Genomic DNA, 288,358 nt, shown 5'->3' on the forward strand with positions numbered 1-288,358 from the left:
TTAGGACGTTGTCAAATAAGCTGTGCATACAAGTTAGAAACTAGTCCGTTGTATTTTTGTTTCCCTACAAATCCTAAAATAAGATGAGCATGCAATTTCCGTAAAATATAGTTCCATATCAAAAAAAAAAAAAACATACTTCCAAACTTCAGGGAAACTTTCTGAAAATAGCTGGGAAAAAATGGGTGTCTGACAAATTTTTCCACTACTAGTACTATAGAAGTGATAAAGGAGTAACACACAGCTCTTAGAAATACATACAAAAATTTAAATTTCAGTTCCTTAAAATACATCTTCTCAGTTACTTGAGTGAGACTCATATCCTAAGAAATTATATTAGCCATGTATATATACTATACTCTTAAAAAACTTGATTCAGATCCCAGTCAGTTAGTTCAACTTTCTTACATCCACACCCTGTTATCTGCCAGGATAAAACAGGTCATCTGTGGCCCTGATCTCAATTTCTTCTACCTGGGCTGGCTTTTGGATTTACTATCAGCTGCCAGGTAGTACTACTTCACTGAAGATGTAGTTCCCAGGACTATTTTTCTATCCTTATGCCCCATTCCCATGCTATTTTTTCAAGCTGTACTGTCAAAGCTTTTAAGAAGTAACTGTAATTCTCTCCTCCCATGTCCCTTGAAACACCAACCACTTTTAAAAGGGCACAGAGCAGGAGCCCTGCAGAAGTACCTGCACACATGCCTGTGTATGTAGTGCTGTTTGACCATTAATCTGCTCTCCCTCACCAAGAGCCAAGGACATATTCCATTCCACATCTGTCTTCAGTCTACACTTGCCTTTCCCCAACCAGGAATGCATGAATTTCTGCTCAGAGTACAGCATTTCCTCATCTCAGTCCTGGCTAACAGAATTTACTTTAGAAACTAGTCTCAAATCATTTAGCATTCAATAGTCTTTTGAGTTTCTCTAGTTGCTGAAGTTCTGAGCTTCATGAATCACAGCATATCTAATCTTACAGGAAGCAAAGACCACTTGCAAGGAGTGGTCTGCTGCCCTAACTTTGAAGCCAACATACTCCTGCTTTCACAACTGAATTAACTTTAGGACATAAGGAGACAAGGAAGGGGAAAAGCCTGGATCAGAGCAAATACTCTTACCTGTTATACTACTTCTCTGATCCCTTTTCTTGACTTCCTTAATTTCCTTCATGCTGTAAATCAACAGCTGCTGCCCTAGGCCATTAACACTTGGAAGAGAGGAGCCTCAGAAATGGTACAGCTGAAGTAAAAGTATTTCAGGTGAATTCAATAATTGCAAGCATAGTCCATTGCCTTTCATTTAAAGGAGAGGCTAGAGTAAGTGGGATTTGTGTCTTATGGATGTATGCATACATTGAAAACTATCTTTAATTAATCATATTGCTTAACGAACTGGCTGTCCATCCCACAGTGATGAAATAATTTTAATAAGTTTTAAATGATTTTAATAAGTTTTAGTTGGTTTGTTGATTGGACTCAGCAGCACTCTTAAGTATGTACCAAACAACTGTGAACTTCATTGGCACATGGTCTATGTTGTGCTAAATGGAACCCGTCTTAGGAAGTTGTGGAAGTTTCCTTTCACTGACAGTGGTACCTAGACTAAGAATCTGTATTACAACATGTTTTCTTAACTTTGGCCAAGGTTAATTGGTTGGTTTGTACCAGGTGTGGTGATGGTAGTTCCTTAGGACCCCAGTAAGAAAGGCACTCCCATTGTAAAGTACCACTTAAAATGCCATTTACTGAAGGTGACTCTATAAAGAAGAGCTGAATTGTATGGGTGATTGCAAGATGCATTATCAAATGGGTTCCTCTGATCAGGGTAAACTACAAAATGCAGATTCCACGCTTCTCAGAGTTGTGTTGTTTTGCTTAGGAAACTACTATACACATTTCTTACAAATTAAATAACTCTGCTTTCTTTCTGGTGTCAAATTAAAAAGGATGTTCAGACAAGCACTTGTTGCTGCAGTTTAGATGGAGGTGGCATGGTTGCTGATACCAAGTGGGAGCTGCCTGCAGGCTCCTCTCTTATCATCAGCCATCTCATCCAGCAGTCAAGGGATATGCCCAGCGCAGTGCAGGCTTGAAGGCTAAGCTGTACGTGCAGCACAAGGCAGCACAGAACAGGAGTGATCACTTGCAGATCACTAAATCCTGGATATACAAGGTCTCCTGATCAGGGTCACTGTACAGCATTTAATTGAAGCCTTTCTAGAATAAAGGAGAGGATGTTACAGAAAAGAATTTGAGAAGCTGTCAGGCAAGCTGTAGAAGGATGAGCAAATCATACTATTATGCAACACACTGCATTACGAGCACCTACTGCAACACTCTTGGGAGCAGAACAAAATCCCCTTACAAAAGTATATGCACTGATACTGAAAACCTCTTGGCACAGATGATAAGGCAGGAATATGGCTGAATCCTATCCTAATCGCTGGAAGGCACAAGGAGACCTAAGAAAGTTAAGACTCAGGCAATTAAAAACAGGGTAAAATGGATTGAGAAGGTAAAACCAGATTTCTCAGCAGAGGCATGGATCAGTCCTTAGGTAGTAAACTCTCTTACACCATACTCCACCCCCTTTTTTTTTTTTTTTTCCTGAGTAGAAGGACACAGAGGAGAGCTGCCTTGCTTTTCAAAGAGCTTAAAGGAATCCTCCAAGCAACACATGTTTCTCTGAACATATATATAGTGGTACATACAAGATGGCAGAACTAAATAACCACATTTCACAAAGCATATAAAATGGAGTATTTTTGCTCTTTTGGAGAAATCTCAGACGTTCTAAATTCTGGTGCAGAGGAAGGTTAATTGCAGAGCTAGCTATCTGTGAAGTTCCACTGAAAATGCAAAAGTTATTTTCCTTCTTTACTTATTAGGACTTTTTGCTTGTTAGGTATGTAATACCTCAGTGTTAATAAGTGTCTCTTGAAAGTCCTCCTCATTTGTGATAGAATATATAATTTCTATTAGTGCAGTGTGAGTCTTACATTCACAAAACTGGCAGTAGGCACTTCAATATTTATAGACTGCAGTAGCTTCAAATAAACTTAATATTCTACATTTACAGAGGACTAATCTGAAGGACCAACAAAGCACTCCAAGAACACGAGTGTAAGCACTGATTCAAGACTTGGAGTAAGAGGCACATAGCCCATGTTAAGACCTATGCTTTCCCTGAACCTCACTCTTTCTCATGTAAGCTAGTTGGCTAAATTGTTGGGCTTTGCCCTGGAAAACTGTCAAGCCCTGCAGGTTATGCTGGGACCTAAAGGAAAGACAGAATTAATCTGCAGACATAAAGCATTCTTCAGATACTGTTTGGAATTTACCACAGCAAGAAGGAATTAATTACTTGTTGAAATTTTTCTTCATGTTTCCTTAGCTTCCTGCCCAAAAAAATCAAATTTTCACACTTTTGGACAGCTTTGACTTTATGTACTGTATCTTTCCTTCTACTGGATTATTTGTGTTGCACAGGCCACAGAACATACTGTACTTCTAGGCTGGGAACCTGAGCAATTCCAGTGAGACAAGAAATCTCTGTGATCAGAGCAAATGAACTAACTGCTCACTGAACAAAGTGACTTTGTGAGCCACTCTTGACTCTTTGTTGTGAATGAATGGTCTAAGTTGCCTAAAGAATCACTGTAAAAGGTATTACAAAAGCAGATTCAATATAAATTGGGAAAAGCATGACAATGTTTGATGGCAAGGTTCACTCTACTGTTTACTTTATGGATGAAACATACAAAGGAAAAGCAGATTAGAAACAATTTAGTATGATTTATAAGGAGACTGAGGATGCAAAAGGCTAAGGAGAAGGAAACCCTTCCTTTTAGTCACAAGGTTCAGAGAGGATCCTCTTGCTTTCTGAACTCCTGGTGGAGCCTGGGTGCAGCTGTGTCCCACCTGAGTACCAGACAGTAGTCAACAGTCTATATCTAAGGGATTTAGTAGGTCTTAATTATTTTCTAATTTATCATTTTATGAAGTGATTCAGTAGGACTTACTACAATTGCAACAATGACTTAAGCACAGATGGGAGACAGCAACATTCATACTATACTTGCTATAGGGTGTTTGAATCAATTCTCACACACACATACACAGAGACACAGAGATGTATATACAAGTGTACCAAGGTATATATGTGTCCCAGTTTAAATGAGACAAAGGTCTTTTGCTGAGGATGGATTAGGAGGAAAAGACCCAAACTTCTCTTTCCAAGCAATTATAAATCCAAAATTAAGAGGTTTCGATTGAAGGAAAACAAATTATGGAAAAGGGAAAATAACAGCCCTTTATTAAAAGGTATGTGTGTATTAACAGGAACTAAAAAAAAAAAAAAAAACAAAAAAACCAAGTAAAATAACTAAGTAATACTCCTATCCCCTTCAAGAACAAAACCGACAAACCGGCAAAAGGAAAATAGTTCAATTTCTTGCACCCTTTGGTGCGGTTTCAACCACAGTCAGCAGGGGGCGCCATCGGGTCACTGGAGATGCAAAATTTGTAATGTCCTGTACCATTCACCAGGTGGCGCTGTTGGGTCACTGGAGGAGTAGAACTTGTAATGTCCAGTGCCCGTCACCAGGCAGCGCTGTGAGATCCTTGGCTGCCACCAGGTGGTGGGGGGGGGGAAAGAAGGGGAAGGAAAACAACAGCCATAAAACAGAAAGTTCTCCCAATGGAAGAAAACTCACAAACTTCAGCTGATTAGGGTCCGTTGTAAGCAGGGCCTGCAGCCAGCCACAGCTGAGCCAAGAGCAGCAGCCAGAACTCCCCTCCGACAGGAAAGAGACAAAGGAACCCGGCAGTGTCTGCAGCCCGCAGCAGGCTCTCCTCTAGGCAGAGAGAGACTCCCCCCCCCCCCCCGCCTCCACCCCCTTCCAGTCACACACCAGCCAACTCCCCCCCTTCGTTGTCAAGGAAACAAATCTCAGCCATTAGTGGACTCAGGCCTATTCTTTTGTTCAACTAATGGCCCATATACAGAGCACACACACACAGCAGGGGGAAAGAAAAATTCCTTGCTAAAAATCCGAACTATGACAATATGTTAAAAAATTCCCCTTGAGTTCAGTGAAATACTCAAGTCAAATGCCTCTGCATTTCCCAGTGGGAAAAGTTTGAGCCTCGAGGATTAGGGGTATCAACCTAGGCTCCACCATCAGTTTTTGGTGATGATCCTCCAATTATTGCAAACTTGAGAGCTGGCAAGCTCCGAGAGGTGTCCCACTCAGAGGGAGATGCTGGTTGCAGCCCACTGTGGTCCAGGAGACCTCAAAGAGCCTCACTTAGGATGCCTGTTTGTAGGATTCCACAATGATGGAAGTTAGTCATCAGTCAATCTCTATCCCAGTCATAATCCAAGACAATAATTACTAGAATTTTTCAGAAGTCCAGTAACAATAATATTGTTTCAAGCTATGATTCATGCAAGTGATGTTCCAAGGCTATCCAGAGAAACTGATTATCTCTTGTCCCCTTCCTTGGTTTAGGCAACGGAAGTTCCTTGTACAGACAGTGTTTCTAAGAAATTCAAGGAAGCTTAACTTCCCAAGAGCCATTAATCAAGGCCAAGGTCTAAAGAGAATTCTGGAGATCATAAAGCAGCCCGAAGAGGAGGCACCACCACACCCTTGAAATTTTGTATTGAGCCTGCACAACTAAATTCCATGCCAGAAAAACGTCTGCATAAATAGTACAATATGATTACTCTTGTCTCTATGAGATACAACAATACACCCTCCCACTGACTACCAAAAATGACTTCCTAATGTGCATTACAGTCTGTGAGGGTTTTCTTCTTTGTGTTGTATCAGTATTCAGAAGAACTGCCTCACTGATAATATAATTTATGCTATTGTGGCTGCTGCTACAGCTAACCTTAGCTACTTAGTAAGAATAGATAGTTACAATGAAGAAATGCTGTGGTAACTGGAGTCAAATAGGAAAGAATAAAATGCCCTTTTATACATCTCTCAGGAAGTCTCATTTATATTGACAGATACAGATGGAGTACTCTCTGTTTATATATCACTATGTATTTATCTGGAGCCCCTGGTGGTCTAGTGGTAAGGGCGCGGTGCTGTCACCGCTGAGGCCCGGGTTCAATTCCCGGTCAGGGCCACTCCCGGGCAGATGGAGCTCGTTAGCCCTTAAAAAGGCAACCCATCTACGTCCTGAGGACCTCGCTGCCACCGTCCAAGCTTGCTTGGCCCCGGCAGATGAACCTCAGGATTAAAGGGTGGGCTCAGTTCCGCGCACACTGTGTCTCACCTAAAAAATCCAATGTGCAGGCTGGAAGGTGTAAAGACCTTCCCCGGATCTTTGCTCGCGAAGACTGGCCATTATTATTATTTATCTACTGCTCTTCTAAAAAAAAAAAAAGTCTTTGAAGCTTGAAATCACTGCAGTCTTTAACAGTTTTTTTAAACGCACGATTCTCACTGAGATTGAAGATAATGAGACCAGGCTTTCCTTCCACTATATCAGCTTAAAACACTAGTAATTCACATATTTAACAAGTTTTATGTGCCAAATAATAGCATTCAGTGTTAGGATCAAACACTTGAATTGCATGTGAGAAAGCATTTTAAAGATAGATGTGGTTTGTTTAGTTTTGCTTGTCTTGTATGCGGTCTGGTTACACCAGGTGCTGCAAAGCATCCTGGGAGTTGTAGTTCTAAGTACTCTGTCACACATGCTCTGTTGAATGCTTATATGAGATTGGCTTAAGAAGTTACCTGTGTGATGTGGCAACATTTGAAACTGCTATATAAGCTGGGACTCCTTGAATAAAAAAGACCTCTTGTTACACACCACGTTGGTGTCACTATGGTCCCTATGGGACTTATTATTTATTATATTAATAACTGCTACATATGGCGCCCGGAACAGGGACCTAAGCCTTATCCTGAATCAGGAAGAAATACGGACGTCAGGAACCAGCCTATAATAACGCTGAGGGACGTCCGCCGTGAAAAAGAAATAAACGCCAGGTACCAGAGGAAAGGAAACTCTGATGGGCGTAGACGGGAGAAACCGCGATTGAGCTTGAAAAAAGGCCTGAACTCGGTAGGAAATTGCCTATGTTTTGAGAGAATGCTCTCGAGAAGAAAAATCTACGTCCCAGGTGAGAGGGCAGGAGAAAAAAGAAAACAAAAAAAGAGAAAAAATGAAAACTTTTAATTCACGTGAACCGCAGAATATTGCAAAAGCCTTAAGCTTAATATTGAAAAGACTTTGGAGACAAGTTAACAAACATAAAATAGCTGGACTTTTAAAATTGATGAAAATAACTGTTTTAGGACTGCTGTTATTTACAGTTCTTAGTGAAATTGCTTGGAAAGAGGGGTGGAGAAGCAGAGAGAAAACAGAAGTAAAAAAGGTGGACACTTTAAAACCCTCGCAAGAGAACTCGTCCACAGAGAGAAACTTTGGATCTTCCCCTCCCCCAAATATTGTAAAGCATGGAACTCCACGTGCTACTGCAGTGTGGAAAGGGGGAGGGGGTCCGAGAGCACGGAAGAAAAGCCTTAGAATATACCTTTTTGTGCGTGAATTCCAGGAAGAAGGTGCGTGTCGCGGATTGTGTGACTGTAAAAGGGAACAAACTTTGAATCCCCAAGCCATTAAAAACCTGCAGACACGTGGAGACGACACCGAAGCATGGGCGGCGCCACCTTGCCCATGCCGGGAGCAAGAAGTAGTGCATTCTCTTCCTGTCTCGTGGCCATGTTGTGGACTGCCTCTGCTGGAGGCATGCATGGAACATGGTCTGTGCTGGGAGCCGGTAGCTAAGCAACAGCTGCTGTGCCTACCAGCATCAGCGGCGCGATGTTTAAAAAAGATGGAAAACGTGATAGCCGCAAGGTGCGTGGCGCGAAACAGCGACCACGGACCAAGTACCCCCGCCTCGCCGCGAGGACGCCCCATCGTGGACCATGGCAGCGGCGGGATTGAGGAAACTCTGAGCCGAAACGGCTGAGCGGAGCCGGGGCCATAAGCGACAGCACCAATGCGGACCCCGTGCCCACCGCGGCGCCCCCGCCCGCGCCCGCCAAAGGCAGCAAACCCAACCCGGCTGCTGCGGGCAGCGCCGCGCCCGGGGCGGCGCCGGGCAGGGGCGTTGGGACGGCGCAGGGCGCCGAGGGTGGCGCAGTCGGCGAGAGGGGGTCCGTGCCGTTGTCCGTGACCGCTCCCCCAGACGGGACCACGTCCAACGGCATGTATGTCCCGCCTGCGGCCAACGGCGACATGAAGCCCGCGGTGTCCACCACAGCGTTCGTGGACTTCCTAATGCAACTAGAGGACCACACGCCCATGATACCAGACGCCGTGACAGAGCGTCTCGGAGCGGCGTGGAGCCGCTCGAGACTACGAGCGGAGAACCAAGCGACCGAACAGGCTTGCGCCGGGGGTGTAACGTAGGTTTGTAAATGGGGCCAGGAGCGGCAATTCAGATTAGCAAGGTCAAGACTGCTTGCGAAGTTCCGTGCTGCTGTAGCGGCCCTCGCACAGTTAGCGGGTCGGAGCAAGCAGCGGGGCGGCGCGAGGCATGAGGCTGTCGGGACGCTCGGCAGCTGCGGCGAGACAGGCTGGGGGCGGAGTTGCGCGAGGCTCCGCAGGACTGCTGGCGGCGGCTGCGGCCCCCCCGGGCCGAGGCTCGGCGGCGACGGGGGCTTTCTCTCGCGGTACCGGCTGGTGTCGACCAGGCTGCGGCGGCGGTTCCTGCGCAAACCCAGATGGCGGCAGCGGCGGCGGCACCATCGGGAGCGGCGGGCCCGGCGCACAGCGTGGAGGGGGCCAGGTGGCTGGAGCGGCGCTGCCGCGGGACGCCTCTGCCCGGAGGCCACAAGCGGGCCGAGGCGCGGCCGAAAGGGAGGCGGTGACCCGAGCGTGGAAGCCCCACCGCAGCTGGCGGCGACTCCCTCCGTGCCCCCGACCCGCGTGGAGCTCCCGGCGGAGCTCCGCGTGGAACCCCGGCCTGGGGGGACAGCCGCCGTGCCTGAGGGGAAGCTGCGGGGCGGCCGAACAGGTTTACACCAGGACTGTGGCACAAGTTTGTAAATGAAGCTGGGGCGGCGCAGCGGCTTCGGCGAGCGCGTGTCGGCGGCGCAAGCTGCGAGGCCTTCGCCACCTGCCTGCACCTGGAACGCGGGCAGCCCGTGCTGGCAGCCAGGCCATGCCTAGAGCTGACGGCCGCGTTCCACTACACGAGCCAGCCCGCCCGTGCCGCCGCTCCCCTGAAGCGGACCACGCGGCCACAGCAGCGCGGCCCAGGACAGCCGCACACGCGGCACAGCGCGGCGCCGCCACTCAGCCGCCACGGGGGAGCGGCGCCAGGCCAAGCCGAGGCCCGGTGGCGATGACCAGCGACATGACCCCCACCGTGAGCGGACCGGGCCATGGCCGCAGCGACTCCGGCTCCTCCGGGAGCGTCAACAGTGACAACGCCGCCTCCCCACCCCCGTGAGAGAGGCGGCAGCGGCCCGGGCAAAGACCCGGGCCGGGGCCAAAACTATAGAAACAGTATATTACTGACTGTTTTTACATGTTTTACATATAAGCCCCTAGAAATTATTACGAATGTTTTTGTCTAAAATAATTTAGTTAACTGTCTTTAGTTTTCTATTTACACTAATAAGAGAGAAAAATTCAACATTGCCTTATTAATACATTTTTAAGTTTCTAATTTCCCTGTAGCTTTGTTTAAATTACTAATAGTCACATTTACTGAGTATTGTTTAAAATTGTTAAGTTCTTAAATATATCTAAATAAGTTTAAGTTTGTAACTATCTCGTTTAAGTACTAATTTGCATCTTTAAGAATTTCTATTGTAATAGTAACTTACCTATTCATTTTTCTAAGTACACACTCAGAAATATACACACTACTTACCAGTATTATACCTTTAAATTCATTAACTTTCAATATTCACAACAAAAAAAAGGGAGTAGAGGGTGAGAATATGCATGTAATTAAGTAAGTAAATCCTGAGTCAAACAATTTTCATTCTGACCAAACACTACATAAAAGTTTAAGTCGTATAGCTAGAATATGAAAACAAAATAAAGATTACATGTATGCATGAATGAAGAATGATTGGGGTGGCCACCCGAATGAGTGAAAGAGAAATTGTGTGAATGTATGAATGTATGTGAACCATTTACACCTTATACAAACACTACCTCTAATACATCGTCTTAATAAAAGACAACTCAAAACATGATATTACTCCTTTAAACTTTTCCTTGTGTTTTAATAAAGTAAGTTTTCCCCAGTTATGTGTAAACCCTCAGATTGATAAAGGTTTTTGTTCTACCCAATTACAGAAGACCCTTAGGTAAATAAGGTTTAATCAAGAAATAAGTTTACTATGTCAAGTGAAAAACGTTTTGTTAAGAATTGCACTGTTTTTTAAATTTACACTTGTTTTTTTTATCTTCTTATTAATAAAAATGGGGGAATTATGGGGCCTGGTTATACCAGGTGCTGCAAAGCATCCTGGGAGTTGTAGTTCTAAGTACTCTGTCACACATGCTCTGTTGAATGCTTATATGAGATTGGCTTAAGTTACCTGTGTGACGTGGCAACATTTGAAACTGCTATATAAGCTGGGACTCCTTGAATAAAAAAGACTTCTTGTTACACACCACGTTGGTGTCACTATGGTCCCTATGGGACTTATTATTTATTATCTTAATAACTGCTACAGTTTTGGGGTGGTTTTTTTCCAAGTTATTCTTAACCTGATAATATGTTAGCATAATTTCAGTAGAGTAGGTCAGTTCTTGCTAAGATTAATATACATATGAAAAGCTCAGGACTTCAGGTTTTATCCAAACACACATTTCCTGGATTTGGATCACAGCTCTCTACATTTGCAAGGTTTATTCTGCAACTGCTTTTCATTTAGTGTTAGTAATTTTCTGCAATGTGGCTTCATGAGTGCAGATACTTGGTCTGAGTTGTTAGTGGTCCACAGAAAACCTGAGAAATCAACTGAGTCAGCAGATGAGAAGAAGCCCAGGATCATTTTAGCAATGGCTATTAGGACCTTGTGGGGAAAGATTATTTACAATTGCCCAGGAGGAAATTTTACAAGGGTAAGAGGGGTCACTGCTAAGAGTGCCATCAAGTTACACTGAAGACCTTCAAGATGCCCTTCCTTTTGTGGAGATGAAACAGTTAGTAGGTCTGGAGTTTACCTTAAAGATGGAATTAGTCCTTTCCAGGCATTTTTCATCAAGAGCAAGAAAGCTCTGATATGTGATCAAGTGCAACATACATTCCCAAGGTAGGAAGAAAGCATCCCTGACGTTTAGCTGCTCAGTGTCACTCCACAACCTCTGGACAAAAAAGAAATAGTATGTAGTTCAACTGATTCCTTTCCTCTCTGCAGTTTGGGGTGATTTCCCAGCAATTATCTGAGGTTTGTTTTCATGACGCAATCCTATATGTTCCTACCACTGGAACAGCTGTCTTGAAAGTAGCATTTAAATGTCTTCTTTTATCAGACCATACTACTTGGTACATGGAAATTTCCCAGTACTGTTACCTCTCAGACACTCAGGTCTTAATACAATCAACTTTATATTTTTCTTTCACTTTATTGCCTTTCAATTGCCCCTCCATCTCCACAAAGAGAAAAAAAAAAAAAGAGATGGGGGGAGGGAGAGGTTTAACAATTATCTAGAGGGTTGCAAAGCCCAAGTTAGCTTTCTCTTTTATCTTTGTAACAACTAACTCATTTCCTATATATATATATATACACACATAAAAATTTAGGACATTTCTGACTTTTATTCCAGGAGAGCCAGAAATGGATTTAGTTTTACAGGGTAAAAGGCTTGGGGTTTTTGTTTCCGTTCCTTATGACTTGGATTACAATCAATAGTAGAGGTAAGAAGAAATCTTCTACATAGCTGCCACCCCTATGAAAATCAGTTTATCAAAAAACAACACTTCAAACAATTAAACAGTTAGGCTGATGACATAATAAACCTTTTAAGTTGCATTAATCTTTCAAGTAATGCAAACAATTAAGGCTGCTGTATGGGAGATTGCAGACTTTGATAGGTAAACACACAATGATGTTCACTTGAAAGAAATGTCTGCTCCTATATTATATTTTATAAACAAATTAAATATGCTGTAGCATAAGTACTTGTGGAGTTTGTTTTTTTTTTTATCATACTGAAGCAAGAAGGTCATGTTTTGCTCTTGCAACTGGAAGTATGTCAGATATTTGCAAGGATAGCATTTCTCTCAATCTTTTAAGTTTTTGGGTTTTTTTCTGAGAGCTCTATCAAGATTTGTGCTTGAAAGGGAAGTATATGTTTTGTTTGGTTTTATTTCCATGATGAAAGCATATCCACACAAGCTTCAGGTAGCTCCATAAAATATACTCAAAACTACAATAAAGCAGTGGGAACCATGTGTCACTTGAGGATCCAATGCAGAGCTTTTAGCTCTGTCCTCACTCTGTGCAGGACTTTGTGCCTGCTTCCTAGGGAGGAGTTAGGCCAGGCACTGTATGAACTGCAAGTAAAAAGAATTTTGCATTGAATCCTAAATTCCTGGACATTCCCCCTCTGAAGCAGTGAGCTCTTAGCTTCATGACTTGAGCTACAAGCCCTGTATCCTGTGATGCACTGGTACCTCCTCCTTCACCACACCAACCAATTTCCGCATTGAATGGTCTGTGAAAAATAAGACATTCTGCCTGCACAGTACATGGTTGTGACAGTATATCTGTACTCACAGAGCAGACAGATGCCTGAAAGCTTTTGCAGTGCTGAGAATAGGGTTTCATGACCACATTGCTTCTAGAAGGATGACATCTCTCTTGCCTTCTTACTATTTTCCCATCTCACACATCCTGTGCGTTGTCAGGTCTCTCCCATCACTACTCTTATTCTTCTCAGGTTTCCAGTGGGGATTTTGAGTTTTGATTGGCCAAAAGATAAAACTACCATACTAAGAGTAGACTGAAATAGACTGTGCTGAGCTTCTTGCTGCCACAACTGGCTAATGAGTCTAAAGCATTGCTGAGTATGTGTGTGCTGTATTGCAGTACCTTAATACTACACAATTCTACTGGATATAAAGTGTAGTAAAACCAGGAAGAATTTGGCCTGGGATAATTATTAAGTGCACTGCAGTTTCTTTCAGTTGAACTCCACGCAGTGTTGAGAGCAGTATCTGCCATGTTGGTTTCATACCTCCTGGTGTTTCATGGAGGCAGCAGTCTCAACAGTGTCCCTGGGTTTGTCTCACTGCTCTTCCCTGTGGTCAAACCCACAGCTGAGACGTAACCCCACAGCTTGTCGTTAGAGTAGTCTAACTAAGGATCCTGAAAACTCTGCAAATACATGCTACACTATAACAGGATGGCTGCTTTACAGTGGCCATGCTGTGCTGAAAACACATTAACAGCACTGAGGGATTTGGACAGCAAAGAGCTAAATACTAATTCCTGGGCTAGTGCAGTTACCCCGTCAGCACTTGCTAGTGACTGGCTATTCAGATCTGTGTTGGCAACCGTGTATCCTTTCTTGGTAGGTGTTTTTATTCTGGATGGTATAACATTTCTTTACTAACCCCTTTAAAATTGCATCTTTACACAGGATTTATAAGAAATTTTGTACCTTTTTTTTTTTTTTTGAGAAGTACCATGCAATTTTCTCACTGCCAGTGTGCCAGTCGATACACTGCTGTAGGTGTTTCTTTTTTAAAAATCCTGTTGGTTCTATCACTCTCTCCTCACCCCACTATAGTATAATGTAAATCACATGTTTTCTACTATCAGGCCCAAAAGGATGATGCTATTGTAAAAATAAATTTCTCTCATAGTGATAATGCATTTATGCAATGTTGATGATGAAATTATAATAATAATAGTATGAAAATAATTTAGAACTACTGTGAGATAATATATGAGAGACATTTTGAAGACAAACAGGAGTATGGACTAAGAATTGCACTAAACATAGGGGTGTAAGTACTGCCTCTCATGTAGTACACTGGCTACCTCAAATCATGGCAAACCTGTTGCTTACTGCTAAGAAGACAATAAAAAAGTGCAACCTCTCTCCCTCCTGACTCTCACTGTGAGAAATAAAAAAGATTTCCGAAAGGAGAAATTGTATTTTCAAGGGCTCTTAATGTGAAGTTAGGGAATATTCATTTTAAAGTGGTGCTTCTACGGTAAGAGTTCAACAAAAATGTATTCAGTGAAGTTAAAAAACCCACAAAAACCAACCAAACCAAAACCCGACACCCCCCCCCCCAAAATACAAAAGTAAAAATTTCAACTGTAATATCTACCTTTAGTTTATATTTCCAGTGCACCAGGAGATGTAAGTTTGTAAATATCTCTCATCCTAAGTTTTCCTAGTTGCTAATATTTTAATCAGACAAAGAATAAAATATTTGATGTCTTGGTAGAAAATTCTTACAAAAAAAAATTTAAATACCTCCATCCTGGGATTGCTGTACAATATTGAAGGTTTCCTTGCAGCACCTTTCCTTGCCTCAGAGCACCCATGCTGCATAAAATGACTACATGTTCTGTGCATCTTATGTCAACCCCCTGGTACAATGCCTGCTGCCCCAACATATGGAACACTAAGGCAAATTACCATTCCCTTAAACAGTCAGTGCCAAAAATCAGGAAGTAAACCCAGTATAGTGGGTGGCCAGAGTTTAATCACTGAACAACCAGTAAACTGTGAAGACTGTGGCAAGTTGTCTGGGCCTTGCCTAAGAAGGTAGAAAGTTTAAGGAAATATAATCATAAAAAAAGGAAGTAAGGGAGGAGGACTATTGATAAGGGAGTTTGGATCACTAAGTTATCCATGCAAACTGTCAATAATCTGTTGAAGCAAAACAGAACATCATTCCTCCTAGGAACAGGTCTGAGTGTGTTCTCCAAAAGGTTGACTTGAACAGGAGGTTGTGCTGTCAGTACAAAGCAAGGAAGCTACAAGAGCAGCGCTGCCTGGGCCTTGCACAGGGCACTTGGGGACATGAACACTGCAAAGAGGTTGCAATAGTAATTATTGTTGTAAATTACAGGACCCAGGCTACCACTCAAAAAGCAAATGTGCTTGCTGAGTAATAGGATACAGCACACACTGGTATCAGTGACCAGCATGGGTGTGCACATGCATTGCAGGGCTTCAGCTAATTTATGAAACAGTTAGCATGATTTATGAAGCAGTTTAAGCATAACACAGCTGTTTTCACTCACAAATAGCCACATTTAGTGGTGGAGAGCCTGCAATACAAAGTGTGAGAAGCCACAGAAGTTCCGACCAATATGTGTTATTTCTTGGCTTGATAAGAGACCTGTGTTAATTTAAAAGACTTACATATAGTTGCTGCATATGAAATGGCACAAAAGTGGGCTGCATGGATTGTTTTATTGCTTTCTCTTCTCTGGTACAGCACTGTGTGCTGGGCTTTCACTGCTGGCCCCTAGACTAAACCTATGTAACCCCTTTTTTAAAACCCCTCTTAGGAGTTGAGATGCTTTTCCTTTTAATAATTTGTTGATTACACATACCTCATTGGTTAGACTGAATTAATTAAATTTGGTTTGCAGTCAACAAAATTGAAATACAATCCTCTTGGATTCACGCTGGTGCCTGACTGAAATCCTATCTTCCCTATGACCGAAAGTTCTTCTGTGTACTGTCTTCTGTTGACTGTAGGCCACATTTGACCCCAAATTAAAGTCTTTAACAAATCTTTAAGGGCCTTTAATCAGGACCTGCATGATTAAAGATTCTGTGTTTTCCTTTAACCTCACATCTTCCCATTTATTGCCAAAGTCCACCATAATTTCTTAGCAAACATTTACTGTTTGAGCAAAACCTTGCTCTTGGTTATACCAGTTATGCCATTCTAAAGCAGTGTCACTTAATGTATTAGAACTGCCCCAGATTACACTTGCATACCTTTTAGGGACTTTGACTCGCCTCTGATGAGCGGATAATTTATCCTTTTCTGACATGCAGGGTCAAAAAGTGTCCATTGTTTAAGCCACTGCAGATAAAGACAGAAGACAACAGGAATCACAGGCCTTCAGTTAAACATTACCACTCTCAGTATGAGCCATCATATGAACATGACTGCTGCCCTCAGAAGGGTCACTGATTTGACTCCAGCTTCTCAGGTCAAGTCAAAGTAATCCTGCTGACTTGTTTTAACGTGTTCAACACACACCTATAAACTATCTATCCCTCTTCCATACGCAAGTATTTCATATCAAAATCAATAAAAAATTTATACCTATTGTTCACAAATGATTATTTCCTAATTTTTTTTAAAGCCCTAAGTAGGAAATCAGTGGTTGCAACAAGCCTTTTGATTTGTGTTCACCAGCACAGACATTATCTCCTGCCATTCTGCCTTTTTTAATGGCTTTTGCTGAGTTGCAGTGGATTTGGTTCTTCCCACAGTAACAACTAGGTTAAGTATTGCAAAGCATTACTGAAGTATCAGAAAGCATTACTTGCCTGAAGCATGTTTCCATGTGCAATTATGGTCCTACTATAGTGTACTGGAATAACAAGTTTACAAAAAGTAGGGTTTATATAGGCCTACTGAGATTACAGGGTTTGAACAAAGAACAGATACTGTAACTGTAGCTGGGCTTTCCTTTTTTATTTTTCTTTCTTCCTGTCTGCCTTGACAGTAGAACTTGAATAGCAGAGAAGCAGAATACAAGTAATTTGTTTACATTTTTAAAAAGATTGTCCAGAAACTGTGAGGAAACAAAACCCTGCCACACTGTAAATCCACAGCACCACACACCACCTACCTCTATGTGTACATGATTAACACAGAACACAGAATCTACACCGAAGAATGAAGTTCTTCTACACAACTATTCCTAAAATATGTATATAAAAAATGGAGAAGGATTTTTCCACAATTCCCTGATTGTAATGACAACAATAATTTCTGACCCGTGGTAGCAATATAGTTATGGTTCTCATGTAGTCCTTCTCCCTGCCGTGATCGCAAAAATTGCTTCAACTTCAATATTAAGATGATTAAGTCCCACATTTTAAAAGTGTTAGATCTCAGGAAGAACAAGTGAACTCACTAATCTTGGTCAATCCTTTTTCCCAGTTTACAGGCACAGAGCACAGGCTCAATTTCAACAACTCAAATTCAACCTAAAAGCAAATCGAAAAGTGATACCCCAGGTAGCACAGAGTCCTGACTGGGGAATCGGGCACAGCTGTGGAACTGAGGACATCCACTCAATGGACTTAAATTACAGCTGTGTAATTTTGAACAGAAAGAGTGCAGTCACTATAGGCCAGCATAAGTCAGTTCTATGTGTGCCAAAAAAAAGACAGAAATGCACTGCTGCGCTGCCCGGGGAGTAGTTTTATGGCTACTGTGTGCCATGTACTTATTACCTGAACAAACAGAAGACATCTCTTTAGATCTGGTAACCCAGCTCATTTCATCAGTGTAAGATTCAGACCCAAAATGACTTAAATAGCAAAGGTCCCTTCTCAATATTAAATTTGTTTGAAGTTTATTCCACATTTCTACCGGTGTACACCCACACCCACCCACCCCCCCACCCCCCACCTCATAGCCGACTTCCACAATTGCTTCCCCTCCAACTTCAATTACAGGCCACAGTGTCATGACAGCTCAGAAGTAAACCTCAGCTGTGATCTCTCTTTTCCCTTGTGGGTACAACTCTCAAAGAACCAGCTCTCACTTAATGTTTCTCAACATAGAACTAAATGGGCCTGTCAACTACCATGAACCTATTCTCACCTGCCAGCCCAAATCATAGGGAAGGTATTCTCCTCTGCCATTATCTTCATTTTTGTCTGAGTGAAACCTGGAGCTGTAGTGTTAGCATGGATCCCAAGGCTGGGAGCTGGCAGTCCTTTCCAATTGCATTAACATAGCAAGCCCTACTACAGCTGGAAACTGCCAGTGCCTGTCAGTGCCTCTGGTGAGCAATGATATAGCTACCTAAACCTCTATCTTCCAGACTTCCTTTACCTGCTAGGTATAAAATGAGTAGGTGGGTCACTTCCTTCTCCACCCGTTGCCTCTTTCAAAGGACGCTCAAACCCACCTGCCTCCAATTCTCTTCTGTGGCCACAATCCTACGAGAAAGACAGAGGAGAATCACTGGGGCTGTAGCTGAACAGTTTGGGGAATGTCTACCTTGTGAATGCAAGGCAGCCAATTGATATGCTGAGGAGCTTGATGATGCCTGGAGCTAGTTCTGCATGGACCAAGCCACCTCCAGATCTAGCACAGCAGTATATGTACACTGTTGTGTGCCCAAGCCAGTAAAGCCTGCTTTGCCACATGGTCACATTTGCTGGACTGTGGACTGAGAACCTAAGCTGGTAAGTGCGCCTGGTCCTGTCAACTACTGCAGATTTACTCAGCCCCTGCTGGCTCCTGTGCATCCAAAGCAGTCCACCTTTACTCTGCATATCCTCCGGAGTTGATACAACATTTTTAATAGCTTAGTGTGCTTTTGGGCCTTGGGAAAAACAGGCCTAGCTGGCAGCACGGAAATACATTAATAGTTAATGAACTGTTCTCTTAATGGTCTTTGGAATTGCCTCCAGAGATGCTTCATTTTTGCCATGGTTCATATCCTGCTTACTTTGCTTCAGCCTCCTTTGATGTAGGTCCCTTCAGCCAGACAGAAGAATATCAATTAAGTCAACTGTGATACATTCACTATTAATAGTACTAAGCTATACAAACAGACCCATTATCCACACACACTATTAGTATTAGGACATGTCTATATATGGGAACTATTGTGGAATTAGGTAGGTGTGAATTTGTAACCTTTTGACACACATTCTACCCTAAGATCTCACTGTTACACAAGGTACACATCTGCAAGAGGAAAATTCACCAAAGTGCTCAGTCTAGGTTAAAAGTGGGAAGAGCTAGCACTGTATTTCTCATCCTGCTCTGCCAAAATCCAGGCTAATTCAGACTGATATAAAGAATGTGCAGTTAAAAATACCAGTTACAGGCATACCTTAGCAGTGCTGAAGACTTGGAGAACATTTTTTGTTATAGTTTAGGATTTACAAGTAGTGCTACATGCAACAATCGCTATTTCAACTGCCTTCATTTCAGCAACTAAGACTGAAAAATCCAGACTGCACCTTTGTCACATGAACAACAGAGAAAATACTGGTGCTCAAAACGCCCTCTTTTATTCTCAAGCCAAGTCATCTCCTAAATACTATACAGTTAAAAATCACATGAGCCATGCTTGTAACAGTATTTTAAACATAAGGTCCTGCTGAACATTAATCATTTTAAACCTCTTTTGCATGAAGAGAGTAATACACACAGAGGTACAACGGATTTCCCATTCCTGCTTTTAAAAGAATTAGAAATGGAATTGTATTGCATAAAAAGCTCATTATCCCAGATCCCCTTGGGAAAAAGGGAGGAATATATTTTCATCATGCTCATGTTTCTGACCTCAAAAATTTTTCTCACTCTCCCTTATTATTGGCATACTAAAGAAACCTGTTTTATTGCTGACAAACATTTTTCCAATAAAACTAGATCACCAATGCTAATTGTAATTACACACATTATGACAGCTTCTAAAAGCCTTGTAGGGAAAGCTTCTCAGCTGCTCTCGCCGCTTCCTAAACATCTGTAGAGCTAGGGCAATTTATATCAGCGAGCATCTGCTATATATAATTTTATTTCCTGAGAAGCAATACTCCAGAGATGCTGCGTAACAGTCCGGGGCCATTAGCTGTTCCCAGAGCCAGTGCTGGTAACTCAGAGGGAACCACCTTGACCTCCCAGGGTTCCCTGCCTATCAGTCAGCTCTCATAGCAATGGCTCTGCTAGGAATTTCTTCACATCAACTCTCGCTGTTAGTACACAGGATTGATAGAAGCAGGGAAGGTAGTTGTGGAACAGCTGACCCAGCTACTGGTGTAAGCCCAGAAAGTAATTTAGAGCCAAAGAGCTCTGAAAAAATAACACAACATTAACTACAGTGACCCATTTGTAAAGACAAGCTTTCAGAAAGAATGCTCTTAACTGAAGGCAAATTACTACCACCTACACATGGCAATTTCAGGTATATTAACTTCCTTGTTTTCCTCATCTCTCTCATCTGTTTCCTCTATTTTTGCATGCCCACATCACAAGTATTGTTAATTTCTATTTGCCCATCTCCCCTTTCCCTCCCCTCTACTTCCCTGCAGATTTGCCCCAGGGGCACAGTCTGCAGACACTCTCCTCTTCAATGCACAGAATCCAGGGGGAACTCAGAATAAGAAAGGAAATTAATTAGGAGTTTCACTCAGCAAAAAAGCGTTAAAGCATACAGCAGCTGGAGGCAACTCACTGTTTTGACTGGGCTGTCAAAATGTGCAAATCACTGTACCTGTTTATTCAGCGTCTCCTTGCCCTGCCTCTGTTCATCCCACCAGGGATGCTACAGAAGAAATATTTTTTAAATATTCATACTCTTTAGCAAATTGTACCTTTCTCATAAAATTCTGAACTGTCATTTTAAATACTAGATCAAGTACTGCTTACAGATCTCAAGAGTAATATTAGCAACTTCCTTTCCTCTTTCTTCTTAGTATTAATATACCAGTTTTGCATATCATTTAACACAGCATTCTATTTATTTCTTTTCATACTTGGAAAACTGATGCTGAGTGGTTGAGTTTGAGATGCTGAAATAACAACATGTAGCAAAGATGTGTAGCAAGTTTATTTATTCTGCTGCAGCAGAGCATGCTCAAACGTGGAGCAGGATTCTCACAAACAGAAGGGAAGACAAAAGCTTTTCAAAGCCAAACGTCAGATTCTAACACTTAAAAGGCATGGGGTGTGTCTGCCACTTTTCCAGTCTACTGTGGAAAGGCACAAAAGGTATCAGCACCCATCCCAATACTCCAAAGATGTGGCTGGAGAATGGATTAACAGTGGTAAGAGTGCATACCTCTTCTCTATGTCCCTCAATTCTAGCCTGCTTGTGTGTGCTGCCCTGAATTATGCTTCTGAATGTAATGTAATCATACCCTGTGACTGGGCTAGGTGGTCATTAGCTCAAGAGATTTTCTTCCACCATCTGTATTAATTGTAAAAGCATTGTCTCTTGTGCACTGTACACGAGGCAGAGAGACAGTGTGCAAGAAGGGCTGACTCCAGCATTCTGAGCTTGGAGCTGGCTAGTGAATTCATACAACAGATTATTAATCTGGGGAGCTCACAGACTTGTGAGAAAGAGGTGAAAGCAAACTTATTATTACACCTTTTTAATGGATTACTTGAAACTTAGTGTTCTCTCGTAGCAGGTAACATTGTCAACTTGGCCTTTAATGAAAGATGACCTGTATCATTAAACAAAATGGTAATGAAACAAGTTGTCTCCGTTTCATTCAACACCTTGACAGTTCTGAAAAACTGCCTTATGAGTGGTCAACAAATGCATTGCATGGAATCCTTGTAACTTTTTTCAGAGCCTTCAGGCTCAGTCTGCGTTGACCTGAATCTTGTGAATAAATCTTGCTCCTTTCCACTCCACAGAATGAGAGGTAGCACGAGTTTATCTTCTGGTCACTTAGATCCACCAGAATGCCCTCCCCAACAGGTCAATTCACATACAGGTTGGACATGCTAAAGGGAACAAAGCAGCATGAGTTGTGGACCATGGTATCATGCAACTGCGAAGTTATACATGTTATATTCTGAATGTGAGAAACATCAAGGCCTTTGTGGTTTTAAAGAACTAGGACATTAGGAGGAAAACAGAGATGGCCATTAAGGACATAAATAAACATCATCACAGCCTAAATGCTGATGAAGTCTCACAGGAGGAGCAGAGATGGGAACAGACTTTTATTGTTGGTAATATTTTCTGAATTCGCTGTGCCTGCTCAAGTTTCCCATCTGTTTAGATGATTTCTGCAGACAGTGAGACTAAGTCTTGCTCTGGATTGCAAAGCAAAAAATTTGGGTATCAGTAGTTAGCCATAAACTGGAATCTAAACATTCTTTGAGGAACTGACTGAAATAACTTTCGAAACATGAAAACAAGCTACAAATCTAGATGAAGCCAAGATTCAAACAAACAAATCCTGCCTAACATGAGCTTCTAAAAAAGCATTGACTACTGTATATATATAAAAAATATATATTCCAGTTAAGAAAAGACTTATCTCAGAGACTCTGATGTCATGTCAACAGATGTCAGATACTGCTTGAATTGTGAGTCGGCTCTGAAGCCTTTTGCATCAGATGTCAAGGTCGCTCATCCAATTAAAAAATCAGAATTAACACAGTAATCTATTTCCTTCTCTCACCGTTGTGAGTACATCTTGTGATTGCTGTTAACTGATATAAACATGCGCCTCCCTAATACCTTCATCTCTCCCTGTCTTTTTCTGATTCACAGAGAGACTGGATGTGCACCAGATATTTTCACAGTAATTAGGACAATAGGTGCCCTGACTGGGGACTCTGAATCTCACCAGACACAAACAATGCATCTACAAGCACCATGTGTAATGCTCAATATTTCTCTGAAATGTAAACTCCTGGTTGCTTCCCAGTATAATTCCCACATCCAATTAACAACTGTCGAATATACATGCTACAGCCAAGAATGTTCTTTGAGGTTACCTTCATCATTCGTTCTCAACTGGAATTAAAAAATAATTGCAATATATTTAAGAGACACTAGAGGGAAGCCAAGATGCCTCAACAATGCTCTCTAATACACTGCTTGCAGTCCTAAACAGAAAGTTAAAACAAAACATCCTTAACATGGTGTAGAAAATACCAGTTATACTTACTGTATGTGAAGATGCCAAACAAATGATTAATTTACAGCATGGCTTTGCTGTTTCTTTTTCACTGGCATTCCACATGCCGTTAGGCTCCAGGCTGTTCCCTCTAGGTGTTCCCTTGGTGATACCGAGAGTCTGGGGACTTCCACAGTTGTAACACTTGACAGTAATGTCTTGAAACATTCAGACAGTGTGATAACTTATTAATATACACTGTCAATACAAGTGGTGAATATGTTGGTGTGCTTTCTTCCTTAGTTACTCTTTGTCGCCAATTGCTCCAGTAATTTCTGCTCTGGACATAGTGTTTTTGATATTTTTTTCCAGTACCCACCACACTGAGAAGGCTAGCAGGATCTCTGGTTCATCCCCTCTGTGTGTCCTTTCACCAGTATTACAGAAAGGACTCGCTTTCACCCACAGTACAAAGGTAAGTCAGATGCAAATATAGTCAGAACAATTGGTTTATATTTCTTCTCTGAGCTGCAGCAATCAGCCACAGGGCTTCTTTAGGGTGCACCAAAATGCTCTGGTCATGTGATTAACTTCTCCTTAAGTTTCCCTTTCCCCTCTCCCAGTTTCTTACTATGTCACCCACATTTGCTCCCAAACAAGCAGCTGTTACCCCTTTGCTGCTGCCCCCAATTTTGCTGAATTGATATCCTCATTTGGTTCTACCCTGGCCATCAATTCTGTTAAATTAGTACTGCTTTATTTTGCCCCATTGAATACTTCTGTTTTCTCATCCTGCTGTCTTTTTAGAAATGACGCAAATCAGGGTTAACCACTGACACATAAACCTTAACATATCTGTTTATCTTCACTCCCCAGCAAAAGGGGTAACAAAACAAAAACAGAAAAAACATTTGATATACAAAATAAGCTGATGGTAACACAATGCCAAAAATAGCTTATTATGTTAAGTGCAAGGGAGAAAAGCCTTTATATAAAGCTTGATTGCAACAACATTTCAATTTACCAGTTTAAATACAAGACTAGCATTAAAATATTTCTTCAGATACATCTCTTGCTCTCTAAGGTGTGTTTTTTTAAAATTTATATACACATATCCAGTTGTAACACTTGACAGTAGTCTCACGAAGCATTCAAAGAGTATAACTTGATAAGTACACGCTGTAGATATGAGTGGTTGATGTCTGTACGATTTCTTCCTTCAAGGGTTTATAACATTTTGTTGAGTACTAGCCTCAGACAGGTGACCAGCCACCTGATACAGTATAATACCCCCAAGCCCTTCCTAAGTTCCACAATCTACTCTTTCAAAGCTCACTGGATCCAGATGGTGTTGCCTCTTTCTGGTCTGCGAGACTCCACTGTCAGTTCTCCGAAAGTAGAGAAAAACTGCTCCATTTCCTTCTGCAGCATATCATTCCTCTTCTCTGCATCCTCCTTTGCCCGCTCTGCATTACGCATTTTGATTTCTACCATTGTGAACTTCTTCCGCTCCTGATCCAGTTCTTCATGCAGGGCCATCATTTCCGTCTCCAGGGTGAGATTTCTCTGCTCCAAGCTGCATAAATGAAATAAAAGCAGACAGCTCCTGAGCAGCACTCCTCACTCAAACAAGCAGATATGCACACTGCCAACAAATTCACACACGTCTTTTCATTTACAAAGCTTAGACTACAAACCATGGCTTCCATCAATGAACTGTTCTCACAGGGCAATTGCTTCGGTAGCTCATTTAGAAAATGTCTTGGAACAGCCACAGAGGTAAGAGACATAGAGGCAAACAACTCCATCTAATTCTCCAGGAATAGGCTAACTACTCCTTTTACTTCTGGGAGTGTTGACACCCAGCTCCTGCTGTAGATCACTAGTGTCACCTGCTAGGCCAGAGTAATGCCCTGAATGCCTTTGTATCACTGCCAGTCTCCTTTTCTCAGCTGATTTACCTCCTGTATCTATTTGCAAATATGGATCTGCATATATTTGTAAATATGGACCTCATGAAGTTCAACAAACTGAAGTGCAGGGTCCTACAGCTGGGTTGTGGCAATTCCAGACACACCTATAGCTGGGGTAGAGAAGTGACTGAGAGCAGCCATGCAGAGAAAGACTCGTGAGTGATGGTTCATAAGAAAGTAAAGATGACCTGGCAGTAGGTGCTCACAGTCCAGAAAACCGAACGTGTCCTGGGCTGCACCAAAAGGATTGTGGCCAGGATGTTGAGGGAGGCGATGCCCTCCCACCCCGCTCTGCTGAGACCTCACCTGGAGTACTGTGTACAGTTGTGGTTCCCCCAGCAAAAGAAGGACACCGAACTATTGAAGCAAGTCCAGAGGAGGCCACAAAATTGCTAAGAGGACTAGAGCCCAGGCTGAGAAAGCAGGGGCTGTTCAGCCTGGAGAAGAGAAGGTTGCGTGGAGATCTCATAGCACCCTGCCAGTATCTGAAGGGGCCTACAGGGAAGCCAGAGAGGGACTCTACATCAGGAACTGTAGTGGCAGGACAAGGGAGAATGGCTTCAAATGGCTTCAAACTGAAAGAGGGGAAATTTATGTTAAAGAAGGAAGAAATTCTTTATTGTGAGAGTGGTGAGGTGCTGGAACAGGTTGCCCAGGGAAACTGTGGATGCCTCATCCCTGGTAGTGTTCAAGGCCAGGTTGAATGGAGCTCTGAGCAACATGGTCTAGTAAGGTGCCCTCTCCAGGAAGGTATTCCTGCCTATGGCAGGGGGGTTGGAACTAGACAAGCTTTAAGGTCCCTTCCAACCCAAACCATTCCATGATTCTATAATCTTAATGGTATTAAATACACAGTCATCATGCACATTAAACATTTTATTAAATGCTCTCCTACACTGCATACTATGCTGAAAATAGTGATGTGGGCGAAAGATTGCAACATTCTGTGTCCAGCACTTTGACTGGCAGCTGCTGTTGCCAGTATCTGTCACATGTTGTGATCCAACTATGACTTGCAGTGCCAGAGGTACCAAGGCAAAGAGCTGCTGTGTAGAGGTGAGAACAAAAAGTCCCAAAGAGCCTTCCTGAAGAACCCTTATTACAAACACAGCATATTCAGCTCTGTGCTGCTGTAACTAGTTAATGTGTGCACTAATTAATGCTAAGCACAGACTCTGAGGTTGTTCACTGACCATTATGGCCATCCACCCCAGCAACCTTGTGAATGAGCAGTCTGCACTACCTGTAGACAAAGACACAGGCTGACCTGTTAAAGAAGGTGCCTCCTTTAATAGGTCCAGGCTGTGAAGGAAAGGCTCAGGCAAAGCAGCAGAGCACACAGGACTTTAAGCAGAGATAACTCCCAGATGCTGCACACTCTCTCACTCTCTCAGGAATGAGAACTGGAAAGGAGTCCAGTAGTCTCTCCAATCCCCTAAAATTCAGGATGGTGTAAGCCACAACACTGTTTTCACTGAAAGGTGATACTCAGTTGCCTTTCTCAGTCTCTAGAGAACAGGCATCAACTAATGAAAAAGTTTAGAGAGCCTACTGATTTAGTTAATTATATTTTACAGAAACTCACAAGGTTCTGGCTGTATTTCTGACTCCAACAGGAGGGCATGTCGCAACTGTGGCACACAATTGCTCTGAAACAAAGCCCTTGGGATTGCTGTGTCACAGAAGCAATGCCAGAGCATGTCAACACTGAAAGATGAGAAGCTTATTGGCAAGCACCTAGCAACACAGTAGTGACTGCAGCTAGTGCAAATCATGAGAGAGAAAACTTGGATTTATCTCTGCAGAAGGTAGAGCCAAAACATCTTACCTTTTTATCCTTGTCTCATATTCTAGTTTTTGCTTGGCCATCTCTTGCTTCAAGCTGGACACCAGGCTGTGCAAAGCACTGTGATTGTTAGAACTGTTGGCCACAAACGTTTCACTGTTATCGCTGCTGCTGGTGGCTCGGCTGCTATGGCCCCCCACACTCCTTCTGTCACTTTTGTTCTCATAGTCACCTGGGTTAGAGAGGTCTTCGTGTGGTGGCCCATCCAGCACAGAGTCTTCAAAGTTACCCGCATAGAAGTCCTGCTCAGGGCAGGTGGTGGTGGATGAACGACAGGAGTTGGAGTTCTCAGGGAGGGATATCTCACAAGAGGACGTTGACCAGGTGGCACTGTCCACACTCTGTTTGTCATCAGAGTTCACCATAGAGAACTGCTGGTGGACATTGTCATAGGTGGAAAGCCTGTTGTGCTGTCCTGACTCACTCATAGATTCCTTCTGCTTGTTGTCCCTCAGAGTGACGTAGCCATTGGGTACCCAGCCTGGGGCCCAACTGCTGAGGGTGTTGCTGTGCCCGTCTGTGCTGGAAACACCCATTCGCACACCTCCGTTCTGCACGCTGTGTGTTCCCATCTTAGTCACTGGTCCTTTCAGGCATGACGTTCTCCTGGTTTGCAGGGAGCAGTTTGGTAAGGTCTGGCTCTTCTCAGGGCCCTCCACGGAGCTGCTGAAGGACCCGTTGGTGACTATACCGCTACCTTTATTAAAAGCAGGATTCTTTTTCACCATGAGTGGTGGGCTTCTGGTGACATCTAGTTTCTGGATGCTGTTCCTGGGGCTACTTGTCTTGCTGCCTGGCAGGGCAGTTGGAGACTCACTGTCCAAGCTTCCCCTCTGGGGAGACTCGGGCTTGTCCCAAGAGCAGCGCCTCACTGCCGTCTCCTTGGTATTGTTGTTCTCTTTGTTCTGTAGCTGCCCTGCAGTAGTTTTCTTTGGAATTTCATTGTTGTTGTTGCATACCTCAGGTCCCACCTGAGGGTCTGCATCCTTGGGAAAGAGCTCTTCATGTTTGCTAATCATCACTGACATGAGCTGCTGGACTATTACTGTACCTGAAAGGAGACACCAAGCACATGGTCATGAATCTCCTGTTTTATTTAAGGCCTAAATATACTTTATCCATCAGATTCCACAAATACTTAGTAAACATTCAGCTTATACAAACATTTACATAATGCATCTATTTGTGTAACACCCTGAATGTTTAACAAGACTAAAGTGCCTCTTGGCTACAGGGCCACATCAGCATCACCTCCTCCTTCCACCAAACCAAGCCAGCAGGCTTCACAGACCCCCTAAACAACAGGAACATTTGCGAAGAAGCTATTACTGTGACACTAACTGCATCCCAGGAAGATCACAGAAGGAGATGATAAGGATAACAAAGGATAACATCATTCTAAGTGACGTGTTTCTACTCAATGTGATGACCATTTTAAAGCCTAAATCTTACTCAGGCACAGCACCTGTATTTATAAGTTTAGCAGAAAATGGGAAGACAAGGGATTTGCTTTCTGAACACAGACATTTTAGTCTTCTGAAGCAAAATGAGACAGAATTAATTTAATGTGAATACCTTGAACCACTCCACAGTGAGACTATACGCAGCCAGGAAACTATAATAAATATAATGGCCAGTCTTCGCGAGCGAAGATCCGGGGAAGGTCTTTACACCTTCCAGCCTGCGCATTGGATTTTTTAGGTGAGACACAGTGTGCGCGGAACTGAGCCCACCCTTTAATCCTAAGGTTCATCTGCCGGGGCCAAGCGAGCTTGGACGGTGGCCGCGAGGTCCTCAGGACATAGATGGGTTGCCTTTAAGGGCTGACGAGCTCCATCTGGCCCAGGGAGTGGCCCTGACCGGGAATCGAACCCGGGCCTCGGCGGTGACAGCACCGCGCCCTTACCACTAGACCACCAGGGGCTCCCTAGCCAGGAAACTATGCCACATTATAGCACAGTATGGAAGTAATGCAGGACTGCAGCTTGCTACGTGCGGTAATAAATGGCTACCTTTCTTCTTAAAGAACAATCCTTTGGTGTGCACACCACTTGACTGCACTGTAATTTACACACTAGCATTTAGCACTGGACTTGGCATGACAAAGATGTGCAATTCTATTTTGTTAAGCAGACCCTCATTAAGGATTATTAAGAATATTTCAGGAACAAGGTCAAGGTAATTATAATAACCACCTCATTTTTAAACTCCAAAAAGCTTTCAGAGGCTTGCTGTGCTCTTCTAATCAGTAACTTCCCACTGTGCAATATCGTTTCACATCAACTCCTTTGTAATATTCTGGATGTTTATACCCCACCCTTTAAAAATACAAGTATCAAGAGCCAATTCAACGTGGGTACTCAACATCTTTTTTAAGTGTTCTCATTTGCTTGTTTGCTATGGCAAAATCATTCAAAAGAACTAGACAGCAGGAAAATTCACTTAGTTACTCCCATGGCATACTTGGTTGTATTCCTTCTGAGAACATTAGCTGTTATGTGCAGAACTTTACTACAAACATTGCACTGTACTCAGGCAACTTTTACCACTGCATTTCACAGGAAAAAATTGCACCATGGCTGGAATTCTGAAAAAAAAAATCTCTCCTGAATCAAACAAACCCAACTCCACATCCCCATTATATACAGGTATGGTTACCCATAGCTGCATGTTTGCCTTTGAATGACTTGGAAGAAAAGAACTCTGTATATTCCAAGAAGAGCAATGAAGAAAGGTGGTAATGAGCACCAAACAACGTACAGTCTTTGCTAAAAGTCCCTAAACTTTTAACTACGTGTACAACAACTGCAAATCAGCATTGTCTTATGTCTTATGCCTAAAGAGAGGTAACAAATCTCTTTATTCAAACCTGTTTCTCATTAGCGAAAAAATATATGTATTTTCCTACAGAGAGTGTTGTATCCATCCCATTTCCTACAGCAGTCACCATCATTTTAATGCTAGGGCTGTTGATAACCAGGCCGGAGAGTTGCTTTCAAGAACAGGAAAACCACATTATTTTCCCTTTCTACCTAGTTTAAAATCAAACAAACTAACTAAACAACGTCATCAAAAACCCACAAAAAGGAAAACTTTCTTGCACAAACTTTCAAAAAACCCAAACCAACTCAGCAACTTTAGGTAACAGCCAGTTCCGGCCCAGGTGAGCTGAAGATACATGGTGTCCCATCAGCAAATGTCAACCTCTGAGACACCATTCTTACTCACTTCAGTGGTATAAATCACCTCTGTGACATCTCTCTCCAATTCCAATCTATTAAACAATCTGAGCCGCTTTTTGCACTATTTTAATGCAAAAGCATGGAAAAAAGGGACAGTTTGCTACCTGACCAAGAAAAACATTCAAAGCAGCTATCTACCAGGCTGCTAAGCTCTAGAGAAATGTCAGGGTAAGAGAAGCTACTACTTCAGTTAGTCTGGCAGTTCTACAGGTAGGAACAGAGACAGGTTGAAGTGATGGGCAGCATGTGCGCACACACACACACACACACACACACAAAAGGTAACTCCTGAGAGAGGCATGACAAGACAGCTGAAGAGGAAGGAAACAAAGCAGGAAAAGAATTGTGTTTGCCTCTCAAAACATCATGGGGAGAGGATAAGATGTGTAAATTAGGACTTCAATGACACAGTGAAGCTCATCTCTGCACCCCTGTATCAGATAGTCACAGGGCATTTGAGGCAAGTATGTACAGAAACCAGGGGGAAAGCCACAAATGCAGATTTAAGGGTACTTGAAACTGCACAGGCGTGATGATACTCATGCACAGTCATGCACATAAATCAAGACACCTGTTCTTTCAAATGCTTTTGAATCAAATGGATGATCAAACCTTTCCCTGTGATAATGAGAACCCAGACATTAAAGTGAAGATAAAAACACTTTAGGTGTTCTGATTTGTCTGAGCTACTGTTCAGACAGCTAATTCTGGGTATGCACAAATTTCATACCTGATTTAAAAATGCTGTGTTTCTGTTCACAACATAGTCATTATGATAAGAATTAAATGGAAGAAGAAGGAAACGTAAGACTTCAGAGAAACAAGTAAATTAACAACGTGGACAGGGAACTGGAGTATGTGGGGAAGAAAAAAGCATCATACAGAAAAGGAGTAATTCTATACACTCTGAAATAAACTAAGAAAACTGCATTTTTTGAGGTTAGGTTAAATTTTCAGTGCAAAGTCTGTGTACCTCCCTAATTTCTGAGAAAGTTAAGTAAATCCTACATTAAAAAAAAAAAAAGTGTTTGGAGCGAGAAAAGGCATCGTACTCCATGGAGAATGAAAGCCACTAAGATTAAGCCTTGAAGGAGGTTATAGGAGGAGACTGTCATGTCCATATTTTTACCTTAATCACAGAAAAATGCTATAGCTGAACACTGCTGTAAGTACCAGAATGCAGACAACAATTTGATCCCTGTTGTGCAAGAAGGCATGTAATAATATACAACTGCCTTGTGGGGGGTTCTATGCGGGTCACTGCAGTGTAAACTTGTAGTAACTTTTTCTCACAGTTTTTTTAATATTTTACCAAAGGTAAAATATTAACTGCACCCCAACCACACGTGCTTACTAAGAACATGCCACGTTTGCAGGAAGTGTTCAGAGAAAAAGCACATGTATAATAAAGTTGCCAGGGCAGAACAATCTCATGCAAAGTCTGCTTGCAATGCTGCACGTTTCAGTACCTTTTATAACCTGCAAGATTCAACCCAGAAGTTCATTCAGGTTGAAAGTTTCTGTGCTATATGACAGATGTATGGAACTTAGTGTATATACTACATGGACTGGTATGTGCTATTAATAAACCTAAAGGTACTTCTTTTTATTGCAAGTTATGTACAATAAAGCTCACCCTCCATGATAGTCAGAGGATCTTCCACTCTGGGACGAAGGATGTTGGGGCCAAAAACGGTAGCCAGATTTTGCACACTCATTTTGTTTACACCTGAATAAGACTGGACTTCATCAAGGAATCTGTGGGGAAGAAAGAGGTTTTTAGGAAGCATGTAAAAACAAAATGAAAAAAAGAAGTCAAAGCATGTGATTGTTCTTGAACATAGTTCAAGTATTCCATTCCGAGTCCGCATGGAACATTTTGAAATCTTAAGGCTATTGTCTTCAACTTCTTCTGAATTTCTTAAAAATTATACACTGATAGTAAAATTTCAATCTCATTCTGGACTGACTATAAGGTAACTCTGTAGAAGACAGCAACTTTGTCCAGCATAACTAATCAACAATTTAGCTCATAAAATAAAAATGCAAACTCTGAATTAATAAATTCTTAGATTCTTTTAAATTTTAATTTTTTTATGCTGGGAACTTTCTGTTAGTTCACCAATTGCAACTGTGTGTGACACGTTTTTTAAGATCTTAGATGTAATCACAAAGCTACTCTCTATACTACAAGACATACACAGTTTTCAAGGCTGTGCACTTCAGGAGAGCACAGCCAAGGCTCGTAACTACAGTTAGGGTCCTATATAAAGGACAGGATACATTCACTTTTACCTCTTTGCACTCCCTGTGGAGTGTAGCCTGCTTATGAAAGAAAAGTTCTAAGTGTGCACCTTGCTAGAACAAATTACTGATTAGTCATGCAGTAAACCTACCATTTTAGTGCATTCACTTCAGTTCACCAGTCCTCCAACTGTGAGTGATGCTTTTCCTTCGGGGCACATACACAGACAGGTTTGTCTGTCAGCTCATAGTTATAAATACCATTGTGATAATCATGCAAGAGCACTTACCTACAGATGTATTTCAGCAGATTATAATTGACAACTGGCAGGCTCTTCACTTGCTTCACCAGTTCTTTCAGGCCCTTTAAGTGGTTTAAGGAAAAATAAAGGGTGAATAGGCACAGTTTCTTATTATTTTACCAGACATTAAAAAAACAAAAGTCAGCAAGTCCAATTACAAGACAATAAACGTATCACTGATGCTGCAGTGTTCATACAGGTTATTATCAGGAACAGCTTGTAGAACCCACTTTGGTTTTGGCTAACAAGGATTAGTTCTGGAAAAAAATAAACAAGTAAATAAATATTTCGTTTCATCCTGTCTTTTCTTTCTGTTTCATTCTTTCTTTGACCACCAGCTCCATTTCTCCTGCTATTAGGCTGAGGCTTCCAGGATCAGTTATGGTTTAACTGTTTGGCATTTCCTATGAGAAACTATTTGGTTATTTCACCCAGTTCTGGTCCACACCAGACTAATAAACAGTTATTTCAGTTTGTGTCCACCCTGGGAATGGGACAGGCAGAATATCATACACTAATTTCTGTGCCCTGTGGAAACAGACCTTGGTCATGCTCCTCATCAACCAGTGCCTTTAGGCTCTTTTTCATTATGGGGTTTTGGTACTTTGCCAGCCATCAGTGGGGTTTTGGTTACAATATGTTATGAAAACTAATGCAAGTCAAGACGGACAGAGCATGATAGTGCACAAGTTTTATGGCTGTGGGTTAAGAAAAGAATTAAGATGTGCAGCTGTCTCCCTTAACAGTGACTGCACTTTCAACTTCTGCACAGAGAAAGATCAACTGAAAATCCAGTCAGACAGCCTTACAGCTGGACTGATGAGCCACCAAAAAGGACTGAAGTGGCTCATCACCCATAGCACTGATTTTTCACAAATTGTCAGACAAATCCAGCACAGAAAGTCCACTGTAATTTGAATCTTGCTTTCAAAACTAATTTTATAGTGCTTCATGGCATAGTTACAGAGGAAATACATAAATACACTCAACTAAGCCATTGTAAAATTACAGAATTAATATAAATGATGTGTAAACTACATGATAACTAACTGCAGAGCTGTCAGGTGGCTTTACATTGGAGCTATCAGTGTTCAGAGACATGCAAAACAAGTAAGTAAACAGCTGCAGCTTCAATTCCAAGGATCCCCTGCCATAACTTGTACAAAGAACAGCTTAAATTGGAATAGCTGAACAGCCCACTCCCACCTTTTGCAAGCAGCTGACAAGAATGTGTACCTTGTAGCAAGCTGTAAAGGACAGTGAAGAAACCAGTCTAATTTCAACAGGTCTAAGACATCATGGCTGTAGAACATAGTTTGTCAGATCTTTCCTCTCCTCCCATTTCATCAGATGGGAACAACTACTACTTCTGCAGTTCATAATCATCATGAAAAGTCAGAACGAGACAGTCTTTTACTGAAAAGGGGTTCCTACTCATCCTAATTAATTAGAAGATTAGGTAGGATGGGTTCCAGTTCTAGTAGAATTTCAAATGTCAAAAAAGAATTAAACAGAAATAACCATCTTGGAAAATTAAGGGAGTAGGCTGACATCAACAGGATAAGCCTATTTGGATGTACTGTGAAAAAAAAATATCAGGGTTGACTTAATTACCCATAAGCACACAGAAAATAAGCACTTAAGTTCCTATGTCTTCAGACATAAGTAGTGCCCACTACATAATACGTAATAGGAGCATGCCATTGCAGGGCACATATTACCAGTCAGAACCCTTATTTTGCTCATCTCTGCTATGCTGTTCCCTCAAGAAAGTCTGGAAGATGGCCAGTTCCATCTTTCTGAAGCTCTGTGATTCAATGACAGGCAAGGAGTAGAGCCCATTGGTCTTCAATCAAGAGTCAGTAAAAGCTGGCATCCCAGGGCTCAGAAAAAAAATGACTCTTGATTTAATGGCAAGAGTGGAACAGCAATCATCAAGACCCTTCCTTTTATAGTTCAGAATCTAATCCATGAATATAGAAGTGTCTTCTATGCAAAATGGAAGGTGTTGACTACAATGATGTTTACTTGAACTGAATTCAGTGATATGCAATAGAAAAAGCTATGGTTATGCTATGCACCTTTAGACTTCCAAAGGGCCCAGGTGGCAACAATTTTCATACAAAAACTGCCTCAGTTCATTAATTTTGTTAAATTAGGACACATTTAAATGACCAGTTTCTCCCCTCAAAACTGGAACAACCTTTTATTTCAGGTCAACCTTTATTTCATCTTACTCAAGTTACCAACTCACCGTTTCTTCCTCCTTGCTGAGCATTTTGGCACAGGAAAGGAAATCTTCGTATTTTGCATATGGTACAACCGGTTCTGGGAGTTCCCTTAGGTACAGCTTAAGGAGTGAAGCAACTGTGTGCACATCTGTATTGCTGTTGGGTTGGAATACAAGAAGACATTACCGTTAATCAGGATAATACTGTGAGATTGACAGGCTAAAAACTGCCCCTTTTCCATTGCCACCCCAGATTTTACTCATCAGCAGTATATACATTTACAGATCCTATCTGTAATCTGCTTTCTGTTGGGTTTTTTGCTCCTATAAAGAACTTAGGATACCCACAGGAAAATTTCTGTCAACTCTGGTGATTTATTTTTATAACTATACGTAAGGCCCTGTTTGCAGGCACAGGTATTGAGAAGATCCTGGCTCTTGTTGACAAACATCTCACATCAGACAAGCAAAATATGTCTTAAACAATGCTTTTCATATCCACCTGAGCCAGACACCAGGAATTACATTCACACAGTGGGGATTATTCTCCTACCAGAAATGGCCCCAGCTCCCAAAACATGCCCAGCATGTCTCAATTTCACTGTATCGCCATCTCGTCTGGTATCAGTATTAAGGAAGCAGGTTTTAAAGGAAACCATAAATACCACAGGTGTTTAACTGAAGCTTATCCATCTGAATTTACAACTCTTTCCCTGGCATTTCTCTTTTTCCTGTGGGCTCCCACAGAATAACTACTCTGCCTTTTAGCTGTACTCTTACACTGAAAACCTGGATATGCTCTACACACAGAACCATATATCCCTTGTAAATGAGTTTTAGCTCTATCCTGTACTGAGTAAGCTAAGACACCAAACAGAAAATGTCTGAATGCTAGCAGGTAACGTTATAGGGCTGACAGTCCTGTATCATATAACCTGATATGGCATGTCCTTTCCTGTAACTACATTTGCAGAAACTTAAGTGTTTTTCTGGGATATAGATAGCAGGAGCCTCAGCTGTTTATTATACTGAAAGTAAGAAGATGGAGAGAAGAATCAAAACCTCAAGTTCAAAGTATGCAATCACACTTGCTTAAATGTTTCTCTGGTGTAAAGTTACGTTCTGGTAACTCAGGAGTACGTCACTGAAAAGTAAGTAGAAATTAGATAAAAGCTATGACTTAGCATGAAGAAATCTCTTGCATTACATCTGACATCATCTCTGGGTTTAGCCACTCAGGTATTTATTCAAATCCTTACTGGAATGTTCCACATGCTTTCCCTGGTTCAGATAAAGAGCTGTACTGCAAGCTGATATATTTCCTTCTGATTTCTGAAAAACCAAAAATGCAGACACTAAATTATGCTCGTTTCATTAACAGAAAATGCATAGACATTTCTACAATGTGTATTACTACGTATTTTCCTTTAGAGACTTTACACTTGGAATATTTTTTAAACTCACAGTGTCTCAAAAGAACCACTGGTATTTCATGCACTTAAACTTTGCTAGAGGTATGTTAATAATTATTTTGGAATGATCTGTTAAAACAGTAATGGCTTTTACTAAGTTAAATTTTAACAAGAATGATGGGAACAACCTTAGAATAATGTGGTATGGTATGTCAAAACAGAAGAAGACAGATGATAAAGTACTGTATAAACTTCAGTGTCACCCACCACCAACCTCCTCAAAATAAATTCTCAGAAAACATTTCTATTTCAATCATGAATAATTTCTAGCCCAAATTCCAAACAAGCGTTTTCTGGAGAAACTCTGCCAAGCACTAATGCAAATCCCTATTTTTAAAGGAAGTTTAAGAAAGACTCTTAATTTCTTGATTGCAACCCTCTGTTGTAGAGTGGCTTCAATTCAGAACAGTGTTTACCCCACCCTGTTCCACAGATGAGTACATAACAAATGTAGGGAATGGTACTGTATATGATATGGGTATAACTGTATTCTTTTATGAGATCTCAGATGCTAGCTCAGATTTGGTCTCTAACCTTTCCATACTACCTATTCCCAATACAGATGCCAACTGTGCAAAATGAAGCTCTTCTTGACATCCTGGCTAACAAAACTCTTTACAGACTGCATAACCTGAGGGCTTAAAGCCCAGACCCCAATAATCTCTCAGGTAATTGCCTGCACGTCTTGCTGCCACTTCTTAGAACACAACCATGGCATGCATGCTCAGGCAGTTGCCACTACTCAGCCTTATCCAAGAACCAATTTTACAGAGAGATCTTCAGTTTACTAAGTTGTCAGTGCATCTGGAAAGGAAAAAAGCAAATGCAGAGAGGAAGACTTTTCTCTGGTCAGAGAAAGCAGCCACAAAGAGGAGATGTGAACTTTCAGCTTTAGTACAAGCCCTGAAGTGAGAGTAAGCACAGGCCATTCATCTGCAGAGAATTTAACTCTGACTGCTTGGCACTGACTTTTTCATTGACTAACTATTTTTGTTATTTAAACCAGGAAAATTGCTGAAGAACTGAACCACATCTTTCCAGAGACTATTTGCATAAAACTGGAAAGGTCTTTTCTGAAAAACAAGATTCAAACAGGGTTAAGTGAGGGAAATTACTGCAGAACGATTAAAACTTAGTGCACAGATCTCCCAGTAAGGCCATTAAGCAGTATCATCTTCCCTTCTTTGAGCTGCCAGGATCATGCTTCGTGTAGTAAGAATAATCCTACATCAGTCCTTGTTGTAAAGGGGATACCTGCTCCTCAAGGGCACAGCAGATGGAGAATAAAAAGGCTGAAGAAGAGAACAGAAGCCCCAAAAATTAATGCAATTTGTAAATTTTCTTCTTTCAATGTGAAATACTGATAGACTATTGCTGGAAAGGGTTAGTTAAGCACTAAAGATTGTGGCTCTACCTGAGAGAGGAGCAAGGAAACAGTAGAAGTCTTGTGCTCTCAAACTAACCTCCTGAAGCACATGCTGTATTACCAGTATACAGAAAGGTGTTTCCTAAACTGGGGTTAAAAACACAGGTCACAATTAGTAGATTGGATACATGGACAGTATTTTTAACTAATTTTTAATTTTTTTAATTTCCTAAGGCAATACCACAGACTGCCACAAGATGGTGGGATTGTAAAGTAGGATTTTGGAGCGTTTCTTAAGTTTTTCTTCCTTAAACTGTGCTGGACTATTGCTTAGGACTTAATCTATCTGTACAGAAATCACCATTCAGATCTTGGAAGCACACATACACAGACGTAATGCCCACCAAGCTTTTAAAGAATTAGATTTTTTAATTGTATTTACCAACATATAGATAAAAGCTAGAAACTTTCTTCTTTGAGGAATATGGGCATAAAAATGTCAATATTTTTATAATAATGTAACTAATAGCGTGTTTCATAGAATCTGAGACCTGTTTAGACCTTGTAGTCTAGTATGATTTTTTTCACCTTTTTTAAAATACAGAGGAAAGTTTTAAAATGGCAGATTCCAGTCCTAATCCATCTGTATTTTAGGTGTTTCAGTTCACAAATACCACTGAGCACATTTCAGCCCCAGAGAGAACTGCAAGCTCGCTGGAGGATTGGGAGCATTTATTTCCCTTTTCAGTCTGCAGTGTTCTATCCACAGTCTAAGTCAACTAACAGCATTTATATATCTGCCTTGCAGGCAACTTGCATAATTTTTAAGACATGGATCTTTGCAGGGCTTGTGGAGGATCTTTAACTCATGGCCTCTTTCCAGCTACAACTGAGCAGTTTAAGAAAAGGTAGAATGTTTCCTTTTGAAACTGGCCTTACTTATAATCTAGGACCATTACAGCTACAGAAATTTAATGATTCTACCCATCTTGGTATTTCTTCTGCTATCTGGTAGTATAATATTAAAGTGCTTTATGACTACTCATTCATAATTAACATGATTAAAGTATTCATTAACATGTATTAAAATACAGTATGTCAATTCCAGCAGAGAATCCTGTTATCTAAATTGGAACAACTTTCATTAAGTGAGGCAGACTTTCTCCAAGCGCACAAGGAGTAATTACAAGCTTGAATTGGGAATGACAAAGCACAAAGTGGGAAATTAGATGTTAACACAAAAAGCATCAGCAAACTGAAAAACAGTCTATATCGGCATGCTGTGCTGGAAAGTCTGAGAAAGATGACTTATCTCACTGAAATATTAATATTGCTTTATTGCTGATATTTCCAAAAGAGCATCCCCCACTTCACCACTGTTCAGCAAAGTCATGACAAATGCAAATGCATCCCAGCCTCTCCTTAGTCGTCAGACTACTCATATTCAAAGCCCCATTCATCTCAACTTCGTCATCAATATATCTCATGGCATTGCTGTTTTGACAGCACTTTCCTTTGTGATACCACAGACATCGTGGAAGTGGCTGTGAGACCAATTACACTGCCTGAAGTTTTTCCCTCTCTCTACCATAAACAGTATCACTGAAGCCCAGCAGGTCACCCGAAATCCAGGCATAACCCTTACACTCAGACAAGCAGACAGCATGTTCAAAGAGCTGGAGTCAGCACTTTGGAGCACAAAGCCAACAGGCCCCTCATAAACTCTCAGACAGGAAGTATTAACAAGGCAAGGTGACATTACAAAAAGATTAATGCTATGCCAAAAATAGCTCTAGATCATGATGACACATAAACAGTTTGCATAAAGAACAAACAGCAGGGAACAACAAGCTGTGAGGCTATAATTCAATTTAGGAGTTCGGGTAATAAAACCAAGGAGAACATTACAGTTCAAACAGTTTGTGTACCAGTACCCTCTGGAATTACTAGAATTACAGCTCCATCATTTCAGACGTGCCACAGATCACAGTCTCCCTCACCAGCATATCCTGCCCCCACCACAAAATTTGCTGACCATGCCCTTGCTTAGCTGCATTCAGGACCATAGAGCAGCTCTCAGACCAGTGTAGATGTTCTCCTGACATGGGAGCATGTTCCTCACTGGCTGCCCAGGGCGTATTGACTACCAGTTTGCAGACAGCCTAAGTGAGATGCTAGAGCCCATGATAAACCAGTGACAAAACACTGAGTAAGAAACATCAAAGGAATATGTGCATAACTACAGAGAGAGAGAATCAGAGTACTGTTGACTGCAGTAGCCAGAGCTTAAGAGGGCAAAGTCTGTGTTCACTAATGTTACAGTGAATCAGGAGTGGTTTGACTGATTTGGGGAGTCAGGTTTTTTTTGGTTCAGAAATTCAAAGGTCAGGTTAAACGCGTAACATAACTGGTTGAATGTCCTATGTGACTCTTCTTCCCCTGTGTGGGTGCCCCCAAAGCATTGCTCTGTGCGATTTTTCTATATAACACATATCGAGTACAAGCAGTACAGTGCCTAATCTAAGTACCAGGTGGAATTCTGCCTACAACTTGTGAAACATTTTTGAAAACATCTTCCACTTTAAGCCCTGAGCTGTCTCCTCCTCTCCTTGCTGCCACAAAATTCTGGCTCTACTTTAAGTTAACAACTGATCTCAACTCTTATTTTTTGGTTTAGACAAGAGAAATAAAGCAAACATTCTGCTCCTTTGTCCTTGTGCTCACAATTTTTACAATGCATGCTACCTTCCAGAGTCCACAAGGAATACTGAAGATTGGCAGACTATTTCCAAGTTAGACATCCACTGCAGGAATTGTAACAGCAGCCGATTCGTTCAGGTTAGAGAGTGATGCTTTAAAAACATCAATGAAGACAGTAAAAATAGAACAACAAACTCTACGGAAGGATGCTAAAATTACTTGAAAAAATACAGATCCTTAAAGACAGACACAAATGCTTTCAGGTAAGGTGGGTAGAGGCCTAAGAAACAGATAAGAAACAGATGGGTTCCCATTAGGAAAAGATCACCCAGCTCCAGTGAATATGCTGCTAATTTATTTTATCACTTAATAGATTGTTCAGAAAGGCTGTTAAGTTTCTCCAGGATTTTTTCAGGCATTGCAATCATGGAAATCACCACAAAGAACTACTTGTTTACTGGGAGAGAAAGCCACAAATCGTGCAACCCTAAGTAAGAACTACTTAAAAAAAACAAACTCTCAGACCTTCCACAAAAGTAACAAAATGTCATTGTTTCTTAAAGGTGACCATAGCCATCTAAAATGTCATTTGTCATTGGCAAATGAAATACAAGGCTGCCTTTTTTCTTTTCTTTCTCTCCTTTTTTTTTTTTTTAATCACAGCTGACACCTACCATTTCTGAAACTGGAATTCATGCAAAGCAATTACAAATCTTCATTCATTGCTAATAACTAAAAACACACTGAGGACACCAAAACCAACTAAAAACACAACAGGACACAAATTAAACTGATTTAATGACCCTTGCATCACACTTGAAATATGCCTCCTAATGTGTATGTAATTGCCAGACCAGGTCTTTTAAGTTGTGCCATACGCAGTGGTTATTTCTACTAGCTGGTTAGAAAAAGGGCTGGAACTGGAAAGTGTCGCGGTCAAGGCAGGGAGGCGACATGGGTTTCAGGATACCAGCAGCTTTTTTATTGCAACAGTACAGCTACCTTTATACAGTTCTGGGGTGACACATGTCCCCACTGTCCGTGGTTAACCCTCTGCCAGGTGTAAGAAGTTCCATCTTTGGTATTTCAGCTTACTGAGAGCCCAGAACCAGCTGGGCTCCCCAACAGGAAAGGACATGGAAGTGGCTCCAGAGGCAAACTGATGAGCAGACTGTGAGGATCAGGGAAGAAAGCCTGGAACAGGCAGAAACAAACAGGAATTTTCACAGACCTAAGGCCATTTGTGTTTGGCAGGAATCAGCTTTCTAGTAAAGACTTCATTTGACATAAAAATGTGGGATTTTAGGGATTACTGCACTTTGCCAGTAGGAAGCAAATAAAGCCCCTTCCTTGTGGGAAACTATTCTTATAAACAAATTCTTATGTACGAGCTAGTATTTGGAAAACAAAGAAAAATTTTTATTACCAGTGATTTCTAGTTGCAGTATACACAGTGCCATTGCAGACTGCAGCCCCATTGAGACACATCTGATTTCTTGCATTCACCAAAATCTTAAAACATTCTTTGTTTCTGAAGGAGAATAAGAATTGTGCAAGTGCTCCTTCTCATCTTGAGGATATTACATTACTACCATCCTTGTCATTGTCTTACTTTGCTTCAACAATCCCACTGATTAAATGCACAGGAACATACCAGTTGTACATTCTGGATTTTTTGTCCCCAGTAAGTAACAGCATTTGCCAGCTATCACATACTGCCACTTATGTACCCCTTTTCTCAGCTGACTGCAATGGTGACTAGAACAGTAAGTAACATTTTGCCCTGTAATGTACTGCATTCATACCCATAAAAGAATGTAGTAGTTATTTCGTTTAGCTAAATATGCATTTATGTGCTTTTCTTCTCGTTTGTGCATGCACACAAACACTGGCAGGTGAGCTATGTAATTTTTAAACTCTTCTGAACTACTCAACTATATACATCAGTGACAGTTATCCAAGTCACATACATCAATCAATCACAATAATTTTTTATTAATATTTGTTTCAGTGGCATTTCAAATATTTTTTTCTCCCTGAGCAATCTTAGCTTGCATGTCATCTCATAGTAATTGTGATGAACAGCAGATGGAAATAGGTAATATAAAAAGAGAAATCCAGTTTTGTACCCCTTCTAGGTAGAAATTGTAGAACAATCTTATGTTATTTTCCTTATGCACTCCCATATTATCCATGCTGATTTTACAGAACAAATGGTTATAATCCACTTTGTATCATTACAAATGCATGATTTGTAAAGGAGATGAGGGGCTTTAAAATATAAACCACACAAGGACAGAGAAGCAAATACCCCAACGACAAGCAGCAAAATGGAGCTCCCTGGAGGGAGCAAATTTGCACCAAGGTGGAGCTGTACTGGAAATACCAAGAATATTTCAAATGAGTGCTTGCCTAATTGCACTGTTGGTTCCTTATAGCATATTTCACCATATGTGCAGATACATTCAGAGGGAGTAAGGTATTTATTGATTTTTGGGTTTAAGGTGACATAGAGGTTTTTTTTTTCCTTCACACAAAAGGCCTCAGCAGTTTTCAGTTGTAGCAGCTGAACCTCCCTTCCAAGACTGCGAGAAATGATGATGTTCCAGTTTTCATATGAGGGGGCCTGGGGTATTGGATGTTTCAGATCAGATACTGGGTTTTCTCTGTCTGTGAGTTTGAGAAATTTCAAATACTGTTTCCATTCTCATACATGGTTCTTCAGCAACATCTTATTCCAACTGTAAGATCCAGATCAAATTAATACACAAAGGTTTCTGCTACTCTCTGACTTGTCCTGGCTTCACTCTGCATTTTTATAACTGACTTCAGTATTGGAACATCCAGCTGCTAACTCATGTGAGAGCTACCATTTGTCAGATATGTTTTATGTTTCAAGGCATGGTTGCCTTTTCTTTTGAGCAAAGTTATTTTACTTCTTATTTCAAATTTGCTACATTTGTCCTGTTTGCACTTGTTCTGTGATCTTCTTTGCCAAAGGAGTGCAGATGGGAAGGCAAAATGGGAGAAGAGCAGGGTCTCCACAGAACAATGGACAGTAGCTAAAACCAAGGGCGAAAGAGCAGCTCTGTGCCTGTGAACTCCATCTCCCAACACCCATAAGGTGTTTCAAGGTTTGCAACCATCTTAAAACAGAGATAACATTTTAAAGGAGTACTGGCCATGGCTATATAATCTTACCTTTGCTTTTGCTTTTAATTCTACATGTTATATATTTTACTGAATTAGCTAAGAGAGCATAAAGAGAAAGATTATTTAATAGCAGTTTATCACACAATTATATACACAAGCCTACACTTGCATTTCAAAGCATCTTCACTCGTTCTAAAGTCTTTGACTTACACACACGGAAAAAATGTCAGTATGAAAAACGGCAAACTCCTCAAACATCAGCTCTTTGTATTAGTTCCAACACTTATGACAGCAGCTAGTCTTTCTCTCAGTCAGAATCAGTGACCCAGCACCACTACCTAAGTGTGACCTGTATTCCATTGTGTTCCGTGTCCCATGAACAAAAATGTCAGCTCTGCTCTAATTGCAAAAATCTTTATTACTATCAATGTATGAGAATGGGCTCAACGTAAATTTGATAAACAGAGACTAGGTAGATTTCGCACTATGGGACTTCTGACTAATAGTAACATATAACTACAAATTAAACACAGTGAATCTGGAGGTTCATGAGAGAAAGTAGGCATGGATGCCTCACGTAGATGTATTTTTGTCTCTACAGCACTTTTCATATTGTGGTCACTTTCCAACTTGCCAAACAGGTTGCATCAAACCTGGAGATCATGTTCAGTACGATTAGAAGGTACCCCAAAATATTACCGTATCACATAGGAACTCTATATAAACACTGTGAAATGAACTCCCCCTGAAGAGTTTACAAACGGAACAAAAGGTTGGAAGAAAAAAGCAGATGCCCAATGGAAACAGCGCAGGTATCAGAGTTATATCAGGCATTTATGCCTGCTTGACTTCTGGACCACTGCTACACCTAAATCATACCTCTCCAAACTCAAATGTGAAAAAACAAACAGGAGAAGTCCCCATCACAATACATGCGGACATACAAGGTCAGTGTTCTATAAATTCTCAGCTTCAGATGCAGAACTGCAGGACCAGCAATTTATAGGCAGCTCCTGCTGATGGTTCTAATTGTTATAGTAGAAATTATGTGCATTCTTCACAGCAGTAGCATGTAAAATCTCTTCATCTGCTAAAGCTCAGCTAGCATACCTGTTCATGGGGCTCATTAGGGTGTGCTACAGATGTTGCTAGATAACCTTGAAAAAAACATTAATCCAGCTGAGCTCTGGTCTCATTTGTTTTGAATAGTCAGAACTTGTGCATTTCCTTCGAGCTGTACCTCTCAGTGGGATGTTCAGTACATCATCTTCCTGGAGTTTGGGGGTAGCTTGTTTTCTTAAACATTTCCTCCACAATTATTTGGCTTACAGGCACAGAAAAGAATAAGTTTTTTTCCTGCCATTCGCCTACTTGTATCTTTGGTAGAGACAGACGATCAGTAACACGTCTTCATGTCCAAGTAAGGGGAACAAGGCCAATAGATGCTTCTTTACCATTTTTAAATAAGCTGCATGGTATTTGAACAGTAAGTGAGCATACCGCAAACATTTATCAGCTAACACTGTCACTTTCCCACAGCCCTCTGGCTCCCTAAAGCCATTTACTCGTCAATTATCCCAACTCACCCTAGAGTGAGAAACTAATAAACCTCATAGGAAGACAATTTCCTTTTCCAAAGCATTATGAATTCTTGATCTTTCTTTTAAAGTGAGGGTCAGGACTGAGGAAACTGCTGGAGACGAAAGAGCATTACAGGTGTCTGTCTTCTGTGCATCTGTGATACACAAAACTTCATGCTTAACAAATTTTCTCACTTCACGGGAATAGAGAATGGACTTCCAGCAATCAGTTTCAAATCATGGCATGTTTTTGCACTAAAAAATCAAGCTATACTTTCCTTCCTGTTACTTGGATTGCTATCAGACAAAGCTCCCACATAATAAATGCAATGTGCCTCTTCCTCCTAATTCACGCTGGACCCTCCAATGGAGTGAAGTATCCTGATTCCTTTGCGGACATGTGCTACAGATGTCACTTAGGGCACATGCTGAGAATGAACACCATTTAACAGTCCCTTGAACTGGAATTGCATTACCATCATATTAATTCTCATCAGAGTTAAAGGGTTTATGTGGCATTCATAAGCCACTGGTTCTGTTTCTCTGATTGTACATTCTGAATATGTGGACTACTGCTGTCAATGCTTACAGAAGAGAGCCCAAAAAGCTAGTCTTACAGAAGTGTGAAGTCATACACAGCTGCGTGAGCAGGACTAGGTTTTCCTTGGCCCAGAAATTCTCATTAACTTTGTAAAACTGCATAACTAGTGGAATATGAATTGGACCTAAATCCTCAAAACCACATAGGTTTGTTAATATGATCAGAGCAACTTTAATTATAAGACCAAAGGTCCAAAATCATAAAGAAATACATAAAAGTATACTTCCCTTCCAGTCAGTTTTATAGATAACAGACCATGTTGAGATTGGTGATAAAAGAAATTCTTCCTTTGTGGGACTGAATAAATGCCAGCATCACCACTGCATTTCAAATGATATTAAGATCAAGGTAATCCAGATATTTTTGATTAAGCCAAACCATTAGCAGTACTTCTCCTAAGCAGCTTTTCACAAAAGGAAATTCCCCAGAAATGCTTTGAAATCAGACATCAAAGTCAGGGGGGGAAAATAAGACATTTTAGAGCGGTAATACGAAACACACAGAAAAACCTACAAAAACATATCATTCTATCTGTTGCTGCCATGTGTTTTACAGCACTGTGGGTCAGCCAGCACAGCACATCGCGTCCTGTCCAGGCTTCAGGGAGTGGGGAATAGCTGGAGGGTTTTACCTGTCAAAAGAAGGCTTCTCTCCACAGTCAAACGCATCCTGTAGCTCCTTGACAAGATTAGCCTGCCCAGGCAGTCGGAACAGGCCCTCTTCCCTCAGCCCCCGCTGTCGGATAAAGTCCACACACTGTTCCACCAGCATAGGAGCCAGGCGGTTCCCATAGCGCTTTTCATACCGGACAGTATCTTCCAGCTTCTGGCCAAAAATACCTACACCAAAAAGAAAGATGTGACTTGGCTGAGAATCATAAAAACATTTGAGGGGTCTGTGCCTTCTATTCCAACTCACGCAACTTACGTGTCATTTAAATGCATGGACAATTAACATCCCGCTTTCTTAAGAATAAAATGCTCCATTGCACCTTTGATACTCTTACGGAAATACAGCGATGACATATTTTTTAACAACACCCAAAACCACTATTTAAAATAAAACACTACAAATTATTTGCAAGACCATAAGCCCAGAAAACGTGGAAAGAACACAAATAGGATTTTCCATCACAAAACTTCTGATTCAAAATAGATTAATAGACAGATGTAGATGTGTATCTCCATCTTCTTTGGTTAATGTCTATTTATCAATTAAAAAATTAAGTACTTTCTGTGTGAGTTTCAATGGGGTATAAACATTATCTTTACATATTGGGAGACAAAAGATTTATAAAGATAACTCTGGATTTTGATCCTACTAAACCAAATTATTAATTTTTTTATATAAACAAAGATCATTCCTATAATGTCTTACCAATTCCATTATTATTGTCTGCTTTAGCAACAATAAATTTTGTGTACGAAAAAAGTTCCTGACATGAAAGGTGAAATATGTCAGATGAACTTCAGGAAACCTGCATTCATCCTCAATCTCATGAAGAGCATGGGGGGTTTTGATAGAATTAACTTCAACACTGATTTGAGGGTATTATTGCTACCACTGGAATGACAGGCACTCATCATAGCTTATTTTGCCTCTCCCTTTCAAAGTGCAGAGCAGGCCATGAAAGCATCACAATAATGTTCAGGCATGTCATCTGTGATGCAAGCTCTCTCTTGAGACCCCCATTTGCTGAAGAGTACCAGGGCTGAAGCAAGTCAACTCAACTTCTTTATACAGGATGACAATGAAGAGTTCTAAGGCAGTCATGATCAGAAACTAAAGAGCAAATAACTACCTCAGTTTTCCAATGACAAACACTATAAAGTTAATGGGAAAAAAAAAGGCAGTAAGTCAAATTGTGCCCTTTACTGAGCACACAGTTCCTGCTGATTTAAAATTTTTTAACAAGAACCGAGTTGTGGTTTTTTTGCTTTTTCTGAAGAATGCCCAAAGTTGAGTTAGTCAGTTTTTGATTTTGACCCAAAAACTTCATTCTCCCATAAATTACAGTTGCATGGCTAAGTGTCCCCAAGCTAAGGTAGCATCCGTTGGGGTAACCTTCAATGCATACATTTTTCCACCAACATAAGGATAACCAACACCTCAGTTGTAGGGGGGACAGCTGCCTTGCATATGCTCCAGGATGTTATGGCAAGTGTCAAGGTGCCCATAGTGAAGGTCTGAGATTTGTATTAAAAAGAAATTACTTTCACTGTAGCACACGAAATAACTGCAGAGAGTAACTGATGTCCTGCTAAGACATCCAGAAAGTCTCTTGAGATGCTGAGCAGCATACTTGTGATTTCTATGGTACCCACACTTGTGGATGCCAAAACCAGCAGTAGGTAAGGGGAATGAACATTACACAGTCATTCTTTATTAGCTGATTTTTTTCATGTTGTACAAAGCCCAACAAGTAGCAATTACAGAAGGAATTTTTAATGTTTCAGAGTGAGTCAAGCTTAAAAGAATACTGACTGATGTGGTGTCCACAAAGTTCGGGCTCTTCAGGTTGACAGAGGAGTTAAAGCATGTTTTCTCAATTCTTACATACCTTCCCAGCCTCCTACAAACTGCCTAGGGGGATGGGAAGAGTATTAATTGAATTCAGGTTTCTTGTATCTGCCTCAGTTAAGGGTTGCAGCTGGTCAACACAGAGAACCTCCAGTCCTTCCAGTTGCTAGACCCTCCTGAAAGCAGGAGAATTAACGAGGAAAGTCCACTGAAAATCAGCTAAGGAATCTGTGTGATTATGGGAGTCTGGGGATTTCAAAGTCCTTCTTAATGTATGAGAAGGCTGCTGTTCAGTGCCCCTCAATTTGTACCTTCTCCTGGCTGAGCAAGCCCCACTTGCTCTGCCTTTCCTCAAAGGGCATGTGTTCTAGCTCCCGAGCACCTTAGTGATCCTTTGCTCATCTCTCTCCAGTGTTATTTCCACCTCTTGGTTTTGGTGGGTTTTTTTTTGGTTTTGTTTTGGTTTTTTAAGGACACAATATTTGGAATACGGTCTAAAAAATGCTAAGCAGAGGAGGTTAATCACTTCCCTCCTTCTGCTAGCTGATACTGCCCAGACTCCTTCAAATCTTCCTTGCTGCCAGGTCCACTGCTGGCTCATGCCCAGCTTACCATCCACCAGGGCATCCAGGTTCCTTCTTCAGAGCTGCTTTCCTGGGGTTATTCCTTCTGAGGTGTAGGACTTGGCCAACCTACTCCATCTTATCCTATCATACAGACTGAGCTTCTTTTCAAGGGCCCATGATATCTCCTGGTTTTAAACACAAGGGGGTTTGCCTCTTTTCAAACAATATACAATAGGATATTCCAATTATACAATTACAATGTATGTACAGTTACAACTCCTGCTCATTGACAGTACAATTAGTATGCATAAGCCTGACAATACTTCCTTCTCACTATGCTTTCTTTAATCAGTAATGTGCATATTGCTGCTTAAATTTGCAAACTGCTTTGGAACTCATACTAGTAATGACACTGCAGTCAAAACATATCACTTTCTATGAATACATTTTTGGATGCGGCCTTTTTTTTTTAGTTTGTTTTAAAACTGGTTTTCAAACCATATCTAATAGATACTTAATAAAATCAGAATAAGGCTGTTTTGCGCCGTGGGAGCAAAAAAAACCTCATATATTGTTAAAAATTGCTGAGGTACCACAACACAAAACACACTGAAAACAGGTTGCAACCATAAAGTATTAAGATGTCTGTAATTAGAAATAAACACTATTTTTTAGGACAAATAGAAAGTAACAAGTGATTCATATACAGAAGCTGACAAAGATTAAATACATGGATATGACAAGCTTGCTTCTGCATTGTAGCAGAAAATTGCAGGTATTGTAGAAAGAAAAGCTTAATAAAACCTACATCTGAGGGAAAATGAAACCTGATGTGATAGGGAAAAAAAGTAAGTCCAAAGTAGAGTCTAAAATTTCCTGGTTCTGGTCCCTTAAGTGTAGACACTGAATTGTTTCTATTATTGTCTACAATAAGGGAAGTTGGAAATGAAGCAACTTTCCCTGAGACACTTAAAATACTCACAGCTAGGAATGCCTGAAGGAGAGACAGAGTAACTACAGCAGTTGTCTCAGATTTAACAGATTTTTTTTCAGATCCTACACAATCCTCTGAACAGTTACATCGAGTCTGGCCACAGATATACTTTCCCAGCTGAAGGGGTACGTGTATGCCCCATATCTTCACATGGCAGAGAAAGCCTCAGGCTTCCCATCTATACGAATGGTGATAATACCATATTTACCTCAGAGGCACGAGGATCTCCACACTCAGCTTTGGAAAGCTCATAGCTAACATGGTAACTCTGACAACCATGCAATAACCTAAAGCTAAGACCTTAGTCTCGTGTCACCACGTCACACCTTGAAGTCACCATTTAATAGTCTCTTCATTCTTCAAATTGTTTGGCACTGGACTTCATCTCAGGAAGGCTTGAGTTTGTGCCAAAGTATAGGCTGAGTTCCTCCAAAGGAAGCAATTCCTCCACCTAACAAATGCAGAACACTGCACCAGGCAGCACTTGGCCATGAAAGAAATCAGTCATGATAAGCCTGCACAAATATTGACCTGAAGTTACAGACTGGCTGATGCCTTACAGTAAAGGTACTCTGTTGCCAGGGGCAGAAGTGGCAGGAACACAAGAACTCTGCTTCCACATCATGTTGTCACATAGCTTTTACCTTGCTCATCATCTTTTTGGCACCTGTCGGGTTTTGCTTTGGAATAAAAGCCACAATCATTGTCCTGTAAAATGCACCTTCTTCCACTGTCCCTTTCTAATGCTTTTATCCCCTCTTATGTCATAACTAACTACTATAGAGACATTGCAGTGAACACTTGATGAAGATTCAGATGTTGACCATTAGGAAGCAAAGGCAATGCTGTCAAGAATTGTGGCGGCAAATGTTCAGTTACCTTAGAGGTTGGCAGAGACAACAACAAACGTTATCAGCTATAACTGGTAACTACTAGCACCTCACTTAGGAAAAGACAGTCCAAGTTATGCAGACTACAACATAACCAAAATCATAGAGATAATTTCTGTTTTTTAAAAATGAATCATAATAATGCTGTTTTTTAAAAGTAAATTTCCACTACAGCAACTAAACAAGAACAGCTCTGTGGAGAAGGAAATAAAAGAGAGCCCTCATAACTCATACTGTAATCCAAACCCAAGTTCTCCTCCTAACTCTCAATGTCTCCAAAATTCAGAATGTGTAGATACACAAGAGCTGACCTGTCATTTGGTTTATCCTTGAGACAGGATCTCAGAAGGGAAACCAGTAAATTAACAAGAAACCATGAGATTCAGCATAGCAGCAGCTTTGCTCTCCCACAGCTGGTGGAAGGCAGGAAAATGTACAGGATTCAAGTTCTGACCAGTCATTAGATTTAATCGGCAGAACTGCTTTCTCAGAGAGCACTTGCAGGTCTTTAAAGCTATATCCAATTAAGTGAAGATCATGCATAACATCAAAGAGGAAAATCACATGCTAGCAAAGGGCATGCTGAGCAGTTATTCATTAGTTAGAATATTCCCGTGGCAGAAGTTTTGTAAACATTATGAGCAACTGGATTTCCATGCTTAACAGATACCCAGGAACACTATGAAAAACTATTTTAAATGCTATATGCAAATTCTGCACATGTCTACTCAGGAGTTGTGAAAGCACTGTGGTATTTTTTATGGTACATATTCACAGTTAGAGTACAGTTTTAAAACCTAAGAAAGCTACTAGTCAATGATTTCCTTAGCTAACTGAACACAGGTAGGGTTCACATCTCAAGTCTCTGGACTTCTGATTCAGGAAGAAAACAGGAGAAGATCAAGGTGGCTGTTCTGCCACCTTGCTCCCTAAAGAACAGCTTGAAATAAAGAATACCTCAAAATGGCCCACCTTCTGCTCTAGCTCTACCACAGCACAGGCAAATGGTGAGCCAGAAGGTGTCAGGGAGCAAAAAGCACTGAGGGCTGACGCTTTCACAGAAGGCCCATGCCTGTATGTATGTTCTCACAATGTGCAGCAAAAGATCCCGATCCTTCCAAAACAAGTTCTGATTTTATGGGCTATACTGATCAGAAAGTGCCAGTTAAAGTCAAAGGAACTGATCTCAGCTTAGGATCTAGATGAGAATTTTAAGCAGCTCTCAGTCTACATTAGTAATTCACTGACAGTGAAAATAATACATCAGATGAATGGCTTTCAAAGCAGGGCTGCGAAAAAAGGTAACACAAAGAAGTGGCTGTCATGGCCACGTAACACCTAATATGGAGTTTTAAATTATTATTTTCTATCAGCTTTCTGCTCAGATGTTCCCCAGCAGTAAGTACTGTTTTGAGTGGATCAAAGGCAGGGAATAGTTTCTTCTTCTCTACAGAATTTTGTAATGTAGAGGGGAGGAAAAAAATCCCACCAAAAACAGCGACAGCAGAATTTTGTTCCTGCCTGAATAATTTTCCTTCCTTCAAGCCTTCTCCTACCCCACAGTCTGTGTGATGCCAGCAGTAGAGAAGGCAAGACAAACTCCCACCCATGAGTTTAAAATATGTGCACACCCAAATAACCTGCTTAGGAAAAACAACACTGAAATAAAAGTAGAACTAGATACAGGAAACGAAAGGAGGTAATTTTAAAAACATCACTGGGAACTTATCACAGTTGATCACATCAGTCACTATTCTCCAGCCACAGCCAATGCCACCTCCTCCAAATTCACCATCTATTCAGTGTTCTCACCACTGAATGCCACCCTCAGATATTGCTTTCTCCACTTACCCTGCATGTTCTCTCTGGAGGTTCCTGTGGTGGAACTTAACCAGAGAGCATCTTCTCTACTTGGAAGTTTAAAGATGCTTGGCTCTGTCTTTGTTCAGATGCTGCCCTCTGAGCACTGACTTCTCCTACAATGTGACCTCCAAACAAACCTGACATTTAATTTTCTGGTGCCAATCACAAAGGAAATTTGATCTGAATTTCCAGGAAGGGTTCTATACCTGGTATCACTGGTGAAGATCACGACATATCTATCTCTGCCTGACAAAAAGTCATGATTCCCTTCCCCTTCCAGTGCTTAGCCAATGATTTTCCCTGTTAATTTTATTTTCTGCATCACGTTTCACAGGTTAGAACTAACTAATCTGCTTTATGGAAGTATGGACTAGGTTTGCAGAAGGCCAGTTTTGCCTTTTATTATACTTAAGTATACAATCTACAAATGAAGTTATAGTAATTCCATATGCCAATTAATAAGACAGGGGTAGTTATCCTAATTTGCCTGTGCAACCATAATGAAAGTCCAGTTAATGTGCATCTTTCTGTTGCCTTCATCAGGACAAGGGCATAGTGAAACATATGCCCCCAGCATTCTGCTGGTCTGACTTAGGGGCCTTGATACAACACTCTTGACTGAAACATGATACAGAGAGGAAAGCAAATTAGCAGCATCACCTCCATCGTTCTGTCTCTGCCCCCAGTGCTGCAGCTTCACTTGGGAGTTTTAGACACGGACAGTTTCTGTGTCAGAACATATGGAGAAAGAATCAACAGCTGAAGCTCTTCTTGGAGCATCTAAGGCTGTAGCTAGGCACAAAGGCAGCTGCATGCAAAATTATCAGTTAATCCTTTATTCAACTTCCAGTTAAGCACACAAAATGGGCACAGGTAGCTCTAATTCACACCAACACACAACCTCACTGGTTGTGATGCCTGGCCGCAAGACATCGCCCTTGACTGCCTCCTCACACATCCCCCCAAAGGCAATGACGTTACCACATCACTACTGAGGCTGGTGAGCAAAGAGCTGCATGGTCTTGCAAAAGGGCAAACGGCAGCATGGAGGAACAATTGAAAAAGGAGCAGGAGAAGAAGATGACAGAATACGTGCGAGCCCTGTATCAAACGATTTCTCATACTTCAAAACAACGTGACAGTTTAGCCCTTTCACTGGGATTTCTCAGTCCAGCATAGCTTCTAAGACAACAGTAATGTCCCCCTCTTCCCCCACACAAAGTTTTTGTCCTTGTCATAGCGACAGTTTCTGCCCACCCATCCCAAGCGCTGTGGCACCTTACCACCACTTGTCATATCTCTTTCTGAGATGTGTTTCCCTTCCAGTGCTTCCAGCTGACATATTACAGAATCCAGTCTCCTCTTTGCCCTCTTTCCTCGGGTACTGCCACGCTCTGCTTCAACACAATTATGTGCAATGCAGAAGAAAACTGGCTTTAAACATCTCCATGCAGCAGGTGAAAGGCAAATGCAGGCTGCAGGGCAGCACGATCAAGTGGCAATACATCACTTGCAACAAGACAGCGCTGAGCTACATTGTAGAGTTACACTTCAATCCATCAGAAATCTCTGAAACCAAGGACGACTCTTCTGCACAAGGAACGATTTATCATGTTGCTTTCGTCCCTTCTCTTCTCCCCCCCTCCCACCACACAAATAAAATGCAAAGAGAAACTCTTTTTCCCAGTGTTCTGCCAAACAAATAGGCAACTCAGAGCATCACAGGTCTGATTCCCCCAGTGCTCTCACTTAATTTTGCTCAGAGGCACTGCAATAATCTTGTCTCAAACTACCTCATTCCAGCATTCATCAGCTATTATGTAGAGGAGACAGTATCAGCTGGCCAGCTACAAACAAATGAACAAAGAAGTAAATAAATCATTCGTGGGATGTTGGCATCTGCATTGTTTAATGTCTTTTGTTTCAGTATTCTCATCTGTCCCTGCACACACAGCCCCCTTGACTTGTAAGAAACCACGGCTTCACTAGCAAAGCAGAACACAGTTACAAAACAGACCTACCTTTACGGAAACTAAAACACCGCTTAATTCTCCTGTAAGTAGTTTTAGGGAAGAAAGGAGCTGCTGCTAAGGCACCTGGGCTGCGGGCTCCAGCATTTCTGTCTTCAGGCATCATACAGGCCGAGCCCCCACGTCCCTCCAAAGCTCTCCTTTACCAGCTGCATCCAGACGAAACACCACGACTGCTCATCGTTACTGACTGCTGAGGAGTTTTTATGGTGTATTTTCCTCTGGAGCTAGCAGATTTGTGGTCTTCTAGATCTTGGGTAGGGTTTGAAATGATTTTAATGTTCTCTTCCCTGCTTCAATTTTGCTTTGGGGAACAATTTCCTTCCATCTATTTCCTTTCGCTTCTTTTATTTCCTGCGGTGAGACAACTGCCTATTATGCAATGTCACAACAAAAGAGTTTCAGCAAAAAGATGTATCTTCCATTCAAACAGAAGTGCCTGCACAGACAGAGGGGGAGAAAAACCTCTTCCTCCCAGCTGAAACAGGGGGCTGAGTGGCAGAGTCTCTAATTCCACAGGACAAGGTCAGCACTTTGCAGTGTTCAAGGGGAAAGAGAAGAATAATATCAAAAACGCCACTGAAGAATCCTCCAGGACACGACACTCCTTGCTGGCACTCTTTGTTTTTGCAACCAAGAAGCAAAAATGACAGCCCCTTCGCCCGAGAAGCTCTTTGCCCATAACAGAGTCCTTTCAAAAGACCTCTTATACATCCAACTCCTCGGGTGTGATGCTCTCGTGGGCTTCTCGCTTGCTTTACTGCCTTCGAACTACCAGGAGCTCCCACGGGAGAGGCGCGTCAGATGCGGCAGCAGCGCATCTTTACCGGCAGGATCCCGGGTAGCCGCTGAGGAATACGTGCCTCCAGACGGGGATGCGGCGCTGGCTCGCTCCCCCGGCCCCTCGCCAGGCGATGGCAGCCCGGCCGCCGCCGCTGCCGTGTGCGCGCAGCAGGTGCGGAGGAAGGGCGCGCAGGAGCCGCCGCACCGCAGGTTTTGCTGCTGCTCCTCCGGGTGACTCTGAGCTGACTTCAGGCAGCTGTCATGTGCGGCTGCTGGTAAACCGAGCAGGCTGTGCCAGGCTCCTGCAGGAGGTGCCAGACCTTACACTACTACCCCTGCTAAAATGCTCATGCTCCTTCTTCTCCCTCCCTCTTAGTCCCAGGCTCTGTAAAAAAAACTGCCTTTTTAATCTAATCAGGAAGGGAATTTCATGTGCAAACAGGCATTACATGCCCTGCCTCATTTACATTTCTTTTCCCTTTCAGATTTTTTTCCACAGTCACCTTATTCTTTTGGTGCAAAAAACAAGCTGTTTCTGATCATCTTATCAGATTCCCACCTGCCCCCCTCCTGCCTGCTCTTTCTAGCATAGGTTAACAAATAACAATTTAATGATACGGTTAATCATTTACAAAGCTCCTTGCTCTGGTACCAGGAGTCCTCTCCCACTGCTAGACAAACTTTTAATAGTGGCTCACCAAGACTCAAACACATCTGCTACATGTGTGCTCGCACACACACACGCAGAGCTTGCTTACAATGCTTAAAAAAACCAGAAAATTCACGTTACTCAAAGTGGCACTTGACTTGTGTGACACAGGACTATTGTGGTTTACCACCTATTAGTGAAATTTAGGAAGCTGTTTTAAACTAGTGTTCTGAAATAATTTTGTCTCGTAAATTTAATACTGGCTAGTCTCCATCAGGTAACTGCAATTTTTCTCTATCTTGTTTATAGCTATTGTAACATATAAAACCGTTTTTAACTTCAGCAGCTACAGCTCATAAAAGCAGGCTCTTAAGACAACTTAAGCCAGAAGTGCCTGTCTTTAAAAGGGTCAGACTGTTGCAGCAGCTGTAGAAACATCCTTGTAGCAAAGGATAATAAAAATGTGTGTCTCAACATCCATAATTACAGAACCGTTAACAGGGCTTATTTACACTTCTGAAGATGGCTCAGACTAACGATTTAAGTAGTTAATAAAATTGGGGACATGCTAAAAACAGGGTTCTTAATGGTGACAAACCCTATGATACTGCTTTTGCCTTGTTATCACAACCAAACCTTCTCATGTTTTCCAGGGAATTTACTGTTTGCTTCCCATTACAAACAACCCTGAGTCAGGGTATTTGCGCAAGAAATCCAATAGGAAAAACAAGAACATTCTTCGAAGATTTTTAACTACAAAGGAATTCAAACAGTGATGCAAGGATTGCTCCTGCTTTGTTTTACACAAATCAGCATGCAAAGTATCTAGAGAGGTGCCTCCTTCAGCAATTGGCATTTAACGTTCCTAGAACAATGACAGTGTCCTGAGAATTTTCATAGTGGCTGAAAGGATTCCCAGCTGTAAATCCGAAATAGCTCTTGCCCTACAAAAGCAAATGAGGAGCTGGTGAAGAAAGCACAGGGTCAGGACTTGGGAGATTTGGGTTCTATTTGTAGCTCTGTGCATGGCTTTGGGCTAGAAATGGAGTTTCACCTAATCTCAGCTCCCTGCCTGGAACACATAGAGACTTCACCACTTGCAGAACATCAAGGCTGCCTTTCCTTATTATCTGCCACAGAAAGATACCATGGTGTTGGAAGCCAAGTTCAAAAAACCACGAAGACACTCTCTGAAAAATCCATTTCTCTAAAGTCCCCAAATGTATTGTTGCCACAGTAGCTTATGCTGTTACTGCACTGGAACAGGAGAATATTGAGGAGCTCAACAAGAGGCCAGCTTTGCAAAGAGAAAGCTGTCCATGGGTAACCTTTGTGCTAATTAAAAAAGCAGATTTCTTACCTAGTCTAATTACAGAAGATTGGGGTCCTCTCACCTTCCCTCTCCCAAACCAACTCAATTGCCCTGTAGCAGATCACACCTTTTAAGACAAACCTTTCACTTTGTCAGTTTTGGGGTTTGTTTGGTTTGGCTGGATTGTTTTTTAAGCATCCTATTATAAGACCTACATGCCCTACAGAGCCAGATCCCAGTCAGATGACTACTTCACACCACCTCTCCAGGGCACATTTTCCCAGGAGGAGACAAAGAAAAGGCAGTCATGTTTCAGAGATGCCAGGCAGGCCCTACCTGACCAAGTCCCTCAGAACAGCCCACCAGCTAGGCTGAAGTCCTCTCCTAAAAACTGTAACCCGAATAAAGCGCAAAGAAGATGGGCAGCTTATAAGAAAAGTTTTCTTTAAAATGGTAGTTCCCTTCAGTCTCCCCCTCCTCCCTCCTGTGGTCTACCTAGCAGTTGAGAAAAAGACATTTGCAGTCAGCAATCACAATTTTCAGTGCTAACTGCAGTTGTCAGTCATGAAACAGCACAGACAATCCCGCCTTCCTGATTTCTCCAGCAACCTGCAGACAAGACCAATTGTTTGATGCAATCCTGGGTGCTCTTTCACAGTAGGAAAATATTTCTGTCTCTAGACTTAAAAGATTTGAGAGCTCCAGACTGATTAACGTACATTTTGTGCAAGTGTACCAATGACATTTATATCGTAGTAACAGAGACACACTATTACCAGAATAATAATGAGAGAAATTATTATAATGATTTGCAGCCCATTCAACATAAGAGAGCTTTCTAAATAGGCAACTAGACTTCCGACAATAAATTTTCATCCAGTACTATTAAAATTATTGGGCATGTCAATCAAAATCCTATACTGCTAGTGCTAGTATTCTGAGGCATAGCTTTATATACTACTACTACTGGTCTTAGCTGTCACTGGCAGGAGAATCACTGACAACTTCTCATAACAGGCATTTATGAAACACATGGATGTTCTTGCAGCTGGTGACCAAAGGAATTACCCTGCCTCTCCCTGCAGGAAAGCCGATTTCACAGAAGACCAATCTTCCGTAAAAACTTCTCCTCACACTATCATGTGCTATCCTCATCAAGGGAAGTGCTTCCAGACAGTTTAAAGCCTTTTAATTGAGTCCTCTGCATGGAAACATGCCCAACATACTTGCTTTGCAAATGAAAACAAAAGGGTTTATTTACTCCACTTTTCTGGAAAAATCTAGACCATTCTCCTCCTCACTTCAAAACTCTGTCTGTGACTGAGAGACAACAGAAGAACCCTTATATGTCTTTGCGCATCCGGGAGCCCTGCATGTTCCCTCACTGACTCACCTCCTCCAAATGGTGCCCATATAACCCTGCGGATGGATTTCACCCAATCCTCCATGTCATTCTGCGTGCTCGCCATAAGGAGGTACGTCTCATGATTAGCTGTCATCCGCTCTCGGTCTCCTCCTGCAAGAGAAGATAAATGCACTTAGAAACCCTTTTGTTTTCCTGCACAGCCAAGCTCCTGCCAGTCTGGCTGCTGGAAGAACCAACGCTGGCTCCACAGCAAGCAGACATGGATACTCTGCAGTGGAGTGTTTATTGTCAGACGTGGCATGAAAAGAAGGTCCTGTAAGTACATTCCCCATCAGACAGTGAGAAGCTGTCATGCTTCCAAAAGGAAATGAGAGGATAAATGTCATCAGTAAACAAAAACAGCCCCATGCTGTTCCAAGAACCACAGGGGCCCACACTAATCTGTAACTTGATACATGCACTGGAAATTTTGCAGCAGTTACTGTACCACGGTGGAGAGAATAAATGCAGAGACAGATAAGGGTGCTTTGAACAAGTGGGGATGACTCCACTCTTATTTTCAGGAACACAATGTGTCACATTCATAGCAATAACATTTGATACACCCAAGTGCTGCTGTGACTCTCTAAGAAGGCAGCCGACACTTGCAGCTGACACGGTACAATCCGCTGCCTTGGACAGGTCTGAGGATTAGTTTAAAAGGGAACACACTGCCTTATTATCCTTTATTTAAAAGATGGGCCCACACTAAGAAGGTCAAAACCAGCACTTGGTTTGCCACAGCTCCAGGTTTTCAGACTTGTATCCTGCTTCACTTCCATTCTCATGGGTACTGTGTTGGTGCAAGAACACATGCAGATTCAAACCACCTTTCCAGGCAGAAGGGCAAACCCTTTCAGAAGGAGAGTGGCATTTTGAAGCCCTTTCACTGAGACAAGGGCAGGCACATGTACTTCACACACAAATGCAGTGCACCTAGAAATCCTGTGAGCCTTGTGTTCATCTCTTTCCAGCTTCTTATATTTCCATTCTTTATCCTAGTCATATCTAAAGTAAACATCTCTGTTCACTACATCAGGAATACTGCTCCTGCAAGGTCTTCTGAAGAGTGCCCTGCTTAGTTCTGGATACAGAAAACAGCCAGGTTTCTAAAGAGAAATTTCTCAAGGGCTGGAAAATCCAATCACATGACCTCCTGGCAAAACCGTTGGGAATGAACCGAGTCCTACAGTCCATGCTTTACAGAATTAGGGCACACAACTCTAAAAGGGATTTAACTGAAAAGTTAACCTTTAAACTTTTAAGTTTAAACCTGATAGATGCAAACCCCAGATTTTCCTTGATACAGGTAGATTGTACAGAAGAATTATTATTAAGGTTTACATCATTATTCAAAACTTAAATTTGATCTTGGAATTAAAGAGAGACTCTTTTTCCACAGTCAAAGTACAGCCATTCCATACAGTACATTCCTCAAAATTACATCCAAACAAGTAATGACCAATAAATTTTAGACTATACCACAATTTAAAAGTCTAAAGAACACTGTGTTTTTTTTTCTAAGACATAGTAGGGATGAACCTATTTTCAGTGTCAATACTAAAGAAATATCAAGATGAGTTAAAACTGCTGGTTTGTTGTGGGTTTGTTTTTCGTTTTTTGGTTTTTTGGTTTGTTTTGTTTTAATTATTTCAGTAGCTAGCACAAGCACGGTACAAAACATGGATCTTACTTCTACTTTATGCTCCATCCTTTTTACCTTTCAAGAAGTGGAGGACACAGGTATGGGGACAGGGAAGCATTAGCATCCCAAAGAGCAGCACTCCTCATCAACCCTGCCCACAACAAAACAAGAGTCTGGAAATTCACTCCTCATTTCTACCTTTTACACAGCCATCTTGACCAGAAGGAGGATGGATCTCTCATTCAAGCACACAGAGGAGACATGTCATTATCAATAGATTACTTAAATTGGTCTACTTTACGTATCACCCAGGGGTTTTATCCTGAAAAAGCAAAAAAAGTAAAATCATAAAATCTTAGTACCTTGTCACAGCTATTAAATATAATAGTAATAAATATAGTATAGAGGAAAAACTGTGTGTCACAGTTGAGTCCTTTTTGTGGCTGATAAATACTGGAAAAAATATTTATGATATTATACTGTAGCTTCTTTTCATTTTAATGAAAAATGACACCTGTGAGGTGTCATACAAAAAAGAAAACCAAAATATGCATACACCTAATATGTATCAGATCCAGGAATAAAAAAAAAGTGGTGACGTGATTCTCCTATTAAAGAGACAAGAAAAAAGATGACATGTGATGGTCCTCCTCTCACGTGTCTCTCAGATCACTCCATATTCTTTTAATAGCCCGCACATTTACATTCAGCAGATTATGTAGCATTTACTCAGCAGATTAAGTAATATTTACTGAGTTATCACGTTATGACAAATTGCAGGGTGTTCTCCACATAGACTGGATTAATCCCAGAAGTCTGGCTAGTTCGTTTATAGTGTGAATTCCAGAGCAGTAATTTAAACTAACTCAGGTAAACACCCACTCAGCCAATATACAATCAATCTGTGTTTAATTTTGCAGAGAAGGAAAGCATAATGTGTGGTTACACCGCGTTGTTATAAGAAAGCAAAGCTTTCCAGCAGAAGGAGCTTCATCATTTTATAGCAATTCTAGATCTGTCTACTTTGTAATTCAATTCCTTTCTTTCAAAACATAATATTAAATCTTGAAGGGTTCTCCTACTTGTGTATTAAATGTAGTTATTACTCATTAACTAGAGCCTCAATAGAAGATTTTTGGGGATACAAGAGCACTTGGATGTGTGTTTTACTGCAAGTGTTAATTTTTAGTGGAACTACATTTTACATACAAAATTACCAAGATGGGGGACAGACAAGAAGAAATGACCATGATTTGGGAAAGAGTCATCTCAGATAAGAAATACAAGAAAACCAAAACTAGAAGGACCTCTCTGAATCTTCAGTAGGTCTGTGGACACTTCTGAAAGACACTGTTTAGCATCTCAATTCCTTTTTTTTTTTCCCTTTTAATACTATTGTTATGATTATAATGAAGCATGAGTAGATCACAATCTCCAAAAATCAGACATCTATTCATACCATGGATATCACCATTAAGTACATCAACTTAAAAATGTTGCTTAAATTTCCTTTCCTGCATTCACAGTTCAAGAAATGTCTTAAGCTTGTGTGTTGTGGCCTGCTTGTGAACGGCCAGCTCAAGGGGCTGGAATATGAATTCCACTTTTTTTTCCTCATCTTTTCTCCTTCGTTATTTTAGGGGTGTCACAGGACCAGAAGAGAGCAGAACCCAAGCCACCTGACCAAAGAAGTTGACTCTGGTATGTTCAAGATGAAAAGCTGCCGTTTACAGAACTGATGTGTACATCCTGTTTCCTCCAGCCTCTGGTAACGGCCAAAAGTAATTGGATCTACACTGTTTGGCAGTCTCAAAACTACAACATACCATCACACACTGTTATTCCTGCAGCCTTGACCAACCCCCAATCTGTTTTGTTGGCAGCATCAGAAATGCACTCCTATTTATTGAAGAACAGCACTGTACCATGATGAACCTTCCACTGTGAACACGTCAGATTTCTCCTCCTGCCCCTTTGGCACCAGCAATGACCTAGAGGTGCCCAGTGTTCTATCCTGTCCTCGCCTGCTTGGGGGAGCTCAGTGACCCACAGGCTGATGCTGCCACCAAGCCAGTGCCCCTCCAGTACCAGCGAGGCCAACAATTTTAAGAACTCTTGACAGCATCTGGAAATAATAATAAAAAAAAGAAAAAAACCACAATAAAATACGGAGAGGCCAATTCCTGCTGGGACCCACTCTGCAGGGGAAAAGAGAGGGCACAGCTCGCTCATGCAGCACCACACCACACACTGGGAAAGGCACAAAAGGCAGAGACTGCATTTAAGGGAGATTGTTTCCTGAAGTACCAGTCTCGACAGCTCTCGACAGCTTTTTATCGCCCATCAATTAAATAAGAATGCACAGACATTTTGGCATTCAGCTGGGCAGGGAATGATGATGGGGAGTCGAGTCGTGAAAGGTGTTCTTATTTTGAAGACTCTTCCTGTCTCACCCAACACCTTTCCTTTATCTGGAGGAACCCAAGCTAAACTCAGAATGAAATATTGCCTTGTCCGTTTAAAAGCATCTTGGATCTCTTGCAAACAGTAGTTCCAGCATTCTTGAGAATGGAATGCAAAATGATTAAATTCATACCAACTGTTTAAAAGAGAATTTTCTCCCAGGAGCAACAACAAAAACTAGGATTAATCTGATCTTTCTGAGCTGAGAATGTCACAGCCAACCTCACAAGAATATTCACATTCCCACAAAAACAAACAAACAAAAACCAACCAACCAAACAAACAAAAACCCATAAAGAAAAACAAACAAAAAAGAATTGGGGAGCAATTTCAAAGTGAAACAGTTCCCTACTCCATTGTGCAGTTCTCTTAGCCACAGCTTCTGTCTTAGCCGCAGTTTCTGAAACCCTCTCAGCTTGGGAACTGAAAGAATACGAAAGGCAGACTGACCTTACAATACAACCAACTGGGTTTTTTTTAGAAACATCTTCCTGTTTGGATGCTTCACATTTGTTTACTCAAGAAAATGCTTAATAGTAAAATTTTAGCCTCCTGATATTTCAGATGAATACACTAAATGCACCTCCATATGGTATCCAAACAGAAACTCCTGGCTACCCATCACCTCATAAAAAATCACGCCATATACTTACAAAAAAACTTAGGCGCTGATATTCATTAATTTCTTAAAATCTTGCCTTTGCGGTCCTTTGTTTACTTTCTACTCCACCTTGTTTTCACAGGTTTTTTTTTTTTTAAGCCTGTATTTTTAATAGCTCTGGCTGTGACATGATCTGAAATTCTCTTCCAGCTACTGTTCATCAACATATTTCCGCAGCACATGTGCAGTGAACAACACTGCCCTCTTCTCCCACAGCTGTGTCAACCTGAAGCCTCACAGATGCATCAGCCTTTAAGGTAGAAGAGTTGCTCTTTATACAAACAATACTCTATACAATATGAGCCCCTGGTGGTCTAGTGGTAAAGGCGCGGCGCTATCACCGCCGAGACCCGGGTTCGATTCCCGGTCAGGGCCACTCCCGGGCAGGTGGGGCTCGTTAGCCCTTAAAGGCAACCCATCTACGTCCTAAGGACCTCACTGCCACTGTCCAAGCTCGCTTGGCCCCGGCAGATGAACCTTAGGATTAAAGGGTGGGCTCAGTTCTGCGCACACTGTGTCTCACCTAAAAATCCAATGCGCAGGCTGGAAGGTGTAAAGACCTTCCCCGGATCTTCGCTCGCGAAGACTGGCCATTATTATATTACTCTATACAAATTGTTTGCAACTCAGAAACATGCTCATCTGTGCTTTGCACAAATCTTCCAAGCGCAGCCCAATGTAGAAGTGCCATCTTCATGTGCAGTGAAGTAGGCATGCTATTCTCTGTTGAGGTGTATGATAAGACTATGCAAGTTCTCGTTCCAGATCAGGACTCCAGTTAGTATTTCTTATCAAGTAAAACACCAATAATTGTGGCAGAATCCATGGCACTTCCATTACACTTTGGGTTCTTAAATTTTCCACCGTTTCTGCAAATGAACTGTGCACTAAGTGAGATATTTAACCTATTTCTCTGGCAAAATCCACCTGAATTTCCTTTCATTTTACAGCATTTGTATTCAGATTTTTTAATAGGAAGCAGAAAGCATTTCTGCAAGCTGTAAAGCATATCAGAATAATAGAGAACAAGATGAACAACCTTATTCTTTTTTTCCTAATGAAACTCTTTGTTGAAGAACAAAACAGAAATTATGATTACCCAACCCTGACAGTAACATAACACTAACCACTTGTGCTTTAAGCACAGAAGTCTGACTTGACATACAGATGAGCTATTAAAAGACAATTCAAAAACCACATAACCAAAACCAGCAACTACGGAATCCATCTTCCCCAAGTGAGATAAGGAACTCTATCATAGCTGTTAAACTTATTATCAGCCCAACCTTAATGAAACATAAGAACTCTTCTGCTGGGTACTGCCTGTGCCCATGAACCCTGTGCACCCTGAGTCTGATGAAAACCATGCATAGGTGTCTTTCAAGGATGATTTGGGTTCCTGCACTGGGCTGATTGATATGGGACAATTTGCCCTTCTAACTACCCTCAAACTGTTAGATGAGTTTAAACACTGAAGTGTTTTTAGTTCATTCCAGCTGGGCCAGTGGAAAAACCTAACTGCAAAAAGCTTGCTCAGAGAACAGGTTGAAATTTACAAAGTCAAATGAAGGAGCTGCTCTGGACTGCAGCTGTATTTTAATGAGATTTAAATGTCTTATTGGCTTTGGGATTCATTGAGAAATCTTTCTTCATAGCAAGTGAGAATCTGCGTTGAAGGCTTAGCAACTGCTGCATCTCACATGGCCAATTTAAAGATTAGAAAGAGACAAAGCTACTTGAAACCTGCCCGTGTTTTTGAACTGCGCATACTGCAGATGTGCTGGTGGAGAGAAGGTGAGGGACAATGAATTTTTGCATATCAGCTGGGGACTTCTGATGATGCAACATGGAGCTTGCAGACAAGAGATGTGAGACAAGAGGTGTCAGAGATATATCAATAATGAGAAAAAGAGATGTGAATTCAAATCATTTTTTCAGAGCACTTCCATCTTTTCAGGCATGTCTCTTTCTTCCCTCCCAGTTCTGCTGCCCTTCCTTTATTCCTAGTTTTAACTTCTGCTTCAAACAGATGAGTTTTCAACCTCATCCTTAGCCACAGAAACATGGTATCTATTTTGTAGAGTCTGTTCATCCTACCCTTTCCTGTCACTAAGATGTTGTACCAGCACAGTTCACTTGTCTCTTGCAGTGGAATTTCAGGTGGGCTTTTTGTTGTTTATTTTTGTTTGGAAGATGTGAAAATATAAATAAACAAAAAAACCCAGAGATTGGCCATAAGAAATCCACTCCTCTATGTCTTTCATAACTACAATTTGAGACATAGAAAATATTGATCCAAGTATAGAAAAAAACATTGCATGCCACACCCATCTATATACATGTACAGTGCTATTACACTGCCCTATTTTCAAAACTTCAACTATAAAGAACTTTCCCCTGAAATTATGAGTCCAAGAAAGTAAAAATCAAGCAGAGTCTTGCCTAATGCCATAAACTATTAAAAACATACTGTGTTTTTTTTAGTTAAAACTTGTACCACACAAATGATACCAAATTATCAAAGGCTTGTTTCCTGGGAACAGAGACAAGACAGATTGGCTTTCTTAACTACAGCTTGGTTCCTTACAGACAACAGAACTCATTTGTGACCTCCTAAAACAACATAAAGAGAAGAACAGGAGTTTTTTCAATGACCTATGAAGAAAGGAGTCTGAGGATCACATAAGGTCACACGTTAGTGGTAGCGCAAGAATTAGTGCATGACTTTACTGTTACCTGTTGTAACTAATTTAGTCTAAGAGAAAAGCATAAATACAAATTATTATAGCAAATATATTTTCTCTGTCATACATGACACACCTTAAAGATAAATTACTGTCATTTGAGAGTAAGAACCTTCTCTGAAGTGTCTCAAATTAGACACCAAAATGACCATGTTACTTGAAATTTGGCTCATCTCCCAAGTTGATTTTAGAGAAAGTCTCTGCAAATGTAGATCCATCTCTACTTCTGGGGAGAGAAGGGAAAAATCTCCATGCCGTTGCTGGTGTAGACACAGTCAGCCACGTAGAAAGATGTTGTAGAAGAATTTGACTGTGAGGACTCCATTTTGGCAAAAAGCAAGATCCTGGAGCTACTGATGCTGGAGAAATGGCTGCCCTGTGCTACTAAATGTTTTCTTTGCTTTTCAGCCTCATCATGAATTGCACTGAAGTGCAAACACTCAACTTCAAATGGATTTTTTTGAAAGGTCACTTCCACAACACACATTTGTATGGCATTTGATCTAGCAGGAATTTAAAACTTCTGATGATTTTAAGAAAGGAAGGATCAATACCTGAATGGAAGTCCTCTAGTGGAATACCCAGGTGACTGGGAGGACTTACCTATATATACTGGCATGTGAACTTTAGGCTGCAAAGTCAGCATGCGAAGATGTGAGACCAAGGTTGTTGTCAGAGATTAACAAGAACAACATTCAAAGCACAAGCTCACTTAAGCTCTCAGCATCTACTCATTAATCTCTCCGTTCCTCATGAATGTGGAATATCCTGAGCCTTCAGCAGGTACAAATTGAGATGCATTTTTATTAGTCTAAACATGCTCTTGTGAGCACAACACAAGGTAGGGAATTAACTCAGTACAAAACAGCTACATTCATGTGGTATTTCTTTAGGGAGGCCAGCCAAAAAGAACTTTGATCAGGAGGTAACTATCCAGTACCCTGGGACAGTGAATTATGGCTAAGCCATAACTTCAGACAGTCTTTGAAATTCTGTCTCATACAGTGTCCTATGGCCACTGCTGACAAGCACAGTGATCTGCCAAACACAGAAAATTTTGTATGCCTTCTAATTTTACATACAATTATTTTGTAAACAGAAAAGATAATGTGTTTCCAACAGCTTCCAAGAAAAGCAGTTTCCCTTCTCCATCACAAACTGATCATATTCCTCCTGACTTCTGGACATAGTGCTTTCCAGTCTGCATTGGGTTAGACCCAAACATAGAAATATTTCATTTCTCCAGAGAGCAGTCAGTTAATTTAGCTCACATCTGACTTTAAATCTGATCACAGATAAAAATAATACCTCTTTGTGGCACACCAAAACCAAAAGGATGCAAATATCCTAAATGAGCAAGTACATGTTATGCTTTCACATAATTTCATTGTAACATTTAATAATGCAAAGTCATGTTTTAGCAGTTTAGTAACTAAATCAAGAATAAGTTATTCAATAAAACATGGGCCAAGAGACATATGCAGAAGACAATTCCCTCATACAGTTTTAAGTCTCAGCATAAGACAATATTGCTTATCTAAAGTAGCAGGAAATTGTAGTCATCAGTTCAGGACATTTGCTCCACAGCTCATCTAAAATCAACCATCTCCAGGAACACTGCACCTCTTAGCACTATTTTGGGATATCAGTGCAATATTAACTCAAACAAAAATGTGCCACTTAAGGAGTTATCAGCTCAACTCTCCAGTCCTTTGGACATTTCAGCCTCTGAACTGTCTAATTCAAATACAGTTTTCATGTGGAAGGAGCCACCAAACACCAGTTATCTGAAAAGCACAAACAGAGCTTAGTGTTCTGTACATCCAAATACCCTGCAACAGAGTAGAAAAAACAGAAACCTCATTTCAGCTTTGTTTTGTTGTATTTATGACACAGAAAGATAGTATGATAATATGGTCTGCATTTCCCTTCTCATTCATGAGCACAGAATGACCCCAGAGTGAATTTACTTCTAATCTTTGGTGGGCCTTTACCTTCACCTTGACAGCTGGAGGCTATATATCACAGGATGTCTTTTTCCCACAGAGATCACTTAGGTCTCATTTCTGGCAGCGTATGCTAACATAAATTGCTTGCAAGGAGAAACACAGTATATTTTGAAGTACTGCTGTTTAAAGGACATATATGGGATGAAATGTTAACTTGGTTCACCATACAGAAAAAATGTAAAATGTGTAATATTCATACATTTTCACAGCTCAACTTTGTACAAAGGGAAGATGTGTCTACTTGCCATTTGTTTGAAACACTGGAGGAGGACTGCTGATGAAGTGAGACTCCTGCCAGCCATAACCTGTCTCTGACAGGTGAGGATCACCCTTCCTTCCCTTTATCCTTAGACTTATTTCTTATTATTAGAAGAATTCCAAAGAAACCCTGACACATAACAAAGTCAAAAACTGTCTGGGAATAGCAGGCACAGAAGCAGCATGCACAACATGGGAAATGCTCTTTGTGGGTCCACTTCTTCTTAGGAGAAATACCAACAATTTGTCAGTCCCAATATTTAAATAACATCTGTGGGCTGATGCCATTGGTATGAATGAGGAAATGAAGACATCAATGCCCAGATACAAGCAAGTGGGCAAGAGGGGAATAATATTACATGTAACTCCAATAGTAACTGTTCAGTTTAAAGGAAATTTGTTTATTGTTTCTTACATCTTCTCACTCACAAGTATACCACTGGGCTGGTCAGAGAGAACCCATGAAAGATCTGAGGCCAGTCCCAGGCTTAAGTGGTTTCAGGGCTGTTGTGAACCAATGGAGCTTCAACTCATACCATAGTTTTGCCCCCAAATCCTCATTCCATCTGAGAACAATTCCCAGATGTGCTCCTAAAATACACTTTAAGGAAGGAGATGATAGTTAAATCTAACTAGTCCACTCCTTTTATGGCAAGAAGGAACTGCCAGAGTGTGATTCATCTGAGCTACTGTTCCAGCCAGCTCTAGGGTGATTCACACTGCAGAGATACCACTTCTCTTCTGAGTGTCATGCAGACACACTTGAATTGGCTGTCTTTGACAGTTTATGGGCATTGCATGTGAGTCTGTGTGTGTACAGAGAAGCTTTAAGGGTCCATTTCTAATGCAAATGTTTGCACCTTGTTCCCTGGGCTGCTCTGGACTGCATGACAGCTGTCAGACACGCATAGGTGAGGACTTAGAGAAGTATTAGCATTTCTTACATGGCTGCTGATTGCAAATATATTCCTGAAGTATCTACAAACCATTAACTTATTAAGAAGTATCAGTAAATCTACAAAGTAAATGAACTGCAACGAAGCAGAAAAAGTTATTCAAGACACTTGCTTTTTCTACTAGGAAAGGAAGAAAAACTTCATATAGAAAAGTCATGGCAGTGCATGATAAACCTGAGAGGCAGTCAGCTGGCATTACTGATTTTGGCACAGGATTACTGGTAAATTTCTGTACATCAGTGAAGGATTCAAAATCTGATAATGGGAAAGGCAACAAAAATGCATCCATGACACGCTGGACAACATCAAAGCCATGCACTCAGCAGACATAGCTAATTGTGAAGAGAAAGCATCTGTCCTTCAGGTAATCACCGACCCTCTCAAGAAACACAAAGCCTGAACTAGGAAAAAGCTTAGGATAAGGACCTAATGATGACATACAAAACAGGAGACAGGAATTTAACTGCCATCAGTTCCTTCGAAAAATTTACTGCTCATAACCAACGTGTGCACATGTCCTTAAAACATGCAGTATATATGGCAAAGATATTTTTATAAGAACAGGAACAAAAAAATTGCAATACAGAAGTCAATAAAAGATAAACATTTACCAGTAAGATTAGTAAATGCAAGATTCATCAACTACTCAAAACACAGAGACATCTGTAGGATCCCATATCAAGTTGTACATGGTAGTCGTCAAACCCTGATAAATTTTTTGGAAAGGTGACTCTGGTATCTTAGAAAGAGTCTCAGTGGCACAGCTTGAACTGGCAAGTATCAGAAAGTTTTTGAGAGAACCAGCTCTTGTAAGGTTTCCCCAATTAGGTCTTTTGATAGGGACATAAATTCTGATGCTTATCCAAGCTGAACTGCTGAGTCCCTCTGAAGCATGCTGAGGCACTTAACATGGGAAGAGAAGGAGGTTGCCCTCAAGAGCAGGCTGTTTTCAAGTTACACATACTGGGTAGGGACAGAGATGCACTCCCAAGAGCTGAGCATAAATCCCAGGTAAGCCTGACACAGCACTTTAAATTACTTCTTCAAGTACTTTATGGTATAGCCAACATCTGCCAGACAAAGAGAAGTTCCCCATATTACTGAAAGTAGAGTCATTTTTCCCAGGTGCCCAAGAACCACCTCAAATTTTACTAGATGTTGTGGTCAGACACAAACGTGATTAGTTCCTAGTTTGAAATCATGTCCTCCCTTGAAGTTTTCTCTCCAAAATCATAGAATCATAGAATCAACCAGATTGGAAAAGACCTCCAAAATCATCAAGTCCAACCCTTGATCCAACACCGCCCTGGTTACCAGACCATGGCACTAAGTGCCACATCCATTCTCATCTCAAAAACCTCCAGGGACAGTGAATCCACCACCTCCCTGGGCAGCCCATCCCAATGTTTGGTTACTCTCTGTGTAAATAATTTCTTCTAATAATCCAACCTAACCTCTGTAAGACCGTCCACCCTATGTCCTACTGCTAATTTCCTGGGAGAAGAGACCAACTCCCACCTGGGTACATGGTGAATGAAATGTGCTTTGGCTCCGGCTTATGCACTCACACAGAACTAAATTCTAAGTTTGCTGCCTTGCCCAAGGCCAAGAACAATAGCAGCCTTAGAACAGTCTGTGGGAATGGCTGCAGTTTGGGGGTCCCCCTGCTCCTACATGGAGATCAAGTGCAACCAGTTCACATCAAACCCTTCTCTGGCCAGTGCCAGGAGATGCAGAAGTGCTTTTCTGTGTACCAGTTTTCAAAATGAAAACTGAAAAGTGCAAAGGAAAATACTTGAAAGATGATGCTTAGATGAGACCCAACCATGTGTTGCCCTTGCAGTGCAATTTTCATCTCCTTTCAAAGAATTAATCTTCAAAACATCGCTCTGATCCTTTGCAAGCATACTTCCCCTGTCACTTTGCAAACCATCAAGAAAATAAATTGGATACAAACTCACTTTGAATGTTCAAGTATTTAAGCAAATTCCCTGGAACCGTGTTCTCTGTATTCCGTTCTGTAATTATTCTACTGTAAAAACACTTACTGATCACAAGGTTAACAGGAACACATTTCCCATAACACATGCTACATTCTGAAGTTATAAGCACAAATGTTCACAAATCACACAGTAATTTCTATTCCATAATAAAATCTTACAGAAAGAAAAAGTCAAGTTGACTGTAGCTACTTGTAGGGAAAGAGACTGAAACTTACTACAACTAAATTTTTGCAGATCAACAGATGGTCAAATCCATGTTATCTCACCAGGTTCCTTATTTATTAAATGTAACATCAGCTGATGCCAAACATTTCAAATTACTCTGTAACTACATAGCACTGAAATGGAGAGACTAATGCTTGGCAGCTCAGTAGCTGGGGATTTTTTTGAGCAGAAAAGATTTGTTCAAAATGAATGCCATGAGAAATGTGCTAAAAGACCAAAGGATATCCTGGTAAAAAGACAAGAAGCCACATTACTCCACCCAGAGCTGCTACAGCACCCACCTATGGAGAAAGAAGTGATCTGATGATGAGAGAAAGCAACTCAAACCAGGCTAAAAATCCCCACCTGGGATGCAGGGTCCAAAATACAAGAACCAGGCTGTAATGAGAATTGTACTGGCTGTGGCCAAGTAAAATCTCACCTGGGCACACCTATGTGACACTTTGGGTACAAGACTTAAGAAAAAAGTCATTCACATATTCATGCTACTCAGTCTCTGAGAAGTGCTGCACTGACCTGCTGTAATGTGAAGTTTCTGCCTGAGTCTGTAGTGCCAGGACAGTGTGTTTTCTGTCACAATTTCTCCCTCTTTACAGTTGCTGACTAGACTCACTTTTCATGCAGAATCACTCCAGAGAAATCAGGTTTTAGTCCTTGGATAGACTTCTGAGTGGGGAAATGCACCTTTCGATATTCAGATTTATCTGTTCTATAAGTGATGTGCACAGAGTAAATAAACTTAATTTACATAAAAGAACATGATGATTTCTCCTCTAATGAAGGATTAATTATCAGTGCCATGAAAGACATCTGGCAGCAGTAATCCATGAGCCTTCCTTCTTAGGGGCCTGGACTACTTACAGAAATAACTTCTGTTCCAGCTGACAGTACACTGAAAGATCAACAAATGGATTAACACAGTCCCAAAGGCTCACAGACTTAGCCCTGTGCCCCAGTGACCAGGCTGGTCCTTCTCTCCAATAGTCAATTACTGCAGTGGTTACACTGTGTATGCCTGCATTGCCGTGTAAATTTTCCAATAATCGGGCACAGGAGAGAGGAGAAAAAACTGCTTTCTATAGTCACAGAGCTCTTCGCTACTGATTTACTCAGGAATCTCGGAGAAGTCGTGCCATTTTCCTGACCTTCAGATACTCTATTAGTAAAATAGGCAAAAATGCTTGTGCCTTACTCTGCTTATTATTCTGACATGAAACACTGTTTAAAATGCCAATAAAATAATTATAAATGAGATGACATCCCATGAAAGAGAAAATGAAAATAGAAGCAGGATCTGAGGGGACAGTGTAAGTTAATTCAAAACGATAGTGGAAATATAATGATACAATTAAAGTGGTAAACAAATCTAGAGTAATGAATCAATTTATTAAACTAAATGTCACAATGCATTCTTACCATGTAGGCATAATTCTCAGAAGAATGCCTCAAATAACTCTGAAGAATTCAAACATACCAAGATTGCAATTCAAAAAACTAATAGCAAAGTCTACCACTTAGGACTGCTAATAAGATTTCTGCAGTGTAATAGCTTTTCTCCCTAAAATAGATTCTGCTTATCCATGTAACTAAGCTTACAGATCTCTGCTCTTGACCTTCTAGGGCAACTTCCATGACTGTACTAAAATACACACCACGCTCCTAGGTCTGGAACACAGAATTGTTGCCACAGAGGTTGGATCACTGACAGGTTATTTCTTTCAGTATCTGCTTCTCAGCAAGACTCACGTATCATGTCCAACATCTCAGCTCCAGTATGCAGTGATAAAATGAAGGTGTTTGTTTACACATGTGTGAGTGGATAGGAACGGAATCCTGTGTCTGGGGGGAAATCCTAACACACCCACGTAGGCATCAAAACTTGAGGCTTCCAAAGCAAAGATTCCCATTAATAAGAAAAAGTCTCCTTCTGTATGGTGCTCTTGAAGCATAAGTCCTCATTAAAAAATTAAAATCTTAGCTAAAATGGGGAATCATGTTTCCATGTTTAGAAAAGATTTTTAGCTACAACATAAAATATTTATTTGAATCCGAACAATCTGATGGAGAAGATGCATTTTCAAGGGCTTTTTTTTCCCCTTTGATGGTGCAACTACAAGGCACCCTGACACACAGCATAGAAGAATGGTGAGCTTGGGGCTCTCCCTTGGAACTACCGGTCCCTACTTCAGCACAGTTTGGCGGTCTCAGCTTTCATATAGCTATAGCACATGGCTCTGTTCTTGTCTGCAGTCCTCTACTGCAAGCAAAGGGCTGATTCAGTTTACAGCATGAAGAGTCCTAAGACTCTGCCAAGGAATGCCAGATAATGAGAAAATAAATGGACAGGTGCTCAACTTGTTTTAATTCAGCATTTACATACAGGTGATAGGAGCTGCAGATAAATTTTTCATGAAATACTAGCTTGCTACAGTTCATTTTGCAAATAGTTTAAAAAAAGACACACAAATTAAGACTTACTTCAATAAGAAGCTAAGACAACAGATAGATCTCATAAAACAATGTTAATTTGTGGCAGATAAACATAATCAAACCCTTATTTCACCTCCCATTTAACGCCTTATTTTCTCCCTACTTTTTCTGTTCCTTCAGTGTCCCACGCCATATAGCCCTGATCTTTCATTCCTGTTTTTCTTTTATTCATCATCCTGCCTTGTTTTACTTCTCAGTAGTAGGTCCACACACCCACAGTGATGAGCTGTGAAATACAGTGGTGGACTTCCTGAAATCTGTCTGGGAAAATGAACAGCTAGTCGGAACACTGTTTTCTCATAAATGCCTCTATTTGTGTATCCACTCAAGATTGCCAGGACTGAGACCCATCGGTGCCAGATCAAAAATGACCATAAGCCATGACATTCTTACATGAGTCATTACATTCAGCCACTGCTGCTTCCTTGGGAATATCCTTGGACAATGTTTGCTCAAGCAACAAGAAAGTATTTCCCACCCTTGTGAAGGTGGAACATGCAAAAATTAAGAGAAAGGAAAAGCTAAATCCACATGACACAGACAAATGACAAATGAAGGTTTCAGGAATCGTCTGAGAGAGATGCAGGAACAAATCTTCAGGCAAGAGGGAAAGTGGTGCCAGCAGGGACAGTATCAGATAGCAAAGAACAGCTCTCACCTCTGCCAGAGGCAGAGAAGGTTCACCCCGAGCGACCTGCCCACCTGGCATCCCAGACTCTGGTGTGCAGATAGTTTGTACATGAAGGGCAGACCAAACAAAACCCAATACATTTAAGAATGGTACTGATTTCAGATGATTTGCAATCTTGTGTGTTTTATCCCTAAATAAGCATAACTTTGTGCTTAGAAACTCCATACAAGGTCTAGCCACTTTTTTTTTTCTTTCCAAATGTGATTAATTCTCCTGATCTCAGAGGTCCGAAGAATAAATTGCAAGGCTATTACCTGTGTAGAGAGACCACAAAAAGCTGTGTTTGTGCTAAGACAGGACCTCAGGAGTGACCTCTGGGATCAAGTTTCAGCTCCACGGAGGAGTTACTGGACAAGGACACTCATACTGGAAAAGCCAAAGGAGAGGAGGGTGACATTAGTACTTTGATGCTTTCTATCTAGGCTCCAGACACTTAAAGCACCTGGGATTCTCAATCTAGCAAACTTGTCCTTCAGGATGACTATGGATCAGCCCTCCAGATACATATACAGTTAATATATTCTTTTGGTAATTAGTACTGGTATGTGCCAAGAGAGCCCTTTTACTGCTGACCACACCACTGTACAGGCCAGAGATATGTGTCACCTGTGCTAGTTCAGCAATGGAACAGACTCCCTGTTGTCACTTGCCAAGGTCCCTAGTTGAACTTTCTCTGTACAAAAGATGGGCTGCTCCAACTGCTTCCCATCACCATCACAACATGTGGCTTACCACAACCTCAGACCATCACCAGAAGCTTAGCACACCCTGCAAACCTCCTCACCTTGGCCCTTGCTCTTGTTCAATGTAGCTGCGTACTTCTCACAGAGACTGTGGCTATTTTACAAGTAGTATCAGGGAAATGCTGCTCAAAATGCACTATTTACTGTATGCTCCCTGCAGCTCAGGTCATAAGCAACCTTCCAGACAGCGCCACAGCTTTTTGCTCCCATATCCATAGAATTAACCTACAGTGTCTTATAAAGCCCGTGTTTTTTGCAAGCTGGCCTCTCTGTCTCCCATCCCTGCAAGGGACAAAGGAAGCTTATCATCAAAAGAAGACAGACACGGATATCAGCAGCCTACCAAATCTGCTTGAAGCCATGCAAACAACAGCTCTGACCTTGGAAGCAGTCAAAACAAAATTACATTTTATCTCCAGCATAGGTATCTGATTAGCTGGAAAGACATTTAACACAAAGAAAAAGAAGTACCTTCACTGCACACAGGAAAATCTTGCCTGAATACAAAAAAATCAATCCAATTGTAAATTCACAGGAGTAAATTCGTAACAGTTAATTCATGAAAGAAGGTGGCTCGGTCCGGTCCTCAAAATCAGATGTTTGGATGCTATCCCCATCACTAGGGTCACTTGCCATTCCAGTCTTAGAATACAGTATCCTTATGTATAAATTAATTTTAAAGGTATTGTTAGCCTTGACAGTTATTCTTTGGATGAGAATTAGAAAGGATGAAATAGATGAAGGTATTTCTCCAGGGCTAAAGGTTTCTGATGAGTGCATGAAGGTGTGGGAGCCGCAGTGGAAGCTAAAGGGGGTGGACACTGATTCCAGTACTGGACTAGTAATATGCAATTCCATTAGAGAAGAGGTAGGCTGAGAGACTACACTTGGGATAAACTGCTAATCCTATCCAACACACAGGGTTAGAAAAGAAACTGGCAGGTTTGTGTCATTTGCATCACAAACTGTATTGGTCAAACATTTTTCTGTGTTATGAGGGTGAGGTGAAGCAGCAGTTCAGCTGAGTGAAATGAAGAACTTCATTTTGGGGTTAAGATGTAGGTCTGGGAAGTGAAATGTAGCTGTCATCTAAAAATATCTTTGCAGTTTTGTTTGTGTGTGCATTTGGGGTTTTTTAAAGGAATTAAACACTATCCACAGAAGTCATCCAAATGCCTGCAGTAGCAGGTATAAGCTATAGTAGAAAAGGAGCAAATTGAAAGACACTGTGGGATTTGCAGCAGCCAACCATTTAAATAAGTAAATCCACTTTGAAGACAAACCACAGTGAAATCATTCCCAGGCTGCATTGGGGAAGGGAGGAAGAACACTCAAGTTCTGAAAGAAAACCTTGCATTTTCTCACCTGGGCAAGTGTAGAGAGGCTTTATTTAAAAACAAGCAAACAAATTAGCCAACCGTGTTTCCTATACCCCAGCCCACTTCATCTGTCTTTAGTTCCTGAGATGTTAATGTAAGGGTAAAGGAGCTGCTGATCCTGACCATGGACTCCATAAACCAAGTAACATTCAGAAAGTCATTTCTGGCAGAGACACCAAAGAAATTGCCAAATCTTACAGCCAGGTTTTGGAAACAAGTCATTTACTTGTTCATTTGCAAAGGCCAGGATCTGGGAGCTGCACTGCACAAGAAAGTTATCTAAGACTCATGAAAACACAGGAAATTAGATTAATAAAATTTCAGATGAAAATATATCTGGAAGTAATAATAAATAGCAAGTATATCACCATCCTGTACACCAGGTGGTGACATTTGAGTATGTCTACACAAGACATCTGCTGTCCTTTCTGTACCCTGCACGTACACACTGCTGTAGGCAAGACAGTTTTCCCCAGTGGCACAACCAGAAGTTCAGAGCACTGGAAAAACAACCAGGCTGCTATATAGCTTTGCAACACACAGTGATGGTGAGACCTTTATCTACTGTTGCACACAATTTCAGGTCTTTTTCTATCCCGTGATCTGAAAGTGGTCAAAGATAATCAGAGATACTTAATGAAAAGGTCTCTGAATACTTCAGGGTTTGTGATGACTTAGACTGTAAGGAGCTACTTCAAGTCCTGATCAAAGTAGGCTCCACAACTGGTCTGTGAGGTTAAGAGACTTAAAAACAAGCAGAATTTAGCCTTGTCAAGTAAGCGTAGACTTTTCACTGGCCTACCACAATAACAGAAATTTACTGACACACCAGTTTTCAAGGCACATATGATGGTTACTTATATGAAAAAAGCTGCCTTCTGAATGAATTGCATGTAGTCATGTAGCTATTCTCAACCTAAACCCTCTGCTGAAAATACTGTAAACACACCATACACAGTCTGTACTTGGAAGTGAAAAATCAAGTATTTTATTCATAAAAATAGAAACGCAACGTCTCAAACTCAAGAGAAATCCAAAGTAAACCCAGAACATAACTTCTCCATCAGAGAAATGAATGCAATTACAGAGTCATAAAAATAATTGCAAATCATCCAAAGAACCGACTCAGCAGTTCTATCTCCCTGCGCCTGCTGAACAGTTAACAGCGGAGGCATTTCAAACTCAGTTGCTCAGTGGGAACCTCCATTCCATTTCTAGCTCCAGGATCCAGTTTCAACAGGAAAGTTGGCGCTACTGAACTAACAGTGGCCATGCCCTCTGTGCCTCCTGTCTCCTCCCTGGCTGGTGGAGTGCAGCAGGTACACAACAGGAGGGAATGCCACTTATCAGGAGCAACATTAACTTCTATGAGAACAAAAGCCTCAGGTATGTGCCACAAGAAGATAAGCATCTGGCTCCTTATGCACCGGGAATAAATGGCATTTAGACCCCAGTGCTTCCTGAAGGACAGACTTGAGGACTCCAGCAGGCTGTACCTGCGGAGCAGCAGTGGACTGAGACTTGTTCCTTTGCCCTTAATCAGACCTAGGTCCTTGCACTCCCCTTAAAAACACAACCCTGAGTGAAACACAGCAGTGGGAGGACTCAGGAGGCACCTGAGGTTTTCAAAATCACCAAACGTGTGAGATGTGGCAGCACCATCCACAGACTCAAATGCAAAGAAAGGGCAGGTCCCAAGTAATGCTGGCATGTGAAGTCTGTGAACAGGATGATGGACACAAGGAACCTGTCTGGGATGAGAACCACTGAGCTGTGTGAAATGCCACACGCTGGGGTTATTTCAAGGAGGAAAAAAACCCAACCAACCAACCAACCAAAACCAAACCAAACCAAACCAAAACTAAAAAACAACGAAAGAGACATACACACACCCAAACCTACCCACAACCCCAAGAACCAGAGACTGCAGTGATGCTGCACTACAGTGGGAGGAACTGGGGATGGAAATCCCAAAGCATTATAAAGAAACAATACTGACCACCAGTGGGGCGCAGACCTCACCACTGCAAGATGGTCAGTGGCTGCAGTGACCCTGTAACCCACTCTTCTCACAGCTCTGCCCACAAAGGCTGCCCAGGGTACTCCTCTCCAATTAAAGACTTGCCAAGAGTTTGTCCCAGCTGCTCAAAAAGGTGCTGGGGATTAATCTGCTCCTGAACAAACAAATTCCCCCTCTGTAACAAGCTCCCATGGTAGACTGCATCAGCTGACCGAAGTCAGAGGCAAGACAAACAGTTTTCAGGACATTCATTAAGAGCAATAAGCATAAATTCATTATGTGTTTTACCAACTCTGGGAAGGTAACAGTATTTTCCCTCATGTAAATCAGTCTATAGTAAATTAAGTCCCTAATTTCACTACAGGGATTTGTATTAGCTTCCAGCAGCCTTGACTTTAAGCTGCTTTATTTCACCTCAGACATCACTGTTTCATTGATTACAACATATAAATAGAAACGTGTTTCTGGATCAGGACTACTTCCATATCACAGAGGATGACTGATTTATCACGGCACTACACAAGCAACCAGCCAATTCTAACCCCAACATAAGGTTCCAGTGCGGAGTATTTCCACTGAGAAAATAAAGGCTAAAGTGGTCCAAACTTACTAGCAGCAGGCTTTTGCAAACTAACTGTATTATACTAACGATAAAAATGTGTGTCTCTCTCTCATTTCTTTCTCAAATATCTACTGATGACAATGGTAATCATGTAATGAAGAACACACAACTGAAACATTACTCCAAAAATCTTTCATTTTCAATTTTATAGAAAACACTTGAGTCTTTCTCATTTGGTCTTCAAAAAACATGAATGGATTTATTTTTTTCATCACCTGAAAAAGTGAATTTTACTACCTAACAATGCCTTCAAACAAATTTTATCAGGTAAACTATTCAGGTAAGAAAAGCAACAGCCCAGTGAACATTGTGACACAGTTAAGGATAGTACATGCTCACATCAACTGTGCGTTGTGGAGTTTCTCCCACTTCTTAAATATTAAAGTATTTTCTTAAATAGCCAGTTGAATATCTATCCTGAAACATATTCCAATATTTCTCAATTCAAACTGAAATTTGTAATCTTTTAAAACAGTTCCTATCAGGATACTCAGTTGTCCAGGGTTAGGCATTTCCATTGCATTTCTCTCTGGACTAATCCTAGCTAACCAAACTGCATTCATTAAACACAGACAATTACTTGATCCACTATTTTTATAACAGGGGTCAGATCCCATACAGTGTTGTCACACCACTTATTATTTCCTATGAAAGGAGAAAGGATGATGAGGCATCAATATTGATCCTAATTGTCAGAAGTACCAAATGTCAGTTGGCAAATAAACTTCCTTCACAGTTTGGTATTTGCTTTCGATCTACCTCTCATTGTAACATACGGAGCTGTTACGCCCACTGCCTGCTAAATATCCTGCTAAGGGCTGTTTAGAGTAGAAAACCTTTCTAATGATAGATGATTACATTTCTACTAGATTTGCTGCACACCATCTCTCTACTGGAAATCCAAAAGTGAGGGTTGTTCAATGCTATAAAACCTCTATTCTGATGACAGACAAGGGTAGACCTAAATGAAAAACATGATTTAATTATTCATTTATTTAAATTACAAGTAACTTCTTGCTTTCTTTGCCAGTGCCTTAAGGAACACAGGGGGTTTGTAGAACTCCTGAAGGTCTTACAAAAATATAATTCATCAGTCCCTGCAGAAATCTGAAGTATTTTCAATAACATTATTACTGAGCATTAATAAAGGAATTCCCAGCCCGCGATACAGGTATGATGGTACTGCTGGCGATATTTCATTATAAAAATTCCTAGAGGGCAGCAGGGATCCAGCTATGAAGATAGCACTAACATCCAAAGCTCTGAAGGGAAGAAATCAGAGTTTTGGCTATCATTTATTAAAAAGGAGCTTGCCTCTTACACTCCTTCAGAACTCTTTCTTTCAGATTACAGTTCCAGTTCTTCAGTCCATGTAAAGCCCATTTTAAAATACACCAAGATACCATTTCAAGTACAGTTGTCTTCCAGGCTTTAAAGACATTTTACCTCAGTTTTGATTCACAGAATTGTCACAGTAAGTTCTGGTAGAAAGAGCACAATTTAAAAGGTTTTAAACCATGCTGTTAGGGCTCCCTATATATTGATGTGACAGGTATGTTATTATTGCACAGTGACTGCAGTATCTATTGAGAATGATACTTCCAACTCCCCATACTGTGTCTGTAATTCAGCTTGGAACATATAACATTGAGCATACACTAGTACAATTAAGGAAAATGAGATAGAATTAATTACACATTTATTTTACCCTGACATATTTGAAAAAAAAGATACTGATGGTGAATTGTGAGATCAGAGTCGAGATTGTGAGCCTAAGGCTGGAAATGTAATAATGTACATCGTCTCCTAGTCCAAACTTGCAAGTGGTCTGTGCAAACTAAGCTGAAGAGGACAGGCTACAGAAGCATGTGGCGACTCCTCTGGCTCCAAGTCCCCCAGCGCCCACGGTGACAAAGTAGTTTATTCACGGGTGACCAGTGCAGGATAGTGCATGGGCCCTCATGCACCAGCTCTTCTTCTGGCACTATTCACAGGGGCTGCACACAATGGATTTTACCTGCAAAGCTAAAATTAATGGCAGGGAGAGGAAGGAGAAGGGTGTTTTCCTAGTTTTTTGAATTCAAGATATTGCAGACAAACAGTAACTGGCAACTGCAATTTCTACCAGGTGCTTTAAAGTATTTGGATAAATATGTGCAGCCATAAAGATTGCAGAGGTGTTCCCTAAAGATAGTATAGAGCTGCAGGGGAGCAGCAGGCTCTGGCTCAGTGCAGGTACAATGCAGGAACCTGTCTCAGGGCTAAGCAAACACTTTTCTTGATACCTGCTCTGGTGGGAGCTCATCTGCTCTGAACAGGTTCACAGAAAGCTGCCTGTCCACCCTGCCCCATGGTCACCAGGAGACCTCCACGCACAGCCCATTGTAGCACATTTCTGACCTGGTCCTGTTTCAGCTGTGGGTTTCAATGGCTACAGTTTAGATTGATTACTGAAAAAAAGCCTCCAAAACCCATTGCCTACAGCACAGAAACCAGGGGAAGAAAGCAACTAGGCTAGAAATATGTGCGTCTGCAGGGTGATGTTTGCTCTTGTTCACGACAACAAAGCTTAACAGGAGATGGTTCTCATGGATCATCAGCCCAAAGCTAGACCAGGCACACAAAGGAGCACTATAGTCCATTAGTTAGCTACAGAGGACATTTCTAATTTGACAAGGATTTTAGTCAGAATGTAACTCTGCACTGCATGCAGCCCTTGGACTCCAAATGCAATGAAGTACCGGTGGGATTTATGGTCATGAACTCCTATTTTGCGCAAGAATCTGACAAAACTCTCATTTCCCCTCTTCTCTGTTCATTTAACCTGCCATTAGAAATTCACAAAAGGGCCTCAATAAAATTAGACTATTACAATTCCAAGAAATTTTGGTTTAAGACAACACGCATGAAAAATGGAAATGTAAATTATTTATACAAACAAATTATATTTTACCATTTTCCATGCTAATGTGGCAAGAGGAGAATGAAAACACAGTTTACACTGAAATTCCTTTTCCCAGAAGGCAGAAATTAGAGATCAATCATACATGACAGCATTAAAAAAAAAAAGCCAGTCAGGAATTTAACCATGCCGGAGCTTGCATTTGCAGCTCAAGCCTCATTTCTCTCAGAGTATGCCTTCCCACATATGTGCAGTGGAAAAACATGCAAACCAGTCTCTGTCTTGGCTTCCTCCTCCCCATTTCTTGTTCCATCATTTCCCCAGACTTGGGTGGCTCACTCTTAAACTTGGTCTAGTTGCATCGTAGAAACTTTTTAAGTTCTTATTACAGTTAAAATCTGCCTAGTCATGGAAAACATGCAAACTCGAACACTCCCCCAGGCTGCAGTAAAAGTAACCTGTTGTATTATTTTAACGCAGCTAAATAAGTCAGCTTACAGAAGGCAGTTCTGAACGTGACATGCCTACGTACTGCTGATGTGATGGTGTAGAGATGCTTGGCTAAGGACAGTTGGCCCCAAAGGCTTGATTCCACTTATGCTCATGGTTTAGCATAAGGCCCGACCATGTTGGCTCTCACACTGATTGTTCTGTACTGCATTTAACCCTTATAGTAAACATTAAATACCTAGATTATATGAGGAAGCAATTTTTAAAGCACACAGCTGCTATGGCAACCACTTTTGTGGGGAACAGATACTCTCATGTCTCCATAAAGCCAGCAGCTCTAATGGTACCTTGTGTTCCTGGTGATACCCAAGGAAATACATCTAGTCAGAAGCCAAGCTGGCAGGCTGCTGCCTGCCATCACCAATGCTGTTTTCTGCAACTTGATGGGCTTTCACTGGAGGTGTTTTTCCTAAATCAAGATCCCTAAAACACGTTAAATAGCCCAGGTTGCCTCACACAAGGTTTACTTCTAATGGGCTGAACAGCTCTACTCTATTCTCAGAACCTGCAAAAGTCATTAGTAACCACCACAATTAGTACAGCAAAAAGGCACGGATGGAGAGGTGCTGAACAACTGGCTACTACAGACATGGATTTATTAACAAACACAGGCCTTCCAGGTTGCTGAGCACCAGTGGCATATTTTGATAACAGAGTAGAAAGGCAGCCACTTCTTTTCATGATTCCTTGCAGGGGAGCCAACCTCATGCTGGCACAGCCATAGCAACCCAGACAACAACAGAGCATCAAGGCAGATGAAATCACAGAGACACAAATGCAGTAACTACCCGAGTGAAGCTTTCTCATTAGTGACTGTCCTGGACCAGAACACAGTACCTGAGCCCCTTCCCCTAGAAACACTCTGGTAGAGCTGAGATCTGAATCAGGACTTTGTGCCTTGAGTACATAATATTTTTCAGGTAACAACCAGTATAGGCTGTGTGTTGTGATCCGCATAGAGGAGAAGACAATGTGGGGCTTAACTCTCACCTCTCAGAATGACAACTACCACCTCTGCATAGCTCTGGTCCACAGCTATGCCTTTTTGTAATGCACACGGGGAGCTCCCCTTTACAAGAGGCCTTTATAACTGGAAGGATAATAAATGCCAGTTATGGGAAGGTGAAAACTCTAGCTGCTAGCAGATGCCAAATTGCTAATGGCCCCACAAAGAGGAAATCAGAGTCAGGGCTTAACCAACAAATAGCCTCAGCAGATGCCTTCAGGCCTGGCTCTCTTGAAACCAACGGGAAGGGATGCACCAGAAGCAGCCACAGCTCTGTCTGAAAGGCAGAAGCCTCTCTCTGGCAGCAGCACTGTCCAGCCAGCCTTGCACCCACCAAGGTAGCTGTTGATTCCCTCTAGGGCTGCAAAGATTAAAAGAATACATCGCATCTGTGTTGTCATTGAAACACTGCTATTTCATTTTCATCAAACTGTTATCACCTGCTATTTCAGAAGAACAGTCAAGAAACAAATCTCTGCTTACCTTAAAAAAAAAAAAGAGAGAGACAACAAAAACCAGAAAGAAAACAAAAGGCTTCATCCCAGGCAAAGCTCTCTGCTCTACTGATTACACTTAGCAGTATGACCAGGCCTTTTCCCCCCATCCTCTCTCCAGCCTGGTATCAACAGCCTGCCGCAGGCTCTGTGAATTAACCCTCCACAGGAACAATGTGACCTGCGACGCTAAAGAGTATTATGGTTTTATTTTTTGAAATGTGTTTGCAGTCCAGCCAGCAAAAATCAAGAGGCACAGGGATGTGAGTGAATGAGTGTGCGGGTAGGAGGGTAAACAAAGTCACTGAGATTCCTGCAACACCCTGCCTAGAAAAGCAATTTAAGGGGAGACTTCAAGAGAGGACATGCTCTCCTGTCCCTCGGGCTCTGTGTCCCTCAGATACACACATTTGCATGGCAAGGAGAGGAAAGGTGAAGGAAAACATGGTTCAGACAGCTATAGAAATCAGGTCGGCTTCTAACTGAACCTGCTCTTAGCTGGTGAAGAGGCTGAGGGTGGGAAAGTCAGTGTTTCCTTAGCTCGCCCCACAGCTCAGAATTCAGTGTACTCTGTATCACTAGGCACTCTGAGGGACCTCTGCCTTTGTCACTGTTGTTTACAAAAATCTCTCTCAACAACACCTTTGATCCCCACATAAATCTTTTTTTTTTTTGTATATCCATCACAGGCTGTGGCCCAAAGGCAACATATATTTTCATATCATCACGTTTTTTCTGTCATGTGTATAACTCAATTAAGAAAGAAAAATACGAATATGTGAGAATATTTTTCAGCAGTTTACTGGAGACTGGGAAAGCAGTTATTTTCTTTAGCTGCTGCTGTTATAAATCAAAATGTATAGATATGAAAATATTAAGATATTTATAGCTATGTGAATAAGTGAGTTTGTGGAGTGCTGGCCAAAGACATCCAGCCACTTCCCTGATGGAAAACTACAAGCTTTTGGGTTTTCTTGGTATAACAAAACTGCAATGCTCATTTTCGATCAATAAAAATATGTAGTAACACAATATGAAAGTATTTTCTTTCATTTAATGCTGTATTTTAATAGCAATCTTGGTAACTTTAGAAGGTATGGTTTTTTCAAAAGCTTCTCATTATTTGTTGAAAAATCTACTCTATATTTTTTTACCTGACCCATTTGGTGAATTCAAATGAACTTCATATACAGCTTCAGTCAACCAAGAATACCAAGCAAGTCTTCCAGCTCTCTTTTACTAGAGCACCCCAGAGTCGGTTAACACAAAATACTTCTTCTAGTCTTGGAAAGTTGGTTTGGAATAAATAAAAACACTGCTTGCAGAGACTGTGTGGGCAGGGCAATGCACAAGCCTCTTCATGGCTGCAGGCAGCACCCATGGCCTAAGCACAGCTCCCTAAGGCACCAAGCACTGTCTTCAGCCACCAGCTGTTCCACTCCTCAGTTCCTCTCCGCTCTCCTCCATGCTCACCTGTCTAGAGTAAAATGAGCATAAACACTTAAACATTCACTATCACACTGATACCTCGTCCATGGGCTCACTGACTGCTGCCAAGCTGTTTTGATACCATGGCAACGCACTACCTGGGATCTGGCTGCCAACCGTGGTATTTTGCTTATTTTACGAGCAAGGTGACATTCTGCAATTCTAGTAACAAACCATTAAGATGGGCAATTAAATACACGATATGGGGAATTAAATATAAGGCACAAAGAGCAGCTGCAATTTCTCTGGTCTGTCACTGTACAGAACCAGACAGATGTGTTTGCGTTGTCTGGTTTAACAGAGGAATCCCAGCAGCAAGGCATGTGACTCCCTGGGCCAGCAGGTCCAGTCTGGGCTGAAGCCCATGAAATGGAGCCCAGTTTCTTGACCTCTGTCAGTATGAAAGCTGATCTGAATTCTCCATGTTTCCAAAAGATGATTTAAAATCTTTTTGTTCGTAAATGCAAACAAATGTTTCTGCCCTCCCAGCTTTGATCTCAACGTATGCTCAACAGCAAAACTGAAAAGAAATGTGTAATCACTGAAGTGGAAGTAACAGCAAAGTACTGATTAATATCCCAAAATGGCATCTTCTGGTTGGAAGTCTTATATTAGGATAGTTCTGAGTTAGCATCTCTCCCCTATCTGATATCCAGTTGTACTCACTTTTCAACCATGCATTGAGGAAAAACATTTAAAAAACAAGCAATATATGTTCTGAGATGTGACCCACACTGTAATGCATTTGCTCCTTTGCATGCTGCCAGTCAGCAGTGTCAGTCCTTCGCTTGGCTTCTGCCACAGAGCAACACTCTTGTGCAAAGACCTCCCTTTTATGGGGGGTACTGAGTGGGGCAGCCCTGCCCCAGATGTTTTGATCTCAATCTCTGGCACTTCCTGCCTTGTCCTGAGTCACCACTGTCATCCCTGGTTTCCTTATGCTAGAGGAAGTACAAAGCCCATCTGATCCATGTGCTGAGTTAGTTTTGCTTAAAATATTACATGGAAAAGGCAGAAAAATTACAATCTGTTCATTTAGCAAACAGCAACAACATTCCCTTACTCTAACCTTTCCTTTGGCATCTCTTGCTAGCTGAGCTCCTGGGGCCAGCATTACCATGCTGTGCATTTGAGAGAATTTCCTGGAGGCCACCTTCAGCCATAAGAACCAAAACTGCAGCACCTGGGCCCTCAACTGTGGCCTTCATATCTGACCCCCAAAGCTAATGCAGACAAGTCTTTCCCTCTGCTCTCCCCATCATCCGCACTTGCCTGCCTGAGGCATCTCTGGGCAGTAACAGCTTCTCCTGGGCTCATTTCTCCTCTCCCTCTCTTCCATTCACTCCCTCATAGAAACCCGAGTCCTCTTTTTCTCAGTCACTCTCCACCACAGGGAGACTATGTCCTAGTTCACAGATGGTGTTTAACATATCGCAAAATATTTATTTCCAACTCATTTACACTTTGTTACTCTTGCAGTCTTCCATCTCTTGCATTTTCCCTAAGTTCTTCATCTGGAAGTGGAAAGCTAAGACTATAACACAAGCTTCCACAAGGAGAGGCGTTCTATGAATTGCTCTTTTAACAAGTAGGGAAAGCATTTAAAAGCCAAAGAGAAACACAACAGTGATGACAGCACTGACTGAAACCTGCCTGATTATTCCTGCCTGTATTTCAACATCCCCTCAGCCACAGCACATAATATAATCATTCTCTTCTGAGCAGACTCAGTCAACATTAATCAAAGGCACAGGCATTTTAACATAGCCACCAGGCTGCTTTCTCCATCTTCACAACAAAGTGGTCACTTTCTTGTTCCTGCTCTTCCGAAATAATCTCCATCCCCAGGGTAAATTTACATTTCAGGGTAAAGTGCAGAAGGTCTCCCAAGAAGGTCTCCTTCTTCTCCCAAGAACCTCATTAAAATGCTCCTTTCACTGACACAAGGCAGACATTTTTATTTGCCAAAAACCAAACGGAACCCCAAGCCAGGGGTAGATGTACACCCCAGTAAGGAGAGGTTTTGCCTTCTGCGATTTGCTTTTGCAAAAGGTTAATCCCTAACGTGTTTCAAGGAGGCAAATGCCAACCTGCTGTACATGGGGCTGCATACAATGGAAAGATTTTATGTCCAAGGTCAAAAAGGTCAGGGACACTCATCACGTTCACATTTCTCCTGGAAAGCCATGCTGAACAGCAAGTTCCTGAATATGAGCCTCTGTTCGCAGTGAAACAAGCACAAAGTAAGGATAAAAATCTGCAGGTGCTTGGAAAGAGGCAGGAAAAGTAAAGTGTGCAGGTGCCGTAAGGGATCTCATTTGTCCCAAGCATCTCAAATGTTCCCCATATTGTGCTAGCAAGTTACGACAAAAATCAGCAATTACTATTAGATTTGGTAGACATGTGGTTTATATGATATTAAAGCTTGAAAGGACTAATAAACAGAGAAAGAGAAATGCATTTTTGTGAACACTATAGCAAAACATGGCACTTCTCGCCTCTAACACCACGTGTTGAGCCTCACAATAGTTAGAAAATATTTTACACCCTATCCTTGTGAGCTAAGCCTTGAAACTGAACTACAGTGTGCCATATAACAAAGAACAGAAACCTGTGTGCACAAGACAGGCATTCAGGTTATCTGTGCTTGAGTGACTTCTATACACTTTAGGATCCTGCTTTCTCCAGAGGGACAGCCTCAGCTGATCCAGATCCCATTTTAGAGTTCACACTGTGCCACTAAACTCAATGCAGGTGCACCAAGGGTGCTAAGGAGAGGGCAAATGGGAAATGCTACCGCCTTTTCCCTGCATGCACTGATATGAGCCCAGCCCCTGAACAGGAGACAACTCAAGCATGAGACAGCAAAGGAGTTACCCAGGCAAGTCCCAGTAGACTACTGTACTGAGGCAGCTGACCCATGAACAAAAGTGCTTTCCTCGGCATCTGGGTTAGAAGCGAAGTACTTTATGAACACAGTTGGCTGAATAAACTGAAGGAGTCAGTTCCAACTCGGCAGCAGCAAAAGAGCATGAAAAAAACCTTACATGCAGTGTAATACCAAAGCCAGCAGAAGGAAGACTGAAAATTGAGAGGAAAAAAAAAATTAGGAATTTAATTATCAGAGCAAGGAGTATTTTCTATCCAGATCTAAAAAGTTACTACCAAACATCGAATGAGAACTACCTCTAATTCCATCCTGCCAGCAGCCTGTACATTTTGCTGAGATAATACAAAACACTACATCTGTAATCTCTGCAAATTATTACCCTGTCACATTTAGCTCTTGACCAGCCTCTGGAGCTCTGCTTTTGGATAATTCCTGCATCTGGGGCAAGTGACCTCTCCTGACCCTTGGTACAGCCAGGTATGGAGGTGATGCAGCTGTGGCCACTCCTTTCAGGTTATTCTCCCCTCCTTCCTCTCTAACAGCTCCCATCTCACCGGCTGCTCTATTCACATAAAAAGGTTGACAGCTGAAGTATAGCACTGGGAGGAAAAGGTGCCACAAATAAACCTTTATATTTCACAGGTCATATGAAAATTTCCTGAGAGACAATCACAATAAATTCAAATTTCTTTCTTGAGTTGCATTACCAGCTTTTTCCTCTGAGCTGTATAACAGAACACCCTGGAATACTAACATACTTCAGGATGTTACTTCCCCTGTCTATTTACAAGAAAAACACTTTACCCTATAATTCTTTTTCACTTCATTCAATTCTAAATCTGAGCATCTCTATTTCTGCTGCATTAAAATCTCTCTCTCAGCAGGCTTATGTTAAAAAACCAGTGATTTTTATGAAGTCTCTGACACAAGAAGATGGTATTATATAAGAAGTGTAAGAGTAACATTAAGTTTGCTGATTCCTAGCAACTTCCCAAACTACCACAATTCTATGCCACTGTGATCTCTAACAGCTACAGCATTTCTGCACCACAGATTTAACATATTCTTGATTTTTTCTAATTCTGATCTTATTTTGGGAAGTCCAGAGGTTTTTTCTTTAACATTGTGATGAATTTTTGATGAGAAAAAACCAAAACCAAACACACGCATAAATAACCCTGCCTTGCTGTAGGACTTACTGAAATGATTCTCTCCAAGAAATAAAAGTAATTTCTATTTCTACTACCTAAAAAATGTGGAATCTCTAAACGAAACTTCTGTCAGGAGCGCTGGGAATTATTCATATTATGAATATATGATGACATATACGCAGGCTTTTCCAATACAGACACAGTGGAAATCTCTAATCAGAAATCACTGCTCTGCCCTTCAGCTGGAGGTGCATTATAGCCACAGGTCCTATATGCTCATTCGGAGGAACTGACTGAAGTTAAAATTTCCACATTACAGATAAGCTGTAGCAGATTCAAGCTTTTGCAAACAGAATCCAGTATATGCTGCAGAGATGTAAATGTATTTACATGATTACAGATCACAGTGCTGACAAAACCCATTCAACCAGAAATACAACAAACTTCACCTGGTGATATTTGCCCTGGGACAACTTGTAACTTCCAGGGTAATTTTTGAGAAGGGACTTTTGCACTTCACCACAAACACCATGTCCCTTCAGTCACTGTTGCTCCTTTTACTCTCCGAGTACCAAATCAAAGAGCACACACAGTACCTCTGCTCCTTCCTGCTGCTCCTTTGCAGTCCCAACCTCTTTTCCAGTTTTTCAGGATAGCATTGATATGCTGCTTTGTCCTGGTCAGCCCCACCTTCAGCTGCTAACAGGCCATATCCATGCAGCTTTCCACCACTGGTCCAATGTATGTTTTATTCCCATTAGGGAAGCTCAGACTACTGCCTAAACAGCCCCGGACAAATTTACACTGCCACAGCAGTTTCTACACGGAAGAGCTGTTCCTTGTTAATGCCTGTGCTGTCTGCAGCAGAATGAAGCTGCTCCACTCTACCCTGTGCCCTGAAGTGGGCAGGGGGAGTGGGACGGGGCTGCCTCCCAGTCAGCTGCCTGTGAGCCACTGGAGAACAGTGCTTTCCTTTGGGAATGCTGTTTAAGGGTTTTTTAAAATCACACTTTAGAAAACGCAGCTTTTATTTGCCAGATGTAAAAGTGGCCTGCAAAAGGGAATGGTGAACTACTTAAACTTAACACCACAGCCTTATACAGGTCCAGATATACTTATTTCTTTTGTGGTACAAGAATACACAACAACCATCTTCTCTAGATATTAAGTGCAAACATTGAATCTAAGTGGATTCTTTCAGTTTAGTCATGCAATTCAGACCACAGCGTGGTTTCAGCTGCATAAGGAGAATAATTTGAGTGTTCTGAATGTATGCAATGCACTCAGAATTAGCCAAAATACCGATCCAATACTTCAACAAGCTGGTAGGTACTAAAGTAGAAAATAACTACAAAACCCCAAAGAGTGTATATGAAAAAAGTAATGGACAGCATGGCAGTTATTTTATCATAACTGAAGTTGATCCTACAGATTACAGAATAACAACACGCCTGTCATCTGGTTTTGCACTACTGGATCTCACTACTGACAATGCTCACGTACCTATCAACAGGGTGTTATGTAGTAAATTATGTTTTCTAGATTAAAGCTACATTTTTATCCTCAAGCCTGTCAGTTCTCCCCAAACTAAAAGTTAAAAGAGAAAATTTTAAGCAGTGACATCTCAGCATTTCCTCTTCCAGATCCAGTAATTATTCCTCTCTACAATACTGCACTTTGTCTGCTTATGGCCAAGAAGCCCTTCCTGATCCAGACTGTCTTTGGCTGCTAAATGACGATCACACTGATGCGTGAAAAAAAAATTATATAAGGAAAGATTCTCTTCCTCATGTAGGTGCTCCACCACTGGGAGTCCTGCCATGAACTGTCTGAAGACAGGCTGTCAAAACTAAAGACCAGGTCCACTCTGTCCTGACCTTGGTTCCCGACTGTTTAAGTGAACAGACTTTCACTAGTTCATAATAAGATGCAAGAGAAGCATTGGTTCCATCTGCAACACAGCAGACACAACACAGGTAGACAACAGGAAAAAGGGATAAGAAGCAGAAGGGTTTATGGGGCTTTCCCCATCCCCCAAAGAAAACAAATTTTTTCAAGCTGGAAGACTTCTAACACTGAAGTCCCTTACCTGTATTACCAATTTCTTGCCGTCACGATTAAGGAAATTTCAAACTTTCCAGTATTTTTAAAATTTCAGTACCTGGAACTGGATGACAAACACCCAGGCATCTAGCCTGCTAACAATGAATTATCTCCTACAGGCTGAACACCCAATGAAGGCGTGGCCAGGTATGAGGCCCCAGCTTGCAAATGCCTTATCCTGCTCCCTGGTTGCAGCAGAGCCCCCTTTGGGGTTTGCTGTGACCCAGAGGCTGAGCACGGTCAGGCAGCCAGCACGGCCACACACAGCTCCCCATCACACAAGGAGAGGTGCCATCCTGCAATGCCAGTCTGCTGCCAGGCACCTGCGTCTTCAGAGAACACCATGTCAGCACTCTGGAAGGGGCACGTAAATGGGGATTAATTAGCGCAGCGCTGCTGCCTGTATCTGTTACAAGGTGCATAAAAACTGTTATTACAAGTTTTAAACGTTAAACTGCAGCTGGGAATTTACCTAGAAGTACTTAGTATCCAAAATGCACACATCAATGTGCCTCTAAAATATGCTGTGAAACAACCTTTTATATAATCTTTTAGATTTACAAATCAACAGAGAATATGCATGCACAGTCTTAGCAAGCAACAAATCACTTCAGTGTATCAGTTTAAGTGTCATTTAACCAACTAAATCAATCTCACATTCCAAATTTAACAGCAATAGCCACAGGAGATAAGGCAGAGCGTCCTTCATGCAAAATCACAACACTGATTTCTTCCACAGAAAAATACCTACCAAACCAATGTCCTGGGATGATACCTGTGAATTGAGGCTGAAAGCTTCACCTTACAGTATCTTCCCGTGCCATGGGTAATATACTCCCCACTCAAGCCTTCCTTCAATTCAGATGGCTGACTGGCATGGTCTGTTTGCTAATAAAGTAGTTCAGCATTTACACAACAGATGGTGGGCCTGCCCCTCTTTATTGTATCTGGTTTAAAATTAGTGTTATCAGCACCTGATCTTGTTTTAGTTTATGTTGTCTTAAGTCACCCCATTATCTATCACAGTTTTTCTGTATCAGCCCATTCTGTATCAACTCCCCAGTTAAAGTGTCAAGGCAGGAATTCAAAGCAATTTTAAGATGGTAAATGCCGTTTCAACAACTACCCTGTGGCAGCACAGTCCAAGGCCACAGGAATCCAGGACTGTAATGTCTCCAGCCTTCCCTGCTTTAAGGAGGATTTCTTGCGGAGAAGGAGCTCTGCTCTCACGAAAGGAACATGTCTTTATTCCTGATCTGTTAAGCTGAAATAAACATCAGCTGCATCTAAGCCTCCCTTCTATGTCCCTGTACCAAAAAAAAAAAAAGAAAGGTGATTTTCTAGAAAAAAAATATGTGAGCTGCAAACATCAAAGCAATAATAATCCAGAATTAATTCCTCATCAATTCTCATTACACCTAAATCAGTGCACCCAATTTGCTGTTGCTCAACTGCGTTTACTATTATATCTATTTAACATGTGCTGGGTAAAAGAAAATGGCATAACCACTGCCAAGGGCTTCAGAAAATGAGGATTTTCCCTTCCTCACTTCAGCTACTCTCTGCTTCTTTGCAACTCTCACAGTCAAGAGCCAACTTTGTACAAAGCCAATAGTGCTTCAGCTCCCAGTGAAGTGTTTCAGAGCACCAGCATCAAGGACTGTCTTCCCATGGCACTTCTGCACTGTGACTCTCACATCAGTGCCAGCACTTTCTTACCTTTTCTCTGAACAACAAAGCAGCTTGTGCTGTCCCCTCCTACCCCAAACAGGGTGACCACATGCACATTCAGGACCTTCAAATGCAGAATACAGCCTCAAAGTCCTTCCAACATTGTCAATAGAGTCATTCTACCTTCAGCAAAAGTAAACAACCAGGTACTCAAGGGCAAAAAAGAACTTCCACATGGTGGGGAGCACGACTGAAGGGACAGACACAACTAACCGATTTTCACAGCTGTGGAAGTACAACGATAGCTAGTTAAACCTCCTTCCTCGGTGGTCCTTAAAACTGGGCTGATATCATATGTTGTTACCAATACATATAGTACTTTCTGCTCATGTTCTAAATGCTGCCATTTTTTTTATTAAGTAGTCAGCAACAACACAGGTGAAATCTCTTTTCCGTTTTACTCAAGACAGAGTGAACAACATCCTTTGATCAAAATGGCCCTGTAAGTCATCTTAACACTGCACATTTCCTCCTTCCAAAACCTCCAGTTACTGAGCTTGGCACCAGTAGCCTTGAAGCAGGATCTGTCCCCCTCCTGCGTGGCAGGACACTGCACAGCAGCTATGCTGTACCACCAGCACAGTCCGCTCAGTCTGGTCCCTGTTTTTCCCCACGCACAAACAGTGACAGCCTGACAAGTGCATTAAAACTTTAGGCTATCCAAAGGCAGCCAGACAGAAACTTTGTGTACAGACCCCCCCAGGGGATTCTTCTTTGATTTAGCTTCATAAAAATAACTGTTCAGAGGGTACTGAGGCTTTCCAGGGGTCACTTGTTGCTTTTTTGATCAGTTTTGAAAAGACTCCCTCATCCATAGGCTTTTAGTGCTTTCAGCAACTTACAGGTCGAAAAGCAGAAGACGTACTGACAAAGAAAACCTGACCTACATCTTTGCCTCACTCTGCTAGCTTACATCGTTCCTGTGCATGCTTATGTAATAAAGAGAAATGGTGCACACCAAAGAGGATTCAGGAATCCCAGCCTCTGCTCCTGCCTCCTCAGTAGCTTTTCACCCAGCACTGGTGAATTCCTTTAAAATTTCTCTACCACATTTTCCTCTTTCTGCAAGAAGCAATTAAGAATATTTACAGACCTCAAAACAGAGACACAGTGCTTTCAGTTAATTAAAGCTTGTAAAGACTTTAAGAACACACAGTGAAAGGCTTTATAAGAATGCAAAGTGCATCATAAACTCAGAAAATGATCCAGCAGACACACAAAGGTTGTATCTGAAGTGTGTCAAATAAAGATCTAGCTTAAAGAAAAAATGTTGTAATTTAAATAGCTACAACATGCTTTCCCACTGTACCTTAACTGACATTTTATAGGGTTGTCATCAGAAAGGTAATACTTTCACATGCTACTTGGTGAACTGGACGGAATCTCTTTAAAGGCAACTTGCAATCAGCAATAACTGGCAGAAACTACTAACTATAAAAGTTGGTGCGTTATCTGCTTTAAAAAGACAGAGTGAGGGTCCACATGAGCTCAAGCAAAAATGTCTCTCATTACTACTTATGGTTAGCTTTAAGTTAAAGCCTCCTGCAAGTTTTGGTGTTAGAAAAAGAAATCAGCTCCTTTCAGTACAGAACCTGAAAGCTACAAGTGACTGGGTTTTACAGAGTTGAAGGACGGATCTCTGGAGCTGCAGGGGAGCGAACAACAGGCAGACAGGGACAGGAGAAGGGGGCAGGGGACACACTTCTGCTTCTACCACTGCAAACTGCAGGGTTAGCTGTGTTATAAGTTAGTATAAGAATTTAGACAAGTCAATTCCAATTAAGCATTGATAAATTTATTAAGCAAGCAATAATAAAGCAAAGACAGCGCTGGGAGGCAAGTGCCCTGCCCGAGACACACACTAAAATGTAGTAAATGTTCCTTTTATACATTTTCAAGTCCCGAGTTTTGAATGCGGCCGCGTTGAGGCTTGAGTTCGTGGCTCATTGCTAAGTGGTCATCTGGAATTTGTCAAAGATGAAAGCTGCAGTTCCTATCAGCTGTAAATTTTACCGATACTGATACTTGTTTGTTTAGCAAGATGTCTGCTATTATTTTTACGGACGCTTGATTAACAGGATGTCCATGAAACTTATCTTATTGAATTTTAACAAAAGTTCCTTATTCCCTCATACACATAAGATTTTATGAACAAAGTTAACCCTTCTATTACAAGCTGTAGATTTTGCCCCCAGGGCATTTCACACATACCACTGTAAAGCAAGATACCATGCTTGGTGGTCACCAGCTTAAAACTTGCCAGATGCCGGCTGGTCCAGCCGGCATCACAAGTCAAGTCACAGTTCAGGGCAAATACTTTAGAGTCCTCAATGTAATGATTACACAGCAGTGCCTGCACCATTTCACAAGTGCTCACTGCTGCCTCCGGATCCTTTTGCTAAGAAGAAAGATGTAAATGAAGTTGGGACCACAACTTGACCAGAGAGGGAGGACTGGTAGGTGAAGGTGACCCTCCCAGGAGAGCCTGGGTACCTTATGCTTTGATCAGTAAACAACAGCCAGGTGAGCATTTGTAGTCCTGTTTGAAAGCTGGCCTGGCAAGTACTTTTGACAGTTCATTTGGGTGCCCTTGAAGCTACCAGAATTCTATGCAATTTGTCATCTTCTCTGCCCCAAATCCCCCCAGCACTTTCTTTCCCCTAACAGTTCTCTCTATACCATGTGTGAACCTCAGGGTGTTACATCAGGTTTCCTAAGGCTGAAAGAAGAAAAAGGTGTAGGGACAAAGCACTTAAAGAGCTGTCTGTTCTGTTTGCCTGGTGAACAGCACACTGCTCAGGGTATTTGAAGCCCTTTATAAAGCAGACAGATGCCAGCAGTGGCCTCACGTCCTGGACCAGGCAAATGTCTGCTTAACGTAAGAACCTTTACGATGAAGAATCTCAGCACCTTCTTTCCACAGCTCTACTGCTTCCATTAGCTTCCTGTGCTCTTAGGCAATTGCCTACCCTTCACTTCTCCCAGCCACAAGACACAGGCTCTGCTATGTATCAGGGACCCCCAAGGGAAAGGCAAAGTGAGATGCATATTACCCGTTACACCATGACGTCTTTTGGAGGCAGAAAAAAAGACAAAAATAAGCCCACGTTCATGTGTTCCCTTCACTATGTCAGTACTTAAATGCACTGGTTGTCATCCAAGATTCACTCCTGCCAGCAGTGGTCACTGGACAATACAGTGTGATCTGGGTAAGGTGTGCAACCTCATTTCTGCAGGAAGAGCATGTGAGGTACAGCTTCCACAAGCTGCAGAAAGGCAGACCATATCATGATTCAGCAGTAAGGTTGCTGGCACTAAGTCGTCACCACTACCATTCTGTTTCCAAAAAAACCTTTCAGTTTGCTTATATCTGGCCAATTGACTTTGTATCCCTTCAGCGCCTCCTTCTAATGACTGTGAAACTTCCAGCCACAGCATTTTGATTCACTTGTATGTGTCCAAAAATCTGATTAAAGGCTTTTGCCAATAACAACCACGATGAAAAAGCTATTTGTGGATCTTAGAAAGAAAGATGATGCAGAAAAGGAAAATGTAACAACCACGGCATAATCCAATTCCACAAGAATGAATTCTACTTTCAAACCTCCTCAAATTAAGTTTAAATGAAAAAAATGTTTTTCCTGAGAATGCATTTCTTACTCAAAGCAGCTACAGCTCCCCTGATTCTGAGTGCCTAAATAAATATATTGCACATCCCACATTTAATAAGGAGAGATGTTTCCATTTTATCTTTGATTTACTGCAGGCTCCAACTGCATGGTCATCTCTCCCACATTTAAAGTCACTCTGGGCCTACATTTTACACCTTCAACCTACCACTTCATTATTTTTCATGGCAGTAGTGTGAGGTAACAGATCTCCAAAGCCACTAAGCCTCCTTTTCTTCTATACTGAAACAAAGATTTCAATAGCAGGACAGGGGACAACATGAATAAATGATGCCAAAATATACTATCTCTTTCCTCTGGTAACACACCACCGTCCATCAGCTCCCTAAGTGGCACAAGTTCAAAATCCACAGACAAGCATGGTGAATTTTTACTGTTAAAGGAAATATTTTGGGTTTTGGTCACTTAATATTGGAAACCTAGTACTTCCTCATTACAAATCCAGCTCGTTTGCAATGGAGATATCCCATGGGGAGAAAAAAGGGAACCAAATGAAGCTCGAAGCAGAATGCAAACAAGGAAGCTGAATCAACTGCTGAATGTCGTTAGCTCTTCCACAAATTTCAGGAAACACTCTTAGTTCACAGACAGATAAGTATTACCTGAATCTTCCTCATGGGAATGGTTCAAAGCTTCATCAGGGGAGAATCAGACTGGACATCAGGAAGCATTTCTTTACTGCGAGGGTGATCAAATACTAGAATAAGCTTCCTAGAGATGTGGTTGATGCCCCAAGACTGATGCATTTGGACAAAGTCCTTAATAATACACTTAACTTTTGGTCAGCCCTGAAATGGTCAGGCAGTGGGATTAAATGAGCACTGTAGGTCTCTTCCAAGTGAAATTCTATTTCTGCTCTAGCCCATCCCATCTCCAAGGATATGACACTTATTTTTAACAAACATTCTTTGCAGCTTCTTGCTGCTTCACTTTTATTTATGGCTAAGTATAAAATGTCAATTCAGGTATTCATTGACATATCTCCCATCCACAGAAACTGGACTTTTTTGGTTCTGTGTACAAGTGAGGCCATCTCTTTACCCTTCTGCCAGATGGGCTGAAAAGTGCACTGATCCTATCAGCTACATGCAAAGATAGCATTAGCCAAGAAGAGCACCAGGAAAAACATAACAATATTAGTATCTCCAAATTTGGCTTGGTACCTCAACAAGCTACCAATAATGTTGATCTGCAGCCTTATCCAACCTGTGTAATATCAGAACTGTCACTGCATCAGCCACCCATCCTGGTGATGGCTCTGCGTGGATGACCTGTGGGGTTGTGCGGGTGTTACTTGCAGAGACAAACCTGGTCCTGGCCAAGCAGTGTGCTGTCACAAGAGGGGACAGCTTTGGACTAGGAAACCTGCACCCTGCTGGTGAGCGCTGGAGCAGCTGGTGCTCTTCCTGGTCCTTGGGGGATGTGCGCTGCTCCTACCCTCAAACCAGAAGCCTCCACTTTCTCCTGGGCTTAGATGCCTGTAGCACATTATTTGGAGACCCACAGTTCCGTCCCCAGCACTCTGGCATCCAACCAGCACGCAGGTAAATCTCTGGGAGCCTGAAAAATACAATGATCTTTCACTGACAGTAAAAGTCATGCCATGTTTTGAGGAATGCCATTGCCACAGCTGGGGTCAGGTTTTCATAAGGAGTTCAGAATCTACCTGCATGCCTGGAAAAGGGAAAGGTTCTGAGAAAAATCATAGACAGAGCAGCTCTTGCGACAACCTGAATGACCCCAATATGTTCCTAGTTGTTTTCAACATCGGACACTCACTTTCATCATTAAATCAAAACCCCCATTATTAAAAAAAATCTGTTTCCAAGATCAGGCTATAATTGCTGCCCTGACAGCAGGAATGAATGCTGAGAACTTGCAACTTTTAACATGCACTGTATTAATGTGCTGCATAACTATGTCCTGGAAGAAGAGAGAGCTGCAGTCTATGGATAATGTTCAAGTACTTCAGTAATCTGCTACCATCTGACATTCGCAGACAGAAAAGTCAGTGACTTAATTTAATGATTAGAATGAGTTTGGTTTTGTACCAGACTTGGCTTAAGAAGGATGACCTGGATTCATTAGAAAATGAAGTTTAATTAATAAGCCAATTCTACCTGAATTAGCTAATGAAGATCAGGGAAAAGAAAACCATCAAAAATCCCCCCAGAAAGCAGTTTTGAAACAGACTACATAACTGATGGAGGACATGAGAATGAATGTGACAACTGCTCATTTTCACCAGCAGTTCACAACCAGTACTTCTTTGAATGGACACTTAAATGTCAGTCTGGACTTCACAGTTTGATTTTGACCTGCACTGGTTGGATTTATAGCCCAAAAGAGATATCAGGGGCACTGCTTATGTGCAATCCATCACTTCCCAACTGGAACAATAAAAGCCAGAAAGATACTTCACCTCCTTCAAATGAGGTTTCTGCGCCGTGTCAGAGCCTGCACAGACATTAAGTACAAGCATAACCCCATTTAGGAGAGTGAAGGTCAGAGGCAGCAGCAGGTCATACTGCAGAGCAGAGGAAAGGAGCTCTACAATATCCATGAGCAGCTCCAGAACTGGGGGGCTACAACATATGCTGCAGTACCACCTTCTCCAACTGTATGACAGGTGATCAGCACAGCATCTCACCCACTGACCAAATTAAAAGGCTTAAGGGCCTGGGGGAAGAGAAAAAAGGCATTTTATGCCCAAATATTGTGTAAACACACGCTCACTTCATAACAGTTCTCAGGAGCTTTACAACTACCTTCCTCTCCCTTCTCATGTTCATACTACCAAAACTCAGCTCAAATGCTATCTATTTTGAGCTGTCTTCAAGCAGAGTAGTGAACAATGTCTGTAGGTAGTTGAGAAGAACTCAACTACCCATAGATCCTACTTTTGCTTTGAGGGCCACCTGTCTTTCCAATACAGAGGTACAAGAATATAAAAATGAAATTATGCAGTTAGTCACACAGAGTGTCTTCTGTGCCAGGCTAATTCCAGCACATACCAGCTGTGACCTGTACTGCTTTACCTGAAAGGTATCGAGACTGTAATGTGCACAACTATCCTCTGTGCAAACACAAATACAGTTCTACAACATACCAGTGAGTATTTCTAGAAATTACTTGTGTGGTACCTGCCCATGAAATGCTCAGGTTGAATTGGATGGGAAGATGTAAAACGGATTAAGAAACATCCGGTCAACCTTTCCAGCAGTTTAGTAAAGTTTGTGCATTTAATCACCATAAGCAGAGACACAGCTTTCATCTACACTGACATGTACAGCATCTCCCAGAGACGTGCTATCTGCCATAGCTCTAAAACATTTGTCATTTAAGTTTTAATAAAATCTCATCCAGTTCTACATTTTCCCAGAAGAAAACTTAATTAATTCATCTTAATCTCAGTAACTAGTGCTGAAAATGGAAACTCAGCAATCAGTGTTGAAGGTTATTTCTGGAGAATAAAAATCCAGACTGGCCAGAATCAATGAGAACAAAAGATGGTATTTGATTATTTTTTAAACAAGCCTCAAAACAAAACTATCTCGTCTCACATGAACATGACTGATTATCAGCTAATTATGTGAACTCAGTTCATGCAAACATAAGCCAAAACATGCAATAGCAACTCTACTTCAACCATCTGCACTGTTAATGTACAAATGCACGTGGAAACCCCCATTATGAAACTGCCACTTCACCCATCTTCTCAAATGCACCTTAAGCACAGCTGAGGCAGAGAACAGCACCAGAGACAACAGTAAACAGCAGAGTCTGGTAATACTCATTTCTAGAATACTGAGGAGGCTGCAGCAGCTCAGCTTGCTGGAACCTGGGCAGGATCTTTAAGCCCAGAGTTCATAGGAATTCAGCAGTTCCCCTTCCTTGTATTCTCTACCAAATAACTCAAGGGAGACAGCATGTCATGCTATTTAAAGATAATAGTATCATTAAGGGTGAAACACAAGTAGTTAATTTAAAACACAGCAGTGCAGCTAAACTGCATCAAGGCTCACTCCGAAGTCTGGGTCTGACGCTGAAGCAAGGAATTCGCAAGCGTTAAAACAACAGGGAGCAAACGCAAGACAGCAAAGCACTGCCCTGCTCCCCAGGGCATTGCACACACGCACAACTTTCCTTGCCCAAGCCCAGCCGCTGCTCCAGCACCCTGCGAACGCGGGGATCTCTCGTCCCTACAACAAAGCACGCCGAAAAGAGGCTGTGATACAGCTCTGAACCGGCCGGGAGGCGGGCGGGATGCTGTCCGAGATCCGGCTGCTCGTCCTCCCGGCGGCACTGCACGCGCTGCCGTCCCTGCGGGAAGCGAACGCTCCAGAGCCTCCTCCCCAAGCTCATCTGGCACCGGGACCGGCACAGGCCGGCGGCGGAGCCTGCGCCGCCGGGACGGCCCAGGGGAGCCGAAGGAGGAGCCGGAGCCCGGCGCGCCCTGCCCGCCCCGACGGCCGATGTCCCGCCCGTGACTCCACCGCCCAGGAATGGCGACCACCGCGCTCGGGGTGGGGGGGTGGGGGGGAAGCGCAGGAGCCGACTCCGAACCTCCCGGGACCGGCTCCCTGCGCCTCGGACCGAGCTGCGGAGAACGGCGAGATCGGCAGGGCCGGGGGGCCGCGGCGGCGGACCCGGGCGGGGCCGCCCACACTCGGACACAGCCCCGGCCTTCCGCCCACTCCGCCCGACCCCCGGCCGGGCGCTACCCTGGGCTGGGTCATGCACTGAGGACTTGTTACAGCCTACTCACCCCGGCATTGCCGAGCAGAACGCCTTCGCTCGGGAAAACTTATCTCTGTTTCGTTACTCCCATTTGCCAACTTGCCTTAAAGATCCTGTAAAATCCCAGAAAAGGCTAGGAAACGAGGAGAGACGATTTAAAAGCTGACGGTCAGGACAGGAATTTATGGAATGAAATCTTTAAGGGCAGGAGCCGATAGAGTCAGCCAGCTAACGCTTTCGTGCCCTGGCTCTGACCAGCAGATCCATTTCGTGGGCAGACCAAGGCTTACGAGATGATTTAAAATACCTGCTTGCGATGTGTGCTTCTCTGCATCAGCCGAAATCCTTGGCATAGCTTCCACGCTGCCGTGTCTCGTCCTTCTGCCTTTTCCAGCAGACCCCTCAAGATCACAGTGTCACAGTTCCCCAGGCCTTACAATCAAGCAGTTTGTTGTAAGAGAACTAAAAATAGCACTGAATTTTTCACTGAAGCACTTGCTTGAGTGAAGATAGTGCCAGTTAGCCCATGCATTAGTGAGCAGTACAGACCTTTAATACAGCATGGACCCTCCTGGAAATATGGCCATTGACTTTCTTCAAAAGATTTTTTTTTTCTTTTTCTTTGAGAGACAGCACAAGATAAATCCTCTTTCTGACCACTAAAAGACAAGCTGAGTGGAGTTGTTTTAAGAATATCCTCAGGGAAAGAGTGAGTCACTTAAGCTGCTTTTATGATAAAAGATCCCTGAAGGAAGTATATCTCTTTAGTCTCTGAGCTGTTCAGAGATCCGTATGTCTCGCTGCAAATCAAAGTTTCACGTTGTTGGGGTTTTCGGCTTTGTGTTGTTTGTTTTTAATAATATGAACACCTGCTTCCACTGTGGATTTAATGCTAGCATGGGAAACAGAGGATTTCATCCTAACACCTCAAGAGAATGATGAACAGAACTGTGTGTCCTGCAGCGCTGTTAATAAGGTCTGCAGAAAAGTGTACAAAATGGACCATAAGGATGCTGCATATGAAAGTTTACGGCACAGACTGACAAGTCCAGAAAAAGAAACTCTCATGAGAAATTATTTTTTGCAAAGCTATTCATTACTGTGGCCTGAAAACAACCACTGAAGACCAAAGTTGCAAAAAATGTCATTCAAGACAAAGATGCCAGCTCTGCTGCCAATATCCAAGCTGGGATGCCAGATGCAGATTTAGATGGGAGGCTTCCAGTCAGTGAACACTAGACTCAGACACATTCACATTGGGGCACACAAAGAAATGTGAAGATGCAGATGATGGCTAGCAGCAGCCACTTGTGGCCTTCTGAAAGTCACAGTGATTCTCCTGGTAGTTGCTTCAGCTATGAAGGATGCCTGACAGCAAGCCAGGATGTCTGAAGCACAGAGAGTTAAGCCTTACTACCACCAGTAGACATTACTCACCTAAAAATCCAGATTTTATTATATAATATACACCAATGAGCAGATGCCACCTATGACTTTAGATGCTACACCGAGTCACTACATGACTTACTTAGTGACTTTTTAAGTCAGGGTAAATTTGCAAGAAAATTATTTCTTCAACTGAGCAAAGTAGCTCTCCAGGATAAAGTAGTACTGTACATACATACATATTTACATATAGAAACACACAGAGACAAAAAGAAATCTATAGATACATATACTTTAAAGGAAAATTTTAGGATGGAAGTAAAGCTGGAGAGTTACTGAGAATATCAGAGGAGAGATGCTGGTTTTTGTTTTGTTGATTTCTGTGGGAAGATGCTGAAAGCAAAAAGACTGGCTGTTAATGTACCCCACATTGTCTCCCACATTTTTGCTTCCCCTCATACATCTTTGAGCATTACTTTGATTTTATTTGTATTTCAGGAGAACTGCAATATTTTTTCCCTTGTGAAAGGGCTGGCAAATTCCTTCTGCTCCTTTCTATTGCTGACAAAACATGCTGCAAGGCATCCTGTAACATCTACACAGCAGCAGAGGTAGCCACAAACATAACAGCATCTTCATTACTGCTCCACTCCCCAGCTATTATTTACAGAGAGAAAGAGTATTAACAAAGCACGAAGTTCTCACTAATTTAGTCTCACTTCACCATCTGTTACTTCCTATGAGTTGATCCTAACAAGAAGCTTCTTCAAAACACATTTGAGGAGCAGCTGCACCCAGTGAAGTCACCACAGGAGTGGAATATTCCCCTCCTAATACATCTTATTCCAGTGCTACACAGTAGCTCCTTCCCTTACTGGAATCAACAGAACACTGCTGTTAATATGAAGGCAACCCTGGGTCACAGACTCTTGCAGTCATGTCAAGCTCATATCACATTCAGCACTGTTTTTCTCAATAATTCACAATTCAGCACAGTCAGAAAGACAATGACAGAGCTACAGACATCATCCATCCCCCAGGTCTGAGCAGCCTGCTTTCTGCAGCTGCTTCTCCTCTACTGGGTTCATAGAGTGATCACAGAAATTGGAATCTTCCCAAGAGTAACTTGTGACCATTACCCCTCACCTTTTCCATGCAACTCCTTATAAAAAGGGAGTCTCCATTTTTGTAGCCACCCCTTAAATACTGGAAAGTGGTGATATAAGGCCTTGCCTAAGCCTCCTTTTCTCAAGGCTGAACAAACCCAGTTCTCTCAGCCTTTCCTCATATGGCAGGCTTCCCAGTCCTTTGATGATTTTGCTGGCCCTTCTCTGGACATCTTCCAGCCTGTCCACGTCTTTTTTGTATAGCAGAGACCAAAACTGAACACAGTATTCCAGGTGTGTCCTGACAAGCACTGAGTAGAATAATTATTCTTTATCTCTGCTGGTGATGCCCTTGTTGGTGCATCCCACCATCCTGTTGGCTCCCTTTGCCACAGCAGTGGAGTGTTTGCTTGTACCGAGCTTGTTGTCCATTAGGACCGTAACACCTCCCTTTGTCCAGGAGATTGAAGATAAGGCTCTCAACTTCTGAATTCCCTCAGTAAAAAGTAGGCTACAAATAGCCTCCTACCTTTCCTGTAGTTCATATAAAAGGCAAGAAATCTCTCTCTGTTCCCTTTGTTGTCTCCCACTTCTGCTCTCTGTTGCACCAAGGAATATTCAGAGGAATATTTTGTAAACAGCACGTGTTTCGGTGACTGCCTCAGCACTGGCCACAGCACTGTGGGGCTGCGTTCCTAAAGTTTTCAGACATCAGCTGATACCAGAGCTGCCCGGACAGGGAGCAGCTGTGTGTGTAGGTGGGCAGGGAACAAGAGGAGTAACAGCAAGATGGGAAACTTAGCAACTTTGCTGCCTGCAGATGTCATGATCCTGACCACAGCTCCCTCATCCAGACTGTTTAACAAGTTTTCCTTTCCTACCAGCTGGCCAAGATGAGGGAAACTGCTTTGCCAGACATTTTTTCCCCTAGTACCATCACCAGCAATAAATTATATTTCTGAACTGATAAAACCAGCTGCTTAGTAATTTCAGCTCAACCTCTAAGATTTGGGGTCTGCCACTTAAAGCATTTGCTTTACATCCCAGTGAAAAGATCCCTCCTTATTACTGGAGAGATTGTAACTGAGCTCACTGGGATCATTTTTAATCCTTCATGTGACTTCAGAACACAAATTTTTTTTCACAGTGCATGCTTAAATGAAATCTGAGCCTCTTCTTCCCTTCAGTTTTAGTAGGTTAAGGCAGGAATGTTTTCAGAGGTGCCAGTTGGGCTACACCCATACAAAATGGCAGCAACACCCAGAAATGTGACTTAAGGACCATATGCTAACATAAATTTAACTGTCAAGTGTATCCCCTGTGTTTTATGACATATGTTTAATAATGCAATCACATCTATATTAAAGAATGAGGCATGAAGGAAGACAGCTATGCAGTGTAGATACTCACAGAACACTGTGAGGGGAATCTCTGAAGTACCCATTAATCCACAACTGCTTAGGGAATTTAGTGTGACAAGGACACTTTGGGTTCTTTGTTAAAAGCTCCTAGAAAACATGGGGATGTCCAGATTTGGATCTGCCCTCCACATTATCAACAAGTCTCTTATTATCAGCAAAATAATCTCCATTGAAAGTGAAGCTGTCAGCTTGTTCCTCAAAATTACTAAAAGCAGCATTACAATGATGAGCATTATTAGACATTCCAATGAGAAGCTGAAGTGTTCTTTCAGTTACTCTGCTGGATAAAATTGCTATACACATTTCATGGACAGGTGAAAAGTCAGTCACGTGCACAACCATATCTGCAAAGAGGACATTGCAAACACAGAAATGAGAATGAGGCACAGAAATTATTTCCTATGAGATACAGATGCAGCATCTGGTTTTGCATATTTTAGCAGGAATAAATCTTCCAGAGTGCTTTCCTCTATTTCCTTCCAACTTCACTACAGTCCAAATCCAGTTCAGCTGATATGTAAGAAATGAGTCCTTGTCTGCATGTTTGTGCATTTGCGGTTTGAATTGATTATATTCACATAGCCCTAAGGGATGCCCAAATAACTCTGATATGACATGCCGAGATCTTCTCATGGAAGCTTCTGTCAGCTGTACCATGGAAGGGGCTCTCAGCTGCACACGATATAACTTACCCAGCTGCATTTTTTGGCTGTTGTTCCGCCTTGCAGCTTAAGAAACTCTCTCCAAGAGCTAGGCTACAAGAAGAAATTGTCAAAATATGTTACTTTCCAAAGAGCTTACTCCTAAGGGAGATATGAGAAATATTATAGTAGGTCTGGAAGAAAACATGAGAACAAAAAGTATGGTGCGGCTGTACTCTGTAAGGACATCATCTTTTCTGTCTTCCTCTAACATCTATTTGTTACACTGGAAATGAACAGGTTCATAAACACAGATGTATATACAAACCACCCTTCAGACATTATCTCCCTTTCAGTTTTGATGCTGGGAAAGTATGGTGTTTGTGTGATGCATCTGTCTACTTGACATAACACCAGCTGTTATTTCCTTGGTTTACAAAAAAAAGAGGAATAAATAAAAACCTATTAATTAAATGGGGAATTCAGAAAGCTCAGATGTGGATTCAAAACTTTATTATACCATCATGTAAACTTCGAGTCAAGGAGTGCTCATGAGGCAGGATGGGTACTCCAGTATATTTCCTGTTATCTAATCTAAACCTACCCTCTTACAGTTTGAATTCAGTTGAATCCATTCCCCTTTGTCCTGTCACTACACGCTCCTGTGGATAGTCTCTTTCCATTTTTCTTGTAGGCTCCCCTCAAGTATGGGAAGGCCACAATTCGGTCACCCTGAAGCCTTCTCTTTTTCAGGCTGAACAAACCCAATTCACTCAACCTTTACTCGTAGGAGAGGTGCTCCATCCCTCTAATCAACTTGATGGTCCTAGTCTGGACTTGCTCCAACAGGTCATCGTCCTTCCTGTGGGGACCCCAGAGCTGAGTATTTAATGACGCAACAGTGAAATATCTAAAAAACACTTGAGAGAGGCAGCTCCAGCAGCAGAAATGTAGTGTTATTTGATCCCTAGCTCTTGCCATTACACATTCCATCATTAACTAAACGAAAAATAATAAGTAATAATTGCCCAGGGCAGAGGTGTCCTCAGCAGACTTCTCCTGCTCTGTTGGGGGATAGCCCTGATTTCAATTCCAATTTGGCTTGTTCCACTGCAGTATAGAGTGGGCATCTCTGAGGAATCCTGGAATTTACCACTCCAAAGAGCCTCCTACCCGAATGGCCCATTTTTGCTGGCTGTTGGAGCTAAGCTGTCACACTGTATAGCTTTTAGCAGCTACTAAAAAACTCCTTGTTTCTTCATTAGTCCAGGCTAGAGAAGAAAGAAGTTATGAGCATCTTCCAAAGGGCAGGATCAAACAGTGCTGAGAGCACAGCCCTGTCAGAAAACATCTAGGCTTGCTGCCAGCACTCCATGAAGGATCTATTTTACACCCAGAGGCTTGGGGATAGATTCACAGCTCCAGTGATATTTATGGGCTTTTTACTTTGACAGGGCTCATTAGAGCCTTCCCTCATGCTGTGCTTCCCTGACCTGTGCAGCAGGTTCACTGCAACCCTGACGTCTGTGGACGGGAACACAAGGTGGAGCTTCTCCTTCTCCTTTGGGAAACAGGAATGTGACTTTTTATACTGCCATCACCACCCCTGAACCAATCCAGTACAGTCCCAAGCTCAGCATGATCTTACACTGGTTAGATAACCTTTTCCTGTACTTCCCTCAACTGCACACTTTTCAAAGGAGATAAAGCACAACTGCTTTTCCCTTTACAAACATGTAATCCTTATGGAGCACCATGAAGTTAAACACCCTGAAGCCTGCTATATCCTATGTGCATCTGTGTCTATTACAACCACACTGGGAACTTACACAGCCAAGCCCCAAGTACAAGCACCCACAAAGCCTTCGCTCAGGTTTTCTGTATATATCTATATACTGTACACTATCACACCAGGAGACATAACCATTTAATAACATTTGGAAGCAGACAGTACTATTTACTGAAGGACAAGTAATCAAAATGTTTCCAACTAGTACAGTTGTACAGCAAGGGGTAACCTTCAGACACAGTATAATGCATAGGGTATGTCATGTCCTGCAAAAATCCTTTCAATAATTTCAAGTGGAGTAAGAATACTTCAGAAGCATACAGGAATTTCTCATTAATACTACAAATGCAGCATGTTCCAAACTGCAGATGTGCATTCACTACCAAAGAATAAATTTCCCTTATTTTGTCTATTCTTCTTCCCCTTTCCTTAGCTTTATACCTACATCTTGTGGCACACAACTTTTTCATTTGATGCTCATATTGCTTTCTTTTAAAGCCTATCCAGATAAAATGTGTACACAGGCATGGCATTACAGGAAGACTAACAGCACTTAAAAACCCCAGTGTCCTTCCAAGTACTAGATGAGCTACAATCAAGCATCATCAGGATTTCCAAACACACTTGTCTTAACTGACATCCTTCCGTCAAACAAACTGAAACGGCTCAACAAATTTTTATGGTTACAGTGATTACACAAAAACAGAATGAAAAACAGTGCAAGTCATAGGCATTTGCAGGGAACTTGCTACCTCTTGGGTAAAAGAGGCCTAGCTGGTCAAAAACAGCCTTGTTCCTAGTCCTTGTATTCGCAAAAAAAGCGTTACAAAAAACTGAAGTAAAAGTTATTAATTTTTCCAAGTGTCATTATCAGGGAGAGAAAGAATCTCATAATCTGTCATTATCAGGGAGAGAAAGTGTACTCAGGCTACTGGATTCTATCCAGAGCCTCCCGTGCAGTTGGTCAGATCTTTTCAGACATTTAAATTTCTTCAAGTCCTGACAAATCCTTTCCTTTGGGTTTCTGCAGCTGAAAAGGCAGGAAGCAGGCAGCACTTTGCAACAGCACCTTTTAGCATCAGCTCATATACTGCCACAGAAAGAAGACGGTCTCGCTCAGAGACAGAAATGTTGGCAGACAGGTAAGTATTTAGCTCAAATAGGTCAATATCAGTATAGCAATACCAGCTCCCAAAAGGCTTCATCTGTTCACCAGCTACTTCAGCTTTGTATAAGGGGGAGCCCAGTGGAAATAACACACCAAAGACAATGCACCTGCTACTTCAGCAGAAACCGATGGCTGAGTGAAAAAGTTGGATCAGCACGTTTCAAAAGCTTAAAGGAAATTGATTCTGGATTAAAATTATCAATTGTTTTCCCTCTTGGCCTTCCTGGGAATTGAACCTGTCTACACAATTAAACTGTATAAAGATTTTCTCTGAACCTATAAAAGCCTTTTATTTATAACCGCATCTCATCATATTAAACACCCTGCTCTAATCTATTACAAGTAGAGGGGATGACAACTACAGTGTAAGTTGAATACCCTCAGCACATTAGGTATCTAAAGCACTGCAAAATTTTCCTTATCAATTTTCATCTTAATTATGAGCAATCTTGTCTTCAACTGACTATTCTGAATGAACCCACTGCTAGCAGGGAATGAATAGATGAACAGTGTGGGTTTTTTCACTGATTTCTATGCCCTGGCAGTTCTGGTCTATCTGAAAGCCTCAGCAGTAGTGGCTGTGCTAATGGAGAGTCCTCTGCTCCTGCAAAGCCTCCCATACTACACTGCCAATTAAAATTTACTCTCCTACACCAGCCACACAGTTCTTCCACCCTGAGGAATGGGAGCAGGCGGCCAACACAGCATCAGCATTGTGGCCTTGGTTAAGGCACATCTCAAATGTCTATTAATCTGTGGCCCATACTGCTATCTACTGACTGAGGTTTAGTTATGCTAAGTAAGTAATTTTTCTGTGCCTTTTAGTACCTGAAATCTACAGCAGCAGTTGTGGCTAGCACTAGGTACTGGTGTGTTAGTAAACGAGACCTAATAACAAAACCAAAACCATAAAAGAAAAATTATGCAGCTCAGAAGTGAGATGCTGCAACACACATCTTGTTACACATACTTTGAGCCTGACACCTTGCCTTAAGAACCCAAGAGCTCTTGGGGTCACTGCATCTTCCTGAAAACAACAGGGGAGGTGCTGAAATATACCCTAAATCTAAGAAGTCGTGGAGAAAATTGCAAATATAACCCACCCAGATGGCACGATGTTATAAAAGTTTAACATGTCAATCTGCTCCTTTAATTAAAGCCCTTTCATCTCCATGGTTAATGGCAGGTCTGTACAGCAGAAACGGCACCAGAACAGATGTTAGCAAATTTATCAAAGCTGCAGGATGATTGCTCTGGCTGTAGTGTCTTTTGGAGGGCTACTCCATTTACATTCCTACTGATCTCTCATGTCAAATCTGCTAAATATTACCTCTCCTCTGGCTGCTCTACAGGACAGCATAAGCCAAGTTTCTTGGTGAAAGTCATTAGTTTTGAGAAAATACCATATGATTATAGGCAGCCTTTTTTAATATTTCAGAGGGAAAACCTTTAATGATGGAAAGCATGCCTTTATTTTAAATAGGCCTTTCTCCATGTTTTCTTTTGTCTTATCTGCTCAGGATTCCCTTGAGACACTGCAGTCACAAGTTGAGACAGAAAAAAAGAGCTTGGAGAACAGCTTGGCCAACCAAGGGAATCCTGTACAAGGGAAGGCCTGTATCATAATCCACATTTTGGTGGCATCAGGAGTGTTCATGGCAAAGTCAAAGCTGCAGGTGCACAGAAAAGTCTCACTGTGTGCCCTGGTGTCCAAACCAGAGGCACAACCCATGTGTGATCAACCTGTACTGGGCAGAGCAGATCTGGAGAAGGGAGGGCGGAGGTGCCAGCAAGCCTTTGCCCCAGGCACTGAACCACATTAATGAAGCACTTTTGAAATGACTGCATTACAAAAAGCAATCCAGTTACCAGTGAAGGCAAAATAATTGCCAGCAATGTCAAAGGGACAACACAGCTGTTAAAAGCAAATGTGACCCTACATTCTTATTTATGGAGCAGGTCATCTGAATTATGTAAGAAAATAGTACATTTTGACGGGGTAATATTTTGTTTTCTAGCTAGGGAAGTTACACTTCCAAAAACTAAAATACGCAATGTATCACAGTGAACGGTTTTATCTCAAAATACTCTTCAAAGGGCAGAGGCACACAGGAATGCTGCAGGGTCAGCCACACAATGAACAAGGGCAAAGGGCTTTCAAAAGAAACAGCCAGGGCTGTCAGAGAAAGTACCGTGCAGGAGTGCAATCCCCTTTTACCAGAGACTTGCCTCTTTGAACAAAGACCATTCCAGGGTGAGTAAGCAAGTTTTCTCATTTTTGTTATTCTGTGTAAAAGCTCTTTCAATCAAAGATGTTCCAAGACAAGTTCCAAGAACTACAGTCAGTGAAAGCAATGTTTATTAATAGAGATATTCCCTGCCTTCCATAAGAATTGCTCAGAGAGATTTTCAAAGTCAGTTACCATCACTTCAGTTTATCAGTAGCAAATTAAAGCAATTAGGCAATAAGTGGCTCACTTGATCAGGTGAATATTAAAAGATAATGAGAAGCTGAAAAACAACCTGGGTCTGGACTAAGGTGATTCACAAGCTGAAAAAATAAAGTTTTCCTTTATAGCTCTAGGGAAGGTGCAAAAATAAGGGGATAAAAACCTTAAAAGGAACTTGAGCATCTTTTAACATAACTGATCCTGTAAAACCCATTTATAAAATTACTGTACAACCTTTCTTTTTCCTTTTACACCCACCTTGGAGTATCCCATTGCTCATGCTTAGCTGGAAACCAGCAAATACCAAGTCACTTGACCTTTTCTAAGCTTACACTTACACAGAATGTAAGTACATTACACTCAATGAGCAGCTTAATTCTGTGAAGTTCTCTCAGACTTGGGTTTCAAGACATTGCTTGTCATCAGAGCTGCCTTGGCTTGGCCCTAGCCTCCCTTCACTTCAGCAGGTGGAGTTTGCTATGCCCACAACACAACAAAAGAGAATATGACCTATTAGTGCATACAAAGAAACACATAACTGATGTCTTTGGGATCTAGAAAGAATTTCTTTTTAGCCCAGGAAAGGGTTTCATCTTGAGGGATCCTGGAAATGAGCAGTTCACAGGCAGGTGGATTAAAAGGTAAAAAGGGCAGGACTAAAAGGCTGGTCCAACCCTGCTCCGCCACCATGTTCCTCACATGGGCTGGGGATCCATAAATCATGTTACTCAGCCATCGTGGATCCCCTAATTGTGCCCTATATGCACAGGATATATTTTTTTCCTGCTCAAAGGTAATTCCCTAGAGGCCAAGATAAAGGGAATGAACATGGAGTAAGTTCCCTGGTGAATTAGGGACTGGCTGTTGTCTCCGAATAATTTCACAAGCATTAATTCTTTCTTTATTAAGCACTTATTCTTAGTTACTTTATGACAAACTCTAACTGTGCTCAGCTCTTAGAGAACATGGCGTACGTTTCTGCAGAAGAATATGAGGTAATGCTAAGATGTCCACATCTCTCTAAGAGCGCTGGTAAATTATTCCTTCATTTTCAAGTTTACTGAACACATCTATGTACTTCTGTCTCAGAAAACTAAGACCCCATGCAATCACTTATTTTCTACTTGCTTCTTAGCATAAAAGGGTATAAATGTTTCATGAACCATAAATGTTTCAAGAAAAAGATAAACGTTGAGCAATTACAAACGTAATCTTCCTCCCTTTAATGTGGTATCTATTTGCACAAAGGGCAGATGGATCACTTTGAAACTATGCATTTGCATAGTGCCATGGCAAGTACCATGGGCACTAGGGAATAAGTACCTAGTCTTGCTCTCTGTATAGTCTCTCCTTTCAAAAATATTCTGAAGTTATTATTTGTTTGCTAGTTCAATAATAGAGTTAAAGATAATTCTTCTAAGTAGGTGTGCATCACCTGTCCTAGCTTTGATGCAGGGACGACCATCTGAATCAATGTCTGATAACAGAGAAATTACTCTTGCTAGGAAATATCTGAGCAGCAATGTTTTTGGATAATGTGTAATAACTGGGGATAATCAAGGAAGATGTGAGTGTAGGGAGGCATATGGTACAGCATATACAGTTCTCCTCAAATGTAGCTGTAAGTAAAACAAACTTGAATTTTCACTGTACTGTTTTGATCTTGTACAGAATATGCAAATGCCTTGTGAAAGGCTTCTAACATACCCCTATTGCTCTAAAAGCCTTCTGTATCTTCCCCCAGAACGCTCCTGGGCCAAGCCTAAAGTTTTAAAGACATCTAGAAATACCACCTGCTCTTCGCTGGGCAAGGAAGAAAATATAATACATTCACAGGCTTGATACTCATTTGAGGGTTTTTTTCACTACTTCAGTGGGCATTAACTAATTTATATTAGTAAGGGGCTTTGTTGATAATTGGAAACTCATTCAAACACTTTCTTCACCTCTGGGAAAAAGATTTCCAGTAAAAGTTTTAGACAGCTCAAGCTGATGTTATTTACTTTAAGGGAGAAAAAATTAAAAAATAAAATCAATACCTCTCAGGGACATCTTGTTTTACTTCTCAGAAAGAAGAGGCATATTCCCATACCACTGCATTTCTCTGAAAGAAGTCAGGCCACTTTTCCTAACTTTTTCCTTTTCCTGGTACACATGCTCTGAGCGAGCAAGACATCTATTGAACTTTTGGGTTTAGAGACTGCTGAGCTGTAGAGTGATCTGATTATGCAGTCAACTCTTTTGGGAGTTACTCTGCTACTGGGTTTTCGGTGTATGTATGTATGTATCTATGTGCTGCAATGTGAACGCGAGATAATCTAAATTGCCATCTACTGTGTTATTTAAAAGAGCCTCCAGCAAAGTTACCATTTCTATTAAAAAAAAGTCTGGTATGACTAAAAAACCCTCTGTAATATCATTTAGTTGTTTACAATTTCTGTTGTCACTTAAACTTGCTTTTCTTCTGATTTAGCCACTTACAGTACGTACTCAGCACACTTGGCTGCCCGTGCTGCTCACAAGAATTTCATAAGTGTATGTATGACTTGTGAAAGGCCTATAGAAATAGTTTCACTCATGAAAAGTTTTGTGTGTGTCCTGCTTTTGAAAACAAAGTAACAAAACACCGTGTTTGAGATGGCACCGTCCTTCCAACCTAAGGGATCAAGTCTTCAGAAAAAAAGAATGTTGCTCGCAGATGGGAGAGCAAAGTTATAAAACAAGAACTGCTTAAAAAAGTAAAACAGAGAAGTTACAAAGAAGTTAAAACATGGAAAACAGTTAAGGAAGCGATCTCAAATCACTCAGGATTTGATGTAAGATTAATTACTTTCACAGATGTAAGTTTTTGATAGCTTGAATTCCAAGATTCAGCAATTTTAGTGGAAAGAATTTGTAACAAGCCATGGGAACTGCTGGATTTGCAGCAATTAAACATAGGCATGGAAAAGTTGTTTTGCTATGCAGTATCGGGGAGTTTGAGGTATTGTGCTAATCAAAATCTTGCTAATGTTGCTTAAAACAAGAATTTTTTGTGAAGCCTCTAGCAATTGGAAAACATTTGAGAAAAAAAAAAAGACACTTCCTTCTCTTCATCTCTGGAGATGTGTGTGCCCCTAAAAAAATATTTGTATCAACTGTCTATAATCCATAATTCAATTTATTGTTATTTTTCAATTTAAAACAGCATAAGTTTCTGATTTTCCCCAGAACATTTCAGCTGTGGAAAGGTTAGAATATCTCTTGAGATCTGAACATTTGCTCTAACGATTTAAATCAAAGCTAGTGGCAGCTACTGATCACTCAGAACTACTGCCACTACAGCTTAATTTATGGTACTTCTTACAGGAATATAGAATACTATTTTCTTCTCACAATAATTTAATTTTGTTGGGTTTTTTTAATGAAGTGATCAGATGCAATAGTTGGAATGTACCTGCTGAAAGTACAGCATAACATAAGGTATATTCTAACATGATAATATGCCTGTGCTAACTTTCAAAATACTGTGCAAGGACAAGAGCAGCAGCAGGGAGTAGAGGATGGCACAGTGCTTGGAATCAGTTAAGAAAAAAAAGAGTATTATTGTGCTAAGTTCTCAGAAAAGTATGTACCCTGGTGGGCCTACATGGAGAAAAACAGGGAATGGCCAAAGTCTCCCAAGAAAGGAAAGGAACAATAGGACAGAGCCCTAGTTTTCACATACATTTGCAATAACCCCTTCTGATCTATAAATGCCTGATTAGCTCAAATGACAACAAGCTGTGTGCCCTCCAGCTCATATTTGTGACCTAAGTTTAATGAACCATTGCTGAACCAAAAAGAAGAGTAGGGGAAACAATAAAAACATAACATAAAAATATAGAAAGAAAAATCAAATTAAGTGTAGTTGCAATTTCCAAATGACTAGGTCATGATGAGTAGGACATTAGATTAATATCTGATTGTGCAAAGGTTAAGGAGTGGGACTTCTCTTCCCACACTTGAAGGGGAAAAAAAGAAAATGAAAAGATTTTTCCAGGTCAGGGTTTGTTTACAGTTAGTAGGATTAAAGGTTGAAGGCTTATGGGAAAAAATGTGTCTCCAAGCAGATAGCTTCCCCTTTTTTTGGACCAGTTTAGTATGGCCTGCCATGGCTGCATCTATGACAACTGCAGAGCTGAAGCAGCTCTAGGAACTGACATGCCAGAGGGGAGAACGTACCACTGTCCCTGATCTACACTGTGTCTTCATTAACTTGGGAAAACGACAACATTTATCTCATGTACATACAGGAAGATGTACTCAGGTTTCTGGTGACCGACTTTCAGTCTCGTGGTGTGTAATGCCGTCACAAAGAGAGATTCATGCACTTTGCAACTACACTGGTGCAGCCAGATACTTTCTCAGCAGAGACTTCCAGACTAGTTACCCCCCCCCCACTCCACCCTGATTTCCCTGCATAGGGTTAGCCAGCTGCTGCAAGGGAAACCAGGATCATCTTTTCCTGAGTGGGAGCTTACCATAACAGCTCCAGAACTGTAATTACTACCAACTCAACATCCTGGGCATGTGCAAGGCATTACTTCTCTTCAAGATTCCCTTTTACATTCACATCCTACTTAAAATGGGATTTTATAGATGCATATGCAAAGAGAGTGTAGTATAAAGCACAAACTCCTTCCATCTCAGAGAAAGGTATGTTTTGTTCTGTTATTTTTACCTACAAAAGGACAGGAGGCCAGCCCTGCATGGAGATTGCTCAGTGCCCAGGGCAGCTGCATCCTGAAACAATTCAACCATCCCAAGGAGACAACACTCGAAAACCTTTGTGACCTCAAATGAAATTTCCAAGTACCATGGCCAAAATGAGAAGCAGTGCAGGTCACAGGAGAAATATTCCTACACATATTGAGCACTGAATACCCCGTCCCCAGGGATTCCTTGTCATAAAAGCCCACACTGTCTCGCTGGAAGCTCACATCATATTCACAAGGTCAGAGCCTATAGCACTGGTGATAATACTAAGCTGTAACATCTGATTAATATGAACAAAATACCCCCTCTTCTTTTCCCGAAATGCAGTAAGGAAGAGGAAAACCAGTCAAAACTCCACACACTCCTTTCTCCTGACTTCTACAGCAGATATGCATGCATGCAGCTACAGCACTTCCTGGAGGGAGTGCTGGCTGTAGCATTCCCAGACAGCTCAGAAACATTCATCACATTATTACCCAGAAACGAGTTTCCTTCTTAGGAGCAGGGCTGACTTGTGCATTTCAGCTTAAGCTCTATGAACTACACAGGTGTGTGTCTTTTGCCTACAAGGAGCATTCTGAGAGACTCTGCAAACACATGAATATCTGTCAGGAAGATGCTGCAGGTTTTTGGGCATCTCAGGGTTTCAAAAAGCCACTGCTAATGCTAATCAGGTACCAGCCAATCCTGGTCATGTACACTCAACTGAACCTTGATGACTCACTTCTAAAAAAAAATCTTTAAAAAAGATCTTTGAGTGATATTCTGAAAAACAAAGCATATTTACCTGTATTTCCCAGCACTCAAATAAGCAAAGGCAAATGCGCACTGCTCTTTTAAAGTTTTTAAATACATTCTACAATTTGCTTTTTTGAAGTTTTATTTGTTATCTTCATTTTTGCAAAGGGAAGAATGAAATGGTCCTTTTAGCAATGGCAACAACCTCTTTCTGCACATACTTGTTCTTGCATCTACATAAAATATGAAAGGCTTTCCTCAAAAAAACAAACAAAAAACCCCAAAACAAACAAACAAACAAAACAAAACAAAACAAAAAACCCCACACTGTTAATTCTTCAAAACAGGTGACTGGATACTTGTCAGAATGTCTTGGGGGCTCTTGGAAAAAATTATTCAATTACTTTTCATGTTAAACCACAGTTAAGTCAGTTTGACAGAATGCAGAATAAAGAGGGCACTTCCACAGATCTGGCAGAATTAGCCAAGGAAAAATTTCTAGATACTGTACAGAGCAAGGTATTTTGCCATGCAAGGGCAGCCTCAAAAAAGGCCGAGTTTGTCCAGTGAGAGAATCAAAACATTATTTGTTGGTGTGATAAACGTGCTAATCACCAATATCAACACTTGGAACCATCCATGATGCACACCAGTCCAAAACAGACTTTCTTTGTCATCCATTTCACTTCATGAGAAAAGACAGCATGCAAATTGCAAGGGGCAGTCAAGCAACAGACTGTAGGAAAGACCAAGGGTCTAGAGAGGAACGTGAGGGCCTAAGCAAAAGGCAAGCAACAGGATGAAGGTGGAGCTGCAGCATCATGACATATGCGGGTCACTTTAACACAATATAAAGCCATATGATATGGTTACTGTGCTTCCTCCATGTACTTCCAAAAACTCCCTATCCCCTACCATCATTAAGAAATTCAGGAAACACTCTGTAATAGTGAGGTTTTCCACTTACTCCTGACTGGAAAACTGCGCTACTGACTGTACAGTTGTGTTGAAACTTGCTCTTTCTTCAAGGAATCACCATTTGCTGGCAGGGTAAAGTATCCAGCTACTGAAGTCAAATATCCTGCTGAGCCTGTAAAGCTCCAGAAGTCTCTAAGAATTGCAGCCCTGGCATTGAGGAGTGCCGAGCACTGTCTTGGACACCCCTCTTTTGTACTGGCCTTACACAGATCCCTTTCCAACTCCAACTGTACACTCCAGCGGAGGCTGTGTGCTGACTGCACTGCAGACTACATTCCTCAGCTCCCAGACTGTTCTGTTTGTTTTTCATCAGAAGCAACAGCCCAAAGCAATAGAAACTGTGGGAATTAGCTGCAGTGTGTGAAAACACCATTTACAGTACTTCAGAGTTCAGGCCTCTCAGACAATACGAATTCCGCCCATATGGATGCCTGTTGCTAGCTAGCCCCAGCTGGCACTACAGCACAAACCCAGAAGGATCCCTGGGAGCAATGAAGCCAAGCAAGTCCCCCGAATTCAAATGGGAATTATCTCTCTTTCGCAGAAGGGGTAAGTCAGAGCAGAGGAAGGGAGGAAGGTACTGAGCTGCTATGATGCTGTGGGATTCAGGCTGCTTTGAAGGGAGCAAATAAACTTCTACCAATTATACTACTGCAAAAAATAGTGTGTGTGCCTCCTTTGCCTTATCCCTGTGAGGCAAGAGTTTTATTCTACTACTCATGGTATCAAAAACCTGCTGTAAAAGCAGTCAACAATATATTAATGCTCACCTAGGGAGAGAGGGGTGAAAAAAGCCTGTTTCCCTATCTGTTTCCTTCTCTGCACCCTCCCTCCATCATGTAGTTGCAGACAGCAACATGGAGTCCCCTTCACCCTCTCAAGGCTGCAAAAGAGCCACCTCCCTATGCTTCTTGTCTCCTGTCACATCAGGGTCTTCCTTGGACCAGGCACCCTTTTCTCACCTGATGTTAACACAGCCTGGGTTGTAGCTGGCCTCCCATGTCCCAGAGTATCCAGCTGATGCCCTCTGGGCTGCTTGCCCACCATGTCCACCAGGCCAGCATTCCTCAACATAAATCTGGGCTGAAGTTTCTCTACTACAAGAATAATTCTGGATATAAATCTGGAGTTTGTCTAAAATCCCTAACTCTCAGAGCACACAGAAAAAAGAGGTATCCTGTATAATGTTTCATTTTGTTAGCTTCCTGTTGTCAGGATGCCAGGAGGATGTGGTCTGGGAAAAGGAGAGATGGATTTGTTCATGCAGACAACAGCTGCCAATTCGAGTGAGAAATGCCGAGCTCCACAGAAACTCCAGCGGAACGAGTGATGCCCATGTGGACTCCAAACCACACTCACCCAGCCAGCACCAGCCAGGCTGGCTGTACATTCACACCAAGAAGCACAAGTCTTTAGGAGACTTTATGTTGTGCAATATTGTATAAATATCTTTAAAGCTACAATGACTGGTTGAAATCCCTTGGCACCGGAGGAAAGGCAGGAATTTCCATCTACACTTTGGTATACAGTTCATTTGAGCAGCCTGAGTAGACAACAGCACTGCCTTAAGTGGTATTAATCCAATTTCCAAAAGCAACGAAAAAACACCCACGTGCACTGCTCAATGAGGAATTAATGTAAAAGAATTCAGAGAAGTTGTCTGAGCTTAAAAATGTTGGGATAGACTAAATAGCCCACATTTCTGCTGCTTCTTGCTATATAATGCCATGCTATTCCCAATTCCTAACAATAATACATATTTTTTAAATTTGTTACTTGTCTCTTGAAAATAGTACTTTAGCTTTTCACCTTCAACTACATATAAAAGCAGAGGATGACACAGTGCATTTGAAATACTTCAGGCTAAAAATAATTGTATTTTCTTTAAGGATTAATGCAATCCTCATAAAAGAAGAGACAACTGGTAGTGGCTTCAAAGTTAACTGGTTGGGCAATAGGACTGATACTACATCCCTGGTGGTCTAGTGGTAAGGGCGCGGTGCTGTCACCGCTGAGGCCCGGGTTCGATTCCCAGTCAGGGCCACTCCCGGGCAGGTGGGGCTCGTTAGCCCTTAAAAAAAAGGCAACCCATCTACGTCCTAAGGACCTCGCTGCCACCGTCCAAGCTCGCTTGGCCCCGGCAGATGAACCTTAGGATTAAAGGGTGGGCTCAGTTCCGCGCACACTGTGTCTCACCTAAAAAATCCAATGCGCAGGCTGGAAGGTGGAAAGACCTTCCCCGGATCTTCGCTCGCGAAGACTGGCCATTATTATTATTATTACATCAGTTCTGGCTGCTCAGAGAACATTTGCTTGAGGTTCTGGGCAAACTGTAACCTTGGACAGATAGTTTACAGTACAAAACCTGCAGAAATGCCAGCAGAAACCGTATGCAATGAACATGAGCCACAACACCACAGCCACAGGCCGAAGGTGCAGGCGGGCAGCAGCTTAGCAGTGCTTCAAGTTTTCCTGCTGCTTTAGCCTGCAGTCAAAGCGCACGCTGGTTTTGTGACCTTGTCACAGAACTGGTTCATTGAATTGCATCTCTTCATGCCTGCTTTGCACCAAGTGGCATAACAAGTATGCTGTATGCCTAGAATAATTTTAAGTTTTCAAAATTAACACCAATGAATGTCAGCACTGCTTTCAAGCATTTTCCACAGCCTTCACAAACGGTTTAAATACATGGAAAATGATCAAGTCTCAGACTACTGCCATCTTCCAGTGTTAAACAACTCCAGGTTGCTAAGTATTTGGCCATCCTGACTAGAAGAGAGTGGCCAAAAAAAAAGAAAAAAACCAACCACGTTAAGAAATTAATGGCAATTCCCAATTAAAAGTAGTCTGTAATTTGAAAACACAAACTCCTTTTCCTTTAATTTCAACAGTATCTCAAGCACAGGCACCAAGAATATGATCATGTGTAAATCAGTATTTTCTCACCCAAATTTTTCATAAACAACAGATAGATGCTATTTTTCTTAGTTGTTCATCCAGGAGATGCAGATCAACCCTCTTGGGTTGCAGTTGGGAAAGTAAGAGAGGACAGATAAATAAAAGAACATTTTCAAATTCTTCTCCACGGAGAACAGTGGTAGAAAAAGAGTATCAGGCATTATGAAAATATTGTAAAAAAAAAATCCTGTCAGTCTTTCAAAGAAATGCACAGTACTTCATTCTTTTTGTGATCATGACTTGACTTTAAAACATATACATTACTGGAATATGTAATGTTTATTCTCAATCTCAGCATTTTCACTAAAACCGTTATTAGAAGGACTCCATAAATGTTACTGAGGGTTCAGAAAGCCTGTGGAGTGGACTGATTAGTTATAGTAAGTAGCAAATCGTGATATTTTAATCATCTTTGCATTCCACGGCATGCATATTTCAATGCCTTTAGAAATGTATGTGAACGACTTCTGTCCTCATGCATTACATGAAACACGAACTGTGAACACAAATCAGAAGACATAACACTATAAACACAGATGGACAATTTTACCTCTTTGCCTCTTCTGAGTTCAAGCTTTCTGGTTGTTAACTGCCAATCTCTTCAGACAGTTTGCTCTCTGGAGACATTTTAATAACCTAAAAGAGCAACCGTTTCTCTACACAGGAACTAAGAGGAGTCTGGCTTACCATTCATTTCCCAAGCTTCCTGGCTTCACTGTTTTCTTGAGCAGAACAAGTTCAACTTAATCGAAATAGCAGGCCCATGACAGTACTGTCTTCCCGTTAACGGGAATTTTAACTGATACGGTTTCAGTTACCGATGCTTCAAAAATAAAAGAAAAATTGTATTTTTAACATATTTATTACATTTTTGGAAGTGGAAAGCAAATGATTTTGCACAGGCAGTTTTATAGATAATTCAGTCTCCCACCTTGGCTTGCTCTACGATGACTCTGAGTTCTCCAGCGAGCTATGAATTATATTACCTCCCAGATTTTAGGTCCCAGGGTTCCATTTACAAGAGGGGGACTTTTCTGGCTTTTGCAATTTCCTAGCTTCTTTTGGGAAGAAGTGCCCATTCCATGGTGACCGTCCTCAAACAGATTTTCCCACCAGATTTATTATTTCTATTCTAGTTGTCTTTCAGTCTCCATCTGCTGCCTGGAGTGTGTGTTTGTTCAGGCACGTGTATTTAGGGGTTTCTGGTCTAGGAGAATGTATGGAAGACTTAGGCACACAAATATCAAATCTGTGTATCCCTAACATGGATCCATAAAAACCTAAGGATAAAGATCATGACCCTGAGGTATTCCCAAGAACACACTTTGCCCTGAGACGTTCTGCCAGGACAAGGATTTTAGTCTCCTAAGCTCTATGCATCTAATGATATTTAAGCTGTTTTAATAGTTTGAAATGGCATTAAGGCACAGGGGCATTCTATCTTTTGTGACTAATGACACAAGTAGGCAACACTTTTTCAGATTTCCAGTCATTTAAGTACATAGTCAACTCACTCCTTTCTTCCCATCTAGCTCTAACTTGTTGGAGGATGCAGCAAGGCCGAGGTGCCTAGCACCATGGAAAAGAATGTAAATAAGAGGTGAACATCCAATCATATGTGAAGGCTAGTGGTAAATTGTAGATAACAGAGCTAAGAATAGTGTTAGTATGTAAGATTCTACCAGGAGAGGGTGAGTGCAGCTGTGTGAAGACAAGATGTAATATTCTGGATGAAGAGAATAAAAGCTGAATTTAGGCCATCATCATCTAGTGCCCGGTTTTACTATTTTGATCGTCCTTGCAAACAATGACACTAAGCCGTTCTGAAGCTACCCACGGTATTTTAACATCTAGAATTTAGCTAGATGCATATAGTGTCTGACACACAGAAATGCCATTCAAATAAGAAGCATAAGAGGTTATCACAAAGAACTGCCAGGCTAGAATTCATGAGTGTGGTAACTTCCCAGTCCAAACATGCAAATAGTTTTGGAGGGTTCCCATGTTTCATAGCTAAAGCCATTCATTTTTCTCAACAGGCAATAACATGCTAGCACCTACCCAAAGACAAAAGTTAGCATATCCAAGTTATTTTCCAAGAGAAGCGTGATTTATATTGCTTCCATCCTAAAGGCATGGTAACCAAATCCTGCCCAACTACCCATTAGGTTCAACCATACTCTCTGCAGGGCAAGGCCCACATAGAGTTCAAATGAAAAGTCATGTTGCACCCAGAGCCCAAACCTTCTTTGTCTCTGCAGAAATCTGCTACAATTCATAATTCCAGCCTTAAATTGCCTGTAGAGACACTGGGCCCAGTATGGGCCTTCTTCAAACCACCACTCGATCATGCACTCAGCTATTTACAACAGTGCCTTAAAGTCAGTGCAGGGAAGGGAGTAAGTGTCTGTGAAGGGTATTTCTCTCTAATTTAATAAATCTTTACTAAATCCTCGATAGATCTTTTTATCTCTTTTATAATAAATCTCTTAATGAGTAAGCCTGGAAAAACAAGGTTCAGCAGACTGGAAAATCCCAGCTTATATCATGTTTTCCTCTCCTCCACACCTTATGGCAAATCCTTTATTGTTCAGGGTACCCAATGCTCAAGCTGGTGGTAGGGCTCCCCTATGCATGGTACACAAATCTTAAGGACTTTCACACAGTTCTCACATTCTAACATCTTAAGGTGTACTTTAAGCTTCACAGGCAATACTTTCCTTCAGGGCTGAAGGAAAGTATTGTGTCAGAAAGGAGGGGCTTGTTGCATGCGTGCTACTAGCAGGGGAAATACTTGTGGATCACATCATTTAATTCCAGGTTTACAACAGGCTTAGATGGCCATTGCATATGCCACTGCTGTAAGGCAGCAAAAAAGGTATGACACACAGCCAGAAAGAGTGCTTTATTTACCAATTTATCCCTGCCTCAGTCTGGTGACACCCAATGACCTTCATTGTTTAATAGAAACAGTTTTTTAAGTACTGGTGGAGCAGGCACAGCTCTCTTCTCCAAATGTGGGTACACAGCAACCTCCCTGCCAAGGCTACACTGAGAACACAATTACACACACTGGGTCTGCCTTTTCCTTCATGTTTGACAAATACCACATACATACCTCTAATAGGTATTTCAGTGTTTTTGATAAAAAAATTCATGCACAATACTCTAGGAAATAACCTTTAAAACTGGATGCACATTCATATACAATCCTTAATGGCTTCAAAGGAACAATTCCAGAGTTATGGAAAGGCATCTGCAAGGCATGTGCCCTATTTTCTCTGTAAAATGAGTTTGAATTTTTCATTGAATAGAATTAATAAACACAGTACGATAAAATCCCTCAGAAATTTTAGGTATTAAAAGCAAAAAAGTATTAATAAATCAAATTATAAAAACCTATTCACATTCCTGTCTTAATAATGGAGCATAAACTGGGATTATCTATCCTGTATAAAAACTTTTTACTGCTATGCTTTTACTTTTTCAATGAAAAACTGAAAGGCTAAGCCTTGTTTTGCTTGTGTGTCTTCAATACCAGTCATGCAAACATCCAAGTTTCTGACTGTATCACAAAACTATTATCTGAAGGTATATCAAATATCCCACGAATACAACTTGGCTGACAGTCAAGAGACAATAAAACTTAGAAAGAATTAACTTTCCAGCTATTTTCCAGTGATGCTAGTTCAATTTCTCTTGTATTTACTTTCTGAGTTAATGTAAAACCTTCAAATAGCCTCCAGAAATATCAGCTTTGGGGAACACAAGCGTCCATCTGGCACCACAGTTTGCAGATACAGACTTTCTCTCCTAGAAATTAAAATATGTTTTCATAAACCTAAACTTCCTTAGGAAAACTTGCTGTGCTAAAGTATTACTACTTTCATTTGTCAAGAAATGTTTGTCTTGGAAAGGATCAAGATAAGATTTATATGGCACTGAGGACAAATATATTCTCCCATGCTAGATCTTTAGGCTACACTCTACTCCCAGAAAAAAAAAAAAAATCATGGTGTATATGTCTCCTTGGGAGAAATAACAAGCAGACACAGTTGAAAGGATCTAAAAATCAGAGAGCGACCTAATAATAATTATGTTATGAAGAATATATTGGAGGTGGAGGTTTTTTCAGCTGCTGTCATACATTTTGCAGATCTGAACAACCGAGCTAATAATTACTTAGAAGGTCAAATATTTTTCCACAGTGCAGCAAGTAAATAACCATCCAGGCCAAATGCAGACTAGAGACTCACTCTTTGACATATCAGTGGGGTCTCTGCATTTGCTTTTCAGTGGCCCCAACAAAAATACACCAGCTTGGGCTTGCTTTGTGTTGTTTCTGAAACAAACAGCACTAGTTAAATTTACACTACCAACAAGCAAGGAATGACAAGGTCCAAGCATTTGGAAGAGGATGACCACATGAAGGAGTAAAAAAAAACCCAAAACTGAGACAACAGAGAGGAAAGAGCCTTAGCAGCAGCAATTTTTCTCACATTTATCTGACCAACACTGCTTCACTCCAGCAAACATTAATTCCTGAAGGAGAACCGTGGTTGGCTTTTGCTTCCAGTGAGCCTCTGCAATCTGAAATGGGACATGTGCTCCCGACACAGCTACAGAAGGGCCACTCAGCACCAGAAGGTAGCAGTGTTTGACCAAAACAAGTCAGCTAAAGGGAGCTGGACAGTCTCCAAACCTCCTAACCTGCTGATGATGGAGAACTATAGTTGTAAGCACTGTCAACACCCTGGCACCTACAGTAACTCTGCTTTTTTTTCAGTCCTAGTTAATAGCACGGCACTGAAACACCTGAGTGACTCAAACCAAGACTTTAGCTGGTTAATGTTAACAGCAGGAGTTATCTCACTACCAGGTAAAAACATATAAACCAACTGGCTGTCAGTATTGCCTCCGGTAGTGCTCCACCAATTGTGTAAACTGACCTTTGTGGGGACCTGCCGTTCCACTGCTTGGCATATACAAGGGGCTTCAGCTGGGAAAGCCTGAGAGCACGAGCAGACCCACAAGGGCTGCACAAGTGGGTAGCTGCCTAACAGGAAGGTTCAGGGATAGCATGAAAGCAATTTAAGTAAGACCCACGGCAACTGCATTTAGTAGCTATTAGAAATTATTTAAAGGCCAACACGTAGGCTTCCAGATTCATATTACACTAACTAAGCGCTGGTTTCAACATTAACGAGTTCTGAGAACAGAAGAATATGCATCTGCTAGAGATTTCTTTACCAGTTTTCTCCCAAACCTTGAGCAACCTTGTTTTCCAGGCAATGCAAACTAAGAAGAGAGATGTTGAAGCCTTCCCTTTAACTGCTGGACCTTATTCACCCAGACACTTCCACTGGCTGAAAAAGTGCCTCCTTCACTCAGTCCCTTTAGAAAGCAGCTTCTGAAGATGACCAAGATCTAACTTGGAGTGGCATCACATCATTTACTGTCTATGCTTCTCAGAAGCTAAGAATACTCCCAGATTTTCTTCCCTCTTACTCCCAAAACAAATCCATGGAAAAGCATCCAGGACTTCTGAGATATCAGGTTGATGTTAGCTGCCCACTAACCTTTCTTGGAAACACTTTGCCTACAGTTTCCCAGTTACTCCATCAGTAATGAAGTGACTCTAATCACTCTGCCATGAATCGTTGAGCTGATAGGCTATATTAGCTAGAAAGTACTGGGAGCAGCTGTTTATTTTAGTGCTATTAAAGTCATTAAGTAGCTACACCACTAAATCATCTGGGGAGGGGGAAGGGTGAGGAAAGAGTCAACTCAGAGTGGGAAGCATCTCTATGTGAATGCCCTTTTTCTTCTGCTTCCTGCCATTAAAGGAACACAAAGTTCATCTTTGGCTGATCCTCATGGGACACAGTGATATGATTTCATAATATGCAGAACACTGTCAAACAGGCTGACTGGTTAGATACAGGATAGGGCAAAAATATCTGTATTTCCTTATTAGTACTCCTGAAAAATGTCTGCAATATCAAGAGAAAACATGCAAACACCCTCCAAACCACCACCCAAACCCCTAAAACGAAATTCTTCCAGAGCCAGAATGTTGTCTAAATTTAGGTACAAGCAAAAAAGAACAGCTATATGCTGTCTTTGAAGTGGCATTTCTATAACTGACAAATGTTTTAGAAAGATGAAACCACACTTGCTTCCTCATTTTAAAATATGGTGTTCTTATATATATTAACAATTATGTAAAAATTTACCTTTTAGAAAAAAAGAAATTCCTTTGTATGGAATAAAAATCTTACTATTGTTAGGTGTGTATTCATTAGAGACAAAAGAGCTTCCCAGGAGGATGACTGCAAAGAAGATGGAGGCAGGAGTGGAAGAATTCTAATGCTGCACCACTTGTTTGAAGCTGCTGAAAACCATCACCCTGCAGATGGATTTTATCAATATTAGGCATAAACTCTGACTTCACAAAGGAGAAAGTGGTTTGGTTTTAAAACTTTTTGTCATTTACATAAACAAACAATACCAAATATACATACATACTTCTATTTACACACACACATCCCTTGTGCTGAGAATAAATAAACCCTGTAGATGCTTTCATTATTAAAATCGGGTTGCTTATCAGTGAAACAGGACCTGATCTTTGCAAACCCTGTTATAAGCCAATTCCAGAGAACCAGTTTCTAGGCAGCAAAAGTGAAATCTTAGATATTATTCATATTTAAAGGTCAACACATTTCACAGGAAACTCAACCTCACAGTCCTTTTCTTAATGTTTTTTAATTACAATAAATTACAGGCAAGGAACAGCTCAGAGAGGTTCTATAATGCAGAGAGATACACAAAGAACAACAGACCAACTTTCAGTGTTACTCTCTAATTTTCCTCTTAAGAACATATTCTCAGAGCTGCGGTATATCTTACTACATATAAGGCTTTTGGATGCAATCTGGAAATCTGGAACAGACTTCCTGACCACATTCAAGACCTTGCAATGCTTTAGCCCCCCCAGAACATTTACGAGGGGAAATGGGGGAGAAAGGATGTTCAAACAGAGCTATTACAGCTAAATTCAAACTTGATACTTACCAGTTTTCAGCCTAAAATCCTCTTACCCATTTCACTGTATTATGGTATGTTCCATAATATCCTGTCATAATTGGGTTGCTTCTTGTTTATATTGAAGTTGCTGGGAATTTTGCCACTGGGATCAGTAGTCAGATGTAATGCTGCAAAATTCTAAATGGTGGTTTGCCAGACAGAGGTCATTAAATGTTTCCAATAGGTCCAAAAAAAGAGAAGACAGATTATAAGACTTTTAAAGTATTTGGGAGATTGCTTCTTGCAAATCATTACTGGAATCAGTGAGCCAGTCACAAGTAGGATCAACACAAAAGCATTTGACTAACTTATGTCCCTCAGCATTAATGAAACCGTTTTAATTCTAACACTGTCTCTTACGAAAATATTAAAATACTGCCAGCTAAATATAAGAACAAGCAGGCCAAACAGTCTCTTGCAAGGTGCTAAACCCCTACACTACTTTGTGACAGGATTCTGATTTATCACAAATTTCTGTTCCTTTTTAAGGGAAAATTTATTTCAATAATAATATGCAGATGCTTTGCAGTGCTTGATAAAAACGTAGATTCGTTTTCACTGAAAGGCGGTTTTGCCAAACATTTTGATGTATTTGATAGATGATGTGTAGCAGCACGGACCAACACAGCTGCAGCTTCTCAGATCATAAATACTGACTTTCCAAAACAAGCTCTTATACATCTGTCCACTTTATTAATGAAACTACATGTAAAGAAAAGTGGTTCAAAGACCAGAAATTGTCACAGCACAGCCCTCACGTTCATTCAAGTTCTATTCCCATCCCTCTGCAACCTGAAGTGGGAGGTAACCAGTTTAAAGTCAGGCTCACCTTTGACCTGAGTGCATACATTTCTTTATCCGAGGCACTACATTACACACTTTTTTTTCCCTTCCTAACATGTAGCTTTATTTACATTGCACATATGCTAGAGAATGAGAAGACAGCTCCAGCTCAGCTGGAGGGCAAGGACCTGGCACAGCAGGCTGCAATCTGATCCTACTGCCCCCAAAAAACCATCATTCTCCCTCCAGCTCTACCATCCACTCTGCTTATTTTTTATTAATCTATAGTAATATGTTTGAAATAGACTTCAATCCCATTTACCCTGCCAAACATAGATCAAGTACTGTCCATCACACTGCACAGGGGAAGCAGCACCCCCAGCCTCTCCTGACAAGTCCATGCCTGCACCTATGGAGCTGCGTGCTCTCCTCTCTCCCAAGGCTGTATATCTGGAGGGAAATTCTCCCACTCCAAGTTTGCACGTCTGCTTTGGATTTTGTTATGAATTGAACTTGCCTGTGCAATGGGGTCAGTGAGAGACAGGCCTGACTGCAGCATTCTCCCATTTTCCTGAGGCAGCATCATTAGCCGTAACATTAGAACACGATAACAAACTCAAAAACTAGAAGTAAAATGTTTGCAAAAGATGATTAATTAACCTCAGTTTAAGAGTCGTATTTCTTTTCCTTACATCAAATAGGTGAAATACTTGTTAGCACAGTATAGCATTTGGAATGTTTATCCTAACCACTGAGTATCTAAATGTTTAATAGTGGAATGGGAAAAAAACAAAAATCAAAACAACAACTTGGGTGCCCAGAGGCCATTTTGGGTCAAACTTCCAAGTATTCACAGAGTTACACAGAGATTAAGGTCAACAACAAACACTTAACATTCAGCAATCTTCAATAACTGTATGGGTGCACTTCCCTTTGAAAAGAAGAGAGAATTCTTCTCTTCAACATAAGCTAGTTTTGAAATATATTAATACAAGGTAGAACATTTAATTATAATTTATTATTTATTATTAAAAATTTAATACACAAGTATTCAAGAAAGGCTTTTCTGTAAGAGCTGCATGTGAACACATCCTAGGTAAAAAAAATCTATATTCATATAGTACAATCAGCCACAGAAATGCTGTGACCACAGTGTGCAGCATCTCTCTTGAGCATGCACGGTTCTGTGCAACATATTAAGTCTAGCTTTTTCCCAGCACTAACAGAAAGATTACGGCAATGAACTATAAGCGGTGTTTCAGGACTGAGACTGGTATTTCTGATCCAGTCAAAAACACTGTTTCAAATCTACCCTCTATCCTGCTGTGACCCTCACACATCACTGCATCTTGGCTTGCTAGCCTGCACCACGCCAGCGCTCCCTGAAGTGAGCAGGACACTGCCAGCTCCAGAATTAAGATGCAGTAGTGCTGAAAAGAAGACTAAGAAGCAAAAAAACTCGACATTTGTCCAGGAACTTGCTTCTGGAGATACTTAGCAGAATGGCTGCTCTGACATAGCTGGGAGCTGAGAAAGCACATCCTCGAGGATCTCCTACAGAGACTCAGATGTAGAAAATACTACAAGACAGATGTAAAAAGTAAAGGCCTTTTTTCAGCACTCTGTTTTGGCATAGCAATTTTTGTGCCATGAGCCAGTGTTGGTTCTATTCCCACTGCAGCTCATTAGCCCGAATTTCTATGGCAGTTTGGAAACCTCTACATTCTCCTGCACACATCACAAAAGCAGAGGAAGAGGTGGGAGAGCTGCCCATTGAGGCTGAGAGCAATTTCAGAAGACCATCTGTTGAGCAGCAACACAAGGACAACCCCACTAAAAAAACACCACTTGTTGCAGATGGAAAGAAAAGAAAATCTGAAGTGTATTGTACCTCAGGTGAACTTTTCTAACACCTCAGCATTAAAGCTCTGTCTCAAATCTCCAAGAGCCTTCAAGAACAGGAGAGAACTGTTCCCTGGAGAGGAGATAGAGCCTGTCCAATGTTAGAAACAACAGGTCCTTTCCAAAGGGGATGCAAGAGATGATCACGATTTATTGAAAGCATAATGTGAAGACCATACATGACTTTCCATTCGGCTACTGTTCACAATGCAAAATATGCTCAGCATATAAACATGTGCACAAATATAGAAAAATAATTTCAACAAATTTAGCAGTTTTATGGCATTTATATGCACAACTTTAAAGAATCCACTTTAATACCATGGAGTTCTATAATTTTGTTCTTAGCACATTTTTTAATGTTTGTATTTATATTCCATTAACTACTTCCATCTGCTGTGTGGCTGAACTACTGGCACCTTTCAGAAGGTGGGCATTTTCTAATTACCAGGATTTTTTTTTTCTTGGACACATGGATTAATTGTACTTTATACCTGTCATCTGCCAGCACTTTTTAAAAATTCAGTCTAGCAGTCAGACTGAGCTTTTTTTAAACCCTAACTGTTCATCATACCAAACGGTTACAGCAGCTCTTGTACTACCTCAAATGCTCTCCAATTTTCAAGTAACCCAAGTAACAGTAAGACATCTACAGTGTCATTAGCGTAGTATCACTACGCTAGTCTTATTAGTTATATGATAGCATAGAGAGCATTTGGGATTACAAGTGCCTACCAGAACTGCAACTAGATAACATTTCATATAAATCAAGTGAGGAGAAAGTGAGCAGCTCACTGAAACTTAAACTTATGTTCATATATGAGAACTTTTTATTTGCACAAATCAGTGGGTTTTCAAATTTCAAAGTAACTTGTAATTTTAATACAAATTGAAGAAACTGTTTATATACTTACTTTCTCTACTTGTAATACATACATTAATTAAAGACAGATTTATATGCCTGTCAAGAGAAAGGGAAAATGGTCTGTCCTCAAGTATAGAAATCACCTGCTGCCTGTCATAACTTGTCAGCTTTGAGATTATATTATACTAGTGGGAAATCCTATTAAGCATTCATTGCCTTTACTTTCCTGCCAGTTTTGCTTAGAGGACCTGATATAACATGTAAGGGTGCCCATGAAAACTCTCCATTTGTTTGGGCTACTTTATTCAGTGAAATCATTTTAATTAAATGATTCACCTTGGTAAACTGCTGGCACAGCTGTGACACACTAGTTTGACACAGCTGATAATACATAGAATTAATTTTTCCTGTCTTTCCAGCACACAGCATCATGGTTTTATTTTAGATACCAAAATACATGTTTTTCTGTCTCTGTCAGTTGGGCATTATTTACAACTGTGAGTACAGAACAATAAAGTCAATATAAAAATTGCAGTCAGCATCCTAGATTAGTTCTGTAAGGTTCGAGACTTGATCATTTCAACTTGCTAAATTTAAGATATCTCTAGAGTTTCCCTACTAGCTTCCTGAAAAGATTATCATGGCTAATATTTAATTTCTGGACATAAAATAGCCACACAAGAAAAAAATTACAGCAATAAAGTCAAGAAACACTGGATGTTTTTCTGCTGAGAAACATGCAGTGAGGAGATGACAGACAGATTAAAACTGAATTCCCCAGCTTGCAAGTCAAGGCTTGGCTCAGTTCTTCCAAGTCATCATACACACAACTATGGGACTTCACATAATTTATTAAGAAGTTGACTATGTTGCTGGGCTAAGTTTAAATTAATTGCACCAAGGCCAAACTCTCTTCTCACTCACAGTGAATAAAATGCTGGATGACTTCAATCCACACAGACACTGTAAGTAAGACAAAATATAAAACTTTCTTTAAAAAAAGACCATCTGTAGCTGAATGAGGCACATTAAGTTGAGGACGACAAATGTGCACTACAACTACGTACACCAGTAAATACAGGTGTGGTGACCAAGTCTATCTAGTGACAGGGTACCACAGTTTTCCCACATGACACATTGAATAAATTAAATAGACTTGATTATCAATACAGAAACAAAACCAGAGCAGGAAAATGTTGTTCGGCTTTTTCAAAGCTATCTTAACAGATCCAATCACTCATCTTCAGCCCACGCAAGATTACTGTTGTGAAAAACACATAGAAATCCCACCTCTTCTTCGAAACATCATCCTAGTGCACATTCCACACAAATGAACAAACCATGCTAAGGACATTGCACACATTTTCCAAAAAAATATTTTTTTATTTTCAAGTAAAGAACTGTACTCCACAAAAAAAAAAAAAAAAAAAAAAAAAGCAGCATCTATAAAGCAGTAAGTCTTTCTGCCATGGGTTGCCAGAACAGGTAACAGACACAGGAAGTGCAAACTTTGAGACAAAATGAACAGGGAGCGAGCGAGACAGAGCTGTGACTTCATGTGACTTCACCACACATCAAGACACCTGACTAGGTTCTGCATGTGTCTACAGTGACACTGGGAGGAGCATCATTAACATGGGCTAAGGCTTAAGCATCCCATGGAAACTTGTAACATCTGGCTTACTTAGCAGCACCAGGAAAGGCTGGCTGGGATGTACAGTAGCCTGCCATCGAAAAGCTCACTAGCAGGGTGATGACAGGATGGACCATTAAGATGCCCTTGATTAGAGAGGGTAGCTTCCCAGCCTCATCTGGATAGAGCTGCCCTAAAACAACTCCCCTGGACTGCTGTGGTCACAGACTGGGAGGCTGCAGAGGGCAGCACTGCCATACACTTGGCTTGTATTACCCATCCCAGTACAGCAGAGGTAATAAAAATGAAACATGAACTTTATTAACCTCATGGCTATATGGATCGTAACATTTCCTTGATTTTAAGATCTCCCTGAAAACTCTTCATGGACTAAGAGTTGACTCTTAATGGTATCAGATTTTGTACACGCTGACACCGTAACTGGCCCTTGACAGTGCAAGCTGGGACAACACCCCTTTCTGTCCTGCCCATATGTCCCATCACAAGATTTTCGGAAGCAACATTTTTTGTGAGGCTGCACAAGAGCTTTGGTTGCTAAGACCACCAGAGTGGTTTGCAAAGGATAACTGGGATGTGAAGTGGCCAGAACAGGACTGGTATATGTCAACTCTCAGAGACCACAGCAAGGGTAGAAACTCAGCTAATTGTGCTGTGGTAGAAACTCAGCTAATTCTAAGGCAGGAAGATATAGAAGAGAGGAAGCAAAGACTCATCAGGGTTGAAAAGGGGAATGCAATTCTTTCCTTTAGCAAGACAAAGAGAGCTGGAAAAAGTCACCAAGTACAGGAAAAGCCAAAGGCCTGGTGATAATACTGCTGCTTGCTGCCACAGGATAAAAAATCTGAAAGAAACTGGAAGCTTCAGCAAACAAGTGGTGCTCTGAGCTAATTGCCTGGCACCATATCAGGGCAGAGTTCAGTCTGTTTACAAGGTCTTTACATTTGAGAGGTCTTTATATATCAGTTGCACACCTCAGCAGAAATACTAAATGACTTTGGAGAAGTTGATCTGTGTGTATTTAGACTAATTTTATGCACAGAGAAACTATTCAGTAGGTCTGTTTAGTAGGAGAGGGTTTCTTTGTCACAGTGCAGAACAAAATATTGCTGCCGAGCACAGAGAGAGGTCGTGCATCACTGTCTCAGATGCAGAAAAATCCAGCTTAGATTCAAACCTCATTTTGTGTAAGAGCTGGCCAAGATTAATCCCTTAAGTATATAAATTAGTGAAGTGATCACTAGAAGAACTGCCACACACTTCACATTATATTGATCTCACCATCTTAATTTTCACATTACTGTTACAGAGATCAGGAGTTCTGCTGAGCAGTAGGGCTGACTCTGAACTACATGAATGAACTGCTTTAAAAAATAACAACAATACTGACATTAAAACAAACAAACAAACAATAAAAAAAATCCCAAGGAATAGGGATGGTGACCAATTAAAATGACAACTTTGAGTTTCAGTTCACCTAACTCAGTAACATTACACTTGTCTCAAACTGACTCATAGAGTAAGAAGCACAAAACACCTCAGGAAAAGCATTAGGCATTACTGCATTATTTCAGACATGAAGGCTATACCAAGGGCTAACATTGTTTCAGGGGTGTCACATCATGTCATGGAATTAAAAGAAAGCTGCAGATCCAACAGTATTTAATGGTACTCCAAGATCATAAACCTCAGTTATCCCAGAGCTGGTGCTGACACTCTATGCCAAACCTACCTGAAGTGTGATTTTATCACTGAAGAATGAAGGAGTCCCAAGAGATTTCAGGTGGGATATGACTTTCACATTTTTGTTCTCCCATCATCTGCATGTGCAGACAAAGCTGTACTCAAAACAAAATAAATCAACATATACACATACGCCTATTACAGCATATTCTTTAAGAGTGCCCACTTCTCTGCAAATCTACATGGCTTTAAAAGGACTGACATATAAAAAGCATCTGGGGATTCTTCAAATGGGTTTTAGCGCACTGGAGCCTAATTCACCTTTGACAAGGCTTTTAAATGACAATCACAAATATGTATTTGGAGTCAAGACGGCAATTACAGAATTTTCAATAAAAGCTGGTTAGGTATCAGAAAAATTTATGAAGATTAATAATATGGAACCACAGTAAATGGATTTGCAATCATTTGTGGCAAAATACTGCTCTTCAACCCATACAGATTGCCTCTAGAGAAACACAGAAAGAACAACCCTCTCTGAAGGAAATACATGCTCGTCCATGGGCCCAGATCCTGCCATAATGACAACTTTTTGAAGTAGCATGCCAGGATCTCTTACATGCCCATGATGCTGATCTCTTGCCACTTTCCAGGAAGAACTATTAAATGCTATAATTCAGTATTGATGCGTGGCGTGCCATTTTACATCTTCACAATACATTTTTATTTTTTATTAAAGAGGGATTATGTAAGACACACCTTGATGCTTTTTTTATCATAAGGCAGCACAGATATTAAAAAACTTCAGTGATCAGAAAATACGGTACTTGACAGGTAATCCATTTCTTGTATTGCACTACAGATGAACACGTAGGTTCTTTATTACTTTCAAGATACACTCACACTGTAACAGTATCTCAAAAACTGTAAAGTAATTACGCGTATGATTTCAGGAAAGCAAAATTGTAGTTATCTGAAAGGTGCCAAAACATATCCTTAACTATTCCATTCTCCATCATTTCTGTGCCACATACAGCAGTGGAAGAGAGGAGAGCCTCACTTTATCTAACACCTGTAGCTCATCACCACCTGCTTGCAGTGTATCTGGCAATACATGTCAAAAAGAAAAATAGATGTCCAACAAACAGAAGGGGTGAAAAATCTGGAAGAGCTAAAAATGGCAATGACTTCAGATATCTATCACTGACAAAGCTATGACCCTTCTATCACCATCATCCAAAATGGAACAGATGGAAGCTAAATGTGCTTTTATCCAACCCAGACCCATAATGAACTGCAGGCTGCCCTCCCTGACTGAATTCTCTTTCACTATTTCAGAACTGCTCCTCTGCAATATCTCAACTAGATGCCATGCATGAAGATTTTATATTATGACTGTTCTTTTCCTTTACCGTAACTTAACCTGACATTCCATTGATAAGGAAATAACAAGGGTATGGCACACATATTTCATGTTCCTCCAATATAAACACTCTCCTTTATACATATTTTTAGTAGCCCACTGCTTAATTCCATTATTCATTCTCCTTAGCTCCAATCATTATTGTATCTCACACGTGGATTTTTCTGTTTGGCTTGCCTACTGCTAGAAAGTACAGTCTCCCACCTCTGTGACATTTTATTCTCATAGCTGAGATGCCAGTAATTTGTTCTTTGAGCAGAGCTATATCTGGTGGTTTAGGCAGTTTATTTGAAGTTTTTCCTTAAGCCCCTATTCTCTTCTTTCTGTCTCTAGAAAATGAGGTGCACACACAAACTGAGAGGCATGAAGCTGCAAGCGTCATGTCCTTCTGCAGGAAACTAGCCTCTGGTGTATCTAATCTTGTTTGGGGATGTTTATCCAATTTCAGCAAGGTCTCCACCGAGCTAGCTCATCCTCTCATCAGCCTGTGTAAGCCTCCTGTTATTACCACTCTATCATTACTAAGAGCTTGAATGCTGTTACAGTTCTTGACAGGCACATTATTGCACTGTGGTTTGGGAGCCCCTTGCTGGCCCCTCAGTGCTGGTGAAGTGTGTCCTTTCGTGGCACAGTGAGAGAGGTGTGTGGCGTCTGAGGCACTCCAGCACTTGCACCACTGTGGCATGCAAGGTACAGGTCCATTTGCTAGTTTACCACCACGTCCCTCCCACTCCCATCTCCTGCTGAAGACAGCATCCCAGCAGGCAAGCTGCCAGCTCCTTCCGCCAAGGTCGAGGACAATAATGTGCTCTGTGCTCCCGTGGCCATTGCACCAAATGGTGGCATATGGCACCTTCCCCCTAGACCGTGCAGCTGCAGCACTGCAGTTGGCAAGCTGCAAGAATCACCCTTCCCTGAGTGTTTCACTTCTCCCTCTTCCATGCTGGCACACAGCAGAGTGGCTGACAAGGCTCTCACATTTTCTGCTGTCACCCTGAAAGAAGCCCTTCGCAGAGCAGATCCTGCTGCCGGCCTTGGCTGTGCACAGGCAGCGCATGGATAAAGGACAGGCTACTCCCGACACGTGCCGCCTGCAACGGACACCATGGAGTGGGAACCTTGGCTGCCAGGTAGGCTTGTTTCAACCCAGAGCAAGTGGTCCTTCTCCTCCCACAGAACAGAACGCTTGGCCTCCTGCAGCAGTCAACAGAGTACCATCAAGCAGTGCTCCTTGAGTTTATTCCTTCATTAATCATCACCTAAATTGTAGACCAGTTTCATTAACACCTGGCAGTCAACCATATGCTTGCAGTTTGAAGCTATCTCTTCACAAACATACATCAATCACGTTCTTCCTTGCTATTTCTTCCAGAAAATAAAACTTAACCACTCACTGAATTTATGAATATAGCGGGGATTTGAAACACAGCACAGAGGATCACCATTTCACAACCCATTATGCCCATTAGTTTTATAAAATATATATTTTAATTAGCAGAGATTACTGTCTCCAGAGGTAGTACAGGCAATGACTCCATGAGGAGAGATGACAATGGCACCCTAGGAGGAGACATTCACATCACAGAGAAAATTTTCCCTTTCCTGTCAAAGGGAAGGAGTCAGACTAATCTGACTTCTAACATGCTGAATAACAGAAATCAGCACCACATACTAGGACAACATAACTGTGAAATTGGGTAATAAAAGGTAGAAATTCTTCTTTTCAGCCTTAAATTTGACACCCGTGCTGAAGAAACAAAGACAAGCAAGGCCCTTGCAGTTACCATGAGCTTCAGAAGTTTTGTCCCAGCCCTCTAATACAAGGCTGAAAAAGAAGAGAGATTTACACTTCATTTTAAATAAGGATCACTGTTCCCCAAGCACCAGTGACAGAAAAGGGGAAGATGAAAGAGTCTCCAGAAGTGCTGGATGAAGAGCAAAGGACTTGTGAGCCTTTTACAGCCACAGCCATAGGGTGGAGGGTTAGGTCAGGCAGCAACACCCAAGTACATGAGAAAACATGAGGCGTATCTGCCTTAAGATCTGCAAACCTTAGGAAAGTAATCCAATTTCTTTTCAGATGAGCTAGGCACTAGGAGGTATCATATTTTGAGGATGTTTGGCTAAACCATCATTTCATCCAGTGGAACTTGCATTTCTCACTACTTTCAGAGACAAGGGGGCTTCAGATGCTCATTGCCTGTGTACTTTCGCCTTCCATGGTGCAGGCACAAGCTCTTTGGTGTACCAAGGTGGTGAAATCTGCCTTCAGACTCAGCATCAGCTTTCCCAGACAGCTTCAGGCAAGTCACCTACTGTCTTTCTTGCCATTTTTAGTGGCATACCACCAGGTATTTGACAAAGTAGATATATGCATTTTAATTAATTCACTTTTTGCAGCTGCAGATGATCTCGCTGAAAACGTCAGTAAGCATGGGATTTATTGTTATTATTACTATTATTATTACTATTATTGCAGAAGACGCTCCACTGGATAATGACTTGTTGAATGTCTACGCTTTGGAGCTTTCCTCCATAACATTTCTCTCTCCTTCCTACAATGCTATTTTCATTACTTATTGTAATCAAGTACAGATTGTCTAAAGCTGGGAGATCCTCAATTCTGTGAGCAGATGTAGACAGTGAAATAATCATTATGACAATCCATCAGAATAATGTCACTAGTATGGGTACCTGGGACAATCTTTTCTCAAAAAACCTTGAGTTATCACTGCCTCTGATTTTTCCCAATATGTTTTTCCCACTTCACAGAATTTGTTTGAGAATCTAAGTCCCAAACTGTGATTCATGGTATGTCAAGAATATCGCTGAAAGCAATAATGAAGCTAAAAAATGAAACCCTGAACAGGGTAACCCACATAGTACATATGTTACTTTGCTGGACTTTTTGATGTCCTCACCAGAGGGACATATGGGGGGGGGGGAGGAAAAGAAAAAGAAAAGCCACATAGTTGGGGTGCGACTTATCTTCAGACCCAGAGAGTCTTCACCATTAAAATTCAGGGATTTTTCTCACACCTTAACAGAACAATGAAAAAGGCCAATATTGCTCCACAAATATACACACCAGTTTGATCCTCAAATCACTATCAGAAATTGTCTGAGCAACAATTTCTCATTCCAGTTACCTTTCTCACTTCCCACAGACCACCGGGCTTTGTGAGAATTATTTCAGAATGTCTGGCACTACCTAAGCCATTTGTCAGCATTGATACTGATCAAGATCCAGTGTCAGCTGCAGTGCTGAGGTAGAGAAAAAAAATCTTATTATTGCTGTGATTACAACTAGTAGCATTTCAAAAAGTGTGTGAATAACCCATGTCCCTAAATATTATTTTCATGACATGAGCTACATCCTCGTTAAGAGCAAATCTGGTGTATGTGAACACCAACGGTGGAAGAAGGTTACCAAAACCTCAACCACTAAGCTTGCTTTTTTGCCGCATAAGTTTTTAAAGATGCCACTGCCATTATGTTCCAAATTCTTCTGTGTAGTAGAAAACCTCCAGAATGACACCACTGGATCACAGAGAAGCTCATCCAAATGACTGATATCACTGACACAACACAGCTCAGATCACACACACGACATGCTAAGCAGGATCAGTAAAAAGTAGTCCACTTCTAAATCAAAAGACACAAGTGAAAAATAACTTCAGCTTCATATACCATGCTTGTGTAATGGTAAACTTTTATGGAGTACTGGTACATTTTTATAGAGTCTGTGCAGTCTCCTGCCACATGATGTTTATGCCACTGATAGCAGATGATTAAGTGGAATTATTTTACACAAAAGAAAATGAAAGATACAAGTGTTCAGCAGTTTCCAAAAGTGCTTCAACTGTCAAATATTTTCAAAACAGACCATATCTAGGAAATATCATTCACAAAGTAGGCAATATTACTACTACTTCTATTATAAACACACACACTTTTAACCTAGTCTGCAATTGTTCACAAAGATAGAAGGGATTCAAGATAATGGGGTTTATATCTGAAAATATGTGATGGCTTATGTTTCATTCAGTACAAAGTTACACACTCAAGCCATAGGAGTGAGAATAAATTTTTTTATGCTACACATGCTGCATATCTCAGAGAAGATATTTAGAAAGGGCTCTTCCATTTTTCTTTTAAATAGTTCTTGCATTTAGATTTAATTCATTCACTTTAAAAGCAGAAAGCCAAAACTTCTACTATCAGATTATATGAATGAATTTTTCGATATTTAAAGAAATTTTGTTTAAATTAGCTATTGCAGGCTTTTCTTTGCTAGATACTAGTGCTTGAGTTCTACCAGAAAATGGACCTCATCTTCTGAATGGGAAAAGATGCCTCATCCCCTTTCATGATAAACAGGACATTTTCTGCTAGTTCTTTAGTATTTCAAGTCTGAGTCACACCAGTCTTGATCTTTAAACAGATGTGGTATCATAAGGGGATCTTCCATATGAAGAAGAGGAGGCAAAACTACTCATGTCACTCTGGAACTATGTGTCACAATCCTAGTCTTGTCTCTCTTCCCCAAACCCCCAGTATATAGGTTATCACTAGTTCAGATTTACATCATTAACATTCAAGGCTTCCACCACAGGTATCTTCTCAATTAAACACGCATGGATAGGGAAAGGTAGTACTTGGTCTGATGTCATAGAAGGAATCCCTGCAGAACTGGAACAAAAAGCAGGTATCTTGAACTTGGTGCCTCCCTTCAGTGCTGCTCAACAGCCATGACAACAAAGGTACAAAAGCATGGTTAAAAGGGATATTACATGCATTGACCTGTACAGAACTGAGCTTGAAATGAGATTTTATGGTGGCAGCACAATAGCCTGGTGGCACAACCAGCCATCTCATTTCACAGGGATGTAGGATTGGGGATTGTTTGGGTTTTGCTTTTCTGAAAACTGTGGTGAGGGAGACAAAACTGTTATGGGCACATCAAACAATTCTGCATCATAAGAGCTGCTGCTCAAGATGGAAGAGTTCACTCCCACTGAGCCCTCACCATTAACCTTGTGAGAAACACACCCCAAAGCTTCAGCCAGCTGCATTTCCCTGGCTCACTGATTCCATGCATTTCCATAGGTCACTTAAAAAAAAAAATCAGTTTTGAATCATCCTTTGAAGGACGAGAATGAGACAGCACATGCCAACGTGTCCAAGTGCGGAGAGGTGGCTCTCTACCAAATAAATTTTTGAGAAATCACTGTTAATACGGATGGCAGCGGATTTGGGAGATCTTCAATAGGGAACGAGCAGCGCTCAAAGCTGCTTTAGCGCAATATGCAATTACAGCTCAGGAAGGTTGGTGCCCATTTGATTAAACAGCCTGTCTGCCTCCTCCAAAAGATATCAGAGGTACAATTAGTTCAGTCGGCAGTATCAGCAATGCCCTTGAGGTCCTGTGCTCCTGACGACTAATGAAGAGGCACTGCTGGCTGTCAGCACGTACAGGGGGAGGCATTCATCTTCATGGCAGCACCAATTAAATCCACCCGGGGCCATACCAGGAGACAGGAATTCAGCAAAGAGAACAGGTCAAAGCAGCTGATTTAACCATTCATTTTTGGGGTTTGTATCATGGAGAAAAGGGAGTAAATTTTGTGCTAGCTATGCTGATGGTGAAGGGAATACAGAGAATCTGACTGACAGCAAAGGCAAAGAGAGTAACTCAATGCTCAAGTATGCTATCCATGTGTGCTACGGAATGGTGGTTTTTTTGCAGCAGGGCAGGAAACCTCTTAATACACAAACAATTTTCAGGAAGTCAAGAAGCAGAGAATTTCCTTAGTGCATTATGTTCCCAACACTCCGCTAAGCCTTCAAGTACAGCTATTTGCTGTACATGTGAGTGTATCTTCACTTAGGACATGGTAGTTACTCCTGAGAAGATAAGGCAGGGAACTCTTGCCCCTTATTTCTTACAGAAAACATACAGTTTTATTTCAAAACAACAGGCTCAAAATCTTCTAAAGCATTTCTATCCCTGAGACATCATGTTGAATTATACCAGTCACAGTCAAACATGTCAGCTAATCATCTGCCCTGCTTGGTGCCTCACTGGAGAGTCCAACCTTTCCCATCCCACAGAAGTCCTGCTGTCAATATGACTTATAGGACTAAAAGGTGTTCATATCAGAAGAGACAAATATTGAAAGAGAAGCTACAGTAAGCATCTGGTATCTAACCTGTTAAAGTATATGGGACCACTACAAAGAAAATTGTTTACTTAGTAAAAAAATTTTATCTGTAATTCCTGTTTTGTCTTACTTGTGTCCCTTAGGGAAAAAATGCAAGTGAACTTACCGAAGTCACATTTTCCGGGCCTTCATGGACCCTTAATTAAAAACATTGTGAATCAGTAGGTGACAAAAAGCATCACCTAGTGTGGCCTTACTATTTCAGATGTTTGAGAACTCATGGTGAAAGTCTCAAAGGGCTTAATCTGCTAAACACTGTGTATCAGCAGGGAACTGAAGAGGTTTTGGTAACTTTACAACAGACTGGAAGCCCTTTTTATCTTCTCAAACCTCACAACACATTTGTGGAGGCTAAAGGGTGTGATTACTGACAGTGAAATCAGTGTGACATGAACATATGAAAAACAGATCCCTCCTGACACCACTCAGCTAGGTCCACAGACCTAGATAGGCAAATCTAAGCTGACTTAAAGGAGTGAAAGCCTACTGCAGTAGTAGAAGCAAAGTAGTTTGTTATTCAGCCTTTCATGTAAGGGAAACAAAACAAACAAACAAAAAACCAAAACCCTCAAACCCACCTCACATTCCCTACTAGAACAGTTCATCCACAAGAAATTCCATTTGTCATATGGTATGCAATTAAATACATGAAAAAATAAAGAAAAAGTAGCAAAAGATGCTACTTTTTTTTCTTCTGGCTAATGAAAAAAATTTCTAACAATTTCAAAGTTATGGGAATTAATATTTCACTCCCTTGCAGAGATTCTCTAATAAAGTCACAGGCTTTTGGGAAATGCTCTGTAGTCAGAGACTTCACAAGTTCATAAAGTCAGCCTAGAAACCTAATTAAATACTACTCACTGCTCTGAGAAAGGACAGCATAAAAATTTCATGGCAAAAGAATGAGATTCGAACATGCTGTGAACAGCAACAACTCAGGTTCTCAAAAATAATAGAAAAATACTTCACAGGGCTCCTTCCACAACAGCATTGGGGAACACTTTCCTAACATCAATTCGTAAAACCTACTGCAGACTTCTAAATTACCTGGAAATAATTCTTATGAGAAAAGCTCTGATGCAAAAGCAGCTAAATGTTTGAACAGTATCACAAAAGTAAAGACTGCTGGACTATCAAAACCAAGTCCTTGGACATGGCAGTCCAGTGAAACTGCTTTTCTTTCACAGCCTTTTCAGATGAAGCATGGGGAGGTAGCTTAAGTATTTTAAGCACATGTCAAAATTTGGTTTATATCTTGTAGTTCTACTTGAAGAAGCACAAGTGAGTTATCTCATTGCAGCAATCCATTTGGCCTGTTTTCAGTTTGTACCACAAGGGGAACCCATGCTTCTGTTGCATATATCACTGCAAAACTGCTTTCTGAAATGATCTACATATAAAATTGTGCACAGAGAAAGCTCACCTAAATCAGAATAAAAATGGTATGATTTTCCTCAGCAATATGTCTGGACTTGTGCCTTGATTACAGCTCTGAGGCCTCACAAATTGACCTTAAACAAACAAAAGCGGACAATGCTGAAGGTAATTCCTGCCTTCTGCAGTCTCCCCCATCCGTGACTCTAGATAAGATCTCATGTTCCCTGATAGGAAGGGAGATAGCCCAGGATCCATAGGCACAAGAAATCAGCAGACACCAAAGTGCAGAAAAAAGCATTAGCAGAGACTACAAATGACTTTGTTGAAATACTACAGTTATTTCCTAATAGTCTGAATAACCCCTAAGCATGAAACTATGACTTAAGCTGCAGACACATAACTTGGGGCTGCACACAGAATGTTTTTAGAGGTATGAACAGACTTTGGTAACTCAGTATTACCAAACTGCAAATTCACCCACGCAGATGCCTATGCTGGACTGCTGGATTATGATACTTTGTCAATGATGAAAAATACAGATGTACAAAGTTTACAAGCAAGGAATACTGAAGAGCAATATTTGGAAAGCTATGTTTTAGTTTAAACAGCGCTAATTAAATATTCAAACTCATGCAACCGAAAAACTCAAGAGAAATGTCTATTTTGCCTCTAGGGGAACTCAGGATTTAGATCAGAGCACACAAACAGGCCAGATACTAGTGAACATGGTCTTCTACGTAACCTTGTCTTTAGTGCTGTTTTCTTATGAAATCTGCATGTAATACAGTACAGGGACAAAGAAAGACATGATTTGATAACATTCAAATGGTGGAATACCATTGGAGTGGTGATCTGGCTTCTTACCTGTGAGGCCAAGCTGTAAAATCATTTATCAAACTCATAGAGGAGGGTATCAGCCAGCGTACAATGATCTCAAGTAACAGCAACTGCTGAGGTAGCAGTATGAGCACTCTAGTTTCCAGGATCAAAGTCCAGTCAATGATGAAGCACATTCCTTTGTCCTTTCAATAACTATCATCTCTTCTAGGCCAATTGCCTACATAGTCCCATATTATTTTGAGCTCGTGGTGCTTTCAAGTCCTTGGAGCTCCTACATGCATTCAGACATCCCTGGGAATGCTCCAGGCCCCTACTGCAAGGCTTTCAATACTGCCCTTGCTCAAAATACCTTCAGGCACCAATCTCTGGCAAGTCCAGGGGACTCTCAAAAAGGTGCTTGAGCCTTGTACAAAAAACAGGAGATGAGTCTGAGCTTCCCACATCTCCGTGCTTGGTTCCTCCTGGTGCAAATGAGGTGCAGCAATTCGACTCAAGCAGGAATTCTGTCTGCAAACCACCACACAGACAAACTACAGTTGTGCCTCTGTTCTGCACCTCCACACTTTCAGCTGACACCTAGTCTACTGAAACACAGCAAGGTCACCCGATTCAGTTCTGTGTGAACACAAAGGCCTTCTCCATTACACCTGCACAATAAGATGAAAAGCTCAGGTTTCCTTCAGAAAGGAACAAATACATAGAATGAGATTTTATCTTCTATATAAAACTTGTAACAATCAGCAAATTCAATGCAGTCACTTGAACAAAGCTAATCACACAACTTTGCTATATGTGCATATTTCCTACTAAAAAGGTATTAATTTAAACTCTCTTCTGACTTGTGTTGACTGTGAAACTCTTCCTCTGAGTGCAAGAGAAGCGGTTAATAACGGCAGACATCACTAATCACTTCATGGCCACTCTGACTCTGGTACAGAGAACTCCCACACAGAAGTGTGGTGTGGGCCTCCTGCTTTACAGGAGACAGCTTCACTCCTGCAAATTAACTTTGTCAGCACAACAAAAGGGGAAAAAAAAGGAACAATTTTAAGTGTTAAACCATATAATGACTTAAGGAATGAACAGAATGTTTTCAAAATGCAAATATAAGGCATCTGTATTTTAATTGCAGAATCAAAACTGCAAGATGCTTGTCTCCACAGACATTTTTTTCATTCATCTTCAGAGATGGTTGTGTACAGAGCATTAGTTTCATAGTATAAACCCCATCCCACGTACATTCCCAAAATAATTTGCATGTATTTCCAATAAACAAACACACAAGCAAGTTTTCAGTCTGCCTACAGACATCATGCACAGAAAGGGGACTTGCCACTAGTGCTTTTTGGATTATAACTAAAATTGTTTCAACTTTTAATACAGGGAAAACAGAATACAAGAACAGTGTGAGCTTCAGCATCGTACATTTAACATTAACACAAAGTTAAGACGATAAAATTAAAAAGAAAATCTGCAAATAGATCCTGTTGCTATGAGCTGATTTCTCATACAAAAGCTAACAAAGGCTAAACAGAACCTTGGCTGCAATATATTTTTCTCAAATACACTCGATGAGCTCAGTTTTGCTGCTGTCAGCGCATAAACCTGACTTCTACACTGAGTCACTAAGAAGATACATATGGCAAACAGCTCCATTACAAAAGGGTGACAATACTTGCCTTGAGAAGCAACGGTGACATGATGACAGTGGCAATGCTCACTTCATCTCTGCATAAAATACAGTTGACAATTCCACTACACTGCTACACATCTACACTGTGATGCCTCCAGTCAGTCTTAGTGCAGATTTTAATTACATCCCCCAAAGGCTAGTGTTACGGCATGAAATGTCCTGAATCCCAAAAACTGTTTTTTGGTAATGAATCTTAGGCATAAGATATCACCAGGAAAACTGCTCCAGTGTGAAGTCACTATAGCCACATGCTTTAACTGGGAGGAGGGGGTTGGGGACAGTGGGGTGGAGAAATAAATATGCTATCCTACAAGACCTGCAAAACCCTATACTGTAAACAAGCAAATAAAGCAAAACAAAGAAGCCTACCCTGAATCTCAGGGAGGGTCCAGATAAATAATGAACACAGCCCAAAAACTAGTTGCAAATTACTTTTTAACTTGACTACATAGAAAGATGGCACAACAAACATTTTCGGAAATCAAAAGAGCGATTGTGCTCTCCCATCAGCATTGCTCATCGGTTCAGCAGCTGGCACTTCCACTGTCAGCCACCCTGGCTTTTTAACTTGGGCATGGAGGATGACCCTGGGATGGGGCTTGGCATGTAAGGGCTCAGGTTGGAAGACAATCGAGAAAGAAGTGTTGACACTTTGAAAACCAGCAACGAACGGTCAAATTATGGGAGCAGAAACAACAGAGATGGTGAGTGAGACTTAACACTACACTGGAAAATCAAAAGCAAGGTGAAACATTAGATTTTCCAAAGGCTTTCTACAATTTGGGCAACCATCAGGTATACTTTAGTAAAAGCATTCAAACTCATCAGCAAAATACAGTCTGACCTCCAAATGTGCTATACATATCCCACAAGCCCCAGTGGTGTTTGGGATAGCATCATACACAGAAAATAAAGGATCTCTGGGGAAGGTACTTGAACATGGACAGAAGGGCCTGCCTTCAAAACATGAATGTTTGACTGTTTAAGCCTTACCATTTCCTACTATCCTGTTATCAGCCAGATTTCCTACCATTAGGGAAAATTAGAAGCTGTATCTGAGAGAGTTTTCTGCAGCTCAGCCGTGGCAGGTCCCATGCAGGCAGTGACCCTCTGCTCATCTGTCTGCATGGTTGTACAGGAAGGTTTTTGTGCCTGCACCACACACATCTCAAGCCTACAGGTAAATATTCCACATTTGATGCCAAATTCACATAGACCAGAGGCATAAAAACCATACCCAGGGTGAACATTATCAGACAAAGGTGTCATATGAATCGGGATGTATGGAGAATTCTCTTAATTTCCAATGGAAACAAGATTTTAGTCAACTTCAGACTTTCACTGCTAATAATAGTCTTCTTTCAGTACTCTGAACATATTAAAAAAGATAGAGACCACAGTGAGCAACTTTCTCAGATCTGATTGATTCAAAGTGGGCTGAGTGTTAAGAAAACCTCAGAAGATACCACACTGGGTTTCTTTGCATACTAACCCCTTATTGCACAGAGCTTTCATAGACAAGCTTTGAAACCTACTTCATATTTCTTACACTTCTACAATGTATCAAAACTTCACATCAGTGTGAAGTAGTGTCACACTAGACAAATGTAGCGTCTTCACATCAGTGAAGACAACTGTATTTGTGCCCTAACATCAAGACGGTTTAAGACCAAGAAAATGGAGGTTTCAACTGCCATTACCATCTATTTGCCCTTCCAAATAGCTATAATGGGAGGTAAATTGAAAATTAATATGGAGATTAACAGAATTACGGAATAAACAGAGTGGGCTAACTCTGTTTATGTGGAAATGTAGAATCATTCATGTTGGAAAACCCTTGAGTCCAACTGTTAAGCCAACATTGCAACATCCACCACAAAACCACGCCCCTAAGTACCACATCTGCACATCTTTGAAGTAACTCCAGGTGTGGTGACTCCCCTACTTCCTTTTCACAAGTCTGTCCTAATGCTTGACAACCCTTTAGATGATTAAATATTTCCTAATATCCAGTCTAAACCTCCTCAGTGCAGCTTGAGGCTGTTTCCTCTTGTCCTATCGCTTATTACTTGGGAGAAAAGAACAACCCCCACCTTGCTACTAACCTCCTTTCAGGTAGTTGCAGAGAACAATATGGTCCCCCCCAGGTCTCCTTTTCTCCAGGATAAACAAACCCAGCTCCCTCAACTGCTCCTCATAACACTTGTGCTCCAGACTCTTCACCAGCTCCACTACCCTTCTATGGACACACTTCAGACCCTCAATGTCTTTCTTGTAGTGAGGGGTCCAGAACTGAACATAGGATTTGAGGTGTGGCCTCACCAGTGCCAAGTACAAGAAGACAATCACTGCCCTGGTCCTGCTGGTCATGTTGTTTCTTATACAAGACAGGATGTCATTGACCTTCTTGGCACACTGTTGGCTGATGTTCAGCCACTGCTGACCAGCACCCCCAGATCCTTTTGTGCCAGGCAGCTTTCCAGCCGCTCTGCCCCCAGCCTGTAGTGCTGCAGGGGGTTGTTGTGACCCAAGGGCAGGACCTGGCACTTCCTCTGCCCTTCAGGACTGACTGCCTCCCACAGATATTTGTCAGCCAGGCTCCTAAACAGGCCGAGGTCTGCCCTCCAGAAGAGAAAGTAGCAAAGACAGTAAGCAAATCACTTAAGCCATACAACTCAATCAAAAGCACCACTCAATTGCCAGGGCAATGTTCTTTAGACAAGTCTAGCACAGGTGAAAATCAATTCAAAACCCACAACCGAAAATAAGTTCAGGGTTTCAAAGCAGCGATGCTTCCTGTTATTACAATATGTTTATCCACCCATAGCGACCAGGGAGCACTCGTAAGTGATGGTCCTGATGTCATTAAGGCCTTACAAGTGATAAGCTGCTGATGCTAAGTTATGGATTCCTTTGTTGCCACAGAACACACTAATTCATGGCATCCAATATAATCTAAAGTAATTACAAAACACACTTGTAATTGTCGCTGTACCACTCAGTGGCACAGCCCCTTGCAGTGAACTTTACACTGACAAATAAAAAACACATCCTTTTCCTGTGCTGCCTGGGGGTGAATGAAAAAATTATGAATGAACATAGTAACAAACTAATTGATTTATTTTTTTCCTTAAACTGAATCATTAATCACCTTCATCTTCTGTTCTGGCAGAACAGATGTGGCCATTTGTCACAGAGGACAAACTTGAAAGACTTTTCATATGGAGTAGAATATCCTACCTGGAACAACTTCAAAAAGGAACTTTCCTGGACTTTCTTCATTGCAGGGATGCTCAATTACTCTGTTGCCAGGCAGAAAGATGGCACCCTAAAGAAATAAATAACAATGAACATGGAATTAAAATTGGTACTGTGCTTCTGATAGACTAGTGCTTCTTCTGTTTGGATTAGGTTATACATGAATTTGTGATGTTGCACCTGGGCAGTTGAATTCCACTGTGAGACTGAGATGGATCATCCCAAAAGCCAACATCACAGATCCCCCTAATTAACTGAGGCATTCAACAATGGCTTTAGTTTTTTTTAATTTCTTGGGTATTTGATACCATGCAGATTTTTGTACTTATCACATATACTAATTCCACTGTGCTGCAGGGAAAAATCAAGACTAAAAGAAAGGGTTAATGAAAAACTACAAAGTTGCATATGTGAGGCAGGTGAACTTACCAACTAGGCTTCCTTCTTGGCTAGAGCCAAAGGATATATGGACAGAAGAGTAACCTTAGTTTATGGGGTGCATACCCAGTTCCTGCTCTGTGTCCTGTTGTACCATCACAGGGAAGCAGTACAGAGAAAACGTCCCACTTCCACCCACTGGCTGCAGCATGCTGGTCTGCTGGTGCTAAGCCACAGCAGGCACAGCCAGAGTCCTGTTCAAAGACGCATTTGCTACAGGCAGATGGATGTGGGACAATCTCTCTGATGGGCACTGAACACTTCTATAACAACTTTACTACTTGAGAGGAGAGGAGAGGAGTTGCACCCCTGCAACTCTGAAAACATTTCTGGGGCTGTGTTGAAGACATTACTCCCCTCCCACACTCCCTTTTGGTCCTGCTGACACATGGGATGGATAGACCACCCCTTTCCTCTGAGAGCTCTTTTTCATTTTCAGAAATTACAGCTCCTCCTAGTACTGTTTGAACCTCAGTCAGCAGGTAGTCCATAATGAAATTATGCTGGGATGGCTATCGAGGAGTACATTTTCAGAGTGGCATCCTAGGAATTGTATCAGGTACAAGCTCTCACTCACTGTTAATGGGAGGTAATATTAGTACATCTAATATTCCACAATTACAGCATAACAGGGCCCCCATCTCCAAAGTTAACAACTTCTATAACTTACACAGCTTAAACACAGAGTATCTCGAGTAAGGTCCTTATCCCCATAAGGATAATTGAGTCCAACATGGAATATCATTTTCCATAGCAGTATGAACCAAAGACTGCTTCCAAATATCTGTCAGACTCCTTATCTGAGCAGCACTAAAGATATCCCTGCAACCTTCATTAGGAGTTGAACCATTTACAATTACTGGGAAGTCAAACAGAATGCTGTAGTCTTCTCACAAAGGAGACCTAACAAACCAACAGGAAAAAGTCATCTGAAAAAACAGCTAACAGACATTTCACAAAATCAGTATTTGTACCAGCTGATGTGGAGTCTAAGTTCTATATCAGCTTGTCAGTACATTGCTGTCTTACAGCAGGCATGGTGTATCACCAGAAGCCAAAGACAGGGTGCACAGGTATTTTGTCAGATCATACAAAATCACCTCCATTAAACACCATGATACTTGTTGCTGAAAACATGAAACAGAACAGCATTCTGCTGCAATGGTATTAGCAGCAAGTATTAGCAGTTGTGGTCAGATTTCCCCTCTCACTGCATACACCAATGTATGTTAAGTGCCTTCATCCAACAGCTGTACTAGGAGCTATTTTCCTTCATTCCTGCTACAAGCAGTACCTGTTAATATTGTCACATTCCAAAGCCTTCTGTGAAATACCTTATTATGCAAGAATAACATCATAAACAAAAATGATTACATGCACAGTAAAAGACAAGTCACAAATTAGTTCAACTTCTCATATTAACACCTAGAGAAAAAATAGCAAATATAAGGAATACATTTTTTCTGAGACTTATGGCAGACCAGGAAGAAGAATCTCTAAAAAACATCTTTAACTACATGTATTTTTGTCACATGTAACAGACCATTAAGACTGATAAAATCTTCTTCCCCACTTTAACTTTCAGATGGAGCTGGTTTTATCTAAAAAATCCTCCACCCAGCACACAAGATGAGCAAATCACTCTTCACACTGGAGTGAAATTTCACTGGCTTGGTAACTCGCATCAGTAAAGGCATACAACATATTTAAGCTAATTACAAGTCTTGCTATTCAGTTAAACAAAAATACAAAAATAAGGAGACCTAGCCTACAGCACTGTAAACTAAAATCAATTTATGAGACAATAAATGAAAACTGCATTTAACTTTGCTTTCTACTCATTAGTAATAGAGGTGCTGCAGTCTCATTACAATGTGATGCTTTCTGATTCTTTGATGAAAAACCCTTCTAGTATTAACAGTGAGCTGTCTTAATGAAAAATTTTTGAGAACATGGTTATAATATTTTTAACATATTAACAAAATGGTTAATATTAGGCATCTTCATTTCATAGGTGAAATCTATTTCATCTACTAAAATGTAAAGCCTAAAGCCACACATGAAGGCTAAGTTAGTACAAAGAGAATCCTGACAGTAACACCATACAGAATACTTCTGTGGTCTAAAAAGCAAACGTTCTCAAGTGAAAATTTTATTTTACTATCTATTTTCAGTACTATTATTGGAAACATCAGTGCACGTGAACTACTTAAAAATATTTGTGAGGCTTTTTTTAAATAATAAAATAGTTTTGTTTGAACAACATGCACCTGGGTTCACCAGACTAGGGGGAAAGCCTTAAAGGAGCGACTGCAGCTCTTTCACTTCCTGTTCTGTCTGCTTTCACACTCATCTGTCTGCCATCACCATACAGCAACACTTCCCCCTCACTAAGTTTTGTGGCTATCTACATAATTGGACTGAGGTTATGTGGAGTGTCCCTTTGCTTAGTTTCTCAGCAGCTGGCAGTATGTTCCACAAAAACACCCTGAAGCTCAGGAACACATCTGCAGTGTAAAAAAACCCCTGTGGCTCCTCATGTGGCACAACCCTGGCTGATGGGTACTTGATGTGGACAGGGGGTCCCCCAGTCCCCACATCGCTGCCAGTCCCCTCGCTCTGTTGCCTTTCTGGGCCCTTAAAAGTGCAACATTAGGCCCGTCCTTACAGCTTGGATAGTCCAGACTATAAGTCAGTTGCAAAGCTTCAACAATTTAAAGATCTGTTTTGCACCCTGAATATCTAATTTCGGGGGCAAGTAAGAGAAGGCCAATTATATAGCCTTAGACACCTAACAAGACAGTATTTTGCATAGAAGAGAGGAAGGTAATTTCCAGAGGAAATACATATTTTGACTTAGGTGTCAGTGCATGAGCACATGTAAATGTTCTATAATAAGAAACACATTGCTTCACATCAAACTCTACAGCTCATTCAAAACTGAAAAAAAATATAATCTCAACCCAAGGTAGCACATTGGACCAGCTTAATATTTTGCTTTCCAAAAAAAAGACAAAAGAAAAAGACAAAAAAAAAACAAACAAAAAACCAAAAACAAACAAAAAACCAACAACAACAACAAAACCACACAAAACAAAACAAAAAAAAACCACACAGAAAAACCACACACACACACAAAAACCCCCAAAAACACCATGGTGCCAACTGGGTGGCAGAAATACAGGAATACATGAAAAAGGGAAGTGGAAGAAAAATGTGGCCCTGACACAGGTCCCTTCTTGCTCCCACTGCCATTCTGTTAGCAGGCCATGCTAACAGGTCAGCAGTGTTCTGCAGAGCTCCTGCTGAGGTATGCCTGAGTTATTTTTTGATTCCCAACACTTCTGTCCTTGGCAGGGCAGTTCTGCTTCTCTAGCTGAGCATTCAGGATGACTCAGTATGCAGGAGACGTTAGGGTTGCTCAAGAAGCATCCGTCTTTTCCCTAACCAAGCATCAAGCCTACTTTCAAAGTAGGTCCTCACACACAGGGATTTTTCTACAGTGCACTGTTGATTCAAATAACATAACACCTATATATAGCAGAGCAACAATATGCTTGTTAAAAATCTGCTTATATGAAAGCCTTTAACTTAAGAAAAATTACTATTCTGTTAACAAAGTGCTCGATGAAATACTGTAGTGCAGCAAGAATGACACCAATCCACTTTGGATTAGAATCACAGCATGATGTAGTCTTGCTCAAATAGATGTTTTATATCCCATGCTGGTCCTCCAAAAGACTTTCAGCACCACTCAGCAGCCGGACTTTGTGAAGAAGTACAGAAGAGGAGACAGGATGGCCACCGCACAAGCGCCTCACGAGGACCAGCTGACAGATGGTATTTCTGTTTTGCACACTCTGTGTAACACATCACAACAGTCAGGCAACTCTGTGCCTCTTTCTCATTCTGCTCCAGTACTTCTCCCTATGTACACTTTCCCAAGCCTCATCTGAACTTCATTTTCTGAAGCAGTCTTACCACCTCTGTTCAAGAGGTAGCAGGTTTTCTCCAAGAAAGTTTAGGCTACAATGAATTCCCATGCTTTTAGGATGTTGACTGGCAACTACTAAGACAAATACATGATTTTCAGTATCACATGCTGGATTTGACTAATACATGATACATGAGGAAATTAACTGCTTTCTTGCCAAAATAATGTTTTCAGAATTTATTCTAATACAGTTCCAAAAGGCTTTAACTGGTCTGTTTGCTTGCTTATAGCTTGTCCTGCCAACCTTTAAAAAGTTACTTCAGAAGTACACATTACCAGCAGTTACATCTTCTTTCCTTTCCAGCTTTGCTTCACTGAATTCTGCTTTGACTTTCAAAGACAGGTGCTGCATTTATGTATCTGTTTTTCTCATTTCATGGAAAACTCTTCCCAAGATTTTTTTTTTCCCCCCCTCCTACTTTTCAGTTAACACAGAGGATCTTCACATAGCTTCTTCCTCTATGCCCGGTACTAAAGGTTGGTTAACAGGTTAACCACAACACAGAAGTGGCTGTGCAGGTTTGGTAGCAGTTCCCAGGGTTCTATCCCTGCCAGAGTGCAGCCCCTGAACAAACACAACCCAGCTATTCATGCCTCTCGGCAAGAAAGGCTCCCAAATCAGCTGGACTGTGTCCCTCAGGGAAAAAAAACAAAAAACCAAACAAAACAACAACAAACAAACAAAAACAAACAAACAAAACTCCACAAGAACAAAACAAAAAAAAAACCGAAAAAAGTCCCCAGAAATAATGCTAAGTAAGAGTTGCAGCCCATTATCAAGTGTTACTCCCCACACCAAGCCCTCTCCCTCCCTCAGTGGCGTCAGACTCTTAGGAAAGGTTTGCTCTGAGAGGGAGGACGGCGTAAAAAAGCATCAGCTCTCCGAGAGGGACGAAGATCATCAGCCAGGAAAGGGGCAGCTGATGAAGAGGATGAAGAGGCAGAAAAGGCTCTCTGGGGACATGTGTCTTCTGTATGACTCACAGCCACACACAATGCAGCAGTGTTCTGTGGTTTCTTTTGTCACTGTTGCTGTTTCTGGAAACTCTTAATTGTCCTACTTAAGAACAACTGTGCACTTCAACTCAGATGGCATCTTAAAGTGAAAAATACCACATTTAGTGGATAATACTCTGAACATCACTAGTATTTACACGGTTGCAGCCTGGAAGGCATCCACTGTACTTCATGGAGAAGCATGTTAATCAGCCTAAATTAAATAATATAGCTCATACATATGTACAAGTATATTTCTACATGTATATACAGCTGTGTCCATGTACTGTGAATTCATAAACAAGTGATGCACGGCAGAGAGGGATAAAGAGAATACACAAGTTGTTAGCAGTTAACAAATCCTCGTTCCTCACATTACTGTTTTTGCTTTTAAACTATCACAAAAATAGATCTTTGCACTGTCAAGAGCCTACAGACATGAACTGAGGAGGAAAATTTACAGCACAGGCAGAAATCCACTTATACTGAGGTCAATAATGAAGCCTGTACTGTGCTCATTAAAGTAGTTTGACTGCAGTAACTTTTTAAAATTTCTACTCGATTTCCACCACTACAATGCATTTCCAAGATCCCAGTAAAATCACTTGCTGCCAAAGGGCAGACCAACTCTGAAAGCCAGCCCTTTCATTTAACTGCCTACACAGAGATATCTGTATTGCAAACTGAGGCCTGAGCAAGTTCTTCAGCTGGCTCCAAACCCTGGATAAGCACTGAGGCAGAGCAGCCTTGGCTGCCTCTAGCTGGACAAAGGGTGGTTACCACAAGCAGACCCTAAAAGGCCTACAAGGCTATAACTTCAAGCATTATCAATGTTCTGACTAATAATTAACAGTTATAAAATTATTGTTCTTCAGTTTAAACAGAAGTATTTTTTGTCCAGAGATCTCTTATCCCCCATGTACATTCAGGGTTTAAAATCTTACTGGTAAACACTTAATAGAGACAAGTTTTACTGCTTTTACAGAATTGTTACTGTTATATATATGTAATGTCAGGTTTTCTAGCACACATAGCAATAGTGGGACAATTAAAAAGTAAATACAAGCTATAATTGTAAGATAATGATTTTTTTTTTATTGTAAGAGAACAAGGTTTTTTAATTTTTATTCTAAGAGTGGATTTTTATACCACTTAAGGAACCAAAGCTCTGGAAGAGGCACAATTACTGGAGGGGGTGATACAGTCTTTCTCTTGCAGTTATTGCAGCATTTACAGTTTTACAATATGCACAAGGAGAGAACAATGTGGGGCCAAGAGGGGGCAGCTATTCAGAATGTAGGGGGTATGTAACATGCCAGGAATGAAGACAGAAAATGATGGGGGGGGGAATAAAGGAGTTGGTTGGATAAAATTAAGCCAAGACACAGCATACATTTTTCAGGTATAAATGCCATTGCATTTGACATTTTCTTGTCCCACTATGTTAAAATATTTCTAGAGTTTGTTGAAGAATGAGAATTGCTGTTAAACTCTCAGAAACTATGCAAACAGGAACATAAGGGAGATTTTTTCCTTTACCTAAAGAAAAGTTCAAACCTACCCCACAGCTTAATGTTCAAAAAAAAAAAATTAATTCACCTCTGGGGTGGTGAATACTATATATGCTGTCTGCTTCACATTGAGCAGCAAAACATTTATTCTGACATGAGAGACAGAGATGACAGTTTTACTGCAATATGATTACACTTCTTTAAAGATTTTTCTATCTTTCTCTCCTGCCAGACAATTCACTTAATGGTTGAGTGTCTCTCCATGCTTCAGTGAAACTTCTTTCCTCGAGAATGAAGCAGTCTTGGCTTGGGCAGCCACTAGAAAAAACTCCCTTGCTTGTTCCACAGGAGAAAGATAATACCAAGTTAAGCTATTAACACCACAGATAATTAAGTTTGCCTAAACCCAGAGGCTAGAGTCATATACAATTTTCATTTCTCTAGTAAGGGCAAGAGATAAGAGTGGCCATTTCCTGACCAGGTCTGAGACAATGTCTGAAATTACTGAAAGGGGTTTTTTTGTCCTTTTTCTGAGTCTGTTTTCCAGCATCGACCTCAACCTTACATTTGAAAGTAAAACTTTACATGCTCTCTTCCCATCTTTAAATTCTGCTTGCTATTTTAAAGAGTTTCAGGGAGATCTTGGGTTAGGATGAAGCAGCTTTCCTTTCTAAAGGAGATTTTCTGTGGTATCTAGAGAAGTTTTAATACCTCTATTTTACCGACCCTCTCCTGGCTTCTTCCTAATGAATGAGCTTATTCAACTATGTATCACCAGCTTTTGTGAGAAACACTGCTCCTCACAAGAGATTTTGCTTTTCTTTCCCCAGTTTGTCACAGTGGGATATAAGGAGCTGGGGAGATAATTACAGGGGCTGAGCCAATTCATGAGGAATGCTCTTGAGGGTTACCTGGGGCACAAAGGCATGGTGTGCATATGCTCCTACACAAGCGCTTCCAGAAGGAGTATTTAGGATTGTGATCTGGGATAGGTGAGACAGGTGTGATGGGATTGAGCTCACCTAGTTAACAGAAGAGGGCAAGTCACGGGGTTCAGAGGCTGGGAGATGTTGCAGGAGCTCTACAACATCAGGTGCCTTCCTGAGGAACCCACTCTGCAACTGCTTACAGAAATGACCCCCGGTATTTTCCAAAGGCAAAGAGAAAGGAGATGTATAAATAAATTTGGAGACTGCATTGAGTTTAAGGACTCAGGAATACAAGCTTAGGTCATTATTACATGCACACAAGGAAGTTTTGATAAAATTAGCCTTTGTGGTAATCATAAAATTTTGATCAATAGACAACAATGGAACTCACTACTACTGAATTACTACAGAAGATTTTTGCTACAAGAAACATCTTACTTCCAGTATCTCTGGTCAGTAAGAAATTGAGCTTATTATAGCTAAAATTATTTTCCCAAAGAAAAAATGCCAGTAAAGCATTAGAACACAAAGGACCAACTCTTGCTTTACAGATCCCTTTCACAAAGGAAATTTACTGACTTCTAGTCCTGAGAATATCTAGGTCAAAACAACATAATTATTCCCCAAAAGGATAATATTTGACAAGGGGAAAATTTCAAGTATGACCTCTCATTTATATACAGAGCTCTCTAGTGACAAGTCTGGACAGATACAGTAACACTATGAGAGAGAGTTCAGACTGTTTAGGAGTCTGGTTGACAGAGTTCCTTGTGAGACAGTCCTGAAGGACAAAGGAGTCCAGAAAGGCTAGACACTCTTCAAGGAGAAAATCTTAAAGATGCAGGAGCAGGGTGTCCCCATGTGCTGAAGGACAAGCTGGTGGGCAAGAAGACCAGCATGGTTGAAGACAGAGCTTAGGGTAGAACTTAAGATCATAAAGTCTCTTTTTCCTTTAAAAGAAGGGGCAGGTAACTCAGGAGGTTATGCAGGGAGTAAATTAGAAGCGCCAAAGCCCAACTAGAACTTAATATGGATACTGCTGTAAAAGACAGTAAAAATGTTTGTAGGGCTAAGAAGAATCTCCATCCGTTATTGGACGTGGGGGAAAACACAGTGACAATGGATGAGGAAAAGGCTGAGGTACTCAATCCCTTCTTTAGGATCAGCCAAGGCACAACGAAAAGACTGTGGACATTTATCTAAGACATTAGTAAAGCCTTTGACACCATTTCCCCCAAATACGTTCTTGGAGAAATTGGCTGCTCATGGCTTGGACAGGGGCACTCTTCACCGGGTTAAAAAACTGGCTGGGTGAGCACAGGGATTGGTGGCAAAATGGAGTTAAATCCAGCTGGCAGCCAGTCACAAGTGGTGTTGATCTGCTGGAGAGTAGGAAAACTCTGCAGAAGGATCTGGAAAAGTTGGATCAATGGGCCAAGGCCGATTGTATGAGGTTCCACAAGGCCACGAGCCGGCTCCTGCCCTTGGGTCACAACAACTCCAGGCAGCACTACAGGCTGGGGAAGAATGGTTGGAAAGCTGCCTAGCAGAAAAGGACCTGGAGGTGCTGGTCAACAGCAGTTGAACACAAGCCAACAGTGTGCCCAGGTGGCCAAGGAGGCCAACGACATCCTAGCCTGTATGAAAGACAGTGTGGCCACCAGGACCAGGGCAGTGATTGTCCCCTGTACTCAGCACTGGTGAGGCTACACCTTGAGTGCTGTGCCCAGTTCTGGAACCTCACTACAAGAAAGACACTGAGGTGCTGGAGCAAGTCCAGAGAAGGGCAAAGGAGCCGATGAAGAGTCTGAAGAGCCACTCCTATGAGGAGTGGCTCTTTATCTTGGAGAAAAGGAGGCTCAGGGGAGCCCTTATCGCTCTCTACATCTACCTGAAAGGAGGTTGTAGCCAGGTGAGCGATGGTCTCCTACTTAAAAACAGAAATAAGAGGAAATGGCCTCAAGTTGTGCCAGAGGAAGTTGATATTGAATATTGGGAAAAATGTCTTCATCAAAAGAGTTGTCAAGCATTGGAACAGGCTGCCCAGGGAAGTGGAAGACTCACCATCCCTGGAACCATTTAAAAAACATATAAATGTGGCACTTAGGGACACAGTTTGGTGGTGGACTTGGCAGAGTTAGGTTTTGGTTGGATTCTTAGATCTTAGAGGTCCGTCCCAGCTTAAATGACTTAATGATTCTATATATGATTGAGTAGGTTAAATCAAGTCAGTCATTAAATACTGAACTAAATGTTTTTCAATAAAGGATTCAGAAGGACAAAGAAAAAAAAAAAAAGACCCTAAACCTAAACTTTCTATTTCATCTTGGTTTCTTTTCTCAGCTTGAAAAGGTGGGCAACCAGTGGTCACTGCACACCAGTTGCCTTACCTCCACATCTGTAGTCTATAACCGAAAGACAAACATTTAGAGTGACCAGAACTGCTAATGCTATGGTCAGATTTCCTCATGGATGGGAGAGGATACCAAGTGAAGGTCAGACTGCTTATGACCACCAGAAATAACTCGCCACTTTCTAAGTTTCTCATCCAGAATCATTATATTTCCCCCCTTTCTTATTATATTTCCGAGCCCTTTCTTCAGCATTTCTTAACAGTTTAGCTTATAACTGTCTTAGTTTTGACAGATTATACTACTCTGCTCTTATAAAAACTACTAAAGGGACAATATTGGGATTTTAAATTGAAAAATCAAATTAAAGATCTAATTATTAAATACACAAACCCCACCTTTGTTCTCCAGGTCCAGTGTGAACAGGAGAAGAAATATTAAAGAGTTGGAGAGAAAAGCCTTGAGAGACTGAAGTCTTCAGCCCTTAAACACTTCAAACATAGGTAAAGACAAGTATTTATCAGGAATAATTAACACAGAACTGCTCTTGCTTTGAGAAAAGTTTGTTCAAATCAGTTTGTTCGGTTTTGGTTTTTTTATTTTATGACTTCTCTGTTGAATTTAAGAAGTAAAATCCTTTCCAACCCCAACACACAGAGGGTTTTTTTTTTTCCAAGAAAGCTATATATGGCCAAGCATCCCACCTTGGACAAATAATTTCCATATCAGGATGCAGGAAAGGTTGAAGTTGCTGCAGATTTCCTAGAAATTACATATAAAGTGCAACTTTTACAGCATAAAAAAGATGGCAGAGGGACATGGAAACAGGAATACGATTCCACTGAAATTGTTTCTTCTCCTGTAGTAACATTCTTGTTAGCTCCACTCCAGTGGAGTCCGCCTGCCTTACAAAAGTTATCATCTTGCAGCTTTTTACTGGAAGAAAAACTGTAGTTTCACATGGAAAAAATCTGAGGTTCATGGCAAAGGTTACCTATTTTTGCTAGGTTTTCAAATGCCTATATTGCTTGTTGTTTTAACATCTGTACATTGTTTGGATTTCATCTACACAGTAAATGTTTTATGAGCACCACTTGAAAGTGCTACTGCACTATACAAATACCACAATGACACAAATTAAATAGCTCATTTAGTTTTTGGACATTTGTGCAAGATATGTTGTTGTTCCTTATTTAAAGGAATACATTAATTAACAGTGACCCTGTCTCAGGGAGACTAGGGTCATGTCTTTTGTGCTATTTACACAAAATAGATGCCATCTAAGCAATTAACACAACTGGAAAAGTCTGATTCCTTAACTACAAATTATTTCTCCAGTGATACTAGAGATACTATTTGTGTACAATAGATATTTCCAGGTTTTACTTTTAGTTCCACATCTTAATTTGCTTCATTCATTCTGTGATACTGTTTCCAGTTTAAAACTGGAGTTCTCAGATAGTTTCTCATCTTTATAACTGATCTGAATCACATATTTGTAGAGCTTTTGCATGAGATCCAGCAGTTTCTTATTAGTCTTATTACTGTGTTAGTAGCATGTTTTTGTAGGACAATGCTTAAATTACTAGCTATGTAAGAAAAGGTGCCAGATATCCCCCAGTTTAAATAAGTACAAAATCAAGGCAGGGTTAAGTAGGAGCTGGTTCAGGTCAAGTCAAGTACCAATGGATCACAACAGCCCTAGACCTCCAGATCAGTTCAGTGATGCAGAACACATGCACATTTCTACAATTCTGCTTGCACACATTTGGGTGAGGGGTTTTTGGCTTCTTCACAATCTTCAACTTGCACAACCTGCATTCAGCGCTATTTCAAGTCGTGGCAAATCCATGAACTGATGCAGATCACAAAACCAGCCTAGGATAATGCAAAACCCACTCAAGAGCCACCATAAACAAATCTTCTCAGTGCTAGTTTAATTGACCTGTTGCTTCCCCTTGGACATCCCTCTCGTACTTATCTCCTTTGACAGCCAGGACAGAGAGGCCAGTTTGCTGTGCCAGGAGAAATGTACAAGGTGCATGATGAAAATCACAGTTGCAGGCTAACAGGCTGGAAGGGATTACACTCAAAAGGTAACCATAGAAAAAAAGGTCCACTTTTCCAGCTTTTATCTCAGCAGTTTGGCTGTAAGGACACTACTGGAGACCATATCCAAAGCCTTAATGAAGCTGAGCTATACAGCTGCTCCCTCTGTATGCAAAAGGCTCCAGAAGGACTTGTTTCTGGATCTTATCAGGTACTGCAGGGAAACTGACCTTTTGAATTAAAGTTATCTTTTAAAAATAGTTGATATTTTTCAAGATTATGCTGTCTCAAAATAGCATTTACTTCACTGAGAGTAAGTAAAACCATCATAATCTGGATTTTTAGTCACTTCTCTGAATAACACTAAGGGTATTTTTTAACATTCTGTAAACTGTACAGCAAGAATAAATGAGTGTACTTGGGTTTATTACATATTTTTATAGGTTTACATACTTAAATATCAAACCATCATTTATATGCTTTTCCAGAAGACAGTGTGACAAGCTTCCTACAGACCTGTGGAGGAGGGTGTATCTTGCACAGTGACAGATAGTCTAGGGTAAAAATGGATTCAGGGTGACTGGAGGCCAAGATTATTAACTGCACTGTAGCAGCTGCTCTGTTCCATGAAGGTCTTCACGGTCTGCAGGAGAAACCGCAGTAGCCTTTACAAAAGCAGAGGATGAAGTGCAGTTTATGCAAGAGGAGAAACCAAGTGAAGTTTACACAGCAGGTGAACAGAAACAAAGCTCCAGGTTTTCTGGCAAACACACTAATATTCTGGCCACAGGACTGCTCCCTGCCTGGAGTTATTGTTGAAAAGGGGCCTTTCTTCCAGCTATTAAGAAAAAAATAGTTCATACCAGTCATCTGTTGTCAACATTCTGGAATTTGCTTTTTTGAAAGAGAGACAGTTCCTGAATTTTTAAGCACTGCTAGATGCATGTTTATTTCTATTGCACGTTTGTTTTCTTGAAAGTGAAAGCAAAGGGTAAATATGTCAAATCAGCCAGTCCACCAATCTGCAAGTAAAAGAGGTTTATTTTGGAGTCGAACCAGAAGTGGCCCCATTTTCTGGCATGCTCACAGCTACATAGAGCCTACTGATTACAGCTGAAGGCTGGGATCATCATGCAAAACAGAGGTACCAATCAGGACATGGCAAGAAAAAGGGGAGGATGTGTCTCAAATTTCTAGTAACTTATGAAAACTATCACTCTGTTTTGTGGGTGGGACAAAATGTAGTTCAGCCTAAAGAAAAACAGAAATGCTTCTCAGTTCCAATACTCACTAGCACCATTGGTTCAAGACTGCTTTAACAGGCTGCCTCAAAGCTTACTGAAGCCAGAATAGACAATAAAGGTAATCAGTGAGGTTTCATTACTATTTTTAAAGGATGTAATTTTACAACACCTGCGCTGCTACCAACGGCTATTACTGACCACATTCATTAATTTGTCTGCGTACCTCAAAAATCTGTTCACAGCTTTCTCCCTTGCTATTCCACTTCCTTACCCACATTTACTTTTTCTAGCAACTTTCTGCCTTCTACATCCTTTCTACAACCTCAGTGAGCTTCAGTCTGGTCACTGCATAGCTTAATTAGAAACTGTGCACTGTTTACTCAGCCAGAAATGTTTTCCACATACACAGTTAAGTGAAGGTCAATCGAGGAACTACATACTGAGCATCCAAGTGTGCTTCTGGATGGAAAACGAAATGGCAATTCATTGAAGAGCACAGGAAAAAGCATCCTCTTGGGGCTGTTCAGTCTGGAGAGGAGAAGGCTTTGAGGAGACCTTCCAGTGGCCTTCCAGTACCTAAAGGGGCTACAAGAAAGCTTGAGAGGGACTTTTTACAAGGGCATGTAGGACAAGGGGGTGCAGCCTTAAGCTGAAGGAGCATAAGTTTAGATTAGATAGTAGGAAGAAATTCTTTACTATGAAGATGGTGAGGTACTGGAACAGGTTGCCCAGAGAAGCTGTGGACTCCCCATCCCTGAACTGTTAAAGACCAGGCTGGATGAGGCTCTGAGTAACCTGCTCCAGGTTCCCTAACCATGGCAGGGGATGATCTTTAAGGTCCCTTCCATCCCTAACCACTTTACGATTCTCTGATCCTAGTAAGCTGTGGTCTTCCAAACCATTGCCAATCTAAGGCCCTTAAGCAATGTAGTTAATTTTTAAGTGGTAAAAAAGCCAGCACGTACACTTTCTGCAGACTCTCAGAGGATGGCATTTGCCCTTATGCAGATGTTTCAAGCCTGATATATTCCACATCTCCTAATTCCCTCCTGAAAACAGGCTGCAAAAGAAGAGACTTGTGAACCCATTTCCTCCTGCTTTTCCACCAAGTTGTGTCTTACTGTGCTCAAAGGTCTTCTCTCTCTCACACACAGGAGTATAACATCCTAGTACATTTTTGGTTTACTCTCAGAACCGTATCATCGTCCATTCAAAAAATCTAGAACTAATTTCCCATTAATCTAATGACATAACATGAGCTAGGGTGTCCTTTAGCTCCCAACAAAACACTGGCTCCCTGTGGCTTTGAACAAAAAGCCCTTCCTCATGGCTGTTCTGCACAAAAGCTACATTTATGATTTAATGGTCTTCTTCACTAGTTTGCTGCATTTCTAATTGAAATGCCAGAGTTGCTCCACTTAGAAGCATTTGCTACGTGATAGCTCAGAGTGCCTGAGATAAGGGAAGTTTCAGCAAAGGAAAGTGACAACATTTCTTGAACTTTTTCTGTTAAATACAGAACAGTTCATTAAAATTTTTAACAGGTGGCAGGTTTGGCAGCTCCACTGCGTGCAGGCTCTAGACAGATTTATCATGCCTTTCATTTTAAAACATTTATGTGAACGCATTTGCTGAGATAAATTACCTTGTTCACAAAAGCATCCTGATCAAGGCTGCTGTTTGAACTTGTTACATCAATCAAATTATCTTGTAAAAATGTTAGCATCAATTTTGACAAACAGCATCTCATAGTTTTGGAGCTCTCTTCAATAGTTTTCCTATTCCAATTCTGGTATTTTAAGCATTTTAAATCTACAATAGTCAAGGAAACACTGAACACAAACTGGTTGAATCATTTAAAGTAGCTGAATGGATACCCCGAGTAAAGCAGACAGAAGGCAAACTGCTTCTGAACATGCTTCATAGCAACCCAAGAAGAGGTATCTAGATTCACAGGCAAATTTGGGGAGTTGGACTGGAGCGGGGTGGGGGAGGGTTGACATGAAGGGTTGCTCTTATGAAAAAGCAAGATTTCAGCCATTCCAAGGTTCTTCACTGAACAGCTGTCCTGGAAAACGTTTTCCTAACGCAAAAATGCTGCTATGATTTCCATTTTTACTCAGAAATTGTGTATTTTTGCATTTGCCCAGATGCACAAAACCCAGGCACAATTCCCACTTTTTCCAACGAGCACCCAAAAGGAGAAGTCCCTCTTCTGGGACAGGTCAGGGGAGACTGGGTGCACATAACTCCTGGGTTAAACATTCACACTGTGGGGGAAGAACACCACAGTCCCACATCCCAGACCCCATCACAAATGCTTGCTTGTTTAGCCTGCATACAATATATATTTAAGTATATATACTACGAAAAAACAGTCCAACAGAGAGAGCCACTGAGTGACAGCCTAAATCTAAAAGAGAGAAGACTTTTAGATTAATTTTCTGGCTACATCAGGAGAGATGTCTGCAGTGAGGCTTGGAGCTGTGCAGAATGAAGCAATTTATTATCATTTCTACTGCTATGATTCATTGTCAAAGCCCCAGTCAGGAAGTGGGACCCCCAGGAATACACTCAGTGAAACAGAACAAAAAAGCTCTCCAGCCTGAGAGCTCCATTGAAGTGCAAGACGATAAACAGCACAGTCACTCAAACACAAACAGTACAAGTTCATCTGAACCAACAGTATTCATCTACTTTTAGCAGGGTTTGGTGTTAAGGAACAAAAGGTTCTTTTCCACAGCTCTGAATTACAAGCCCCCATCTCTAAATCATCTGCTTCCCATTTTATAAGAAGAGTTCGTATCAATGATCACTCCAGGAAAACTTTTCTTTCTTTTTTTTTTTCCCCTTTAAATAAGATGAAGTGATGAGATGATATTCCACTTTAGGGGATCAAGTAGATTTTCATTTTGAAACACAAATTGGTACCACAATTTAATGACCTACCTCCCAAGTATAAGCTAATGAGTTCTGTTCCCATTTACACAAAGATTTAAAAAAGTTTTCAGTGCTGAGAAGAATTGAGGATAAGGAAAATTATTTTTGAACACAAACGGTTTTATGATCTAGGAAAACTATAACAAGTACCAAAACCGGTAAACACTCCCGTCCAATATTCAGCACACAGTCCTTGTCACCAAGTTTCAGGGCCTTTTAAATGAACAAAGCTGTTCTGTACAACATATTCAAGAGTTTAGACATTTCTGGACAAGAGATCTTTTAAATATGTGTGCCAGTCAAAGACATGACAGTCATTGTTAGCCCTGTGGGATTCTCGTTCTCTGTTATTAAACTGAAACATTTACAGCATCTATCCAAAGGGTGGTCAGGACACAGCCTCATGTTATAGACACTGTCAGGATTTCTGAGCTTCTGTCCCTCATTATTATTAGTGTCAATATCATATTAGTATCAAGAGAGTTGCAGTCTGTCCTGGTCCCTTCTATCCTGTGCAAAGTCTTTGCAACAAACAGACATTTGTAAGGCAGGGGATGTCAGAGCAATAACCACCAACCTCTTTTTGGAACTTAAATCTTTAAACATTGCTAACTACCTTTCTTTCACCCATCCAGTATGAACTCCTGAACTTGCTGTTCTTAATTCCTAAAACTGAACTATCCTCATTTCCACAGGAGAAAAAGGACCCTTCTGACAAGCCCGAGCTGTAAAGAGGCACTGCCATTGACCTGCTGCATTCAAGTTTCTTATACTAATCCATACAGCACCATCTCAGTTTCTTCTCTACTGCACTGTGTTCTGTGCAATTGTTACAAACTTCAGCCGCTAAAGAGCAAAAACCATTTCATGTGCCGTGCTGCTGGTAAAGAGTTAAATGTCTTCTTTAAAGGTACTCTGGCAAGACTCCTCTCAGCACACTTTTACACTGTTTGGTCTATTTTAAGAACCTTGGTATGATTCTTGATGGAGGCTAGTATCAATAACTCCACCAAAACCAGGGTTCAACACATTAAAAACAAGTAAAGCCCACCACCACACAAGAACTCTGGGTTAGTCTACACGGTGTTGGTGCCAAATCCAGGAGCAGCACCATGGGTATACTGTCCAGCTGCAGCTCAAGGCTCCAGCAATTGTAAGATCTGAGATAAGGTTTCATTAAAAAAAAAAAAAAAAATCACAAAGGTGCTCCAAATTATTTTACTTCCTATGATCAGTTATTACATGTTTTTCTACCAAAATTCTGCCTTCCTCTTTTGTATTGCAACAAAGTCAGCCCTTTGCTGCAGAGATGAAAATGGGAAAGACTGTTAATTTAAAAGGCAGGGCATTTTAACTGATACACAGCTGGTTTGTTTGCCCACATGTTTTTCTTCTGTCCACATCTCACAGTCTTCAATCAAGCCTCACATCACTGGGCTCTGGGCATTTCACTTGGATGAGACAAGTACCTGCACCAAGTGCTGTCCTGGTAGAACTGGCCTCGATAGGCAGGAGGGGCTGCTTTTCCCATGTCGATGACTGAGTTGTAAAGGGGATGAGAGCAGCTCCAGAAAGCCAAAGTCACTTACGAAAGTATTTTCAGACTGCCAACTGAAGAGTAAAGAGGATTTCAGGAATGCAGTTTGAGGTCACTCAGTTTTTACCTACTACACAAGCCACTCTGCTTGGCGGAGAACTAAGAAAGCCTCTTTCCCTAGCAACAAGTCATGTTGTACATGCTACTTATTCAGCTGGAAATACGGCTTTTATCCCAGAGGTAATGGTCTTAGAGAAGGCTATTCTTAAGCACTAATAAGCTAAAAGAACTCAATTATTTTAATTTCAAGACTAACGAGGCTCTCCTTCGAGCTATTCATTTTGCTACTTCAGGAGCCATATGCACTTGTATCACATCCAAGCAAATAAAAGGAAGGAAGAAAAAAGTCATCATGACGGTGCCCTTTTAACAGACAAAGACCTCCTACTGTGCTGAAATTCCCTTTAAACAGGAAAAGATGATCATCAAAAAGCCCATCACCCACACAAAGGTCAAGCTGTTGACAGAAACGATTATCACACAACTGCTTATCATCCCTAATTGTTTGGAAATTTTTACAGCATTTAGAGCGAGTGTATGAGGGAACACACTTGAATGCTGGTTTTCTCAGGCCACTGGATATTGACCTGATCACGATTACTCTAATGCACAAGTGCTCCTATCTGACAAGATCAAGAGATTACATGAGATTACAAGGAACAGGACCACTGTTAACAGCCTGTCACCTTCACTTTGGGAAATGAGTCCTTGTGAGGGCTATCCACCTTATCTTCCTCTGTGGCCACTCAAGACTGACTGCCACAAGCATCCAGTCACACCTTTAAAAACTTAAAACACGCAAGGGGGTTGCTAACCACTAGAGGACAGAAAGGGATTGCTGGTGTTTGAAAGCAAGGTGGAAGAGAGACTATGTTGTGTGAGGAAGAAACCCCTACTATTTTGTCAACATCTATGCACTTTCCATATTCTATTCTTACTCCTTCTGCCTAACAAATACATTTAATTCTTTGTTTAGTTGCATAGTGATGATATGGGCTCTGCTGCTGCTAAAGCTTGATAATGCTTTTCTGAAAGCATAAAACAAACAGAGGAAAAAAAATAAGAGAAAATTAAGACACTATTATTCATTGCTGCACCTCATGCTACTGTCATAAAAATATAACTTCAATTTCCCAAGTCTCTGCTATTTGATTTGTGTCCCTCTAGTTCTGTCTGTCTGTTCTTCATACAATGCCAGCCAAGCACAGAACACAGAGTCTCTCTAGGCCCCTCATCTCTCTGCCACCATGACAAAGTGGCTCTCTGAATCTAATTTAGTTTCCTGCTAGCTCAGTCATGACACCTGAAATCCTTCAGCCACTTTTTTTTTTTTCCTCGTGGCTGTTTACAACACATAGATGCGAGTCTGTTAAGGATGCCTGCACAGACTAGAAAGTAGAGTGATGGCCAGAGGCAGCAATGCACCACCATTCCATCTCACCACAACTCTTTACAGGTTCCTGGAGGCTTTTTTCCACCTTTTTGCTTCATCTCATTCCCACTCCCATGAATTTTCCACCAAAACAAACTATAATAAAATCCTTTGCAAAGGCTTCAGATTCCGATTACTGTCCCCCTTTTCAGATATGTACATCTTATTAAGAAAAAAGTAGAAAGGAAATTCAAGTGTCTGAAATACTCTTCTCCAAGTGCAAGCCATTGCTGAAGCTCAGCTTCTTGTGTCTTCTGCCTGCTTGGCAGGCAGCTCAGCAGACACTGAGTATTTTCTAGTTCAGTTTCACAGGATCTTCCTACAAACCAGAATACTTCACAGAGTAATGGTCATGTGCTTTCTTCAAACCAAGATTGGGGTTTTTTACCATTAATGACTTACTGAGGTATTTTAATGATCTGCTGCAACATCAGGGCTGATGATAAAACAGTCAACTATAGTTTTAGACATTCAACTTGTCCCTGAAAGGAACCTCATTTTTCATATAGTCAGTGTATCCATCTGAACTCTGAAAACTCATCAACCATGCCTCCACAAGTTTACCCCAAGTTTCATTTGCACATTCAGATAAGTAATTTTAAGTAAGCAAAAGGCAATCTGACTCCCAGTCTGAATACACAAGTTACTGAGTTAGTCTTTCACAAGTCAGTGTAAACATAGTAAGAAATGAGTATTAGCCAGTGAGAAAAAAAAAAAAAATCAACATTTGGTGTGCAGTAGAAATGGGAGCAAAATCAGAACTGCCTTACAGCACCAGTTTCCAGTGTGCACTAGAAAGGGGAGCAAAATCAAAATTACCTTATAAACACAACAGTTACCTGCTGAAATTTATCTGGCAAAAACCAACAGTCACCCTACAGTCTGCAAACTGTGAGTAACAGCTGAAATCTGCAGTCTTATCTTAGGTTACCTGACCAGGACAATGGCCTCTGCACAGGGCAGTTGGTAGCACAGAAGAATGCTCCCCTCATTTTTAAGACTTCCTTCCCATCATTTCTGTGTTATCTTAGGAATCCCGTCATGAGCCTCATCACCACAACCAAGGACATCCCTTCTACTCCAGCAAGCTCCATTTTATCCTGAGGATGATGAATGGTGACAGTCGTCCCTAATTTATTGGGACTGTTATTCTCTTGATCCAGAACTGTTGGGAGCTGTCACCTGCTCAATCATTTTCTATGTTTTAATGATATAGAACAAAGGAGACACAAAAAACTCATGCAGGAGTCAGTAAAAAAACCCAGTGGTTTATGGTTTGATAAAATGATTCTGTAAAATTCAACAAGGGATCATATATTACTTACAGAAATGGCTGGAGGTCACTAAACATTTTAGTATTTCAGAGAAACCTCCAGTATAAAGCAATAGTGAAATTTCTGTTCTGCCCCTTTCATTTTAAATGACGGACATTTCCATAGAGGTTATGAAGATTTTTAAGGTTGGAATAAACAGTTCATAAATTTAAATGTTACCTTGCTTGTTCCTCTCTCGAACCAGAAACCAACCCTCAGTTTCACAATCTGATAAAATAGCATATCCATATGCATATTTCAACAAGTCTCAAAAAAACAAGAGGTAGGCAGGTTCCTGCACCAAACATGTTAACATCCCAAAGCCATGTCCCTTTTACTTCAGCACCATGTGAAAGGCATTTTTGCACAATGCTAATTATTTTCTGTACATGCCTAGCTGGGAAAATCTACAGTAACTAAACATCCACAAGGACTAGAAGAGCACGTATTTCTACAGATGACTGGATACATTTGGCAAAGAAAAGGATGTGGCACCACTCCATTACATACATGTGATTTTTCCCAGCCCATTATTCAGTTAATATGATGCTGGAGGGGTCAGTCACTCAGTCACCAATAAACTTAGCAGGTAAAACCAGAGCAGATGGAGCGGCCTGGGCCTCACCTGATCCTAACTGACTCCATTAATCCCAACATTATTATGCAATTCCTACAGATGTCATCTCTTAGAAAAACACTTAACATATCTGCTCATATGCAAACACTTGATACACCAACTATTCCACTGTGTCATCAGCTTCCTAAAAGTCACCTTACAGTGTGTAAGGTCCAATGTAATTTACCATTACACTCTGTAGTAAAAACCACTTCTAGTCTCAGAAAGTTGTAAGAAGTCCTTCCTTTTTTACTTCCCCACAGCTGAAGGTCTTCAGGGGCCCCTCCTCATTTATTTCAAGACAGGGCAGTTAAGAGTCTCTTCCAAGAAATCAGAAATTACATCATTACAGTTAAGTTTTCTTTTCGGTTTATTCCACACAAAGTTTATGGTGCCCTCCTGCAGTTAAGTGAAATAAGTAATGCAGACCAAAGAAACTACTATCATACAGAAAAATGTTCCAGGGAAGAGCTACCAAATTTCAAATGCAGATTTGCAGATTCCTTCCAGCTGTGCTTACATTCAATGTACTGCTAATTCAGAGAGAACACAAAAGCCCTCTTACTCATCCTTAAAGTGGTTACAGCTCTCCTCATAAGTGACTGTCACAGAACTGTTAATACCCTTAGCCACGCCACAGCCTCCAAGCACCACGCTGTGGAAGAGGGTATTATCCCAAAGCACCAGCTCACCCCACTTGTTTTCCCTAGCTCTGGCATGCCTGCACCAACCTGTAATGAACACACAACATCAAGACATCAGCAAAGCACATCTAAGCTCTACACACAGATCTGTGTGTTCTTAAGCAAGTTTAAGAAGGCCATTACCACCATTGTGATATCCTAGATAATAAGAGCCAGGCTGCAATGAATAGTTACCATTTTCCTGGAGTCTTTGTATGACACACTCTCCCCATTCTCTGCAGCCTCAGGGAGCTCAACCCTCTTTGTCGTTCACAAAATATATTCCATAAGTTTAAAGAACAATTTTCTTCTTGGAAGCTAACTCTGCAGTATCCTCAAGTTCTTTCACGTGAAAGAAAATCTCACTCCTCAGCTTGTTTTCACAGGATTGGTCAGGTTGCTTATGCATGCAAGAGCTGAATGCGTGAAACTTTTCATTCCTTCTTCTAAAGGAAAATTTTCTCTATTTTTGACTAAAAGGCAGGCCTTGAGCAGACAACAACAAAAATGTGATTCCTAGAACTCACCATAAAATACTGCTGGAAGAAAACAACTGGGGGAGGGGAATATGTTTGTCTGTCTTGCTAAAGACAGAGCCTAGCATTTACAATTGCTTCTGCAATGGCAATCTCAACGTAAGTTAAAAATCAGTGCATCTGATTTCTATATATTATTTTTATATATAACAGTGGTGACTAAAATTATCTGTTTTTTCCTATGTATGCAGCTGACAGTTTTGAAAAGGTTATTAAAGGTTATTACCTTATTTAAGACAGTTCTAGCATGGTATTTCAGGTCCCTGACAGAGTCCATGGCTCTGTCTTAGAAAAAAATCAGTGCCACCCACAGTGCATCCTATTGTGGACTTAATCCACAAGTGAAACTAAATTAGTGATCATCAATTCCATTTAATTATTTTTTCAATATTCTACAAGCCTCCACAAATGATGTCTGTGTATTTTCAAACTACTAAATACAATTGAATCTTCTTTTCAAATCATGTTAAAATATTATTTTTACCTGCTTTCACTCCTATTTTGCAACATTTTTAAGTTAAAAAGTGTTTATTAGATTATCCATACACTAACTGTGGATAATTGAAAATACCTGAAAACAATGAACTCAGGCATTTCCTTTTGGGATACTAAATTTCTCCCCACATAAGACTGCACAAGCCTCCCTATATTTTGCAAGCCACAAAGTAGGTAACACTTGCTGAAACTAAAGCTGAGAAACTCTCCTGTTTATTCAGATACCTGTCATGTTAGGTAGAGCAGATGGTCATTTAAGGATGAACATTTGTCCAGGTCTACTCCCTTAGGCTTCCTGCCGTTCTCTCCCCCAAGACACCAGACTCACTTTTGTTCCTTACAAATATCCCCAGTAACCTCCAACCTCAGGATTTTTTTGGCACTTTGTCTTTCCACTCCACCTAACCAACACAAGGGTGGCAAGAATGTGAAAGGACAGTGTTCCCTGGAGTGACACTATGACAAAACACAACTGCATCCTGAGCGTGCTTTGCATCAGAGTGAAAGATGCAAAATAGGACTTGCCACCACAGCTAAGTGACGAAAGTATTCGAGTTTTGGCCGCTGAGGACAAATATAGGCATACATGGAGGACTCACACTCACCTGAAGCACACAAATTTCCAGTGGTCATTCCTCCTTCATTACCAAACCAGTACAGGAGGAGATATGTACATCTGAGTCACAACTTATTGAGGGCAGAAAGGAGAAGTGTTCAGGCCTGAATGCTGGTCACTAAAGACTCTTGAGCCCCTCAAATTCAGTGCAAGACCCCTACCACCAGCAGATCGGTATAGCCCACAGGATGCTTTTAGGTTGTTCTGCCTGAGAACCAGTCATTAAAAGAACCTGTGCAACAGCTGCACTGCACTACTCACCCAACTCAGAGCAAGGAGCTTACCAGCACAGAGCTGAAGAAATTCAGCTGTCTAAATAAATACCCCTGGAAAAGCAAGTTACTTAGACCTCATATTCCTATTCACAAGCAATTGTTATTTCCTGTACCCCAAGTTGTTTCTCCTGGTTGTCAGCAAACTGTCTCCGTGACCCCTGGTATGCAGGAAATCAGCTGTAGTGATCTATTTTGACATCCCCCCCCCCCCTTCCTACCTGGGTCTCCATAAATGTGTCTTTAGGAAAGCATTTGCAGAAATCCACAGAAAACCAGCCACAACTAACACCTCTTTCTTTCTTCTCCCAACCCTGACCATTGTATCTCTAAAAGCAGATCATCACAGTTTTCCTCTCCAGAGGGACCTTCTGCCACTTCACTCCTGCTGGGCACACGGTGACTGAATTATTAACTGTGTAAGCAGTTAATTGAGAAATCTGTCATTGAACCTTCTTGCTGACTACACATGCATTAGCAAACTACACAATGTGTAGCAATTCTTTTCTGCATAGTGCCTATTATTAACAGTCATCCTACATAAAAAGCCTTTATGCTCTTCCTGCATGTCTGCAACACATTGGGGACCTGCTGGACACAGCTCACTGGATAACTGGCAGGGGGGTTGCCTTTAGCTGGTTTCATTCTTCAGCAGCCATTTGTCCCACTGCTGGCATTACCACCAATTTGAGAGAAGCACAGGCATTGTTCTGAAATCTCATTTTACTGTCTGGTTTGTTTAACATTAATTTTCTATTGTGCAACGCTAATTTAGAAGTGTCTACACACTGAGATTTAGAGACCATTCTGCAAAAAAGAGTTTTTGTCCCTCCATCATCCACAGAGCATACCTTCATGAGCTCTACTGTGAGCTGCCTAAGGTTTTAAGAACAATAGCGGCTGAAGCCTTTTATAAGAAAACACTGCAAGGCAAATACTGAACCTAATGCTATTTGCAGATGCACACTGTGCTCACAAGATGAGCCAAGCAGGATAATGCAAGCAAATAATTATGCTCTGAAGAAAACAGAGAATGTGAAGAATGGTGGTTAACAAATGCCGGCCCTCTAGGTCTGGAAGTTCAGCTCTTCCTCCCCACACCTGCTGTGAAACCCTGGTCCCGTTCCTCAGATGCTCATTTAACATGCTCTTCCCTTGATCTCTGGTTACATTCCTCAAGCCTACACAGCACAGCTAAATTTTCTCATACCACCCCCTCTGACCACTTCACCCTCTCTCCCAAGGTCAAATGCTACATTCGTGTCCAAGCTCCCACAGCACCACATTCAAGGCCCTGATCTGAAAAAGACTGCACAGCTCTGCGTGCACGTATTTAACTTCCCTCTGAAATTACCCCTGCTTGCACCCGCTCGACACTGCCAGCTCAAATCAGATTCTGCAAGCTACAAACGTCAACTAAACTAGCTCACATTTGAGATACTACATCCTCAAAGCACTTTTATTGCTGGGATCACAGTATTGGGCAGTATCTCCTCTGTTTTTCCAAACCAGTACTCCCATTCCAGTAGCAAAGAAATGGCAGGACAGGGGTGATGGAAGTCCATCATCCATGCCCTGCAGATGGTCCAAGTCCTGATACTGGATGCTGCCAGAGAAAGCCAAGTGTGAACAACATTTAAGGGCCTTTCACCCTTGCATGTCTCCTATTTCCCCAACTCTGCTCCTCTCCCAAAGCACAATGCAGTAGGACAGAGAGGAAGAGGAGGAGGAGCACACTGTGGATGTTCAATGCAAAAAGCAATATAAATTAAAACAACACTACAGAATAGACACTCTCTAGCAGACTCCATCCCTCTCAAGTACACAAGCTTGCTCTTGTTTTCAACAATAATACTCTCTCTTGGATATTAGGGTAACCTGAAAGCTTATGAAGGAATGCCTGTGGTTAACTCAAGCCTTTCAAAGTAAGAGAAGAAGGTCTGGAAAGCATCTTGAATTTCTGAGGTCGTGTAGCATATTGGAGACACACAGCTGTGCATCACTGCGCTGGATGCAAGTCACATGGCTGCCATTACAGAGAACATCACACAGTTGCACCACCACGTCCTGCTTTTGAGAGCTGTATTAAATGATACTTACACATACTCATGAAGGAAAGTATTTGAGAAATAGTGGAATATTTGGTGGGAAATTTTTCTTTTTGTAAATACAGTGAACATGCACCGTCCAAATAGTGAAACCCTTTTAACTTCTGAAACCTGGTGTCTTTGAGCAGCAGTACAGGTACTGCTGGTTCTGTAACAGAGACCCCATATTGCTCAAGTTATACCCAGAGACAGCAAATTGAGCAGAACCCCCCACAGTGGAAGACACTGAGAGACACGAGAGACACTCTCTTAGTCTTAGTAGTACGGACTCCACATACAACACTGCTTTAGCTGGGACAAAACTGCTTCAAGTCAAAGAACAAAAGCACACATCTAGAGTTATTCTAAATATTACACTAGTGTTCTCAGCACGACACAACCATAAGAAGTCCCAATGCTGTCATCTTTTGGAATACAAATAGAGGCAGCAACAATTTAACCAGCAACAATTTAACCTAGCACACCTTCCTTCTGTTTAACTAAACATTTAAAACTACTGTACATATGTAGGAGTGATAATATTGGAGAAGTCCAAGAATACAACTGTGTTGTGAACGTGAGCCAAGAATGCAGATCTTGGTTTTACTTTGTGTTTTCCTCATGTCAGCTTAACAAGTTAATTAGCTTTATTTACAATGTTAAATTCTCTCAGATAGAGAAATTAAATCAGCCTTTTATGCATTCAGAGCAGCAGATGAGTTCTCTTCACTCAGTTAATTGGCATACTTCTTTCCAGTGTAGCAAAGGGACACCAAAATAATCACTGTGTTTACTAAACAAGCTATTACACTAAAGAGGTTAAAATAAATACTACCATGCACACTTCGTTGTTTTTAAAATTGGCTGCAGTCTGTTTCTTGCAATCACAAAACAGGCCTTGTGAGTAACACCACATAAGACCAAGGGTCACAATGCACTGGTTCCAAAATCTTGATTTCACACAAGAGTGGAGTCTGGGTTTTCACAGTCAAAATTCACAAGTGTCTTGGAAAATGTAAAGCTCCTGCTGGAAAAGGAGAAGCAAGAAGGACTGGGCCTTATCTTTCCAATGAAGGTTGCTCCACAGTTGCCAGGGATAGCACTGACGTTTGCTAGATTGAAGGCTTTTTATTGGAACAAGTGCTTTACTAGAAAATGGAGACTATTTTAAGGAAAAAACGCTCACCATTTGCTCTCTAGCATGTCTCCAACATAATGTATATGAATCCTTGTCTCCAACTGGCTCAAAACAGCTTGATTACTCATAAAATGCTTTTCTTCACCTTGGTATGAGCCAGAGGATAGAAACTTACCTTACGCACTTCTTCTTTTTGTCACATTTTAAAATACTGAAGATTTGCTTTCCTCTCTAGCCTCCACCTCAGCTTAGGTTAACCTATTTAAAAATGAGGCGACTAGCCAGAAAATTAAAGGCCAGAAACTTCAGTACATAAAAAAAGTTGACACAGAGGATCTGTATGTTTTGTTTTCTCAGCTATGACTTGTACTTTTTTTTTTCCCAGAGAGTGCTGGTTGTACAAATGACATTATATAAATACAGAAAGAAAATGAAGAAACACACCTGGAATAACAATCAAACCTATGAAGCAAAAGGGAAAAGATCTCCTGTTGATCCATAGGTAGTTAAATGCAACATATGTTTTACAGCCTAGACTGTGAATGAAATCTAACACTAGGCTTCTTCTAGACTAATCTGTGAACTCTCATGCCAACAATGCACCTTCAGGAGCCCACTATTACACTTATCTTGCTAAGCCTCACTCCCATGTAGCTTTTCACTCCAGGACACTTGACAGGAGAGTGTGGACACTGCACGGAATTTAATACTCCTTCATTAAAGGAAATTAAGCCAGTTTGATGCTCATGAGACTGATCTAGCATTCTTGAGAGGCATAAAGGAGGTTACAGCACAGTAAACTTCACATTGTTAGACTTCCTCTTCTCTTCCAACACCTCTTTATGTCTCATCCAAGCTCTTCCAATGGCCAATCTGTCTGCTCTTAAATGTTTATGTAAGGAATTATGAAAACAAATGGATCTCAGTCTGCCTTTTTTCTTTATCCTCTTCAAAGATGTACTGTCAGGAGCTGTAACAAATACCAATCACACTGGCATTTCCCATGAGGTGTTTTCCTGAAAAGTCCCTCTAGGCAATACTTTGCCTGTTGAAGGGGATTATTTCTATAAAATGTAAAAAAAAGCTGGTTTATGTAGCACATCATCTGTTTCATTTACTAGAAACTAGACTATTACATTGGATTTAAGAGTATGCAGATGAAGAGGTAATACTGCATTAAACAAAAGATACCAAGAAAAGATGTGAAGCTCACTCTGAGATGGTCTGAGCGTGGGCAGTGTGCATTAGAAATTAAAGGTTTTATAATAAAGTGTACTGAGCAGCAACTTCATTTGAAGAAAAAAAAACCATCAGGAGAAAGACAACATATAAATTCTTAGCTAAATACGCTTTCAGCTTGCAAAAGCTGAACATATTTTCAGTAATTGCTGGTACACAATGGAATAGGTATCACTTTTAAGCCCAGGGGGAAATCTGGCATCCTAACACTAGGCAGTATGTGGCAAATAATAACTTTTAAGGATGACAGATTGAAGTTTTTTACAATATCATTTTTCCACACAAATACTAAACCTTCAGATGTGGAACATTATTTATTGCTCTTTAAGTGAGGAAAAGGCGGAGAAGGAAGAAGAAAAAACCTGCAAGTGTTTCTCATTCTCACTGGGCTCCAAAACATATAAATAATTTCCTATTTCTTTCAAGTGGTTGACTTTTCCTTCCTCCCCCTCCCCCACTTTCTAGAGTGTTTGTGCTTCTTAAAATTAATTTTCAAGGGACTAAATCTCTTATTAAACAGGCAGAAAAAGGAGCTGGTCCTCACCAAAGGCAAGTGGGCAGCCTAAAGAGGTAACTTCAGTGTTCCTCATAGTGTAAGGACAGAAATGCAGTAATTACTGTGACCATATATATATGACCACGGCATGTAGGCTTTTAATTGCACCCCATCCAGCAACAGTGCTAGCACTATTTCAAGGCTGAAGGAGTCATCCCTCCAATCTGAAGGAGGCCTGCCATATTGTCCTTGCTTATGGAAAGCAAAACATTAGTTTGATGCAACGGATATGGAATCACAAAAGGAAAAAGGGCAGGTGAGCAGTCCTAAAACAAGAGCTGAAACCTATGGATTAGGTGAGGAAAGGCTACACTGCTGAGCCATCGTGCAAAATTCCTGTGAGATCCCTGCTGTATTGTGGCAAATGCACATAGAATGCCTCACTAAAGCATCAGCTCATATACCTAAATCAAAGCCTTGTGTCTGTTTTCTGTCACCTAAAGGACCAGATCCCTACACTAATGCTCAGTTTATGACAACCAGCTTCCAAAATGCATGCCCGTGTCTATGAAAGTCCTTAGTACTCTTCAGTTGCTTGTGGTTGTTATTCAGGAGTAAGAGAGTGGAAACACCTCAATTACTCACTCCAAGCAGGAGCTCTTTGTGGGCAGCTGCATAGACTTTTAATGGATTTTATTCTGCAGTCCAAGCAGTAACAGAAAGTTTTTGTTTGCTCAACTTCTGTGCTGCAAGCCTGCTGAAAAGGATGTCCCTCCAGCACTAGAAGTTAATTTAGCTGCTTCTGTTACCATTCAACCCTTGGCCCCCATTCTGAGGCTGCCAACATAAATACCACCTGTGAAAGCCATTCTCATAAACTTGTTCTGTATGAAGGGATTTGAAATGTCTGGCTCAGCTCATCAGGGAACACGTGGCAAGCCAAAGGCTCTAATGACTGAGACACCAAGGAAGGGGTTTTTTGTCCACAGTGCTTATGTTACGTAGCACATCTTCACCATGTTGCTGCATTTGAACATAGGACTCATGTCGGTTTTCACATGAGGAGCCTAAGCTCACACAGAAGAGTATATATTCAGTCCAGCTGAATCAAGCTGAAATCAGTGGACTTGCATAAATGCTGCTCAAAATTTTCACTAGAATCAGTTCTCAGGTACTACATTAACAGCAACATTATTAAGTAAGTCCTTTAGCAATATGCAAGGAAATAAGCAAGCACACCTAGGATGTCTTTATATAGGGGTATTAAGTGTGGCCTACACAGGATAACAGAACCAAATAAACTTTTCCACATCTCATACCTTCTCTCAACAGCATATGCTAAGCAGCAGCTCCAGGTTATGAGCTGATCAAATGTTACTGAATTTCACCTGTCAGGCTCCAAAACAAAACATCCGTATCTATTCCTGACCCGTGGTTTTTGCCCTTAAACAAAACAAACTTATCACATAGCCTCTGCTGCCCAAATTAATGGAGTGTGGAGAAAAATTTACAACAATTAAGGTTCTACATATTGAAAGAGCAAGAATTACATTTACTTAAAGATTCATTTGGAGATTGATTTTCACAAAATTTCACTTTACAGCCTAACGCCTGTGCAGCAGCATTCAGGTTAGTCGATTTACTCTGCTGCTGCTGCTGCTATTAAGTAATGAAAGCTAACAAGAAACATCTAGAGCAGACCATTGCTGTCTGACTAAATAAGACAAAAGGCATTTCACTGCAGTGGAGTTCATAATACAAAACCATTGACATGATTACGAATTTAGATCAGCACATTACAGACAAGAAGGTGGTGATAAGAAGACAATCAATTAACAACCACCCAACGTAGTATCAGGTGTATTTTTTAACCAGCAGCAGCCTGACACCATCGTTACTCCTCTCCACAGAACTTCATGAACCTGTTAAACATATATTCATTATCATCCACCAGAAAAGCACTGTTCACCAGGCAGCCAATTGACAAAAGAGGACAGACAGCATCTCCCCTTTCTTTCCTGTCCCAAACCCTGGATGAGCCAGAAATAGAAAAGGGAGGGAAAGATGGTGTTAACATAAGAAGGCTTGAGACAGTTAAAGACTGGGCAGCCCCACCCATCATGGAAAAGCAGCTCTGTACCATGTAGCGGTTTCTTACATTTGGAAGTACTGCTCGTCCACGAAACTCAGTGAAGCATGCTAAGGGTTGAACTTCAGAGTTAGCAAGTTATTACAAACAAGCTAGTTCCCTGGTCCCGTGAAGTGAAAGGTGGGGGTAGTTCTCTGAACACTTGGACTAAGCAGATGCATTGGCCGCCAAGAACTGAAATTAAGCTGTTGGCTGGTTTACGTCTTATTAGAGCGCCTCTCCTTTCCAACCTAACAGCAGGTGTTGGCTGAGTATAATCATACACACAGTTTATACAACACATTAGGTAGCATACTTGAGAGCTTTAGCTCTGAATGCACACATGGGTCAGTGGTGCTAGCATTTTCAACCAGGTATTTTTGCTTTGTTCTATTAAAAAAATATTTACCGAAACTGATTGCCCAGTTTGGATTGATTAAAGATACAGAAGTCTGGGAACAAGTATTTATTTTTCCCAAATGGCTCTGAAAGAAGACCTGGGGCTGTATCACCTGGCACACAAACAGGCAGTCTCAGCTGGCATCATCTTTTCTTTACCATCCTGACTTTTTGAGTTTGGTTATAACAACAAAAGTCCCAGTGGAATGCACACGTTCAAACACCATGAAAAGTTCATATTTTCCACCTACAACAGTTTCAACTCAGTGAACTTTGGTGACTGGACCGCTTTTCTGAAGCTTTCTCTAAAGAGTAAAGTTACACTTCTCTCAGCACTTCTCCCACCTCGCTTTGTATCTCTAGGTGTCTCTATGAACTTACTTGATACTTCAGTGGAAATTTCAAATAAACTTTTAGTTATTCAGTCAGGTGCTACCTGATTATCACATGTATCAGAAGATCAGAATCACCACCTCCTTTCACAAAAGGGAAGTAGCAAAGTCAATAGGATCTTCTGAAGTCATCCCGCAGGTCAGCAGCAGACGGACAAGATGATAATTTGGGCTCCACAGTGCTGCAGAAAGCTCCATGCAGTACAGCATTGTGCCAGCTCTCAAAAAGTCATGAAGTCTTAACACGGAAACATACTGGCAGATGTCAAGTGCTAGGAAGTAGAGTTATATTCTGGAAACTCAATATCTGGTCTGCAAACATTTTTATTTTGATGGCTGCTTTTTACACTCTTGATTAACAAAATACATGCATGGAAAGATATATCATATTTCCCAGAAGTTATTGGATATTTCATGTTCAAATTAGTAATCCTAATATAAATTTTCTATTTAATGTATTTGTATACAGTGTGTTATTTATCTGAGATAATTTTAAGGGAAAACAGCTACCAAGGCTGTGAAATTGGTACTTAGAAATTAACTCATACTTTGGAAACAATTATCTCAAGACTGAATACTTTTCCTAACGTGCACTACAATGAAAGCTGTAAAACTTGACCAAGTGTCATGAGCTGTTCCATATAGGAAACTAGATTAGATGGGGTTTATGTCCCTGAGAACTCCCTGTGAAATTCCAACACCATGAGAAATAAAAAACACAAGTGTGGTTATTGTATTTTAGTATCTGCAGAGAAGTAACTCACAGATGTCAGAGCTTTTTCTAAAGTTACAAGCATCTATGAAACTATTAATACATAAGACTACCAATCTCCTCTAGGTGCTAGCACAAGATCTTTCTGAACTTAATCCCACAGGGGCTTAGGCCTGCCCCGACCCAAGAGGCAGCATTATTTCTCTACTCTTATGGCACTCTAGAGATAGGTAGCCCTAAAGCTAACGCATGGTGGTAGAAAAGCTAAATAAATAGGAAAATAGATGAGGAGTAAGGAGCAGTAAATCACCACAAAAGAACCAAGCAGCAGACAGCAGTCTGTTACATAGTACAGATGGCAATGCATTCAGGCTACAGTCTTATGGTATTTCTTATTTGGGAAGACATAAAGCAGGGTACTCCATGTTGTAAGCAGAAAAAAAAAAAAAAAAGGTGGTACTTTTTCAAATACAGCTTATTCATCTGCCTCAATCAAGTCCATCTGACTGACTTCTGCTACCTGAACTTTATGTATACTTCACTCCCTTTGAAATGCTGAAATGAGAAAACCTGATCTGGAAAAGGGAGCTTTAGAAATTAATCTGATGGAGAAAACACACCAACTGCCAAGGCCTGACTCAGTGTTCTGTTCACCATAATCAAAATCCCAAATCCAATACAGAGTCAGTGACAGAGATGGAGAAATCTGGTTCTTTAAACACCAGACAGTTCTGCTTGCATTAACTTATTCTCCTCCCTCACCTCCCACCCTATCTCCTCCTTTCACTTACCAAGGGCTTGGTTTCATCTTCATCTTTGAAATAGTAAAGCTGGTCCCCCTTGAGAACAAACCAACGTGTGTGCCAGGTCTTGACAAAGCCTCCTTGCTTCCGCAACCATCCACACTTAATGGCAACGTGCCGCCCTTGGCTCAGTGCGGGAGTCTCTGAAGAGCCACTGTGTTCTTCCATACTGGGAATGAGCAACTCTCCTGTTGAGCAAATTAAGAGGGGAAGATAAAATAATTAGATTATCATCCAGGCAGTAACTCACTGCTTTCAACACAGCTGGAAAAGACACTCACCTCAACTACAAGAAAAGAAAATGTCAGGAAAGCATTTCCCATCTGCCTACTTATTCTCATACTAGCACCCCATCAGCTGAGAGAATTATTACTCGCCTATAAAATACAATAATAATAATAACAATAATGGACTGTTAAAAAGCAGGCAAAAGGGCAAAAGTTTTGTTCAGGTGTCACGTAGACATTTTGACGAGCACTGAAGAAGACATCAGCTGTTTTCTGCGGTGAGTTCTGTTGGATTACAGGCAGTAAAACAAGGAATGAACTTACAGTACATCTTCAGACCAAAGAAAGAAGCATGCTTATCACTACTGGACCTCCCCCATTTAATATTCCTTCACAGGTTTGGGGCTTCCATGGGCATATTAAAGAAGACTCTGCTTCGCCAAGGCTTAATATACCCCACCAGACAAGGAGGTTTTGTGGGGATTTTTGGTTCATTTTACTGAAGTCCATTTAATGGAATGGTGACAGCAAATGCAAGAATAGCTGCATATCACCTTACACAAGCAACCCCCTGACTGAAATGAGTGTGTGACAAGCTGCTTAATATAGACATTTTGCAAATCATGGAGAATTTCGGCCCATCAATTTAAGGCTCAAGAACTGCGGCAAAACTAGACCTAAACTGTGAAATTGCACTTGACAAAGTTTCATGTGGCATTGTGGCCTCATTAAAATGATACTTTTTACCATTTCTGGGCAATCAAGACTCTTCCTGATGGATTTTGTAAATATAATCATGTAGTAATGTGCTTAACCTTCATGGTCAAAAGGCTCTGAATTCCCTATTAAGTCTAGAATTCAGCAAACTTGGATTTTGAATTGCATGTTCTGACATTTTAAGCTGAAATACAAATCAAACTGAGACCTACGTGTGCCAAATAGCGAATACCTAAACAGAATAAAATGTGACTATGACCAAAAACACAGCAGTGTGCAAAATCAACACGACATTTGACTGTCTGTTAAGTGCTTGAAGAACAACATGTTTCTTTTCTTTCCAGACTACCACCGGCAGTCTTTCTTGCCTAGTCAGGAGCCTGCACAGCTGCTGGGGCCTGGGAAAGCCAACTTTGTAGGTAATGTATTTCTTGTTTCTAAACATCAGAGTGGGAAAGGAATAAAATATTCTAGACGCTGCAGCAAAAAGACATCTCTGATTAAGAAAATCTAGACTAAAGGTTCATGTTCCAACTCTGGCAAAGCAGACTGGTGAGTCCAAACCTGGCACTCCTGCTCTGGTCCCCTATACAGCAACAATACTGTCACTGAACAGTAAGTAGACAGCAGCGCTGCCAGCGTATGCACTCAGCTTCTAAGGTAGAGTAGAAATGGAGATACACATTCATCTGACAAATGAGACCATCCCTCTGACAATTAAAACAAGTACTTTACCTAGATAGTGTTACATCATTGTAAAATAAATTGCAATACAATCAAACAAGAAGAAGTAAATAGATCAACAGATTCCAGTTAGGAGTGGTTTTCAGCCCATATTTCCTTTGGCTCCTTTCTTCTTACTGTTCACACATTCTCCTTGGGAATAACTTCTCCAGCTGCTGTCTCTGCTGCGTGTTTACAGCTTTGGCTTTTAATACCCACACGCAGTCTCTTGTCACGTCCCTGCTCTGGGCCGTATCCTGGAATCTGATCCCTGTGATTAAAACTCTCCCTGTGCAACTGAGGTTAATGGGCCACCACAGAAGCACAGAGGTTTTGTTGCAAAGCACAATCTGCAGGATCAAAACTTAGATCTTAGATCAAAACTTGGTATTCTTCTGAGAAAAAGCAAATCTTTCTCCTGCCTCTTTAGGGTTCACCTGGAGTGAGCCAAGTGTCCCTGCAAACCACACAAATCTGTCTGGCTCTCTGCAGAGCAGATAAATATTTTTTCTTTTGTGCCTGTGGTTACAATTCCATCCTAACAAGAGGGACTGAGCTGATAAACCCTTGGCTCACACTGACCAAGAGCTTATGTGAGCACACATACCACTGGTGTATACACTCTGCAGACCACAACTCTGAGGCTGCAGAGCTGTTAGATGTTGCAGTGAGTTTCTGCACTGAACATCGCCCCCTTCCAATCCAGAGATGCAAAAGGAGATTCAGCTACCACTAGAAAAATTAATAGTTTGCTTTCTCAAATGCCTTGTTAATAAACGTGTTCTCACACTTTTAAGTAGTCTCGGTTCTTGCAGTATTTTTCGTTCCCTTTCCCAGGAAGGGCAGGCTTTATTAAACTGACTTGCATCCTACCTCTACTTAACCACCATAGGTGCTGAAAACAAGTCTGGAATTAGGGCAAACTTACTTGTGCTGTATGAGATCAGTCCCTAAAACAGAAAACGCACTCAACTCATAAATGGCATTTTTTGAATATGAGAAGAAATCTCTTGGATGCTGCTGTTTTTTGGCTGGACCAAAGTAGATGTCAAGAAGCAGCCCTCCAAACTCACACCCTTAGCAAGTGAATTAGCAAGTATTTTAAGGAAAGCAGGTAAATTATTGCAACTGGAAAAAAGTAAGGAATAAAATCACTACCCACAGGCTACCCCATGCTCTTTGGTGCACAACTCCTAACCCGATCAGTACATCTCTGCTGCTCGGGCCAGTCTCAAGGCAGGAACAAAGGAGGAGTTTAAATACAATAATGTGTGTCACTGCAGTGTTAAGGACAGTGGATCCCCATTACACCTGGATCACAAACAAGAATCTAAATATCAAAGTGAAAACCAATTAACTAGTTGGAGGATAGGGTTTTTTAAATTTTGTTTCACAAAGTCACATTTCACTGGTGTCAGCACAAGTGTACAGAGTAAGCAGATGGATTTTATCAAGCCAGGAAAAATGTTAAGACACACTCTTTTCTTTGGTAAAATTTATATCTAACTACTTCTGAGATAAAAAAACAAATGAGGTGCAGGAGAGATGACAATTCTACTCTTCTCAAGACCTCACAGGACACTGTAAGATGTCCTTTTAAGCAGTAGTATACTCTTGGACATAATCTGTACAGAAAAGTTGTATTGTTTCATTCATTAGTGATTTTATTCTCTTCAGCAGTTAAAAGTTCAGACACCTTTTTTTTTTTAAGGAATTGTATTTAATTGTGCAATTAAGTTTATTTGTTGTTTTTCATCTCTACTTCCCTTTCAATATCTGCCTACTAAAAACCAGACTTGGACTCAGAAATTCCAGCAGCTGGCTCACTTTCACCAGTTGTTTTTACAGCTGTTTCAACACTAAGATCATAAAAATAAATTGCAGAAATATGAGAGTGCTGGCACTGATGCAGAGAACAGAGAGGTGTAAACAGTATGTAAACAACACATGACAAAGTGTGGAATTACATCAACATATTCCAAGTCCTCTCAGCCTCATAAGATGAGGCAGAAAGCCATGCATTTTCAAGGACTAAATGAGCATATTCCTCAAACTCATCTTCTGAAGGGGAAACACAACTTGTACTTGGCTGCCAGAGTCAACTCTACTGACTTGGCCAATGTCCAGTTTAGGTAATGACCAGAACTGAATAAATGCTATACAATATATTCACATGGGGCTGCCTGTGGGCTCGCTCTCTTGGGCTTGTTGGGACATCAGGAGTGCAAAGTAAATAACATGAGAAATGTTCCCTGACACGCTGGCCTCTGCATCAGCATCTCTTGGTCTATGGAGACCCCTGCCACCTACCACTACTGGCCTCAATCCATCCCTTTTCTGCTCCCTTAATGGCATTTGCCTCATTCTAATCTGTCTAGAAGGCGAATAACTGCACTTAGATTCTCCTTGCCAATAAGGAAGGTCTGTGCCGGTGGCAGGCACAGAAAGCAGGGAAGTGTTTCTCCTCAGCTACCACTCACTCAATACTTGAATTATGGAATTGGGCAGCTCCTCCAGATCCCAGATATTTTGCCAGGAAATAGTCAGAGAAAGTCATTAAAGCACACCAAATCCATTTACAAGAATAGTCACAGGACTGCATGAAGATGATCTGTTTGGCAAGAAACCCTGGTGGTTTGCAGTCAATGTTTTTCTTCTCACTGAAATTTCTCATGGCCAAGATAGCACATTTCAAGCATGCAAAACACCATCAGTATTCACTTCCAGTAACTCTTCATCTTTGTCATTGCTCAAATGCTGTAGAGGTTCTTTGCAGCCTGGCACAAAATGGATAAACGTGAGAAGCCATCATAATGCCTGCCCCACGACTTTACTCCTTCAGCCTGTCACAACATGGAATTATCCTGCTCTCCCAAAAGGGCAGGCAACAGAAACTGAACAGAGATGACTTCTCCATGTCAGACACATTAACAGATAGCCAGTAAAAGGCTGCAATTTTGCAGCAACAATTAGCTTGGTCATTGATGAATATATCTGCCAAATACACATACACATGCAAAATTCATAGAAGTCTTTGTGACACAATGGTTCTTCATAAAATTAGATTAATACTTCAACACTTACATGAAGAGCTGTAACTCACTTTCCAAGTGATATCTAATTTTGGGTTCCCTTCTACTTGTTTCCCACAAGCTTATACAGAGCGTAAGTGCCTGAGTTTGAAGTTACCAGTATCTTTCAGATACAGACTGCTGCCTCTGACCAGCAAGTTTCCTTTTGGTATTTCTTGATTTAGCCTTGCTCAGTGACAACTTCATAAAACCATTTAGCATTTGAAAATCCTGTCAGCATTCATCTTGCTTGTGAGATGACTCAAGACATCCAAATTTCTCCTACAACATAGGCACACATTTTTGAGCAACTGCTCCAGGAAGCAAAAGACTGGTCTATTTCTCACCCTCAGGGTGCTTCAAATCAATTGCTACTCATCTGTTGTGTCAACAGGATACTGCACATGGAAGGAAAAAAAAAGTCAAAGAGGTATAAAATACTTAATAAGAGAGCTGACTTTCTGCTAGTGTTTAGCAACCATTTTCACAAGATGCACATTTCAAGAGCATGTTTCAAGGTCTGTCACTGCAAGGACATATTTTACAGCATTCCTCTCCTGCTCTTTTTCAAAAGCTGCAGCAATGTACTTGCCACTAGCTTTCCTCCACAAACTTTTAGAACAGACATCATACTTTTATCCAAAAGGTTTTCCAAGACATCTGACAAACCTCTTGTACTACTGGCAGTAACATTCCTAATCACAAATCATCTGGCTGTTCTGCATTCCCCACTCCCATTTTTGTCCTGTCAGGGACAGCCTGAATATATTTCACTTGAAAGAATTTCAGTTCTACAGACTAAAATATTACTACTTAGGCAGTAGAAAGCTATGAGAAGTGATATCAGCAGTCAAGACTGTAGAATGCCTGATCCACTGCCCAGTGAAGCTAAGGGAAAGACTTCCACTGTTTTTCAATGCATTTTGGGATCAGTGTGAAAACCAAGACCCACTAATTTTGCCAGAAAATGGAGGTCTTGGTCAAATACTCTTTAGCACCTGATTTGCATTTCCATGCCAGAACCATCCTACAGATATTCCTAGAGTAGCCAAACCTTCACAAGCCTACTGTTTCCTTACAGAAATTCAAGTGCAGCTATAAATAGCCCAAGTAAAGGGGGACTAGAGGATTTATAAAGAAGGTAACAAGGTCTTCAACTTCTATGAATTACAATGGAAATTAGTGAAATTCTGTCAAGCACTTTTGAAAACACCCACTTCTGCATGTGTCTATTTGTTTTCTGTGATCCCGACTAGTGTTAGCAAAGCAACTGAGCAGCTCTGTTACTGCAGTATCATGCTGTCAGATCAGCATTCTGAGTAACTGTCACAGGTTTAACTTTTGCTGCCTTTGTCGTTCGGTCCTATTCTGTTTAAATCCATGCAGCACCGTTCAGGCAAATCCTTTCTCGTCTTCCCACCACTGCTGTGGCAGCAGGAGGCATAACACAACTGCATAACTACGAGCACTGCGTTCATTATAGACTCTCTTCTGACACCCAGAAATGACACCTCGTTCTCTCCATCGATGCCTAATCCCACTACCTTGTTTGAGTGGAGATGGAATCCACCTGCAGAAGACATGTGTAACCACCAGACGTTTGCACACAATCTATCTGGTTATCTTTTCTCAAGTACAGATATGCCGCACCTGATTTAGCAGTGACTGCGAAATGTCACAGCACAAGAAAGGGTTTCGAAGACTTAAGAAGTGACTTCCAAGGATAACACTGTCTCTGTTATGGTTTTGCATATTACCTATTATACGTGTATGCCCTCAGCTTTTTCCTCATGTGGCAGCACACAGTTGCAAGACGAGTTTGTTGTTACCAATGTGACTGGAAAAGCAAAGGTGTCCCTGTTCATTGCGGGGGGGGGGGGTGGACTAGATGACCTTTAAAAGGTCCCTTCCAACTCAAACTATTCTATGATACTGTGATTAGAACGGAGTGGTCCTTCATCTTCCAGGTTTCTGCCCAGACTTCCATTTCAAGTGTCTTATTCTCTAAAACTGGCAATGCTGGAGATAAATTGCATACAGCAGAAAATCAGCTGTAATTATCTGGAGAAGCATACAAAACTACAGACAAGGCAATAACAAGCCTCTGGAAGCTGAAGGGTCAAGTGATGCATGATGGACAAAGAAATGCAGAACAGCTGACAAGTCTCAGGGGCTGAAAAATACCAAGCAGTGAAAAGGTCAGGGAGCAAATCAAAAGCAACATCTGGAACAACAAAAAGATATTCCAACTCTCAGATATCTCTCCCAATCAAGGGGTAACACTGCCTCTGAATATCTGACACTGAAAAGAGATAAACCCTGTTTACAGCTTCACACTTTTCGTGCAGAGAGCGATCGGTAGGATAGCTCAAAAAAACAACTTAATTCCTACATGTGAGTGGTGAATACTTCAGCACATACTGGCTTCACTTACAAGAGAATTGATTAAGAGTTATGTCCAAGTATGATCTCAACAGATGATATCTCGAAGTATAAAAATAATCTCTAGCACTACACTTTGTTCACAAAGACGGATGGCAAAAGACATCTGAGCACAGATGTCAGCAGCTCTCTGACAGTGAATCACTGAGAATGGAACAAGGCTGCATGCTTTTTTAGGAAATTCAACTCAACAGGCCTTTCCATGCTGTCCTATTCACAGCAGGTCAGGCCTTTCACATTCATCGTAAAACTGACCAAGAGAATTAAGATGCCACAAGTTACATTCACTAAGTATGCTGACAGGCAGCAAAACCACATTCCAGTTTGTCTACAGCAGCAAAAGCCTCCTCCCAAATCTTCTGCAATACTTGCAAATCAAAGGAGCACAGAGGTCCTGCAGAAAGGGTTCGTGGTGGCTGGAGAGTGGGAGGAAGAAACAGGAGTATTTGCTGCCTGCACCACACTTCAAATTCCTCTCTTGCTCAGAGCAAATGCAGTCCTAGCAAAAGTCCCACCTCTGGCAACAAGAGACTAACACAGAAAGTACTGGCTGGCAACACCTCTTCTAATACTCAGATGTTCAGAGCAGGAGGAACCTTATCTCTGACACCTCTGTAGAAATCCTTGGGGGGAAAAAAGGGACCCCACAATTATCTTTTAGGTCTTACATTAGTTCACTTTTGGTAAACAGAAATCTGTAGGCGTATTTGAACTTATTTACTACCAACATTTCATGCAAAATTACTTCCTTCTGCTTTGTTACGAACATAATAATGTTTACCGTTTTCAGTTCAGAGAAGTTCAAATAAAAGCAGCACTTGGTATTCTGCTGAGAGATTCCTCTGAAATACATCTCTCACACTCACATGTGTTCACCAGAAGGACCATGGCATCACTGCCGTGTGTAGGAACATCCTGCCCCAGCGTACCAGAGGAACTGACGGAATTAGAGCACATGCCTGTGCAGCAATTCAGGATCACCATGTCCACTTCCACCTGAACTGTATGCACCACCCAAAAGAGTACAAGGATGGTGAGCAGGTAGGCACGTACTGTACACAGGTAGCGAGCACCCACCCAGCTTCAGGGAATACCTTGGCACTGTCCCAACTCAAATAAACAGCGCAAGTCAGAACCAAAGGCCCAAACTCGGCACATTCAAAGAACGCATCTGCTTCCATTCCTACTAAACTTCATAAAAGAGCCAAGATTTCTATCCTATCTGTTTGCCAACCCCAGCAGGACCTAAACTTAAAATAGACCTACTTTTAAACAGAAATCAGTAGTTTTAATGCTGTTCAGAAACGTTTTATGTAAGCAGTAATTGCCTCTGTCACTTAAAAACATTAACCATACTGACATAAATTTCCATGCTAGAATATTGGAGACAATATAGTCAAATTTTTCAAAAGCAGATGTGTGACTTTCCACTGAAAAAGCCAACTCAAAATAAGCACCATTACTAGTTGACATTTCCATCCTCTTCCCAGGAAAAGCAGTAATTCATACTTAGGGAACTAACATTTTGCTTTTTTAAAACCAAGTTTGCATCAGACAAATAGAGTTACAATCCTTCCTATATATTTCAGAAAGCAGCAGTATGTTACGCCATTTCAATTGTTTTAATAAATGAAAAATTACATTCTGCTACATTAATAACACTGCCGTGGCACTGCCTTTTCCAGTAAAGCTCTAAGCAAAGCAAATACTGTCCCTGAATTCCTAAGCCAGCACCAACATTACCCTCTGACTCTGAAATTAATTCATATGGAGGAATGGTAGGACTGCATATGGTCCTTATCCTTTAAAAAGTCAATCTGTGCATGGATGCTAACACCCGCTCTTCAGGTTTGTACTAAAGGAACCATTAATGGCTAAAGCCAAATCTACTGTGCTGCATCCACAGTCTTTAGGCTTCTGCCACCGCAGTTAAAAGCATCTTCTGTAATAGCATTCTGCGGTCACTTGTATCTTTCTGGTCATTATATAAAACAGATTTGAAACCTGTACAACAGAGCATAACCACATGCTGCCATAGTGGGTGTTAGGGAAACCTTCCTGTCTGACCATCCAGAAGCCACTCTGGCAGTCACACTCACACCACCCCAGGCTGTCACCACTGGGACTGAGGCCCCTTCACAACAGGGGTGACCCGAGGGGTGCCCCACTTGACTCCCTACACACCCTACACTCACACAGTCAGACAGGTTTCCCTCACTGGCTGTACCACAAGTATCTCACAGAGTCAGAATCACAGAAGCACAAGATATGCCGAGTTGGAAGGGACCCCCAAGGACCACAAAGTCCAACTCCTGGTCCTTCCCCAGGAGTCACCCCCTGTGTCTGAGAGTATCATCCAAACGCTTCTTGAACTCAGACAGGCTTTGTACTGTGACCACTTCCCTGGGGAGCCTGTTCCAACACCCAAACACCCTCTGGGGGAAGAGCCTTTTTCTAATATCGAACCTAACACCCCTCTCCGACACAACTTCAGTCCATTCCGTCGGGTCCTGTGCCTGGTCACAGCAGAGCAGAGATCAGTGCCTGCCTCTTCCCCTCAAGAGGAAGTTGTAACTGCAGTGAACTCTCCCCTCAGCCTCCTCTCCCCAAGGCTGAACAGACCAAGTGATCTCAGCCACTCCTTATCAGGCTTCCCCTCAAGATCCTTTAAGTAATTTAATTGTGGTGCAGCAACACGAGGTCGAGATGGTGCCTCTGGGGAGGGACCCCCAAACAAAGAAATCTCTGGGCTTTTACACCCTCACAATCTGTGTGCCCGTTCCAATAGGGACATTTAGTCCAAGGTATTCCCACTGTTCATAAGCTCCTATGGAGTCTCTGGGTGACCAGCCAACCCTGGCCAGCATCACAGGTCCCTGTGCCTTTTCAGGTGACAGCCCCTTCCTGGGGTTCCAGCCATCCCCCTCACCCAGGGCACAACCTGCAGCTCCCACTGCAGCTGCACACTCAGCTACTGGCACTACATACATTCCTCAACAATGGGTAGCAATCCTCCTCACAGTTGTCTCCTGTGTGAACTGAGGGAGAAGCAGAACTAAAGTCGAGAATACTTTAACAAGAAACTGGTTACCTTCAGTGACCTGAAAACTTGTTAAAATAATACAAATATCTTTTTCTGACAAAAATTAAAAAAGAAAAGGAAAACCAAGTTAAATTATACAGCTACTAAAGGATTCAGAAACATGAACAATCCATCAAAATCTACCTTCTCTTATTAACACTCTTTACAATAAGAAACTCTGTGTTTTATCTAAGTCACTATCTGCAGAGGAGAGTATCAGCCTGCCCAAGGGAAAGCAGGTTATCACCTATAGTCAGACTTAGTATTTCACATTACTGTAGTCAAAACAGAAGAGAAACCTTGCCACCCTCCCCCCAAAAATACCCCATCTCTCTAAACAGACATCACTGCTCTGCACTGTTGCTTTCTTCATTTTTTGTTCTTTCCCCATTTAAATGGCTGTGATTCCACAAGCCTGCAACTACCTTGAAACATGAACCCCACAACCAGATTTCTCAAGTTTGTGTGTGAAAGGGGAAGAAAACTCTTGTTGTTGGAGTTTCTCTTTTTACAAACCCAAATATACAAAATTTACTTCAGTGTTTGCTACTCACGTACACTCATTTTACCTGAGCTCATTCCCTACAGCATGAAGTCACAAGGAATATATGAGAACCTGGATCTGGGACATCTCTGTAGCACTACCAGAAAGAGTGCTTAATTTGGAAATGTTTTCAGCATTTCTCTGAAATGCTCTGAATAGCTGAAATGCCCTGAAATAGCTCTGAAAACAGTGCCAGGTTATCTCCAAGACACATATTTGCTTTTTTTGGTGATGTAAGTTGCCCATCACACTTCAGCCTTTTTTTTTTTTAAACTCTTTAAAGAAAATTGCTGCCTGTCACAAATCAACAGGAAACAAATACATTGAGGTAACTCTTGAACAATAATAAGTTTCTCGGGGAGTTGTCAAAAGCCATCAGCCATCACGCTAACACATCAAGATGTTTGGAGACCAAGTTACATAATATTGTACTCTGCAAATTACCTACTAGTTTGTTCAGCTACTTAATAGTACCATGTCCATCCCAATCCCTGCCCCCTGCTCTCCTTGCCTCCACAGCAGCACATGATTAGCTTGTTCCAGACTAGCGGGTGAGCACATTCTTGGTCTCAATGCAGACTGCTCTTCTTTTTGCACCTCAAATGGAAAAGCAGTTTAATGCAACACGACTCTCCCAGTCACTCCTTTTGGCTCTTTAAGCTTCACCCCTTTGTTGACACCAGTTCTTCAAAAACTCTCATTGTGAGATAATAAACTGCAACAGCTCTGTGATATATAAAATCAGCCAGCCAATGTTAATCAGAAAGCAACACAGAATAATACAGTAAGGAAGGAAATACAACGGAAAGGCCCTCCCACACTTCAACATCAGAATGAACAGGGCCTTCCCAGCCTAACAAACTCACTGTGAAGCTGGGGGGGACATGCTTGCTATACAATGCCCCTAGGAGTAAAAATCAAAGCAACTTGACCACAAATCAAATTACATGAACAAGGATTCATATTTTTAAAAAGACAGAAAATATAATTGCACTGAGGTAATTCATATTCCAACCCAGGATTTGAATAGGCAAAACAAGGGAGAACAATAACAGAAATACAATGCAATGTAGCTCCTTGCACTTAAATGTCCAGTACATCATCTGTACACTGTTGTCCTCATGAAGAGAGAAGTCAGGATTCTCAAGTGCTGTTTTACAAGCATTCCTACCCATATTATTAATCTCTTATTATTAGCAGAACTGCTTATTTCCTTTCTTGCATTTCATGCAACTTGTACATGGATGTTACCATATCCAGCTTCAAACTTCGTTCAAGGACCAGTTCATTCTCATGTTCCTGCAATTTTACTCTTCAGGGAGTTACAGTAGCTCTGAATAAGGTATTATGTAAGTCTTCTTATCTTTCCCTTGGTTTTGGTAGATATATGTTAAGGAAAACATGACAAAAATCTAATTCCTTTCATAGAATAATTATTTTTCCCCCCTCTTTCATCTACAGAAGGTATCAAAATATTAATTTAAAAAATATGTATTTTTAGAAAGAAGGAAAGAACACCTTTTTTGTCTCACTTGTAACCTTCAGGGTATCTATAACCTGTACCAACACCATCCTGTGTTTCAAAAGCAACATGTTTTATCAGTACAGGAAAACAAATGAAGTTTAAATCAGTGCCTCACAAACTCAAGTAGCTCCTTACTTGCCTAAGCCCAAATTGTTTGATGATTTCTTTTTGCAGAACAAGGTGCACTCTGGAAATGATGAGTTACATGGGGTGACCTCTAAGAGAAATACACCAATCAACACCACAGTTATTTACACCAATTTGCACCACTGCAAGTCTGTTCAGTAGAGTTGCAACTTTTATTATTTTACAACTGTCAGTTATGGACAATTTTTCCCAAGGAATCATAGTTAAAACCAAACTCTAGGACAGACACTGCATAAAAGACAATATAAGGCAACTAAATTAATCTAGCTTTCTAGTAACTTCATACTTGACTTCCCTTTTCTCTGTATCTGCAACTCTAACTACACTCTTACTTTTTCATCTGCTCTTGAAAAAATAATAATTAACTCTCCTCTGTTAAACGAGAAGGTAAAATTTCTAGATATCAATCCATTTTGCTTAAAGTTGTCTGCTTTATCATCTTGATTCATCACTTACCTAAATTGAGGAACCAAGTTTAATTGGAACAGATGCAAATGGAGTAAGATTTTTCATCTTATCTTCCCACAGACATAATGGTTCTCAAGACAATATTTTAGCCTTTACAAACAGAAAAATATAATTAACCTTTAAAAAAAACAGATTAGAAGGTGTAAATAGACACTGCAGCAACAGTTGGGTTTTCTAGAAAACACAAAGAACTTTGTTTGCAGAACAGATGCCCTGATTACTGTTTTTTGAACCAACTTCTCTTTTCACATTAGTGCTGGCAACACTTCTTTAATTCTTCACTTTTTTTTTTTCATTATTCCTAAGGCCTTTATGAGACATAAGACTTCTGGTGCTGCTTCAGAACTACTAAGAGTAAAGAGCAAGACTCATCAAAAACATTTACTCAACCTTGCATTTCCTAACACAACACAAGTCAGGTGCCCTGGAAACTTGAAGCAAATTAAAATAGCTTTAAACATAGAATTTTCAAATTGACATAGAGAAAAAGAATCCAGCTCAGCTAACAGATGTCAGACATGCTTTGTTTGTGGAAAGCATTCAGCTTCTCCAGTGATGATCTGGTAAAGGAATTTGGACAAAACACACACAAAACACACCAATGCTTGCAAGCACCAACTCACTTTGCCTCTTAGGATGATGAAATTTGCCACGTGCATCAGCAAATCGAAGAGGAAAATTGTTAATCCAGCTGCTATTTGTGACTAGGCACTGTAATAGAGCAGTATCATCTACCTACCTTCTGCATCAAGGCCTGCTGTATACAGAGTCTAAGCACAAGATATGTAGATATCAAACATCACCAAGTGCTTTTTGTTAAGACCTGCAAAAAACCTGCAGGAGCAGCTGGCTCATTCAGGACTTCAGATCATCACAGAAATAACTGCAGCAGGAGCAGAGCCAGCAGCAGGGCTCCTCTGTCCCCAACTGAGAGCGAAGTGGAACCACAGCTGACCTGACGACTTTGTTGCTGGTTTATTGCAGCCCTCCAGGGTCAGGCCACACCAAAGAAATGTGGACCATAACTAATAAATAAATAAAAGCAGCCAGAACTTGGAAATCTTCTCTGCTTTACACAAATAGAGGAACAACTTCAAGTGATGCTTTCGCTCACAAGTACTCGCAGTTATATTTCATCAGGAACAAAACCATGCTTCCGGCATTCCAGCTCTCTGCTGAATTGGATGCAGATGATGAAGGGCTTTTTCCAAACATATGGAAGACAACACAGCTGAAATCTCAGCTAGGCCTCGAGAGATCCCGTACATAAGGCATTAAGCCTTCTACAACACACAGGGAATCTAGGCGGTAACTACTATGATTTCATTTCATAGGGTGATTTAGCATGGTATTAAGAGACAGAAATGTTAAAAGAAAGTAATAAAAGCCTTTCATGTACCCTCAAATAAAGTCAGATGTTCATATGTCAAGTATCTGGACAACCTCTGCTTTCAATGGAAGCCTTATCTCTACTTCAAAGGGAGGAAATTATACAAAAGGGGAAAGAATGTACACCTCTCAGTACTAGCAGCTCCAGGAAACCCAAGACCAAAGGACTAAATCCATCACTTTCCCGACACCTCCAGGACAGACAAGTCTACAAGATATTTAACTAAGAGAGAAACTGAAAGCACAAGCACTTGCAGTCTCTGTCTCAACCACAAATATATAAACCTTGCTCACTCTGTTACTTGAATAGTCACAGCATAGAAAGGACTTTCCTGTATATCCACTGCTAATAATACTCCTGATTACTGCTGTGAAAAGCCAGCATTCCCTCCACTACGTGTAGGTAGCTTTGTTTTTTTTAATTGGTGTTGCAGGCAGGATGTAGGTTTAGCTTTCTCATTTCTTAGTTTGTCCTCAAATATTAATGTAACATGGACTGAATCCAAAACATTAAAAGCACAGAGTTAAACACCAGCTTCCCAGGTTTTTTCCCCTACTCCAAAAATATTTCTACACACTAGAAGTTATTTAACAGTGAACGAATTCTTCTGAAGCCCCATCCTTTGGTACATAGTTTGATAGGAACTAGTTTGATCAGTAAGCTGATCCAGTTTTCCAGCTTTATCCTTCTGATTCTATCCCCAATCCTGCTGGCGGGGGAGTGAAAAAGTCGTGTGGGGCTTGGTTGATGGTTGGGGCTAAACCATGACAACAAGCAAAAATAAAAACTCTAAGAAGATGGCCAGCCTGCAAAGTATGTTAAAGGTACAAGCTAAAATCATTTGGTGTGGAGGGAGAAAGTCACTCCAAGGCGAGTTTTTACAACAGGGTTTTAAAGAGTATGCTCCACAGTAGCATGAATTGTATCACAAATGAGACCTCCACTTACAGTCAAAAAGTTATTACTTTATATCTCCTTTTCTGGGATACTCTGTTATTAAACAGACATGTGAACTTCATAAAATCCCTTGGCCTATAAAGCAGATGCAAATTACAAGTGCATTAAAAGGCAATGCTCAACTCTACATATTTTGCAATGAATAAAATAATACAAAATCCCAAAATCCTGATCAGAGATGATGGTAGCGTCAGATGGTGCCAAAAACTGTACTTTGAAATCCCATATCTATCAAATAACATCGTCAGGTTGGGCAGATTAGGCACTTATTTCAACAAATAAATTCATTCATTAATTAATTGGTCCAGTACAACATTCTTGTTTATGCAAGAAATACAGCTCAGTTAACCTGTAATTTGTATCATTCACATATCTGAGATAAATCCATTTGCATAAGTAACTGGTATGAATCAAAACAAGTCAACAATGTCCCTTTCTCAGTTTTACTGAATTCACAGCTCAGATGAGGAATTACAAACAAGTATTTGTAAGTAACCTAGCTTGCCATCATGCAACTGTTTTACTGGTTCACAAGACAAGGAAATAACCAGAATCCTGGAAAAATTTAAAGAGAAACAAGTTCTTGAGACAAACTGCCTCTTTGACCTTGACATGCTCCCGTAGTAACAAGTTAAGGAACCTAGTAATAAGTTAAGGAACTGGGTAATCTGTCACCAAAACTAAGCAGTGTCTCAGCATCCAAAATCCTGTAATGCCCATATTTTTCAAAATTATTAATTACCACAACTGGTTGAAGAATACAGTCAGTCTTAGCTAAAGCTAAGTGCAAGTCAGAGAGAGCTAAATCACCAACAGAACTACTTCTACTACATTTTCATCACTATTATCACATCACTGTAGATTGCACCAAAAAATTATCCCTAGGCTTGACATCAGCCAGTATTTTCTTATGGCAGAATGGGAAAAGATCCAGTAAACAGTTTTAATTTCAAGTTTTAATATTTTCTTTAAAATTATATTTTGTCTTTTATTCACAAAGCAAATAAATGAAAAATTTCACTTGCAACAATTCACATTGTTCTTTTAAGTTCGGTGAACAACCTGTAACCCATGAATATAAAGTTTCTTTTTTTTTTTTCAACTATTTCTTTAATAGTTTTGTGGGGGTGGTGGGGGGCTTATTTTTTAGTTATTCAAAAAGCATTTTTAATAACTAGTATGAATGGGAAAGAGGCCTGGGTTCATTTCCTGGATTCAAGAAACTGCAGGTGGAAGAGGCATATGTACAACTGCTTTCAAACCATCCCCTTTTGCCCTGCTCCCTTCCTTAAACAATACTTTTATAATTTTACCTCAGTTTATTTTCTTCTGCTCAAAAGTGGAAAATGAACATTCCCTTTGTAAATATTTTGTTACAAGCAGAATACATTCCCAGGAATTTACAAGGCAATTATTTAGTTACTACTACTTTTATCCAGCTCAGTCATGTAGCTTTTCCTGCACAAACATCCATATAGGTGATCCAAAAATAACAGTGGCACAGCTGTGCAGCCCTGCTGAGCCTTTAACAGCTCTACACCTGGTTCAACAGTTGAGAAATGTAAGGGATGTAGGTCAAAGGCTGTCATGAAAAACTCCACTTGCCCCTCTCAAATGTTGGTGGAGAAGCTAAAACCAGTCCACACACTGTCCCTCCCCTTCCTAAGAGACCTGTACACTGTAAAGAACAGTAAGAAAATGCTCTGGTCCACACTCAATGGTTTATTTTCCCCAAGAAGGATAATGAGCTAAGAATGTACATTTTTGATAACAAAAAAAAGCCCTGTCTGCTATCCCAAGAGGGCATTTTCATTTCCTGGTCCTGTAATAAGGCTGACAGTATCTACCACAGCCACAGGCACACAAATTTCTGCAGAAAGTGACACAACAGAGGTCCACATCAAAAGTATTTAGTGAAGGAGTTTTCACTGAAAAATAATGCACAGGAGGGGGGAGAAGAGATCACAAAGCAGTATGGCCATAACCTCTCCATTTTAATCAGTTTTGCAACCTTGAAAACATCTATCAACTATTTTGTAGGATAAGTCTGAAAAAGGCATTAAAGAAGAACACCTAAGTGTCCCAGAGATATTTGCTCTGGACTGCTAATTCTGCAAGGTACCCACAGAATATGAGAACAAAAAAGGAAGCGAGAACCACAATCTGAGTGGTAACTTTAGGGCCAATTACAATCTTTTCAATCCCAAAGCCATAATAAAGCAAGGACAAGACCACCTCTGAAGAAAACTGATTTTGTCAGCGGGATAAACAAAGCTAGTTACCAATGCATCACTGACTCTACATATCCAGGGCCTATAGCTATTGCGCAAACACACAAAAATAACAAGAGACAATTCAAAATCTGAAGAAAACACTGCAACCAGCTCTTATAATGTAGAAGATAATGAGATCCTGGTAGGAAAAAAAAAAAAAAGCTGCGAGATGGCAACTGTTTTGCAGTATTACAGAAGCTAAGTTTAAATAGAATTTTTAATGAACGACAATGTAAAATAAAAAAGGAAGTAGGCATTTATTGGAGGGCTGGGCCCAGAGAGTGCTGGTGAACGGGGCTGCATCCAGTTGGCAGCCAGTCACCAGTGGTGTCCCCCAGGGATCAGTGCTGGGCCCAGTCCTGTTTAACATCTTTATCGATGATTTAGCTGAGGGGATTGATTGAGTCCACCATTAGCAAATTTGCAGATGACACCAAGTTGGGAGGGAGTGTCGATCAGCTGGAAGGCAGGAGGTCTCTGCAGAGGGACCTGGATAGGCTGGAGAGTTGGGCTGATTCCAACAGGATGAAGTTCAACAAGGCCAAGTGCTGGGTCCTGCACTTTGGCCACAACAACCCCTGCAGCGCTACAGGCTGGGCACAGAGTGGCTGGAGAGCAGCCAGGTGGAAAGGGATCCAGGGGTGCTGATTGACAGGAGGCTGAACATGAGCCAGAGTGTGCCCAGGTGGCCAAGAAGGCCAATGGCATCCTGGCCTGCATCAAGAACAGTGTGGCCAGCAGGAGCAGGGAAGTGATCCTTCCTCCGTACTCAGCGCTGCTGAGGCCACACCTTGAGTATTGTGTTCAGCTCTGGGCCCCTCAGTTCAGGAAGGATATTGAGGTGCTGGAGCAGGTCCAGAGAAGAGCAACCAGGCTGGTGAAGGGACTTGAGCACAAGTCCTATGAGGAGAGGCTGAGGAAGCTGGGGTTGTTTAGTCTGGAGAAGAGGAGGTTCAGGGGTGACCTCATCACTCTCTACAACTCCCTGAAAGGAGGCTGTAGCCAGGTGAGGGTCGGTCTCTTCTCTCAGGCAATCAGCAGTAGGACAAGAGGGCACGGGCTTAAGCTCTGTCAGGGGAGGTTTAGGTAGGACACTAGAAAGAAGTTCTTTACAGAGAGAGTGATCAGGCATTGGAATGGCCTGCCCAGAGAGGCGGTGGATTCACCGTCCCTGGAGGTTTTTAAGACGAGGCTGGATGTGGCACTGAGTGCCATGATCTAGTAATCACAGTGGGGTTGGATCAAGGGTTGGACTTGATGATCTCAGAAGTCTCTTCCAACCCAGTTAATTCTATGATTCTATGATCATGGTGATCAGTAACTTGATACCTAATAATAAATTTTTGTATGTGATTTACTGACAAATCCAGGTGCAAGTTCATGTACACACAGCAGCTCCTGAGAAGATGAGCAGCATTATTTTAAGGTTGTTAAAAGTGCAATTATGACTGTGTAATAAGTAGTAGTGGTAATAGTTTAAATTTACTCATCAAATTAGTAATAGTAGTTTATTCATTAAATTGTAGTGCATGTTATATTCTTATATACATATATATGTTATTATAATCACTGTTCTGTTAAGGTTAGGGGACTGTAAGTTGTAGAATGGTTCATTAATCTATCAGCATTGCAAGCTGATAGGCATGCAGTTTGCAGTTCTTAAGCTGGAAAAACAAATTATTGTGCTTTACTGAATAAGTATTTTGTATCTTACTTTTATAAAAAGCTTATTGTCTCATAGTAAGCATAAAGTAACGAAGGGAAGGACAAGAATCAAAGAGTCAGGAGCGAGAATGATACAGAGTATCCAAGATGGACATCTGGAAATGCCTGGGCACTGGGCTGCACACTAGGCCTCAAGGACTAAAGACTGATTGAGACTATGGAAGAGAAGGCACTTGGCAACTGAAACGGGCCTGCAGAGAAACCAACCAGAACCGGACCTACAAACTCAGATCCAATAGAAGAACAACAAGTGACAATGGGAGGGGAACTGATAAGGGAATAAAAGTTACTGGTTTTGCTTACTGTGCTTGTGCGCTGTGAGTAGAGTAGGGATCTCCTCAGCCGCTCAGCATGCTGTTTTGCTTATTTGCATTTTTCATAAATCTTCAATAAATTTTATTACTATATTTCAACTCAGTTTCATTTTACTTATAACAACTGCATTCCTACTAGACAGTACAGAACCTTAGACTTCGCATTGGCAAGAAAACCCCCCGCGTTTTCTCAATATTTTCTCATCTCAAACTTCAATCTGAGTCCTACTTTTTATTTGAACTCCTCATTTCAGATAATTCTAATATCTTGAAAGTCAACATACAGTATATTATTTGTTATATTAGACATTGTTTTCTCAAAGCCAAGCAGTGTAGTATTTCAATGACAAAAAAAAACCAAAAAAACAAAAACAAAACAAACAAAACAAAAAACCAAAACAAAAAATAAAATAAATAATAAAAAAAAACCACAAAACAACAACAACAAAAAACCACCAAAAATGGGAGTGCTACGCTTCCACTACTGGTGCTTTCTGACGGGAAAATGTTTTGGGAAGACATTGATAAGCTCTTTACAGTACAATATCCAACTGCAGTGTTGCATAACTCCAACAAATAGGAATCCAATCACGTGAGGAGGTGACACACAGCCACACTTAACAATAGCTCTTCTGTGCAGACAGAACTCCAATTCAGAGCAGATGCTGAGGGGAACCTGATCACATCCCTGTGTCACAGTTTACATGAAGGACTAAGCCACAGTTTATCCTGTGAATTACTCGATTGTGAAGAACACAAAGTGAAAGGAAAAGAGGAAAACAGATGTTGTCACCACAGTTGATAGACAAAGGAAGTCTAGACACATCTGGATATTATGAAAGTAAAATATTTTAAACATGACTTCCAGTTCTTCTCTCTGGTAAATATGCATTAGATGTGCTGAATTCTAATCCCAAGTTATTTGAATTGCAGTTTAGAAATACACACACGCACACAGAAAAAAACCATCAAAAAAAAAAAAAAAAAAAAAAAAAAAAAAAAGGAGGGGGGATTTTTGCTGGCCAAAATCCCATGATAAGCAGCACAGCACACAATGGAACAAAAAAAATTAAAAACAATTCTACGATTTCAACACAGCCTTCCAGAACAAAGCTGTTTTTATCACCTTTATTACGGTTCACTGGAGAATTTTACTTGGTTTTTCCTGGAAGGAAGGACATAAGCAGCTCTTGCAGCAGTGCGACATTTCCTTAAGGAAGGGACCTACAATGATCATCATGCCCAACTGGCTGCCCTAGACAAGGCTGAGCAAAAGTTAAAGCATGTTGTTAAGTTCTTCAGAGACTGCTGAGGGATCTGGGGTTTCCCAAAAGGCGTCTAAAGTCTGGGACCTGGGGAACATCACGGCATAACTCACCTCATAGTCCAGATTTTCAGAAGAATCTACCATTCAAACAGCCAATTCAAGCTTGAATCTGCAAAGCAGAATCTTAGCAAGCTGTCCTAGCATCCCTGAAAAAAAGTGATGGAGCAATTTGCAAAACTCAGACTTTGTCAAAACTCTTCTGAATTTTTCTCTCCTATCCTAAGGCAGTGAGGTGATTGCTCTTGGATAGAAACTTGCCTTTAAGATTTATAAGACAATCTGATCCTCAGGAGAACTGTGAAAATCACATTTGATGGACAGAATAAAAAAAGGCGACACTGCAACTCTGGTCTATTTCTTGAAAGATTCATACTTGAAAAATATAATTTGCCTTCTGTGATAAAAATATCCTCAAAGGAATACAGAGTAAACACAGACCTCTTTCTCCATTACATTTCCCTAACAGTAGTAATATATGACAAGCTATTTGCAAACTTGCTTTACAAATCAGTATGGAAAATACACTATATCAATACATCACCAACTTGTTTACCAAGTTCAGCTTTTCTCCACTGGATATAACAAAGAGAACTTGGCAAACATTCAGGGCAGAGGAATGGAGATGAGCATTTGGTTGGACTGACACCCTGACAGCCAAGAACACAAAACATTCCACAGATGTCTGAAGGGTGCAAACAGCAAGGAGAAAAAACAACTTAAAGGGGGAGATGACATAGATCAGCTCACTAAGGCAAGCAAATCAGCGGCTCGAGGAGTACATCAGCAGAATCACTCGCAGCAACATAAACCACCAAAGTCACCTTCCCACAACATGCTTATGGGAGTAAATAGCCCCTTGTTCAGAGAACAAAACAAGCAGTACCTTTCTGCTGTCCAGCAAAAGCCTTCATGAGTTCAGTGAGGCCTGGAGACACACCATCTATAACACTGCTGCTGCTTTTGAGAACAAACACAGGATCACTCTCGAGGAGAAAAGACAACGCAGAAAGAATCGCGTCTCGTCGATATCACCTGGGGAGTCTTTCTGCTGTGCCTTCTGCAACCAGACTTGTCTATCTCGCATTGGCCTTTTTAGCCATCAGCGCGCTTGTAGCAAGCGTGGGTAGAGCCCTTCTAAATCTTCGTTCGCAAAGCCTAGCCATGATGATGATGATGACTCCTGTATCAAAGCATTTCTTCAGAGTCAGAAATACATGTACAGCATTGGGCTCAAATTAGGTTTTTCCATGCTTTACACTTTCATCCGAATTTGTACTAAAAAAAAGATGCTCTGAATAGTATTCGAACACTTTCATCACCATGATGACAATTTCATAAACGCAAAATTGATAATAATAATGCCACTAACCCTACCACCTAATTAATTCCTCCTTATGTGAAGAAATCATCGCACTTTCACAGTTTTGTATTATATGACATCACCTACCATGAACAGGACAAACCCAAAGCTTTATGCATATAATCAAACCTATGTTAAAAATCCCAGCAATAATGATAAAGCACTTTTACCTGGGAACAATTAATTTTTCTTCCATGAACTGCATGACTTTCCAGGAAGTTTTCATCTTTCAGACTGTAGATTGTCACAGACAGCTGAAATTACCACAACACTGTGTTCCACATTTTTCAACTCACTAACTTTATACTATACTTAGATAACTAAGTACTATGTTTACCTGATTCTTGTCATATTGGTATGTGTCACATTTTTCTCAGCAATACTTTTTCTGCTTTTTTTTTGGTGTTTCAGTAGATATTGAACACAACATAAATGGAAGCCTTTGTTTGGGAAAAAATTACATTATCTATCAAAAGCCCACAGCAGATGTATCCTCAGGTAATGAACCGGATCCCTCAGGCAAACAAAATGTCAAGACATTGTCAGCAACACTTAAGATAACAACAACAGTACTAAGTCCAATGGCAATATCATTTTTGAAAGGAAGACGTGTCAAAATATATTGGTAAAACAGTATGGACTTGGAGCTGCCAATATTTTCCCCTACAGTAGGTCAACATACCGAACAACAGTAAGTGCAAAAAAAGCACTGAAGGCACATTAGTATGCACACCTAACTGTTGCTAGTTTTTTGAACAGCAGTTGCTGGGTTTTCTAAGGTCTCCGGTAATTTTTAAGAACATATGAAAGGCAACATGGCAAACTGCAATACATACTGCTACAGAGAGAGGACAGGAGATGCTCAGGAGATGTTCAGGAAATGACCCACAATTTCACCACATCTCATGAACACACCCACCCTAAATCTGTTTGTGAAATTCTCAGAGCCCTCTCCTGTGTTAAACCTGTGCCATGACACTATCTGACCGAATGCACACGGTAACAAAATGTTATTTCTTCTGGTCCTTCATACACAGAGACTGCAATTACAACCAACTCTCAAGCTTGTTCTTTGTCATCTCTAGAGAACTTTTTCCATTTGCCACCGCTGCACACCCACAAAGGGGCCAGTCAAAATCTGGATGTCAAAAATTTGCTCTTTTTATAGTATGTTTGTATTCAGCCGTCACACCGTCTTCCAAGAGTTCATTGTATCTTGATAACAAGTAAAACTTTTTTGATGCACAGTTTGTCCATTTCAGCTTAAAAAAAACCCACCACAAAATTAGCGTAACTGCTAAAAAGTCTGTGAAAGTTAAGACCTTCACTATAAGCTAAACATCAAGAAACAACTGAATCATTCATAACATACTTTCTAATTTTTTTAAGCTTAAGCCTATTTACATGATTTTTAGAACACTGCAACATATCCTAAGCGACAACAGAAAATCATGGATGGCTAACTAAAAAGATGGGGGACTCATTTCCATCCCTGCTCAAAAAAAGGAGTTTCAAGTTCACCATAACATTTAAGAGATTTCTCAAGGCACTAAAGCACTTAAGATAATTTGTAACTTACTTTATTTAACTTTTTGTTCCCCCGCCCCAAATGCTCAAATTAATGCAGTATTTCTGTAAAATATCACCCTAAAATATTCAAAGCTTTCCCAAGTTCTATAGCAAGACAAAATTCAGTATTTTGCTTGTTTGTGCTTGATGTCTGTGATAAATAACACGACACTACGGTGCCTGATGACTGATGGAGAGAATTTATTTTCTTGCAAGGGACCACCTGCAAACTGTCCCCATTTAATATTTCCTTTTCATAAATGCCTTAAAAGTTTACCAGCAGTGTAGAGGCAGACATTCATGCTACTAAATGTCATAAAGCATGACTATTTACAAGAAGCAAATACAATACGTGCCAGCTTGGGTAGGGTACAGCAAAGTGGTGCAAAAGCTTTCTTCCCCATTTCCTAACTTCGCGGGCAAGTACTTCAGTATTATTCTCCCATCTCTACAACACCTAGCATGAGAATTTTTTCAACCCTCATTTACTGTTTCACAAAATTCATGACAAAAACAATCAGCCATTCTAATGTAACAATGGAACACTAAAGCCTTAATGAAGGATGCTACTTAATAGTAAAACATTATTTGTTTTTAATTCCAAATGTAATTTAAACCAATAGAACTGGCAATTATATATATATATATATCCTATGTCATACAGTATATTAAACAGGGTCAGTTAAAAAAAAAAACATATATTCAGACCACTCCAAGGAATCAGCAATTTCAATCAGCAATTTTACCCTGTGTTCTTTTGTTCCATGATGGCAAATGTTTGTCTTCTGTCTCATCAACACTGTCTTAAACATAAAAAGTGACCTTTTTATGACAGTGTGGTCAAAAAATAATGTATTTTCACCTACGTTTTCAGCTAAACACCCAGTCTTTCTGCAGAAGTGTTTCAGCACTACCACCACCAAAAATATGACAAGTTACAGTTTAAAAATACCCTCTAAAGTGCTCCGTAAAATTTTAACAGCTGGTTAAAGGAGGAGAAATTACAGGATCACATCTTGATTTCCACACTACTTTACTTCTTCCTACCTTATTAGGCTCAAAAATTCTGCAAATGATGGACTAGCCAAAGAACACAGTTTCTTTTTGTTCTGCTTTCAATGAGTCTCAGAACAAACTATTTGCTCACATCAGTTTCCAAGCAATCTGTCTAGGCATCCAAGTCTATCAACTAGAAGAACCATTCATGCCTGCTTGCTTTTAAACATACCCAAACCAAAAAGCTTGTTCAAGAGGCCAGCTAGGCTCTGTGATTTATTTCTTGACATTTCCAATCTTTTTGGTTCTGCGATAAGACTTCAACTCTTCATTGCTCATAATCTACAGTAAATGCCAAAAAGCTGGTTTTGTGTGCTTCTGAAAACACACGCACACAAAAATCTACTTTTTCTAGACCTCCAGCAGCACACACAGGTTTTTTCTGAGCTCAAGTTTTCAGTCTATTTTTTAAGCACAGATATTAACTTCACATTAATCTGAAGAGGACTTGGCTACCACCAGCTCCACACAATATCTTCCAAGTTAGCACCCAAGACTTCTGTACTATCATAACACAGACAATATTCAACACATACTGCATGGAACTGTCAGTAGTCTACCCATGCAGGGGCATGCCTGCTAATAAAGTTCAGTAACATGTAAAGAGAAGTTTTCATGAGAGAAAGGTGTAGATGTAACAGGAACTACATTTTTTGAGTACAAGACTACTTTGTATAAAATGCATGCAAATCATATCTGATAATGGAACTCTGATCCTCAGCTAAGGACAGAAGGAGTATATGAATCACTAAGAAACATGACACTATATTCACATTACAGGTCTCTGAGGTACAGGACAGAGGAAACTTGTCACACACCCATAACGTGGCACCTCCGAGGTTCAGGAGAAAATTCTGAACTTTTTCTCAAAGAAAAAAGTACAAAAAGAATAGTAATGTTCCTGCAGCTCAAAAAAGAAACCACTCAGTGATTAAACTTTTACCACACCTACTGTTATAAGTTAGTATAAGAATTTAGACAACTCAATTCCAATTAAACATTGATAAATTTATTAAGCAAGCAATAATAAAGCAAAACAGCGCTGGGTGGCCTGGAGGGCAAATGCCCTGCCGAGGCACACCCCAAAATGTAGTAAATGTTCCTTTTTATACATTTCCAAGTCCCGGGTTTTGAATGTGATTGCTTTATGGCTTGAGTTCGTGGCTTGTTGCTGAGTGGTCATCTGGGATTTGTCAGAGATAAAAGCTGCAGTTCTTATCAGCTGTAAATTTTACTAGTACTGGTACTTGTTTGTTTAGCAAGACGTCTGCAATTATTTTTACTGATACTTGCTTGATTAGCAGGATGTCCATGAAACTTATTTTGTTGAATTATAACAAAAATTCCTTATTCCTTCATACACATAAGATTTTATGAATAAAGTTAACCCTTCTATTACACCTACCATACTCTTTTTCCTGCAAGAGCTATGTTGTATGGAGAGTTGTTGGATATTTTATGGCACTACAAAGTATGACCTAACTTATCGTCATAACTGTGTGGTATCACAGGCCCCAGACACTCAAGTTAGGGTTTTTTTCTATTCAGTCCCTCCAGCCTGACTAAGGCACCCAGCTATAAAGCCAAGGAGGGTATTCAGCTCCTTAATGATGTATGTCATAGAGCCACAATGGTGAGCACAGTTACCAGAGCTAGCTTTTTCACAGAAGTCTAAGCTTATGGGACACCACAGACTTGACCCAGCTGTGCATTTTGAGTAGCGTCACCTCCTACAAAACATCTGTTCTGAGCTATGAATGTTTCTTCTACACAGACCCCTCCTTTTCTCTCCAGCAAGACTGAAGGCTTTATGCACAGCCCAGCAGCACAGACCTGCCCTTGCCCAAGGACGCATAAGCAGCTCTGACTAGTCACTGGAAAAATAATCAGCTCCTCATGCCACATTTCCACATCTACCAACACATCACAACTGCTTTGTCCACAACTTAGCAGTCCAGCAGCACTATCAGACAAGCGGTCTACAAATTAAATCGGATCTATTCCCTACAACTCCACAACAACACTTCAGTGATAACAGCCTGTTTTTCACATCCTCAGTAATGAAACCGCAAAGGCACATACCTCTGAAATCTCTCAGCAACACTGCTTGTATCCCATTATTTCAGTTTTTCCTCTGCCACTATATTGTCCTGGGTTCATTTGGTGTTTGGTATAACAGCACAGACTAGAAATCATTTCCTTTACTGGGTATTTCCACCAGGTATTGTACAGTAATTTTTCATTACTTGCTGGACACCAAAGTAAGGTACAAAATACTTGATACGTAGTCATACATAGACTAACTGTAACTAATATGTCCTTTTGGCTAAGATACCATTTTCTAGTAGACCTTGTAATAGGAAGAAATGGTAAAACTCACATTTCTCAGCCTTCCTGTGGGTGCTGGGAGATGAAGATCGCAGCAGCAGTGTCCCAGCAGTGACACCATCAAACAGGATGCAAACATCTGAGGGGAGTCTCAGCATTTAGCATTTTTCTAATGCTAGCAGAGGATCACATCTGTGCCGAGCTCGCCTTCTGCACTTTTCCAATTGCCAAGGAAAGGTATCAGGAGCTATGTGAATCTGTATTGTACAGCAGTGCTGCACAGAGGCTTAATCTCATTACGTGATAAAGAGTCTTGACACCAAAAGTGCCACGTGCTGCACACTCAACTGGCTGCTTTAGTCCTTTCCTGGTGTCAGCCAAAAGCACTGTGAGCTTTGTGTGCCCAGGTTGACACAAGGTACGTTAAGAGGTACACATGGAAATTCAGTACATACAAACAGGGGAACAGCCAAACGCAAGATACTTGAGTGTGTTCATGAGAACCTGACAAGCTCCCCAGCTTACAGCATCGTCATCACAGCTGACCCCATTCCTTCCCAGAAGTACCCCTCTCCCTTCATGCTTGGCAGAAGGCAGCATGTGAAGGGACTAACGTGGTTACTCCTACACACAGACCCACAGACCACTGCAAAGGGCAAAGTCAACAATCACTTCTCAGTGTGGTAAAGCCTACCAGTAACAGCTGACCAATCAGGAGCCAAGTCATCACGGCAAGTGGCCAGAATTGTTGTAGCATCAATGCTAAAACTTAGCAAATTCTTCAAGGAAGGGAAAGGGACAGGGAGAAGGGAGAAAGACAATTGTAGGTGACTCCCTTCTGACAGGAACTGAAGGCCCTCATATGCTTACCATACCAATCCCACAGGGAAGCCTGCTGCCTCCCTGGGGCTTAGGTAAGAGATATTACTTTCCAGTACTAGGAGACTGTCTGGACTGACTCAGCCCTCCGATTATTACCCACTTGTGGTTGTCCAGCTTGTGGCTGGTGAGAGAAGTCCTGGGGCAATTAAGAAGGATTTCAGGGCACTGGGAGAACTGGTTGAAGTGAGAGAAGCACAGGTAGTTTTTCCTCAATCGCTCCGGTATCAAGGAAGAATGCTGAAAGGAACAGGGGAACATCCCTAACCAATTCATGGCTTAGAGACTGGTGCCATTGGTGGAACTTTGGCTTATTCAACCATCGGCCATTTTACGTGGCACCAGTCCTGCTGATTACAGACAGGATGTACCTGTCCCAAAAGGCAAAAAAGGAGACTTTAATTTGCTGGATGTGTGCTAGAAACTCAACATAGCAGAGAGGAGGCAGTCTAGGAGGTTCCTGAAGTGCGTGGAAGATAATTTCCTGACACAGCTGGTAAGCAAGCCTACTGGGGTGGAGCCCTGTTAGACCTATTGTTTACAAACAGGCTTGTGGGAGATGTGGTGGTCAGAGGCCACCTTGGGTACCACAAAATGATAGAGATTTAAGTTCTTGGTGAAGTAAGGAGGAGGGGGTCAACAAAACCTCTACCTTGGACTTCCAGAGAGTGGACTTCAGCCTGTTCAGGTCACTAGTTCAGAGATTCCCTTGGGAAACAGTCCTTAAATACAAAGGGGTCCAGGAAGGCTGGACATACTCTAAGAAGGAGAGCTTAAAGGTGCAGGAGCAGGCTGTCCCTCTGTGCTGAAAGATGAGCTGGTAGAGAAGAAGACCAGCCTAGCTGAACAGTGAGTTTTCACTGGAACTTGGGGAGAAAAAAAGACAGTTTATGACCTTTGGAAGAAGGGTAGAGCACAAAGGACTCAGGAAGAGTACAAAGATGTCATAAGCTCATGTAAAGAGAAAGAAAGACAGAAGCCCAGCTACTACTTGATCTGGCCACTGCTTTGAAAGATTAAAAAAAAGTGTTTTTATAGATACATTAACAACAAAAGGAGGGCCAAGGAAAATCTCAATCCTTTATTGGATGCAGAGGGGAATATTATCACCACAGATGAGGAAAAGGCTGAGGTACTTGATGCCTTCTTTCCCTGAGTCTTCAACAGAAAGACTGATTATCCTCAGGGCAGCCACCCCCTGAGCTGGTACAGATGGGAAGCAGAATAGAACGCCTGCAGTCCAGAAGGAAGGAGTGACCTACTGTGCCACTTGAATGCTCATAAGTCTATGGGACAGGACGGGATCAACTGCACCCTTGGTAATTTCACGGACAGTACTAAGTTGCACAAAAACATTGATCTGCTGGATGGTAGGAAGGCTCTGCAGAGGGATCTGGACAGGCTGGATTGATGGGCAGAGGCCAACTGTATGAGGTTCAACAAGGCAAAGTGCCGAGTCCTGCCCTTGGGTCACAACAACCCCCTGCAGCCCTACAGGTTGGGGAAGAGTAGCTGCAAAGTGGCCCAGCAGAAAAGGACCTATGGGTGCTGGTCAACAGTAGCTGAACATGAGCCAGTGTGCCCAGATGGCCAAGGCCAATGGCATCCTGGTCAGTATCAAAAATAGCGTGGCCAGCAGAACTAAGGAAGTTGTTTTACCTCTGTACTCAGCACTGGTGAGGCCACAGGTATAGTGCTGTGTCCAGTTTTGGGCCCCTTGCTTTAAGAAAAACATTGAGGGGCTGGAGCCTGTCCAGAAAAGCGCAATGGATCCAGTGAAAGGTTTAGAGAGTAAGTCCTGTGAGGGGCAGCTGAGAGAGGTGGGGGTGTTTATCCTAGAGAAAAGGAGCCTCAGGGGAACCCTTATTGCTCTCTACAACTGCCTGAAAGGAGGTTGTGGCAAGGTGGGGGTTGGCCTCTTCTCCCAGGAAGCCAGCAACAGAACAAGAGGTCATAACCTCAAGTCGCACCACGGGAGGTTCAGGTTGGAAATCAGGAAAAACTTTTCAGTGAAAGGATGATTAAGCATTGAAACGGGGTGCCCAGGGAGGTGGTGGAGTCACCATCCCTGGAGGTGTTCAGAAAAAACAACTGGATGTGGCACTTAGTGCTATGGTGTAGTTTGCTTGGTGATGTTTGGTCAAATATTGGACTCTGTGATCTTGAAGGCCTTTTCCAACCTTAATGATTCTATGATTCTACTAAATTAATTAATAGTTGGCTCACTACAGGACAGAATCATCACAATGAATATAATAAGGGTCCTACTATGAGCATGTCAAAGTCAATTATAATTTTGCTCTGGCACACATTATAATACATGTAAAGTATTTCTAACATTCAGAACTAGACTACTTTTTCACAGTTTGTCACATATGACAGAAAAGGACCTCCCTATTACTTAAGCCCAACTTCTAAAATCCCATGGGAGCCAGCAACACAGTTGCTTTTAGATAGTTGAAAAAACACCATCAAAACAGCTATTTTCGTATTTCCCCTCCCTCCCAATCCAGTGACTCCCAAGACTACTCAGGAGCTCCTTACTCTGTTAGAATATTCCTTTTCATCCCAGCACACTCATGGACAGTCTACACCAATTTACTCCTGCACTTCCACCCAAAATAGTTCTGCTCTCTCCCCGATATTTACCCACCTGACATATTTATGTACCAAGATTAAGGCTGCTTTCTCATTTTCACAGAATACACAAAGCCAGGTCTGATTTTCCTCTTAAGGACTGAAGCGTGGCTGGTTAAGTCTAGGCAGCAGACATCACACTCATCCCAAGTTACATGGAAAATTAAACGACACAAAAGCACCAGGTCTCTTTTGCTTAGGGACAATTTTTTTTTCTTTTTTTTTTGTTTTCATTACTCAAAACCACTACTTACAATGTGCCTTCTTACAGCTTCTTCCTGCTTGCTTACTTACTTGTGTCCCCCAAGAGAAAAACCCAACCTAAGAAAGCTGCTGACATCAAGAGAGAGATCTCTATTTACACAAATATATGTTTTCCTAAATATAATATATTACGTATTTCTGGAGGATGAAGTTAACTGACTCCAGTTTGAGCCGTGTATCCTCTGAGGAGGAGAAAGCGGTTTCACAATCACGCACCAAATGTTAATAATGTTTTACATTCCAATTATTTTACTGGCTTTTGAAGAATTTTTACCTGAGCTGTATTCTCACTGCCATATAACAGAATTGTAGAATAAATCTGTCTTACATACAAAGAGTAAACCCTCAATCTTGAAATCAGCTATTGATTGGGGCGGGTGGGAAGTGTTTGCTATGATGTTTTTTCATTCTGAAATTTCACTTTTAGCCACAGGGCAGAGCTCTGTCAGAACAAGCTTTTTGACCAGTACTTTTTCTGTTCACTTCTAAAGTGAGCAAATTTGGCACTGAGGTTGGGTCTATTTGGGTTCCAGCAATGCTATTAAGTCAGATTCTGACTCTCAAAGACCATTTGCAAAGCTCCCATTTTAGGACACTTCCATTCAGCTCTACAGAGCCTAAGCAGGCCTTACAAACATAAAGTAAGAATTCACAGTCCTTTTAAAAGAAGGTACATCACTTATCTCCAAACTAAATGGCATTGCAAGTTTTCCATTTCTCCAGGCAGGCTCTTTAATATTTCTCTCTCGGTTTCCTTACTTCTTAGGAGAAATTTAAAAAAAAAAAAAAAAAGAAACGAAGCATCGGTTGAACAGCTGCACAAATATTGCAACTGCCAGAGAAAAGATGTCTTTCTAGCATCCAGGATCTCTGAGTTTGTGCTTTGCAAGACCACTTAGTAGTGGATAACCACAGTGACTATCCATGCATCTAACACGCAATTTTGATCTCAATCATGGATAAGAGATAAAAGCTCACCACGAGCCCACCACAGACACACAAACACACAGAGAAAACAACTATAAACTCAAACCCTTGAAAGAAGTATCTAGAGGCTCCACCATATAAAAGCTTATACAGCAAGTAGGCTGCTTGCTCTGACTTCTGAACAATCAAAATTCCACGGTAGGTAATTTATAATTCTAAGTAAATGTAGAGCACAGTTTTTTCCTTCATTGTTTTCTCATCTTTAACAACACTAAGACACTAAATTACTCAGCATGCTTTCCAAGACAACACTTTGAAATTAGCTATTATGTCATTAAATAAATAGATTTCCAGAAGTCTTTCTTCATCTCCTAGATACATGTCTGTGTTCACATCCTTGTCTTCGAACTGCAGCAATCTGTTACACTCCAACAGGAATGTAACAGCATTAAGAACAAGTTTTACTGTGTTCTGTGCTGCATATTGATAACTGCACAATTCTTATTTCCCAGTCCATGCCCAAGTAGGTAAGGCGAATATAATTAAAACTCTATTATAATAATAACCAACTAAAGTAGCCAGTTCTAAATACACATGGCCATGGTAGCAACATGATCTTGAGGCTACTGTACAATACATAGTTCACTTGGGATTTACTGAAACTCCTCCCCCCCCCCCAAAAAAAAGAAAGGATTTATCAATCAGTTTGGCTGTGGGGGGCAGTTGCCACATCCACCTGATCCACAGAGTAGGATTTGAAGAATGAGAAGCAAAGTAAATTGTCTGTAGCCTCTGCATCATTATTATTTCTCAAGCAACTCAAGAGGGGTCTTAAACATACTTTAAGTCACCCTTGACTGTAGTACTCTCCCATTTGCTAAACAGTCATTTAGCACACTGGGATTGTTGGAGCACAGTAGCACTTCAGCTTCTTCATTTTCCATCTCTACAGTGCCAGCTGTCAAGCTGGGTGGGGAGAGAAAGACTTCTTATTTTATTAAGCTCCAGCATGCTTCAGGGGGTCTCTGTTCCACTTGAACTCACGTGATCCACTCTTGTAACTCATTTTCTAAATACTCATCCTGTAAGATTGTGCCTACGCATTCCCACAGCACTACTTGGAAACAAAGTTGTGATCTTTGAAAATCAAAACCAGAAAGATTCATCACAATTTGCTTTGCAACACCTGCACTTATCCTTCTTTATATCCACACATTTCCAGCTGAAGAAGGTAAGCCTTCATGTATAGCAGTGGTCTGCCATGGGCCTTTCCATTAAGCTCCAAACAGAGTGCCAAAACTTTTTTTTCCCCCTTACATAAGTAACACTAAAACAAAAGAGGGTCAAAACTGAACAAATGGATGGTTTCCATAGGACAGAAAGAGCCCATCCAGCCCAATATCCCATCTTCTATGTGACTGAAGTAAAACCTCAGAGACTAACAGGATAACTAATACAAGCACACAGCAGTACTTTCAGCTAGTTATACCCTAAAACTGGGTTTTTCCTTTACTAACCTCTACACCTTCTGGCAAGCATCTTAATTACACCTTACTTGCATCTTCTGCTACCTCCTTTCACTTCTTTAGAGCCTTTTGTGATCACTCCTGGATAAACCCTGGGATTGCTCTACTGGAAAATAAGGGAAGAACTAATCTTTACTTACCCACTTCCTGCCACTGTTAATGCAGTTTTCTCAGCCATCTCATGTCCAGGTTGAAAAGTTCCTTCCTGCTGCACTGCTTCTTGCACAGAAGCTGTGCTGTCCTCGACCATTCTTGTCACCCTTTTTAAGACCTTTTCCAGATTAAGCTGCCAATTACTAGAACTTTCCTCCCCTGATATCACCGTTATCCTTCTTCAAATTTTTCTTCTCACAGCAGAGCATGTGTTGCCTGGGGGAGGTTAAAGAAACAGCTAGAAAGGTAGCTTACGGAAAATCCAGAATGCTGCTGCTGGAGCTGAGGTTGAGTCAACCAAGTAAGGACTAACTGGAAGGCTACTTTCTCTGACTACTGAAGGAGCACTTTTCAAAACATAGAAATAGCTCAAAATAAGGAAATAGTCAACCTATTTTGGTCCAGACCTAGTAAGCCAAGAAAAAGTATGTTTGGTTCTCCCAGTTAGTGATTTCTGGGGGGATCTTACTGCCTCCCAGATACAGAGAGATTGCTGAGTTTTAGCATTTTACTAAAACTTTGTGATTGTTCAATTTGATAGGCCAAGAATACCAGTCTGGTTAAAATATAAGAAATATAAGTTCTATTTTCCTTTTTTTTTTTTTTCAATTCCTGTTCTAAAAGCAAAAGTAGATGTGGGAAAAGGACAACAGGAACACACTAGCTGCTTCCTGGAAGTAACGTGTTTTTGGTAAAAAGCATAACTGCTATTACAAAAAATTGCACAGAACTAAATATAGGAAAATGAAAGGCACTTCATGACAATAAACTACATGCACATTACCAAGGAATTCAGCGTGTTGCTGAGGTTTCTCTCACTGAGCCATCGAGCATGAAAGCCCCTCCAGACTAACAAGTACAACAGCAAACAACAGAAGCTTGTTGAAGTTAAAAGCAATGAGCTTGTGTGTTCCTCCAAGACCTCTGGCTTGATGGAGCACAACATTTTCATTAGGAAAGCCCAATCAAACAAGAGGTGAGCCACGCAGACAAAATTAATTCAAACATTCAACAGGTAAGTCAAAGACCATGACTGTAAACAAAAAAAACTTTACACTGCAGGTGGTTTCTAGTCTCAAAGCAGCTGTCTTATTTTGCAGTGTAGCCAATGACTTGGAAGAAGAAATAATAATAAGAAAAAAGGTCATGACTGAAAAGCTGTGCAGGTGACAAATACCAAGGAAGCCATCACGTACAAAGGAAAGGCGACTGACTGTCTGTCTGTGTACCAGGCTGTGTCTTCTTGCTCAGCAGGTGCACAAGTTGGGAAGAACTGACAGTACCCAAGAGCATCCTCCTGAAGGAAAAACTTAAGTCCCTGTTCAACACAACAGCTCCATCTCTAGTGTCATCACAGGACTATTTAACAAGGAGAAAGACAGTATAAAGCTCATTGTGCCTCTGAATTTCACAGGACCTCACCCAAAACATTACCTCTAGAGCTGGTTTTCAAACTTCTAGAAGCATTTTGGAAAACTGAAAACCATTTAAAAAATATTGGAATAATTAAAGAATGGGAGAAGATAATGAAGAAATTTTATTTTGCATTTTTACAAAAAGAAGGGAAAGACAGTAACTCTAGTGGAAGCAGAAATTTGGATAAAGAAGGCTATTAAACATACAAAGAGCTAATAAGACCAAGAGCTAACAAAGCTGGTGGTCAAAACCTTGCAGTAAAGCTGACTGATGACAATTACATCAAATGAATACCTTGCAGAGTATTCAGAGTCTATCAAGTGACTTTCTGTTAGCAAAACAGGATATTCTTCAAAACTAAATTATCTAGCTTATAATGGAAGCTAATCAGGGACCCTTATGGTTCATTCTGAATGCATAATCAATTAAATACAAAATCCATATGCAGCTTCACTCCAGTCCTTACCATCCACACTTTGATCACAAAAAGGTAACCGGCAAAATGCTGAAGCACAAGGAAAAAAGAAATATACAAGAAGCTGTAGAACAAGAAGAAGTTTCTCAGTATGTAGCTCCTCACACCAACATCAGACACCTACACACTGGTTGCCATAGTTGGTTTGCAGGCACATCCTGAGGTTGCCTATTGGAAGCAAAGATGACAAAACCAGGAGGCTTGGGAGGCATCAGATGCTGGCTTGTCCTGGTGAGTTTGGGATACCATAGGGACCAAAGAGAGCTGCTTCCTAGCACCATCCAGCTGCTCCTGGGAGCTCATGCACAGTGCCCTGGCAAGGCAGCCTCTCCTGGTTCTCACAGTACCAATTCCACCAAAGGCTGTATGCCCTTCCCACTGCTATAAGGCTGGGATTTCAGCACCATTTGCCTATAGCTCTGCAACTGAAGAGCCTTTATCTGTCTCAGCACAGGGTTTGTTGATGTCTGCTATGCTTCTGAAGCACATCCACCTTTGAGTCATCTGGTGAGTGATTTCAATTAAAGAAGTGCAACCTAATAAAGACTTTCTAAATAAATGCAGGCAACAACGATAAACCAATTCTAACATGAAATCCTTGGTTTAGTATAATAATAGAAAGTGACACAGACTAAATCTTATCACTCACACTTTCTAGACTCTTACATGAAGGAAGAGAATCTAAGCTGGAAATTTGGCCTCTATTGACTTTTTAGTTTCTATCCCCCCAAGACTGGTAGTGGAGTAACAAGTTACATTAAAAGCTGTGCGTTTCCTTATCATCCAACACTATCAGCCACTCACTCACCTTACCTGGAGTCTTCAGCATTACAGAAAGTCAAATTCCACACAATAAACAAAGAAAACCTATACCACATATGCTCCTGCAATGTTTTTCTTGGTTCAGAATGCCAAGAGAAGACAACCTTTTCTTTATCTTCCTGGCTGGAAGCTAAAAAACACTCACCCTCCCCAAACATTTTACAAGACAAATGTCCCCCCCCCCCATATGACCAAGTGTCACACTCTGTTCTGGGCGGTTATTAAAAAAAAAGTCACATCAAGTATTCCCTTTACCCAATATAAATAAAGCCAATAAGTAATAGCTCCAAGAATAAAGCATACTTGCAAAGGCTATTAGCTCACAATAAACACAACAGAGCCCACAGAGAAGAAAGCTAAAGGTAGCAGATGCAAATCACTTCAGACTACTCACCGTGAATTTCAACTCCCCTTTTTTTTTACCACCTAGTGTGTTTTAAAAAAACTAGATATTTAATCAAGCAGCAAGAAATGCTCATATGCTATAGCTGCACATGGAGCTCACAGGGGTTTTTGATTCCGATTGCTTCTAACCTTACAAACTACTATTTGTGAGGCCATTCCCTTAAAGGGATCCTAATTTCTGTCTTTCTAAAGTCCATTTTCAGAAAAATGAACCTAGCTATAGGGCCATAAAAACGATCTCCATGCCTGCAAACACAGGAGAGGCACATGTCTCAAAAAAACAACCCACAGCCTCCTCTTCATTTGAGCCCAGAGCCACACTGCCTTACAGTGCAAAGAAGACATGCTTTCCATGCAGAATCATGTTTTTACTTGGATTTTCTACACGACTTTATAGTTTTACTTAATTACTGTGGGTTTTTTGGTTGGTTTCCTTTTTTCAGGGTGGACTAAACCTCGTTTCATTAAAGACTGAAAGTCAAGTAGAGAACAAGAGAAGAAAAAAACAGCTGAGAGACAGGACATCAGAAAAGAGACAGACTAATAACTTTAGATACCATGCACAAAGAAACGTAAGTTCTGTGCACATTTATTTTTAACATAAGCCACTGTATCACGTACTAGAAGATGCCTTTTGCAATAACAAAACCTGCCACAACATGAAAATTTCATGGGACCGGAAACAAGCACTTGACTCTCAATCCTTCCTTCTTCTACCTCTAGCTGTAATTCTGCATGCCTTCTGTGAGCACGAGATGGCACTTAAATCCTTTTTAGCTGGGTAAAAATGCTTTGCCCCTTGTATTGATAAGTCCCAGTCCCTTAACTCTTACCTCATGCAGAATCCTTTTCCCCTGGACATACAGAAGTTACTGTCACCTTCTAGGCACAGAACTACTGCAGCACAGAAAACCTAACACCACTTTAATACCTGCTGATCTAATAAGAGTTATGATCATCCTTTCCCAGCAACCATGCCACTTAACACAGAATTCAGATTAATGTTAGATAAATTGCGTTATGATATCACTGTGTCACATACTAAATTGTTTTCTTATTTCTACCTAAAAGGTATTGATCTAAAAAAAACCTTGCTGCTTATTTTCAGTCATCTGTTTTAAAAACGTTTCTAACATCATCAAACATGAATTATTTAATACTCTCCACCCTGCTGAAATAAGAAAACTCCCAAACCACAAACATACACGCACATTACTGCTAAGAAAGACACAAATATTACATACAATTTCCTTCCCAATGAAGGAAAACGAGAAGACAATTATTCCCTCATCTTAAAAAGAAATCCACTCCGTGGCTCTAAAAATCCATGGAAGATTCCCTAACTCTTTTGTGATTACAGACTCCTTGTTGCAAAGTCTGTCCCAGTAAGGACCTTACCTCTCAAAGCCTGCTACAGATACTTGTGCAGAAGGAGAAAGATTTTAAGACAATCATCGCAGTCCCAAGACACCCATTAACACGGGGGATTGCAGAAAGCACCAGCGTCTTAGACTTAAAAATACTTAAGTCAACAAGTAGTCAGATCACACATACTCTGCTTGCACCCCTGAAACCAACAGAAAGGGATCCTGTTACGAAGCACTGGGCAGGCATTGCCAAGAAATAACAGCACATAACATTTAAAGATGCCTACACACACACAGACCCGGCAGACAAGAACAGCTGTCTCGCACGCACACACACACCCAGCTGCTGCCACCGCTTTCCGGTCTGCAGCAGTCATTCGTCCTGCAAAGAGCACACGGTTCTGCCACCCGGACAAAAGCGGCATCGGCGGTCCTTACCCCGGTGCTCGCTGCGGCGCTGCCCCGGCCCGGGGCTCCTACCGCCCGCCCGCAAGGCCGGCGGGCTCGCCCATACACGCGGCAGCTCCTCGAGGAGCGCCGGGCGACAGCGACAGCTTATTTCAGCTCGGTTGCGCTCACAAGTTTCTTTTCCTCCCGCCTCCGTCAGCCGCTCAGGCGACCTCTGCGCGGGCGGGGCTGCCACCATCACACGGGAGCCCCGCGGCGCCCGCCGGGGGCAGCCCACGGCGGCGCCCGGAGCGGCACAGCGTGTGTTTGTGCAGTGTGTAACGTGTAATATGTGTGTGCGCCTCTGAGATGAGCGATACGCAACGTGTGTGCCGTGCTGTGAGTGCGCGGGGCGAGGGGCTGGAGCGGCCTCCTCCCAAGGGCCAGCCCTCGGGTTTCGGGTTTCACCGGCAGCTGGGCAGCACTAGGGCGCGCCGCCGGCCCCGCTGCACAAGGAATGCGGCCGCCTTCCCAGACGGCGCTGGAGATCCCAGCGGCGCGGATGGAGCGAGTCGCCCGCAGCCAGCCCGGGGGCTCCCTGCCTCCCCCCTCCCCCCTCGAGGGGACACCAAACACCCCGAGATCCTACGCCCCCTTCCCCTTGTTTTTATTTTTGTGATGCATCTTTAGTCAGCTCGGCACACTCTGAGAGTGTTCCCGACTCGTCCACTTCCAAAAGCCCTGCGTCTCTACAACTTAGCTGGAGGCTCTCTTTTAAGAAGGACTCAGGATTTTACTCATCCATGGGCCTATACAAGAAGGGTCCAAGGGCCCAGCTCAGGCGCACAGCAGAAAGGGAATTGTGATGGAAGCTCCAGTTGTAATTGGGTTTCGGGAGGTGCTGTCCGCTCCCTGAATGTCATGACTGCTCCCGGGTGACTCAGGCAACATGAGGCTGCACTTTTCTCCATATTCAGAGAGGGCAATGAATGATGTGTAACCTCCATCCTCCCTCCCACTGCCTCAGTCCAGTGCACCAGAATCCACAGTATTGGTTTCAGATGGAAACACAACCTCTCTCGGAAAATCCTAGTTGCTATGCTGCTGGTCTTTTCTTTCACATCCCCATCATGAGACAAAAAGCAGCTTCTAGTACTGCATCATAATGAGATCATAAGAAAAAAATTAGTCATAGTTGAACATGGCACAACATTGCACTTTCAAGCCCAAGTAGAGTTTTGGGTACTGCATACGCTAACAAAACTTTGCATGTTTTCAGCTACGCATACTAGGCACATGGTATTCCTTTAATGACTGGAGCTGGAAGATCTACAGAAGCTGAAAAAACGTTTTGCATGACCCAGAATCTCAGCATCTGGTGAGTGCAGCTTGGACAGACCTAGACACTCCCACCAACTTCCCTCCCATGACCCATTTCTTACAATTCTGTGTTATCTGGTTCCAGCTCCACCCAGTATGAAAGCACTAAAAAAATCCCAATTACTACAAGAATTAACTACAGCCTTTTGAAAGCAATCAGTTTTCTGATCTATTCATCAGATTTATGTGGTTTTTCAATAAATGAGGTCTGAAAAACACTTATTGTAGCAGATGACATATCTTGCAGCAGTATAATGGGATACCACTGCTCGGGAGAAGCTTCTACTTTTAACAGAAACAAAATCATTCAGCTACCTGGTTATCCATACTGAATCCCATTTTTGAACACTGCCTCTCACTAGTGCTGTAAGAAGGGTTGGGACCTGCAGCAGTCAGCCTAGATATCAGTGCATGAATGAAGGGGAATACCCAAGACGTTTCCCTGAGCTTCCCAGTTTCTTGTGAGATAGCCAGCCAGAAAAGGGAAATAAGCAAGTCACTCAGCATGAAGGCTGGTCCCTGCTCCAATCCCTGGAAAAGAAATCCACAGAGGTAAAACAAGGAGGAGGCAAAGTCATTCCTGTGATTCCCCTACCAAATGCAGAGATTTGGCCAACAGAGGTTCTCAGCATCAGGGACAGCTTGCTGCACCCCACCAAAATGCAATATCTTCCAACAACCATACCAGTTTGAAGAAGCCCCTGAGTCTTGCTGATTCTATGCCAGTGTGATTTTAAAAAAAAAAAAAAAAAAAAAAAAAGAGTAAACAGGATATATAATACATGCCTGGTCAGGAAGAGAAAGTAAACATGCACAAACTTTAGATGGTGAGGAGAAGGACAGAATTAAACATACACACAGCAGGATACCTATGCTGGCCTTCGGTTTGCTTGGCTGCCAAATGCAGGCTCACAGGGAGAACAGCCAGAATGACATACTAGAAAAAACATTTTTTAATGGGCTGGAAAGCCTTCCACCATCAGGGACTTTGCATGCTCTGATGAGGTGCCTGTACATATAGGAGCCTTACTTTATGCATCACAGTAATCGACATGATATAAAACCTTAACTCAGGCACTTCTAACTTTTGTCTCTGCAGTTCCGTGCCTTTATTTGAACAACAGCCATATTAAGACACAAGACCTCTAGTTTAAATTATAGGAAATTACTCTTCTGTTACTGTATTATTCTATTAAGGGAGAAGTAACCCCAGGGAAATTTCCAGCTACTGTAGAGAAAGGAGAGTGGCACAATGCACTTCCTAAGCACAGAGACACACAGGAAACAAGCTGCAGGGCAGGCTGGAACTGCTGGCTGCAGCAGTGGGTACACACAGACCCCCTGATCCTGTGCCAGACTTGTTTGTGCACCACAGACAACTCACAGCCTTGTGCCCACAACCCAGGTGCTTTCAAAAGCCGAGCTGCAAAGCCACTGATGGCCTTGAACAACTGCACGTGTGAAGTCTGGCTATCAATACATGATTACAACTATAAAAATGAGGAGAGCCTTTGTAGTCAGATTTCCTTCCTTACTTTGCTTATGGGTGGCCACTTGCTCCTGTTCATTCTCCCTGCAGTGGTTATGGTTTGTTAGGTGATACCCTTGTAAAGTTGAGATTTAGACCATAAAAGAAATTCACATTTGCAGTTGTATGGGTTCCTTTGTAAGACACATTAAAGTCCTTCAGCCTGACTTGTCTTTTGTACATGTACTTCAATATCCAGTCATTCACTAGCTACATTAGGGAAAAAGCCAGTGGGAACAGGTCTATAATTGGAAACAGTTGTCCAACTCTATGCAATACACAATTAAAGCTAAGAAAAGCCTGGGTCGGTGCTAGTAGGTACCCAGCTCGTTTTCTATGTTAAAACTGCTTCTGTCTAACTCCTTGGATACCAAACCTGAGAAGACAGAGACACGTCAAAGACTTGACCTTTGCAGAGCAGGGAACTAAGATTTTGGATCTTTCCTTCTAGAAGAACACCACCTTTTTTTTCAGAACATAGTTACTGACACAAACTAGAAACACTTTACCAAACAATCAAACAGGAAGGATGAAATATTTGCATTTGCACCAGACAGTTTGAGCCTGCTCAAGCATGGAATACCCTTGGCCAAGTTCCAAAGGTAATTCCCCTCTGTGGGCAAACATGCTCCCTGGGCAGGAGTGATTGCAGAGTACCTTAAGTAAAGTTCCCCCTTCCTTGCTCATCTTAACAGATAAAGAAATGGATCTGTAACTAATACCACCACTGAACTACTTACAGTCCGCTGCTAAGCTTCTTGCCCTTAAAGCCTTTTACACCAGTGGAAACAGCAAAATGACTTTGTTGCTCTGTGCTGAGCCTCTCCTTGTCACCTGGTCCCTGCAGGAGGCACAACAGGTTATTTGTTTTAAATCTACCACTAATGTTAATTGTGTGACAATAACACCTGAAGATACATGCTGGACTGTTCTGACCTGCAGGAACACAAACAGCAAAAAAAACCCAAATTGCACTAAGTCAGTTATTTTACAGGCTTTTTCTGATCTCACAAGGATGGGCTTGCACAGCTTGTAGACACCACACCTAGAAGACTCACTCTTCCTCCACATGTTGATATATGAATGTATATACACACAGTGTTTGGAACACAGCTTCTCTGCAGGCATCTGTGCAGAAAAATCTCATCTCTTGAGAAAAGTGGGCAAATGCTTATAAGAAAACAGGAAAAAGTACCACTTTTTTCAATGTAACCAAACCCAGAAGGCATCTGCTGCCCCCGTAGTTTCTATCATCTAATACCAACAGAGAAGATAGTACTGAATTCACTATATATTTCAGGAAATATCTTCCTAATCTATTCTCATTGATTGTGTTGTTCAGTAGAACGAACTGGTCAGTCATATCTTGTTTTCAGGTTCATGGAAATCAATTCACTTTATCATTTACTCATTCACAGGTGAAATCTGTCATATTTCTCCAGTGCCTGGAATATTTTGAAAGATGAAATATTTTTTACTGGTTTGGCTTTTACTGGATATTTTTGAGTACTTGCGAGCCACTATTTCCTTCATTTATCCAATATTACAGTTGTCAGTAAGGAAAGAATTGGAATTTCATATAGCAAGTTTCAGCAAAATTAAAAGTCCCAAGGTAGAAAAGACAACCACAGCTCACTGAATAAATATACTTCTGTATCATTAGTCCTCAGCAAGAAAAGGACAAGCCACACTCAAAAACAATTAACAACACCTTTTAAAGTAGCTTAAATCTCTACTATTTTCATAGGGACAGATTCTGCAAGATGTTTCACAAATAAGTCAAGCTGTTTACACTAATAACCATAAAGCAAAGACATGGAAGTGCTCAGAGAGAGGGCTAAAAGCTGAAACATCTGAAAATGGTTTAAAAAGTGGAAGATCTTCCTTACACGTGGAGGAAATCTCTACTCATAGTCATCAAGAATGTTTGAATACTTTGTGCATCTTCAAATGTATCAAAATCTAGATGTCCCATGGGCATCCGGTAATTTTCACACCCACTTCCCCCAATTGCAGCAAAATATTCCTTACCAGTTTGTAGATTTTTCTCCTTTACCTGCCTTACAACTTTCTCCATCCTTGTGCTTGGCAACTGAACCTCAAAACCAACAACACTTGAACTCAATATCATAATTCCTGACTACATGTTCTGTTTGCCAGTCTAGACAACGGGGACTAATGTAGGACTATTAAGATGTGTGTATAATACATCAAATCACATCACTTCCCTCTTCCTTTCTGTGCAAGTGCTCAGAATAACCCCATGTTTAGGATGGATGTCAGTATACAGCAGAGAATTTCTCCTCCTCTTTATGAGCCCAAAAAATTTTATCTGGTCTACTTCCTCCAAGTCCAGACTGTTGATTTTAGAGTTGTACTAAAAACATTACGAAAAGCAATACAGGTTGTTCTGGACACACAGAAGGAAACTGATTCCAACTGTGTTCTGACTGAGGAAAAGACAGCCACCCATGCAATCTATGCTTCAAATTCTATTAATTTCTTAGAAGTTAAAAAGTACTAGAAGACAGAATAGAGCTTTAATAGATATAGTGATGATTTCCGGTGTAGTATTTAAATGCAGAAATGGACAATCAACATCAGGTACATCAACACAAGACTTTAAAACTAATGTTTTTGTTTAAGCACTCACTGATTACAGGACTTAACTCTTTTACAAGGCTGTTGCCAGGATCTCAGATCAGATCTGATTTTATGCCACTTGGCTTTGATTTCCTAAACATCTTCTAATTTTGCTCCAAGATTACTTTGGAATTAGCCCTTACTAAGATAAACATGCTATTCTTTCCCAGTCATAAAGCAGAGTTCATTTGGACTCACAGGACAGGCGGAAGATAACTGACCTTGTGTCTTTGGTCAGAAGCACAGGACGCAAGGCACGTGTATATCCCTACAAGGGATGGCAGGAGGTAGGAAGAAATAAAAATAAAAATCCCCTTCCTAATGTAGTCATTCTAACAGTCAATCTTGATTTACTATTATAAGTCAAAGCTCAAGTCAGTAGATTCTAGATCCTGTTTGCACAGGAGAGTTTAGAACAGAATGTTTTATTTATGTTCCTTTCTATACAGGGAATATAACCTTCAAATACACAGATAGCATGGATTTTCTTCCCAATTTGACAATAGAGATTTTACAGAGTCCTTGGTGCCATGCAAAAATAATGTTGGGTGGGTTTTTTGGTTTTGTTTGTTTGTTTGTTTTTTAAACAAATTTAAAAAAAAAAACACACACAAAAAAAGTGGAATCCTCCTAGAAGCTGAAATTCACACAGAAATGAAAACTGTTTAGTCTGTCCCCCCTGGAAACAGCAACATTGCAAAACAAGATTTCTTCCCGTTAGAAACTAACATCTACACTTATGTTCTTCAGTGTGTTACATAAAACTCCTCAATTGTCTATTTAGCAGCTGCAGCAGTCTAGTTGAAATGAGTAAATCCAAAAATACTGCATGTCAGGGTTTATTCTTGGTGATACACTTATAATGTATATACACAAGAACACAAGCAGAACTTAATATTATAGTTATGTTCCTGCTAACTGGTGTTTAAATGCATAGTCTCACCTACTCAGAGATGCAGACTCTGAGCAATTCCACTTTCATAAGCAATGTATCAGTAGTTGCAGTAGAAAAGTAGTAGGAAAAAAGCAGTAGAAAGTAAGCAGCAGGGAAAAAAAAAAAGCTGTAAGAGCTCAGAGGAGTTCACCACTGGCCAAGCAGTCTTCTCGAGTAACTAGGAAGGGAATGTTACTCATCAACAGTAAACAGGAGCTCAAGTTTACATTGCTTCTCAATAGGTTGGATGGAAAAACAGAAACATCCACCCCATAAAGCAGCAGTAAATTTTTAAGGGAAAACCAGCACCCCACAGTGAATCTGACTGCAAGAATAACTGCATCAGATGTGATGAATTTAACACAGTTAAGCCAACAAGTAAAGAATTCAGAAACCCCTCAACATTGAGATGATATGCCACTGTGTCTGTATTTTACAATTCCTGTGATTTCTAATGAGATGTCTGCACACCCTGTCCAGAGGGCACTCGTTCACCTAACTGTCAAGGCTGATTTCTGAGTAGAAATATGAAAGGACCACAAAGAGCATCCTCCTCAGGCAAGCATGTACTCCTTCCTATGCTTTCGTGTAACAAAAAGCTTTTACAGCAAGTAAGAGGGCAGGTACAGTTATTGCAGAAGGCACAATTTGTGTGCATTTGAAAATGCCCAAGTCCAAATCTATCACACCAACTACTTCTGCTGACATCTGCAGCAAAGTATCACCTTCTGAGTCAGTCACTGCTGTTACATCAGTAAAGAACAAGCATTGAGGAAGGTAGGAAGTCAGTTTCTCAAACAACCTTCATTAGGAAATAAATGTCTGTATTTTTTAGTTGAAAAACTAACACAACCTTTGTGCTGTAGTTTGCCCTGGTGGCACATGAAAAGGAAGAATCTAAAAATACCCAATGGTTAACATGAACACAGATTCCCTGAAGCCAGTCCCAATCTGCTGGACTGCAGCTCTGAAGAGTGACCAGCCCCATTGTATGAGCTACATTATTTAAGATGCAAAGGGCAACAGAGGTAAGAGGAACATGATCAGATCACAACAAAAAAAAAGAGACCAAAACCTCAAGACAACTGTTACAAAATTTGCCCACAAAACACTCACCTACACAAGACAGCAGGCTTAGTCATCAAGGACAAATCAGAAATTTTGGTCCTGAAGACTTGGATAAGGCAGTAAAAAACTCACACATAGTGGTTTTTGGTCAGCTTTCATTAGTGAGCAAGAGTGATGGAAACAAATTACTCTTCTATATTACTGAAGGATTATTTTGAAGAATGCATCAAAAAGGACCACTAAAACATCTTGAATTCATCCAGTAAAGTTACTGTGTCAAGACTGCTGCTGTCAGGACTTGCACAATGCCTTATAAATGAAGCATACCATTTCCCAGATTGTGCAGATCTCACCTTTTCACAGATGTTCTTTTAGGTGCAAGCATCCTTCTGAGTGTTGTTACATCATCATGACAGCAATTATCACCGGTTAGATGTCTTGAATATATGATACTTGCACAAAATCCGGACCTCCTGTCACTAACACATTGTATGCCAGGGGAACCTCAGTAATTTTCAGAGAGCTTTGGCAAAGCCACAGGTTATTTGCTTGAGGGCATTGCCTGCAACATATATGTTCTGTAATACTTTAAGTGTGATCCTGGAATATCCATCACTACTTCCTTCAAGGACAGATGCAAGTAGACTACATTAGGGGCTGATAATATCCAGCATCTTACTATTTCAACAAATGTTTCCAGATAAATTTTCTACTCCTCTGAATAGTTTACCTTGTCAGTATGCCATTGACTAATATATCATGATGTGTTAATACTACTGATCTACACTGATTGCACACTGATCTACAGTAGACAATATTTGTTTACTTCCTCAAAATACTTCTAGGAGGCTCACCAGCATTTTGTTAATGTTATGACTGCATTCTTATTACCCTAGCACTGAAAATGCATTTATTAAGACTGCTGTTGCTTTCTTTAATTTGGAGGGGTTTTTTGGTTTTGTGGTTTTTTTGTGGTTAGTTTTGGTTTGATTTTTTATTGGTGATACCAGTAAATGCCTGGACTTCATTCAACCATGTCTTAAGGTTCATCTCTACAGTTAGTCTGTTTAGACACCCAGGTCAAAAATGGTTAAGAACAGTTCAGTGCTTCACCAACATATGGGTCGCTTGGACTTGGTTTTCTACTGCTTCCCTTCCACCGTGGTCCTGACTAGATGGAACTGAAATAAGAATTGAAGCGGTTAAAGTTCAGATGCCCTTTGCTGGTGGACTGTTTGCTTTCTGTCAAGTCTCACTACTAGTTTGTGATGCACTTCAGCTTTAATGCATGATATTTCTCAGCACTGTAAATCTGGTCTTACTGTATCCACTATATGGTGCAAATTTAAGCCAGCAGAGTAAAGCCAAAAGATGAGATGTAGTCCCACTCATGTTTGTCGATTGCTAATCCTGATTAGTTTCATCACAGTTTCCTTGTAATCTTGGTTACACCTTGAGTATTGGCAAGCTGAGCACTCAAAGCTGCAGCAGCGTTTGCCATTCTTCATCACACATTTCACAGGAACGGCAGGTAGGGAAAACCTGAGCACTTCAGTACAGCAGTGGCACGGTAAAGCTTTCCTAAGGGCTCATTGTAATGCTCTGCCCAACACAGAGAGAAAACCCACTTGTGTTGGGACACTACAATGGCAGACAAATAATGTGATATCCACCACTTCTCAAAATCATTACCAAAGCATCTTTCTACCAAACTTGCTCCAGCTATGTTTGCCCTGCTGCATTTCTCCCCTTTTTTTCTCTAAAGAACAGTATTCAGAAAGGCATCAAGAACAGCTAGTGAAAACACATGGAATTAAAGAAGATAGATTGCATGCGGTCCTCAATGTCACTCTGCAGTAAGTCAGCTATGAGCTCTTAAAGCTTGACCAGAGATTTTGAGGACAAGGATGAACTATTTGCTGTACTGTAGCACAGAGCTGAGAGCCAGAACAAACACAGCTACAGCTCTCTGATTCGTCTGGAGAGCCAGATGAGTTTTTAAGCCCTAACTGACTGTTGCTTAACATTTACTCTGCTCCACTATTGGCTTTTGGAGCTTTCAGGATCTCCCAGTTAAGGGCTTCGAATTCCAATAGGGGATTCAAGTGACAAATAGTTCTAGCAACAGATTGATCATTAATGGAAAACACAGTAGTCCAAGTAGTTTCTCCTCCATTCTTTTGGATGCATCCTGAGGCAGGACTGACACATAAACCTCCATCTCAAATGGTGGCATTTACTTCAAAATGCTAGAGAGCTCTTGAGCCATTAACTTTAATAGCAAAAATACGGCTTATATCTCTAGACTCAAAAAGCCCCATTTGCCACTCAGCATACTTCTTTTGGATCAAAGGGATAGGGACCTCTTTTTGCTATCCCAAACATGAAAGCCATTCTAGCAACTGTTCATTCTTCTCCCACATACAAGCTGTTTTCAAGGCCATTCAGTTGACTCAGAGTACTTCTGAGATGTATGCCTTCCAGGTACTTAATAAAAATCTTTCAACAGAAAAAAAAAAACTCAACTAGCTCTTGGGTTCCTCTTGCAATGTCACTGTCATCTGGTTTTCCCCCTAGAGCTCTCTATGGATACTCCCCTCTTCATCAAGCCCCTTTACTAAAGAATAAACCTGCCAACAAGAAATGGATTTTTACATTTGAATATTTTAAAGCATCTGTATTCTGCTTGCCACAGAGGCCCCTGTCACAGTTACCTCAACGTTACACAAAATAGATGCAGTGAGCAGAGGTGATGCCACAAGCAGAGGCTACATGAGATGAGATGAGATACTCAAATGAAGTAACATAATTGGATACCTAATCATGGCAATAAAGGCTGTTGCACTCATCTCCACATGCCTCATTTCATTTTATGAATGTTTTCCAGAACCTAATGTATGTCTCATGACCTGGGTACTCAGAAAGTTTTTAATTCCAGAGATTTTAATCAAAGTGTCATGGCAAATGACCTCCTCCGCTAGGCAAGCAGCCACAGAAATGGAAAGGGTCACTTCTTGTAACAATGAGATAATTAAGGCTATTACTTCCAGAAGAAAAGAAAAAAAACTTCCCTCCTTAAGTGTTCAGAATAATGCTTTCAAGTCACCTCAGCAAAATGGTGGGGATTACTGCTTTGTCCAGGATGGATAACACACAGACCCCTCACTTTTTGACTCCTCTATTTCATCATGCATTTTAACCAGAGCTGGTGAAATCTGAATTAAATACGCATATAAAAGGCCTGGCATACAGGTCATATTAGGTTGTTGTTGTTTTTAATTTAATCTCATTTTTGCCATGCATACTGCAAGCACAGAGATTATCTGTTGCCCCTCACAGACGAGGTACATATGACAATCAGCTGTTGCTGCTCCCCATCTTCTTCAGTGGTGTGGAAGAAACTTCCTCTGACAGACATTCAGATCCAAAAATGGAGAAACTAAGATCAGACTTGGTATTCCCAGAATTTAGAAACTCACAGCTGTTCCAGAAGGCTTTGGTCATGCAGTTTTTCTCATGGTAAGGAAAGCTGACACCTTTCTCCCCTTGCAGATAGGAGTATTTCCAAGTCAGTACACAATTCCAGCATTTAGACTCCACAACAAATTCTGAAAAACAAGGGAGTGATCTACAGAGGCTACTGGTGATTCACACCTGCCTCACACTGTGCATAATTATCTGTATCAGGTACGGGGGAACAGAAACTAATGCATAAGGATGTATACTAAATCCCAACAGTTAGCAAGTGAGACTAAATAATCAAATACTACCAAGCAGAAAGCACAGGTTTCTTCAGCATTCAGTGCCTTCAGAGTCTCTTATGCACGTGACTATCTCTGCAACCTCATGTGTCCCTTCTGACCCTCTGCCTTTGCTGCTAGAGATCTGCTTATCTCCATTTATGGAGAAGCATTCTGAAAGACTTGAAAGCATCACCAAAGAACCAGAAACTCTACATTTACAAGGAGACCTGCAAGGAGCATTTGCCATGCAAATGATGGTTGGTAGAGGCATAGCATCATCTGCCTCATCTCCACCAAGCCTTTTACTGGAAGTTCCAAGCCCTAACAAGTTAAAAAGCTTCTCCTCTTTTCAAGTCTTTTTCCTGATAATTCATTTCTTCTCTCCCTGCATCAGACTAAGAAGTCTCAGCCTCATGCTCCAATATATTTATTGTATTTTGTGAATCTCTTTGACTTTTAGAAGTAGAACTTTTTCTATCAGACAAAAAACTTACAACCCTCTCCCTGTAACTAACAGAGGACTTGGGTGATGGTAACACTTATTGAGCTTTACTTCATCCAAGCCTCCCTTGCCCACCCAAGCCCCCATTACCTGTCTAATTGTGATCAAACAATACAGACTGTAGAGCAGGAAAAAAATGTAATTGGTTACACAAGAACAGAAACCTTCTGTTTTTTTTCTGAACTGGATCACACTGTGTCTACCATTAAGCCATCAGTGAGATTCAAATGCCTTTCAGAGAGGTTGCCAAAACCCTTGCCAGTTCTCAGCCAGAATCTAGCTGTCAAACACAGACCATGGTTTTATAGAAACCCGAGCCTTCCTGCTCGCCAGACCTTGGGGACCAGATGCAACAGAAAATGTGACTTGGTTCCCCACTGCTCCCAGAAAGTTCTGACACTGCTAACATGATAATGAAGCTGAAAAACTCAGAGTAGGAAGGTGCATCCCAGACTGTAAAACCATTCCTACTGATGCTTGCATACAAGCCATCTACAAGTCAGTCCTGTAACTGGAATATTTCAGCAAAACTGGATGCTAAAAAAAAAGCCTCAAAACCCAAAACCAACCCACTATTACTTTCCTCCTTAAAAAAAAAAAGTAATTGTGGTTTGGGGAACTTATGGATACTGCAATGGTAATGTCCCATTAACTTCTTCTCTTCAACCTACCTGGCAAGTCTCAAAAATGAGACAGATGTCATGAGTGATATAAACAGAGAACAGGATCCAGCCCAAAAAAAGCAATGAGCTTGGGGCCTTGAGATTTGAGTTCTAGTCCAAGTTTCTGCCAGCCAAGCGAATCTGTGCAACCCATGCTGCTATTCTGTGTCTTTCTTCTTCCTCATCCACTTCTAACACATCTGTTTCAACTTAAGCTCTCCAGGACAATGACTGTCTGTTGCTACAATGCCCAACATGTTGCGCTTCCATTAGGAAGCAACACAAACCTTATATGCATAACGTGACTGTCGGATAGCCAGGCTTAGTTTTCAAAGACTCTGGCACAGGATTTTATTTTCTGTATTTTCTTATGCAGAGAAACAGGATGAAGTCACCCACTCATTGCAACGGAAGCAAAGTAAAGAGGAATTTGGACTGTGAAACCCATCTGGACAGATCGGGAAACACATCTAATATCACTTCAAGTAACTGTATAGAGCACAAGTAAATAATGCCTTGCCAATTTTTACAGAGACTATAAAAATGAGAGAACTCACTTTTTTTCCCCCCATATTTGGTGGTATGTAGCTGGCCTTGAAGAGGAGAGTAAAAAGTAGACCAATATTGTTCCCAACATGTGGGGTAAACAGAGTCTCAAAAGAGCAAGTGAGAAGTGGACATCATTTTGCTCTTATGAACTCTGAGCTGGACATTGCATCAGTAAAATAAACCACCTCGAGACATGTCTCTTGTTTTGAGATCCACGCTAATATGAATAACAGGACTCAGTCACTTGGCATCTCCAAAGCTCACAAACAGAGAACCAGTTCTAACTGCAGCAGGGCAGGAAGTCCTACTAACACACACCAGTGTTTCGCTGACCTGGCTGGGGACATACTTGCAGCAATATCCTGATTATTAAAATTATACTGACAACTGGGACATGGCAAAGGGCTCCCAAAGAAGAAATAGTTATCCACAATACATACTATGGTTTAGAGGAGAAAGTAGAACCATTTTTATTACTGCTCAGTCACATGCATACAATACCTTTCAGAGTTTAGCTGCTTTGATAGTAATATCCCAACGTTGATGCTTCTGTTCAATTCCTCCCCAAAGTCATCTTCATTGTACTTACAAACTGCTTTTATGAAACCATCACCTCTACCAGTCAACCACCCACTACACCCCACTGCTACAGGGAGAGACAAAGAAGGAAAACACATTTATAACATTCAAAGTCAGTCAATCCAAGCAATGACCAAGATGTTAGTTACCTAACAAATTCTTGAACACTTTCCATTTCCTTGACTGAATGTAAGTGGTCAAAGCGCCCCCAAGAAATACAAGAACGAAGAAAAGAATAAAAGCATTGAGAAGCTAAGGATCCAAGTTAAATTTATACCAAATTGTGCATAACACACAAACAGATGGGCCCAAGATAAATAAACCTATCCATTAGGCAGACACAGCTTTAAGATGCACTAAAGAGGGGATAAAATCATATGACAATATAAAATTACTGAAATCCACAGTGTGAAGGTGCCAGTTATACCCTACAGCACAGGGGGTCTCATCTTTAAAGACCATGGATGCTCCACTGCCACAATGAGCATCACTTACTGTCTGGGAGGACCTCACTATACAGACTGCTGTCTATAATCTGCGCCTTTGGGAGCTTTAGATCATTTTTCCAGAGAAAGTGAGAGCACAAACAAAAAGAGTCTTTTTCTGACTATCCCTGAAGCTCAGACACATCTCTTTCACATGTTCGTTAAGTAAACTTCCCTCTCTGACCATCCAGGAGCCACCCTGGCAGTCACTCTTGTTATTTCTGCACTCCTTTTACTGTGAAACAATACTGTAGTCAGATATGTAGCGCTGGTGTCTCCTGTCAAACTGCACTTCACTGTTGCTGCTTTAACACTATTTTTACAAACATTTTAAATCACTTTATCCATCACTGTAGCTTCGATGAACTCACAAGGTTAAACACTCTTGTAGACCAGCTCCAAGACCAGCTTGTAGCTCCACCTCTGCACCAGGAAATATTTCTGTTAATTACACTGTTAATGTGTCATCACCAGGATAAGAAATACAGGACTCGTAAAGGGAATAACTGAGAGGGTGAATGATAAGCTTTGGCTTCATGTGATGAACTAGCAGAACAAAAATCTAATACAAATGAATAACAGTTGATTTCAGTAAAATGTAATTACAATAATGAATTAGACATTTCCAGGGGGGCAGGGGGAAGGCAAACCAAACCACAATATCATCAGAGTAGGCAAATCTTATTAGCAGAACAAGAAGAGTTTTGTGTCCTTGTTTCATCTTTATCACTCAGAGGTGAAAAGACAGCCATTAGCATTCATGTTACCATGAGCAGTCAACAGGAAAACTGTAATAGATCATAAGACAAACTCACTGAGTCTTCCAGTACACAGTTATGGCATTTTAATTCACAGTTTCATTTTACAAGTATTTTGTGGGTGCCCCTTGATGGCACAAGTTGAGAAGTCAGTAATTTTGTGCGTTGTTTTTGTGAATATTATTGTCAAATAACAAATGTTCATATCCTTTACAGGCTGAAGGCAAATATTTACTCTATTTCATATTGGTTATTCAGTTTTAACAAAAAAATCCAAACATTTTGTGGAAGAGTTGACACATTTTGGGATGAGCATGGGGTGAATGAGGTGCAACCAGTGATAACTGTGATGGAGTGCAGTGAACTGAAAAGAGATGGCCTAGATAGAAAAGCAAACAATTTACTCCCTTTTAAATCGAGTGGTTCCTGAAAAGCTGTAATCTAATATGGGCAGGATGTCTGCAATTCAGAGATAATCAATGCCCTTATATCCAATTCATTTTTTTTTTTTTCAGAATTTTTTTAAGGAAGGATTGATTTGTTTTAGGAATGTTTACTTAGCAGCCTTTCCATCAAATAAATGGATGTGGATTTGTTTTGTTGGTTTGTTTGTTTTTTGAGGTGCTTGTCAAGCCCAAGGAAAAAACATGACTGTAATATATGACAAGAAAGCCTGAGAGATTTCCAAAAATATTTCAAAGCTAAATTTGTTATTTCCATTAAGCATATAAACAGTAACCTAGAAAGGGGGAGTTTTTAGTGAAATGATAAAGCACTCAGACCGTGTTTTGGTGGTATACAATGTCACCTGGACTCTTTCAGTGTTTGTTTTTTCCTTTACACCTCTCTGGAGTCTCATTCTATCTAGATATCATTATTCTTTCCTGAAGTTGCAAGTTTCCTGCCTTGGAGAAGCAGCAATCCCACGAAGCCATGTAATTCACTGGTACAACTCACGTACCTACAGTCTCTCAAGCTGTGTGAAAATAATTCAGTTCATCCCAAACTTATCCACGTCAGTGTTTCTTCTACAAATTTTACCTTCAGATGTAAAGGGACCAACTCCTTCAGCACTGTAAGCACTCACAATCCACACATGAATGAAGAGCATATGCTGTAGGTATACTTAGGAAAATTAAGAAAAACCATTGTGCCTACCTGCCAACACAGAAAAATAAACATATTAAAGCATGACTGACATTTCTTCATGTGGTAATGGATGACAAGGGTTCCTGTTGGGGCAGCACTGCACGCTGACTTATCCTCATGCCAGGAAGCCAAATAGTAGGGTTATATTACTCTTCAAATATAGGAAGAAAAATGACAATGTTTCACCCTTCCACATAAATCCTAATGACACAGAAACCATTTCTTCCAAGCCCCAAGGCTGCCCACCTCTTCTCACCCTCCCTCCACCAAACCAAACATTCACAGGTCAATCTGGGATATTCAGGGCAATCAGCTCCTGCCTTTTTCCACACAACTCATGCTTCCAGTGTGGCCAAAACCTGTAACATCACTTCTAGAAGTATTTTACCATTTCTGCCTTGTGAAATAAATCCAGTGATGAAGCAAGAAGGATAAGCACTGAAATGGACCTAAGCAAACCTGTACCTTGATGATCAGGTGGACAGCTGAAAATAAGGACTGTTACCTAAAATAGTTGTTTTCTGCTTGGGCTATCCCCACAAGTGGCCATACCAAACTCCAGCACTTAAACAAGACCAAACACCAAGCAATCCTGTATCAAAGTTACCATTTCACAGCCTCAAGCACATTTCCAACACTTAATTGCTTCTTCTGAACCTATAAAAACCCTAAAATATTCTTTTCCAGAATCTCAAGCAAATGCAGCTGTTTATTTCATTGGGACAGGTCACCACTGGTTAACATTCAGCTGCCATGCATGAACATGTTTTACAATTATTTCAGTGGTACAAACTGTGCATGAGTCCTCCATTCTGTGATAAAGTGCTGAAGGCCTCATTAACTGAGAATACACACCAGTGACAGCTACAGCCCCAGGTACTGAAGAACCTCAGGTTGGAGTTTCCCTTTCTGTTGCTAGATAGATGTTGCACCACACTCCCCACATGACTAAATTTTCCAGATCCATAAATTGAACAAATTACTGGTGTGTAAGAGGATTTAAATTCAGCCACACTTAAAAGTCAAAAGAAGTAAAAAAGAAAAAATCACAATTAGCTTCTAAGAAAATAAAAACATATGTTCTCATTTTCGTCTGGGAACATTTATTTTGTTTGTATTTTAATGATTCTTTGTACAATTGCAAGGCATTCTGTGTACCTTAGCTTCCTCAGAAAACACAATGTATCACTTGATCACATTCTCCAGCTTATCTTGCTGGTATTGAACTAGTTGAAGCACAAGTCTAAAGTGGGACAGTGAGGACTGATCCCAGCTCTGTCATTATTGTCAAATTATAAAGCCTTTGACAGTTTATAGCAGAGTAAAATTAAGTAGACAGTGACTTCCCTTTGTGCTATTCCACTGTTCATTTTCTTCTGGACTACCCCTCTATGTTCCTTACCCTTCTCCAATTTCTTCAGGACATGAAGGAAATATTTAAATAGCTACTACAATTACTTCACTACCAGGAGAATGGAAAACTAAGAGAAAGGCTGAATGTATGCTGCTGAACTTCCCTTGATGACGGTGTTTTCCCTTTTTTCATTGAAATCTTGCCCTAAAGTACCATCTGTGTTTCATCTTGTTTACCCAGCTTCTTCAAAGTGTGTTTTTTATTGTGAGGTTTTTCATAAGAATACAGTAAAACATTGTGAGCACTAACATGAAGATGTGTTCCTTGAAAAACCTAATTTGATGGGAAAAAAGCATTAGAGTATCTTTCATGGTATGCCCACAGAATTTGTTCCATCCAAGCTTTTTTACTTTTTATATATGTACAAAATAAAATTTTACATTTTTTTTAGCGGGGGGGACTTGCTCTCTTCAACAAGTCTTGAGTATGATTTGGTTGGGTTCAACAAGCTCAACATCATGGAAATTCAGTGTTTTCCTGCCCTCTGAAAGCCTCCTGAGACTTCACTACTTGTACAAAAAGGGAAAAGCCTAGTTATCTACCAAAAAGCCACCTCTGCTCTGATATTGTAAAGGTCTCTCACAGTAGACTGTTGATACCTTTGATTCAGTACCTTCCTTAACAATGTCTTTGGTTTCTTTACTGGTTACGAAAGCACAGACAATACTGGCATGAAAATTTTTGTCAAACTATATTAGATCTGCAATACTTGTAGGAGATGAGGAACACCCATCTGTTAAACACTGTCCTAGAATCAGCAAGGTTTCTTTCCATCCTTCTGAAGTTTTCCTGGCAACCACTTAGAAGGCAAACTTTAAAAATAAAACAATAATAAAAAGAGGAGAGATTGTATCTCACAAAATGACTGCTTCTAAAAGATCTCATCTTTCATAAATCCCACTTTTATTTTTACTGTATGTGATTTTTAGTAAGTTTAGTCTTCTGAAATAACAGCACCAGCACTATCATTGAAACATTAAATCACAGAATGTAGGAAAACTCGTGCCAAAACCATAAAATAAAATCATCAGATATGCCAACCATTTCTTACACATTTTGTACAAACTACAATATTTTGCTACTAATAGGCAGAGAAAGAGCTCTCCTTAAAGGGGAAAAATAATAAAGTGTGGTTAACACGCTAAATTTTGATTAACAGCTTTAATAAACAACATAAATTTGAAAAATCATGTAGAAATACTGTAGGTTTTTAACCTTCCTCAGTTATGTCCAGCTTCTACTATGACAGCTAACTGCAAAGTTTAATGCACAGAAAAGTAAAGTAAAAGTAAAAACACTTTTTTACTTTTAAAAATAAAGTAAAAAGTAAAAGTAAAATAAAAGTAAAATGCACAGAAAACAGGTTCTTTCATGCAACATGGTGCAGAGGGAAGCTACCATCCAGTGACACCCATTGGGCTTCATGATTCTTTCTGTAATGTAGATTGTCTCACTATGATGTACGTGTTTTGAAACTGATCCATAGCAGTCCTGAGAATGATTTTTAAAAATAGAAAAGTCCCAATAACTTCAATGAGTGTTCAACCCAGCTCTGTGCTGAGTCAGTAGCTCCCATTTGGCTCCTGAAGACGACTGGGGCCACAGCACCATGAGAGCTGGTCCAAAGCTGTCCATGGCACTAATAATTAGAACCTCTTTCCCATCATCTTTAAAAGGTATGATATTAAATATGCATAACAAAGAGGAAAGACTGTCAGTGGTCCACTATCTGGAGTGTGGAAATGTCCAAATCAAATCATGGCATTGCTACATGGTTTCTTGGGCTCGATTCCCGGTCAGGGCCACTCCCCGGGCAGATGGAGCTCGTTAGCCCTTAAAAAGGCAACCCATCTACATCTTAAGGACCTCGCTGCCACCGTCCAAGCTCGCTTGGCCCCGGTAGATGAACCTTAGGATTAAAGGGTGGGCTCAGTTCCGCGCACACTGTGTCTCACCTAAAAAATCCAATGCGCAGGCTGGAAGGTGTAAAGACCTTCCCCGGATCTTTGCTCGCAAAGACTGGCCATTATTATATATTATTTTATTAACATGGTTTCTAATTTCTTGGGAATCTTTGGTTTTATGTCACATTTCAATGATGCTTTTTGCTACAATTGATGTTCATTTGGGGTTTTTTGCCTTTTTTTTTTTAATAATTTTCAACTGCACTATGAAGAAGTGAGTGTGAAAGCTAAGGTATGAGAGAGTTCTAGTAAGAAAAATGACCAACATTTGCATTGTCACAGAACCTTAACAAATTTCCAAATTTAAAATATCAGGAATACTATTATTAATGTAAGTCTATCCTAAAAAATATAAAATTTCCCTTTAAGTTCTATCACACTTCAGCAAAAATATTGATAAGGAGATATATATAACATCACAACGTATCCAGAATATCTATGCTCCTTATTTTCAAAATCCAGCAATTCTTCGCTTGCTGTGAGCAAACAGGTAAGCTTCAGTGTTTACTCAGCTTACTCAGACAACAGGTCTGTGATACCAGTAGCAGTGGGGAGATTTTTCCCCCTTGTTTTAAAAAGTGCCAGCACATCCTGACCACACAAGGCTGGTATGTGCAATCAAACGCATGGGAACTATAGTTGTCTTTGCAGCAAACATCTGAGTGCTAATCTTAAAAATTAAGTTTAATTTTTAAAATTAAATTTTTCAAAATTAAACACTGTCATGTTTTCCTCTGTGGCAACACACATTAAAATAATAGGTCCTGTAAAATTGTTGTCAAATTTTTTTCACTAACAAGTTTTTCAGGAGCATTATAAGCATTTATTTCTTCAGCTGCGTGAACTGAGCCACAAGGGCTGAGATGTTTGATTCCACACACAAAAGAAGAAAAACATTTCATGATTAAAAGAAACCAGACTTAGCTCTTTGTTATAACTCCTGGTCATTACTTTACCTTATCCCTTTAATTATTTGGTATTTCATCATTTAAGCCTATTAAAGAAGCTAAGCTGGATGTAGCACACTTAATTAAAACTGAGCTTCAGCATTCAGCTCTTTTCTATCTGGAAATTGTTATAATGAGACTCTTGTTGACCAAACAAGAATGCAAATGTTCTCTTATTACAGAGCTAGTGGTGAACTAAGAAATGTCCCTCTCATTAAAGCTCCAACCATCTCACTTAGCATTTCAGGACATTGAAATTATTTAGAGGAAACTTCCTCCTGAAATAATAGTCTGAGATTTATGATGACAAAATAGAAGCTGATGCTTTAAGTGTTGAAAGGAGGTGTGCAAATATTGGATGATTGTAAATCCAGCTTAAGAAAGTGTAAGACTGTCAAGACCAACTGTGGCAAGACATTACTCACTTATACAACCTAACTGCTCAGCATTCCTCCTGAATGCTATAGCCACCTTGTCAACAAAGGCAGTGTATTTTTTTTGCTGGACACACAGAGAAAAGTCAACTTTAAAACCCAATACAAATGAGGCCATGATTTTTCAGTAAAGACTTTTTTAGTTTTCTGCATTTTGAACTTTTAGAACTAGAAACAGTTATTTCCTAGAGATGTATATTGCCCTCTTAGTCACATGCCACCCTGTGACAACGTAAAAACAAGCAAAATGCTTGCAACAGAAACTGTAAAAACAGTGTGTACGCTCTGTGCCATAAGAAGTGTTGTACACAGCCATCTTGCCCTTACTCTAAAATAGATTACACAATTCAGTGCATCACGCAGACTTTGTGGACTTGCTTTTCAGATAAGGTTCTCTACTCTTTGTGTCACAGCAAGAGCAGCACAGGTAAATGACCATTCTTAAAATAAAACAAAAGCCTATTTTATAGCAACGCAGTTATGTTCTGGACTTAATTTGGTTGCCCATTTACTCAGAGACAAAGGGTTCATCATCTTGTTCACTCAGAACATGCAACGCTGCTTGAAGAATATGAAAACTGGATCTTAGTCCTTCCTCAGAGCCCAGGCCTACTCTGCAACTGGAGTGGTAGGCAAGCTCTGCTCAGCCAAGCACCAAAGTATGGCTGTTATAGTCAGGAAAAACATTTGACAAGTTTTCCACTGACGGGTCAAAAATTCACTGTTCTGATCACATTGGGAGCAATTTAAAAGTTGGTCTTAGCTAGGATGAGAAGCCAATACCCAAATTCTGGACACACCAACATACAAATTTTTGTTAGATGGATAAAGTGTTTCTTCAACAGGTACTTCCATCTTTTTCTCTTTTCCTTTTTTTTTTTTTTTTTACAACTATGACCTACTGTTTCAGACATCCATCAAAAGGGTTTCCACCTGTCCTTCATTCTTCATCTCCATATTTCTAGATACATCATGATCATATACTTGAAATTCTTCTAAATGATCTCTAATCTACTGTATTTAAGCTCCCTTCCAAAACACAGTACCTTACAGAGTTCCTTTCACCTTTGATTAATACGGATTCTCATCCTATCAGTAGGAACACAGCAGTAGCCTATTCCAATAGCTGATTTTAGGGGGTTTATCTAGAACGTATTTCTATATAATTACAATAACCCTGCATAACCTAAAATAACCTAAAACCTTCACTGTCTGCACGGTATGATCTGGGCATTCCTTGATGTTAGGATTCTCCAGTTTCCTTGTTCTTCCGCTTCAAGCAATGTTTAATGGAAAATTACAGCTAATTTTCCTCCCAGACCAAATTCTTTACCAAATAAAGTAATCATACTTGTTCTTAACTATTTTCCAAAGAACATTGGAAGTACTCCCACAAAATCTCTTTTGCGTATTATGTTCTTTTTCTTAGTTTTCACAGGTATTAGTAAAACAATAGGTTGAGTTATGATCCCACCTTCCAGATAGGGAAAAAACACTTTCAAAGGCCATGGTTTCCTTTTACAGGCAATAATTGCACTAACATGCTACACTGTGTATTTGCTAATTAAACTAAACTCCACTTACATATTAACATCAACATGCTGATTCTGGGTCATTTGTTAGGGAGTTCTTCTGGCTACATTTGCAGCTACTCCTGTTGATAAATTACTTCTTTGTATTAGAAAGAATACACAGACAAGTATCTGCAAGATCAGCCTGCAGGCCTCTTGTTTTTATCAGCAGCAATATTTCAATGTTATTCAGCATTACTCAGCCTTACACAGGGCCTCTGCAATAGCTAAATTTCCCTACTGGGTGTTACATGTAATTTTTATGATCTACTACTTCTACAATAAAAAAGCCTCCCTCCATCAGCAGCATCACACAGAGCACCTCCAGAGCCCTACTTTTAAGAGCTGATACTAATGCCTGGTACTTGAGCTGAGTTGCTGGCACAGGTATGAACATGATACCACCATTCATCTGCTTTACAGTGACTTAACTACCAGAATCTACTGGTGGGTTCACAATCAGGCTGGCCATTTTAAGCTGAGTAACTTCAGAAGGGTCAGACAGGCCAAGAAAGTAAACTCACACAAATAGGGCAAGACTAAGAAACACACCTTAAGTTGACAGTGCCCTGCAAAGGCAGCATTCACTGATCTTCTGTGTAAAATTTTAGAAACTCTCTTTTTCCCTGTATTGAGTGTTATCTCTACTGTCATTTTCACTATATACATTTTCACAGCCTAAATGTATTTCATATCAGTATCTCCAGAGGTAGAAGTTTACCTCAGCTTTAAACAAAGAGAAGGGCAGCCTTTCTAAAAGAACCTACAGCTCAAGCACTACTTCTGAAGGCCTCACTAGCCTGTGGTGCAAGACAGCCAGTATCATGACAATGCACTGAAATTCATTTTCCTCAGTGATTAGTAATAGTACATTTGTGTCTCTGCAAGCTGGAGGTCAGATCATCCACAGTTCTATCTAAAATGTAGATACTAGAATTCACTGAAATATGTTGAATTTTCTTTTGAAATATTTTCTTTTGATTTACCCTTTACAAAATGCCACACTAAGGCTGGTATATTCACACAAGAAAATGGCTTTAGGTAAACCTGCATCATGGATATCTGAACTGCTCACTTTGCATTGTTTTCAAAATTACAAGTTGCTTGTCCCATCCCTGTGACAGAAAACGGCCAGTGCTCTTGCATTCATGCTGCTTTTAAGATTAAATCTACATAATGAAGCAAGTGTAAATAACTGTTAAAAGGAGTAAAGCCTGAAAACGTTTCAGACAATGACTGGAAATCATCGGAGTTGTCTCTGGAAGCTTCCAAAGAACATCTCCATGCTATGTCAAATTGTAATTAGGAATTTCCTGCAGTCTCTGAAGTATGGTTTATGAGAGAAATGAGAAGATAATGGAAAAAGGGTCAGCAACTTTCTGGGGGGAAAAATACCATCTTGCACGAGAATTATATTAACAGAAGAATACAATGGAAACAATGTAGAGCTGAAACATGTTTGGTAAGGCATGCTGAGCAAAAGACTAAGCAACATCCAGTCAAGACTAAGCTATTTAATCAGAGAGGAAATATTTACGAATAAGCCTGTTCTAAAAGAAAATACAGCAATTGGCAATATTTGGTGAAGACAAGTCAGACTTGAACAAGTATAACTAGACAAATTTCTGAGACCCTACAGGTGTATCCACAGGAGTGTTTTAAATTAGGTGAAATAAATGTCTTAGCAGTTGTTTTGCTCAAACAGTCAACAAGCCTATCATATGTGCTGAGAAGTGAACAAGCTGGCTTACTGAGGCCACAACAGCCCCATGCAGCACTACAGGCTGGGGGAAGAGTGGCTGGAAAGCTGCCCAGCAGAAAAGGACCTGGGGGTGCTGGTCAACAGCAGCTGAACGTGAGCCAGTGTGTGCCCAGGTGGCCAAGAAGGCCACTCGCTTCCTGGCCTGTGTGAAGAATAGTGTGGCCAGCAGGAGTAGGGAAGTGATTGCTCCTCTGTATTTGGCACTGATGAGGCAACACCTTGAGTGCTGTGTCCAGTTCTGGGCCCCCCAGTTCAGGAAGGAGAATTGAGCTCCTGGAGTGGAGCCAGAGAAGGGCAGTGAAGCTGGTGAAGCTCATGTCCTGCGCTGGCATTCAGCCAGACTCTTATGAGAGACTAGTTTTAGTCCTTCCACATTTGTTGGTTTCCTCTGTGAGTGCTGATTTGCCTGTCCTGTTGTGATCATCCCCTGCACAGAAGACTGCCCCCTTACGTCTCTGCCTTAGTGAATGTAAGCGTCTGATAAACGAGCATAACTGCATCAGTGCGGTCACTTAACTGGAGTGTTTGAGCAGTCATGAGGCTGCACTCCAGCAGGCTGATTGCAAAACCTCCAAGGCAATAGTAACTCAACTCTGATAGCCAGAACGTTGCTGGAATTACAGTAGTATTTCATCTCTGAAAGGAGTTGTTCATTATCTTGCCCAATGATCTCATCTCAGGATCCATCATCCGCTTGTTTGGTTGTTTGTCTTTTTACTGCAGTATCTGGAGCTTACATCATGAACTGTTATAGAAAGGGCAGTCTCGACTGAGCCAAACTCACAGGGGCATATGACTAAGATGCAAGAGTTAACTGAAGTTTAGTGAGAGCTACTTTAGTTTATCAGAATGGGAAGGCAGCAAAAAAAGGCTGTTTAAGTGCAGGTATTTTGGCTTGTACTGTCACACATTTGGCTTTTACTCCCAAATGTGTGGCAGCTGACCTAACACAGGCATAAACTCCAGCAGTCTCTCTCCTTAACCCTTTCTCAGTTAAACTCTTCCACAAAACTGACTTGCAGGCATGAAACATCTTCCCCAATTAAGACATTCAGCTAAGCACAGACAAACAGAGCATCCTCCAGGAGTAAGAACAGAAAGAGCAGAGCACAAAAGACCGAGGATTACAAGTGAAGTTGGCAATAGGCATTTCTACTTCTGAAAAACTTCTGCACCTCCTAACCAAACCACCCTCAGGTACTGAAGCACACAACTCAGGAACGTTCTCTGGGTATGCCAATAAGGGACAATATTCATGCTCTATTTAATCCAGGGATACATTTGAACTGTACTTGGACTCGATACTAATTTCCAACCTGAGTTACACTGTGCTCACAGGGCTTATCCTTTCTAAGTTGTTTGAGAAACTGAGATTAAGAGAGCTACACTACATTATTTCTAATAGGTAGGGAGACTTTGCAAGTACATCACTGTCATCAAATAAGACTGGGGTTTAAAGAGTTAAGTTGTACATTTGGGCTCATCATGAGCTGGTAAAATATTTTCTGTTCTCCAGTTACTGGAGTCACTTTACCTTTACAACTGAAATTTATCAAAGTTTTTTCCTTCGACTTTAAATGTAGTAATTTTATCTCTACAAATATAACCTCTAGGTGAGGCCTGACCAAAACAGCTTAGAGGTATAAGTCCTTTTAAAAATGAAAACTGGTATTGGGCATTCTAACCACCATTTCTAGATTTTGGAATTACACGTTATTTTGAAATAGAAAAAATTACATTTAAGTGGGGTCTGAAATCCCACTGAAACCTCTACAGGCTAAATTCCAGCAGTGTTTAACACCAGAGAATTATGCTGTAGCAGTGTCATCTCTACATCAGTGGAACTGAATAGGTTTGTTTATAAAACAGATGTAACTACACAGATGTCCTTTACTAAAGGAAGTATTTAACCCTGTTTCCATTACACAGAAGTTTGGATGCAAGTGAATCCAGCATACCAAATATATTTAAATTTAATTCTACATGGTGACCAATATTACTAAATATGTTATGTAAAATTCATTAACACTTAAAATTACCCAAAGTCTAAGTGACAAAAGATGCTGTGTAGTACAATACCCTAGTGCAACTGGAAATGTTCAAACATCTGATTAGAACTCCTGTTATGAGATGGTGTTAGCAATTTCGGATATCCCTGAGTTGCATTTATAATTGTTATTGTCCAGCATCCAGTTTTTTCAGTTAAAAAAGCACAAACCCTATATTGCTGCTTTGGGGGTTTTTTGGGAGGTGGGGGTTTGTTTTTTTGTTTTTGGTTGGTTGGTTTTGGGTTTTTGTTTTGGTTTGGTTGGTTTTCTATGGTAGTAAACACATGAATAAAGGGACAGGGAAACAGAAAGCTACATGTTCACAAAATACTGTCAACTGTATGTAGCAAATGGAAGAAAACATGATTACTGTTTCATTTGAAGAAATCAGACATGCTTCTAGAAGGTACAATGGACAAATTGATTGCAGAGGAAAATAAGAAAATTTCTTCAGACAGCAAAAGCAATGATTGCTAAATATTGTTAAATGGTGCTGTACATTTCCTATAGAGTATTGTGAGAAGGTGATAAGGTTTAAACACACATTTCCTTAGTAAAAGGCTGCTAAAACTTCCTAGCAGTTCAGCTGACCTGAGTGCCCCACAACTCATTTTTGGCTGGGAAATTTAATCTGAGCCCTATTGCCACAATCAAGCACAGAGGACAGCAGCTTTGGCTCAGGCACTAGACTTGAGTGTAAAATAGTCAAGAAGCACCCACAGGTTCCCTCTCACTTGCTCCCACATGAAGGGCAGTAAGCCCTGGAAGGAAGGCAGCAGCAAATAGCAGCTGATAAATTGTCATGTGTGTGCAAACCTTCACTAGCTCCTTTTCCTTAACACTAAGACTCTTTTCCATTATTCTGCATTCAAAGGGCAAGGGGCAAGAGCACCCACCCCAAAAAACTATTTTTCATCAAATTACAATTCTTTTCCCCCTCTTTTTTTGTCTGGTATTTTCTCATTTTGGATACTGAACAATTCTCTAAATTTTTAGAGGCACTGCAATATTTAATAGTGCCAGTTATTTAAAACATCTGACTTTTCCAAAGGCTTCTGCACTGGAGACAAAATTTTGACTGCGGGAAGAAACTTTGAACAAATACCAGAACAAACTAGACATTTACAAACAGGAGAACGGAAGATGACAGGAGCTATATTATCCCTCAGGTCTGGAGAAACCACCACTTGTTCTCAAACATACAAAAAATTCAGGCTGAACAGTAAAAGAACATGTTACTGTTGTTGTGGAGCCTATAATTCTTAATTAGGTTATTATTCCCATTTGCTATGTCAAAGAGCCTAAAGAAAGGCCCAGAGGTTCCTATCCAGGTGCTAATTAGCACCATGTCTTTAGGCAAATGACTACTGAACAATCTCCCCTCTTCCTCACTAGACTGCTTAGACAGGGCAGCCTTTAAGACAGATTCAATCCACTTAATTTCAAGGTTATGGGATTAAAATGAACCAACAGTTCATAAGACTTCTGTATAATAAAGACAGTCTAGAGGGCTGTTTCTCATTGAAAATATGATATTTTTTTTAATTGATTTGAATCACAGACCGTCAAATATGAAATGCTGACTTTTAACCTTTGATTTGTCTGAGTCATAGCAGGAAAAATAAATAGATGATAGAACTATTAAGGAATTTGTCCTTTCAGTTTTACAAAGAAACAGTTTCCCACAAGAAAACTGATACTCTAATTATAAGCTTCTGAACAAGACAATCTTGTAAAGCTTTGTATCCGCTGGTACTATAAATCAGAAGCTTCAAAGTTAATTTCATTCATTTTCTCCATCTGGAAGCTTTAATATTTCAACATGCTGTATTTTCAAATCAGAAAAGAACTTGGTTATTACAGCTATGGGGAGGGTTATTGCTACTTGAACCAGTAAGTTAGATTTTCATCCTGGCTCCTGCCTCAGTGCTTGATGAGCAAGAAATCTGAAAAGTCAGAGATGATAACATCCATTTCCCAAATGATACAAATAGGTATACCTCCTATTTAGTTCCATGGATGACACTAAGCCATATGATGTATAAGGCTCAAACAACTTAACATCAAAGAGAAGGGATTTGGTTTAGTTTCATTGCTTTTATTCTAAAAGAATCGGTAAATTGGTTTAGGGTTTTTTATTTTTGTTTTGCTTTTAAGTCTAATTCTTGGTAGCTGCTATCTCCAGGATACATCTCCTAAGACTCTTTCTTTTATTAGTACAAAGACTTCAGAGAAGATCATTTTACTCTCTGAGTTTTCAGTAAATGACAGGCTAAAATATGTCCAAAATGCTTGTGATGTAATCCTGGCCCAGACAGGGCTTCATAGTGCTCAGCCCCGACTTTTGCCTCCCACAAGCTTTTTAAATTCAAAAAGTCAATTTTTGTTTTCCACCTGCCTCTTAGAGGTTCCCCCTACCTGTTCAGGCTTGGTGGCTCACAGCACCTTCCCTGAAGACAGCCTCAGTTAACCCAGGTGTCTGAGGCAACATAACACTGGTGTGAGTGGAAGTTGAAAGACAGCGAGTACAAAAACAACAGTCTGTTACAGCTTAAATAAAAGTTTTCTTATAAAATAAAGCAAAATAAAAACAGTTGCAAGCACCATGCAGACAAAACAAGAACCTAGATAAATTGTTACAACTTAATCATAATGTGACATGGAGAATTTTATCTTCACTTAAAATCAGCATGCTTAAATCCACTTAAGATCAGTTTAAACTGCATCAATTTAAAACAGATTTCAGTTGGTGCCATTAAAAAGACGCAAATTGTGTCTGTTTTCTTACAAAACAGCCTTTGCTTTGTATTTAGTTTCTCTCACCTGGTTGGCACGTGGCTCACGCCACTGGAATACCAAACTTACCTTTCAGTCTCAACTTTCTACTTCTATCACTGTGTCACTATTTAGAGTTGTACAAGCAAACCAAATTGAGCACTTCAGCCAGAACAAAAGTAACTGCAGCATCTACAAAGCAGCAGAGACCAGGTCCAAAAGGGAAAGACACTGATCAAAGGTTAGGGTGTTTCTCCCTCTTCCACCAGTGACCTCAAAACCTTGCATCAGTCTTTACACCCGCTTTTAGTCTTCCATCTGCCTGTCACAGACAGAATCCCTCCCCCCCTCCACCAAAAAAAATCATGGCAGGGAAGCATGCAGTAAAAGGCCCAGCAAGAAGCATCATTTTCACTCTGTGGCTATGCAAACATCAGCCCTCCTACCTTAACTGCTGGTGGACCAACTCCACGCCTTATTTGGCTGTCCACAGGCCATCTGGACACTGGGATATCCTGGTACCCCAAACTACATGGAGAACATGCTGGAGTGGAGCAGAACTTACACACTACAGGTATGGAAGACAGTATCTTTCAGGCACAGGAAAGCCATCATCAGGTATGCTAGCAACCAGGAATTTCACACTGATTATTCTTCATTGACTGTATATGAATATTTTGTTTCAGCTTTGTGGTAGCATGTGATAATCAAGCATCACAATCGTAGGTGGCAGTAAAAGTAGGTGAGCTCTCAAGTTAATTTGTAAAATATTTAATTTGGTAACATGCAATAACAGTCAAGAGTTCTCCCTCAAGCCCAGCATCAACTGAGGTGTGAAATTGTAGCAGATTAAAAAAAAAAAAGTTCTGGTGATCTATAAGTGTACTGGACTGATATACCAGGAAGAAAAACTTATGCTTCCTTTCTTCACCAATATGATAATATCACTGTGAAGGAAGAACTTGTCAAACACAGAGATAAAAGTCCCATTTCAGTCATGGTTTATGAACTCTGTGTGCCTTAAACCACCAACACCAACAAAAGAAACCTAACCCCCAAAAAAACCTTGAAATAAAGAACCCGCAAGACCAAAACAAAAACCCAACACCCTCTCCCCCACCAAAAAAAGAGAGAGCAAATTATCTATGCAACAAATCAATTATGCAACCCATAGAAGGCAGGGACAACTCACTGAGAAAGGTTTGACTACCCTCTTGAAGAACATCCCATTCTGTAATTTCTACATCTATGTCATATTCAGAGATTTGCAGTTCAAACCCAAGTCACATCCCCAAAATCCTGAGTTCTGGACTAAACCAGGTAGCTTGTCAAAAGCGAGTCCAACACCATGTTCGCAAACTCTCCTGTGGGTTTAACAACACAGAAGAGACATGCCCAAGACATATAAAAGTAATTCCAGGTGTTCTCACAGTTTCTTGTAACACCATCTTGATACTCTCCTCCCTTACTAAAAAAGCTGCTTACCAAGTTTACCTGTATTTTAACCTATCCTGAAAGAGTGAAGTTATCATAATGTCAGTCACCAAGGGTGTGTAAACAGTGAAACCTTTAGTGTCTGAAAATACAGCTGCCTGTTGTTTGCAACATTCTCTGTGCATGCAGGGAACAGTGAAAGGGAAAGTGTATATGTGAAGCAAATAGTATAAAAGCTGTTGTGGAAGAGAGCACTGCATTAATATCCTGGAAACCCGGCTCATGCTACCCCTGTAAGGTGAGGACGACTCATGGGCTTTGATACACAAGATGAAAGGAAAAGTTGAGCAGGACAGAATAAATACTTTCAGTGTTAAAGAGAGACTTTTTCAATAAGTCACAGAAATGTAACAGTATGGTAGGGGTAAGCAGATTATTGTAAAGAAACTAACAAAGATTTCACAATATACTGAGCCAAAAATATTACATGACTACCTTTTAGGGCACTTCTAGACACAGTATTTGAGCTGTTTACTGAGCAGTCCACAAGCAGCCTACTCTGATATTTGATTTTATAAGAGCAGGCCACCCACATATAAGTGCATAAGTGCCAGAAGAATACCCCCAAAACAGTGCAACTTCTTTATATAACCTGACCTTTAGCAAGCAAAACCTCTTCTTTTCTATCACGTTCATACAAAAAGAAATTAAATACAGAATTTCATGTCACTTCTACATCATGGAAAGTACACTGGAAAAATTTCGACATCACTAAGTCAACACAAGAATTTCTTCTGACACATGTCAATAATCAAGCATTTGTTTTAGTTCTGAGTTTATGGAAGAATACAAAATGTTTGGATGTCATGCATGCACCTAATGAGTTTCAGTCTGGCAAGGGAGACCTGAGAGTCCCTGAGGAAGAATGGAAGGCCAAAGAAGTAGAGTTGCTCATTACAGGAGGTGCTGAACACCATGTGCCCACAATTCCTGCAACTGTGTGACCTGAAAATGTGTGTTTTGCTTATACTTCCCTTATGGCAGAGGTTGAAAACCAACAGGAACTGTGTTTCATCTTTTTTTTTTCTAAACCTACGCTTTTTTCATAAAGAAAACACTTGTGGGCAAACTGTAAGGTTTCAGAACAGGGAGAGCAGGGAGAAATAGAGCCTAAAGTAGCAAAAAATAAGAAAAAAACCCGCAGTGAACAAACCTACATCAGCCACCAGAGAACCACCACCACGTTTCACGTTTTAGAAACTGTGGCCTGCACTGACTGAACAACTTGATTCATACTTTCAAATTATTCCTCATGGGGGGCCTCCAGTTCCTCATGTCTCAAGTCAAACACAGGTACCTAGGAGAGAATAAGCTCTTGACACAAAATGAACATATGATGCTTTTATACACAGCACTGAAAGGAACTTACTCATCTAGAGACAGAAAGAGTGTAAAATAAACAGTTCTGCTGTAAAAGTATTTGCCACACCACGCTGTTTTTTCACTTCTTATTGGTCAGCACAGATCTCAACAGAGAACCAGGGAAATGCAGAGCAGTGGGATGTAAAAGCCCTTCCATCAGACACAGGAATGCCTGCGGGACAAGTGTGATAAACCAGGTCACAGGGGAATTGAGCTCTGCTCTGGCCAGTGTTGTGTTGATGTAACACCTACAGAGGAAATCAGTCTTGATTTCTGTAAAAGGTACAAGAAGACCAAAAGCTAACAGAGTAATTATCAGCCAGGATTCATTGCCTTCCTTCAAACAATGTTTCAGAGAGCTTCTATCAGAAGGCAGGAACCTTATCTAAGGACTTAAAAGAAAACAAAACCCACATTGCAAATAAAATCATATTCAATATTAGACTAGAGAATGAACAGCCTTTTGTACAATGAATTAAATCACATACTGCAGCTGTGCCTCAAACCAAATTGAACAACTGAAGATGCTATGTAATAAGGACTGAAAACCACCTCTTTCATATAGTGACTCCTAGTTTCTGTATACCCCTGAACACCTTGGTTTGCTCATCTCTTAAGACTTTTTTATAACCTAATGATCAGCACAAGCCATCTGAGAGGGCAACAAAGTGAGGACATCCATAAGGAAATCCTTCTTTGTTAAGCACAGCAAACAGCCTTAGTGCACCACCAGGTCCTCATCCATTTGTCACTACCTCAATAAAAACATGCTACAAAAATGGGAAACACAATTTTTCAGCATACACTTTGATTGCTTTGAGATTAAAGAAGATTATATCTAAAGTATGTTAAATCTTAAATCATTGTAAATAATCCAAAACAAAAAAACCAAATCCTCCCAAAACCTTCAAACCTCAAACGGTTTATTCCTTAAATCATTAAAAAATTATTTTTGTGATAGCTCAAGAATAACAGGCATTCAACAATGAACTCAATGCAGGGAAATGGAGCATGATCATGCAAATATCTATAAAATGCAATGATCTATAAAATATATATTATAAAATTATATTTTATAAAAAGTTTCAAGTTTCAAAGATGCTATGAAGTAGAAGGTCTTAGAAAGCCATGAAAAATGATGTCACTATTCACTTTTACATTTCACTTGATTTACTCATCTATCTCTGTGATTTCACATAGTGGCTTTTCAAAAACTCATAACCTACAACCATATTGGAACTGTAGAGGAACAAGGTAGGTGTAATAGCATATTAAGTAACAACTGAACTTTGTTTCCTGTATAAATGATATTTTCTTCAGCTATTATTTCACTATACCAAGTCTAAACTCTTTTACCAAACAGTGAAGAAGTTCAGATCAAAAGTGGAAGAAGAAAGATTTTACAGTCTATAACTTATTTGCAGACAATGTGCAGTTGTGCAGTAAGCCTTTTGTAGGAAGAATGTCAAACTGTAACCTCAGTTATCTAGCTGGATAGCACAGTGATGAGTGAGGAAAGCATGTCTCCTTACATCCTACAGGTCATTTCCAGGCCAGTTAGTGTCTGGCTATCCTGTAATGCTAGCTCCCAATAAACATCTAATATTACTTTGCTCAGTTCTGCTCAACAATTTCCTTTCAAAAAACAATCACTCAACCCCATCAAAACCTATCATAGTTTTCTATTTTCTGTTTTTTACATGTCCCACTCTATGTAATTCATTCAGATGGTGACAAAACAATTTAGTATTGAGGTCAAACATAAGTTATGGGAGAAAATAAAAATCTTATGCTTAGAAAAACTGCTTGTTAATTCATACTTAACTTTTAACACAGCATGCAATTGGAAGCCACTAGAGAGTTAAACCTGCCCCAGACCTTGCCAGTTGCTCTGTGTGCTTCTGAAATACTCCTTGGGAAGGAGTTAGTAACAATCTGTGTCCCAGCTCCCAGAATGCCAAACACTCACACGTTACAGCAACAGATGCTCAATTACAGCGTTGCAGCTCTTTGTACCAGCATGCTTTCATTTTTTCCCAGCCATCATCTCCAGTGACCTCCTACAGACCTCAGATCAAAAACAAAGAGGAGAAAACTGTATTCAGGTTCCCAGACAAAATGCAGCTCTCCCTCAGTATAATGATATTACCTGACAAACTGAAAAGTATACAGGAAGATTTCAACTACAGTCATAACATCACACACTTACAGTATCATTTAGATAGTGCTTACATTAGTAAAATTAGCATGTAAGAATTTAACCTGGCAGAAATGTTTCCATTCCAAGAAACCAATACCAAATTTTCCCAGTTACTAAATCATTGCAGCACAAGATATGACTTGCACATACAAAACCAAGAAGCATATCCTGGTTGCTCAAAGAGATGATACAGTTTCCTCAGATACTGTGAAAAACATGGCCCTTAACTTTAACCCAAGAATCTTTTAGGAAGTACAATGCTATTTATCAATACCGCAGACAGTTGGGTAACATTTGTATTTCCACAGGTCTTCTGTGCACTGACTGATACTGAAACATTTTTTCCTGCAATATGATGGGATTTCAAAGATCTTCCCATGCAGACAGAACAGTTTCCACAGCAGTTCCTTTTCATATAAATGTTTGCCAAAAGGATGATATTCATGGGAAAATATTTTTTTTTACGCTTAACTAGGAATGTTCAAACAAGTTCATTCCTATAACAGTATGAAAATTATGACATGGAGCAAGCATAATGAATGCAAACAAACCTTATCTGTGAACTGACACTTGAAATAATGTACACATTACTGGCATAGAGAACTCAGATACTAATTAATAAAGGAACAGTAATGCTTGAATCTTTTGCCAGAACATGCATAAGACACTTAACCTAGAGCTGGTTATATAACATGAAATACCCTTAAATCTCCTTCCCTGCTGTAACCTGCTCTTGCTTACACTAAAAAAAGATATCAGTACCTGAAGGACGCTATGCATCTCTGCATCATTTTATTTTCTTTGTTTCAGAATTTGTATCACTTGAGAGCAACCAGATCTGGAATTCAAGCCAAAACCCAAGTCCCTGTACCACTATACAGCAGATTTCAAAACACAACACATAGTGGTCAAACAGTTTTGCATCAGCATAGTCAAAAAAAAGCACTCAGCTCTGAAATCCTCCCATGACATTTGCTGTGGCAGTCTTTAACGGGAAGATGAAGGGTCTGAGGATGCAGTACAGGTGACCAGCAAATGGTGGGTGGTAGCCATCTCCAGCCAGCTTTTCACCTAATTATCTCACCAGCCCAAAGTCCTATAAACCATCTCCCACAGGGTTCGCAGAGGTAACTTCTGACTTATGGCTAACTTTTTTATGGGCCCTCTGGGTATCCAGGCAGAGGTCATCTCTACAATGACTGTATCATGCAGCCATTTCAGAAAATTGGAACAACTGAAAACACACCATCCATTAACTCAGCCTCCTGACACACCTCTGACCATTTTTATTCACTGGTCTGACAGACAGTTCATGTAAGGGAACTTTTTAGCATTTCGTGTCCTCTGTTCCCCTCTTCTGCACTCTACTAGCAAGTGTCATTAATAATACTTCTCTGGATTTCACTTGGTATGATCTCTGTTTAGGAGGGAGACTACAGTCAATCCTCCTGAAGTACCAGGGAAAAGCTTGGGTATTATTCCAACACCGGCTATGGTTACTCTAGAGAGAGCCTTCAGAGAGCTGCACAGGTAGAACACATGAGAGAGTCTGTGGGAATGTGCAACAGTCATCCTTTTGAAAGGAGTTTCTTAGTAGCCAGTTGCTACATTGAAGGAGATAATCCTTGCCATCCCAGTTTAGGACAGGATGTATGTACACACAGACAGAACTGGGTTTTGTTGGTCTCAACACCAGGGTATCAAGTGGTAGTGAAACCTGCACAAAATGTTCTGCCCCATAAAATTCTCAAATCTTAATGAAACCATAACAATTGTTACCAGGGAGTCAGCTTTCCTGGGAAAGCAAACAGATTTGATGTGCAAAGAGTGTCATGTTCCACTGAAAACAAACAGCTTAAAGGGTTAAAGTCAGCAGCAGACAGATGTGTTGCCTTTTCCCATCAGCCATCGATATCCTGTATTAAGTCTGTTTGACACCACAGTGAGAAAGTCAGCTGAGGCAGCCTGGGATCATCTTGCATGGCACAGGTTTGGAAACTTCCATCCTTCCCTCAACAGCTGCCACTTGAGAAGGTCTTCAAGAAATAACTTGGAATACAGAGGCAATTGAACAATGAAGCCCTCAGATCACGCCCATAAATACTTTCTTTCCCCACTGTTATTTTCATTAAGGACAGATCACACCACCATTACATATACTATTCAATCCACTTGCAGTAACTGCTCTTAAAATGTGTTATTAATGAATTAACCTTTCAAATGCTCATTTAGCCCCTAATTCCCCTGGCTTTCAGTGAGATACCCAGTTGCGATACAGCTCAGAGCCTGTACCTCACATCGACAGAACTGTCTCCCAGGTCTCTTCTGGGGAAGTTTGTGCACCCACATAGTACTTTGATATTTAAAAAGTTACCATGGCAACACCTGCACTGCACTGCAGCCTGGAATTAGGCAGGCCTTGCTACTAGTCCTGTAGTTTTTCTCTGTGAATTTAACCTAAGACGTAAAAAATCAATCACGACATCCTGGTAACACAAAATTAACTTACACAGTTCATCAAGGCTAAAATATCTTCCTAAAAACCACACACACACACAAATTCACTGAGAAGCACATTTAAGGAGCAAAGAACTGTATGCAGAGCTGTTGATTTTCCTGAGCACTCAACTAATTGAATTCTATGCAAGAAATTTAAAATAACGGGAAGCAGTTAACTAAGGACTGGGCCTGGGCTAAGCTCTCTTTGTGAATTAGTCTGAGAATCAACCTAGTCCTCAGATGCCAAACTCTTTTTATTAACACAACTTCCCCAAACCGGAAATATGTTCCTGGGAGAGTATGTCACATTAAGCAGTACATAGGTCTCATTCCTCATGTTGTTTGTTTTTTTTAATATCTCAAAAGGTATATATATATAAATATATATATACACAAAGACTCAGCAATGCAGTACATTTCATAACAACCCGTGAAAACTGAACTGGATACTGCCCCCACCATGGGAGAAAAATCTCAAAGCAATACAGCAGGTGAAAATTGGCAAGGTAGCTGGGGTTGACGGAATCCCACCTGAAGTCTGGAAGCACGGTGGTCAAGCACTCCATGCTAAGTTTCACGAATTTGTGGTGTGCTGCTGGGAATGAGGTGAACTGCCTTCAGACCTTCGTGACGCTGTCATCGTCACCTTGTACAAGAAGAAAGGAGATAAATCAGACTGCTCAAGTTACCGAGGTATTACTCTGCTCTCCACTGCTGGTAAAATCCTTGCAAGAATTCTGTTGAACAGATTAATACCCGCCATAGCAGAAGATCTTCTGCCTGAAAGCCAATGTGGTTTCCGAGCCAACAGAGGTACCACAGATATGGTATTTGTTCTCAGACAACTGCAAGAGAAGTGTAGGGAACAGAACAAAGGACTCTATGTAACTTTTGTTGATCTCACCAAGGCTTTCGACATTGTGAGCAGAAAAGGTCTGTAGCAGATTTTGGAACGTTTAGGATGTCCTTCCAAGTTCCTCAAAATGATCATCTCGCTTCATGAGGACCAGCGCGGACAAGTCAGATATGGTGATGCACTTTCTGAGCCCTTTCCCATAGCCAGTGGTGTGAAGCAAGGCTGCGTTCTCGCACCAACTTTATTCACAATCTTCTTCAGCATGATGCTCCAAAGGGCCACGGTAGAACTTGATGATGAAAACGGTGTCTACATTCGGTATCATACCGATGGGAGCCTTTTCAACCTAAGGCGACTGAGGGCCCACACTAAGACCTTAAATCATCTTGTCTGTGAGCTGCTTTATGCTGATGATGCTGCCCTTGTCGCTCACACAGAAGGAACTCTGCAGCATTTAACATCCTGCTTTGCAGAGGCTGCTGAGCTCTTTGGACTGGAAGTCAGCTTGAAGAAAATAGAAGTTTTATATCAGCCTGCACCTCAGGAAGTCTCCCGTCATCCCCATATCACCATTGGTGAAACAGAGCTCAAATCAGTCCAGCAGTTTAATTACCTGGGAAGAAAGAATCGCGTCTCATCGATATCACCTGGGGAGTCTTTCTGCTGTGCCTTCTGCAACCGGACTTGTCTATCTTGCATTGGCCTTTTTAGCCATCAGCACACTTGTCGCAAGCACGGGTAGAGCCCTTCTCAAATCTTCGTTCGCGAAGCCTGGCCATGATGATATATACAGTCTCCTTGTAATCGTAACAGTCCACTTGAAATCCATCACCCACAACCCCATGAATTCTAGAGCAAATGCATGTGTTGATTTGTAAACACAAGCCCCACTTATTTTCTCTCGTTCAAAGTAGGCAGCTGCTCACGTGCTCTGCATCAATGAACCCCAGCTCACTATTTTCTTATTTGTCCCACTTCAGTTCCAGAAGAGGGCTGATGTGGAAGATACTAACCTTATCTTCTAAAAGAAGGCATGGAAATACAAACACGTTCCATAACAGCAGGTTGGAAAGAATTACTTGACAGAAGGAGTAAAAGTACCATCTGTCTTTATTATGATAACACCTACTCCTTCAGACAAGATGTGGCTACCTTGCCCCCAAGAGACTGAAAGATACCTCCCTCTGACATACTCACCTGTGTCTGGCACAAGCTGCGTAAAACAAATCATTAGGACATAATATGAAAATGACTCTCAGTCATTACTGACCTAAAGTGGATCCCAGTAATACCAGGTCTAAAAATGCCTGCTAAGTTTTCTTTCCATCTTAATGTCATTCCATGTTTTACCTAATGAGATGTTCATACATACTGCCTATATGTATATGCAATCATATGGATTAAGAAAAACATTACAAAGAGGCATTTATCAATTTTCTCAGTGCCTTTTTTTTTTAATTATCAGCTAAAACCACACCTTTATCTTCTGACTTTGAATCAAAAGCAATAAGTAGTTGGGAAAACTAAAAGGGTGATTCATTTCAGCCAACACCAGAAACCTCTATAGCCATCATAAAACCTAATACTTAAGTAAACATATTAAACGTAAAACTTAATATCACATATCACTGAAGCAAAAGACCAATAAAATAGAAGTTATGCTAGAGTTACACTTCTTTACAGCCCACCTAGCACAGCTGTAACTGTTGTATTTAATGAAAAACTAACATAATGGTTCTGCTTACTGGGGAATTTTGTTATTCTAAATTTGATTTGAACCATTCTACAGCTCCTTTAATTGCCAATTTATTGCTAGCCAGGTCAAACTGATAAAGGTAGGTTTGGCAGAGAGATTTGAAATATACTTCAACCTTTCCAGGTAACACCTTCCCTGACGGTCACCTAAGCCAGAGGCTTTTCAGAATCAACACTTCCATAGGAACTGGGGTGGAAAGGAATGGGTTCTTCTCCAAGGTTTGATTTCTGGGACTAAAAACTTCCCCAAAAACCTGTTTACTGTCTTATGAAAACTAAGTAACTGAAGGGTGCTTTTGACATCATACATGTTGCAGGTGGCTACTAAAAAAGGTCCCAAAATATTCAACTTTAACAGAGTAGTTTAATACCAAAGGCAACAAGTTTTAAATAATTTAGATAAAACTCTTCTTACATAGTAAGTTTTCTCTGTAGCTGTCTGGCAGAGGAGGATGTCTTTGGTGCCAGCAACCTTACACATCTACACTGCTAGGAAGTTCAAAATCAATTAGCTTAATTTTCCATATGGAAATTCAGGAACAGTACATAAGACCCCATTTTAGATTTTCCTTGTGGTTTTCTTATTCCTGGTTTGAAAGTCTTGTACTGTGGCTGTTACAAAACCCTTATACTAAATATATTGCAAAAGGAAAACGTATCAAAGCCTGGATTTAAAGAAGCTTCAGTGTTCCCAGTTTTGGAGGAAACCACTCCATTTGTGTGGAGACCTAAAGGCAAAGCATGACCCCAACAGAGAGTCACTGAAGAAAAAGGAGCAAGGATCCTTGACAGCCTAAGCTACCTGAGTGAAAAGGGGGGTTCCTGCAGGCTTTAGAAATACATGGACCAGCTGCAACAGCTCTGATCCAATTTCACTTTCAGTCTTATTTTATGCAACTATGAATATTTAATGTTGACTTTCAGAACATTAATCCAGATCACACCCTTTGAAACACAGTATTATGCTTTCTGCAGTTTGCTTTTATGGGTAACTTTTGGACAGGTCTACGCTTTCATCAGTTGCATGTTTCCTCCTACCATCTGAGGCTCTGAAAACATCAGACCAGATACCTTGAAGACAATTCATAACAGAATGGAGTAGATATAACTAACGGAACAACAGTAAATATACCCAACTGGTTCCAGTTCTCTCTTCTCTTACTCCTGCCTAACTTGCATTTTGTTCCACCTGTCTCACATCATAAAGTCAATTTTCTTGCAAGCACAATTCCTGTTTATAATTTTAAGTCACTGCTGAAGTTACTCGTAATTAGGAATTAATTTTTTATGAAGATATTAACTCCTGTTTATTTCAAAATGGAATTCTATGTGTCCTGACTTTCTCTCTTAGAAAAAAATAAATATTTATAAACCATTTCACAAAGTTTTTCTTTGGAAATTATGATAACATGGTTGTGTACTCATAACTCTCCCACTGTTTATAGCAAGGTTGTGACAACTTTCTGATGCTTTCCTAAGAAAAGTAAAGCTTATCCACTTCCCAAAAAAAGCTGTATAATGACTTCCTAAAACAAAGAAGCTGTAGAGTGCTTTTGACATCAAACTTTACCTTGCAGCTGGCTACTAAAAAATGTTCCTCAATATTCAGCTTTAGCACAGGAATTTAATACCAAAGGCAACAAGTTTAAAAATAACATTTGGAAGAGAGAGATGATGGAGCCTGTCCAGAGAAGGGTACTGAAGCTGCTGAAGGGTCTAGAGAGTAAGTCATATGAGGAGCAGCTGAGGGAAGTGGGATTCTTCAGTCTGGAGAAAAGGAGGCTCAGGGGAGAAACCTTATCACTCCCTACAACTCCCTGATAGGTTTTGGAAAGGTGGGGGTCAATCTTCTCCCAGGGAACTAGTGACAGGACAGGAGGACACAGACTTAAGCTGTGCCAGGGGAGGTTCAGGCTGGACATCAGGGAGAAGTTTTTCACTGAAAGGGTGGTCAGGCATTGGAATGGACTGCCCAGGGAGTCATGATCCCTGGAGATGTTCAAGAAACAACTGAATACAGCACTTAGGGCTTTGGTTAAATTGACCTGGTGCTATTCGGTTAGAGGTTGGATTCAATGATCTTAGAGGTCATTTCCAGCCTTAATGACTGTATGAAGTTGTAAAATGAACTAAGAGAAACAGATAATTGTGTACCAATGTTGCCAGAGCACCTTAAATTGAACCTTGCCTTAGTCGGATACCGTACCACATTGTATTAATTACCAATTCTCTGCCAAAGCAGGGCTCATAGCAAGAGGAATGAATGTATAAATTGAAAGCCCTGTGCAGTGTTCTGTAAAGGTAAGGGCTTTCTTTTTCCAAGCTAAGAAACAACTGCAACCCTCAGACACTAGAATTCTGATGAATAGCTTGGTCCCTGGCAGAAAGCTTATTAAATTCATTACTTACACTTGTTTATTACATTAATGTACCACTTCTGTTAAAAATATACTCAGAGCCCAACCTTAACCTCCACCCCACTTCCCTCAGAGTAGCATCAAATATGTGAAAGTATCAACTTTCATTACATTTGTCCTTCTCAGTCAGTTCTTTAAAATACCCACACAGACCTCTAACTTGCACTGGACATTATAGACAGTATTAATCTTTCACGCAGTAGACACACAATCGCAAACCCTTAGAAACGTTCATTTCTCTGCCTCTACTGTGCTCAAAGCCAATCACAAGGAAAACTGTATATAGGATATGGGAACATCATTGTTATACTAGTCTAATAATAGTATTACAGAGCAGCTGACAGCTAGAATGGCCTCTATTTGAGGTTAATGGAATTCCAGTGTATTTTAAATTCAGCTCCACAGTGAACTTGTGTATACTTGTTGCTTCTGTAAGCCACTAAACTAAGGTTCCTCAATTCATGCACTGAAGGACAAAAATCACTGTTAGAACACACAGTCTTCAGCTAGCACTCATAAAGAAATAAAGATTTTAAATACCTCTAATACCTACACACCTTGCAAATGAAGCAAAAGAACCCATCAATGCTAATTTTACCCCTGGAGTTAAAACCTACTGATGGTTCGAGTTAAGCAAGTTGCAATTCAGCATTTTAACTCCATTAGGGAAATTTTCCAGTGAAAAGGCATCAACTCCACAGCAGGCTTTGCTGGTATGGTTACATTCTTTACACAGATGCAAATCAATTGTTTGCAAGAGGAGTTTATATTTACAGAGCAGAACTCTGCAAGTATGGTGCTGTACTCTGCTTGCTTACAGGTTGCCCATTCACCGTCTCTAGCTTATTGAACTTCCCAAACCTTAGTTTTCTTCCCTTGAAATCACTGTATGTGAAGCCACTTTCCCATGTTGCTCCATGTTGCTGCATCTATTCACAGAAGGATGCCTGAAGCACAGGTCTGACACTTCCACAAAGTTGCAAACCCTCAGAGGGACATGGGGTCTCCTGGAAAGGTTTCTGCCAGTGCCAAGACATTAGATTTTTAACATTAGTTTGTTACAAAACAGCAGAGCTCAGATTTTCATGTCCAAGAAAGCTATTTGACAGGATTTTTTCCTTCTCCCTCCAATGTGTGCATAGTTAGACTTCTCAACTACAGGGCACATGGTTTTACATTAAAGGATATAATGAATAGCCTGTAAAAGTAACCCAAAGCATCCCTGAAATAGTCTAGCTTTCCTCCACATAAAGTAAATTAATTTTATATGTATTAAATGTGTTATATCAAGGTAAAAGTTCTGATATTAAAGTGTGTTTGCTTTCTCTTAAGGCAGCCCATAGGTTTTAGCTGAGGCTGCCATTTCAAAGTCATATACATAAAACACTTTTATCAAATCAAGTGTTGCACGTGCTTTTGTACATGTATTTTAACACGATTGTCAGTAAGAAGATACTGAAAACATGCAAGTTTAAAACTGAAGACCAATTAAATGCATCATCAGTCAGGCTGTGGCAAATCACAACACTGCTCAATAGACTTTTCCATGCAGGTGCAGAATCTTACCAAATCAGCCTATTTTTACAGGCAATAGTCTAAAGCCTAGAATTCTTCAATGCATTTTATAATTTAGAACAAGTAATTCATTATTATAAATTTCTGCAGTACTCCTGAGTCTTTTTTTTCTTGCACTGCTGAATAAAACTTTGCTTTATTTTACTGCAGTCAAATGATGAGCTTTCTGCCTCACACAGATGCTTACAGAGGGAATGGTTGCAGCCTGCACACAAAACATCAGAGAACAGAGCTGGAAGAGACCTCTGGAGATCATCTGGTCCAATGCCCCTATTAAACACAGGTCAGCTACAACAGATCATCCAGAACCAGGTTCATATGGGTTTGAGATAGCCCAAGAATGGAGATTTCACCACCTCTTCTGAACAGCCCCTGATCCTTCCTGATCACTTTTGCAGGAGAAAGATTTCTTATCTTAAAACAGATTTTCTTATTCTTCTATCTGTGGCAATTGCCTTTTGCCCCTTCTCTGATGTAAGACTGAGAGCCACCTTTAGTTCCTGTGAATGATCAGATTTTCTTCTACTCAGAAAAGTTCCCATAAAACCTAAGTTTAAACTAGCTAAACAAAAACAAGTGACTCTGAAATTTGAAGTCAAGCTTGGTAAGGAAGCCTGTAGATTAAAGCCCCATCTGAATAAAACAGCAATTTTCTTACACAACTTTTCTTTTTACCCAGGGTGACAGAAATGGATGTCTGTTTTATTTCTTGCCATCACATAACATAGTTCCTTCTGAACAGGCTTAATAGTCCATAAAAGCAAGAATTAATTTTCTGCATAGGTGAAAATCTCACAACCCCAAGTTGTGCCTGGAGAGAGACAAGTAGCAGGCTACCCTGAACATGAACTGTACTGTAGGGCATAAACCCCATCTTTCAGATGCAGCCAAAGACAACATGAACATAGGGCAGGTTCAGAGCAGTGCAATGCTGAATGACCAGCTGTAAAGCATCATGGCACAATCTTAAATTAATCAGAGGTGGTGATGACCCTCCTTAGTCTCCATCAAGCTCTGTTTTTTCCTCAGCTTTGATGAGGCTTCAGTGCTACTCTTATCCTGCAGTGTATTGAGGCACTGTGATTACAGTCTAGGAAGTAAAAGATCTTGCAAGTTCTGTAAAAACTACACTGCCTTCTAAGTGCTTAACTTCCACTTTGCAACAGCACAGCTCCTCCCTGCCTGGGGTATGGTCAGTGAAAAAACAAATGGGTAAATACTCTGGAACCTTAACTTTAAGAAAAAAATTGTGTAGCTCTTTTTGACCACAGTCAACTGTGAGCTATAGAGGTGAGAAGGGTATCGAAGGCATTCAGGATCAGTCAGTGTGCAGATCAGATCACTCAACCTGTGCAAGTCTGAGCTCAGACAGTCTTTGCAGGCAGGGTAAGCAGTGCTTCCAGCCTCTTTTCAAGAGCTGCATGACTGACTCATTTGATATGAAGGTAAAGGGAACCTAGGATTGCTAGAAACAGATGCAGACTGAGCAACGGGTATGAAAACAGAATAGCCTGAAGCTCCAAAATTTTGATTTAGTCTTGAAATAAACCTGAGCTTAGTGAATTCATAGGAGAGAGCAGTCTGCCTCAGAGGCTATCCAGGCAACATAGAAATGGACTTCTCTTTCAAACTTTCTTGTAGTATAAAGAAGTTTCAGTTCTGGCCATAGGTAGGGCCATAAGAGAAAAAGAAAATGAGAGAGATATACATGGAGTTGAAGTAATTTTTAAGGCTTTGGCCAAACTTTCTTTTCAACTCTTTTCTTCTGATGGAAGCTCACACCAAACAGGTTTTTGATTTTGATAACTAGGCAAATTCCAATTTCTCAGCTACTCATGCTCAACTGTATGGCTAACGCTTGAGGATTAGTACCACAGGATTTACCGAAAACTTGAATTTGGATAGTCTGAAGTTAGACATACTAATAAAACTAACGAGTGCTCTGATCTGGAGACAGGGAAAACTGTGTGTTCAATTAGCAGCTCCTCTGTTTTACTGCTAAATCCAAATCCTTCCCTCAAAAAACAGAGTTAAAAAAATAGACTGCAGTGGACATATTCCAACAGTTTAAGGCATGCTCATATTCAGCAAGTCCAAAAATGTTACCATACCACTAAAAGGAAAAAAGAATTGTAAGCGACTTAATACAGAGAAGCACAAGATAACATAAGAAACATTATTTTTCAATCATCACATTAAATGGCAAAACTAAAACCCCCACACCATCTTCTCATGCTACCTGCAGGTAAATCTGCACAAATTCCCACACCCTAAGCATTTAAAACTAGACTGAGTCAGCTGAAGAAAACATGTCTAATACTCATTTATGGTCTGGCGAAGGGAAGGACATGATAGGATGAAAGGATTAAATATAAACCCCATTAAACCCTCTAATTATGTTCATGTTTTCTTGGAGATATTATGACTGTGTAGGACAGGTAGCTACCTAAATAAATAAGCTTAATCTTTAGGTTTATTAAACAAACTGTCTTCTACCTGATCTATGCTAATGTGGTCCAGAAACCTTTTCCTATTTTAGGCATCATTAGCAATTTCTGACAAACTTCTTTCTCTCTGCTCTTCTCAGCAGAGTAGTTTCTGCTTCCCTCTAAGATAACTGGTAACCCCTACTGAAGGGAACATTTCTTTGTCTATTTTCACATATTCTAAGAAAACATTTCTCTTTTGATCAAGCCATTCAGTAGTTTTTCCTATTTCTTTAATTTGGTACCTGTAATACCAAAATTGGGTGATGTTTATTTCAGCAAATCTAGAATATTAAGAATACATTTGCCTGAATACAGAGCAAATACAGCCTTCAGGACCTACCTGCTTAAAAGTTCTGCCTTTTGCATGAACTTTTACCTTGTGTCTGACTTGGGAAAAATGGACATTTAGATAAAGCTCCGAGCAGTAACCAGCCAGCCAGCACTCAGAAAATAAGGAGATGAAAGACAATTACGTAACTAAGACAGAAGGATGAATTGGACTCAGGTACTTGTGAAATTCATTACTGGAGGTTCTGCCTTTGCCTCAGTACAGTGTGAAGATTAAAGAATTAAAAGTCAAGCTATTTTTTAGGTAACAGATTTATTTCCTTCTTCCCTATGTTGTTCCTCCTCTTTTAAACAAGTAAGACCAGCTTTCATTTGTGAACAGTTGAATGGAATAACTGAATGACCACATGTCTACTAGGATTTTAAGTGACCTCTATTCAGTCCAGATAGCCTTGTAATCAATAACACAGTGCCCTGGGTCCTCACTTTTAGATGGCACTCATGTGACTTTTGGAGTTAATGGAGCCATCAAAAGTGTCAGCATGAAGGAGCACTCAGGTCCAACAAATTAAACTGGACAGGTAACTGGACAGAAACATGAGTACCACCAAAAATGACTGAATGAGAAGTTGGTGTCTGTTCAACATCCAAGTCTCAGATTTCAGTGCCCCTGAAATGCGGGTCTGAAATCCAGATCGAGTTTTATTTTGGACCTGAAGCCCAACACCAAAACAATATGCCAGAGATCAAAAGTGAGAATAATCACATGCACTTGACTGAAATGCAATTTAGCTTTAATATCTCTAATAAAAATGTTCAGATATTATTTAAAATTTTATAGAAAACCACCTTCCTTGAGCCAGACTCACATTTAAATAGTGGATTTTTAATTTCTTTTTTACCTAATCCATACCATCTATGTCTGATAGCCATGATGATCACACACTGTTAAACTGACAAGCTCTTCCAGACCGAAACAGAGTCTGAGTGCTTCAAACAGATGATGTCTGCAATTCATTTGTCAGTGTCCTGCACACCAGAGCAGACAACTGAAGCAATTATATTCTATCTTTAGGCACATAAAATAATTTTAAACTGCTAATTTGCTAAAACTTTAGCTGTACAGTTGACTTTATCAGCTTAATAACCCTGGTTCTGGTATTCTGGTGTAGCAGAGAGCTCAGTTTCCTAAGACTCTCATTCATTGCACAGGATGAGTTACAGAGCATCTGAAGTAGTCTATCATTTTGCCCTGAGGGCAACCACTCAGCTCTGTCTCCACTACAAGAAATATTGATTGTCACATATACAAAACCTCAAGGGAACTGCCTTCTCTTGCTGTTCTGTGCCAAACTTTATCACTAATAGAAATGTCAGTTTAGCAGACAGTTCACGGGCTGTCTCAGGTTTCACCGTGGTGTTGCAGTATGCTTTTAAGATATAAAAGTATGCTGAAGTTGTAATGATTGTTTAAAGTGAGCACGCTTCCAAGATGGTGATTGTAACTCTTTGTGTAACCCTTCTTGTTCCCAAGATCCCTCACTGTACCTTGGAATGTCTAAGAGATACCTGGAAACTCACCTATTGGCTGTTAACCCTTTCTTGTAATTGGTTGGTTTGTAACACCTCCTGAACTTCTACTGGTCACATTGTGATCCTCCAGAAAAGTATTTAAGCCATTACCAGAACAATACAATTCTCTCTGCCTGCATTCCTCCTGCCTGGCTGACACCGCCGGTGGTCTCTCTGGGGGGCCATGAGGTGCCGCGGGGTGGGGGGGTCAGGGGGAGGGCACGCTCCCCCCCGGAGCAAGGGGTAAAAGGAAAGGCTTCTTGCGCCGGGGTTCCCTCTTCCTGTCCACCTCAGTGTTCGTCACCGTGACACAAGTTCTCCTGGGCCATATTTCTTGGGGTATGAATTTGGAGGGTTCCTTTCCCCTCTTTGCTGGAGAGGCTGCTTTCCCATAAAGAGCCCTTCTGTAATCTCCCAGGCTTGATCTATCCAAGCAGCAAACAGAGCCCACGGAGAGGCAGTTTGCCCCTCTCCAGTCCTGCTTTTGCCCGGATCTAGTTTAATTGCTACTAGGGGTTGCTGTACTGTACATCCTAAATGCCTCTTCTTGTATTGCTCCCTGAAGTAGCTGGAAGACAAAAATACCATGGTCCCCATTCTTCACATTCACTTCCAACCCCAAAACATTTGCTACAGCTTGCTGTCCAGACATCATCCCCAAGGCACTACACAAACCTCCTCTTTTTTTCTGATCCTGGTCCAAGTGTCTCAAAATTCCATATTATTTCTCCTCAGACTTTGATCTGCTTTTGATCCAGCGGAAACAATGGTGGGAAAACCAGATACACTGAAAGCTGCATCTATGACTGAAACATTCTGTGAGAGGCTAGTCATTTAAAACATGGAGACACAGCTCAACTAGAACTATCACAAAACATGTTTCCTAACACATACACACACACACAATTTCCAGGGAACTTCTATGAATACAGCTACTCCAAACTCCCTTCTTTTTAGAGGAGAAATTCAAAAGTATTGCCAGCACATGCTCATTCCAACCTTGTTCAGAGCAAAAGACACAAGCCTTTTGTTCAGGTTTAGAAGGCATTTATTACTTTTCTATGATGACAAAAACTTTATTAAGTTAGAATAAATGGAAAGAATTTCTTGGTATTACCACTAGACAGTTTTATATATCCATGTAAATCTGTGTTATTAAAAAAATCACGGAATTTTCATGCTTAGTATCCATTAAGGAGATATATTATTCTCAGGGGAAAAGTTCCATTAACAGCAAAAATTGAAAGTAAAATTGTTTTTGCTGCATTTTATTCTACCATCCTGCTCCCATCTGTTTTTGTAGTCCTCCCTTATGTTATATAACCTTATTTTGTCATTAATTTATCTTTTGTTTTCCACTTTACATCTTAGAGCAGATCAAAAGCATATTTTCTGTTGAGAAGTTGCCCTTCTTAATTGAAAATATGAGAATTTTAGTTAAACCCCAAGATATTTAATATCTTAAAAAAAAAAAGGAAAACATTAATTATCACAGTTTTTTTCCACATCACCTCTAAACTTCTTAAGCAGGGGTCTTAAAAAGAGGCAATAATACAATTTAACAACAGAAATTTCCAGTAAGAGATACACTTCCATTTTTTCAAGGAGAAATACTTTGGGGGGAAACAACAAGCTTTCAAATATGTATCTGCAAAAACATGCAAATAGCTACAAGAGTTTGAAGGTCTTATAGATGATTTGTTACCCAACTCAAATAAGCTTTGAAACAGATTTGGCTTTGTTCTCTAACTCTGATTTTTCACAAGTTTCTGTAGAGAACAACAAAAATCACCAAGTCTCCTATGCAAAACTGTTGCCTGTGGACAAAAGCACTGGAAGAGTCCAAAGAGTCGTGTTCTGAGTGCAAGGACCACATAACATATTACTAGAAAACTCAACATCTTCTCACTTGCTTGAGACACACCACTTTAGAGTGCTGTTTAACAGCTCCTGGTTAGACATTAAGGTTTTGTTCATTGTGTTTTAAAAGCGTGTTTTCATCTCAAAGGAAAGGTGTGGTTTTGTTTGTTTGTTCTTTCTTTCTTTGAGTGTTAAATGGATTTTAACAGAAAAAAAAAAGTAACTTATGGCCTGATAAGGATAGAGACTATTCAGCCAGCTCTGATACTAGAAGCTGTTGGTGTCCCATATTTCCAAACACCCCTGACAGTTTATCATGAAGCTATGTAACCAATACTGTAGCATGACTTAGATCTCTGGTTTTCTGGTGAAATCAACAGCAGACTGTGGTCAACTTGTAAAACTAATACTTGGCATCCTTAGAAAACTGTTGTCTCCCCTGGTTCAAGAAATCAATTACTCTCTCTCAGCTCCACATCTGTAAAGTAGGAATAACATTTGTCCTCCTCATGAAGAGGAAACATAGGGTAAGGTGCAAGTTGAGCCACGCTCCAGACACACACTACTGGTACACTCAAATAGTGTACTTCATGAGTGATATAAGAACTTCTGAAAGTGTTTGATGGCTGCAAGCAAATCATCAGGACAAACTGTTTTTACCACACCTCAGACTCACTAGTTCTGGTGGATTTCTGTCATTACTGACAGTACTAACAATGACAGGAGCTCTGAAATCACACTTCAGTGTTCAAACTTTCATGTTCTGAGCAGAGTTGGCTTTGTCAGCCAAACTCAGGGACAAAACAGATTTACTTCTGGGTAGACTAGGAAACCAGAACCTGGGTCCTGCCACCTGGATGTTCACCTGTGGTTTGTCTCCATGTAAATATATCCTATGTAAATCCTACATAATATAGGGCATGCCATTAGAGAAGTTTGCTATCCTCCTAAATGCATGTGATGGTGCTTTATTGTTCAACATGACCTTCTCTCCTGTCTCCTCAGACCTCTACCTCAGTAGAACTCTCATGTCAAGAAAAGGGAGTGAGGGAATAAGGAAGACGTGAATAAAGGCAGTCATACACTGCCATTTAGTCAACTTCCCTAGATAAGCATTTACCTTAAGTCTTTCCTCCAGGCTCAGAAAAACAGAACAAAGGTAAGTTACCTCTGCATAAATCTAGCTGCTCTGTGAGGAAATCCATTCATGGCTGCTGGCCTCCACTGCTTCTTTATTCTTACTACATTGCCTTGGAAGGGCAGCATCTAAATTCACAGCTTTTCAGACAGGGTTCACAATTATTAATGAATGACAACTTCGAGAGAGTAATCTACTTCTCAAGCATATTATTTAGCAAGGATTTCAGGATCACGGGAATACCTCTCCTCTAATAGATAGGATCGAGTAAGAGTATAGCAAGAGGAGTCATGTAATTCCACTGCCCAAAACCTGATGGCACATTAGATCTTTTCCACCTAGCAGATTTTTTTTATTACTTATCAAAACAGGTATTAAAAATATGTGGTTCTACTGTTTCTGCAAATGCAACTCTACAAAGCTGACAGGCAGGATGTTGAAACCTCTTCAGAAATTTTCACATAAATCTCTTTTGGAATATGAACTGTAATACTATACCTCCATTGAATGGAAACTCATCATTTTTCCTATAATTCCTAAACCATGTCTCTATGATGAGTAAAATAACCTAAGTAACCCTTTTGTCATACTACCCATTGGGTCAGTTTTAGAACAGATGGAAAGGGAGAGAAACTGTCAAAGTAAAGCACGTTACAAGGCAGCATAGCAGGAGAAGTTGTAGGGTCCAGAATGTAACTGAAGTTTAAGTCCATTTTTGAAAGTAAAGCTTGGTCATTTCATATTTCATGTAAAGCAGTTCTCCCATTTCTAATTCTTACCATAAGACACACACCATGGATCATTTATGGCATGCTTGCACTGGATGACTAAAGGAAAAATGTCTTCCTGTAAGCTTTGGAACAAGAAATTAAACCCAGTGCTACGCTGCTAAAAGAACAATTCTATTATGAGTCAAATGGCAGTCATAATGTTGAATATGTGCTATGAGACCTACACATTTCATCTACAGAAAGAATGGGTTTGTTTTGTTCCAAAAATTTTACAGTGTTATTAGATATAGTAATTTAAGCCAACCACCAGAAAGAGCTGAGTTAGTTATGATTCTTCATAGTTGTTGTTCACTATCTGCAGTAGACTGTTTTTGTGACATACAAGAATACTTCAGATATACTGTTCCACTCATAATCATATGGAAAACAATAAAATTGAAAAGAAAGTGTGGTTTGTACTTTCTCATGGTACTGTCAGCATTACCTGATGTCCAACAGAAGAGAACGATACTGTTCCAGCATTACTTTAGGTAAAAACAAAAGAGCAATACCATTTCAGATATATCCAGGAAAATACTAAATCCTGAGAGATGAACCACTTAGGAATTCTCAGGGGATTTCCAACAACACGCAATTGCAAACAGCCACACTCAGGAAATTAGCACCTTTCATCTGAACTTTTAGTATCATACTGCACTTGGAAAATAATTTGCTTTGCAAAACATGCATGAGGCAGACTGCTCTCCAGTATCTTCACTTGTTAAGGATTAGCTTCATTCATTCAAAGTAATAACTGTATTTCAAAGACTGGAAAATGAAGCCTTAGCACTCAGAAATGCATCCATTCATGAATTACTGCCCATTAGGATTCTGAGGTTGATGGGCTAGTAAGCAAGGTAAAACAATGTTTTGTGGCACTCTTCATTTCAAGGTTAGTGAATAATTACATCACATCAATCCCAGTGCAAAATCAAAATCTGAGTGAGAAATGCAGGGCGCAGCAGCTTCAGCCTTTCCCCCTGCCCTAATAAGCTTATTTACATATCATATCCAGAAATCTGGAAGCACAACCTACCTCCTGGGCACACACTCCAATTCAGACTCACTTAAAAATCCTTCATCTACTTGATTCTTTCAGGTGCAGAAACTGATTAGGCTGTTCTGCAAGCTCCTTTCCAAGGGGAGAGAGTTGCCAGTCACTCTCAATCTGCTTTTGATCCAGCGGAAACAATGGTGGGAAAACCAGATACACTGAAAGCTGCATCTATGACTGAAACATTCTGTGAGAGGCTAGTCATTTAAAACATGGAGACACAGCTCAACTAGAACTCATCACAAAACATGTTTCCTAACACATACACACACACACAATTTCCAGGGAACTTCTATGAATACAGCTACTCCAAACTCCCTTCTTTTTAGAGGAGAAATTCAAAAGTATTGCCAGCACATGCTCATTCCAACCTTGTTCAGAGCAAAAGACACAAGCCTTTTGTTCAGGTTTAGAAGGCATTTATTACTTTTCTATGATGACAAAAACTTTATTAAGTTAGAATAAATGGAAAGAATTTCTTGGTATTACCACTAGACAGTTTTATATATCCATGTAAATCTGTGTTATTAAAAAAATCACGGAATTTTCATGCTTAGTATCCATTAAGGAGATATATTATTCTCAGGGGAAAAGTTCCATTAACAGCAAAAATTGAAAGTAAAATTGTTTTTGCTGCATTTTATTCTACCATCCTGCTCCCATCTGTTTTTGTAGTCCTCCCTTATGTTATATAACCTTATTTTGTCATTAATTTATCTTTTGTTTTCCACTTTACATCTTAGAGCAGATCAAAAGCATATTTTTCTGTTGAGAAGTTGCCCTTCTTAATTGAAAATATGAGAATTTTAGTTAAACCCCAAGATATTTAATATCTTAAAAAAAAAAAAGGAAAACATTAATTATCACAGTTTTTTTCCACATCACCTCTAAACTTCTTAAGCAGGGGTCTTAAAAAGAGGCAATAATACAATTTAACAACAGAAATTTCCAGCAAGAGATACACTTCCATTTTTTCAAGGAGAAATACTTTGGGGGGAAACAACAAGCTTTCAAATATGTATCTGCAAAAACATGCAAATAGCTACAAGAGTTTGAAGGTCTTATAGATGATTTGTTACCCAACTCAAATAAGCTTTGAAACAGATTTGGCTTTGTTCTCTAACTCTGATTTTTCACAAGTTTCTGTAGAGAACAACAAAAATCACCAGTAGACTGTTTTTGTGACATACAAGAATACTTCAGATATACTGTTCCACTCATAATCATATGGAAAACAATAAAATTGAAAAGAAAGTGTGGTTTGTACTTTCTCATGGTACTGTCAGCATTACCTGATGTCCAACAGAAGAGAACGATACTGTTCCAGCATTACTTTAGGTAAAAACAAAAGAGCAATACCATTTCAGATATATCCAGGAAAATACTAAATCCTGAGAGATGAACCACTTAGGAATTCTCAGGGGATTTCCAACAACACGCAATTGCAAACAGCCACACTCAGGAAATTAGCACCTTTCATCTGAACTTTTAGTATCATACTGCACTTGGAAAATAATTTGCTTTGCAAAACATGCATGAGGCAGACTGCTCTCCAGTATCTTCACTTGTTAAGGATTAGCTTCATTCATTCAAAGTAATAACTGTATTTCAAAGACTGGAAAATGAAGCCTTAGCACTCAGAAATGCATCCATTCATGAATTACTGCCCATTAGGATTCTGAGGTTGATGGGCTAGTAAGCAAGGTAAAACAATGTTTTGTGGCACTCTTCATTTCAAGGTTAGTGAATAATTACATCACATCAATCCCAGTGCAAAATCAAAATCTGAGTGAGAAATGCAGGGCGCAGCAGCTTCAGCCTTTCCCCCTGCCCTAATAAGCTTATTTACATATCATATCCAGAAATCTGGAAGCACAACCTACCTCCTGGGCACACACTCCAATTCAGACTCACTTAAAAATCCTTCATCTACTTGATTCTTTCAGGTGCAGAAACTGACTTAGGCTGTTCTGCAAGCTCCTTTCCAAGGGGAGAGAGTTGCCAGTCACTCTCAGACTCCAGTGTCCTTATGATATTCCATTTTTTTCAACCTCCTCTGGTTTAAGAGCCAACAGGTCAATAACTGGTTCCAAGTCTGGTGTCACTGGCAGATTATTTTTTTAATCATGGGTCTATCCACATGACACCAGGCCTGCTGGCAACAAATAGGGTACAGTTGTCTCAAACAAGTAAAAGACTCTTTGCACAGGTGTCAGAGGCCTCACAGAAAGAGCTATAAACTATATTTGAAGGGAGAAAACCAGACTCATTAAAGAGAAGACTGGGGACAGTACACCAAATGTTGGAAGTAAGGTGTGCTAGGGAGGTGCTTTAGCAGGCCATCTCAGTGAAGGTAAGGGATGGAGATCCAATTGGCAGCAAAGATACAAGGGTTATTGATGAGTTAGAAAACACAGAAATGTCTGAGAATGCTCTTGGAGAAGATGGACTCAATCTAGAAGGTCCTAGATGGACTCAATCTAGAAGGTCCTTCCCAACCTAAATGATTCTATAAACCAGCCTTAAAAATAACTCACAGTTTCTATTACCAGTGTTAAGAAATCCACATCTCTATTAACTCTTCTGTGAATAAACCCAGTATTTCATTTCAAGGGCTGCCTGTCCCCAGGTTTCTTCTATAAATTCAATCTGATTTTTAAAAGGACCTGAGCATCTGAAGGCCAGTATTCACACAGTGAAATGAGACCCTGCTATTACAGTAGCACTCCTTGTAGCTCTACAGATGACATGTCAGCATTTCCATTATCATAACCTCCATTTCTCAGATGTTAATAACTATTGTAATACTCTACAGCTACACAGAACAAACCACAAAGCCTCCACCTGGGAGGAGTTCCGCAGGATACATCTGGGTCTTTCCCAATAAAGATTTACTTCTTTAAGCAAAACAAGTCTTCTAATATTACATTGTTAAGATAATTTTTGAAAGATCAAGGAAAATAAAATTATCGCTTTATTAATATTAACTTAAAATGTATAAAAAGGTGTACTGAGTAAAACTGCATTTTTAGCTGTAGGTATGCTCCTAATTTCATTTTTGTCTTCAAAGTGTTTGGAACAATTTTTTCCCCTCTTTGAACTATGAAGAGAAAGGTTTCTAACCTCACAAAAATCCTACACTTGAACTTCATGAGGTTCTTACATTACAACAGATCTCACAGTCCAAACTAATCAAATGTTACAGTTCATATGTAAAGATCTCAATTTAAAAGATTTGTTGCAATTTAAAAAGTATCTCAAACTCTTAATCTAAAAGTGTTCACTTGATTATAATGTTTTCTCACCAGTCTGTATGTTAGAGCTGAAGGTCACATTCAGTTCCATTTACTTTCAGTGCTTACAATTTACTACAGCTAGTGGTACTCTGACTTTTGATGCACTTCAAAAAAAAATAATTAAAGATACTATTTCACATGCTGTTTTCTAGAACAAAACCTTTCACTTTTCAATCTACATTCTTTGCTATTCTGTGTGACCCTGTTTAAGTACGAAGGCCCTGCCCCCAAAACATACTGATCGCTTTCTGATAGGATTATTGAATATATATTAACATATGGCAAAGAAACAGTGAGAATTCAAAGCTGCATTAATGAGTGTGCTACTACATGCAAAGCAAATGATCTGTTCTGATGCCTTAACACAAAGGTTGCTCAAATTCCACGTGTGCATCACGTGCTTTGAAAGACTGAATAAAGATTTATACTGGGGAAGTCAGAACTCTCACAAATGTTGATGTAGACACACAACAATTGCACCTCACCTTAAAACAGTTCAGTCACGATTCTGCTCTCTTGTAATACCTGTGTGATATGCTAACTCATTTTCCATGTAGGTGAAAGACTAGAAACCTTTGGTCAGGTTGAGGCTTTAAGGATGATTCCAGATGTCACAGGGTTTTGCTTCTTGCGATTTCCTCCTACCAGTATGACCATTGCACAGGCATTAAGGAGATTTATGTGTAGCTAAATACCCACCACACTAAATTCATGCTTATCTGATACTTTATGCATTTGTGAAAACTTAAGAACTGATTATCAATTGGAAAAAAAACAGTTCTCCCCTCCATTGGCTTGCTTACTGCAAGAAATAGATAACTGTAGGATTACACCTAATCTCTTGTTGCCATCCATGAAATGCACATGTGAAACAACCCAGAGCTCAGTGGGACTTGCAATCTCTCGCTGGCCGTCTTACATGTAACTTCATGTTCTGATTAGTGAAAAACAACAAGGTATCAAACAGTCACCTTTCTATAAGAGCTACTGAAAATTGTTGCATTTTTCATCAATTAAATCTTCTATAATTTAACTATGAAGTCAACTGTCCGATTACTGTAAAACCCACAATTAATAACTTGCATCTTTCTAGTTACGATATTAACATAAAGGTTGAAAACTAATGTACATGTAAACATAAGGACAGTAATAAAATCATAGAATCATTAAGGCTAGAAAATACCTCTAAGATCGTTGAGTCCAAATGTTAACTTAGATCCAGTGCATTTACATCTAAACCGTGTCCCCTGGTGCTACATCCACAGTTTTTTGAAGACTTCCAGGGATGGTGATTCTACCACTTCCCTGGGCAGCCTGTTCCAGTGCCTGACCACCCTTTCAATGAAGAAGTTTTTCCTAGCATCCAAACTAAATCCCCCCTAGTGCAACTTGAGGCCCTTTCTTCTCATTCTATCACTTTTTACCTGGGAGAAGTGACCTACTCCCTTGCTGCTACAACCTCCTCAGTTAGTTGTAGCAAGCAGTGAGGTCTCCCTTAAAGCTCAGCCCTGGTTAGCCAAAGAAGTTGAATTTTAAGAATAATATAAAAATTATTGAATTCCAACTGAACAGGCTCAGTACCAGTGAAAAAGTAAACAGTAAAAACTCAAATATTTAGGAAGCAGAGGTATTTAAAGACATTTTTCAGTTAACAGCTAGTCTTCTTCAGGATGTAAAATGATGGAAGGAAAGAGAACCTGTAGATCAGAAAATCCCTGAATGGTGTATTTCAGTAACAAGATGTGAGCCACAGCAGGAAAAGGGTGAGCTCATCTCTTACAGCACCAATTTTTTCCATCCAGCATGTGCCACTTGGATATATCACGTCAGGTAAGATTGCAGCAGTGCCACATAACAGAGTTATTTACCCATGCCTTCTTTACTCAGCACAAATGAGTCAAAGAACTGATTCTTTTCACCTCAGAGACCCAAACATTGTTACTTCCAAAGAACAAAAGCTGAAGTAGGACCTTCAGCTTATAGAATTGCTTCAAGGTCAGTCAGCATGCTCAGAGTTATCGGTGCTTCACTGCTATACAGTATCCTTTTACGTATTTATGTAATGAAAATTCTGGTTAATTAAAACACCCCAAGTAACTGTTTATTCTATTGTAAAAAGGAAATTAGGACACAGTTTACCAGACTTCCTAAACTGCTCATCAATACCAGAAATTACAATGCCACAGAAATACTATTGTTATTATTTCTCGTTCGACTACCTTTATCATACACACATATGATGTCAGTATACCTTGTTTTAGAAGTTCAATAGCAAACAACATTGAACATGTAAAATAGGTGTCCATTGTAAGCAAAGCAACCACAGAACTCTTCCCAAGGGGCCACACTGCTTGTCCTCCTCCAGCTCTACACTGTGAAATTATCTTCAGTTTCTCCACCACCCTCAGCCCTGTGTGCTCACCCCGTGGCACAAAGTTGCCACCACAGCACAGCCAGGGCATCATTATGAACTGCAGCTCTGAGGTTTACATTTTGGATGTACTGGCCTCTGAAAATTTACTGCAAAATCTATTTTCCTTCTAACAGAAAATTACACCACTCCAAGGTTGGGGTCCACCACTGCTTATCATATTTCTTTAAATCTCCAATAACTTTGTCTTAATTGTGAAGCTAAAGAAATCTCTCAAAAATTCAACAAAAGGCAAGAGATGAGAAGAAACTTGTATTTCTATATTCTTTAGCAAGAAAAAAAAATGCATTAACTTATTTGAGCTTAGTACTGGCACAGCACTAAGAGGCAAGAGGCATTTTTGCATAGTTTCCAAAACTCACACATCTTGGGGAACTTGGCACAACTCCTTTTAAAACAAGCCTTGCTCTCCAGTCACCTTCTACAGGGATGGGGTTCACTGCATCCTCACACTTCACTGAAGGTGTGGGAGCAAGCTGAGACTGGGTAAAACCTGGCCAGAGCAAGTTTACAGAGGAAGCAGATTAAAGAACATTGTGATCTATAGACCACAAGCTGTAGGAAGCACCTTATGAGCATGCCTCTTTGGAGGCTTGTTCCAAAGCAAGTAAACGGCAACATGATCAATAAGCCCTTGAAGCTGATTCCAGACAATTCATACAGGGGAAAAAAAAAAAAAATCTAAACCCTTTCAACGAGAAGAATAGTCAACCAAGACAAAGAGTTAGAGGCTGCAGCTAAATAAGTGCAGCCAAAGGTAACATAAAAGGCTGCACTCAAGATACAGGAGTCTACTGAAGCATCTCAAACTGCCATTGCTCCCTATATACTGTACAAACCGTTCTTTTTATTCTTCCTCTCCTTTATTATTTCTTGAATCAAAGTCAGGTGCTCCCTGAACAGATCTCCAATTTCAGAACTGCTGCACTCAGATGAATAATAGATACCAGCTCTGAAAGGAAATAGTTTGAAATTTCAAATTTGCTTTAGTTTCACAGCAAAAGCCATAATTGCCCATTGTCTCCACAAGTGAATGCAACCTGCTGCAAAGAAAGGGTGTATGTTTCTCCCCAGGACAAAACAGGATTAGTGGAAATATTTGCTTTGCACAGGCCAGAAATCTTAACCTGGGTGCAGATCTGCACATTTCCACCGATGGCATTTTCAAGGACGGACTGTAACAGCAGCAGTTGTGGGAGTGAAGAGAAGGTTATTTTCCTAGCTAGTATTTATGCCGCATTCTCCCTCACAGATGTGGAAGTGTTGTGATTTTACCCCAGCTGGCAAATAAGTACCACAGCTGCTTGCTCACTCCACAAGCCTCCCCAGAGGCATTTGAGGCCCTCTCCTCCTCCTTCCCCCAGTGTGGGGTGAACCAGGACAGAAAGCATTTGGAAAAGGCAGTCAGTTACTCTCCCTATTTTACAGGTAGCAGACCTGAGACAGGTTTGGCACATAATTTGCATTGGATGATGTGGCTGGTCAGTGACAGGGCTGGCACTGTCACCAGACACAGTCTCAGACTAAAGCTTTATATTCATTGACCACCAGAGAATTTTCCTTTCCTGATCATGCTAAAAGGAAAAACCTTAGGTTTCAAACACTCAATTTTCATGCAAAACAATCTCTCCTAAGCTGCGAGAGTGTCAAATTAACTTACCTCTCCTGAGCCCTGTCCCATACACAGTTATGCCATCAGAAAACCGATATACACAGAGCATTCCTGGGAACATACGCAAGACACAGTCTCCTTTTGCTACTTTTCCTGTTGGATATAAGCATGCTTCATTGGCGTTGTATTTCAAACTGATTAAACTCCTTTATGAACAATGAAGCCCTTGAAGTGTATCCTAAACAACCTTTGGTGAGAACATGACAAGTTACTCCAAGCAGAAGGAACAACCAAATAGGACAAAAAAGCTTATGTAAATACTGCAGTTGATCTTTCCAAAAGAACTTTCTAAAATACTTAATCTTGCACCAGAGAATTAATTGAGTGAGTAACAAAAATCAAAGTCAGTTTAACTGCTAGGTCATTTTCTACTTTGAAAGATGCACATTTTCCCTTATCAGAATCAGTCTTATAGATACAACCTCTGAGGAAAAAATCTTCGGCAAATATCCTTAGGTGTCAACATTTTTGCCTGCCTTCATTCCCAGACCTCTTAAGAAATGATTTATATTAGCAGAACAATACAAACTTGTCCTAGCAGGAACGTGAACTCTGTGACTGTTCCCTTCTAAAATGTATTCTTTTTCTCATCTGTTCTCTTTGCAAATACCTTGAATTGCCAAAATCATCTGACTCACCTGCCCCCAGCAGCAAGCAGGGCATGAGCCCTTCCCACAGATAAACCTTTCCCCTTTTGCAAGCTTTTCTGATCATGGCTTCTGCAGGAGAAATCATGCACTTCCTTGGGGACTGCTCATTACAATAACAACTTTAGCATTCATTTGGTCCACTGCTAAATGTCACCACCCTCCCAAATTCAGTGCTTGTATTCAGTGTTAACAACAATACTACCCAGCAAAACTGAGGATGAGCACACAACTCTACAGGTTAGACATTCCTTGCAGGTGTGAGACCTGGTCAGTATCTGAGATACGTGCCTTAGTTTTGCAGAGATGAAGCTCAGGGTCTCAGATCACTGCTTCACACATGAGGAGGTATTGGGTGTCACATTCCTACAACATTAGGCATTTTGGAGTTTCAAACTCTGGCTTTAAAAGCAGCACATCTTTTTTTAAATGTTTGAAAAACAAGAAATAAGAGAATATGTATGCCAATAATGCACTTCTCACAATCCAACTCCTTCTAGTTTCCTGCACAGGCGATGCTGACCAGACAGATACTTTAGATATGTTTTTTAGGCCTGTGCTGAACAGAAGGTCCCACCTTGAAATTTTGGCTCTCAGAGTGGTGCACCTGACCTAAGAATTCACCACGCCTCATCTTTTGTTTGTTTGTTTTTCCTTGACTTTTAACCACCAATTTCTCCCTGTGAAGTTCGTTACTACACAAAAGCTGGCAAGTTGCATGGCACTGAGTATCATCTCCTTTCCGGCTGGGAAACCACACTGCTGCTGGATGTTGGGAAAGAAAGTCTAAGCATGTACATGTCACACTGAAGGCAAACACAGTGGATTAACCTGGGAAAATTCCTGTCAAGTGAATAAAGGGGGTTTTACAGAAAAGTCAGTTTTAACTTCAACTATGAAGCAGTTGCTACTGTCCAGAAACAAATAGCTTTTTCTAACTGGCATTTCAGATCAGGGGTTTGTAGTTTGAGAGGTAGCAATTGCAGTCTCCTGTTCTTCATCTCACAGGATTTCTTGGTCTCTCCCCCTTTTCTCTTCACATTCATTTTTGGGTTAGAGAAAATAAACTTACTTTGAACAGTACAGAAACCTTGTGCTGGCTCACCATACCATTTCTACATTGCCTGGTCTGCCTCAGTCCTGTTCCACCACTGCACTACTGCATGTCACTCTATTGCTACCTTGTCTGGGGTATCAACAAATTAACAGGACACAAAAATATAGCTAGCAACTCTGCCTAGCAGCTATTGCATTCCTTAGAAATTTAGGAGCACTTATTTTTGTTAGCTCACCTGAAAAGCCAACAACTATCTCCAGGCCTATGGTTCAGGTCAAGCACTTGTCTTAGCTAGAGTCTTGGAGACATCTGAAGGGCACACAGAAAACACACAGCATTTAAAGGTGAGAGTGCTTGGACATCAAACAGATAAATCCACAGATAAATCCTGCCTTGGTCTGAACAAATAAATGGTTGAAATATCTCAGCCCCAGAAAAAGGAGGTTATGTCCATTTTTTGTTTTCCATCAAGACTTGAGTCTCCTCTGGTCTTCATATCTGTAGGTTCCCTCCTAGATCTAGCATAGAACAGCTTACATTCACTTTTCTCTGTGCCTATACACCCCTTTTTCAAGAGCTCTGTTCTGAAGCCCTGTGAAGCATCCAAAACACAAGTAGGAGAGAAGGCATTCAAGAGGCAAATAATTACTTAACTACTGAGAGTGAGAGATTTTAGGTTCATTCAGCATAGAAGTCAGACAGACTTCTTCATTTGGCCTATGATCATACTACAAAAATCAACTCTGAGCTGATGTCTTTTATAAATTACTGAGTAATTTCCTTGGCCAAGGACTGAAATAGTTAAGTCAAGCCACTGAAAAGGCAACTCTTACACCATGCTGGCCAACTGTTACATACCAAAATCCTTGCTTTCCTTCACTAGGATGGTACACTAGGATTGGCCTATCAGCCAAGTGCCTCCTGAGATGGCTGACAGTGGAAAGAGGGAATTACCCCACATGCTATTGTGCCACAGCTCACCTGTGGCACTGCAGTGCCCAAAGTCAGAGACCATCTTCAAGGGGCTTGAAGTGAAAACTCCAATAGCAGAAAGAATGTAGCTGCTGAGTTCATCCTGCAACACATTTAGAAGAATGCAAAAGCTGGACAGATTATTTCCCTGTCACTTGCACTCAAAATGAGATACAATGGATATGTTTTAAAAGAGTGTAATACATCCCCAAAGAAGAAGTGTCGTCTGAGTGCAACAGGTGCCAGCATTCAAACTTCTCCAGTTTTGCTACATTAAAGATACCCTAGAGCACTCTATCAATCATTGTACATTTGTCGACACAGGGCAATTGCTGTCACATAGTAGTGATAGATCAAAGTGCCAGTCCTTTGTTAATTTACCTGTGCTGCATTAAGCCTGCATGACTCAAGTGAAGCTCAAAGATATGAAATGATGAAATCCTCCTAACAGAATGAAACCTGACGAATATTTAACCATTTCCCTTCTCTTGGAGAATTTTCCCCCAGAAAAAAAAAATTCTTAGCGCAATAACACTTTTTCAAACACAACTTATTTGGTGGTTATCTTCCATTAACATCTAAGTCTGCCCTTTGATCACATATAGCAAATAATGACTTGGGGATCCTTTTCTCTGTCTACAAGTTTGTAACTTCACTAGTTATTACTAAATATCAGTCCTGTGCATGTCATGTGCTTCTAAGAGATCAGCTGGAATGAAGAACATACTGGTTGTAACCAGCACAATTTTCTATTACTTGACATGGCCATAAATAAGGAGTACAACAGATTTACTCAGAAATAGTTTTTACCAATAAAACCACAAAAAATATGCAACTAACTGAAGCAGCATTACACCTATAATGAAGATGGAAAAGTTTTTTGAGATGAGTTAATTTATATAGTTGAAAAAAGTAAATTCCAACTATTGTTCATGGAATGGAGTAAACTCTATTTCAACACGCACTTGGAGTTACTAAGGGAAGTTGTCACTTAAAGGACAAAAGTTAATAAGAATATTGCTGGTTTAGCCGCAGAACAGGCTTGAAACGGGGGCCTGTCCAAACTCCACGAAGTTCAACAAGGCCAAGTGCAAGGGACTGCACCTGCCTCAGGGCAGTCCCAAGCACAAACAGAGGCTGGGCAGAGAATGCACTGAGAGCAGTCCTAAAGAGAAGGACTTGGGGTGTTCATAGACAACAAGCTCAACAAAAGTTGCCAAATACTTTCACAGTCCAGAAAACCGTGTCCTGGGCTGCATCAAATGCAGCATGACCAGCAGGTCAAGGGAAGTCATTCTTCCCCTCTTCTCTTGTGAGAAACCACCTGGAGTGCTGCATCCAGCTCTGGAGCCTCCAACCTAAGAAAGACCAGCTGGAGAACACGAAGATGATCAGAGCACTGTAGCACCTCTGCTACGGAGACAGGCTGAGAGAGTTGGGGATATTCGGCCTGAGGAAGAGAGGGCTCTGGTGAGACCTTATAGAAGTTTTCAGTACCTAAAGGGAGCCTATACAAGAAAGCTGGAGAGGAACCTTTTACAAGGCATGTAGTATAGGACAACAAGGAACGGCTTTAAACTGAGAGTAAGTTTAGATTAGATCTAAGGAAAAAAAATTCTTCATTTTCCAGAGAAGTTGAGGATTCCCCATTTCTAAAAGCATTCAAGGCCAGGTGGGGCCTGAGAAATCTAGTCTAGTGAAAGGTGTTCCTGCCCATCACAGGGAGGTTGGAAATAGATGATCTTTATGGTGTCTTCCAACCCAAACCATCGTATGATTCTATGAAACAGTATGAAAACACTGATGTTACTTGCTTTTCCTCACCTGCTTTTAAAAATGATTTAGCAGCTAACTCTCTCCTTGTAGAGATCTCGTTAGATCATGTAACCCTTCCAGTGGAAGCAGGTATTCTGATGGAAAATCCACGCCTTCATACCTGCCATTACAAATATTTAAACCTCAGAAATTACCTTCTGTTATAGAAGAGGAGAGGAAAGGGAAGCACAAATATTTGTTTGGCTGCCTTGTTGGGGAAGGAAAGGCAGAAATATTAATGAGCATTTCCTGGAATCAGGTGGAGGCATTAAAGCCATGGGAACCTACAGTTAAGACTCCATGGCTTACAGCTGAAGTTGCATTAGAACTGCAGATTACATTACAGACTGGTGCACCTTTTTGTTATACTATAGCATTCCACAGAAAATCACCACTAGAAAGGCTGTTCAAAGCTTTTTTTTTTTATTTTATAATGTGGGAAAGCCATAATTGTGCCTCAGATATCTCAGTCAAGCAGAACAAAACAGTAAAAAGAAAAAAAATCATTTGAAGTGCAGACTCTAGCTATGACCCTGTTAAGCATCAAGTGTTTCCTGTTTAATTTAACTAAGAACTTTCTCTGCTTACTACATTTTATGAACTTGACTGACTACAGAAGAGGTATTTCAAATCTCTACTGCTAAGTTATTTGAGGAAACATTTGTAATTTCGCGCACAAGCATACAGAAGGTACAAACTTAGCTATTGATATATCAAGAATATGTATTTATTATTAACTTTATGATTTTTATTTACCTATTGTGAAAAACATTTTTATAGAACATGTATTTCTGTCGTGGGTTTGCCTACCAGCCAGCCCCTGGGGCTGAGGATGGTTTTGTCCAGGTGGATTTCTGGAGAAAAAGCCAATCAAAATTTTCAGTAACGCCTTTGCTAATTACATGTTTTAAGAAAACGGAAGAGAAGCTTTGTGGCACAGTTGAAATTAGGTAACCATGTAAGAGCGGCGGCAGGCCCTAAGTGGGGACCAGGCCTCCCTCCTCCCCCAGCCCTGGGCCGGGGGCACGTGTGGCACTGAAGCCCCCCTTCTCTCATGTAAAAGAAAAAAAAAGTAAAAGAAAAAAGTAAAAGAAAAAAAAAAAAACAACTTTAGAAGACTGAATGTTTGGACAAAAACCGCTGCAGAAAAATTCAGGTAGAGAGATAACAAAGTGTTCAAGGCCAAAGTTGGTAGCCGGAGGAGAAAAAAGAGAAGTTCGAAGCAGGGGCTGTTTCTTTCCCCCTTTCGCTCTCTCCCTTCAGCAGGGAAAAGACTGAAAAATAAAGCTCTGCTACCTTTGGAAGATTGTTGGAGTGAGGAGGCTCCCATGCTGCTCGTGGAAGAGTCTACACTGGAGTAAGGGGTGGATGAATCTGACCTGTCTGTTGAACATCAGCTGACCTTGGACCAACTGTCCTTGCACTTGCCTTATTTTCCAAGGTTTGCCTTTTCAGCATGATCAGAAGCAGCTTCTACTGCAAATTGCACAGCTCTGGAAAATTTCCTGAGGTGATCAGGAGACTGAGAAAATTACTTGCCCAGTTTTTGAAGGGGATAAAAGACTAGGGATGATTTGTGGTTGGCCACTGGCAAACAAGGGTATCACAGCAAGATGTGCCTGTGAACAGGGTATCACATACTTACCTGTTTCATGTCACTGAGTTACTGAGGCACTGGGTGCTGCTAAATCAATAATAATCAAAAGCAGCAAATTTGCTTCACTGTTTCAACTACACAGTAGGTGCTCAGCTAGACTAAGGCTTCTTCCTGCCTCCAGGGCCTCCACCAGCAGTCAAGTTGGGACTTCAGGCCTTTAACTCCTGGATAACAAAAGCCATGAGGCACAGTGAGATTGCATGATCCTTGGACTCCCCAGAACAGTTTCTTAAGGTACAGTGCCTGGTTGTGTAAGTGGTGCTCATTTTCACTTCACTTAATTTCGTTTCTGGTGGTATCCGTGGTTTGGTTCCCATCTATCAGGGATCAAACAGGGCCTCCCTGA

At 40.8% G+C, this 288,358-nt stretch overlaps 2 protein-coding genes across 5 annotated transcripts; one reads left to right on the plus strand and one right to left on the minus strand.

Moving 5' to 3' along the window:
* The first annotated feature begins 7,859 nt into the window (after positions 1-7,859).
* On the plus strand, positions 7,860-8,453 carry LOC126646159 (transcription initiation factor TFIID subunit 10-like). Its single transcript, XM_050327257.1, has 2 exons — positions 7,860-7,927; positions 8,030-8,453. The coding sequence occupies exons 1-2, from the start codon at positions 7,860-7,862 to the stop codon at positions 8,451-8,453; spliced, it is 492 nt and encodes a 163-aa protein (XP_050183214.1).
* Positions 8,454-23,681: 15,228 nt separating this feature from the next.
* ARHGAP24 (Rho GTPase activating protein 24) lies at positions 23,682-222,422 on the minus strand. 4 transcript variants are annotated; one of them, XM_050327392.1, is made up of 10 exons: positions 222,293-222,422; positions 183,727-183,926; positions 150,315-150,402; positions 58,548-58,670; positions 46,179-46,386; positions 34,700-34,832; positions 32,434-32,507; positions 31,536-31,657; positions 26,640-27,708; positions 23,682-24,414 (listed from the first exon to the last, which is right to left on the minus strand). In XM_050327392.1, exons 2-10 carry the CDS (start codon positions 183,904-183,906, stop codon positions 24,171-24,173), a joined length of 2,241 nt encoding a protein of 746 aa, XP_050183349.1. In that variant the 5' UTR covers positions 183,907-183,926; positions 222,293-222,422; the 3' UTR covers positions 23,682-24,170. The 4 variants fall into 4 exon arrangements, with proteins under 4 accessions (XP_050183349.1, XP_050183348.1, XP_050183347.1 ...); XM_050327391.1 differs by lacking the exons at positions 150,315-150,402; positions 183,727-183,926; positions 222,293-222,422 and adding an exon at positions 102,201-102,218; XM_050327390.1 differs by lacking the exons at positions 150,315-150,402; positions 183,727-183,926; positions 222,293-222,422 and adding an exon at positions 60,403-61,026.
* Between the last annotated feature and the right edge of the window lie 65,936 nt (positions 222,423-288,358).

The sequence above is a fragment of the Myiozetetes cayanensis genome, unplaced genomic scaffold, assembly GCF_022539395.1.
Source record: "Myiozetetes cayanensis isolate MyiCay16 unplaced genomic scaffold, myiCay2020 scf33, whole genome shotgun sequence".
Taxonomy (NCBI): Eukaryota; Metazoa; Chordata; class Aves; order Passeriformes; family Tyrannidae; genus Myiozetetes; species Myiozetetes cayanensis.

Coding starts and splice junctions, on each gene's coding strand:
- LOC126646159 (XM_050327257.1), top strand. CDS start 7,860: ATGTTTAAAAAAGATGGAAAACGTGATAGCCGCAAGGTGCGTGGCGCG. Junction 7,928..8,029: donor AAACAGCGACCACGGACCAA/GTACCCCCGCCT, acceptor CGGGGCCATAAG/CGACAGCACCAATGCGGACC.
- ARHGAP24 (XM_050327392.1), bottom strand. CDS start 183,906: ATGGAAGAACACAGTGGCTCTTCAGAGACTCCCGCACTGAGCCAAGGG. Junction 58,671..150,314: donor CCTTTTTGAAGTTGTTCCAG/GTAGGATATTCT, acceptor CTTCTCTTGCAG/GAGGAGACCGAGAGCGGATG. Junction 27,709..31,535: donor TCCTCTGACTATCATGGAGG/GTGAGCTTTATT, acceptor GTCTCCTTTCAG/GTACAGTAATAGTCCAGCAG.